General features: G+C 48.2%; 1 protein-coding gene, 1 long non-coding RNA gene and 1 other non-coding gene across 30 annotated transcripts in view; 2 read left to right on the top strand and 1 right to left on the bottom strand.

The window, feature by feature from the left end:
* LOC127493735 (uncharacterized) overlaps window positions 1–9148 on the top strand; it is a 45460-nt gene extending 36312 nt beyond the window's left edge. For both annotated transcript variants that reach the window (XR_007924205.2, XR_007924204.2), the window contains 2 exons: window positions 3045–3139; window positions 8638–9148. This is a non-coding gene — a long non-coding RNA (uncharacterized lncRNA). The remainder of the gene's footprint in view (window positions 1–3044; window positions 3140–8637) is intronic.
* Window positions 9149–20846: 11698 nt separating this feature from the next.
* LOC138847941 (small nucleolar RNA U13) lies at window positions 20847–20950 on the top strand. The gene has a single exon (XR_011385817.1). It is a non-coding gene; the product is annotated as a small nucleolar RNA U13 (small nucleolar RNA).
* A 35612-nt stretch (window positions 20951–56562) lies between these two features.
* KANK1 (KN motif and ankyrin repeat domains 1) lies at window positions 56563–273843 on the bottom strand. 27 transcript variants are annotated; one of them, XM_070051193.1, is made up of 13 exons: window positions 273532–273843; window positions 195326–195449; window positions 118078–118197; window positions 82917–85592; window positions 70490–70678; window positions 69624–69732; window positions 68261–68503; window positions 67002–67089; window positions 62794–63013; window positions 60656–60798; window positions 60021–60221; window positions 57815–58092; window positions 56563–57469 (listed from the first exon to the last, which is right to left on the bottom strand). In XM_070051193.1, the coding sequence occupies exons 3-12, from the start codon at window positions 118112–118114 to the stop codon at window positions 57817–57819; spliced, it is 4182 nt and encodes a 1393-aa protein (XP_069907294.1). In that variant the 5' UTR covers window positions 118115–118197; window positions 195326–195449; window positions 273532–273843; the 3' UTR covers window positions 56563–57469; window positions 57815–57816. The 27 variants fall into 27 exon arrangements, with proteins under 27 accessions (XP_069907294.1, XP_069907332.1, XP_069907317.1 ...); XM_070051231.1 differs by having other exon boundaries at window positions 57994–58092; window positions 273532–273841; XM_070051216.1 differs by lacking the exon at window positions 273532–273843 and adding an exon at window positions 272621–272901.
* Window positions 273844–288358: the final 14515 nt, after the last annotated feature.

The raw sequence follows: 288358 nt of genomic DNA, 5'->3' as shown, positions 1-288358 counted from the left end.
GAAGCTTCTGGCTGCTGGCTTCGGATGGACGCAGCTCCAGCCATTGAGGCCATTTGGGGAGTGAACCAGTGGATGCAAGACCTCTCTCTCTGTCTTCACCTCTCTATAATTCTGCATTTCAAATAAATAAATAAATCTTTAAAAAATAAATTGTTTAAAAAAAGAGAGAGAAACAGAACAGCGAAGACTCAAACCAGCACTGATATGGGATGCCAGCATCACGGGTGGCAGCTTAACCCACTGAGCCCCAGTGCTGGCCCCTGACTATTAATATAAATTCTCCTCTGTGCTCATTTGGCTTATATTTATTTATTATATATAAATATTTTTATTATTTTAAATTTACAAAGCAAAAATTATTCAGTAGAAATAGGAGTTCTCATATCTCCCCACCCCCATTTCTTCTATTAACAAATCAGATTAGTTTATCTGTCATAATTAGTGAACCATACCCACTTTCCCTATTCATCAGATGAATAAACAAAATGTAGTTTATGTACACAGTGAAATACTATTAAAGCATTAAAAATGAAATCCCGTTTTTATTTGTAGCAAAATGGATGGGCCTCAAGAACATCATGTTGGGTAAAACAAGTCAACACAGAAAATACCACATGTTCTCCCTCATATGTAGGAGCTAAACAAACGAAAAAAGAACTCTCAGTATAGGCTTAGGTTTCTAGTACCTGCAAAGACTAGATTATCCTGGGTCCTTCCTTTTTATAGATGAGTAAACAGAATCTGGGGCTGGCGCTGTGGCATAGCGGGTGAAGCTGCCACCTGCAGTCCGACATCCCATATGGGCACTGATTCAAGTCCTGGCTGCTCTGCTTCCAGTCCACCTCCCTGCTGGTGTGCCTAGGAAGGCAGTGGAGGATGGCCCAAGTGCTTTGGCCCCTACACCCATGTGGGAGACTGGGAGCTGGCTCTGGCTCCTGGCATTGGCCTGGCCCAGCCCTGGCTTTTATGGCCATTTGGGGAGTCAGCCAGTAGATGGAAGACCTCTCTGTCTCTCTGTAACTATATTTCAAATAAATGAAGTATATTGTTTAAAAATTTAAGAAAATTAAAAAAAAAACTCATAATCTGGACAAGTGATTCCTCCAGGATCACTCACCTGGTTAGTATGTAGAGTTTCGTGCATTTTTAAAAAATCCCATATGGGTTTTTTTAATTTATACATCAATTTTGTGTTTTAATAAAGGCAAGTTTCCTACAGGCGGATGTCAGTGAGTTACCTGACTGTTCGTCCCCAGATGAAAGTGTGTTTTACAGGTTGAATCGTGTCCTCCAAGAAGGCATGTCTTGGGGCCAGCATTGTGGCACTGTGGCTAAAGCAGCTTCAGCCAGGGCCAGCCCCAGCTGCCGCCGCCATCTGTGGGAGTGAACCAGAGGATGGAAGCACTCGCTTGCTCGCTCTGTCTCTCTCCGCAGCCTTTCACCTTCCCTTTCTCTGTAACTCTGCCTTTCAAATTAATAAGTAAATACTTATTTTAAAAATCCCTCATTTAAAAACAAAGAATTCACATCTTGAAGTCCTAAATCCCCAGTGCCTCTGAATGGGGCCTTTCTGGACTTGGGCCTCAGACGTAGTTGGGTGGGCTGAGGTCCTGCTGGAGTAGGGAGGACCCTTAATCCAGGATACCTGACGGCCTCAAAACAAGGGGTGATCTGGACCCGGACACGCTCACCCAGAGGCTGCCGTGTGAAGGTGAAGGCAAGTTCAGGGCGATGCTTCCAGAAGCTAAGGAACAGCGAAGACTGAAAGCCAATCCCCAGAAGCAAGGGGAGAGGCCCGGAATACATCGTTCCCTCACTGCCCTCAAAAAGACCCCTGACCTTGGACTTCCAGTCTCCAGGACAATTACACAAAGCATTTCTGTTGTTTAAGTCCTCCGGTTTGTACATAGCCCTAGCAAATGATAGGAACTCCACGCCTGCTGCATATCTAACAGATTGGGAGTCCAAAAAATATGTGACAATGCTGTAAGAAAATATAGGAGAATTCTCACTAAACTCACAAATACATGCTATTCATATGAAGCCAGTTTGTGGCTGTGGGCCTGAGTGCTAATCAACAAATTACAAAGGTTCCTAAAACCCAACTAGGAATGCCTGTGTGGTTTCTGGCAACCTTGAGTTGTCTGGCCTTGCCCAACTGTGGTGTGTCATAGACAAATTGGCTCCATTTATATCATGCTGGTGGAGGGAGCTAGGAGCTAAAAGCAAGCATCTTGGTTCAATCTTTATGTTTTTTAAAAAAGATTTTTTTTTATTTGAAAGGCACAGTGACAGAGATAGAGCAAGCGCAAGGGAGATCTTCCATCTACTGGGTTCACTCCTCAAGTGGCTGCAATGGCCAGGTCTGGGGCAGGCTGAAGCCAGGAGCCTGGAACTCCATTCAGGTCTCCGATGTGGGTGCAGGGGCCTGAGTACTTGAACTATATTCTTCAGCTTTCCCAGGCACATTAGCAGGGAATTGATTGGGAAGCAGAGCAGCCAGGACTCGAACCTGTGCTCCGTGTGAGAGATGCCACCACTACAGGTGGCAGATTAACCAGCTGCAGCATATGCCAGTCACATGCTCATGTGTTTTTAAACACACTTGCTCCCCATGTAGGACCTCTGCCCTTAATGAGTTGTACTATGAGAATTAACGGTAAAACTAGTCTTCAAACTGTACTTTATACTTTGTGTGTCTGTGTGGTTGCAAACTGTTAAAATCTTTACTTAGTATAAAGTTGATCTCTGTATATAAAGCTAATTAAAAATGAATCTTAATGAAGAATGGGATGGGAAAGGGAGCAAGAGGTGGGATGGTTTGTGGGTGGGAGGGAGGGTATAGGGGGAAGAACTGCTACAATCCAAAAGTTGTACTTACGAAATTTATATTTATAAAATAAAAGCTTTCTATAAAAAATAAAAAATTAGAATGCCTCCCACCTTCCCGCACTCCCATTTTGTTTTGTTTTGTTCTGCTTGATTTCTATATAGTACAGTGCATGGAAGTTGTTTTAAACTTTGTTTCCTTTCTTTCTTGACAGCTACCTGCTTGTTTGATGACAAAAGTGATATTCGTGTTCAATTTTGAACTGTCCTCTCCGAAGTCAGCATTCCTGTAGCTGTCCCCAGCCCTCAGGTATGATTGAGCTACATCACGTGGTGTGACAATGTCACAGGGGAACACTCCTCAGTTCCCTTTGGCCCCTCACAGCTTGAATGCTGGACAAGGAGGGGCTCTCTGGGCAGGTGTACCCACCTTTGCTTCCCCAAAAAGAACTAAAAGCAGCTTGCCCTTTGGGGCGATTGACACTTGGTTTATATGACAAAGTCTCTCTCCTGACAGTGAAAGCACAAAGTCTCAGCACAAAATCAAGTACAGTCTAACCTTTCAAAGGCCTCGCCTGTTAAAGACTATTTACCTCCGTTGGCAGGTGAAATTATGGCCTGAAAATGAAAATATGTAGGGCAGCAAGTGAAAGAATTAGTGCACTGTTAAAATTAGGTTTGTCATTCAAGCAGAGCAACCTCTGCCTGGCGGGGAGACTGAGGGCACCTACAGAGGTCTGGGGCCAAGGACGCTGTGACAGGAGCAGAAAGGAGGACGTTTTGTACCAGGCCTCACCAAGGCCATTATCTGTACCAGCCTTGAAATTGCGCCCTGGCGGTGAGTGTACAGGAAGGGATGGATTCACTGTGAGCGCTGCATTTAAAGCCCCTTTGCCTAGTCCCTCTGAGCTGCTATTTACGATTCTGGTTGTCTCATGGTCTTGGGTTTTGGCTGCTGGGATACGTCTGCTTTAAACTTTTTAAAGAATTGTATTTATTTGAAAGGCAGAGCTGAGTGGGGGGCGCGGATCTCCCATTTTCTGGTTCAGGCACCAAATGCTTGCAACAGCTCGGGCTGGACCAGGCCAAAGTCAGGAGCCAGGAACTCCACCTGGGTGTCTCATGTGGGTGGCAGGAAACCAAGTACTTGAGCCTCCTCCACTGCCTCCCAGACACATGAACAGGAAGCTGAATAGGAAGTGGAGGCAGGACTGGAGCCCCGGCACTGGAACCTGGGCTGTGGGTGTCCCAAGCTGAAGATTAAGCTGCTGTACTACAATACTCAGCCCCCTCTGCTTTTCAAAACACAGAGAAATGAGAGGGCATTTAACCTTGTAGTTAAGTTACCCATAGCCCACATCACAGTACCTGGGTTCAACTCCCAGCTCCCCCTGATTCCAGCTTCCTGGTAATGCAGACCCTGGGCCAGCAGTGATGGCTATAGTAACTGAGTTCTCGCCACCAACGCTGAAGACCTGGATTAGAAGTTCCTGGCTCCTGGCATCAACCCTGGACCAGCTCCAGCCACTGAGGGCATTTGGGGATATGGAAACTCTCTCTCATTCTACCTCTCAAGTTATTTTTAAAAAAATTTAAGCAAGGAAATGCACCCCCGGCCCCGGCGTCACCACCCATCTGTCTGCCTGCAGCCCACTGGAAAGCAGTCCCTGTGGCTGGCTGATCCCCTGCCAGGCGCCTACGTGGCCTGTTACTTGGGCTCTAGACCCTGGCCCTCGCCTCCCACCATGGCTCTGAGGAGAATGCACAAGGAACTGACTGACTGGGCAGGGGGCAGGGGCAGGGGCAGGGGTGCAGGCAGAGCTCAGTAGAGCCTGCTGGAGATGGTGTGTTCTGCTGAAAGCTACAATAATGGGGCCGCAGGACAGCCCTTGTCAAGGTGGACTGTTTTGCTTGACAATTTGTCTCCCTTCTGAGCACCTGAGGTTGCACTTACAAGAAGCACTTTATGGTTCAAGTGTTAACAGTAATGGCAGCATTGTGTTGACAGTCGTAGTGGTCGCCAGCTGAAGACCCGGGTCCTTTGGAAGAAACATGGAAACAGTGCCGTGGTCTTCACCTTGCTTTCCATCAGTGCTTCCAGAGAAATGGATTTCCCTTAAACACACACTGCTGCTGCGAGTCAGGGAGTTTGCCTTCTCTATCCCAGCACACAGCAGAGCCCCACCCCTCATACCTTGCCTTAATGAGGTTATGCCTGTAGAACAGGCTCATCACACACAGACAGGAGGTGATGTGGCTATAGAAGTGGACATGGAGAGTACAGAGGACCTGGGTCTTGGGTCAAAGTCATGACCAGGTTAACCTCCACACACATCCTGAGGATCACAGTCTGAGTTTAACTGGTCAGCACTACAATGCACTGTAGCTGTTAGCACATCAGGTGTCATGGGCCTCATTTCCAATTCTTTTACATCTCCCAAGCGCTTCAGCCTGTGGTCTTTCAATCCCTCTTTCTCTGCCTCTTCTGTGGTTTGCTTGTGGTTTCTCAGTTAATACATGGCTAAGAGCTCTTATTTTTGTTACTGCTTTTAATTGCTTAGGTCCCTTTGGATATAAAGGTAAAAATTCATTCTCTGGAAATGCTTGTGTCTATTTAAAGACCCATTTGCTCCCCTGGAGCTTGTATGTTCTTCATTGATTAATCTGTGTATTCAACTGATTGCTACAGTCATTGCGAAAGGAAAAATGCAGGGAAATGGGCAAGAAGCACAAAATTCAAGTGAGAACCACGGCCTTAGCAAACAGCCATACCACGCTGACTCAAATGGCCTTTGGAAGGGGAAAATAATTGAATCCACGACTTTGAATACTGAGCCGCTTTGCATGACTCATTAAACTGCCATTTTCAACACTTTGGCCATGTGCTGTAAGAATGATAGAATCCTATAACAATCCATACGTTCAGATTCTTTTATATCTGAAAAGCCTCATGGTACCCGTGCCTGCCAGCAAGCACAGAGGCATCAATTGAAGTACAAGACAGTAGTAATAGAGCTAAATTTGATAAGCCGCTCAGGCATGACCCAGCAGCCCAGCCCTGTTAAATTGGGATGCACAGTTAATTGCCGCTCTTTTATTTATTATCTTTAATCCTTCATTGGATACAGTTGACTTGCTACTTCCCCAGGGATGAGGCCATGGCATAGGCAGGAATGAATAATTTTTAAATTATGAAGCAATTTCTTTGTTACAAACCTGGGCTCAGATGTAAATCCTAATCATTTCCTTTTCCCAGGATAGCACCTTTGAACTTGGAAGGATGTTCATCTTTGCTTCCTTCCATGCGCCGGGCGCCGGGGGCAGCCAGCCAGGCATGTGTAATTCTGGGAGGTCCTCCCGCCTTGCCTGTTCACACCGAGGCAGCAGCACAGTATCCCCCCAGGACGCTTCCTCCCTGTCTGATGTGCTCATTAAGGACCTGTCTTGTATTTTTCAAGGGTAAAACTCTCACCTGGGCGAATTAGCTCTTTCTAAGCTCTCCCACTGGTTGAGATAGGGATTTTCTCTGACTGTGGTGCTGAGGTGAGACAGAATGGATGAGTCAACCTAACAAATCGACAAGTTTTGATTTCAGGGACATCAGGAGGCCAGTTCCCTTCCTGCACTGTTCAACACCTCCTGCATTATCTTGATGCTGCCTAAAATTGCACTCTCAGGGGTCTCATCCTGTGTCCTTATTCCCTGGTAAAATGTGTTCATGTAGCTAGCGTCATGTGTGAAGCCTTAGGAGTCTTTTATGGTTGAGCCTGAGTGAATTTATAGACTCTTACCTGGGAAGAGAAGGTGTGTGGGGGTGTGGGGGTTTTGGGTGTAGGGGGGTAGGGGGGCAGCAGTGTTGGGGGAGGGGTCACACATACCAGAGAGAGCCAGAGAGCGGAGCAAGGGTTCACCGCTCTAGCTGAGGCAGCGTGGACACGGCTATGACAGTAGGAGCAGTGTGGGCTGAAGTACACACATGTCCCAAATGCTTTTTAAAAACAAAAATTCTAGATCATAAAATCAATCAGTGTTTATTGTAGAAGTCTTCACAGAATGTGAAAAATATTTCAGAAGCTCATAATCGTACAGCGCAGACACACCTAATAATTTTCCTATAGTGAATTTCCATGGCCACCTAAAACTCCATCATTACTGAACCCATCCCTATTACTGATGATAGAAGCCAACATTTACAAAGCCTTCTGGCTTTTTCTAAAAGGCTGATGTGCGTTCGCTCTGTGTGGGGAGCCCAGTGAGGAGGTACAGGTGTTCTCCCACTTCAGAGAGGAGGAGACATGTGCTAGTGAACAGTGGATCCTAGCTTCCAGCCCTGGAGGTTTGCATTCAGGGCATGGACTCTCAATATTTCTGCACAAACCTGATTATTTTCTTAGGCTGGGTTGCCCACAAGTGGCATCTCTGGGTTCAACAGCATCTTTTTGAAATTTTGCTGTTGCAAAATTCGAACTTTGGGCAACAAGTTTCAATTTGCTTTGCTTCTTTGATGTTTAAACAAACAAGAAGCACACCTGTGTGGCTGAATAGCTGTTTACATTTTGCCTCCCCTTCCTGACCCAGCAGCAAGAGGCGGGACTAGGGAAACAAAGGTGACTCTGCACAGGAGACCTAAAGTCCTTGAGTTATGGGGGTTTCCCAGGGCACGTTTTTAGTTCAGGTGCATCCTGGGCTTGAATTGCCTGGGATGTGAGGTGAATTATCAGGGTCACTCCTTGCAGGTTCTTTCTTTCTTTCTTTCTTTCTTTTTTAACCATAAGCCGGAGAGTCCATTGGAGGCTTCCTCCCCAGCCCTCCATCTTCAGAGTACAGCGTGAGGGCTGGGTCTGCAGGATTCAGGGAGGCAGCCCTACTGGAGCAGCAGACAGACTGGAGTGTGAGCTGGAGGATGGGGGGTTACTGAATCTGTTGGTTGTTCACGTGCTTGTTTCTGATGGAAGGCTTTTAGATGTATCGCTAGGAGATGGGTTAGCTGAATTATGGAGCATTTATTCAGTGGACTACCGCCAGTGACATAGGTCAGTATGCATTAACATGGGAAGATGCCCAGAGCACTTGGTTAAGTAGAAGAAAAAGAACAGATGACAGAATTGTACAAAATGTGCAGAGAACAAAAAAGGTTTCCTGTAGACACTGGGGCGGAGAGGCCAAGGGCCTTTTGTTTCCTATCCTGAGCATGTTCGTATTCCTTGAAGTTTTCAGCGACTACTTTCACTTCTGAAATTAATATAAAACTGCTGTGGTGCATCCTGGAAAAGCTCATGTTGGAATGTAATTGCCAGGGCTTGGCATTGCGGCACAGGTGCTCACAACTTGCAACACCAGCCTCCCATACCGGAGCGCCAATTCAAGGCCCAGCTGTCCCACTTCTGAGGCGGCTCCCTACTACTGCACCTGGGAAGGCAGCAGACGATGGCCCAAGCACTTTGTGGTATGGTGTGGCTCTTGGTTTTAGCCTGGCCCACACCCAGCCATTTGGGGAGTGAACTGGCAAATGGAAGCTCACTCACTCTCTGCCTTTCAAATAATAAGTAAATCTTAACAACAAGTAGAAGAAGAAATGTTATTGCTTTTTTTTTTTTTAAGAAATATCATTGCTAGTGGAATAGCAATTGTGATGTAGTGGGGCTTTTAAAGGTAGTTGGGTCACGGAGGTGGGGGGGGGGGTCCACCCGGGGAGGCAGCTGTGGGAGCTCTCTGGTGAATAGCTTCTAGTAAAGCAAGGCTGGCTGGTGCCTGGTTCTCTGCTGCGCATGCTCCTGCACTCACCTCTTCCTCTTCCTGTCTCCCCAGCCTATGAAGATGCAGCCGGAGATCCTAAACAGAGCAGCCTGCATCCGGAACTTCCTGGCCTTCAGAACCATGACTCAACTGCTTTATGATTCCAAGCCTTAGATTTTTTTTTTTTTAAAGACTTTTATTTACTTATTTGAGGGGCAGAGTTACAGTCAGGAGAGGGAGAGACAGAGAGAAAGGCTCTCTACCCACTGGTTCACTCCGCAAATGGCCGCCATGGCCTGAGCCGGGCTGAGTGGAAGCCGGGAGCCAGGAGCTTCCTCCAGATCTCTCACAAGGGTGCAGGGGCCCAAGCACATGGGCCATCTTTTGCTGGTTTTCCAGGCCGTAGCAGAAAGCTGCACTGGAAGAGGGGCAGCTGAGATGGGAACTGACGCCCATATGGGACGCCAGCACCAACGTAGGCGAGGCATAGTCCACGGCACCATAGCGACAGACCCCCCACACTTTCTTTCTTTCTCTCTTTCTCTCTTTCTCTCTTTCTCTCTCTCTCTTTCTCTCTCTTTCTCTTTCTCTTTCTCTTTCTCTTTCTCTTTCTCTTTCTCTTTCTCTTTCTCTTTCTCTTTCTCTTTCTCTCTCTTTCTCGGTCAGCCTTAGATATTTTGTTAGAGCACCCGAAAACAGATTAGGACAAAACCCAATGGAGACTTTTAGAGTTAGGCTGAATACTTGGAGTATAAAATTTAAAAATAGGCAAACATAGTGGCTCATGTTTCAAATAGAGACAGTATAGAGAAAAAAGCAGGATCTCGGAGACTGTAAGGAAGCGCTAACTGTTCTGATACGTAGGGAATGGAAGTAGGTTTTACCCCTTGTGCTTTCTCAGTGTTTGGTGGTGTGGCTATGTGGCTCCTGTCCACTGCTTAAATATCTGAAATGTGGGTACAATGGAAGAAAGCTTGAAATTGCGGACAAAATAAAACCCACCTGGGTTCTCTCCCAGGCTTCCCATGTGATCCTGGACAAGCAGTCTGGAGTCTCTGAGCTTGAGATTCTCTATCCAGCCTGGTGGGGCTCGTCCCAGACCACAGGTGAGAATCACTCTGGGAGTTCAGAGCAATCAGCATCCCACTCTCACCCCAGTGTGGCTGGGGAAGGTTCCCCAGGTGATTCTGACGAGACGGAGAGGTTGAGACGCTTGCGCCAGCCTGAACTCCACGAGAGTTCGCTCCTGTCTGTCCGATTTTTTTTATTCATAGGGGAAATCAGGCCCTCCCTCAGCCCAGGCCCCTGAAGCGAGTAGTGATCATTTATATAAGTACTTAGGAGAAAAAAATTTTTAAATGCACTGGCTGTGTTACCTCTTGTATTTGATTTTGGGAGGAGGGTGTGTTTAAGATTTATTTATCTATCGGCATGAAAGAGAAGTGTCAGTCTTGGATCTGCTGGTTTACTAGCCAGATGGCTACAATGCCTGGGACCGGGCCAGGCTGGAGTCAAGAGCCAAGAGCTCTGTTCGGGTCCCCCATGTGGATGGCAGGGACCCAAGTATTTGGGCCATCACCTGCTGCCTCTGAGGTGGACTGGCCTGTAAGCAGAGCAGCCGTGACTGGAGCTGGCACTCCCACATGGGATGCCGGCATTGCAAGCAGCGGCTCAACCCACTGTGCCGCCTGGTTGTGAGAGGTGATTGCTCTTTGGTCCTAATAACCGCTTCGCGCTGGGATTTTCTCTCGGCATTTGGGTGTAAAGAGTATGCATTTTTAAAGCTGTCTGAAGGCCTCCTTTATGCAGCAGACCGTAGCTCCTCTCTGCATAGACCTCAATGCTTTATCAAATAAATGATACACATTTAAAAATCTGTCTCAAGGGGCATTTACCTGAGGGACTGTTATTGTGTTGGAATTTTTTCCCAGCCCTTATGGTTCATTGGGTAAATAATATCTTTTAACCAATTTTTAAATGGACATGTCTAGCAAGATGCCATTTTATCCATCTTACACATTCCTATACCCTTCAGAGAGGGCTCCTTTAGGTCATTTTTATTATAAATTCCACATTAAGATACTTTACCAGGAAAAGAAAAAAAGAGGATCAAATCTTAAAATGGAGTCTGAAGCCCATCTCTGGCCCATAACTTTTGGCTAATCAAAGACTTGGTTATTTCTTTACTTTTTTTTCCCCGTGTAAAAATTCAAGATACTGTTGTGCCTTTGGGATGGTAGACCATAACCGTGTTCTTCCTTGGAGATTCCTGGTTGGATTATCTTAAGAGAAAGTGGGGATTGGTCAGATGTGATTGTGCAGTGGAAGGGCCTCTGCTGGGTCCCCGTGCCCGTCAGCGTCAGTCATGAGAATCTACGAGAGACAGCCAGGGACCAGTGGTGGTGGCACAGGGCTCACTGCAGAGAAGATGAGGATTCCGTAGAGAATCGCAGGAGTGCTGAGAGTGTCAGCAGATGCGACTCAGGGTGTTAGATGGATCAAGGGTTGAAGTTGCTGGCAACAGGATCCTCTCAAGCCAGTTTAAGCAGAGAGGGCTTTGATTCATGGAATTGCCTGGAAGGGCTTGCAGGTTACACATAGGAACAGTGCAGCGGGAGAAATAGATTGTACTTTCAAAGAGTAGTCTGGGCCGGCGCCACGGCTCACTAGGCTAATCCTCCGCCTTGCGGCGCTGGCACACCGGGTTCTAGTCCCGGTCGGGGCGCCGGATTCTGTCCCGGTTGCCCCTCTTCCAGGCCAGCTCTCTGCTGTGGCCAGGGAGTGCAGTGGAGGATGGCCCAAGTGCTTGGGCCCTGCACCCCATGGGAGACCAGGAGAAGCACCTGGCTCCTGCTCAGATCAGCGCGGTGCGCTGGCTGCAGCGCACCAGCCGCGGCGGCCATTGGAGGGTGAACCAACGGCAAAGGAAGACCTTTCTCTCTCTCTCTCACTGTCCACTCTGCCTGTCAAAAAAAAAAAAAAAAAAAAAGAGTAGTCTGGTAGCTTCCCAGCCAGCAGCAGCAGCGTGGGTGCCACCAAGGAACTTGATAGAAAAGGCATAATCTTGGGCTGCACCTTGTGAGTGAGAAACTCTGGGGGTGGGCCCCCATAATCTGTGTCTGAACAAGTGTTCCTGGTGATTCTGATGTACAGTGAAGTTAGCAACCTGCCACATTAGGATTTTAGCAGAAGCACCTCAGCTGTCCCTTCCCACTCTGTGGCACCTGGGAAATTAGAGACCGGGTGCCCACAACTGCCGTGGCAGCCACAGCAGAACCAGCTGCATCTGCCTGTGAGTTTATCTCCAGCTGTCACGGCCTGCTTGTGCCTGCTGCCTCGCACTGCTCGGGTCCAGCGCCAAGACCCCTGGATGATGTCCTCCAGGTGAAACTGGAACCCCACTAGATGCCAGCGCTGTAGCTGCACAGCACCCTGAGAAGTGGAAGTCAGCTTTCTAGACTCTCTAATACAGAAGTAAACTAGGGGGCAGGTGGGATGGCCATTGAGAGAGCCCACCCACCGTACCTGGCATTAACCTGCTGTCCCCTGTGACATCCAAAGACTTTGCAGGAGCTGGCCTTTTACTAGAGGGAGTGTAGGCCGCCCAGCCCTACCCCAACACAGGACAACGCCTCTCGGTACCCCAGCTCAGGAGGCTGCTCCAGACTCTGCCTGGAGTCCAAGGATTTTTCAGGGTTCAGGCAGCCTTAACTCATACAGGCTGGGCTAGGCTGGGCTGTCTGTAACTAACAGAGAAGAACACCTGAAGTAGCTGTGGCTTCAATAAAATAATGTTCCTCCCAGCTCCCTTGGGTAAGTTGTGGATTTGGGCAGAGGACATTCCCAAAAGGATGTCCCTCCCCTGCCTTGAGGAACTGCAGTGTTCAACACTGAATATTTAACACAGTTACGTACAACTGTTTGCAAGTGTTTGTCACACAGTCGGAGCCAGATCTTTGTAAAATCTTTGTATGTCATTGATCGTTCTGTTAAATGGCACTGCTGTGGCTGTGCTCGTTGTAATTTCTATTAGGACTCTGACAACCGAGTGCAAGTCCATCTGCTTGACAGGATCTGCCACCCTCTGCCTGGGTGTAGCTGGGCCAGTAGGAGGACTGACAAAGTCGGTCTTGTGTCTCCTGAGGCCCTGCTTCAGCGTGATGAAGGTTCAGTCATGTGCAAGCATCACCTCACTAAAGGGGCTCTGCCTGGCTGCCCCAGCACGTGCGGCCCACACAGGAGTCACGGTGCATCTGTCACCCTGCATTTCCGTCCTCTCAGTACTTACCACTCTCTGAAATGGCCTCATTTGTCTAATGTCTGTCTCCCCACCAGAGTGGGAGCTGTGTGAGGGGCCTGGCCGCCCCACACCTTCATGATCCAGTGCTAGTGGGCTGGCAGGAAGTAGTGTGGACTAAATGACCAAGCGAGTGTGGGTGGTCCCAGAGTCACAGTGCCGACATCACTAAAATGCAGTGGGAGGTTAGGGTCTACCCACAGGTGACAGGTGATGTCAGGGCATGTGTGGTTCCTCTGAAAGATCCCAGTATGCATTGTCCCTAGAGGTGGACTGAGCAGACTGAAGGGTGTAGCTAGGAGGCAGGCAGCCAGTGGAAGAGCTCATTTGCGTGGTTAGACAGGACTTGGTTCTGTACGTTTGCTTGCTGCTCCTGAAAGCAGAGACTGGTTGGTCTCATAATCCAAGAGGACGTAGATCTGGTGCCTTCCAGACATGGTGCTCATGCTTGTTTTTTGGTAAAAACAAAATAGCACTAGATGGCTAACCTCAGGACATACTTCAAATAGCTGTGTGTGAGCAATTTAGAAATGAGTACTGTTTTTCCAGAGGTAGGCCTTTTCTATATATATTTTTAAAGCTTTAATGACATACTTGTGCATATGAGAGTAAGTCAAAAAGTTCATGGGATACTGGAATTAAAATTATTTTGGTGCAAAGACTTTGAAATCCATGAATGGTGTTTTCATGGTAGGAAGTTTCCATGGACTTGTAAATTTCCTTTTGTGCTTATGGAATATATTATGATAATTAAATAGATGTGTGCTGTGTATAATGCTCAAATCAGAGAAATTAGCATTTACATGTCCTCAATCATTTCTTTGTGTTGGAAACTTTCAGGCTCTTCTAATTATTTTGAAATGCATCATAAATTGTTGAAGGCTGTCATTAACCTGTGCTGTACAACACTTGATTGCTCTTATCTGGCTGTATTTTGGTACTCATTGGCTAACTTTTCTCTAAGGGGGACCCTGCTTCCTAGTCGCTAGTGATCATTATTCTACTCCCTTTTTCAATGACTTTTTTTTCCCCTTAGTGGTAAGAAAGATAGTAAAATTTACTGGGGTAGAGCGTCCGTCAGAACAGATGAGACAGAATCTGAGAGTGCCCGCTCAGCCTGGGGAAACCAAGGTTACATGGTTAAATGGCGAGAATACAGCTGGCAGGCCAGGCGGGAGGCTCAGCAGAGAGCCGAGTGCTGAGCGTGCAGTCTGTATTCAGAAGACTGGGGCTTACAAGGGAGAGGGGTCCTGTTCTTCCCTCTGTTTCTCCTCCTCCACCTCCTCCTGCTCCAGGACAAAGGGTTGCTGAGTATGAATTAGCAGAGTCTGGGGTTGGTGAGGGGAACAGACAAGTAAACCATCTGCATTCTGGATTGTTTTGTACCCCACTCAGGAGATAGGCCCTTTAAGTCCTCTGTGAGGGCCTGTCCAAATAGGTGCAGGACTGTCCAAGTTAGCTGTTACTCTTTGCCCTGGTTTTTTTTTTTTTTTTAATTCATTTAAAGGCAAATATGAACTGATGGGAGGGGCTTTTTAGGCTTAATAATAACTGGGTGGACTTTTAGCCCTGGCCAGGTATGTGTGAGGCCCAGACCCATCCATGGGGTGCTGGACAAGACATTCCAGGGGAGGTGGGAACCTCCTTAAGGAAGGCATCCGGTTAGTCCTGTTACATGGCTGGACTAGGAGGAGAGCTGGTGTGAACAGGAGGCTAGGACAGAATAGGCAGTGTTTCTAAATGGAAATGTACAGTCTGACCTGCAGCATCACTGACCCTAGGTCATCCCCGCAATAGCAATCGTTACTTTGGAAACTGGGCGGAATGAAGGGCCTTTTAGCTTTGGGCCAACAGGGTCGGCAGTTCTGACCCAGGAGTCCTTGACCCCCAGGGCAGTTCTGTTTCCAGTGACGTGGCTCTTGGCAGAGCTGACAGGGCTGTTCAGAAACCAAATTCTGTCCAGACAGCTGCTTGCCCCATGCCCTGACTCCTTATGTTGAAAACACGGGCCATTTTGGGGTGGCCTGGCCTTGTTGGTTCTCCTTGTAATTGGCCTGCCACCTATCCTTACATTGCTGCTTCTGCTAGCTCACTCCTCTTTGTCCTGGTCTCTACTGAAGTAGACCACGGAGGCAGCCTTTACGATGTAAGTCAAGGGGACGCTCAGTCCCATCCCTAATTTTTGAAGATTTCTTTTAATACCATGAGGATGAGTTAGAAAGCTATGGTCATGGGCAAATTCCGATACTTAGTGTTTCCCTGTGACTTAAAACCGTGCCCATGAGGAGAACTCTGACCTTTCAGGTAAGATCCAATGTGGTGACCTGTCTATATAGTTTGAAGTCATCATTAAAATGTTCTATGTCCCCCTCAATTTGGTTTAAGAGGGGAGTTCTGCCCATTTGCCATGCTCACAGGAGAACAACTCTAACTGTGAAATCATCTCATAGTTGAAACTGTCATTTTCTGGCTACGTTGTCTGGTCCTCTGTATTGTGGCTAGGCACTATTACAGAAAAGTTCAGTCATTCCTCCTGTAAGGTCTGGATCAAACCGTAAATCACAGTGGAGAGTCCTGTGGAACAGTCAGCTTCCCTTCTGGAAAAGAGGAGAAATGAGGCAGCAAGTCAGGCCTCCCTGATGGCTTAGCCTGACTTCCTGGGCTGTTAGATTTAACCGGTGTTTTAACTAGTGCTTACTTATATCTAAGCCTGACTTAAAGGAGAAGTTGTGGCAGACATCTCTGCCATCCTTAGTCTTCAGGATTTTCACAGTGTAGACAGTGAGTTATGGCTCTGGGTTGCTGGGTTTAACTAGTGTCACTGTGTAACCTGTAAGTTTATTTATTTATTTTTTTTTTGACAGGCAGAATTAGAGACAGAGAGAAAGGTCTTCCTTCAGTTGGTTCACCCCCAAATGGCTGCTATGGCTGGCGCGTTGCGCCGATGCGAAGCCAGGAGCCGGGTGCTTCTTCCTGGTCTCCCATGCGGGTGCAGGGGCCCAAGCACTTGGGCCATCCTCCACTGCCCTCCTGGGCCACAGCAGAGAGCTGCACTGGAAGAGGAGCAACTGGGACAGAACTGGTGCCCCACCAGGGACTAGAACCCGGAGTACCAGCGCCGCAGGCGGAGGATTAGCCTAGTGAGCTGCAGCACGGGCCAACCTATAAGTTTATACTAGAACTTACCAGCTAACTCAAAATTGAGTTTTCAGATTCATCTGAGTTTTCTGGGCTTCTGAATTTTCAACGTGTAGCCTGTGGATCCTAGAGCTTTCTTGGGGTCCTGAAACCCAGCTGTCTAGTATCTGCCACATAACTGTCTGCAATCGTCTCTAAGTCTCTCTCTCTCTCTCTTTTTTTTTTTTTTTTTTTTTTTTTTGACAGGCAAAGTGGACAGTGAGAGAGAGAGACAGAGAGAAAGGTCTTCCTTTGCCATTGGTTCACCCTCCAATGGCCGCTGCGGCTGGCGCGCTGCGACTGGCGCACTGCTCTGATCCGAAGGCAGGAGCCAGGTGCTTCTCCTGGTCTCCCATGGGGTGCAGGGCCCAAGCACTTGGGCCATCCTCCACTGCACTCCCGGGCCATAGCAGAGAGCTGTCCTGGAAGAGGGGCAGCAGGGAAAGAATCCGGTGCCCCGACTGGGACTAGAACCCGGTGTGCCAGCGCCACTAGGTGAAGGATTAGCCTAGTGAGCCGCGGAGCCGGCCTCTAAGTCTCTTTTGGAACTCTTCCTCCCTTTTGGCTGGACCTCCATTTGATCTACGTTTTGAAATGGCAATGCCTGGTTATTCAGGGTTAGCTTGACTGAGACTTTGTCAGTCCCTCTTTAAAGATTCTTGCCTGCAAGCCAGAGATTGGAGCAGCTGGAAAAAAAATGCTCATAATGGAAGTTTAGCATCATTTCACATCTTGGAAACACTTACAATATAATCCAAATAGCTCTAATTGGTTGTGATCTCTACAAGATGAGAGATAGATCCTTTGACATTTCCAGGGGCCCAACTGGAAATACTAAATTCCAAAGAATTCAGAACCTTGGTTTTCATAAAGTCTGTTAAAGGTGCCAAGAGGACTTAAAGTATCTGGTTAAAGTGAAATTGCTTAACATTATGAAATAATAGCCATCCATTTAGTCAGAGTGAGTTTACCAATTTTAGACCAGATTTAATCATAATGATAAAGTGATCAAATATTTTTAAATAAGTACATAAAAATAATTTTAACTTTTTAAGACTCAATGCTTTCCAACAATCAGAACTTGACAGAGTAGAGAACACAATAGATTACTTCGACAGAACACAAAATCTCTTAGGTCATTGAATAAATCACAATAAAAAAACTTAAATATAAGAGTATATTAAATCATCCCATAATTTGGAACAAATGAATAGTCAGAAAAGAGCTTATAGGATTGAAGAACCTTAAAAATCAAACCAAGATGGAGTGACTTAAGCTAACACTATTAAAAACAAGAAGTCACCTTTGCCCCAAATAAAGTTTAAAAATTACAGCCCTAAACTTTTTCCCCCAGAGCTAAAATTAGGTGCAGCTATAAAAATAAGGGACCCTATGCTTAGCTAGCAGCGACACTTGTGCCTGGCTGTGCTAAGACCTAACCCAGTTTATATGCCTCCTAATACTCAGATAACAGTGTGGGAAGAGGGAGGCTGCTCTCCCTCCAAGGGAACGAAGGGAGCGAGACGTCGTCCCCCTCAGGGTGAACAAGATGGCGCTGACAGGGAAAGGAACTGCTGAAGAAGTAAACAACAAAATGGCGACGAGGTGCATGCCTCCCATATGATCCCGTAGCTGATTGGATAGAGGACACATGCCTTTCACATGATCAGCTCACGGATTGGACTGCTGTGTGCATGCCTCCCATGTGATCCCATAGCTGATTGGACAGAAGACGCATGCCTTTCACATGATCAGCTCACGGATTGGACTGCTGTGTGCATGGACACTATAGTGCTTTTGATTGGTCGCTGCGGGTATATAAACCGTGTGGCTCTGTGCTGGGGGCGCTCTCTGGACTCCCGAGTTCAGGAGGCCCGTCTGTGCAGACGCCGAATAAATCCTCTTGCTTTTGCATCAGCTGGTCTGGACTCTGAGTCTTTGGGGTGTGCCTCTCGATGTGTTAGAATCCTCACTCAGAGGGTCTAACAGGATCTAACTCTAAAATTGGCACAGTGTAACCAGTTCAATAGAAACTGTTAAAAAAGAGACATTGCAGATTTTTGCAAAAACAGATTTTAAAATTCAAGATCAAGACTATTTCCAGATATTTACTAACAGATTAATACACATGTTTAAAAAACCTCATTGTTGTCACAGAAGATCAGACTTCAGTCTTAGGTCAGTAACTTTGGTATTAACATTCCAGTTGTAGAAAACTGTGAACAGTATTTTAAAAATCATAATCAATTTTATCACATAGCAATTTTCTTCCCAGATTTATTCCTCTCCAATTTTTTGTGACTTCTCACACCTTTTTCAAGTTACTTAAACCTTTAGTTACTTTCAAGCAGTCTTAGGTTGTCAGACATGAACAACTTATGAAAATATGTTAGCAAACCCAAACAGTCTCCCTTACAGAATTTTAGATGTAAGAGTACACACGCCCATATTTTATTTACCTTTACCCAAGATTTATTTAGCAACCATGCCCAGATGACTTAAGGCACTGAGATGTTACTGAATACCACACCACTTACTGAATTATTTTTAAGATCAAAATTATATTTCCATGTTTTTAAATAACTGATAAGGAGAACACCTCCTGAACAGTAAACACAGACATTGGTTTATGTTAACAACTTTGAAAATATCTTTATCCTTTAAAAAAACAAGTTTAAAGCAAATCAGCAAAGATACGTGTAAGCCAAGTGAACCTAAGGGCATTTGGATCACTTTGGTGTAACAACGTAAAGGCTTGCATATATAGAATTTACTCCCATTTTTTTGAATAAAACAGCACTAGCTGGAAAAGAGTGCCATGAGTACAACTTAAATTTGGCATCATCTTAGAACCTCCCAGTGTACTTTACATAATCTGAATTGACTCAAAACAACCATTATCTCACCAAGTTGAGCCTCACCCTTTAAGAGTTCCAGGGATCTGACTGGAAGCTCCAAGGTCCGAAGACTTGGTTTAGAACTTAAACTCTCAGAAAGTCAAACTGTTCAACCAGAGATTGATTTTTTTTTCCTTCCACGAGTGAGTGTGAACATGCGATACTTGTCTTTCTGTGCCTAGCTTATTTTACTTAACACAACATTCTCCATTTTCATCCGTGTCACCACAAACGACAAGATTTTATTTCTTTTTAGGACTGAATGTGTGTACACACAATTTTTTTTGTTTTGTTGGTGGATGTCCCTGTTGATTCCACATCTTGGGTATTGTGAAGAGTGCTGCAATAAACATGGGAGTGTGAATTTCTTTTATATACCAACTTCATTTCCTTTGGCCATATGTCCACTAGTGAAATTCTTGAATCATACACATCTATTTTTAATCTTTCAAGGAAACTCCATCCTGTTTTCTGTAATGGCTGTACTAATTTACATCCTCGTCAATAGTATATCACTTTCTCCACATTCGAGCACTTGTTGTTTTCTGTCTTTTTAAATACAACCATTCTAACTGGAGGAAATGATAGTTCCCGGAAGTTTTATTCACATTTCCCTAATGAATAGTGATGATGAGAATTTTCTCATGTACTTGCCATTTGTCATTCTTTTGAGCAGTGTCTCTTCAAATCATTTGCCCATTTTTAATTATTTATTTTTTGCTGTTGATTTCCTTATATGTATTCTGCATATTTCCATGTTGTATGAATAGTTGGCAAATATTTTTTCTCTTTCTACAGGTTGTCTCTTCACTGTGTTCATTATTTCCTTTGCTGTGCAGAAGCTTCTTAGTTTGTTATCTTGTTTATTTTCACTTTTGTTACCTGTGCTGTGGGGTTTTATCCAAAAAATCTTTGCTTACATCAATGTCTTTTTTTTTTTTTTTTTTTTTTGGACAGGCAGAGTGGACAGTGAGAGAGACAGAGAGAAAGGTCTTCCTTTTGCCGTTGGTTCACCCTCCAATGGCCGCCGCGGCTGGCGCACTGCGGCCAGTGCACTTCGCTGATCCGATGGCAGGAGCCAGGTACTTCTCCTGGTCTCCCATGGGGTGCAGGACCCAAGCACCTGGGCCATCCTCCACTGCACTCCCAGGCCACAGCAGAGAGCTGGCCTGGAAGAGGGGCAACCGGGACAGAATTTGGCGCCCCGACCAGGACTAGAACCTGGTGTGCTGGCACCGCAAGGTGGAGGATTAGCCTAGTGAGCCACGGCGCCAGCACATCAATGTCTTCATATGTTTACTCTCTATTTTCTTCTAGTAGTTTCAAGTCTTAAATTTAGGAATTTGATCCATTTTGAGTTGATTTTTGTATATTGGTAAGAAAGAGATCTAATTTCAGTCTCTATGTATGGATTTACAGTTTTTCCAGTACCATGTATTGAAGAAACTGTTTTTTCTTCATTGTACATCTTTGACATCTTTGTTAAAATAGATGTGTGGTTTTATTTGCTTTTTTTTATTTTGTATTCTCTATTCTGTTCATTGTTGTGAGTTCCTTTTTTGTGCAGTACCATGCTGTTTTGTTACTATAGCTTTGTATTATGTTTTGAAGTCCAGTGTTGTGATGCCTCCAGCTTTGTTCTTTTTGCTCAGGGTTGCTTTGCATTTTCCATGTCTTCTGTAGTTCAATAAGAATTTGTTGAGTGCTTTTGCTAATTCTGTGAAGAATGTCATTGGTATTTTAATGAGGATTGTATTATATCTGTCAATTGCTTTTAGTAGTTGGACTTTTTTATTTGACAGAGTTACAGACAGTGAGAGAGAGAGACAGAGAGAAAGGTCTTCCTTCCGTTGGTTCACTCCCCAAATGGCCGCCATGGCCAGCGCTGTGACGATCTGAAGCCAAGAGCCAGGTGCTTGTGGTTCATAAGCATGATGACTGGGTTGCTCATGTGGCTGTGTGAGATGTGCCTCCTCTAAAACTTGTTACAACGTGGCACATGACCCGTCTGACGTAAAGAAAAAAAAACTTTAAAAAAATATTTTTATTTATTTATTTGACAGGTAGAGTTAGAGAGAGAGAGAGAAAGGTCTTCCTTCTGTTGGTTCACTCCCCAAATGGCTGCAACGGCCAGAGCTATGCTGATCCGAAGCCAGGAGCCAGGTGCTTCCTCCTGGTCTCCCATGCGGGTGCATGGTCCCAAGCATTCAGGCCATCCTCCACTGCCCTCCCAGGCCACAGAAGAGAGCTGGACTGGAAGAGGAGCAACTGGGACTAGACCTGGTGCCCATATGGGATGCCAGCGCCGCAGGCAGAGGATTAACCTAGTGCGCCATGGAGCTGGCCCCAAAAGAAATCTTTAAAAAGAAGAGGAAGAAGAAGGAAGTTAGAATCAGGAGCCAGAGTTGGGAATCAAACCCAGATAGCCTGATGTGGGACATGGGCATTTTAACCACTATGCTAAATCTCCACCCTGGATGACATTCATTTCTTTCTGTTACCAAATTGCTGTGGGTGAGATTTCAAAAACTGTGTCGGACAGAGGTGTGAAAGTGGGCTTCCTTGTCTTATTCCAGATGCGAGAGGAAATGCTTTTAGCTTGCCCCCCATTCAGTGTGATGTTCTCTGTGGGTTTGTTGCACATAGCCTTTATTGTGTTGAAGTCTTCTCCTTCCATATCTAATCTGTACAGAGTTTTTACTGTGAAGGATCTTTATTGAATGCTTTCCAGTTTCTTTTGTTATGATCATATTGATCATATGATTTTTATTCACTTTTTTTTTTTTTAAGAGAGAGAAAGGTCTTCCTTCTGTTGGTTCATCCCCCAAATGGCTGCTACGGCTGCGCGCTGCGCCGAACTGAAGCCAGGAGCCAGGTGCTTCCTCCTGGTCTCCCATGCGGGTGCAGGGCCCAAGCACTCGGGCCATCCTCCACTGCTTTCCCAGGCAGATTAGCAGGGAGCAGGATGCAAATTATAGTGGCTTTAACTTGAACCAGTGCCCCTCCCCATCCTCTCCCCCCTCCCTCCCTCCCCCTCCCTTCCTCCTTCTGCCCTTTCTGCTCTCTCTCTTCCCCCTCTCTCCCTCCCCTTCCTTCTCTCCCTCCCTCTCTCCCCCTCTCCCTCCTCCTCCCTCTCTCTCTCCCCTCTGCCTCACTTTCCTCCCTCCCACTCCCTCCCTCCCTCCCCACCTCCTCCCTTTCTCCCCTCTCTCTCACTTTCCCATCTTCCTCCCCTCTCCCCTCCCGCTTCTCCCCTCCCCCTACCTCTCTCCCCCTTCCCACTCTCCCCTTCCCACTCTCCCCCTCCCTCTTTCCCCCTCCCTCTCTCCCCCTCTCCCCCCTCCCTCCGCCTCCCTCCCTCTCCCCCTCTATCCTCTCATCTCATTTTCCTCCTCCCTCCCTGTCACTCTGCCTTTCAAGTAATCAAATACAACTTTGAAAACTGAAGTTTTCATCTTCCTCTTTCACTCACCCGTAGTGCTCTGCTTCCAGCCAGGTGGAGGCCGACATTTATGCTGGTTTCTTTAGTGCCAGGTAACACAGCTGAAACTTGACTACATTCCCCGCCCCCAGCATCAGGGCTTTACTGATCACTGAGGGTGTACATCTTCCCTGAAGACTGTGCGAGGCTTGAGAGGCATACGGGGGCTGGATGGCTCCCAGTGGTCCTCCCAGTCCACTCCACTGTCCCAGACCACGGCCACAGGCTCCTTGTTCTCTGGCACTGCTTCAGCCAGCAGGGACCCCTTCTTAGGATGGACAGTGGGAATCGACTCCCCTGGCTCGTCCCCTCCTGACTCTCAGGCCGCCCATGCTCCTCGGATGAAGCGGCCCGTGCATGTGACTCTAGCTTTGCTAGCCCTGGATTCTGCAGTGTTTCCGTGGCTTTTCAAACCTCAGCCTGAGTTGGTCTTACAAAGGCTTTGTGGAGTTTCCCATTTTGAATATGGTACTTGTTTCCTACTGGGACCTTGACAGTCTGCCGCTCCACCCTATCAGACCAGTGGAGACAGACAAATCTGTCTACTATGCTGGGAACCTTGGAAGATATTGTAGAGATATTCTTGACATGTAAGAGAAAGCTTTTAAAGAAAACTCTGCATAAGCAGTTTATCATGCTGAGAAAGAAGTCCAGTTTCGGTAACTGAGTAGAATTAATTTATTCAGAGAACTTTCTGAGTTTAAGGCAGTATGTAGATTAAGAATAGATTCACGCTGGCGCCGCGGCTCACTAGGCTAGTCCTCCGCCTAGCGGCACCGGCACACCGGATTCTAGTCCCGGTCGGGGTGCTGGATTCTGTCCCGGTTGCCCCTCTTCCAGGCCAGCTCTCTGCTGTGGCCAGGGAGTGCAGTGGAGGATGGCCCAGGTGCTTGGGCCCTGCACCCCATGGGGAGACCAGGATAAGCATCTTGCTCCTGGCTTCGGATCAGCACGGTGTGCCGGCCGCGACGGCCGTTGGAGGGTGAACCAACGGCAAAGGAAGACCTTTCTCTCTGTCTCTCTCTCTCACTGTCCACTCTGCCTGTAAAAAAAAAAAAAATAGATTCACATCTGAAGACATTTACAGTTTTGGGGCCAACATTGTGGCAAAGTGGGTAAAGTCTCTGCCTGCAACGCCAGCATCCCCTATGGGTGCTGGTTCACCACACGGTTGCTCCATTTCTGATTTGGCTCCATGCTAATGCGTCTGGGAAAGCAGCAGAGGGTGGGCCAAGTCCTTGGGCCCCTGTATCCATATGGAAGACCTGGAAGAAGTTCCTGGCTTCAGATTGGCTTGGCTCCTGCCATTGTGACCATTTTGTGTCTCTCTCATGCTACCTTTCAAATAAAATAAATAAATCTTTTAAAAAATACATTCACAGTTTCATAAAGGAAGATAAAAACAGGTGGAAGAATTATACATTTTTAATTTTTAAGTCTGAAAATTTTTAAAAATGTTCATTTATTTGAGAGGCAGAGAGAGTAGAATCACACTTTGACTTGCTGGCTAACGCTCCACATGCCCACAGGGGTTAGGGACTGGCATGGACCAGGCTGAAGCCAGGAGCTGGAAACTCAGTCCAGTTCTCCCATGTCAGTGGCAGGAACCCAACCACTGGAGCTGTCACTGCTGCCTCCCAGGGTGTGTGTTAGCAGGAAGCTGGAGGTAGCCATCAGACACACGTGTGGAATGCAGATATCTAGTGTCCAGAGGGAAATGCCCACTCATTACTGCATTTCCTTTATCCCTTGGTCATCTGTCACTGGACTCTTGGGTTGATTGTCTATCTTGACTAGTGTGAATACTAATGCAATAAGCAAAGAGTGAACTCTGGTGCAGTGATTTCCTTTGCATGTATGCACACTGGAAGAATTGCTGGATGACACAGTACATCTGGGCCATCTTCCACTGCTTTCCTAGGCCATTTGCAGGGAGCTGGAAAATAAGCAGAACAGCTGGGACTCAAACCGGTACCCATATGGCTACCAAGAATGGAATTGTTGTATTGGTTTTTAGAAAGCAAATTCCAGAGCTGATGTCATAGCATAGAGGGTAAAGCTGCCACCTGTGATGCAGATATCCACTGTGTGTGCCTGCTCAGTTCTTGGCTGCTGTACTTCCCATCTAACTCTCTGCTAATGCATCTGGGAAAGCAGTGGAGGATGGCCCAAATCCTTGGGCCCCTGCACCCATGTGGGAGACCCAGAGGAAGCTCCTGGTTCCTGGCTTTGGCCTAGCCCAAAGCTGATCGTTGGGACCAACTGAGGACTGAGTCAGCAGATGAAAGATCTCTCTTTCTCATCTCTGTTTCTCCCTTTCTCTATCTGTAACTGACATTCAAATAAATAAACCTTTTTTATTTTTAAATTTTTGTTAGCTTTGTTTGGAGAGGCAGAGTATGGAGCAACAGAGAGAAATGTCTTCCATCTGCTGGCTTACTCCCCAAATGGCTGCAGCAGTTGGGCCAATCTGGAGCCAGGAGCCTTCCTTGGGTCTCCAACATTGGTGCAGGGGCCTGAGCATTTGGGCCATCCTCTGCTGCTTTCCCAGGCCATAAGCAGAGAACCAGATCAGAAGAGGAGCAGCTGGAACACAAACTGGTGTCCATATGGGATGCTGGTGCTGCAGGCAGAGGCTTAGCCTACTATGCCACAGCGCCGGCCCCAGTAAATCATTTTTTAAAATAAAAATCAAGTTCAGTATTGTAATTGTGAGAGGCTGTTGCATGTTGTCAAATGCTTTTTCTGTATCTGTAATGGTGATTTTATGGTTTTGGTCCTTTCTGTTGATCTGATGTGTTATGTGAATTAGCATTCTTGCATTCCTGGGATAAATCACACTTAGCCATGGCGTATAATCTTTTTGATGTACTGTGAGATTCAGCTTGCTAATAATTACCAAAAAAAGATTTATTTATTTATTTGAAATGCAGGTAGAGACTTTCCATCTACTTTTTTATTCCTCAAATGCTTGCAACAGCCAGAGCTGGACCTGGCTGACGCCAGGAGTCAGAAACTGTCCAGGTCTCCCACGCGGGGAATGGGGACCCAAGCATGTGGGCCATCTTCCACTGCCTTCCCAGCTGCATCAGTGGGAGGGTTAGAAGCACAGCAGGCAGGACTAACTGTAACTCCCTTTTAAGATGCTGGCACCATAGGTATTGCTTAACCCTTTCTGTCACAATGCCAGACCTTCAGTTTCCTAATATTTTGTTGAGAACTTGTGTATCCATATTCGTCAGGGATTTTAGCCTGTAGTTTTGTGTTGTTGTTGTGTCCTTGTTTGGTTCTGGTATAAGGGTCATACTGGCCTCATTCAATGGGTTTACAAGAATTGCTTCCCTTTGAGTTCTTTTGGGGTAGTTTGAAGAGAATTGGTGTTAGTTCTTTAAATGTTTGGCAAAATTCAGCAAAGATGTTAAATCCTGGGCTTTTCTTTGTTTGGAGGCTTATAATTACCATTCAGTCTTACTTGTTATTGGTCTGTTCATATTTTCAATGTCTTTGTGATTCAGTTTTGGTGGTTATCTCTGTCTAGAAATTTATCCATTTCTTTTAGATTATTCAGTTAATTGGCATATTAGTTCTTGGTGATCCTTTGCATTTCTGTAGTATCAGTTGTAATGTTTCCTTTTTTCAATTGTGTTTATTTGGGTCTTTTTTCCTTAGTTATTCTGGCTAAAGGTTTGTTGATTTCTACTTTTTTTGTTAAAAAAAAAAGACTATTTACTCATTTATCTGAGAGAGAGAGAGATTTATTCCATCTGCTGGTTCACTTCCTAAATGGCTGCAACAGCCAGGGCTGGGACAGACCAAAGCCACATCAGGAGCTTCATCTAGGTCTCCCAAATGAGTGGTGGAGGCCCAATCACTTGGGCCACTTTTTGCTGTTCTCCCAGGCTAGTAGCTGAAAGCTGGGTCTGAATTGGAGGTGGGACATGAACAGGTGCACATATGGGAGGCTGGCATCACAGGCTGTGGCCTTACTTGCTGTGCCACAACACCAGCCCCTGTTGATCTTATGCTTTCAAAAAACTAACTTTGGGAGTGGCGCGCCAATGTGACTGCGAGAGAGACAGCGTGTCAGACTCGGCGAGGTCCCCCCTTGATTTTGGCAAGTAGGCCACTTCATGTTTTGTGTGCTGTTTGGTTCTATGAAGCACAGAGCCCCCTCCTAAGCCCCTTTCCTTGTCCTTGTCCTCAAAGTGACCCCAGGTTAGGCACACGCCGCCCAGAAGCATAACGCCGCTTCTCGACTCCTCCTTTTACTTTCGGTTCACCTGCCAAATTCACATAAAGGACCGATCATCCCAGAATTCGGAACCAAGTCATCTTCCCTCACTTGAGAGAGGTGATGCTCAGGAGACACCATGTGGGCATACAGCCTTGACCTAATGAATCAAGGAAGTCCCCCACTAAGCACAGGACATACTTATGATATGATACACCACTGTCTGTTCGTCTAATGTAGGGAATCTCCTGAATAATGCCATCAGCAGCTGAGGTGCTAGGAATTTGTTTTGTTAGGGCAACAGTGCTGTGCGTGTCTTTCCTTTGGCTAGAGTTGGTGTGGTGCGCCGCTCTTAAACACTCCAACATGGGAAAGATAGCCCCCTCTCAGAAGCCCACACAGATTTCTATAGTGAATCTGTGAGTGATAAGAGCCTGACACTCTAGGCTGCTGCCTCAGAGGCAACAGTTGATGACTTAGGGAGAGAGAGCTCTGACAGTGAAAATGACATGACAGCAAACAAGGTAGCCAAACAAGGTAGCCAAACAAGGTGGCAAACAAGGTAGCAATGCCTAGTCAGCCACCCCCCCAAGTACCCTTGGGATGAACTTAGATGACCTCGAGGCAATAACCCATGTGAGGTCATCCCATCCATACCCAGTGAGGATCTGCACATTTGTGGCAGTCCTTGGGCACCCCAGGCTCTCAGAGCAGCCACTAGACCACATGCCACCTGCACATTTGCTGTTAATGTTGAAGTGAACACAGAATTAAGGCCCTGGATTCCAACACCTGTAGAAAGGCTTCTGCTAATGAAGGGCCGAGGATATGCTTGTGTCTTTGCAGAGAATGCGGGACAGCCCATTTGGGTACCAGCCAGGAACATCAAGCCTGCAACTGACAGTCAACCAGAACCAGCTGAACAAGACTGAGAGTCCGCCTTGTTAGCGGATGTACCTGCCCTATCATCCTACCCTGAGAAGCTGCCCATAGCCATATCCATTACTGTTTTATACCCCACTAGCTCTGGTCAGCCATTCAAACGGCCCACGGCCTGTGTGCGGTCATGCCATTCCTGATTATCATTGTTCCTCATTCCTACCCCCATCTGAGCAAGCACTCCTGTGGTCTCTTGTTTTGAGTGCTGGTTAGTCAATGACGGGTAAGATCCCCTGGGGGGCAACCTAAGACAGGCACAGCTGCATACAGAGACCACATGGAAACGGGGTCAACAATGGTATGGCCAAGGATCATGCCTCCTGTTGCTCAAAAATAAATGAAAAACGGGAAATGTGGTGGAATGAGAAGGCCATGCCAAGATGGCCGCTGGCAACAGAAACTGCCTGGCAACAGGCTGTGATTGGATGGTTTCTGAAACTGCCTGGCAACAGGCTGTGATTGGATGGTTTCTGAAACTGCCTGGCAACAGGCTGTGACTGGTTAGGGCATAAACTGCCCCTTGACGGATTGGCTGCCTTGGCTATTTAAGCTGCTGTAGCAACTGAAATAAAGGAGTCTGCAGGCTGCTTGTCTCAGGCCCACTTTCACCTGACTCCAGGGGTCTGTGTGGTCACTCCACACCTCTTGCCCCCACCACGCTCCTCCTCTCAGAATGAATTAACCGCAAGAGGTGTTCTGGTGCAGCAGGTCAAATAGCTACTTGGGAAGCCACTATCCCACATTGGAGTGTCTGGGATTAACTCCAGCCATCTGCCTTCCTGCTAATGCCTGTCCTAGGAAGTAGCTTATAATGGTTCAAGTACTTGAGTCCCTTGCCACCCACTCTGGATGGAGTTCCTGACTCCTGGCTTAAGCATGGCCCTGCCCCAATTGTTGTGGGCATTTAGGGGCATGAAACAGCAAATGGAAGATCTCTCCTCCTCTCTCTCTCTGTTATTCTGCCTTTTAAATAAATAAAAATGAATAAACATTTAAAAATACAAATGAGAGGGCCGGCGCCGCGGCTCACTAGGCTAATCCTCCACCTTGCGGCGCCGGCACACCGGGTTCTAGTCCCAGTCGGGGCGCCTGATTCTGTCCCGGTTGCCCCTCTTCCAGGCCAGCTCTCTGCTGTGGCCAGGGAGTGCAGTGGAGGATGGCCCAAGTGCTTGGGCCCTGCACCCCATGGGAGACCAGGAGAAGTACTTGGCTCCTGCCATCAGATCAGTGCAGTGCGCTGGCCACGGCGGCCATTGGAGGGTGAACCAACGGCAAAGGAAGACCTTTCTCTCTGTCTCTCTCTCTCACTGTCCACTCTGCCTGTCAAAAATCATAAATAATAAAAAATAAAAATACAAATGAGAAAATAATTTATTTTTTAAAAAACCTAACTTCATTTTTGTTGATCTTTTGTATTTTAAGCCCTTTTATTTCTGTCTTGATCTTTGTTTTTTTCCCTTTTAATTCTGCTTTTCGTTTGTATTCATTTTTCTCCTTGAGCAGTACAGTTAATTTGTGTGTTTGAGATCCTTCTTTTTTTTCTTTTTCATGATGCAGTTACTTTATGCTACAAACTTCCCTGTTAGTACTGCTATCACTACATTCTGCATGCTCTGGTGTGCTGTGTTTTTGTTTTCTTTCTTTTTTTTTTTTTTTTTTTTTTTTTTGACAGGCAGAGTTAGACAGTGAGAGAGAGACAAAGAAAGGTCTTCCTTCCATTGGTTCACCCCACAAATGGCCGCTACGGCCGGTGTGCTATGCCAATCCGAAGCCAGGAGCCAGGTGCTTCCTCCTGGTCTCCCATGTGGGTGCAGGGCCCAAGCACTTGGGCCATCCTCCACTACCTTCCCAGGCCACAGCAGAGAGCTGGACTGGAAGAGGAGCAACTGGGACTAGAACCTGGCGCCCATATGGGATGCTGGCGCCGCAAGTGGAGGATTAGCCAAGTGAGCCACAGCGCCAGCCCTGTTTTCATTGTGTGTATGTGTGTGTGTGTGTGTGTGTGTGTGTGTGTTTTAAGATTGATTTATTTATTTGAGAAGCAGAGTTATAGACAGAGGGAGAGACAGAGGTCTTCCATCCACTGGTTCACTCCCTAAATGGCCGCAATGGCTGGAGCTGTGCCAATCTGATGCCAGGAGCTTCTTCCAGGTCTCCCACATGGGTGCAGGATCGCAAACACTTCAGCCATCTTCCACTGCTTTCCCAGGCCATCAGGAGGGAGCTGGATCAGAAGTGGAGCAGCCAGGACTCCCATGTGGGATGCTGGCACCACAGCCAGAGGCTTAACATACTAAGCCACAGCACTGACCTCCATTTTCACTGTTTTAAGAAATTTTTCATTTCTCCTTTTGGTTTCTTTGTTGACCCCATTGGTCATTATAGAGCATGCTGTTCAATTTCTATGCATTTGTAAAATTTCTAAAGTGCCCCTTGTTCTTAATTGCTCTTTTTATCCATTATTAGAGAAAATAAGTAATTTAATTTTGATTGTTTTTAAATTTGTTGGGACTTGTTTAGTGGCCTGACTTATGGTCAGCCTTGGAAAATGCTCCATGTGCTGATGAGGGAAGTGTGTGTTCTGCAGCCATTGCATGAAATGTTCTGCAGATGTCTCTGGCCCTCTGCGCCTTATTGTAGTTTAGCTCTGGTGTTTCTCTGCTGATTTTCTGTGTGGCTGAGCTGTCCACTGAAGAAGTCCCTAACAATCATTGTCCTGGAGTCTACCTCACCCTTTACATCTCATAATATTTGCGTTATATAATTGGCTGCTCAGACAATCAGTGCTTAAATATGTACAATCATTATCTCCTCTTGTTGAAAGGCTCCCTTATCATTGTTTGTGATCTCTGTCTAAAATGTCAGTTTCTGACTTAACGGGTGTTGATCTAAGTGTGGCTACTTCTGCTGACCTTTGGTTCCTCTCTGTGTGGAGTGTCTTACTCCATCCCTCCGTTTTCATTCGTTGTGTGTCTCTACTGGTGAAGTGATTGGCTGACAGCTTATCTCCAGTTCTTGCTTTTTATGTATTCAATTAGTGAAAATCTTATAATTAGAAGTTTACTGTGTTTATGTTTAAAGTTTCTGATAGGTAAGGACTTACTCCAGGCATTTTGTTAATTTTCCCGCTTATTTTGTATATCCCTTGTTCCTGTCTTCCTCTCTGTGTATCCATCTTGGTGGCATGGTGCTTTTCTGTATTGATGAGGTTTGGTTCCTTTTCCCTTGTCTTTGTGTATGTGCCCTGTGAGTGAGTGTTACCATTTTCATGTGTTTTCACTGCGGTGTTACCACCCTTTCATTTCCGAATGTGACACTCCCTTGTGCGTTTCTTCTAAGGCTAGTCTGGTGGTGACAAATTTCCTGAGTTGTTGTTTGTCTTGGAAAATTTTTGCGTCTCCTTCATATTTGAAGAACAGCTTTGCTGAGCATAGAATTGCCAGTTTTTTTCTCGTAGGAATTTGAATGTATTATCCCTTTATCTTTTGTCCTGTAAGCTTTCTGCTGAGAAATCTGCTGTTAGTCTAATGGAAACTCACTTAAATGTGAGTTTGATGCTTTCCTTTTACTGTTTTTACAGTTCTTTCTCTATCGTGGAGTTCTGACAGTTTGTAATATGCCTCATCAAGACCTTTTGTGACTGAATCAGGTTGGGGTCCTTTGAATTTCCTGGCCCTGTATGTTTACATCTTGCCCAAGGTTTGGGATGTTTCAGCTATTATTTTGTTAAATAGGTTTTCTATGTGTAGCCTTTCTCTTACCATTCTTTTATTTTATTTAATTTTATTTATTTATTTATTTATTTTGAGATTATTTGAGAAGCAGAGTTAGAGACCGGGAGAGGGAGAGACAGAGAGGTCTTCCACCGCTGGTTCACTCCCCAAATGGCTGCAATGGCTGGAGCTGGGCTGATCTGATGCCAGGAGCCAGGAGCTTCTTCCAGATCTCCCACATGGGTGCAGGGGCCCAAGCACTTGGGCTGTCTTCTGCCACTTTCCCAGGCCATTAGCAGAGAACTGGATGGGAAGTGGAGCAGCTGGGACTCAAACCAGTGCCCATGTGGGATGCTGGCTCCATGGGCAGAGGCTTAACCCACTGCACCAAGTGCTGGCCCCCTCTGTTAACATTCTTAACCTCCATTCTATAGATGTTTATTCAGTTCACTCAGTGATGTCCCACATGTGTCATAGAATTCCTTCATTCCTTTTTTATTTCTTCTAGCTAGTTTTTTAACATTATTTTATTTTATTTTTAAAAAGATTTTATTTATTTATTTGAGAAGTAGAATTATAGACAGTGAGAGGGAGAGACAGAGAGAAAGGTCTTCCATCCGCTGGTTCACTCCCCAAATGGCCACAATGGCCAGTGCTGAGGTGATCCAAAGCTGGGAGCCAGGAGTTTCTTTTGAGTCTCCCACACAGGTGCTGGGGCTCAAATGCTTGGGCCATCTTCTGCTGCTTTCCCAGGCCATAGGAGAGAGCTGGATTGGAAGAGGAGCAGCTGGGACTAGACCTGGCACCATATGGCCACAGGCAGGTTTAACCTATTGCTTTTTTATTTTTTTTATTTTTTATTTTTATTTATTTATTTATTTATTTTTGACAGGCGGAGTGGACAGTGAGAGAGAGAGACAGAGAGAAAGGTCTTCCTTTGCCGTTGGTTCACCCTCCAATGGCCGCCGCGGCTGGCGCACCGCGCTGATCCGTTGGCAGGAGCCAGGTACTTCTGGTCTCCCATGGGGTGCAGGGCCCAAGCACTTGGGCCATCCTCCACTGCACTCCCTGGCCACAGCAGAGAGCTGGCTTTTTTATTTTTTAATGTGTATTTCATAAATATGACATTATGTACACCAACATGGTTATTTTAAAAACCTGTCTTCAGGTTGGGAAATTCTTGTGCTGCCTTATCTATTCTGTTGTTGAAGATCTCAAATATGTTTTTTGATGAGTTCTTTAGCTCCAAGATAACTAAATTGTTTTGTTTTCATTGTCTGATGAATTTCTCATTCAGATTGTGGATTGTTTTCCTAATTTTGTTGTATTCTCTGTGTTCTTTCATAGCTCATTGACTTTCCTTAAAACTCTTTTTTTTTTTTTTTTTTTTTTTGATAGGCAGAATTAGACAGTGAGAGACAGAGAGAAAGGTCTTCCTTTTTCTGTTGGTTCACCCCGCCAAGTGGCCACCATGGCAGGCACATTGCTACCAGCGGGCTGCATCAATCCGAAGCCAGGAGCTCCTTAAAACTCTTATTTTGAGTCCTTCAGGCAGTGCATCAGTTTTTCGTTTGGGGTCTGTTGCTGGAAATTCATTGTGTTCCCTTGGAGACGTGGTATCACCTTGCTTGTTCATGCTTCTCCTGTCCTAATGTTTATTGTTACACATCTGGGGCATGCGTTGCCTCTGGAAGTTTGAGAGGGTGGGTTTCACAGTGACCACTTTGTCTTGGTGATGTGTCTTACGGTGTTGGTTGGGTAAGCTGTGGTGGCTTTGGTGCCAGGTGTAATTTCCATGTAGTGTTTTCAGCTATAGCCAATGTTGCAGTGTCTGTGGGTATCAGCGGCCCAGGCTGCAGAAGTTTGAGGGATTGTGCTGCCTAAGCTTTAGCCTTGTTAGGTAGAGTGCATTTGCTGGTGGCTTTGGATATGGCACATGTAGTTGTTCATGGCGGGGTTGGGGGAAGGTACCCATTGTTTTCTGTGGGTTGTGTGGGGGCAGGGCCACTTTAGAGGGCCAAGGCAAGAGCTGGGTGGTATAGTTTCCAAGGGCTGTGTAGGGGTGAGCTGCTCTGGTGGGCCTGGCTAGATGCCACATGGCATGGCCAGTGCTGCGTGGGTGCTGGACCACTGTAGCAGGCCTGAGCATTCCCGGCATGTTAAGGGCATCTTGATCTCCAAGCTCTGCGCTGTCTCTCACAGCCCTGCTGCACTCTGGTGATCTCTCTCAAATGCTCCGGTGGATTTGCCGTTATTTTGTTTTTGTCTCTCCAACTTTTTTTTAATCAAAAGAAGTATGCCAGGCACCCCTGTTCACCCATCTTGCTGATGGCCTGGCTTCTTCTTATTATTATTATTACTTATTTGAGAGACAAGAGATAGCTTCCATCCCATTGATTGACTCTCCAAATGCAAGAAACTCCGTGTCTCCATGTGGGTGGCAGGAGCTCAACTTCTTTTGCCTTTCCTGCTGCCACCAGTATCTACAGTAGCACAAAGCTGGAGTCAGGAACCAGAGTTGAGCATTGAACCCAGGCGGGCACTCGGATGTGGAATGCATGGGTCTCAACTGGTGTCTTTGCCACAAGAGTGAATGATTACTCCTGTTTTATTTAAGATTTATTTATTTATTTGCAAGTCACAGTTACAGAGAGGCAGAAAGAGAGGTCTTCTATCTGCTTGTTCACTCCCCAAATGCCTGCAGTGGCCAGAGCTGAGCTAATCCAAAGCCAGAAACTCCTTCTGGATCTTCTGTGTGGGTGCAAGGGCCTAAGCACTTGGGCGATCCTCTGCTGTCTTCCCAGGCACATCAGCAGGGAGCTGGATTGGAAGTGGAGCAGCCTGTACTTGAACTGGCACCCATATGGGTTGCTGGCACTGCAGGTGGTGGCATTACCCATTACACCACAGCACCAGCTCCCCACCCCTATTTTACTTTTGATTGACATATGGTTATACTTATTTATGAAATGTCTACAGTATTTTAGTACGTGTACACATAGCACAATGATTAGATTAGGGCAATTAGCATTTCTATCATCTCAAAGCATTTATCATGTTTTTGTGGTGAGAACTTTGAAAATCTTTGGTAGTTATTTGGTAGTATGTGATACATCGTTGGTAACTGTAGTCACTTACTGTAAAAGAACACCAGCATTTATTCCTCCTGACTTCAGCATTGCACCTGCTGACTAGCCTCTCCCTGTCCATACTTGCGCCTGCTCTGGCCAGCCTCCATGAGATCAGTTTTTGTGGATTCCACCTAGGAGTGAGGTCAGGCAGCAGTTGTCTTTCTCTGCCTTGTTTCACTTAGCATCTCTGATGCAGTTTCAAATGACAGTCCTTCCTTCTTTCTTATGGTGTTCTGAGTGCATGGTGTTCTGTGTGTGTGGTGTTGGGTGTGCATTTTCTGTACCCACTCATCTGCTGATGAACTCTGAAGTGATTCCCCATCTCGTCTGTTGTGAATAGTGCTGCAGTACTCCGGGTAGTGCTGGTGTATCTTCAGCATACTAATTTCCTTGCCTTTGAATATACTTGCTGTGTACCCAGTAGTGGGATGGAGCAGTTTTTTGGGTTGTTGAGGAAACTCCACACTGTTTTCTCTATGACTGAGCTAGCTGACATTCACATCAGCAGTGTGTAAGGGTTCCCTTTTCTCCACATCCTCACCGACACTTGGATTTCGTCTTTGTGGTAACCACACTATCTGCAGAAGAGAGCCAATGGTGGTTTTGTTTGCTTTTCCCTGATGACTAGAGATACTTCTCATTTTCTCATGTGCTGGTTGGCCACTTATATATTTTCAGAAATACCTATTCAAGTCTTTCACATGTTTTAAAATTTGACTCTTCCTTTTTTTTTTTTTTCCTTTTTGCTGTTGAGTTCCAAATCTATTTTGGAATTTAACCATGGTCAGTTGTATAGTTAGCACATTGATTCTCCCATTCTGCACATTGTCTTTTTCACTCTCTTGAATCTTTCCTGTGGGGTACAGGAGCTTTTCAGTTTGGTATAATTCCATTTATCTGTTTTTGTGTTTTGTTGTCTGTGCTTTTGGGGTCTTTATCTAAAAACTTGTTGTGTAGATGAAAGTCATGAATCTTTCCTCCTGTGTTTTCTTCTAGAAGTTTCTATCAGTGTTTAATTTCTCTGATCAACTTCTGAATTTGTTTTCTATGTGTTCTTTAGGTTTGCCTGGCTGTGTTAGAACAGCTGTTTTGGAATCCCTATCTCACTGACCAGTCATAACCTCTTCTTGCATGCAGGGCTAGGCACTAGCACTGTATCTGCTGCATTAGTTGGGATCGTATTTCCCTGCTTGTTCTTGGTGCTGTGGGCATGTCCTGGGCCCGATGCTCAGTGAAGCAGGTCTCTGTTGCAGTCTGGGCAGTCTGGGTTTATCAGTGTCCTTCCAGCTTCAGTGGGCCTGCCCAGAAGTTCTAAGTAGACTGACCTGCATTCCACTGCAGCTGCTTCAGCACTGAGGGATGTCCTACGCCTAGGTTGGCTGTGAAGTTCAGTTCACAAGGGCTGTGAGGTTGCTATGATGCCCTGGTGAAGATTTGGGGGAGGGTACCTCTCCAGGGACCCGAGTCTAGAAGCTTGTTAGAGGGGTCCAGAGGAGTGAGCCTCCCAGCACTTTTGTGCACAGGAAAGCATTCCCCAAGCTCAGTATGAGGGGCCAGAGCCAAGGTTGGGCCCCCTAAGGATGTGCTGTGAGACAGAGGCTGGCGGGTCTACCTGGCAGCCCACAGGGGTGCATGTGCGGGAGAGCTCCTTGACATCAGGGAGGTGGACCTGAGCCAAGGCCAGGCCCCCTCGGCGCTGTGGGATAGAGGCCTGGGAGGTGGCCTGTTGCCCAGACAAGCAGGGACACCTCAGGCTGTAGGATATGGGGAGCCTCCATGTGGGCCCTAGTACAAGCAGAGCTGAGCTGGGACCACAGCCGGGCAGGGCTGGAGCCAAGCTCCTGGGCAGCGGTTGGGGCCACTGCCACGGCTGACATCTGCAGGCAGGTGAGCCTTTCCACCATGGTACCCAGAATGGGTGACTCCTGCTGGGACCCTTGGTTCTGGTTGTAGGCTCAAGGCCATATGCACCATGTGGGGGTGGGCCTGCAAGGCCACCGTGAGGCCTCACCTGGGCTTGAGTGGGCAATTAGCTGCTGCTTTGCTCACACTGTTGTTAGCTGCATTCGGTCTCTGGTGCTGAGGGCCTCTCTTGTAGGCCGTTAACCGGAGGCCACCCCAGCTCAGTGCTGTGTGGGTCTTCCCAACATGACGGCTGCTTCCTTAAAGATGGTAAAGAGGAGTCTCTGCGAGGCAGGCCTTGCAGAAACATCACAGAAGTAACGACCTGTTGCCTTCACTGTGCTTGGATTTTCTTTTTTCTCTTTTATTTTTTCCTAAAGATTTATCTATTTATTTTGAAAGGTAGTGTTTCAAAGACAGAGGGAGGGAGGGAGGGAGGGAGAGAGAGAGAGAGATTCCATCTTTTGGTTCACTCTCCAGATGGCTGTAATGGCTAAGGCTGGACCATCCAAAGCCAGGAGCTTCTTCCAGATCTCCCACGAGGGTACCGTTAATAAGGAGCTGGCTGAGCAGTGGAGCAGCTGGGACATGAACTGGTATCCATATAGGACGCCAGCATGCAGGCAGCCTTCAACCTGCCATGCCAAAATGCCATCTCCCCCCTGCTTTTTTTTTTTAAATAAAAGGATTTATTTATTTATTTGAAATGCATAGTAACAGAGAGAGAGAGAGAGAGATCCTGTCTGCCAATTCACTCTCCAAATGGCCTCATAGCCAGGTCTGAAGCCGGGAACCCAGAACTCTATTGTGGTTTCCCATGTGGGTGGCAGGGGCCCAGCTACTGGGACCATCTCCTGCTGCTCTCCTATGCACATCAGTGGGGAGATAGATTGGAAGGGGAGCAGCTGGGAACTGAACTAGTGCTCAGATAATGATGCCAGCATCATCACAAGTGGTGGCTTAATCTGCTACATCAAAACGGAAGTCCCCAACTTTATTTATTTGTTTTTTTTTTTAAAGATTTATTTTATAAATATTAAGAGAGGTCTTCCATCCGCTGGTTCACTCCCCAAATGACTGCAATGGCCAGAGCTGAGTCGATCCGAAGCCAGGAGTCAGGAGCTTCTTCTGAGGCTCCCACATAGGGGCCCAAGCACTTTGGCCATCTTCTGCTTTCCCAGGACATAGCAGGGAGCTCAATCAGAAGTGGAGCAGCCAGGGCTTGAACTGGTGCCTGGATGGGATGCCAGCACTGCAGGCCAGGGCTTTAACCTACTGTGCCAAGCACTGACCCCACAACTTTCTTTTACTTAAAATGGGAATAAAAAATGGTGCTTGCGTGAGTTGACTTTGTGGAGGCAAACTGATGAGACCATTCAGCCCACACACAGTCTAAAGATCTGGGTGTTCTGACCCCTCGCAGCATTCAACTTTCAAGGCCTCCTTCTCCATCTGCCACCCCTGCTGCTGGGTCCCTGTGCTCGTGTGCACACCCAGCCCTCTGTGGTCGCACTCCCTCACAGAGCTGGCCTCTGGTCAGGCCTCTCAGCCTCTTGGCTTCCTGTGCTTGGGCCTGGACTGCAGGAGCAGCCCCATCAGTCACAGCCCCATCCTGCTTCTCGTCGCTCTGGGCTCCTCAGGATAAGGGACATGGCTGTCGGGAGGAAGTTGTGCTGATGAGCCAGGCCTCTTCCCAAGACTGTTCCATGATGCACTTGTTCTTTCATCCTGCTTGAAGCGTTCGTGTGTCTGTGATCTGCAGGCACTTTATCTGATGTTTCCGTCTTGGCAGCATGGCACCTATGTGACCTTCTGGAAGGTCGGTGGTCTCAAATGTTCTACCATTTACAAACTAAGGCTTGACAGATAAAGCCATTTGCCCCAAGTCGTGGCTGGGGGTTTGGAGCTGGAGTTCTGTCCCATTCCAGAGCCCCTGCACATTGCCCCTGAACCCCACAGCAGGTGGCGCTTCTTCTCCACTGCAGAGTGCTGAGGTCCCTTGTATGGTGTGGTGATGACTGGAGGGAGGGAGGACATCAATGCTCAGACCATGGGATTCTGAGGAGGGTGCAGTGTCCAGATGTGGACACCAGGTGGCAGAATGCCCCAGGGCAGGCACCTGCCCAGGCCTGGATCTGCCCTGCGTGCTTCTCTCCACTTGCTTCCTGCATTCTTTCAAGATGAAGTAAAGAACTGCACTGTGTAATCCAGCTCCTATATCCTCTGACATGAAGAAAATATTTGTGCGCCTATTAAATATCTGTGACTATTAAATATGTACCTTCACTTATAGAAGTGTTTGATACATTAAGACATAAAGGGGGCATTAAAGAATGAAAAACAAAACTGGAAAGCAGTGATGTGTCAACACTGTAAAAGATGGATTCCATTAAAATAGCTCTTCCTGAGAGATATTTTAATACGGTGTTAAAGAATTTTAGCAATAAATTATTGGATTATTTCATTTAAAATATTCATGGTATTTTTTTTTTAATTCCCACTTTGCTTTTCAGTTTTATTTATTTGAAAGGCAGAGAGAGGAAGAGACAGAGAGCTTTTCAATCCACTGGTGTATTCCACAGATGGCCACAACCTCCAGGGCTGGGCTAGGCTGAAGCCAAGAGCTTCATTTGGGTCTCCCCCTTGTTAGCCAAGGCCTAAGCACTTGGCCATCTTCCACTGCTTTTTCCCAGGACATACGCAGGGAGCTGGATTGGAAGTAGAGCAGCCAGGACACAAACGGAGCCCATGTGGGATGCAACCTGCAGCTTCACCTGCTACGCCTCCTGCCCCACCCCAACCTAGTTTTGTAATGAAGGTATTTTAAAATTCTCATTTGCTTCGATTTACTGGAGGAAAAATATCTCCTAATATGGAAAGGGAATGATTGTGACCTCATTTCTAAGACAGAAGCTCAATTTGGTGGTGCTTTATATTACTTCCTAGTGTTAGAACCAACACCCAAATCACCTTTCTGCACGAGCAGTGGGGTCATCTGAGGCTGCCCACAGAGGGACTCACACTAAGGCAAAAGCTAGGTTGGATTTGGCTGGTCCTGGAAGCCCACTTTAGCCTGCATGTTACTTTCAGATGAAGCAGGGGTGTCTGGGGGCCGTTGAGAACAGAGGATTTCGCCTTTTACAAAGCAGCCTGCAATATCATTCCCAAAACAAAGGAACTCTTCGTGCCAGAGCTTAGGTCACAGCTTGGGACAACCACATCCCATACCAGGCTGCTTTCTGGTCCCAGCTCCTCTGCTTCTGCTCCAGCTTCCTGGGAGACAGCAGATGAAACTCAAGTACCTGGCTCCCTGCCACCCATATGGGCGACTGGGAGGGGGTTCCTGCCTCCTGGCTTCAGCCTGGCTCAGCTCTGGCTGTTGTGGGCATTTGGGGAGTGAACCAGTAGATGGAAAATCGTCCTCTCTGTTTCTCTGTCTGGCTTTCAAATAAAATGAAAAAAAAAAAAAAAAGTAAATAAAATTAAAGACAAAAAAATGAACCCAGAAGAATCCCTCCCTGTAATAAGAGGCCTGAAGTGTTCTATTTTGCCTGACAGAATCAGTGATCGTGTAAGCCCCATTAGTGAGAAAGGACACAGAATAGTGAGAATTGGGCCCCACGGGGGAAGGTGGGTGCTATGCACTGACTTCCATTCCTGCCCTGTCACACAGGACCTTGCCAGGGGGCTGGTGTTTGGCTGTCACTGCTTATTGAGTTAGTTACCTTCCACGTTCATTGCTTTGCCTGCAATGGATGCATGTTAGGAACACACGGTCCTGATCAATCCCGATTGTCTGCCAGTACAGCCGTCCACTGTGACCCTTGCTGTCGTGTTTCTCTGAATCACGCAGACACAAGTCTCTGGCCAAGGAGACCAGTATTTGATGGAAGAAGTGAGAACACTGCACCCAAGGCACCTGTGCTGGGTACTCAACACAGTAAATTATAAAGTGACAAAGTGACTGATGCGGGTGTTGTGCTGGAGATCTGTGGTGGTTTGGTTTGGTTGTGTTGGAGGGGCCGACTCCAGATGACGGGGAAGCTTCATCAGGCCGGCACAGGGGGGCAGGGAGTGAGCCTTTGAGTGGCTTGGTGGGGGGTGTGAAGGACACATGAGCTGGTGAAGAGGAGGGATGGATGGGCTTGGCCACCACCAAGCTAATGGGATTTGAAGCAGTGCCCTGGTGAGCAGAGGCTCAGGCACACTGGAAGGAGCTGACAGACACCTGCTGCTCTTGTCTGGGGGCCGAGTGGGGGAGCTGTTACAGAGGAGAGGAGCCCAAGGTAACACAGGTGCACCCTGAGAAGAATGCCCATGAGGCTGAAGCGCTGGGCGCCTCCTCAGTGTGGGTCCTGTTTCCTGGGAGGGCCCTTTGCCTATGCACACCTCGCAGCCACCAGCCGACAACCTACAGGTTCCTTGGCAAACCACCATTGACCAGTGGGCCCTGCTGTTTGCTTTGTTCCCTGTCAGAGCAGCCTGCCTGGCCTCGGTCCGCAGTGGAGAGTCTCGTCTGAACGTGAACATCCATACCATCCTTGGGTACTGCTTGGCCCGTCGGTTGTCCATGTTCATGGGGTCACTTGGAAGGCTCCTGTTGATGTGTGAGCACCTGCATGCTCTGCAGGGGAGGGATGCCAGTGGGTGAACCTTGGAGTGAGAACCAACCTGACCTCAAGGACAAAATTGCCTGCCATCCATGGTCTAGCTAATTCCTCCACAGTGCCTGTACAGGTTTACAGAGTGCTCTTCTGAGCGTGAGCTCACGTGGTTGCCTCTTCACTTGCTTTTCCCACCAGGATGGGCTTGGAGAAAACAGCTGTGCAGTCTTTGTGGAAGTTTCCATCTTCTTGATCAAATGATCGGAGTGGAACTAGGACAGGGTTTTGGGGGAAGTCTTGGGACTCCTCTGGGGTCTGCAGGTTACCAGCAGGGTGCTCGACTTGCACGTTTTTGCTGGATTCCCGCATGGAGGGATTGTTTCTCTTGTTCTCAGTCTGCTTGGGATGTCCAGGCTTTATTTGCTCTCGAAGATGCTCGTTTGTGAAGATTTGCAGGCAAGAGGCGCATGCTTAGTTTTATTGAGTTAGTCCAGATACCTGGTAAGACATGATTTCTGGGTGTGCCTGTGAGCATGTTTCTGGAAGAGATGAGCATTTGTATTGTTAGGAAACCAGCTGCATCCTCACCGATGTGGGAGGGCATCCTCCAGTGCATAGTGAACCTCAGTGTGTGGAGATACAGGACGGTGAAGTCACTGTCCGCTTGGGCTGGGGGCCTCTGACTCCTCCTGCCCTTGGCCATGGCTCACCTGTATCTCAGGCCTTTGGATTGGGACTGGATCTACGCCACTGGCTACACCTGGGCTTCCGGGGTGCAGATAGCACACTGTGGTCTCTGTGCCCTCAGTGATCATGGAATTCCTCAGAAGCTTCTGCTTTCTGGTTCTTCATGTTTTGGTTCTTGCTAGTTGTGTTTCTCAGAGAGACCCTCATTAATACAAGGAGGTAGCACAGGAGTGATGTCCACAGTCGACATTAGAAAGTTTTCTTTTCTTTTTTAAGATTTTATTCATTTATGAGAGGCAGAGTCACAGAGAGAAAGCAGAGGTCTTCCATCTGCTGGTTCACTCCCCAGATGGCTGCAGTGGCTGGAGCTGGGCTGATCCAAAGCCAGGAGCCAGGAGCTTCTTCCAGGTCTTCCATACGGGTGCAGGGGCCCAAGCACTGGGCCATCTTCTGCTTTCCCAGGCCATAGCAGAGAGCTGGATAGAAAGAGGAGCATCCAAGACATGAACCGGCGCCCATACGGGATGCCGGCACCGCAGGCGGAGGCTTAGCCTACAGTGTCACAGCTCTGGCTCCTGGAAGGTTTCTTACTGAGCACCAGGGACAGGGCTGGAGTGGCAGCCTCCTACTTGCGGCAGAAAAAGCAGGTCCCTCTCCGTGTCTGTGCCCAGCCCTGCTCCATGCACACACCCAGTGCTGTGCATCGTCCTGGGGTGGCTCTCCTCTGGTATAGGAGATGCTGGTCTGTACTGCTGGGTGAGTAGAGTTGAAGCAAAAGCACTGGAACATCTGGAGCCATAAAATTGCACGTGGGCTGTGTCTTGCTACGTTAGCAGCTGGCAGCTTCCCTAGAGTGAGTAAAAGTGAGCTAGCTGGTGCCAGCGGAGGGGCACCTAGAGGGAACCTTATCTCAAACCTGCAGCGCGACGTACTGTGGCAGGTAAATAAGCCCTGTTCTTGTTGACCGATCCTGAGAGTCTCAGGCTCGCTGGCCCAGGGACTCAGACAACCACGCTGCAAGGACATGGAGTCCCGTAAGCTCAGACTTCCTAATGGCACGTTTTCTCTGCAAAGCCTGGAGATTAAGCGGCCTGCCTCTGGTTTCCCCCTCCTTAGGGTAGGAGTGCTGGCCTCATGAGACTTGCTTTTCTGAAGAAGCTGACTTGGAGAAGGCAGCTATGGATTCCTTTTGGCTTTTGTTCTAGAAGTTTCTTTCTAGTTGAGTTGCATGACCTAAAAATGATTAGGACAGGGTTCTTGGGTGCTTACTTGATGCTCCTGGGCTCTGCAGGTTGTAAGCCCTAGCCTAGCGTGGCTGTGGTGGGCTGGAGCGTGAGACTCAGCAGGTAGTACTGGGCCTTTTGCTTCCGGAAGCGAGGGCATCCCCACAATCAGAATCCTGTGTCTTTAAGCAGTGTTTGGAATGTGTCACAGAGCTGGTTGTGGGCCAGAAGGATTTTCATTTGCCTTGTAGTTCTCAGATCCTGTGCGGAACTGGGGCCACGGATGGTTGTGTAAGGGGCAAGTGTAACTCCCCTTGCAGCCTTGCTGGGATAAACTCATCTCTGATCCATCTCAGATAAAGGGCACTGTAGTTGATTTCCTGTCTGGAACTTGAGTTGCTTCACACTCACTTTGGCCAAGAATGGTTTTCTCTGCAAGGGGCAGTGTGGTGGAATGGTTATGGGCAGGGACTCCGGGGCCAGATGGGCCTGGCTTTGTTGTTTCCTAGCTGTGTGAAGTCGGATGAGTTCCTTCTGCTTCCTGTGCTTTCCTGCCGTGTCTGGAACAAGGGGGTAGCCCCGACATCACCCATCTCCTAGCTCCGGGAAGCAGAAACTGAACTAACACGGGCGGAGCCTGCAGAACAGTGCCTGCCGTGTGAGGGAGAGCTGAACAGGGGCTTGTGATTTTCCATGATGTGAAGCCATAGCAGGATGTGGATGGACAGGGACCACCGGGCTGGGCAGTTAGCCAGGAGGTTAGGATGTGGGGTAGGCTGCCTGTATCTCACAGGGAGGACCTGGGTTATTTCCTGCCTCCCACTCCTTGCTAATACAGAACCCTGAGAAGCCGTGGTTATGACTCAAGGAACTGGGCTCCTGACATCCAGGTAGGAGGCCTATGTGAGTTCCCAGTTTATGGCTTCAGCCTCAGCGTGGCCCTGGCTGTCACATTTGGGGGACGGGAGCACACTCGCTCTCTTTCAAAAAAAGAAAAAAAAAATAGAGGAAAAAGAAACAGATTGACCCTGAAAGAGAAATAAGTTGACACTTGGCATAAACTTTGACGCTTTTATAACTTTAAGAGGCTACAAATACAGGTTCCGGGGGCGGGGGAGAACTTGGTGGTGATGTTAGCCTGCCAGTCTGTCCTTTGCTGCTCCGGTGTGTGAGGAGTTAAACACTGTTTCCTTCCCTTTCTAGTTTGAGGCCATCAGCTTCTTCACAGCACAGCTCGATCCAGGCCTTCCAAGGCCCCCTGGTCGCTCCCACTGCACTCCCGCAGGTCCTCGGCTCCACCGGCCTTGTCCTGTCTAGGGTGCGTGCTGCCCCTGCCTTGTTGCATGGACCTGTGCTTGCTTGTGGACCCTGCTGAGCCCGTGACAGGCAGGGATGGTATCTTCTCTTGCTTGTGTCTTACCCCCAACTCCAGGTCCCTGACTCCAAAGTGAATCTAAAGGGTACTTGGAGAAGATTTCTCCCCAGAGGCCTTGTGCAGGGACAGGATCTGTCCCAACCACTGTGACAGATACATCTTCCTTTGTGACCCAGAACATACTTATGAGGGCATACCAAAAAGTTTGTGGAAAAATGAGATGAAAAGATAAATTTATTTTTGGCATAAAAATTTTTTATTTATCTTTTTTTAAATTTATTTTTTTAAAGATTATTTATTTGAAAGAGTTACACAGAGAAGAGAGGCAGAGAGAGAGAGAGAGAGGTCTTCCATCTGCTGGTTCACTCCCCAGTTGGCTGCAAAGGCCAGAGCTGCACCAATCCGAAGTCAGGAGCTGCTTCTGGATCTCCCACGCGGGTGCAGGGGCCCAAGCAATTGGGCCATCTTCCACTGCTTTCCCAGGCCATAGCAGAGAGCTAGATCAGAAGTGGAGCAGCCGGGACTTGAACTGGCTCCCATATGGGACCTGCTGTGCCACAGTGCTGGCCCCAGCATATAAATCTTTACAAAATATTTGTTTATCTGAGACGCAGAGTTATAGACCGGGGGCGGAGGGTGTGTCTTCCATCTGCTGGTTCACTCCCATATGGCCACAATAGTCGGAGCTGAGCTAGTCTGAAACCCGGAGCCAGGAACTTCTTCCTGGTCTCCCATGTGGGTGAAGGGGCCCAAGCACTTGGGCTGTCTTCCACTGCTTTCCCAGGCCATCAGCAGGGAGATGGATTGGAAGTGGAGCAGCCAGAACACGAACCAGTACCATATGGGATGCGGTGGAGGCTTAGCCTACCACGTCACAGTGCTGGATCCTGATACAGAAACTTTTAGAATCCACGTGTGGGGTTTCATGATATGCATTCTCCATGAACTTTTGGAAAATCCCTTAAACATATACATACATATAAAGCTTCATTAAGTGATGTTGACTTATTCTGTATGTAGCAAAATCTAAGATTTCAGATTTATTCTTTTAAATTTTTTTATTTGTATTTGAAAGAGAGACACAGCTCCATCTGGGTCTCCCACATGAGTGGCAGGGGCTCAAGTACTTGAGCCATCATCTGCTGTCTCCCAAGACACATTAGCAGAAAGCTGGATTAGAATCTGAGTAGCCAGCACTCAAAACTAGCACTCTGAAATGGGATGTGGGCATCCCAAGCATCTGCTTAATCTCTGGTGCCCACCCCAAATATATGATTCATTTACTTATTTGAAATGCAGAGGGAGAAAGAGACAGACTCCCCCCTCCCTTAAAGATTTATTTAATTGAAAGAGTTACACAGAGAGTAGGAGAGACAGAGACAGAGGGGTCTTCCATCTGCTGGTCCACTCCCCAGTTGGCTGCAACAGCCAGAGCTGTGCCAATCCAAAGCCAGGAACTTCTTCCGGGTCTCCCATGTGGTACAGGGTCCCAAAGGCTTGGGCTATCTTCTGCTTTCCCAGGGCATGGTAGACAGCTGGATCAGAAGTGGAACAGCCGGGTCTCAAACCGGAGCCCATATGGGATGTCAGCACTGCAGGCTGCCACTTTACCCACTATGCCACAGTGCTGGCATGAGCTCTCCCCTCTATCTGCTGGTTCACTCCCCAAATGGAGGCAACAGCCAGGGCTGAGCTAGGTGAAAACTAGGAACCTAGAACTCCACCCAGGTCTCCCACATCAGTGGCATAGGCCCAAGCCCATGGGCCATCTTCCCATGTTTTCCCAGGTGCATTAGCAGGGAGCTGGATCAGAAGTGTAGGAGCTGGGACACAAATTGGTGCTCACATAGGATGCTAGCATGGCAGCCAGCAGCTGAATCCTCTATGGCACAATGTTGGCCCCTGTAGTTTTTGAAAGTGCTTATAGTTACTTTGATTTTGTTATCCATTGTGTCCTACTGACAAAAACATTGTCATCAGGAGATTGGCAGCCACTTGTGTGCCTCTGTGTGTGTATGTATGTATGTGTGTGTGGGCACGTGCATGCGTGCACGCGTGTCTGTGTCTCCTTCACTGGCCACAAGGGGGCACTCATAGGTCAGGCTGCACTGGAGTATCATGAACTGGTGGGCTTGGAGGTGTAGGTAGTTTCTGCACTGCCTGGGTGGGAAGGATGCCCACCATCTTCTATACCCTTAAAATGGCTCTCGCCAGTGGTGCTGATTTGGAGTGTATTTAATTGACAGAGCAGCCATCAAGTTGACTGCGGAATCCACTCCGCCTGACTCATTCCCTCCCCAGGGAGCCCATTTGAGTGTGCCGTGCACTAATTGTTGGCTTTTTGGCTCAGGACTCAACGCATCTTCCTCCTTGAGAAGCACAGGACTTGCCCCTTCCCTTTGAGCCCAGCTGCCCTTCAGATGGGTGGCAGGCTGTGGGAGGCTTGCGGTGAACAACCTGCAGGGCTGGGCAGGTTCTGTGCCGTGCTATGTGCCAAGCTCCCTCCTGCAGCCTCAGCAAGGGAGATGGAGCCTGCTTGTCACTTAGGATGTTGGGGAAATGATGTGGAAGGAGGTGGAGCGGCAACACGGGCCCTGCAGATTCTGGAACCTGTGCTCCGAGAAGTACTCCTGCATGGCACCCAAGGCAGCTGCCGCAGTGGGGGCTCATCTGCCCGCCCCAAGCTCGTTCTCACTGAAGCATCTGTCTCTGCTCCAGGCAATCTGCAGTCATCATCCATCGGCAGAGAGGCCCGGGGCTGGCAGGTGTTCAGACCCTCCTCAGCCAGGGCAGCGAGGGCCAGAGTGTGGCCCGATGCACCATCTAAAGTGTTAGACATTCTGCGGAGTTTGATGGTGAACATGATCCTTACCCCTGCTCTCCTAGAAGGGTGTTGCCTGTGTTAGACCAAGGTGATGACTGCAGTGTGCTGTGGGCTGATGTGTCCCTAAGTGAGAGTCCTTTGAAGTTCATTAGCAAGCAGTGAAGCTCTCTTTTCCGCCCCTCTCCCACCCAACCTCAGCGTTCACACAGCCCCCTCGTGGCACGCCAGGCTCGGATGCACTGTCTAAGGACCCGGCCGTGTCTCGGCAAGACTGCCTCAGAGCAGTTTCCCGGACCACAGTTCAGAAATGGTGGTGGGCCCTTCCCCTGCTGGGGGTGGGAAGCAGCCCTGGTTTGGGGTGACGGTGACTCAGCCTCAGGTCTCTAACGTGACTCAGGCCAGTCCCCGCTCTGACTTTGCCCGTGGCACGTGAAAGGCAGTGAAGATCAGGTCTCCGTGACGTGCTGTGGCCTGGGCCCCTCCGTGAGATGAGAATGGGCTGGGGAAGTCGGGGTCTTCCCTCAGTTGTGCCTCACCCTGGGCCTCTTGAAAAAAACCATTTGAAACTAGCTCCCAAGACTCTGCCATGGAAACCGTCTCTCTCTTTCCTACTCCCTACCCCATCTTTTAAAGATTTTATTTATTTATCTATTTATCTATCTGTTTATTTATTTATTTATTTGAGAGGCAGAGATACAGAGGGAGAGACTGAGAGAAAGGTCTTTCATCCACTGGTTCACTCCTCAAATGGCTGAGAGCTGGGCTGATCTGAAGCCAGGAGCTTCTTCTGGTTTTCCCCCATTGGTGCAGAGGCCCAAGCACTTGGGCCACCTTCAGCTGCTTTCCCAGGCCATAAGCGGAGAGCTGGATCAGAAGAGGAGCAGCCAAGACATGAACCAGCGCCCATATAGGATGCTGGTACCACAGGCGGAGGCTTAGCCTACTACACCATGGCGCCAGCTCCAAAACCTTCTTCTCTTATCACAGTTTTGGGATTACCACCCCTGTAAAACCCAAGAAGCTACCATGTTCTGTCTTCCACTGAGACTCCTGGTCCCTGGGTGCTTTGAGACAGGAAACCAGTTAAGGGCTCCCACATGGCAGTGACCGTGGCAATGATAAGGGTGTGGCTGAGAATGGAAGCAGGCCCCTGCCCCACGGAAAAAGCTCTGCACACATCACAAGGGTGGACCTGCTGTGCTGTCTCCACCCTTTCCCACAGGTATCTGAGTGGGTCACCGGAGCCTCTGGATCAACTTGCGAAATCCCAGCCAGAACTGTTAGTGAGAGGGGATCCCATGTGATAGATATACTGTATTTTGCGGCTTCAAACCTTGTAGCCAAACACCGTGGCCTGTGGCTTTGTGGTTCTTTTCATTGGAGAACTGGTTTCCCAACCTCCTCGAATCCAGACTGGTCTTGCAACTTGCCTAGGCCAGCAGAACACCATAGAAATGCTGCCACTGTGAGTATGCCTCAAGAACCCTTGCTCATGTGTTTTCTGGAACCGTTGTTAGGGCCAGGAGAACATGCTTGGGTTTGCAGCTGGAACAGAGCTGAATGCTGTCAGTGTTGGATCACAGTCAGCCTGGATGAGCTGACAGCTGTCGGAGGGGGCCGGCCAAGGTCAGCAGAGCCGCTCCGCAGACCATCTGACATGTTTATTGTTCTTGGCCGCTGAGGCTTGGAGGGCTGTTTGTTACATAGCTTTATTGTGGTCATAGATAACTGACACACCTGCTTACAAACCAGACAGTGATGTGCTCCCTGAAGAATTACGAGAAGCAAGTTTTACCTTCAGTAAAGGCGTCCTCCTCTCTTTGCACCAAAGTAAACTTTTAATTCCATCTTCCACAAACCTGATGGCCCCTCAGTGCTCACTGCCCCTGGCTTCTTCCCTGGCACTGCCCTGAGCTGAATCCCTTTGCTCCTCCTCTCTGTAGCAGTGTCCAGTGTCTTCGTAGAAACCAGAGAGCGAGCCAAGAAGTGAAGGAGCTGACTTCTTGACCAGGGCGAGAGGGGGGAAGCAGAGGCAAGCAGACGCCTTTGCCGTGGGCGGCTCGTGGCCCAGCTGCCCCATTGCAGCGCTTCAGACTGGCCCCGCTGGTGAGCGGATGAGTCTTGCACAGGCAGGGGGGTCGTGTATGGATCGCAGATAGGCTGCCATTACAAGGCTCCCTGGTGGGTGGCAGTGTTGGGCCCCCTCCCTTCAGTGCGGATCACAAGAACAGACAAGAATCCAGCAAAGCACTTCCTGCAGCTGCGCCCCTGGTGCTGCAGCAGTTGGATTATTCTCCTCAGCGGGAGTCCCTAAATGGTGACACATGGAAGAGTGTGCAAGGACTCTGTTCCTCCTCATAAAATACGACAGAGTCCAGAGCCTACAGCAGTTTCCGCGTCACTTCTGGTGATGTGTATGGCCATGTGTTCGGCCATGTGTTCTGCCAGTGATGGAGAGACGCACATGGAGAACTTCATTCCTGTTCCCTTGGTCAGTCAAGGCCTTGCGCCAGTCAGACCCAGTGGACATTGTAAGAGTGAGTCCTGTCTCTCAGAGGTTAATTTATCTGCAGGGGAGTAATAACCAAATTGCCTCCAGTTTCAGAGTGGAACACTGATTTCTTCCCTGAATTTTTTTTTTTTTAAGATTTGTTTATTTTAAAGTCATCAGGCAGGAGCCAGGAGCTTCTTCCCCAGTTCCCACATGGGTGCAGGGGCCAGGCACTTGAGCCATCTTCTGCTTTCCCAGTGCATTAGCAGGGAGGTGGAGCAGAAGTGGAGCCTGGACTCACACTGGCACCCATATGGGATTGGCACTGCAGGCGGCAGCTTACCCACTACACCACAGCGCCAGCCCCTCTTCCCTGCTTCTTACTCATCTCAACACAGCCTCTGACCCCAGGAAGGAGGATCCCTGGAGTTGATTCTTGGTCCTGCAGCGTTCTGTCGTGTGTGCCTGCGTGTCTCAGACCTTGGCGTGTGCATGCGAGTGAGCACTGCGCTGGCCGATTGGGGACAAGGATGCACGTCAGAGGCAGCAGCTGAGAAGATGGCCTGGCAGTATGCACGTGGCTCTGTGTTGCCAGCATGGCGAGAGGGGACCGTTGTATTTAGGTGAGCATTTGTGATGGAGTGAGCCAGCACAAAGAGGGACTCGGTGAGATTCGCCCAGAGAAAGGATGCTTGCTTTTTTTAATTTTTTATTTATTTATTTTGACAGGCAGAGTGGACAGAGAGAGACAGAGAGAAAGGTCTTTCTTTTCCATTGGTTCACCCCCCAATGGCCGCTACGGCCAGCACACCGGGCTGATCTGAAGTCAAGAGCCAGGTGCTTCTCCTGGTCTCCCATGCGGGTGCAGGGCCCAAGCACTTGGGCCATCCTCCACTGCCTTCCAGGACCATAGCAGAGAGCTGGACTGGAAGAGGAGCAACTGGGACAGAACCGGCGCCCCAACCGGGACTAGAACCTGGGGTGCTGGCGCCACAGGCGGAGGATTAGCCTAGTGAGCCATGGTGCCGGCCGAAAGGATGCTTTCTGAGGGGAATGGTGGTGGTGGTGGGGTTCTCAGAAGACCCCTGGGATTCAAGTTCTTGGGGGCAAATTCTCAAACCCAATCCTGGTGAACACAGATATGTGGACCCCCAAGACCTTGTACAATCTGTGGAGAGAAGAGGCAACGGCTGCTTTACAAAAATCATTTTAAAATTGGGAACTGCGAATTCCACAGAGAAGAGATGTACGTGAGGCGTGGGCACCAGAAAGCTGCGAGAGAAGAAAATGCTGGGAAGAGGACAGCAAACAACAGGAAGCATAGCATCCTGCCCACCAGGGACTTGGAGCAGGGCAGGGCAGGGCAGGTGTGCTGAGAGCAGCCCCCTCCTCCAGACCGCAGGGCACCGTCAGCACCACCAGGGGACGTCTTACAGATGCCAGTTCTTGGGCCTCTTCCCTGGCACCTGGAGGGTAGGGCCCAGTGATGTGTGCTCACAGGCCCTCCCATGGCAGAGAGTGACAAGACTGTAGAATGCAGCTGCTCCCCCAGCTACACAGGAAATGGCTGCCTTCAGAAATGGGGTGAGGCATCCATCATATACAAAAGGTGAGCTCCTTCCTGTGCACCTGGGATGGTACTGGGCAAGCTGGCCTTGCGATCATTAAGAAATAGTCACTCAAGGCCAGCATGGTAGACGGTGGGCCAGCATCCCCTTATCAGAGCTGCTGTGGGTCCTGGCTGCTCCGCTTCCCATCCACCTCCCTGCTGATGCACCTGAGAGAGCAGCACAATGGCCCGAGTGCTTGGCCCCCACCCCTCCCCATATGGGAGACCGCAGTGGTGCTCTGGAATTCTGGGCCAGACTGGGCCATAGTGGCCATTTGGAGAGCAAACCAGCAGAAGAACAAAGATCTCTTTGTCTCCCTGTATCCCTCTGCCTTTTAAATGATGTTTTTAAAAATTAGCCATTCAGCTAGTTTTCAGTGTTCCATGATGGATTCCCCACTGACAGTTTCATTTCTGTCTGCGACTCAGCAGAGTCCCACTTCCCAGAGCCAGTTTCTGTTCCGATAAAGAACGTATCAGTCGTGCAGTGGGAACAAAGAACTCCCAGACTTCCCTAACATGAGACAGGCCTTTTTCTTACCCATAATAGGAACGTGCATGTGATATAGGCTAGCAAGGGCCCACAGTCACCGAGGAACCAAGGCAGATGGGACGCCCATCTCCATACTCTTGTCTGAACAGAGTGTGGGGAGCTACACACTGGCTGTGAAATCTTCCATCTGGAATCCACATGCCACTGCCATTAGTGCCTCCTTCTTGAAGCTCGCCACATGGCCGAGGCCAGGTTCGGCAGTGGATGGCAAGTGTGCCTTACTCTGTTGTGTCCAGAAGAGCTGGGTAAGTGACAAGCCCCTAGGACCTGTTCCCAGGGTTCTGAGTGGGCCGCAGGACTCAGCGTGTGCAGAGCTGTGTACTGACACTACAGTGGAGTTCCTGGTTCTCACATGCATCGCTGTCTCTTTGTTCCTGTTGGCATTCCTATCTCCATGCTCCCTCCCAAGTTCTTTTCTGACCAAATGTTAGTATGGTTTTCAGACTTCAAAATGGAACTTGCAGTATATACAGGAAAGCACACAGATGGTGCGTGCATGGCCTGCTGGATGATCGCCGAGTGAGCAGAAAAGTGCACCAACCTCCCAGCCCCCCCCCCCCCCCATCTTGCCCAGGAGCTCCCCGGCCCCTCCCTGGCTCCCTGCTAGTCACCTGCTCCTTGTGATGCTCCCGGACCTCCAGCACCATGCTGTGGTTGGGATTCCACATGGATTCTTTCAGCTGCTGTCTAAGAAGCAGGCAGGGGAACGCCTCTGTCTCAGCAGACAGGAGCATAAAAGCCGATCCTGTGTGCTGCTCGTCTCAGGCCGGCCCTTCTGGTGATGTGTGTGTGTGCAGCAGGATTCGGCGTGGCCGAGCTTCCTGAACTTGGAGACACTCGGCTCGGTGAGTGAATGTTGTCTCTATTGCCTGCTTATTTAAGCATATCCAGTTATTTCTTAACAGGGCAGACAAGACTGCAGTCAGATCGTTGAGGGATAGCTGACCCGCCCAGCTGCCCCATGGTCTCCTAGGCAAGCTCTGCACAGCACTGAGCTGCCTGGCACTGCAGCGGGCAAAGCAGCACCTGCCAGTCTGAGTCTGAGCTGGGGCGCTCCCTCTCCATACAGCCGCACCTTCCAGGCAGTTCTCAGGCTGCGTAAACTGGGGCTTTCTGGATTGGGGAACAAAGAACAGCCGTACAGCTTATTTTGGCTCCAATACAAGACTGGGAATTGGTCCTAGAAATAGGAATGTCTTCAGCAAGTTGCATGACCTGAAAATTAGGGGTCTATTTCCCCCACTCTGGCTCTAGGGTCTTAAAGAAGAGGCAGCGGGCAGCCAGTTTTCTACAATGCCAGCGCCTTCCCAGTGTCCCCTGAGTCAGACATTTCTGTACAAGAATGTACCCATAAACATTTTGCTTTCTGGGGCTGGCATTGCACAGCAGGTTAAGCCACTGCCTGTGATACTGGCACCCCATATGAGCTCCAGTTCATTCAATTTGTAAAAAAATTTGGCTTTGACATATTTATTTATTTGAAAGGCAGAGTTAGGGAGAGATGGAGATCTTCCATCTACTAGTTCAGTTCCCCAGATGGCTGCAATGGCTGGTGCTGGACCAGGTCAAGCTAGGAGCTGGAACTCCATCTGGGTCTCCCAGTAGGTGGCAGTGGCTTGGGCCAGCATCCACTGCTTTCCCAGGTGTATTAGCTGACACTTGAGCCGGCATTCTTAAGGGATGCCAGTGTTGCAGGCAGCGGCTTAACCTGTTAATGCTACAATGCTGGCTCCAAGCACCAGCTCTTGAATCCTGGCTGCTCTACTTCTGATTCAGTTTCCTGCTAATGTGCCTGAGAAAGTGGTGCAGTGTGGCTCAAGAACTTGGCTCCTACCACCCATGTGGGAGACCCAGAGGGACTCCCAGGCTTCTAACTTCAGCCTGCCCCAGGCCCCACTACTGTGGCCATTTGGAGAGTGAATCAGCGGATGCAAGATCAATGACTCACTCTCTCTCGGACTCTGCCTTACAAATAAATCTTTCAGAAAAAAAGTTTTGCTTTCCAACATAACTGCAAAATCCTTGCCAGAATTCAGGATATGAATGTGGAAGATACATGAAAAAATCCAACTGTGTCTTTCATACTCAAAGAACTAAGATGGTGAGACTCAAATTGCACTCCATAGGAAACAGCCAGTGACTCTAGTGGGAGGGAGCTTGGAACACTGTGGCCAGGGCGACAGCCACATCCTTTTGTGGTCATAAAATAGACTTTCGATGTATTTTTAAAATCAGTTGGTTTCTAAATTACAGCCATGGTGAGTAAGAGCAGAGTAAACATATGATTAGTGATTTCCTTATGTAGTAAGTAGCATTAAATAGATTCTGGCTAAGGCCCAGGGTCTAAAATAATTGTGCTTTTAGTTAAAAAAAAAAAAATAGAAAACTGCCTTTGTTCCAAAGCCAGGGCAGTGGCTCACGACCACCCTCCCAAGCAGTAACGGCTCAGCTGCGTGAGGAAGTGGGGAGAAAAAGAGGAACTTTGGAAAACAAACTCTAAGCTGTCTGCCTGCCTGGATTTCATCATATTATCCCGAGACCCTGCCTCCTTGTGTCCCCACAAGCACAGAAAAATGGATCTGTGACAGCCATGGCGCTTGGCTTTCTAGAAACGCCTCCTTCAGGAGATGCACACTTGCTGCTCCTCATGGACAAATGGCAACCCCAAAGGCTGTGGTGTCTGGGTCCACAGGGAGGACAGCCCCTTGCTGTGTCAAAGCTGAAACGTGTTGCTTTTGCATGGCTCCAGGCAGCTGCCCTGTTTCTTTGTAGCAGGGGGTGTGTGTGGGGTCTCCTACTTCAGGCTTCCCCCTGCAGAAAGGAACCATCAGGGTTTCAAGAGAGGTGCTGAGGAGCTGCTCTTTACTTCCTTGCAGGGAAAAACAGCCGTTTCCTGTCTGCAAGGTTTACCACCTGTCGGCAGGATCTCAGGACGACAAGTCAGGGATAAGCTGTTCTGACAGCAGACAGGAGAGGGCGCTATATCATGCTGGGGAGCAGCCTAGGCAGTGTGTTCTCCGTAGGCTTCTGCAGAATCACGCGCCCAGCTCCTGTGGTGACAGGTTACCACTTTGGTCTTAATGGTAGCAGAACAAGCTGTCTCAGTCTCCACTTTGTTCTCTTCATGGATTCAGACGGATTCCAGTTTTGTAGCTGCTCAATTTCCAGGGCAAGGGTTTCTGGGAAATCGCCTGGCTGTCATGCAAACACGTAGCCTAACTTCAGCTCTGGGAAAAAGTCCGGAATTCCTGGCTCTCCGCTGGCCTCACTTGGGGACCTTGCCTGAGCCATCTGTCACAAATCCCTTTACAGAATTTTATCTCAAAACTGCAGCAAGGGGGTTAATCGGGCTGGTTTACACAGTGTGCCAACATCCCGAGACAGAAAGTCTTCCAAGGGCCCCGTGTTGTGACAGCAAATGGGGCACATGCCAGTGCACATTCCCCAGGGGCTGGATCCATACTGTATGAGACCTGGCCCAAAGATAAAACAAGCACTCATTTGTCAAAATACAGCCCGAGAAATTTCAAAGCATGCAGAGGTAGGAACTGATTTCCCATGCATTTATATAATTAATGCCCTTGTTTTTTCTGGTGGAACCAAGAAATTTCCCACCTGAGATGCAGCCCCTTTTGTGCTCAAGAGGCATGTTTCGCCATTAAGGGGCACATAACACATGCCTCCACTTCTCTTCCCACATGCACACTTTCCCGGTTTAATTTACTGTGGGATTTTAGGTCTGCAGGAACTTGGGTTAATTTTTAGTTCAGGTAGTTTTTCAAATCCAAGTCCCAGAGCTGGCAGATCTGTCTCGGGAGGGAACGACTGATGAGCCAGGTGCTGTGACCTCTCTTTGAGGTTCATGGAAGAGGATAGTCTTTGTGTCCCAGAGGCCCCAGATGCGGTGCTGGGAGGGTGGTCAGTTACCGGCTCACCAGTACTGCTTTCAGCCAAGCTCATTTTGAGCAGACGTGAACCTGCCACCAGGTGACCAGCGTTATGGTGACACACACGTCTACTCTTTGCCGAGCATGAAGTTTATTTCCTTCCTCTAAAATTAGAGAAGGAAGGGATATTTAAGGAGAAACCTCGTTGCTAGTTTTGCAGTGCACCTGGCTCTCACACATGGCCTTTGGTTAAACTTTGCTGCCAGCAATGGTGGCCAAAATACCCAGTTGGAATGTTGGTTTCCATGCTGCTTTTCACACATTTATTTTTATTTGAAGGAGACAGAGCCACCCCCCAGATGCTGACAACAGCTGGCGCTAGGCCAGGAGTCTGGAACTCAATGTGGGTAGCAGGGATCCCAGCACTTCTGCCTCACCAGCTGTCTCCCAAGGTACAAGGTACGCATTAGTAGGAAGCTGCATCAGAGGCAGGACTCGCATCCAGGGACTGGTATGTAATGTGGGGTCCCAAGCAGCGTCCTAACAGCTGTGCCGCATGCCTGCCCCACTGTGCTGCTTCATTTTAACGAGATGGTTCCAGTTCTTTAAACAGGACTCGGAAACACGAACCATCTGACCAGCATGCTGATATTTTGTAGAAAGTACCCAGCTTCATGCTGCCCTTTCCTGTCACATTTCAAACTGTCAGCCAATGGGTGTGCCCAAAATTGGCATCCTGGACTGGCACTTCTGCTCCTAAAAAGCATGACGTCAGCGCTCCCCTGGGAGATGACCTTTCTAGTGAGGTCTTAATTCTCAGCCCCCCGACACACAGCTCGGGTCAGCAGCCACACTGTGGAAATGGAAAAGCATCTCAGCCCAGCTGTGTTCCAGCCCCTCCCCTCCTGCTCGCCTGGTATCGGCGCTCACTGCTGCCGGGCTGCCGGCTGCCAGAGATCAGGCACGGGCCAGCAAAGGGGCTTCAGCAAGTTTTATTTGGAAAATATGGCAAGAGTCTAAGGCACTTCAAACATTTAAATACATACAGAACCAAAGTCCATGTGACATGGTATAAAGAAATGTATAAATACAGAGACCTACACCGCGCTGCTCTGGCAACTCAGAGCCAACTCTGATGCAATTCAGCATTTGTCATGAGATACTGCGTTTATTAATAAAAATATGGTCACGTTACAGGTACTTCTTCATGACTTGTGTTACTATGAAATATAAAATTGAAAATACTGTGTCAACGTCATATATAGCTTTTATATAAAAAGTCACAGAATACCTCCACCTCGATAAAACCGACTGAGAACATTTCCTTTTGTAAATTTTATTTTCGAAGCAGAAACTACCAGCGCCAACCCGCAGTGTGGCTGATCCACGTCATCTCAAGTTCCTTAGTTCAAAATCATGAAGGCAAAAGCAGAGTCCCCCAGTTCATGCTGGAACGGCATTGCTGAAGAGCCTCGCAGCGGCTGCACAGTTAGTAAGTATAAATATTGGTGGAGAACTTCCAGGAGAACCTGCCACATCTCTGCAGAGGGGAGTGGGGAGAGAAGGAAGGGAAGTCGCCCATCCAGGTTACCGTACGTAACAGAGCAGACACTGAGCAGCAACAGAGCGCGGCCGTGTGACCCGCACTGAGAGAGGGCGGCCTCTGGCGTGCTGCGAAAGCTTCCGTCTCCTCCTTCAGCTTCACGCTTCCGGGTGCTGGTGAGCTCAGGCACAAGACACGTACATTCAGAATCTGTCACCCCAACAGGACGATTAGCAGCTTACTGGTGGCATGGAAGTGGAGGGCTTTTTGCATGTAATCAGTCAAATGAGCCGCGGTGGGCGGGGCCCGGAGACGTCTTCCTTCCAAGCCTGGGGGTGCCCTGGAGACCAGGAAAGGAAAACAACCGGAGGTTAATAAACGACCTCAGATGTCACTTGGGATGCAGGCACTGCATGCGTGCACTACTGCTGATGGCTACCCATGAGCCACAGTCAAGGACAGAGGTCCACCCGCAGCAGGGCCCGTCAGAGCCTGGGAAGTGCTGTTTGTGCTGAGTGAACTCTGAGTCTACAGGGTGCCCACTGCGTGCGCGTAAGGAGCAACACCAGGAACAGGCTGCCCCGTATCCCTGGGCTCAGCGTGTGTCCTGTGAGTAACCTCACAGAGGAGAAGCGGGCGTGGGAGGAGGTTCAGGCATCTGACTTTCGAACACAAGTGAGCCCACCCTCAGCTCTCCTGGCCTCCGGGGCGGGGCTGACAGGATGCACTCTTAAGCTCCAAACTGAAACTTCCATTTTCAGCACCAACATAAAACCTGCGTCTCCTGCCAACTCCCCGAGGCAGGGGGCCCGCTGGCCTGGTGCACTTCCGCCTAGTTCCAAGGGCCAGGTGCACAACACTGACCGGAGACTGGGCCTTGGCGAAGTTGACGTGGGCATAGAGAAGAACGGCGATGTCCTTGTGGCCTGCTTCCAGGGCGATGGAGAGCGCGGTGCTGCCATCCTTAGGACGGAAAGAACAAGTCAGGGTGGGCTGGTCAAACGGGCACCCAGCCGGAAGGTGACACCGCGCAGCACGGGATGAAGTCCTCCACAGGGGGGCCGGCAGACCTCCAGAGATGGGGTCTGAGGGGCCAATCCCCTGGGTCCTCAGTGATGTGGCTGCACGTGACAAGGGTGTCCTCGGCCATCCCGCGCACCAGAAGGGGCGGTGGGAAACGATGGGGTGGAAGCGTACATTCATGTGCTTTCCTTCTTTAATTACAGAGCGCCAGGCAAGTACCGTGCTGTGGGAATGAAGAACCTGCCCTTGACCAAGGACCTCTTCCCCTTGCTCTTGGAGACTGAGCTGCGACCCTGTGGCCCTGACTGCCTCTGCTGCCTGCTACAGGGACGCGTACGTAAGTGCTAGCGCGGCGCGTGGCTCGCATCCCTGTAATCTGTGCAATATATGGGGAGAAACACTGAGCCCTTCACTGAAACTGCTTCTGAGGCACACAAACGGGCAGGGAGTCACATGGATGTAAAGGAACACTGAGGCCCCAGGCGGCCTGGGACAGATCTGCCGTCATCTGTGCAGCGCGAGACCCCATGCCACGAGCAGCGGGAGGTGGCTCGAACCACACTTCCTCTCCCACACTGAATTCTGGGAGCTGCTTTGCCTCTGGAGGCCCACAGATGGGGGCCTTTCCGGGAAAGAAGTTGGCAAATGATCTGGGGCAGCCAGGTTATCTGTTAGCCACTGCGGCTCTGTGACCGCTTGGTCTGCTCTGTCTAAGCCGGCCTGTGGCAGGAGAGAGGTAAAAACAAACATGCAAAGACCAAAAACTCATCTGGCACTCCCTTTCCCTCCAGGGCACAGTGCTCTGTCCCCTGGGGGCCGGGCTGCCAGGAACTCCCTTGGCTGGGTAGGGCCCAGCAGGAGGTTTTCCCCGGTACCTCAGCCAGGCTTAAGCTGTGGTGCAAACCTGTGGACCACAGAGATAAACTTTCAAAAACAACCCGCCTGCTCCCGTGCTCTCTGCCTCTCTGCGCACAAAGCCTGGACACACGCAGAGGGGTCTTTTTCTGAACATTTCCTAGTCAAGGGGTGATCTGAGAGCAGAGACCCCTCAGTGACCACATGCCACCGCCCAGCACCGTGACCTGCTTATCTTGTCCCTGCAGACTCAAGCCACTCTGCTAATGCACCTGGGGAAGCAGATGATGATCCAAGTATTTGGGACCCTGCTACCCACAGTGGAGACCTGGACAAAGCTGCTGGCTTTGGCCTGGCCTGGCCCTATTGCAGCCATTCATGGAGTGAACCAGCAGAGGGGACAGTTCTATGTCACTTGGTCTTTCAAATTTTTTTTTTTTGACAGGCAGAGTGGACAGTGAGAGAGAGACAGAGAGAAAGGTCTTCCTTTTGCCGTTGGTTCACCCTCCAATGGCTGCCGTGGCCGGCGCGCTGCGGCCGGCGCACCGCGCTGATCCAATGGCAGGAGCCAGGAGCCAGGTGCTTTTCCTGGTCTCCCATGGGGTGCAGGGCCCAAGCACTTGGGCCATCCTCCACTGCACTCCCTGGCCACAGCAGAGGGCTGGCCTGGAAGAGGGGCAACCGGGACAGAATCCGGCGCCCCGACCGGGACTAGAACCCGGTGTGCCAGCGCCGCTAGGCGGAGGATTAGCCTAGTGAGCCGCGGCGCCGGCCGGTCTTTCAAATTTAAAAGGTACCTTCTCTGAATCTGAGAACCACACTATTAAAAGGTACTAAACTATAAGTGACCTTTTATAGCTTTTAGGGTGAGGTCTGTTTCTCTCACTGCCTTTGGCCTTGGCCCATGGGCAGGCTCCACTACACACAATGAAGGTGGCCGGCATGGGAAGACTGCTCCCCCAGGAGCCAGAGGCAGCTGTGCTCCCCTCCCCCCGCCGACACTGGTGGCTTACGTTGTCCTCCAGGTGCCCGTTGCAGCCCGGCTGGGCCAGGAGCAACTTGACGATCTCCACGTGCCCGTGCTCGCTGGCACACATCAGGGCTGTGGAGCCCTCGTCGTCCTGGATGTTGACATCAGCCCCACAGGCCAGCAGGCCCTTGACCATGTCTATCCGCCCATGACTGACGGCCAGCATAAGGGCCGTCTGCCCCGCCTGTGGAAGAACGAACGCAGCCATGAGACACGCTGTGGGCAGACAGGAGCGTGATGACGGAGGGGAAACGGGACCTGGGATGATTTGGGGTGGGCTGGGGGCAGGCTGCAAGAAACCTGCTTCCTGAGAGCTACGGAAGATCATCGAGTGTACACATTAGGCCAAGGACTGGTCTCTTCTCAACAAGGGCTAGAGAGCTGAGAAGGCATTTGGAAGTCAAGCTGGGAGCAGCTGGCACTGGTGTAGGTCGGGGACACTCCTGTTTCCTTGCCAGCTCTACAGAAAACACGCCCTTATCTTGCTGGCGTGTTTGGTCAGCTGGGACCACCAGGCGGCACACAGACTCGGGGTGGGCCAGCCAGTACACAGTGATGCCTGTGCATGGTTGCAACAAGCCCGCGTGCAGCACAAACCCCGGACGCAAGCTCGCCCACCTGACTGGCTTTGGCGTTGACGTCCCCGCAGCCGAACAGCTCCTCCACGACTTGCATGTCCTTCTCCGCCTCCACCGCGGCAAGGGCTGCCAGCATGATGGGCGTGTAGCCCGCCTTGTTCTGGTGATCCACGTTGCACACATCTGCAAGAAACGGTTCCTTCAGGGAGAGGCCAGTGAAGCGGCACCAGGTGGTCAGAGACCAAGAATGGTTGGAGGTGGAACTGTGGTACAGTGCATAACGCTGTTGCCTGCAATGCTGGCATCTGCTATGGGTGCCAGTTTATGCCCCGTCTATTCCACTTGGAATCCAGCTCCCTGCTCTTGTGCCTGGGAAAAGCTGCAGAAGATGGCCCAAGTGGTTGGGCCCCTACACCTGTATGGGAGACCTGGAAGAAGCTCCTGGCTTTGGCCTGCCCCAGCCCCAGTCTTGCTGTGATCTGCGGAGTTAAACACCAGATGGAAGGTGTCTCTCTCTCACGTTTTCAAATCAATCAAAGCGAATAAGTTGGAAGGAAGTGGGAGCGTTTTTAAGGAAGTGTGTTTTTGCTGAACAACAGAATTACTTCATAGTTCCCAAGGTCTGAAAGTGAGAGAATTTCTCCAGCTGTCTTGTTACAACTCAGGGTGGGAATGCAACAGCTGGGAGCTCTGGGAGGTTGTCCTGAGTACCGGCTGCTTCAGAGAATTGACAGGATTACAGATGCTACACATGCAGCAGTGTTGACGAAATGGCTGTTAGGGAGTGGGGAAGACAGACGGAGCCACATGCAAAAGGTTCGGCAAGGCTGAGAGCCAGAGACGCTGTGTGTGTGGTTCCACACTTCTGCAAACACTACTCAGTTCTCAGGCCCAGTGCCCTGTGCTGAGAGAGTGGGAGTGGCAGAAGCACAGTCCAATGCCATTTGTGGAGTGAACCAGCAGATGGAAATGCATGCTCTCTAACTCTGCCATTCAAATACTTAAAAACAAAAGTCCTTTTTTAGTAGCTTCTGATGAAAAGCCAGCAATGGTGACTGCCTGGAAGCAGCTTTCTTAAGTGACTAAGAATTAACTCGGAATGTTTAGGATGTTTCTATCAATAAAGAGCAAGAAGAGAAAGTCACAGGAAAACACTCTTTGAGGTTCCACACAGCTCTGCGATGGCGTTCACAGAAGTACACACGTCTGCATAGGAAAGGCTGCGTGCAGAGAAGTGGCTGAGCACGAGTGCTCTCCCGGGCGCCACTGATGCCGACACACCCTACGTTCACGTTGGACGGAGCCAGAATTTTCACCTACTATCATCAGCAGTAAAAAATGCCACGGATGAGGCAATGAACAAAACCATTCCCTGACAAAATCCCATTCCCCTTGCCTGGATGGCGCCTCCACCCCGATTTTCCCACAGCCTAAGCTTTTCTTCTCAGGGGTAGTCCTTCCTGAGACCTGGCCTTCAGCCTCCCTGGGTATCCTGCAGTTCTCTGTGTCATTCCAACTGTGGACAACACCGTCACCAGCTCTGTTCCTGGTCGGGACCAGGCTGGAACTGCCCTCGCCTACAAGGAAGCCCCTAAAGGGGCAAACTGAGAAGAGGAGGGAAGAGGATTTCCTCACTGAGTTAATCCAACATCACCACAGCAGAGTAGAAGTCACTCAGTGGGCTCAGGAGATGGGAGAGGAACAGCATCTACCACATACGCTAACGGGGCATCGGAATGGAGAGTCACTGGTGCAAGCAGACCGAGCAGCTGACTTCCTACCAGTCACACCCTTGACAAAGGGCTTCAGACATGGGAGTGATGGGGAGACTGTCCTCTGCTCATGTTATTACAGTTCGGACAGGACACCAACACTCCCGGTGCTGTGGTGCTTCCTCGGGGACCATGCTGGACTGTGGCTTTGCTCATCTTGAGTGGCCAGGCACTGCTGCAAGACCACGGCATGCTGGGCTGGGAGAGGACCACACGGGAGGAAGCTAAGCCTCTGGCCCACCAACCCCACTCGGCAGACCGGCGTCAGGAAGGAGAATGCAACTCCTAGGACTATGCTACACTTGAAGTCGGCCACTGTGCAGGGGGCACGTGCTCCAGACCTCCTCCCGAAGGGGACCTGCACTGCGTGTCACACGTTTTGTTCCCGAGGGGACAACCAGCGCACCTGCTTCCAAGAGCAGCTTCACGATCTCGAAGTTGGAGTGGGACACGCTGTAGTGCAGGGCCGTGTTGCCGTTGCCGTCTGCCATGTTGATGACGTAGCGCAGCACTTCCGGGGAGATGGAGGCAAAGGCCGCGATGTAGTCGCCCACCATGGCCGGGATGGCCGACTTCTGGCTGGACACGCGGAACCACTCATGCTGGAGGGTGTTCAGACAGAACCGCTGCCAAAACACCGAGTAGGCGTTAGTGCTGCTATTTATAGCCCTTTCTGAGACCTCGCTCACAGTCCAGAAAGCGGGCCTTTTATAGTCAAAGTAAAGGCTGTCAGAATCCGCTCTCACAAACCGCCCAGAGCCCTCGGCTCACTCTCAAAAACACCAAATTGGGACATCCATCCTGAGCTGAAGCCACGTCCAGTTTAGTCTAATATCTGTACGGGAGGCCGCACTGCACTGTCCCAGAGCATTGGGGCTGCAGTTCCCTCACCAAGGTTCCAGCTGGGTCCTGCCACATAGAAAACATGGGATCTCGGGGAAATTCTGATTCTCGCCGCTTCCAAGTCAGAGAAGTGGGAATAATGTCTTTCCTTCACAGTGTTTGTAAAGAGAATAAAATGTTTAGTTAGCCCTGGCTTGATTTCTGGAGCTCTTTATTATGTAGATGTGCCGACCTTCCCATTTTCATAGAAATCAGGAAGGAATTAGAGTGCTCACGAGGCTCACCGGCACCACTCTGACCTCCCTGGGCTGCTGGCACACAGAAGTGGCACTTGCTTCACGGATGGTCTGGTCAACCTTGCACAACGTGAAGTTCAGTACACACTGGGCACAGGCAGCCCGGCTGACGGAGATGTCTCCAAAGCTTGCTTCATGGGCTGCCTTTTATAGACCTTTAGCATTCTCTCGTCCTTTATTTGCTCTTTCAAAGTATAAACATGTATCAAAGTGTGGCAAGCCCATCTTCAACACATCAGAACCCACAATGTCCTTGTTCTACAGAAAAGGGAGGGGGTGAGGTCACAGAACTTCCATCTTTTTATCTCCCTGGTACTGGTGATTACACCCACTCAGTCATAGTTTGGGTCACTCAAAAAGGGTTCTGCTGAGCAAAAAATGAGTGATTCCTTCCTTCTGCTTAGTCTTTCACACAGTTTTGTTGCTTCAGCCTTACCATACAGAAAGAAGAGAAACGACAACCTCCTGAGGTCCTAACTCTGCTAAGCTGCGTCACCAGGTCCAGGCACTGGAACCACCCCAATGTCCACACTTCACAGCATAATACTTTTTTTTCCTTGTCTTTTTTTTTGACTTTTTTTATTTAATAAATGTAAATTTACAATGTACAACTTTTGCATTGTTGTGGCTCCCCCCGCCACCCACAGCCCTCCCATCCCACTCTTCATCAAGATTCATTCTCAATTATCGTTATATACAGAAGATCAACTTAGTATATACTAAGCAAAGATTTCAACAGGCTGCACCCACACACCCACACAAGACATAGAGTACTGTTCGACTAGTAGTGTTATCGTTAACTCTCATAGTGCAACACATTAAGGACAGAGATCCTACGTGGGGAGCAGGTGCACAGTGACTCCTGTTGTTGATTTAACAACTGACACTCTTATTTATGACGTCAGTAATCACCCGAGGCTCTTGCCATGAGTTGCCAAGGCTATGGAAGCCCCTTGAGTTCACCAACTCTGAACTTATTTAGTCAAGGCCATATCACAGTGGAGGTTCCTTCCTCCCTTCAGAGAAAGGTGCCTCCTCCTTTGATGGCCATTCTTTCTGCTGGGGTCTTGTTCACCGAGATCTTTCATTCAGGTCGTTTTTGCCACAGTGTTTTGGCTTTCCATGCCTGTGAGACTCTCATGGACCTTTTAGTCAGATTCGAATGCCCCAAGGGTTGATTCTGAGGCCAGACTGCTGTTTAGGGCATTTGCTTTTCTACGAGTCTGCTGTGTGTCCTGCTTCCCCTGCTTCCCCGCTTCCCCTGCATGGTTCATTCTCTCCCTTTTAGTTCTGTCCATTATTTGCAGACACTGGTCTTATTTGCACAGCACAATACTTTAAAAACCTTTACAACCAGGCCTGGTGTTGTGGTGTAGTAGGTAAAGCCACCACCTGCAACATGGCATCCCAACTGGGCACCAGTTCGAGTCCCAGCTACTCCACGGGCCCCTGCAACCATGTGGGAGACCCAGAAGAAGCACCAGGCTCCTGGCTTCGGCCTGGCACAGCCCTGGTCCAGGCTGTTGCGCCCCTTTAGAGGAGTTCTCCGTGACTCTGACTTCTAAGTAACTAAATAAGAAAAGAAGAAGAACCTTTGCATTGAGGAATTCAATCAACAGAAACTGTAGCAAGCACGGAGTGTGTACGTGTTACACTGACACCATACTTGGCAATTTGGAGATGTAAAAAATGTAATAACATCCCTTCTGAATGAAAAAATTTTTTACTGTGGCTATGAAATCCTGTGTCCTAAAGCTCCAATTTCAGATGCATGTTAACCTTAGTGGGAAAGAGTGAAATGCATCGAATTTCACGGCTTTACTATTTGTGACCAGGGTACAGCCCAAGCCAAGCATTTGGCTCGTAGTGATGAATTTCAACATGCAGTTCTGTTTCCCCTCAACCAGGAGTTTTATTTGATGCTTCCTGCTGTATATGTCACTGCCATGTTCCTTTTTCAGTACACTAATTCAATGTCAAGATTCAGCTATTTCTCATGAATCTAAGTTTCTACAACAGTAAAAAGTATGACAGGACAGCACAATTTTTAAGAAAGGATGCCACATCATAAGCGTATATTTAACCAGAAAAAAGAGTGGACTGGCCCTGCAACTAAGTAGCATCTAGTCCCAGCACTGACCAGCAGCTGCTGCTGCAGACACAGGTGCTCTTTCAGGACTCGATGCGAGCAGGGCGGGAGAGCACAATGCTGTGACAGCCATCACTAGTACATTTCAACAGACTACACTGCGGCCTTCACATTATAAACTTAGGTAATCTTCAGGGGCCAGTGTTGCGGTGTAATGGGTTAAGCTGCTGTCTGCAATGCTGGCATCCCCTATGGGCACTGGCTTACGTCCTGGCTGTTCACTTCCAATCCAGCTCCCTGCTAACACACCTGAGAGTAGCTAAAGCTGGCTCAAGTATTTAGGCCCCTGCACCCACGTGAAAGACCAGGATGAAGCTCCTGGCTGGGCCCTGCCATTGTAGCCATTTGGGGAGCGAACCAGTGGAAGGAAGATCTATCTCTTCTTCTCCCTTTCAAATCAATATTTAAAAACAAAACAAAAAAACTTTAATTTCCAAGGTTACACAATTCCCTCTCTTGCTTTTAGTCCTAACATCTTGATTCCATACCTCTAGTAACTTTGTCAGCATCTACTGTTTTCTCCAGCTGTCAACATTTTATTCAGCATAAAATATTATAAATCTGGTGACACGCACAGACTGACATGCACATTCCTATCTAAATTAACAAGAAGCTACATTTTCACAATGTACTAAAGACATTGCTATCCCCTGGAGGGTTGGTCAGGCCTAGAAAAGAATCTGCACATCAAAACAAACACGAGAAAGTGACAGTGGTGAGAGTGGTGGGAGATGAACACTGTTATGGAGGTACTTATGTATCCTGTATTATGCCATTCACTTCTGCTAAAGCAACCAAAACGTCCATGCTACTGGCTTCTCAACCTCTCAAACTGTGAAATGACAAGTGCAGTCACTTTTCTGCTTAAAAACCCTGGCTGCTTGCATTCCACATCCAAACGTAATATGCAGTTTCATAATCAAGAGGAATGCTGACCTCAGCCCGGATGGGTTTCTTTTAAACACACATGTTAAGCAGAAAAACAGGATGCTGCTCCTTGGATCACAAGTTTCTGTGAACAAAAGTGGAACGTGCAGGAAAAAGCGCGTGCCGACACTGAACCTTCACTTCTGTCTGCGGGAGTCTACCTCACAGGTGTCTCCGTCCCCTAAAAGTCCAGGGGCAGGTAAAGGACTTCCAAGGCCACACCCAACGGGAATGCTCCCAGTGCATCCAGGGGGCCAGGCAGTACAGCACGCGTGCCAGGAGTCGTTCAGGGGGAGGCGTGCAAGCAACAGTGGGTGGGGGCAGGTCCAAGCTGGCTGCCACCGTGGTACCCACATAGGAAATTTGTACAAGCTGGGACAGGGTCTGCTGGTTACTCACCATATCTTTGCTGGTCAGAGCCTTGGGGTCATTGATATTATTCTTGAGTAAGTTGCAAGCTGACAACATCTTTTCACTTAATTCATACCTAAAAGGGGGAGGCAAGCAAGCTCATGACTGGCCACAAAAGCAAAGCTGTTTCTATTCAGTCCCTACGCCCTGTCCAAGGACAAGTGTCCACGCAGCAGCACAGGCAGGTCACGGCGATACTCGGCGCTCAGAGTTGGCATAGCTGCCCACAGGCAACCGAGGACCGATGCTGCTCTAGCCAGCCAGTGCCTGCAGCCAGAGCTCAAGGTCTTCTCATGAGGGAAACTTTGAGCTTCCACAGTCTGGCCTTTATGACCTGATGGAATGATGGTTTTTTTTTTTTTTTTTTTTTTTTGCTCCTTTTCTAAGTTCTGAAAAATGTTCTTACTCTTAACGGGGGTGAAGAGGTACAAATTACCAGAGATCCATTAGGCTGGTGAATTCATCACAGATCTGAACCCAAGCTGGTGCTTCTTTAACCCATGTGACAGATAGGTAAGCATTTGAGAACACTTGGAAATACACTTACCTTGTGTTTAATGTAAAGTTTCATTTGCCAAATTAGATAAGTTTTCTGAAATGTTCTATTTGTATCTCTCACAGTGGAAAACCACAGAAGTGTCCATCTTTTCTATTCTCTCTCCTGTTTTCTAAGTATCACATCCACTTACGACGTTGTTAGGTTCATGTTCTCAGCCAACCAGAGTGTTTGATATTTTATTTCAACTGCTGTTGATGATACCCTCCCAAATCTATTTGTGCAGTGTTGTCAGTACTCAGTGAGCAAGACAGTACAGCCAGCTGACTGACACACATCACCTTTACAGTAACCGTGACCACTGGTAAAGGCCACACCCCTGTTCCTCACACACACAGTGGTCCTGCAATAAAATGTACACAATGGCTCAAGATGAAATGTGAAATTAAAAACTATGTTAGCCACCAAAAAACTCAAGTATTTCTCTAAATATAAGCAAGGTGTTCAAATGATGGCAGCTTCAAGGGATGGTAGCTTGGGGAAACAAAGGGGACTAGATAATAAGCCATTCTCTTTGCTACCACAAGAGGGAGGAGTTACGAGGCTCTGTACTTCTATTTATTAGTATCCCAACGAGATGTGTGTACAGGTTAGACCAGACACAACTGCAAGGCCTCTGAGCTGGACAACTGCACTGCTGAGGTACAATACGCGTGGGAGCGGGCGGGGAGGGAAGGGGAGTGTACCACACCTCTCTCTGATTTCCACCTTCTCAGGTTCACATTCTTGAACCTGCATTTCATCTTCCACCCTGGCAGACTTGAAACCTTCAACATTAACTGCATGGTGCCCTTCGGCCATTCCCCGAGTGTCTTCCTCCTTCTCTTCCTCCTCCTCTTCTTCAGGAGGATACTCAAGGGCATCACACTCGTCATCTGACTCGGAAGAGGAGCTTTCATCTGAGCTGGAATCATCACTTGAAGTTGTCTCATACCTAGGTGGCAATTGGGAGTTCAGGAGATGCAAAGTGTGCCCATACAGACCCAGTGACAGAGCTTTCTATGAGGGAAGAACTGCCTACTGAATCTGGAAACTTCACCAGACCCTCTACTTGGAAGTCCAAAGTTAGGTCTTTTTAAGGGCCCAGTGGTTTGGGACAGATTCTGATTTAAGAGAGACAACCTGGGTTGCCACCAGGTATCACATACTACTTATTAAAAAAATAATTACAGCACCTCTACCTTGGTTTAAATCAAGAGGACATTTACTTCATGGAAACCAGATCTGAAGTTGTTCATTTTAAATCTTTCCCCATTTTTCCCTATTTTGCACCATTCATTCATCATGTTCAAGGTGAACAAACCCAAGAAGTAACCAGTAGTTCATCTGGTTAATGCCCTCCACAATCTCCTGGGCCATTATCACCTAATAAAACTTTGAAGACTTGGAAAACAGGCACCATGACATTAAGTCTTGGTGGTGTGCTTTACTATAAATATATCTGAATTATTTCTGCACTATTGTTTTCTGGCTGAGGCCATGTAGTAATTGATTAATAAGTTAGCATTTAATTGTAGGAGGACAAACAGGCTTAACCATTTCCCTGGGCCAACTGGAAGAGGAAGAACAAACAACTAATAAACATCCTGTTGAGAAAGCAAAGGGCTGACGGCATGGCCAGGTGACTCTTCAGGTGAGAGGCCCTGCACTTTTGTTTGCAGTCTTGCGCAGGCTAGGCAAGCAGCCCTCTCTGCATGTGGATGACTACCACCAGCCCATGGAGTGATGCTCCCGGTCTCTTTCTGCTCATTGGCGAGTTCTAACATAGATAAGTACAAGTTGTCCAACAGAGCGCAGGAACCCTGCTCCCTTTTTGCTGAAGACTATGTTTTTCAGGTCAGAGGTGAGATGTCAACTGCTCTGTGTCATCAGCTATCCTTAAGAGTGACATATCCTTAAAGACAGCAAGAGGAGAAGACAGAGGCCAAGTGCACCTTCGTGAGCGGGGAATCTTCCATCACCCAGCTGTAGCAGCATCCCAAGCTAGGCACCTTGACTGTAACTTGGGAGACAGACAGGCAGTGTCCAGCGCAAGACCCACCATCGTTCCTTACCCTCCATTAATGCCAACAAACTGAAGATTCTTCTTTGTGCCATTTGAATCTTTGTTGCCATCTTTCTTCTTCATGATGGACTTCAATGTATTTTCATTATTTGTCCCTACTGTGAAAACGTGAAGGTGAGCAGAATGAACGTGAACCCTTACCAAACGAATACGTAATCTTTCCTCCTGTACCATCATTTTTTTCTCCCGTACAATGGGTATTCAGAAAGTTCATGGAAAACACATTTTATGAAAAAAGCATGTTTGGGTTTCAAATTTTTTTCACCAACATAAACTTATCTTTCACTTGCATTTTCTATGAACTTATTGAAGTTCCCTCACATGTAAATGTAGATCTTGGCATCTATTTATGAGAAAATCGCACACTGGAAAAGTGTGCGCATGCAAAGGAAGTAATCCACTGTTCCACTAATAACATTCTCTAAATAGGAAAGAAAATCTACTGGCACTTCCAGAAATAACAAAACCAGTGACAACTGGTATTTCTATCAGGCTCCACTGTTTACAGAGTGATGCTGTATCTCATCTGATCCCCAAAACCACTTAGGCACCAAAATAATGATTATTACTGTTACTCTGTTTTCTTCAATTGAGGTAACCTGGGGAAAACATACGCCTGCTGGAATGTGACAGCATGAAATGCTATTTAAAATAGAACACAATCTGCAATATCAGATACATTTCCTGAGGGGCACTGAGGTGGGTCCTTTGGCAATCTTTAAAGACAGTCTAGGCCTACTTTCCTAATAGGTACAATCTTTCCAGGTCAACTTATTAGGCACACTGATATTAAACTGGAATGCTGGCTACTGGTCCTAGATTCCTGATGAGGGGGGCCGTGAGAGAGTTGTTTACCGTAGAGGCCAGCAGCTATCTGATCATCTGTCAGGTTCACGGGCGATGATGAACTTTCCTGAGTGGGGAAGGCAACCCGGCTGCTGATGGGCCTCCCTTCTGTAGTCCCCACCTCCTGGTCCGTCTGGGACGTCAGGTGTCCTCCTGACACAAGGCCTCGGCACTTACAGGTGCATTCCAAGGTATTTCCTGTGAACAAGGAAGGGTATAGAGTGTGTGATGCAAGGATGCAAGATAGACTTAAAAACTGGGCTTTTTAGTGCCTTGTAGCTCATCATTTTCTCAAGTGGTTTCCTCCTGTGTTTGCTTTCTGGAGGAGTGGCAGCCACTGCACAAGCCACTTAAACCCAGGCCCCCAAGGCCGCCTCTGACTCTCAGCCCTTCTTCCAAAGACCACATCTGGATCTGCCAGGCTTCTCGTTTGAACTCCACGGACTCCCCCGGCTTTTCTGTTTCCCTGGCCCTGCATGCCCACTCAGCTCCAATGCCACAGTTACTGCGTCTACAACAAAACCTACCACCACCTAGAAAGAGCCAGAAACACAGCCCAGACTGCTTAGGCACAGATTCTGAACCACCCAGAAACTGGCACCAGCTGACCTGTCCAGCTGCACTACTTCAGTGTTCTCATGGTCCTGACTGGGACAGCACTGTCACGGCACATGGGACCAGGGCTCTTGCACCTACCAGGCTTGTCTCCCCATGGCCAGACCCTGTCAGTCAAATCACTGTCAGCAGAGCTGGCCAGCACCCTCTCAGCCTGCCTTTTATAACCTCTCCCGGTTTTGGTAATGCAAGGTACATGACTATAGCTGTTTTCAGGGCATGCAGTAGCTGAGGTCAACTTTGCTCCACTCACATCTGCTGAAGTGCACCTGCTTCTGTCAGACACTTATCTGTTCACTGAGTGATGCAGAAAATTAGATTCAATAATACTGTTATTAATGTCGCTGGCATGGAAGCCCTCTGCTGTGGCCAGGGAGTGCAGTGGAGGATGGCCCAGGTGCTTGGGCCCTGCACCCCATGGGAGACCAGGAAAAGCACCTGGCTCCTGGCTCCTGCCATCGGATCAGCGCGGTGCGCCGGCCGCAGCGCGCCGGCCGCGGCGGCCATTGGAGGGTGAACCAACGGCAAAAGGAAGACCTTTCTCTCTGTCTCTCTCTCTCACTGTCCACTCTGTCAAAAAAAAAAAAAAAAAAAAATGTCGCTGGCATGGAAAGAAGTTTACAGTATATGGTTAAATAAAAAAGATAATAAAATGTCATGTACAGTGTGACCCTATCAAAATACATTAATGTACAGTACAGACACAAATAGGAGAAAAGTTTTATCTAGAAGACTTTACTTCCAAAATTAAGCAGCTATGGTGATCCTAATTTTCCCCTGTATTTGCCATTGCTTCTAAAATGAATACGGATTAAGTGCTCTCAAATATCACTGTTATGGGGCCAGCGCTATGGTGTAGCGGATAAAGCCACCACTTGCGACGCCTGCATCCCATATCGGCACGAGTTTGTGTCCTGGCAGCTCCACTTTCGATCCAGCTTCCTGCCAACTGCCTAGGAAAAGCAGTGGAAGATGGTCCACATGTTTGGGACCCTACACCCATGTAAGAGACCCAGATGAAGCTCCTGGTTCCTGGCTTTAGCTGGGCTCAGCTATGGCCATCTGGGAAGTCAATGAGCATATGAAAGATCTCTCTTTCTCTGTCTCTCCCTCTCTTTCTGTAACTCTTTAAAATACATAATTTTTTTTAAATCACTCTTAGAACAATTATATGACTCAGTAATTTGATCTCCAAAAATTTCATCCTAAAGATATGCAGGGATGGTCATTGTTTCCATATTTGAAACAATGAAAAGAGGAACACATCATAGTCTGCCCCTAGGAAATTGGTAAATAAGCTTTCATACATTTACTTGAAAGAACCGCATGCAGTAATTAGAAATGTTAGTGTAGGGGTAGGCACCTGGCCCAGCTGTTACAATGCCTGTCAGGACTTTTGCGCCCCACGTAAGGATATCTGAGTTCGATACCCAGCTCTGGCTCCAGATTCCATCTTGCTGCTATTGTAGACACTGGGAGGCAGTGGTGATGGCGCAGACAGTTGCATTGCTGCCACACACATAGGAGACCCTGGGCTAAGTTCTTGCTTCTCAGTTTTGACCCAGCCCAGTTCTGGCCACTGCCAGCATTTCAGGAGTGCACCAGCAAATGGAAACTCTGTCTCTAATCGCCTCTCAAAAAATAAACAAAAGATTATTTCTTATGCTCATCACACATCTAGTCAGCGTTTAGATTTTTCTAACAGTCTGGGAACAAGTCACACATTTCTATTGGCTGCTATGGTTTTTGACTCTTGTGATACATGGGTACTCTTTCCTTTGTAAACATGGCTTTTAAAAGTACTTTTTATAAAAGATTTATTGATTTGAAAGGCAGGGTTACAGAGAGGGAGATACAGAGAGCGAGATTGTTCATCTGCTGGTTTACTCTTCAAATTGCCACAACAGCCAGGGCTGGGCCAGGCTGAAGCCAAGAGACTGGAAATCTATTCAGGTCTCCCAACGCGGGTGGCAGGAGCCTAGGTACTTGGGCCATTCCCTGCTGCTTTCCCAAGTGCATTAGCGGGAAGCAGCCGGAACACAAACCAGTGCCCGTATGGGATGCTGGTGTTGCAGGCAGCAGCTTAACCTGCTGCACCACAATGCTGGCCCCAGAAGTACTTTTATGCCCTTTTTTTTTTTTTTTTTTTGACAGGCAGAGTGGACAGTGAGAGAGAGAGACAGAGAGAAAGGTCTTCCTTTGCCATTGGTTCACCCTCCAATGGCCGCCGCAGCCGGCGCACCGCGCTGATCTGGAGCCAGGAGCCAGGTGCTTCTCCTGGTCTCCCATGGGGTGCAGGGCCCAAGCACTTGGGCCATCCTCCACTGCACTCCCGGGCCACAGCAGAGAGCTGGCCTGGAAGGGGGGCAACCGGGACAGAATCCGGCGCCCCGACCGGGACTAGAACCCGGTGTGCTGGCGCTGCAAGGCGGAGGATTAGCCTACTGAGCTGTGGCGCTGGCCTTTTTATGTTCAAGTATAATCTGTATCCTCTAAAATGCAGACTTTCCAGTGCAGGTCAGATCATCTGTCCCCCACCCCCCAAGAGGCACTGATGCTGTGCTTGCTGTACCCATGGCTTAGGTTTGTGAACTGGGACGCCATAGTTTCTCCAGTCAGGGTGGAGGCATTCGAGGGTCCTTCAGAATGCATGTGGACGCTTCCCCTGGCCTGGGGAGTTTCACTGCTCAGCTACTACCCTCCCCTATGTGCAGAGTGGTGCTGTGACTTCACGAATCCCAATCTGTGTCTGCATCTTCGGATAGTCCTCCTTCACCAATTAAATCCCACCCCCTACTCTTCTCCAGGCTCAGCCACATTCCATGGCTCTTTCCCCTTGAGTCTTTGTCCCGGGTGCCACAGCACAGGGGTCTCTTCTCCAGCACTGTCCCACAGCACTCACTGTCCAGACTAAACTGTGTGCTGCCATCTCTTGGCTCAGCTTCCCTGGTGTCTCCCGGATGGAGGGCAGCTCCCGGAGTTCCTTCCTCCAGCGCCAGGTGACAGAACGCCATGCATGAGTGCCCAGGGAACTCAGGGGAAACGCAGGCAGAGTCTGCTGAGCTAGTTGCAAAGGTGGAGCCCATCAGAAAGCATCAAAGTAGCTCCCACTCACCAAGCCAGAGGGAATCTGTCAGCAGCACCGCCAGACAATCTTTTCTGGATGGTTTCTAATTCCGGCTGGGCTTGGATGGCACCGAAACAACTGTCTGAACGCGGTAAGAACCCATCTGCAGCTATGGCACCGCAGAGGACGCCTGCACCGGCCTACGAGCCTAACAAGTGAGCACTGCCTTCACACAAAGCAAAGGAAGGGTGCAGCCGAGAAAGCCAAAAACCAGGGGCCAACAAGCAAACGCTGGCTCCCCATCAGAATGCCCTGAATTGGGTGGCAAGTTTTAAAAACACTGGTTCAAAATGAACTGTCCACAACTAGGCTTTGAAACCTCTTTTCGGCCAGCTCCACAGCTCACTAGGCTAATCATCCACCTTGTGGCGCCGGCACACCGGGTTCTAGTCCCGGTCGGGGCGCCGGATTCTGTCCCGGTTGCCCCTCTTCCAGGCCAGCTCTCTGCTGTGGCCAGGGAGTGCAGTGGAGGATGGCCCAAGTACTTGGGCCCTGCACCCCATGGGAGACCAGGATAAGCACCTGGCTCCTGGCTTCGGATCAGCGCGGTGCGCAGGCCGCAGCGCGCCAGCCGCGGCGGCCATTGGAGGGTGAACCAACAGCAAAAGGAAGACCTTTTGTCTCTCAGTGTCCACTTTGCCTGTCAAAAACAAACAAACACCAGAAACCTCTTTTCAGGCGATTCCATCATGCAGCCAAGGTTGAGACCGCTGAATTAAATTAACCAAAATAAAACCTACTACTGAAAATCAAAGGGTTTAGACTCCCCTCTGACTCCACTCATCTACCTGGATCCACATGAATTCCTAGGAATTATTTTGGAATTTAATTAACACCCCGGGGCGTTAAATGCTGCCCAAATAGGGAGAACCCAACAGGAGTAATTCCACACCGCCTTCGGAACTCTGTCACTCTGGCCTATCCGCTTCACGTTCCTACCGGGGCCACAGGTCCCACGGGTGCGGTGGGGAGTTAGTCACGGTGGAGCAGGCCACTGTGGGCAGTCTTCTGTCATTAACTCAGACTTTCAATGGTCATAAATATCCATATAGCATGAGCCTCGTTTTACAACTTGGCCAGATTGGTGCTGACTGGAAAACAGCCAGCGACAGAAATCGCAGTGTTCCGGAAACTAAGGAGCACCTCTGATGCATTAATTCCAATTCTCAAGTGTGCTCCAATTTTTTTTTGTTTTGTTTTTTGGACAGGCAGAGTGGACAGTGAGAGAGAGAGAGACAGTGAGAAAGGTCTTCCTTTGCCGTTGGTTCACCCTCCAATGGCCGCCGCGGCCGGCGCGCTGCGGCCAGCGCACCGCGCTGATCCGATGGCAGGAGCCAGGAGCCAGGTGCTTCTCCTGGTCTCCCATGGGGTGCAGGGCCCAAGCACCTGGGCCATCCTCCACTGCACTCCCTGGCCACAGCAGAGAGCTGGCCTGGAAGAGGGGCAACCGGGACAGAATCCGGCGCCCCGACCGGGACTAGAACCCGGTGTGCCAGCGCCGCTAGGTGGAGGATTAGCCTAGTGAGCCGCGGTGCCAGCTAAGTGTGCTCCAAATTTAACATGTGGTCAGAAAAGCTAAGGCAAATGGTACGGAAAAATAACTAACTTAATTATGTCCTTGATTTTAGGCACCTTAAAAGCAAACTGTTTTATAAGCAAGATAATCTGATGTAAACTAGAGTAGGAAGAGCTGCAAGACCCCCCTTCCTGGTTCCCTCAGTGACACTTAGACACTTATTCATATAGAATAGGCAGTAGTAGTTGTCATGTAGCAGTGGGTTTCAAAACTTGTTAGAAAAGAAGTTCCAGAAAATGGATTTTCAGGGGCTGGTGCTATGGTGCTGTGGGTTAAGCCACGGTCTGCAGTGCCGGCATCCCATATATGGGTGCAGGTTCAAGCCTCGGCTGTTCCACTTCTGATCCGGCTCCCTGCTAATGCACCTGAGAAAGCAATGGAAGACGGTTCCATCCTTGGGTCTTTGCACCCACATGGGAGACCAGAAAAAAGCTCCTGGCTTCAGCCTGGCCCAGCCCTGGTCATTGTGGCCATTTGGAGAATGCCATCTGGAGAATGAACCAGTGGATGGAAGATCTCTCTTTCTCTTATCTCTAACTCCACCTTTCAAATAAATAAATAATTAAAAAAAAACGGACTTTAAAAGTGGCTCTGTTCACATATTTCAGGTATTCTAACATGGTAATCCCTATCTGTATTTTTAATGTCAAGTACTTTCTGAAAACTAACCTATCAACAGTGTGACCAGTACTTAACCATTTGTAGCTAGGCATTCTAGTTTGCTTTTTTAAAGATTTATTTATTTATTTGAAATAAGAGCTACACAGAGAGAGAGAGGTTTTCTACCCGGCGGTTCACTCCCCAACTGGCTGTAATGGCAGGAGCTGCGCTGATCTGAAGCCAGGAGCTTCTTCTGGGTCTCCCATGTGGGTGCAGGGGCCCAAGGACTTGGGCCATCTTCCACTGCTTTCCCAGGCCACAGCAGAGAGCAGGCTCAGAAGTGGAACAGCTGGGATATGAACTGGCGCCCATATGTGATGCTGGCGCTTCAGGCCAGGGTGTTAACCCACTGCACCACAGCACCAGCCCCTCTAATTTGCTTTTTAAGTAACATCTAGATTACTTGTCCAGGATAGGCAGGACAGACATTTCTGGTTGAATAAGAAGGCCACTTAATCATTTAGGTATTTTCCCAAAGCATGAATTCAAAGCAATCTGAAATAATACTTCTACTTTTTCATAAAGAAAAAGGGCTTGGGCACGGCCTTCAGCCCCAGTGCCCGCCTGGGGAGCAGTCAGTAGCGACTGCTCACGAAGGGCCACCTTTTGTGCCCACAGGCCACCAGCATGCAGCTCTGGTGGAGGAGAAAGCACAATGCCTTCCTGTTTCTAGCTCCCTTCTCAGAACCCTGCCTGGTTGCCAACCTCAACAGTCAACTCCAAGTGGAGTCGGAAAACGCACACGGTCAGAGCTGCCGTCTAACCATTTTTAGGGCCAGTCTGCTGTTTTCCTGAGAACATACCACGCATCTGTCATGACCCTCTGAGCATCTAAAAGGTGGCACTCACTCAAAATGCCACAGTGGGGATTAACGATTAGATCTTCGCTCAGTACAACCCCACCTACATTTAATGACACGCTGTCCCCAAGACTGGCCCGGAAAACCCAGATGGACAGGCTGCAGTTATTCAGGTTAAAATGTGCTCTGTCTTCCCGGTACGGCGAAGGCCCGCCTCTCTGCCCAAGTCGGGCAGCTCGACCGTGAGACTCTGAGCCTGTTCTATTTGCACATTATTTGGTACGTGAAATACACCACCCGAGATGACGACTCACAGTTCTGGTGCACACGTCCTGGATTCCCAATTGACTGGCAAGTTCTTCAAGCTGCCCACCCCTTTCTCTCTCCACTGCGGTATCCCATTTTGCCTGAAGTTGTTGTTTAACACACAGCTGTCGACTGACCCAACCAGAGATGGGACAGGCAGACTGAGCCATCTTTCCCCAAGCAGGGACGCCCTGCGGCTCAGAACGGATGCCCATTGCTGTCCTCCAGTGCCAATGACTACCTGTGTCGTGTTAAATGAACATCCCTGTACTCGAAGCCACTCGAGTTCTCTGCAGCTGCCCTTCTCCATGCTTGAGCCTGAAGTGGATTCACTCAGGCTAAGAGCGCTGCAGCAAACCTGCGTCTTTGCCAAGAGCACACCTGCTCTCCACGAACAACCATTTGCAACCAGAAAGCATCAGAGCAAGACTGTCAGTCAACTGTCACCTAAGGGACTCACAAAGGTGGTGGACAGAATGACACCTTTGAGCAATGCCTGCCCAAGGTCTGCACGGTCAGTCTCTCTGAGGGCCCACGATCCCTTCAGAGAATCTTAAGAAAACTCTGCTTTTCTTCACATAAGGCCCAAACACAGTTATTCATGAAGCTCTGGACCCCAGACTAAGCAGCCTTGTTTACTACAATGTCCCTTGGGGTGCCTGCTAGGTGGTGGTAGTGGGAGTGGGGCAGCCACAGGGCAACTCATGCATTTCGGAAAGAAATGCTCTTGGGTGAATTTGATGGGCAGCCCTGTGAAGAGCTGCCTTTACAGACCAAGCCTGCTGAAACAGACCCCAGTGCAGAACCCTGATCCAGCTCTATCATCTCGCACAGGATCCCGCGCTCAGCCAGTGCCAGAAGTGAGCTCTGGAACTGCAGGCCAGCAGGCTCCACTGCACCACCACACAGCTCCAGAAACACCTGCTTTGCATTCCTTTGATGCTGCTGCTGTAGCGTTTATTCTCAAAGTGATTCAACAACAGACACTAGGCCAAGGAAACAGGAGAGAGTTAACCAGAGATGAGCTTCTGTAGCCACCACTTCCCCCTTTCTGCCTTGGCTCAGTTCTACCTACAAACTTACTCCACAGCCAGGAGGATGACTTCAAGTTCATAAACTCTTCACTAATTCCAAGGTAACTGAGCGTACAAATACAGAAGCTGAATTACAAAGCAGTCCTGGTATCTGAACATGAGCGATGAATTTTCTGGAAATTACGGTGAAGGCTACAGTTTGTAATTGCTCAGACACAATCATAAATGTTTAGAGTATCTGTAGCTGTAAGTTGTTGGTATAGACTCTTCTTTTTCCTCTCCCTTTTCCCAGATGAAAAATAAGGGGGTGGGAACAAAAAGAAACATGAGCCACTCCTTATACCAAAAGAATTCAACTGATTTACAGGAAAAACATTTTTTTCTTGAAGTTTTTCTTGACAGAAGAAACTTATTACCTCTTAAGTTTTTATTCCATAAAAAATACATTAAATTTATACTACCAGGAATTTTAAAACACTCCACAGAACACCTTTGGTCACTACCAAATTACAGGCGCATCAAAGCAGTGACACTGTCTTTTTAAATTTTTATTTATTTATTGTTTTATTTGACAGATAGAGTTAGGGAGAGATAGAGACAGAGAGAAAGGTCTTCCTTCCGTTGGTTCACCCCAAGATGGCCACTACGGCCGGAGCTACACTGATCTGAATCCAGGAGCCAGTTTCTTCCTCCTGGTCTCCCATGAGGGTGCAGGGGCCCAAGTACTGCCTTTCCAAGCCACAACAGAGAGCTGGACTGGAAGAGGAGCAACTGGGACTAAAACCCAGGGTCCATATGGGATGCCGGTGCTGCAGGCGGAGGATTAACCAAGTGAGCCATGCACCGGCCGGCACTGTCTTTCAAGTCTGAGAAAAATGTCTATGACTTTTTAGGTGTGTGTGGGTGGGTGTGTGTGTGTGTGTGTGTGTGCGCGCGCACGCGCGCAAAATAGGTAAACTGTGATTCAAATTTTGTTTAAACACCCTTCATTTTTGCCTTTGATGTGGATTCTGAATGGCTCTGGATTGAAAATTTATCGTGTTAATTTCAAGTTTTCCTATTTTTATCTACGTAATTATCTTGATAACACAGTTAGGTGGGGAGGCATAATAATGGGGCGGGGGGGGGGGGGCATTAGTCTCTAGAAGTATGAGGACCTAAAAGACCTCTGGGTGATTTTTGTTTGGCAATCTCTGCTCATCCACATCCCCGCTTCGGCAAGGCCTCACAGGGCGACAGCGACGGCCAACTTCTGCTGAGCACTTCCGCTCCGGGCTGCCAGCTGCTGCCATGTGTCCCTGCCACCAGCTCAGTCTTCACGACCACCCCGTGAGGGAACAAAGACAACGTGTGCTGGTGGCAGAGAGAGCATCTGAACAGGCTGTGTGGCTTCAGAGTGCACACTTCACAGCAATTAAAAAACAAGGGATTAGGCTCATGGAAGGGATTAGCTGCATGTGCTTTGGGGTAGGTATGGAGCCCAATTTCTCTGTTTCGGCAACAAGTTTGAAATGAATGCCTTTCTGTACTGCACAGTCTTCCAGCAGAGACAGGTGTTCTAGTCTATGTGAGCAGCTCTGTGCACTGTGGGGTGTGCACAGCAAGCCCGCATGCCTTTGGACACAGCCTCACCCCACAGGGGTGTGCACAGTGAGCCCACATGCCTTTGGACACAGCCTCACCCCACAGCCATGGGGGCTTGAGAATCTCTCCACCTGACTACACCAAGCTGCTTCCTCGGTCACCCCATATTGCCAAGCACCAAGTCACAGAAATCAAATGCTCTGCTTGGTTGAGTTCCCAACTTGATCCCTTCCTCAACAGAACTTGAGAGTCAAATGGTTCAAGTACAAACGGGATGTCAGCATCCTAAGACATGCCGGCGTGCCCTGAGTGTGGGCCGCCACTCCAACGACAGAGTGCTACTAAACCCATCTGCTCCTCAGGCCACAAATGCTGTAGTCTCCTGTGTTTTAGCCAATTAATGAGGGATTCATGTTCAGGGTCAGATCCCTGTGGTGATGTGTGGGACATCAGCAGGGCTGCAAGCAGATCCCAGCACACCTTCCTGGCCTCTGTGCTCAGTGCGTGGCCCTCAGTGTTGCAGCTGGGTTTTTTCAGCAGGAATGTGAAACAGAAACCCCAGTCTGAGGAGTTCAGGAAGGCCAGGAAGAAACTGCTTTCACAGCGATGATCCTGTGCCTTCCGCCTCTGGAAGAATTGTATTTTGACTAACATCTGACCTAATTTTGAAAGCACGTGGAAGCAGACACAGCATTAGTTCCTTAAGAGTTTGCTTCACTCCCCTTAACATTTTAATTCTGAGAATTTGGAAATGCCCCCTATAACGCTAGTAAAGTCTTTGGATGCTAAGGGGCACAAATCTACACCTCAGTTGTCAGGTTTATTATTTTCTTTTCCACAAGAAACTGTCCCACAGCACAGATACCAAAAGCCAATGCTAAGTAATAATCTATTTCAGTCCATTTCATTCAATCTCAGGCTATAAAGGGCAACAGAAGGAGTGTTTGTGGATAGCGTGCCTAAGTCCATGCTGCACATTGTCACAGGATTAACTTACTGCACAGCGTTGCCCCCGGGTGAGGTGAGTGAGCCCTGGGACAGAGGAACATGACCATGAGGAGCCAGGCAGTGAGGCCCAGGACCTCAGTGTAACTTCTGGATCATCGGCTTCCGTTTAAAGAAGAGGTGAGCAAGAATAAATACAAAGGAGGAAGAGTGAGACACACAAAACATGGAAGCACCATAATAAGGAAAAGTGGGGAAAGACTCCAGAGTTGCGGCTCCAGGCTCCCTAGTCAGAGACTCCTGCTTTGACCGCCTCACAGCTCAAAGAGCTGGACCCCTGACCACTGCCACCCTCTGTGCCCTCAGAGCGTCACTGTCCCCTCAGCACCTATCACATCCTGCCATTCAAGGAGGCTTCAAACTGTTTGCAGAAAAATGGAACTAAAAGGTAAGCTTATTCTACTGTACATAAACCCTGAAATCCACACAGTTTTTTTCATGAAAGTGTTGACGCACTCTCGAGTTACGAACCCGTAACTAGCAGGTGGGCACCATAAGGACAACTGCAGCATCCTCAGAGCCTGTCCCCACGCTTCACATACAGCAGGAAGTCAGCAGTCACCTGCTGTGTTAGGGAATTAATGGGGTGTCTTTCTGCTCATAAAACTTTAACTGCAAACATGTTATACCAGTACTTTGAATTGACAATATACTGACAGCTGTGGGTACAGACAGTATAGGATTCCTTCCCCCAGGCAATGCTGTGTAAAATGGGTGAGTATGCTAAGTATGTAACTGGAAGATCAAGAATAAAACATCGTAACACACTGGCAGCCCCTGGGATGGGCAGGTGGCACAGAGCTTCCATCTCTGCTTGGGATGCCAGCATCCCATGATCGCAGTGCCTGGTTTCAGCCCCAACTTCTCTACTTCTCTACTTCCAACTTCCTGCTAATGCACACCCTGGGAGGCAGCAGGTGACAGCTCAAGTTCTTGGGTCCCTGCTGGCCATGCAGAAGACCTGGATAGAGTTCTGGACTCCAAGCTTCAGCCTGGCTCAGCCCTGGAATTTGCAGAGTGAACTAGTGGATCAAAAATCTCTCTCTACTGTGTGTGTCTCTCTCCCGCTATCCCTCTTAGTAATTAAACAAACAAACAAACAAAACCAAAATCACAAAACCACTGGCAGCGCTCAAAGACAACTTCTAGGCCAGGCAACACTGGCTCATCTTTCTCACAGCTCGAGACTTCAGGCAGAAGCCAACAAAGCTACCAGATACTGGAATCCAGAGTTGCTTATGGAGTTTGATTCCTGGTTTTCATTCTGCCCATTACCCCCTCTGAAACTTACTCCGTGGTTTCAAAAAACAGCCCCAGCCGTCAGAAACAAGCCGAACTCCCTGGAAAGATAGCCTCCGCGGTCCTGCCTGCAGCCCCGTTTAAGTTCAGGAGCTGGAAGCTTACTCCGCCTGCCCTCGTGAGTGGCCTCGCTGTGTTAATTTGGGCTGTAGATCACTGTGGCTACCGTGGGAGTTCCCGCGGGATAAAGTGAGCTTGCTTGGTCTCAGCATGCGAGGCCCCGTGCCACGTGATGCCTCAGCAAGAAAGCCCTCGCCAGACACCACGCAGACGCTGGTGCCACGCTCTTAGGCCCTCCTCACCTCCAGAACAGTGACCCAAAGAAGCCTGTGTTCTTTATAAATGACACAGGCCCTGGCAGTCCACACACAGCAACAGAAAATGGACCAAGCCACGTTCCCACGCCCAGGCCCCCGCGGGTGCCACCTACCTGTCATGTCACCCAGACGGATTTTCTGCAGGTCGGGGTTCCTCAGCTCTTCGGTGCTTGCAGACTTCATGACAGAGTTGATGGATGACAGGGTGCTGATGAGCTGGGAGTTGAGGGAGCCAATCTGCGAGTGAGGTTCCCCAAAAGCCTCTGCCAGTTCACTGTAGTTCTCGGCCAGCAGCGTCTGCTGCTCTGCCAGGAGCTTCTGGACGCGCTCAATGTAGTGATCCAAGCTGGTCATCACCCCAGATGGAGCCTGGGCCTGGGGGTTCTCCAGGAACTCCCCTACCGGCTCATCCCCAACCCCCACGCTCCTCCTGCTGGCCACCGGTCCCACCGTCAGCTGTGGAGGCCCACACGCTATGGTCCTCATTTTGAGTCCCACCAGATAGCTGTCGTTAATATTGATCTGCCCCACGCCCGACTCTTTGGTCTTCACAGCAGATGGCCTGTCAAGCCCAGAATTGCCGGAGAGCACCGTTCCCACCCCGACAGACCGAGTCTTGGTGGAGGAGTTGACGTCCCTGACGCGGCCTTCTCCTACGGCCACTGTCCGTGTCTCCACGGTCTGTGTGCTGGTCTGCTTGTCTAAAGTACTAAGGCAGGTGTTGGTGCTGGCCTCAGCAAAGGAGGCCGTCTCGGTGTTGGTGGACTGGCTGGCCTGCTGCAAGGCGGTGCTGGTGTGCCGGTCTGTGGTGTGCGGCGCCGCCGTGACAGCAACTTCCACCCGGCCCACGGCCTCAGTGTTCACGCTCCGGGAGGCGCGCTCCGTCGGGGAGCAGACCATGACGTCAACGGAGCAGTCTCCGCAGCCGATGGACCTCACGTCTTTGAGATGCAGGTTTGTCTTGAGGAGTGTCAGGTCGTTCACAGACTCCTCCGTGTTGCTCCCCGTTTCGCAGACGCTGACTTCCACACCCACGCTCTTGTCGCAGGTGTCCAGGGTCCTCCCGGTGCACTGGTCACGGGTTTCTACCCTCTCCTTAACAACCCAGCAGCTCATGGGCAGCTCAGGCCCGGCGTCTTGATCCTTACCTTCAGGCTGGCAGGAGATGCCCACGCTCTTTGTCTGCACGGAGGTCCCGACACACGCGTTTACCATGTCCACATGCCGGCCAACCATCTGGTCTCTCGTCTGCACCACTGCCTCCACCATCTGGCTGAAAACCAGGGGCTGGGCCATGGTGGCTTTGTCAGCTCTCTTCCTGGATCCGGCAGCCTGCAGTTCCTGTTTGAGCTTCGTCATCTCACGGTCGTGCGTGGTTTCCTTCAGCTGCACTTCCAGGCGGTAGATCTTCTCCTTGAGGGCGTCTATGGTCTGCTGTTGCAGCTCAATTTCTTTGTCAGCCTCAGTAGTCACTCCAAGCATGGCCTCTGTCACGCTGACCCCAGAATTCCTCGTTTCAGTGACTGTCCCTACGGCGGCATCTCTGCAGCCCCGGGAGCCCCGGTGGTAGACCACGGTGGCATTCATGTCCTCATCGGCACCCACCGCCACCGAGCGGCACTCCCGCAGCCGGCACTGCCCATTCTCCGTGGGCTCCCACGAGGCGTCGCCGCTGCTGTCCTGGATCTTCTGCTCCAGGGCCTGCATGTCGGCGGTGAGCTGCCGGAACTCCCTTATCCTCTGGGTGCTCTGCTCCGCACTCTCCATCTCGCCCTCCTCATAGTCAATGTACAGCTCCCCGCCACCTCTCCGGGTCCGGGACAGCTGGTCCAGCTGGGAGGCATTCCCGGCGCTGTACGACCGCTTCCTCACCCCCCAGGCATCGTTCTGTGATGCAGCCCTTTGGTCTTTGAGCTGTGAGGCCAACTGCCTTTTCTCTTCTTGCAAGACGGAGATCTTAACCTGGAGCACAGGGATGGTTCGCACCTGCTCCTCGAGCTCCTTCAGGCGTTTCAGGGCAATGGCCATCTGCTCACGGATGTGCTGCAGGTGCATGGGGCTCACGTTGGTCACTGGGGTGGAGATTCCTGAGCTCAGGGGGCTGTGGCGGATGGAGCTCCCCATGGAGGAAGTGGTGGCGGCTACCGGGGCATAGCCACCATAATCCCCATTGCCTTGGTATCCATTCTGAAGCTGGTGCATGGCGGAATTGTGGTTTGCAGAGCCCATGTAGGAGGGGAGGGAGCTGGTGGAGCCCAGGCCTCCGAAACTGGCCAGCCTGGGCCTTCTGAACTCACCCGGGGTCACCTGCATGGTGACTCTCTCCTGCTCAAGTCTCCTCCGGGTCTCCATCAGCGTCTTGGTGACATGAAGATTGTGCTTTGGGAGCTGTGGCGACGGCGGTGGCAGCTGCCGATTTTCTGGGATGGTAAGAAAGGCAGGTGAGCTCTCCAGAGGGGCAGGCGGCCTTGAGACTGGAGTCGACGTGACTTGGCTTCTGGCTAGGAGGAAGCTGGGGCACTGCTTGCTGTCATCACTGTTGGAGGACGACAAGGAGTCGGTGGAAGTCCACACAGCTTGCTGACCAGGTGCGGCCCTGGCTTCCGAACATGGCACGGACGGCTTCCGCCTCTTCTGGATGTTCAGTTTCTTGATGGTGTTGCCCTTCTGTATGTCGTCCACGTATTTGAGAAAATCCAGGTCTAGCTGGTAACCATAAGGGGTCTCCACAAAGTAGGGGTCTTTCTGCTCCTTGTCATGGTCTCCATTCAGGACATCATCTGCTGTTCCTGGCAGAGAGAGCAAAGAGGACATCACCGTTTTGTCTCACACACTTCGTGGTAAGAACTAGCAGCTGAGTATGCTGCAACGCGGCAAGCAGGCACGATTTTAAGAGTTGACAGACACACGTTCTCATCTTGCCATCTGCTGAGCTGGGCAAGCCAGTTACTAAACCTCTCTGAACTTGAGTTTCCCCATGAGTAAAAATAGAGATGCATATTTCATTCATAAAGAATATATGGGATGACAATTTTCAACAGCTAAAAACAAAGCAAACCCTTGATACCTTATTTTTAAAAGAATGCATTTTCAGAACTTGAAAGCACGGTCAGATAGGGCACATTTGTCCTCTGCAGGTCCCTGCAGTATGGCAAGCAAACACTACGATCCCTATTTACCAAGCGTTGCCCAGGGCCCAGAAAGCTGGAGGCCAGCGGCAGAGTGGCAGAGGCAGAGCAGATCCAGCGGGCCTGTTCTCCCCGCTAGTCCTGGCACAGGTCTGTTGGACCCCGACCACCCCCACAAGCTCACACCTGGCCTTGATGCCTTCCTGGCTAAGAAGGCCAGGACGCAGGATGTCGGTGCCCGGCTCCTGCAGCACAGGTGCAAGAGCACAAACAGAGGACAGCCGCTGTTCTACTTTGTATCTTCCACTTCCCAATTTCTCACCATGTAAAACCATAGCCAAACCCTCCTCCAACCAGAGCCAAGTTGTCTCCCCTCTGGACAAAACATTTATGATCTCAAGGACACTTCTTCTGTCCTTATGATGAATCCACAGAGTTGCAAAGGAGAATCAAAACAAAGGGCAAACCCAGACTCCAACTACTGGGTCACGTGGCATTCAGTAAATGCCACTTGCAGCTAAACCAAACATTTTAAAAAGGAAACACAAGAACCTTTCAGAGCAGAGACCTTGCACTGCTGACCTGAGCTACACGTTTCAAATTTAAAAGCAAGGCCATTTTTATCTGTTTGGATTGTAAGGTCAAAGAACGTTATTTTTCTCAAGCCATACTAACAAGCTCCGCAGTTTAGAGCTATGGAAAGGACCCCAAAGCAGTGAGTGAAAATGTAAGCCATTTGCATTCCTGCCTCTAGGCTGGGTACACAAACCCACCTGATTAATGTCAACGTTCAAGTACATCAAAAAGTACTTCAAAAAGTTCACGGAAAACTGAATTAAAAGATAAAAGTTCGGTGCCTGGCAAATAAGAAGCCTGCACCTCATATCAGAGCACCTGGGTTTGATGCCCCACTCTGGCTCTGGTTCCTGATTCCTGCTCCTATGTACCTGGGGAAGCAGCAGGTGATGGCTCAAGCAGTGGTACCTGTTAGGAAAAGTTGCAGATTGGTGCCTCTTCAAACAGGGCAGCAAAATGTAGGAAAAGAGAGGTGCAGAACAGAGGAGGCAGTGTACGATTTACAGCCAGACCAAATTTATTCAGAGAAATAAATTCATAGAGGTAGGTGACCAACTGCCCACGAGCACCTTGAAGGAGCACAAGGCAGAAGGCCCCGACCCCCAAGGGCGGGGCCTTTTTATATTTTAGGAGGGCTAGGGATGGGGTGAGGCAGGGGGCAGAAGGCAGAGGGGAATTCCTGGAACTGGTCTTCCCTGGGGGGTGGGGTATGAAGGCAATAGGGTGTGGGACCCAATTGAGATTCAAGGGCAAGGAAGACCTTCCAATGTTTATCTCTTTTGGGCAAAGAGCAAGCATGGCTGAGGCTTCTGTCCTGGTTCCATCACTGCCCCTAACACCCCCATGGGAGACCTGGACTGCATCCCCAGCTGCTGGCCTCAGCCTGGCCCGACACTGGCTCTTGCCAGAATTTCAGGAGAACCAGCAGATGTGAGCTCCCCGTGTCTCTGTTCCCAAACATTTAAAAAAATAAATCTAAGGTAAGTGTATTTTGGTGCAAAAACCTTTTCAATCCATGCATTGTTTTTCAAACCACCATTTTAGGAAAACAGCCTAAGGACCCCCACCCCCAGGCCAGCCAGGGCTGCCGGTCTGCACTCCTGAGGCTATATACACTGCCCCATTCATAGCAAAATTCTCAGAATAACCCTTTTGTCCCCATTTGCCCTTTCTTCCAAAAGACTGGAAAGTCAAGTAGAAAAACCTAGTCCCAAAGAAGGAAAAGGGGCAGGTTTTCCTAGCGTCTCGATTTAAAGCAATATGAAACTGCTCTGGCTGTTAGAAGGCAGGCACCAGATCTCGATTCTGCAACACAGCGCGGGGTGGACTGGACTTGAAGGAAGGGTCTGCATCCATCCTTTCACAGCCCCAGGCTCGGGAGAGCTGACCCTAGAACACCGCTCACAAAACCTGTCTTTCCGCCCTTCCTTTCAACTTCCAACTCCACAGGGAGAAAGCACTCACGCAAAGCATGCCGCCAGACCTGTTTCCAGCGCTGTCTGAAACCCGCAAGCAAAGAGAAAGTGCAGGCCCCGGTGTCACACCCGGAACCCCCCCCCCCCCCCCCGGCACCCCCCCCCCCCCCCCGGGGTCGCTGTGGGGTCCCAGCCCCAGGCAAGAGGGGTCCGCAAAACTGCTCACCTCGGCGCTCCCCCCACAAAGCTCTCCAGCTGGCTCCCGCTGCTTGACCCCGCCCGACGGCCCTGGGTCCACGCCCCTTAAGGAGACCTTCAACTTTTGCACAAACTCTGCTCCAACAGGCCATGCAAAAACACCCTAAGCGGCGTTTTCACCGATGAAGTCGGCTGGGCTTCGGGCCACCACCCCCCAACACGCTCAACACTTCGGCATTCCCTGTTTTTTTTTTTTAACTTTTATTTAATAAATATAAATATAAATTTCCAAAGTACAGTTTATGGATTACAGTGGCTCCCCCCCCATAACTTCCCTCCCACCCACAACCTTCCCCTCTCCCGCTCCCTTTCCCATTCCATTCACATCAAGATTCATTTTCAATTCTCTTTGTATACAGATCAATTCAGTATATATTAAGTAAAGATTTCAACAGTTTGCACCCACACAGAAACACAAAGTGTAAAGTACTGTTTCAGTACTAGCTATAGCATTAATTCATATTGAACAACACATTAAGGACAGAGATCCCACATGAGGAGTAAGTGCACAGTGACTCCTGTTGTTGACTTAACAATTTGACACTCTTGTTTTTGGCATCAGTAATCACCCTAGGCTGTTGTCATGAGTTGCCAAAGCTATGGAAGCCTTTTGAGTTTGCCGACTCCAATCTTATTTAGACAAGGTCATAGTCAAAGTGGAAGTTCTCTCCTCCCTTCAGAGAAAGGTATCTCCTTCTTTGATGGCCTGTTCTTTCTATTGGGATCTCACTCGTAGAGATCTTTCATTTAAGTCTTTTTTTTTTTTTTTTGCCAGAGTGTCTTGGCTTTCCATGCCTAAAATACTCTCATGGGCTCTTCAGCCAGATCCGAATGCCTTAAGGGCTAATTCTGAGGCCAGAGTGCTGTTTAGGACACCTGCCATTCTATGAGTCTGCTGTGTATCCTGCTTCCCATGTTGGATCGTTCTCTCCCTTTTTGATTCTATCAGTTAGTATTAGCAGACACTAGTCTTGTTTATGTGATCCCTTTGACTCTTAGTCCTATCATTATGATCAACTGTGAACTGAAATTAATCACTTTGATTAGTGAGATGGCATTGGTACATGCCACCTTGATGGGATTGAATTGAAATCCCCTGGCACGTTTGTAACTCTACCATTTGGGGCAAGTCCGATTGAGCATGTCCCAAACTGTACCTCTCCTCCCTCTCTTATTCCCACTCTTATATTTAACAGAGATCACTTTTCAGTTAAATTTAAACACCTAAGAATAATTGTGTGTTATTTACAGAGTTCAACCAATAGTATTAAGTAGGACAAAAAAAAAAAAAAATACTAAAAGGCTAGCATCCTATTGAATGGAGAAAAGTTGGAAGCATTTCCACTGAGATCTGGTACCAGACAGGGATGCCCACTCTCACCACTGCTATTCAATATAGTTCTAGAAGTTTTAGCCAGAGCCATTAGGCAAGAAAAAGAAATTAAAGGGATACAAATTGGGAAGGAAGATGATATGATTCATTATTTAGGGGGATCCAAAGAATTCTACTAAGAGACTATTGGAATAGAAGATTTTGGCAAAGTAGCAGGATATAAAATCAATGCACAAAAATCAACAGCCTTTGTATACACAGGCAATGCCATGGCTGAGGCAGAACTTCTAAGATCAATCCCATTCACAATAGCCACAAAAACAATCAAATACCTTGGAATAAACTTAACTAAGGACGTTAAAGATCTCTATGATGAGAATTACAAAATCTTACAGAAAGAAATAGAAGAGGATACCAATAAATGGAAAAATCTTCCATGCTCATGGATTAGAAGAATCAATATCATCAAAATGTCCATTCTCCCAAAAGCAATTTATAGATTCAATGCGATACCAATCAAAATACCAAAGGCATTCTTCTCAGATCTGGACAAAATGATGCTGAAATTCATATGGAGACACAGGAGACCTCGAATAGCTAAAGCAATCTTGTACAACAAAAACAAAGCCGGAGGCTTCACAATACCAGATTTCAGGACATACTACAGGGCAGTTGTAATCAAAACAGCATGGTACTGGTACAGAAACAGATGGATAAACCAATGGAACAGAATAGAAACACCAGAAATCAATCCAAACATCTACAGCCAACTTATATTTGATCAAGGGTCCAAAACCAATTCCTGGAGCAAGGACAGTCTATTCAATAAATAGTGCTGGGAAAACTGGATTTCCACATGCAGAAGCATGAAGCAAGACCCCTACCTTTCACCTTACACAAAAATCCACTCAACATGGATTAAAGACCTAAATCTACGAACCGACACCATCCAATTATTAGAGAACATTGGAGAAACCCTGCAAGATATAGGTACCGGCAAAGACTTCTTGGAAAAGACCCCGGAAGCACAGGCATTCCTTTTTTTTCCTGTTTTGTTAATGAAAACAGGATCCTTTTGGAAGCACGTGCTCTCTGATGCAGCTGTGCCAGGAGAATAACCAGAGTGGGCAGACAGTCGCGTCGCCACAGAGAGGCTCTGTCTCCTGGCTAGAGCAGGCACCTTACCAGGAAAGGGTCTGCGTTGTGGCGTGGAAGCCGAGCAGCCTCAGCCCTGCCACCTGAGGCAGCTGAGAGGCACGCGCACGGCGCCTCTGTTCCTGGGTGCCGGGGGCACCCTCCGTCCTCATGGGCTCCAGAGCACTGCGGGCGCCCCCCTCACACACCGCCAATGAACAGCCACATCAAAACAAAACCTTTTTTTCCAGTTGTCAATATAGTACTTGCTTGGAAATTAAAAAAAATAAATAAATAAAAGTCCAAAAGACCATTTAAGGAGGGAGAAAAAAATAGTTATTCCTATCTCACCATCTAGTGGTAGGTGTTAACAATGTGCTGAACTCCGGGGGGGGGGGGGTGTGTTTTAATCTCTCAACACAGCTACTTTTCCCGTTTGCGCATGTACAACAGGGAAGGTGCACTGACTCACTGCTGAGAACTCCACAACACCAGTGACACGAGGCAGCAAAACCTTATTAGCAGGTGCGCCTTCAGTTAGTTCCGAGTAAAAAGCACAAAAGACACGGGTCACGCTCAAGTCTCCCGACGCACTTTGGACTTCTCCCTCTGGGAGTCAGGACGGGTTAGAATTTAACCACCCTCAGCTCTCCTTGTTTCCACACCGCCCAGAGAACCCGTCACCCAAACTTCACTCTCCAGCAACCCAAAAAGTGAGATGCGTGCGTTCTCAATGTGTTGTTTTCTCACAACTGCTGACGGTACAAATTACTCTGCGTTATTTATCTTCTGCTTTCTGGCTTTTCCTTTGGCACATGAACGTGAATGTAGCACTTATGGATCCCTGATTTATTTCCCAATTTTCTCAAATTTTTGAGAGGAGCCTCAAAAAGTTTGTGGAATGGTGGAATTAAAAGATAATGGGAATTTTCTGTGAACTTTCTGAAGCCCTTTGTCTCCTGGTGCTGGACAACTTTTTAAATTTCCTTTATTTCTCTCCACCTCCCTCCTCCACACACAAATCAATGAACAAGGCCTTAGGAATGAAGGAGATGTTTAGAAGTGTTTATGGAAGGAATAAATAGTTGAATATTCAGTGTAACACAGCACACTTTGAGGAGCAGCCTCCCAATCTGAATAGAGAAGTCATTTGCTAAATATTAGTGTTAAAGACATTTCTCCTATGATGCTGTCGTAACTGTTATTTTTAGGCTGTGGAATTATGGTGATTTAAATTTTATTCTTTATAAAGTTTTACAACACATGTGTGTTTGTCTTTTGAAAAGCATTCTAAGTCACAGTTGGCAAAGCTGCAGCAGGGTACTGAAGGAAACACTTAGAAAGCGCACTCGGAGAGGCATGAATGGGCAGCCAAGGCAAAGCCAGTGGACGGCCCTCAGTGTGGGTGCTCCAGTCTTCCACACCTACAGAGCTCCCAGTGTTAGGTGCACACACAGGAAGTCTGTTTCACCAGCCTCTTTTGCTGTTAGTGCGGTTAAAAGCAAGAATGTCACACTGCAAACGGCGGGAACCTCCCTCAAAAGACACAGGAACAGTTCTCCAGCCTCCTTTCGTACTTACTCCTTCTTCCACCCTGCTGCCTGGAATGCGGCTACCTCAGACCACGAGTGCACACCTAGGGATGGAGGCACGACCCACTCGGAGGAGCCTGGGTCTCAAGGGTTTGTGGTCAGAGTTACTCTAAGACCGTTGGAAAGCCCAGTTCCAAGGACAGAAACTTTGATCTCGTTCAGCTTTTGTTCGTTTTGGGTCTTTTTCACTGGCGCCAAACTGAATCATAGGAGTTTCTCCTCATACCCCCACCCCCAGAGTAAGAGGAGATCTTAAAAACAAGAAAAACGCTGCATGTTGAAATAAAACTTTGTTACAAAATTGGAATTCAAGATTCACAAAGGAAGTGAAAAACAACATTTTAAAGGCCGATCCTAGGTGGGCTACAAGGAGACCCATGACTGTAAAAGCCTTTGTGGACTCACAGAACCACGCCTGCGTGCCCAGGGCCAGAAATCCACCGGCCGAATCTGCCACTGCAATCCGAGAGTAACAGCTCCCAACACAGCACTCAGACTGCAGGGCTGTCCCTGGTGTTTAAAGAATTTTCTGAACGTCTGGAAATCTTGTGGCGGAGACTGCTCCTGGCACCACGCTCCCCTCATTATAGAATGTTTACTGAAAGCTTAATTAAATGCAGAAAATGGTCCTATTCAGTGGAGAGGGTGGGAGGAGGAATTTATAAGACATAAAATGAGACCCAGTCTAACAGGGAAGAGAGGCCCAAACACCCTAAACAGGCACTAACTGAGGTCAGTTGTAAGGACACATGGGAACAAGCGAGCCAGACAGAATGGAGGTGCCCAGGAGGTGCGCTGTGCGGATCAGGTAAGCAAAGAGAGGTAGGTGGCAGGGAAGAGCAGGCAGAGCCTGCTCCTGCAGCTGCGGGACAGGGGAGCTTAGAGGAGACGGAAGCAGTGAGACTGGGGAGTGTCAGGGTCCGAAGCATGGCAATCTGTCCACCAGAGTCACTGCCAGGGCCTAAAGGCGTATAAAGTTCACCTTCACAACCGTGTGGATCACACTGCGGTAGGCAAAGAATGAATGAAATTCAGGGGGAGCAGGTCAGATGCTATAAAACTCAGTATCCATAATCCAAATATCTGCAACCTGAAATGTTCTAAAACTCAAACTTTCTGAGCACCACGAGTGGAAAATTCCACACTGATCTCACCTGCCAGGTAGCAGTCCAAACACGCACACTCAGAATATTCTAGGAAATTATTGTAGGCTATGGTGTAGCAGGTAAAGACGCCGCCTACAGTGCCAGCATCCCATATGGGTGCCAGTTTGTATCCCGGCTGCTCTGCTCCCGATCCAGCTCTCTACTATGGCCTGGGAAAGCAGTGGAAGATGGCCCAAGTCCTTGGGTCCCTGCACCCACGTGGGAGACCCAGAAGAAGCTCCTGGCTCCAGGTTTCCGATCAGCTCAGCTCCAGCTGTTGTGGCCAACTGGGGAGTGAACCAGCGGGTGAAAGACACCCCTCCCTCTCTCTGCCTCTCCTTCTCTCTCTCTCTCTGTGGAACTCTTTCAAATAAATAAATCTTTAAAAAAAATTGTCAAGCTCTGTGTGAGAGGTGACCTGAAACACAAAAGAATTTCCTGTTTGGACTTGGGGCCCATCACTAAGATATCTCATTTTGTATGAAGATATGCAGATTTTCCAAAATCCAAGACCCTAAACACATCTGGACCCAAGTATTTTCAGCAAAGGAATACTCATCCCATGATATGCTCATGTACAGTGGGAAGCAAAGGGAAAATTTATTTGTATGCTCAACTTAGCAGCAATACTGATTACTACAGGCATAGCAACATCTGTCATCGATGTGCTTACTGACATCCATCCATCTATCCATCTTCGCCTGCTACTTACCAAGCCCTGTTCTGGGAGCCAGGGACATAGAGTAAAGGAATGAGGTAAGACCTCTTCTCTCACAAGGCTTACAGCATAGCAGAGAGAGAGAGAGAGAGGGCTATGTAAGGGCTGGAGTTGCGACACAGCAAGTAAAGCCACTGCCTGCGCCGCTGGCATTCCATATGGGGGCTGGCTGAGTCTTTGCTGCTCCATTTCTGATCCAGCTGCCTAGTGGCCTGGGAAAAGCAGTGGAAGATGGCTCAAGTGTTTGGGCTCCTGCATCCATGTGGGAGACCTGGATGAAGCTCCTGGCTCCTGGCTTGGCCCAGCCCCAGGCCATTGCAGCCACCTTGGGAGTAAACCAGTGGATGGCAGATCTTTCTCTCTCTGCCTCTCCCTGGCTCTCTATAACTCTGACTTTAAATAAATAAAGATGCAAGGCAGATGTGAAGCAAGGATCACACATGAGGGGGCATCATCAGAATGTGTACCAGTGTTCTGTAAAGTGCTCCTTGACCTGCCACTTCTCGGAGCTGACCCACCTCCCAGACGTGGGTCACCGAGTCCTCTTTCCTTTGGCCCTCTCTCATCCCACTCTGCATAGTCTGCAATTTGGGGTAACCCAGTACCAACGTGACAGCATCAATTAGACAACTCTCCCAGCACAGGCCAAATCCCCACATTGTTCACAGAGCAGCTGAAAATAACAAACCAATGGTAAGTCTACTTTTTATTTGCATATGAGGCTATTTCAAGAAGTTAGTGGAAAATGGAATTAAAAGTTTATTTTGATGTAAAAAATTTACATAGTACACATTTTCCATGAACGTTTTCAAGACTTCTCTTATGTATAAATTTTCTGCCAAAATATTCTCATCTTTTAATTCCATTTTTCACAAACTTTTTAAAGTACCTGCATATTTATCTCTTAAAAAATGGGATGGTTCAGGGCTGGCATTGTGGCATAATGGGTCAAGCCACCATCTGCAATGTCAGCATCCCATAGGGGTGCCAACTCAAGTCCCTGCTGCTTCACTTCTGGTCCAGCTCCCAGCTAATGTGCCTGGGAAGGCAGTGGAGGTTGGCCCAAGTCCTTGGGCCCCTGTACCTACGTGGGAGACCCAGATGAGGCTCCTGGCCCTGTATCAGCCCAGCTCTGGCCATTGCAGCCATTTGGGGAGTGAACCAGCGGTTTGAAGACCTCTCTGTCTCTCTCCCTCTAACTCTGCCTTTCAAATATATAAATAAATCTTTTTTTTTAAATGCTATTTCCTTGCAGCTTTTCTGCATTAATGAAATGGAAATGGGAACATTCCAAACACCATTTCAGTGATACTGAATTCTCTGTCCAAATAATATTTGGCTTGGGAAGACCTAAAAATGAGTGTGATTCCCAGGAAGCAGAAGGCTAGAAGATCGAACACTCGTGTGGCAGTGCCGGCCTGGTTCCAGCGATTCTCAGCAGAGGGCTATTTTGTCTCCCTGGGAGGCCTCTGGCAGTATCTGGAGACATCTCCGGTTGTCAACACTAGGGGCATCCAAGGATAGAGTTGGGGTCGCCTGCAAACCTTCTGCAATACCAGGAAGCCCCTCTCTGCCCCAGTGGAGAATCGCATAGCCCCAGACACCACTCGCACCATCCTAAGGAAAGCCTATGTTGGACACAGTGAGCAGGCTGAACACTTCACCTCCAACTGTGAAGATGTGCACCGTGGCAGCTGTCGTTTTCAAGTCTTCGTTTCTCAGGGGGACCATGACACCTGGCTCAAGCGAGAAGCAGTGCAACAAGCCACGTCTGAGCACGACCGTCCTCGGTGCTTTTCTCCATACACGACCACAACGAGCCTTTCTTTCAGCACGAGTGAAAAGCACCTGAGGTTGCTGAACTAACTGCCATGGCCAGGCTTCGACATTATGCCTCATTTATTAGTTAGGATACACTGGCTGCTTTGTTCTGGCCTCACCGCGGCACGCTCCAGGCCCAATGACTGACTAATGGTGCTGGGAGAAAGAATTACAGCCACAGCTGTCACACCCCGCGCTGAGCTTGTCCTCGCTGCATGTTCGGCAGAACTGCCGATGCTGAAGGCTTGGCTCATTTCCAGCACCATGCGTACCCCCACGGGTGGACAAAGACGGGCTGAAGAGCTGGTGTCACTGGCACACATGTGCATCCCTCGAAGTAGCCAATGCAAGCAGCCTGCTGTCTGGAGCAGGAGGAAAGATTCCAGCGCGGCTAAGGCCTGGGGGCAGGAAGGAAAACCAGAGGCAGGAAGGCAGGCAGAGAGGCACGTCCTCATGGGGCTGACTCAGCAACGCGGCTTCCCCAGCAAGGCACCAGCGACGTGGAGACCACCGCCCGTGCAGCTGGGTCCTTCCGAATGGGTTGAGCTGCAGGGCGCTGTTGGCATGAAGCTCCGGCAGAGCCCAGGACTCCCTTCCCTGGACCCAATCCACAGAGGGACACCAGGAGCCATGTTAGCAGGCCTCACTGGTGTTGAAGATTTCCTTGCTTATTTGAAAGGCAGACAGAAGGAGATCTTCCACCTGCTGGTTCATTCCTCAAATGGCTGCAACGAAAGCCAGGAGCCCAGAACTCCTCCTGTGTCTCTCACGTGGGTGGCAGCGGCCTAAGCACCTGAGTGTCCTCGGCTGCTTTCCCAGGTTCATTAGCAGGGAGCTGGATCAGAAGTGGAGCAGTGGGACATGAGCCAGCGTTCATACGGGATACCTGCGTCGCAGGCAGCCACCGAACTCACTGCGCCACAATGCTAGCCCCTCGTTTGGCTTTAAAAGAATGTTGCCCTGGTGCGATCCTCTCCTGGCTTACACTTACCAGAGTTATCCTTACACCTGATCTTTCTCCTCCCAACTGAAATGCATTCCTTCATTCAGAGGATGGGCACCTCCCACGTCAGGCTCTAAGAAGCCAGAATCCCTCTTTCTTGGAGCTGATACCACACATCTCACTATCACCAATACCTTCTCATCCGGTTAGAGCAGTTTAAATAGCTACCCAAACACTTCAAGCAAACTGCATGGTAACGTGAAAGAAAGCCAAAGCATATGCCATCAGGTTCATACGAAAGACCAGTCCAAGTGACAAGTCACATGAGGCACAGCTGCATCGCCACAGGCTTGCTTTGCCGATGTGGCTGTTTGAGCGTGGCACTGCTTTTTTCATTCCTAACTGCTCTGAACGCCTCTTGGCTGCTCCCTACATCTTCAGGTTCCCTCTCAGAAACGACCTTACCTCTTCTCCACCTGCACACGATCCCTGTGTCTTTCCCTATCCTCGACCAGCTCCCAGCTCCATATTCCAAGGTCATCTATTCCCACACTCCTACACGCAATGCTGATCTAAATAAGACGCAACTGTCACACTGAAGAATGGATTTATTCTTCCAGCCAGTAAATATTAAGTCTCTACCACGTGTCAGACACTGCAAGGTACAAAGCAAGAGAGACACAGCTTGTCTGGGCAGAACACAGAGACCAGAGATACAGACATGGTCACATGTAAGTCTGGGGAAAGTAAAATGCAGTAGCTGTGTCAGGACAGAGCAGGGACTCGCCCTGGGCAGAGGACTGCAAGTTTTCTTCACGGAGATCCTACGTGTAGGATCCCCTGGGCAGTGTGCAGGGTACGGGGATAAGGAGAAGATGGGTGAAGCACCAGACAGAAGAACCACCATATGCAAAATCCACCACTTTATTTTTAAAAACTGCAAAGGGGGCCTTGCAAAGCCTGAGCCCCAGACTGCCAGGGCCCTGGGTGTCAGGTCACCCTCCTGATTCTGGGGTGCACTGGCAAACTACCACAGGGCTTTAGAGAAGGGAGTAAATGATGCTTGAGTTGACACTAAAATCCTCTTGGGCATCCTCCAGGAGGCGCTGTGTGCAGTGCTGCAGGCCCCAGGAACTTTTCTCTTGCAATCACAAATTCCTTTGCATTGCCTGAGTTTTATCTACTAAACCAGACAGTAAATGCTGGCCATGGACGCAACCAGCACAACTTGGACACTGCCCACACGCGAGCTGACTGGTCCGTGGCCACAGCCTGTACCCCTGGAGATTTAGGAGGTCGCTGAGGAGTTCCGACGAATTTCAGTTACACTGGGCTGAGCTGGAAACCATTTCCTCAGTCTGCTGTTAAAACTGAAAATATTTCTCCTTAAACCCATGGATGACTCACCGTAGAGGAAAATGATAGGATTTCCTTTTCATGAAAGTATGACAAACAGTCTCCTGGGCCGTGGGTGACAGCAGGAGGACGAGGGGCCACAGGGGCTGCGATTTAGTAGTGGAGACGTAATGCAGATGAGCTCCTTATTCGGGACTCTGGGAGGGGACAAGCAAGGAAGGGCTCAATTTCTGCTCCCAATGGACATCGGATGTGGTGGAGGGTGGGGGGAGGGGGGTAGATGGGGAGATGGCAGCGCGTGCCTCCAGCCCTTGGCACCTGTTCCCACCATCACCATGGGCCTGACTCAGTGCACAGGAATGCTAACAACCACAGTCTTGTGACTAAAGCCTATTTGCTTTGCTTTTATTTTTGAAAGATTAGTTATTTATTTGAAAGGCAGAATGAGAGAGAGAGGGAGAGACAGAGAGAGACCTTCCATCCCCTGGTTCACTCCCCAAATGCCCGCAACAGCCAGGGCGGGGTTAGAATGAAGCCAGGAGCCCAGAACTGCATCCAGGTCTCCCACATGGGCCACAGGAACCCAAGAACTTGAGCTATCATTGTTACTGTCCCAGGCACACTTGTGGGAAGCTGCACTGGAAATGGAGGAGCTAAGACTCGAACTAGCACTCCAAAGCAGGAGCAGGCGTCTCAAGTAGACGTTTAACCTGCTGTGCCATGTATGACACCCACGACTTGACAGATTTTTTTGAGGTCCCTTCTATAGAGTTTTTTATGATAGGCACCTTCCATGAGCTTTTTAAGACTCTGGTATAGGAGGAAATAGACAGTGTCCACGTGGCATTCCTCACAGCAGGCATCACCCATGGACGCTGAGGCTAGCTGGCGGAGACTGGCTACCAAAGAATAGGACGTGTGTGGTCTGAGGACCTCCCACACGCTCACTCATCAGGCGCAAAGGGGAAACAGGGACTCCGTGGAAAGCAAGGCGAGAGAACCATCTTGGCCAGCCGACCACAGCTGCCACCGGGAGCCCCGGTGAGGTGCAGCCCGAAGAGCACAGCATCGCTGCCTCAAGTTCCTGCCGAGAAGCTGGGAGACCCGAGCCCGGGGACCGACCATGGACGGACCCACCTGAAGACACTGGGCTGCAGGAAAGGCCTCTGTTTTTAAAACTGTCAGTGTCATAAGGAAGGACTGTTTTAGACTAAAGCAGACTGAAGAGACAGGCAGCAGAAGCTGGCGCAGGAGCTATGGGAGTTCTTTCACAGATGCTATGTCGGCCTGAAATTTAAGACGACATTTTCCTACCTCCCCTCCCCGCCCCCATGCTTCCGTGCGCAGGCATCCGGGCAGCAGGGAGCACAGCCAAGACTCTGCGGTCGCTCCAGCTGCCGGTGAGGCGGCCTGCTGTCCGCGCGGTGGTCTGGGCGCCCTGTATTACACACTCCTGGAGGAATTTTACCTTTGTTTGAGGTTGCCTGGGAAACGTGTAGACTCTCCATGATGAATCCTGAGATGGATGTGCCAGGAGGCTGACTGCAAAGAATGAAGCCTAAACGCTCCTTTCCATGGCACCCAAAGTCGTCCCTGCTTTTTCCCCAATCTGGCACTTCCCTCCTCCTCCTCATCCTGAGCCTCCCTGTACTGAGCCATTTCCAAGTCCACCTGCCTTCGCTCCTTCTGTTCCCTGCACCTAGCACACCCTTCCAGGGCCTCTGCCAGCTGTCACGTCAGCCGCCCTGTAGTGACGGACTGTTGGCACCACCTGATCACCCTATGTGTTTTAGTAGAGCACACAACCCTGGTGGCCCACAGATAGTCCAGACCTCCTCCTCCCCATTGACACCCCCGCCCACCTCCACCTGTGAAGACTGGGTGTGAGGTGTCTGGGATACTTTTTTTTTATTTGACAGAGTTAGTGCAAGAGAGACAGAAAGAAAGGTCTTTCTTCCATTGGTTCACCCTCCAAATGGCCGCTACAGCCAGAGCTATGCAGATCCGAAGCCAGGAGCTTCCTCCTGGTCTCCCATGCGGCTGAAGGGGCCCAAGCCCTTGGGCCATCCTCCACTGACTTCCCAGGTCACAGCAGAGAGCTGGACTGGAAGAGGAGCAACTGGGACTAGAACCAGCGTCCATATGGGATGCTGGCGCCGCAGGCGGAGGATTAACTAAGTGAGCCTCGGTGTCGGCCCCTGAGATACTTATTGAAAGTCACCGCGGTCTGCTAAAACCTGGACGTGGTTCTGCTTCCAGAGTGGTGGAGGGAGCCGCGGTGGAAACCGCAGGGGCTGTGCAAGTGCACAGGTGAGACATGCGGTGCCCTAGTCCAACACCCAAACGTCCAGGAAGGAGGCAAGACCGAAGCACACAGAAGTCAATGAGCACCTTGCTATGTTTAAAATATTTCCTTCTCACCAAGGAAGCGGGCGGCATGCACCGATCCCCGGGGGGCATCTTGGGATGTGCTCAGAGCACCGCCCTGTGTTACCCGCTGTGCAGCCGCCACGCCCAGAACCAGGCAGTGCATCCTCCCAGCAGTCACCCACATGGCCTGCCTGTGTGGGAGGGCACCCAACCCCTTCCCGTCACAGAGCAAAAACAGGAGCTACAAACGTTTCCTAGTCTATGGGTGAGCAATGGGTGGCAGAGGCCTGGGATCCTTCAACGCAGCCCTAAGATGTTTATGCATGAAATAAGGGGATCAGCAGGACTTACGACAGCCAACACTGCTCAGACTATGACCAAGCAGTGACTGTACCAGGCACAGAGTTCCCAGCATGGCAGGGTGGAGATCCAGCATAGACAGACATCAGCTGCAGCAGCTGTGGGACCAGATGAGCTTGGTGGACGGAGCCTGCAGCCTTGCTCTCTGCAGCAACACCTCTCCTAACAGGCCTGACCTGGCCATCCCCAGTCAGGGTCCCCTCGGCTGCATCATCACCTCCACTGGGTGTGACGTCAGAAGCCAGAAGCCAGGCCACGAGGGGACAAAAGCAGGAAGAGTGACTGTCCTAGGAAGGAATCAGCCTATGGTCTTATGGAGGGGGCATATCCAAGTGTTAAGGAGGCCTGTGACAGTAACAGTGACCTTGGCTTTACACGGCGGCCCTCGTAGCAGTGCTCTGTACCATTTACAAGAGGCAGTGGCACTTTACCCAGAACCTGCCTTGGAGTAGCCACGATGTTGTTACCTCAGCACGTGCTGTGCATCCCCTGAGGCCAGGTGGCTCTCTACCACCCACTGTCTAAGCCCGAGAATTACTGAAGAAATCCGGCCCAAACTCGTGGGGCACGCACAGGAGAGAACTGGCTTGGGGACTGACTGCTGTTTTCTAGATTTTCTTCCTAACACACGCTGTGGTGCATATAGGAAATGTGCCAGTTCAAGGGCAATTTTCTAAAGAGCAGAAAAGCAGTGCAAGGCAAGGCTCCAGGAGATAAAGGGCTTTGCTTACAAAACCAGTATAGTTGTTTGGGGTAGGAGAGGAAGGCTGTAGAAAGCTATCGTATTTTTATGAATCTCAGTCATTATATTGTTTTACAGTGTTTATATATAAAAAAATCAACCAGATTTAATGCAAACTGAGCAATTCCCTATGGGTGATGAGGAAAAAGCTCAGGGAAGAGCTGAAAAATGACTAAGGATGGATTTAGCAACAGAGAAGGAAATCCTGGAATCTGAATAAAGCGTACATGTAAATATTCAAACCTTAACCTATACACACTTTCCCTCCTGCAACAATGACAGCTCTATGTGAAAGCCCTAGCAACAGCGGAGATTTTCACTGACCCCACAATCGAACACCGAGTTATCCTTTCCAGCCTGTAACACAAGTAAATATTGTCCACAACCTGCAGACTGAGTTTATATTTCTCCCACCTCCACCCAAACGGCATGCGCGCCCTTCTGTTTGGACCTTCTTACTTACCCACCTAGAAAGAAAATAACGGTGACTGAGCAAGCAGGAAGCCACGTCCCAGGCCCACTTCCCTGGGCGTTCAAGAGGCTCCACACAGGAGAAGGCAGAGCGCCCAGGAGCTGGTGCGGGGATTTATTTATACCCATCTGGAATTTCCTGCCCGGCTAACAGCCGCTGCTGGCCACGGGTGCGATGCCAGGACTGAGCATCAGTGAGACAGCAAAAATTAGCGCGCAACAGAACCCCTAGCAGGGGTCTTAACAACAAACACCACCACAAAAGGCCGAGACCTCTCCCATTTTCCTAATTTTTCAAACCAGTCATCCTCCTTCCCTTCAGAGGTGTGAAATGCCAGGCTAGAAATGCAGCTGTCAACGTTTCATTCTACGAGAACTCAGACAGCAAGGCAGCCAGTGTTTCCTCATCCTGCCCCCTGACTAACTCCTCGGCCTGCAACCCTCGGTGTCCAGAGGGCTGCCTGCTACAGCCTGAGCTCCGGGCAGCTGCTGGCTGACAGCGGCAATGCCTCGTCTCATGCCAAGGCCAGGCTGGACTGGAGGCCGGGGTGGCTCATCTGGGTTTATTCTTATTTACTGCAACATGCAATTTGAAGACTAAAAACGCCACACATAAACCGCAGAGCCAAGCCCTTCTCCTGTCCCCATTCCCTTCAACATTTTATTCAAATCAAGGCCATGCAACTTGCAAAGGGCAGAAATAGTTTCAAACTAAGTGCATTCAGTTTTGGGGTGATAACACCACTGAGTAACCCCCTAATTCTGTTGTTTTTTTTTCCTGAAAGATTTACTTATTTATTTGAAAGGCAGAGAGAGAGAGAGAGAGAGAGAGAGAGAGAGAGAGATATCTTCCATCTGCTGGTTCACTCCCCAAGTGGCTGCAATGGCCAGGGTGGGCCAGGTCAAAGCCAGGAGCCAGGAACTTCTTCCAGGTCTTCCATGTGGGTGCAGGGACCCAAGCACTTAGGACATCTTCCACTGCTTTCCCAGGCACATTAGTAGAGAGCTGGATTGGATATGGAGCATCTGGGACTCAAACTGGTGCCCATATGGGATGCCAGCATTACAGGCAGTGGCTTTATGAGCTATACCACAGCGCTGGCTCTCTATTTCTATTTTTTTTCTTTTTTTTTTTTTGACAGGCAGAGTGGACAGTGAGAGAGAGACAGAGAGAAAGGTCTTCCTTTTGCCGTTGGTTCACCCTCCAATGGCCGCCGCGCCGATCCGATGGCAGGAGCCAGGAGCCAGGTGCTTTTCCTGGTCTCCCATGGGGTGCAGGGCCCAAGCACCTGGGCCATCCTCCACTGCACTCCCTGGCCACAGCAGAGGGCTGGCCTGGAAGAGGGGCAACCGGGACAGAATCCGGCGCCCCGACCGGGACTAGAACCCGGTGTGCCGGCGCCGCTAGGCGGAGGATTAGCCTAGTGAGCTGCGGCGCCGGCCCTCTATTTCTATTTTTTAAAGTTAGTTAAGAATGGTTTGTCCCTCTGATGTTTAAAATTCGTCACCTCAATTTAAAAAAAGAAAAAAGACAACAACAACACAGGTTCTTCCAACATTTGCTTCCTCTGTGCCTAGGTACGCTGGGTAAAGGCAGTTCCAGTGGAACAAGATCTGCAGAATTCTGTCATGAGGCTAACAAGCAAAGCCAGTTCTAAACAGTAACAGAGATCAACAAGGATTAGGGATGCCTTGAGACAGCCTGCTTTACAGAATTCAGAACAGCGGCAGCTCACCGCGGAGCTAGCTTCACCTAGTTTCACAGCTTTGCTTGGTGCCTGCACACTCCTGACCTCACTCCTCATACTTTCCCCTTCCATTCCCTCTGGATGGCATCACAGTGGCCATGCTTAAGACAGACATCTTTCTGGTTACTCATTTGGGTTTGTTTTATACCAAGGAAACCCACTTGTTGGACAAGAAATGACCAACTAAGAGAATGCTTCCACCTCCAGATCTTTTGCATTATCAGGTCCAAATATTTCCACATTATTTTAACAATAACCCATAAATTTGATGAGATTTCCATTAGGACTATTACTTCCCCTTTTGAGAGTTAAACATGGGGTCAGTGCTGTGGTGCAGCAGGTCAAGTTGTCACCTGCAAAGCCAACATCCTATACGGCGTCAGTTCAAGTCCTGTCTTCCCCATTTCCAACTCAGCTCCCTGCTAATGAGCCTGGAAAAGCAGCAGAAGATGGCCCAAATATTTGGGTCCCTGCCACCCACTTGGGAGACCAGAGGGAGCTCCTGGCTTTGACCTGGCCTAGCCCTGGGTGTTGCAGCCACTTGAGGAGTGAACCAGCAGATGGAAAATCTCTCTAACTCTACTCAGCCTTTCAAGCAAATTAATCTTTTAAAAAAGAAAGAAAGAAATTTTATATAATCTACTCACTGTAAGTACACAGTTTGATAAGTTCCAGTCAATAACGTACGGTGGTACGTAAAAATTCCCTTGGACTTGTCATGTTTTTGATAGAGAAAAAAATCTGGTATTACTTCATCACATTATATTCTGAACCAAGCATCAACATCGAAGTATTTGTTCCCAGAGTTACAGTGAGGAAAACATGTGAACAAAGTGTTCAATTTTTATTCATAAATAGTGTATTCTGGTAAGAACACAGCTTATTACATACAGTACTTGCAGGTAATTATAGCTGATCCTGTGGGTGTGTGCCTCTATGCTTCTATGAAGGCGGGTCCTGCAGAAAAAAGTCACTGTATGCAAATAAACAACTAATCCTTTACCAGAGGATGCCAAAGGTTGGCAAGGCAAACAAATTACAAGTAGGAGCTTCTGGGGCAAGGAAACCATCAATCATAAAGGTTCCCACCGTGGAAAGACAGACCTGTCTGCCTATACTCTCTTACTGCACATACAAAGGAAGAAGCCAAATGTGGTGTGTGATGAGGATACAGTCCAGGCTTCTCTTCTGAAGGGCAGGGAGCAAGCAGAAAAGGCAACAGGCTACAGACAGAAGACTTCTGCCACCCCAGGTCGACCACAGAGAGCGCAGCCTGGGTTCCCAGAGGGCGGCCCCAGAACCTTGGGCTGCAACAGAACATTTCTGAACCTGCGGCTGTGAGGCCCAATAGGATCACGGCCTCCTTGTATGGTTCAGCTAAGCAGTGAGCGGCAATGTGAGTCACACTGTGCACACCCCAAGATGTGTGTGTGCTGACAAACCCTGAATTCACCTCCTTCCCCAGGTGTTCCTCTCCTCCCGGCTTGTCCATCTCATAACGCCCCCTAGGCTCGTGGCTACAGCACAAATGCATCTGGTCTTCAGTCTTCCCTAGGCCTCCCTGTCTCCAACCTTCCACAGCCCTGTGCACACTTCTGCATGGCAGCGTTTCAATGTTTACACATTCATGAACTCGTGCAGTTTTCACAAAAAGCCTATGACGGCAGCATGATGACCTGGGACTGTACAGTGATGCGTATGTCACCTGTAAGCTTACTGCTCTTCCACTGATACTACTCATTCTGCTGCTGCCCTAACACAGCCACCACCCAGGCTCCTCCTTTCCTGGAGCCCTCAGGGAACTCAAGAAAGGGGAGCAAAGTGGGGCAGGGGAAAACCACCCTCCTCTTTCAATGCTCTTGCTGTAGCATTCATTCTTTGTCTAATGTGCTGCCGCCCAATCTCCTCAGGCAAAACTGCCCTTGTTTGCAAAGGCCATCTGCAAACCAGCTGTCTGCAGCTGCCCCTTTTCCATTAGCCACAGCTCCCTCTGGACTCTCAGAGTCACCGCTCTGTCGCTGATCCTCTGCCTCATCTGGGAACTCTTCCCATCTGCTGGTTCACTCCCACACAGCCAGGGCTGGGCCAGGTTGAAGCTAGAAGCTGAGAATCCAATCTGGGTCTCCCACGGGAGTGGTGGGGACACTAGTACTTGAGCCATCACCTGCTGCCTCCCAAGGTTTACAACAGCAGGAACCTGGAACTGGGAATGCAACCCAGACGTGGGCATTTTAACCGCTGAACCAAACAGCAGCCCCTTAGCACACCATTTGTCCCAGTCTTCTCTCAGCCTTGACACAGAGCTGAGCTCGATAGCCAATGGTCCCGAGTGTCTGTGAAGCCCCAGTGGGGAAGAAGGTGGGTGCGGCCCCTCCCCACAGTGCAGGATGCCTTCTCCACCCACCTCTGTGACAGGGCTGGCAGAACCTGCAGGGGGAGTAAAAGGCCCTGGGCTCATCCTCTCCTGTGAGGAGTACGCCGCAGTGGGTGTGTGACTTCTCCTGCAGCAGAGGTGTGTGTGTGTGTGTGAGAGAGAGACAGACACACACACACAGACACGAGGAGGAGGAAGCCACTCCACAACCCAATCTTAGAAGGCAAGAAAAGGTGCCCTGCATTCCTCCCCACGCCCCGGCTCAGTGAAGCCCGTTTCCCTCCACACGTGCACAGGCACAGATCTCAGATCATGCCGCGTGCTCACACCAGAGGCTTTCATCACAGCCTGGCTTGCACTCGCAATGATGATTTTCACCAAATTTAAAAAAGTCAAGTGACAAAAAATTGGAGGTCACAGAACTAAATACGAGAAAACAAGGACTAGCTCCTTTCCTCCCATCTTAGAGAAATGATGTCTGTAGACACCTTCCCGAGAAAACAGTGGGGCAGAACAAAGGTAGACCGGTTCGGCATGCACCCAGAGGCAACCATCTTACCTACAGCTCTGCTTATCCACACCCAGAAATAACAGAGTCCAGCCCAGCAAACCAGACTCAATACTAAGAGCAGCTCGCCTTTCTCCTATGCCCCCAGTACACAAGGAAAGAAACGAGAGGCAATGGGAATTAGAAGGAACTTTCCAGATGGCCTCTGGCAATGACCTTTCTTTGGACAGCCATTTATACCCAGTCCCCTCCTCCCTGGAACCCAACGCATTTAGCAGATGGTACCATTTTCACCTCCACACGAGTGTGTGTGGCACAGTGAAAGCCACCTGTTCACTTGTGAAAAATGTCCCGGTAACCAGAGCATGACCTCACAGAGCATTCACCTGGGAACTGCAGAGAACAAGCTGGCGTAGAGCACTACCAGGCCGTCAACTGGCAGGGCTCAACTCCATCGCACAAATCCTCAGGCAGGCACTGGGCCTGCCTTCTCTGTGTTATAACCCCAGCATCAGGCTGTGGACTCAAAGCAGGTGTTCTATGAACACTTGCTGGTTGAACAGCAGGGCTGCTGACCTGACAACGGTGCTGAGCAAGGCGAGATGGGCATCCAAAGCACAGGATGATATAAGGATTCTTGCCTCTTAAAACCTTAAAGCTTGCATACCAGTGAGGCAGAAGCCTTATTCCCAACTGGAAGTGGGTGATGGTAATCATCTGATAGAAACACAAAGCACTAAATAAATAAATAAGAGGAAGGAGACATGGACTCCCACTGGGAGTGTCTCTGCGTGTATTTGCTGGGAGATGGATGAGAGCTAGCTAGCAGGACACGAGGAGTGAGAAGACCTTATAGTAACAGATACAGAAAAGACACCCAGATCGAGAGAAGTGGGCTCTGAGCAGAGCCACCGACTGGGGAAGAGGGAAGGGCAGAACTGGGGATCAGCATCCAGAAGGGGCAGCGCCCCTACTAATACAACTCCCAGGACGGCTCGGCTCTTACTAAATGGAGCCACAAAGGACTGGGCAAGCCCACCACGTTTGCAGGCACCAGGACTGTTCACCAGGGGTCCTGTCAGAACACGGCCCACAACGAGGGTACAGGGTTAGGGGAAAAAGCAGAGATGCAAGTCAGTGACAGTGAAAGCAGGGAGTCAGAACAGCAACAGCCTACTACAAAGCTCTTAATCCCACCAGCCACCCTCACCAAAAGAGGACAGGGGCAGGGCCGGCGCCGCGGCTCACTAGGCTAATCCTCCGCCTAGCGGCGCCAACACACTGGGTTCTAGTCCCGGTTGGGGCGCCGGATTCTGTCCCGGTTGCCCCTCTTCCAGGCCAGCTCTCTGCTGTGGCCAGGGAGTGCAGTGGAGGATGGCCCAGGTGCTTGGGCCCTGCACCCCATGGGAGACCAGGAAAAGCACCTGGCTCCTGGCTCCTGCCATCGGATCAGCATGGTGCGCCGGCTGCAGCGCGCTGGCCGCGGCGGCCATTGGAGGGTAAACCAACAGCAAAAGGAAGACCTTTCTCTCTGTCTCTCTCACTGTCCACTCTGCCTGTCAAAAGAGGGCAGGGGCAGACCAGCGTTCACAGGGCCTGGAGGCTGGTCCACTATCAAGACAGGAGCGTGGCCACCATGGGGCGAGAGGCTGCAGCCGGGACGCAGGAACCACATCTTTCTCCTGAGCTTTGTGTCACTCCTCCTGGAAGGCCCTGTGTGACCCCAGTGTGAACGCGCCACTAGGTGGGAAGTTCGCTTTCCAACCTCACCGAGTACTACCACCCTGGAAGAGAAGGCTACAGCCTCAGTCTCCTGTAGCTTTCTGGAAGGTGTTCTCTCAGGTTTCCTCATAGAAAGCCAGCATCCCGAGCTGCTGAGAGTTCAACTCACATCCTAGCACCTGCCCCTGGAGAAAGCCCAGGGCATGTGTGTGGGGGCACGTGGGAGCAGGGGAGGCAGTGCGCAGGCCTGCCGGGTCCCGCCCTCCACATGCACAGAGCTTAGGAGGCGATGCTAGCCACTTTCCCGCACTCAGCCAAACAGATGTCCCTGGGTCACACCGGGAAGCTGAGCAAAGTGTGGTGCTAATGGAAAAATCTGGTGGCACAGTACTTTGGCATTTTGCAATTTTTTCCCGTAAGCGGCACTGTTGGAACGGCCTGCCCTGCAAGCCATCCCACCTCCCTGAGTGGCCTTCAGGCTGGCAGGGCTCCACCCTAGTGGGTTTTGAAAATCAGTGTCTCATCACGCTGATTCACCCCCTGGCAGGGCGGGGCACTGGTCAGGGCACACCCGTCCAGTCCCTGCCAAGCCTCGGGAAGACAGGTCGGCCTCTGTCCTCACGGGTGGCGGGGAACCTGCCAAACAGGCCACCCCTAAAACACTTCCATGGTGTGCCTCTGATGTGAGTAACGCAATGCATTCCAGCCCATCAACCCTAAAAGGCCCAGAAGAAGGGGGAAAAAATCAGCTGGACTTTGGTGGCTGTAGGAAGAGCAAGAGCGGCAGAAGAGAACTTTTCCTGGTTTTCATTAGAAGAGATTAAGAGTTGCTGCACGTGACCTGCGTTTTAAAGAAATTAAGCACTCAGCTTATAAATTGCTGGCAGTGTCTCATGCTCCCTCTCCGATTTCTGGCTTGGAATGCTTCCCCACTTTCTTTCAGGGGACTTTAAATGTACCTGCCACTCAGAGACATGTGGAGTGCCTCGGCCCAGTGGCCACTGATGTTAGGGGAAAGGCACTCAGAAAAGTGGGCAGGGAGGGGAACTGACAGGATGAGCTGAATCAATGTTTTCACAAAATTTACAAAGCCACTATCAACCAAGCCAAATATTGTGAGATTAAACTCACCAAACCAAACCACTATAATTCAGATTCTACCCAGCAGAGACCAGGTCCAAAATACAATCCCTGGGAGAGAAAACTTTTTCCAATTAAATGAACTCATGAAAAAGGAACTGAAATAATCACAGCGCTCGTCACTGTTAATAGCAAATTGCTTCCATAAACAGCTTCTCAGTGCCACCTGCTTGAAATAAGGGCTTATATGGTGAAACGCTAATTCAGTCCACAAGCTCTGGTCCAGCTGGGAATAACGTCCGATTACTCAAACCTGGTTTGCCTCAAATTAAATGGAGAAAGGAAGTGTCCGAAGATGTAACTTTCAAGACAAGAACAAATCACATGAATCCAACAATTTGCCCTTTGGCACAGCTCTCCTCTCTCTCTCTCCTCTCTCTCTCTCTCTCTCTCATGTCTATATGATGACTAAAAACGCCTTCTTAATGTTAGAGAACATTACTTCATCTGAACTTCAGCTACGGCTTGTTCTAAGAACTGCTAGGATATAAGAAATCTTGCCACTGTCCATATTTTTTAAAACCCTCAAAATAGCAGCACAGTTATTTTTAAAGTGGTGCGCTCACTTGTGTGTAGAAATACCAGCTAAAATCCCTAAAGCTCTGTGTCCACATGGACCACATACTTCACAAGTTCTTCTGTTTTCGGGCTGCAGAATGAACTGCAGCCCAAAAGTAGAATCAGGCTTGGCCTTGCAACATGAGCATACTTTTCCTGAAGCATATGGAAATGAGTAAATCAGTTAACAGCTCACTCCAAAAACACCCCATAGAGAAGTCACAAGAGGAGCAGGAAAATAACTTGAACTTGGACTTAGGATTTCTACTAATGTTTGTATGAGCCTTACCAAACCTGATTTCCTAGTTGTGCCTTCTTTCAGATTATCCGTATATGGGACCGCTCAGTGGAATGTTATAAAATTTTGCCAGGAAAAAAAAAAATAAGAGTAAGAACTTACTGCTCCTGTGACTCTCAAAACTACACTAACATCTTTTCATGCCAGATGGAACCAAACTGCCTTTTGTAGAGAGGATCCCAAGGCACAAAGCGTGAGGTTCAATCACTCATCTCCTCCAAGCCCATTCAGAGGTTTCTCAGCAGCAGCACCACGGAGAGAAATTTCAGTTATGCAGGGCACAGGAAGAAGGCACAGCCTGGGAGAGGAAGCAGAGGAGCTACCCTGTGGATGGGCGCAGAGCCCACCCAGGTCCTGGGAGACAGAGGGAAGCGCACAATCAGAAGTAAAGGCCGGTACTCACGCTGCGCCCCGCAGATGCAGATCCTGGTCTGGGTCCTGAGTACTCTGAGAATAACAGCAACCAGCAAGGGCTCAAGTTCCCAACTCAGCGGCTCTCTCCCTGCTGCGTTTTTATTTTGGGTTCTTTCTTTCTTGTTGTTCCCTCCAGGGCATCCGGGCAGAAATATCCTCCAGCAGGGTTCCTTTGCCCAGCCTCCGGGAAGGGAAGGAGCCCTGGAGTCTAGCCTTTCCAGCCCGGGACAGGCCGGTCCTCCCTGGAAGGCGAGTCACCCCTCCTCGGCTTAGCTGGAGAGCGAATCATCGCCTGGCTGAGAGCTGACGCTTAACCCATTGTGACTCGCCCAAGCCTTGGAGCGAGGAAGCTTAAACCGGCTACAGGTTAAAACCAGGCAAGCCCTGGCGGCACGGGAGGGACTTCGCAAACCCTCTCTGGGCGCGGGACGGGTTCTGGTCCTGCAGAACCACGCAGGCAAGACTCCAAACCCAGAGGCTCCTCTCCGTTGGTGGCCCCAGAGGTCTAGCAGTTGTAAAACCCAGATATGACTACTTCTGACTTTAATAAAGAACTATCTTCTCAAATACCACCGCTCAAAGAAAATAGATGATTTCATTTATTTATAAGCTTCGGTGTGAAAAGAGCCGTCAACAGACCCACAGTTAACAGTTTCATATTAAGCTGAAACGCATAATCTAATTAAATATAATTATTAAAATGCATCTAGTACTGGGATGAAACTGTATGATGCAACAAATAAACTCAAGACATCAGGTTTATTAATTGGACTCCACATAACAATTCGCACTAAAAAAAATAACTCATCAGCATCAGCTCTATCAGGGAGCACATAATACTTTTAACCATGTCACTGTCAGGTTTTAGGAAGTTTTCTGAAACACACACTTTTCCCTTGATGTGTTTAATCACACTTCTGAGATGCCACACTTCTGACTTTAGATGTCAACATGAATAAAGGAAAAAAAGTCTCCCCAAGCAGCTTCTGCTTTCACCCTTCTTCACTGACTGTGATGTTTTGCCATCTGAGGACGGGGGAGGGAGGCTGAACAAGGAAATGGCAAAGACCCCCGACCCCCACCTCCGCCTGGGGTCAGGCTCTCAGCTCCTCTGGTAGTCCTGACCACCTGGCTCAGGGCCCAACACAGAGCACCACTCAGAATGCACATTTTAATCCCTTGCAGCCTGAGTCAGGAGACCCTGGGAAGTCCAGGAGGGAAAGAGAAAGAAAGCAGCCCCAGTCTCTAATCGGCTTGCCCTCTGCTGTGGGGCGGTGCGGACACCCCCACCGGGCTCGGACTCACCACCAGGAATGCAGCGCCTCAGCCTTGCTCCACGCCTTTCCTCGCAGGGGATCTCAGCACACACCGGGGTGGCCCCAGTCCCTGGGGACTTGACGCTTGACAAACAGCATGCAGCTCCTGCTGTCAGGCTCACTGCAGTGGGCTCAGAGTTCTGTTTGAGAAATGCTCCTGCCCAGGAAAAATATTTACACAGCCGAGAGTGGGCTGCAGTACGCGGCGGCGGCAGCGCACTGCGAGCTCTCCGAGTCTTCGGCTGTGTCTGCCTGGCCCAGCCTTATCAGTGGCCTTTGTACCTCGTTTGAGGTCAGCACAGAGAATAAACCCAGAGCCAAGTAACTGGCCAGCATAACAAGATTCCAGCTCTGTAAGGGTTACTGGAGCCATGAAAACAGCCACGCCCTTCAACCTAGTTGTCCTGTTTCTCTGAAATTATCCTCAGGAAATAATCAAAAAGGAAGATAAAATGACCAGGCCAGAGGATGTGCTCTACAACCTTACTACAACAGGGGAGAACCTGGGAACAGCCCACACGTCCAAGCCAAAACAAGAGTTTGACCAGCTACTAAGAACGCTCTACCGCCACTGAAAACAGCAACCTGAAAACCATGGTTGCTATGAAGACTTGGAAAACTGCAAGGAACGTTGCAGTCAACCAGTGAGGACCAAATACATGAACACTAGTGCAACTGTGTTTGAGCTGGTTCACCTAACAAGCATAAGCCGACTGTGGAACTGTGAGTCATTTTCTGTTTCCCTATGAAGTTTTAAAAACATTACTACATTAGTAGAAAATAACAACTCACACTTGAATGCAAATTCTATAGCTACCTTAAATAAGCATGTATCTGCCTCCCCAAAAAAACATGTTCAGGTTATGAAAAAGCATGGGAGAAAGCTGGAACAAACTGCAAAAGGAAACCATCAGCAAAAATAAAGATGGCACTGCAAGCCAAAGCAGTCTCCTCTCAACGCTCCTCTGTTCATTTCACTGTCGGATGAGGAGAGCACTATAGTTCCAGCCCCAGGGTCACTTGGCACTTGAGCAGGAGTTGATTCCATCAGGAGTTCATGTCAAGGCACAAATTATCAAGAGACCAGGGCTGTTCCCCAATGTCTGGCTTGCACTTCGCAGCTTAAAAACTACACAGCTACTTTTTTTTTTTTCTCAAAACAATCTGGTGAAGAAGGTAGAACAGGTATCATTATTTTCACCAGACAAATAGGCCACTTGTTGTAAGCTCTAATTAAAGTTTCACAACATTAATTAGTGTTTAGGAGGTATCAATCAGTGCATTCAGTTCACAACATGATTTAAGAAGTGGGAAAAAAGCAGACTGTCCCTACTCCCAGACCCCAAAGAATGACAGCTCTGGCCAGCCCAGGATCCCCATTTATGTCCTGGCCAGCAGTCAGACCAGTCAAGAGCAACTCAGGATGCTGCTATTTCATTACATCAACAAAAGTCAATACAGCAGTGTTGGTGATAATGTAACAAAATGTTTTACATTAATGAATGCACAGTTCTACCAGTCAACAACAGTAGGATGGAGACCCTGCAGAAAAATAAGAAACACGATGAGGAATGATTGCTCCTGCTGGAGGAGACGGAATACAGAAGGCGTGTTCATGTAAGGTTGCCAGATTTAGCAAACCAAAGTAGAACGCTGGGCAGGCATCTGGTGTAGACATAAAGGTGATGCTTGAGGTGCCGACATTCCTTACCAGAGCACCTTGGTTTGAGACCCAGTTCCACTTCCAAATCCAGCTTTCTGCTAATGTATACCCAGGAGGCAGCCAGTGATGGCACAAGTACTTGGGTCCCTGCCACCTGTGTGGGAGACTCAGATGGATTTCTGGGCTCCTGGTTTCAGACCCATCCTGACTTCTGGCCCAATCCCAGCTGTTACAGGCATGTGGGAAGTGGACCAGTCTGTCTCCGCATTTCAAAAAAACTAGAATAGTCTTAGATCTGAATTTCAGATGGACAGTAAGACCTATTTATTTAGTTTCTGTTCTCTATTTTATTCTGAAACTTTGTACACAGGAGACCTCCACTTCCACCAGAATGTATGAGAGGACTTCATGGAAAATTCCTGTTACATGTACAATGAAAAAATATACTACAACACCGGCATCCCAAACGGGCACCAATTCAAATCCTGGCTGCTCCACTTGCGATCCAGGTCCCTGCTAATGCACCTGGGAAGGCAGAATTCTCCCTTACCCCATTTAAACCCTCACCGGGTGTCACCACAGAGGCTCAATCTCATGTGGATTTTGCACTGTGGGCACAGCAAGACCTTGTGGTGCTCTGTTCTCGGCTGCTGTGCCTTTGTGTGTTTTACTCCTAAGACCACAAAAAATGTTTCTTTTTGCCAAGGCCCTGACTCAACCTACACACAAGATTTCTCCCTGTGTTGTAGGCAGGCCAAAAGCAGCAAGCGCCTGGGGAAGGATCGGGGTGTGGGGGGAACCCCCTCTGGGCACAGCTCACCTAGGGGACATCCACTTCTTTATTTTTTAAGATTTATTTATTTGAAACTCAGAGTTACACAGAGAGAGGAGGAGAGACACAGAGAGAGGTATTCCATCCACTGGTTCACTCCCCGGGTAGCTGCAATGGCCACAGCTGCACCGATCTGAAGCCAGGAGCCAGGAGCTTCTTCTGGGTCTCCCAGGCGGGTGCAGGGGCCCAAGGACTTGGGCCATCGTCTACTGCTTTCCCAGGCCACAGCAGAGAGCTGGATCGGAAGTGGAGCAGTTGGGTCTCAAACCGGCGCCCATATGGGATGCCGGCACTGCAGGCCAGCTGTGCCACAACGCTGGCCCCAGGGGACATACACTTTTAACAAGCACTTAGCACAGTAGATCCCCAGGAGAGAAAAGAGTATGTAATTTACTCCACACTCACAACTCCTACCAGACAAGCAAAACAATTGTTCTTTTTCTCACAGGAGAGGCCAGGGCCTCCAGAGCTGTCAGAGAGCCCTCTGTGCCCCATCTTCATCTGGGGCCTGTGAATGCTCTTACATTAACTACATTACAGAACAGTGTATTCATAACCAACACACACTCTGCATTCAGCAGTGTTTTAAACACTGGCAAATATTTCTTCTCTAACACAAAGTGGGCAAAGAAAAGGCCAAAACATGATTTTTAGAGGCAGATTGTAAACTGTAAATGTTACATAAAATGTGAAGACTACATGAGAAACAAAACATTTATTTCTGAGTCATGGTATTACCAGTAGTTCTTGCTTGATTTTTTTTAACACATTTTTATTTTGTTAAAATTTTATAATGTGTAAAAAGCACACACGTTCGTGAGCGTACACACACACACACACATATATTCAATGGTACGTTCAAAGATTTGTCAAAGAAGGCCCAAAATGGTTTTGAAATTCATGCATAGTTTTTTCACACTATCCATTTTCATAATGCATATTTTGGTGTAAAGGATTTTGAAATTTATGCATACTTTTTCATAATATGCATTTTTATGATATTCATTTTTTTGTGAATTCTTTGAAGGGCTCTCTGTGTATGAATCTCAAAAAATTTTTACACCAAAATAAACACATCTCTTAATTCCATTTTCCATAAAGTCCCATTTCATACAAAAAAGCTGTTTTGTGACCGAGCCCCTACACAGATTTGCTTACAGACTCAAAGTGGGTCACAGTGATCAAAATCAGCGTTCAGACACCTCTCTGCAGTCACAAGTCAGACAGCTTCCTGCTGCTTCCACACGCAAGGCCCACACCTGTGAGGCAGGAGATGGGGAAGAGGAGAACTTGCAGCTGGATCCTGAGCCCTCAGCAAGAGAGAAAAGGGAGGTACAGAGCAGGCCAAAACGGGCATGGAATCAGGGGCCAGCAGGGCAGATCTCTGAACACAGGAACACGCCAGAGACACCTGGGCGAGGGGGGCGTCCGGAGGCACAGACTACCTGGGGCAGGTGTGTGTGTGTGTCGGGCAGGGAGAGCCATGAGGAGGAAGCGGAAACCCACCTCCCTACTGTGGAGACAGTTCCAGTGCTTCAGCCTCCTCCCTCCCCAGACATTTTATCAGAGAAACAAGCAAGAAGCCTGCTTCTTCTTACTTCACATATGTTAGTCACTGACTCTTCTGTGGCATCACACAGGGAGGAGGGGAAGGCAGGGATGCTATATAAGCTCTTAGGATTACTGTGAGGATTAGGAATGAAAATGCAGACAAAGCACTGCAGGCATTATGGTGCCGAGTAAGTGTTTAGTGAATGGCAGATACTGTCATTCATATTTGTATTGCAACAGTAATCCCTGTGCAGAACCTATGAAAGTCCCAAGAAGCTGGGCAGTGGGAAGGATACACAAAAGAATGGACAGGGAAGAGTGGGTATTGTGGTGCAGTAGCTCGAGTCACCACTTGGAATGCTCCCATTCCCTAAGAAAGTGCCTGGTTCAAGTCCTGGCTCCTCTGCACCTGGGAGATGACGGCTCAAGTTGTCGAATACTCGCCACCCACATGGGAGACCTGGAAAGAGCTCTGGGCTCCTGGCTTCAGCGGGGCCCAGCCCTGGCTGCTGCGAACATTGTGGGGCCATTGTGGGGTGAATCAGCAAATGGAAGATATGATTCTCTCTCTCTGCCTTTCAAGTAAAATACAAATAAACAAACATTTTAAAGGTGATCAACAAAAAATAATCTCAATCTGAAAAAGAAAGGATGGACAGGCAAAGACCAGTTGTCCCAGAATAGACAACTGAGTTTAAGAGGGCCTGGGCAAGCTACAGTGTTTGTGCCAGAAGGGATACTTGCATGGCGAGGATTGCCAGAACAAAGTCACAGACATGAGTTGGGAAAACCCATTTTACAGGTATTCTTCTCCTGCTGCTGTCTTTAAAAGCACCTTACAGCTTCCTAGCACTCGTAAGTACGCTTCTGGTGCTCTCATTAACCCTAACCCATACCCACGTTTCAAACCTGTACGAACAGACCTGTACGTTATTTCATGGTTAGAGCCAGGTGTTAATGCAGGTCTATTGGCTCCAGTTGCACACTCCCCCCAGGACACGCTATTACCACTCACGGATGCCCAGAGCCAGAAGCACTGGGACTTGGAAAGAATTCCCACACTAACTACAGCTCTCATTCATTCAGCTGCTTGGCAAATAACTCAAAACAGGAATGAACACTTGGCATGCTGTTCTGGACACGTTGTCATCTCTGGTCATGAGCCATGTCTTAGGATTTCTCTGCATTTATTCTACAAATTTCCCCCAATTCCTCCACAAGCAGTATTGGAACACATCTTCCAACTACACAGTCTCTGCTCTGAGCAGGGTAGGAATCAGAGAAGCAGTCTTTATGATCCATGATGAGCCCTGGGCACGCTCCTCCCTGGCCGAGTCACCTTGCAGAATGCGCCCTGCTCTCCCCCTTCCCTTTGTTCATTCAGCAACATCAAACAGAAGCGCCTGGGAGTGGATACCAGGAATTGGCTGTAAGCATCCCAACTCATTTCCTCTCTCCTCAATCTCTCAGAAAGAAGTGCAACAGGATGTGCTGTACTTGCCTCAGCATTCCGGATTTTGCATTTCTCTTTCAACACTTCAATACAATTGATTTAAGCAATAATTTGCCTATGTGATTCCAGTACATAATAAAAATCTAAAGATAACAGTGAATTTTCCAGATTAAAAAACAATACAACTTCAATCCATAGAAAGCTGCTTTGAAATCTTAGTTATCAAGGAACTTGCTATTATCTATCCATAATTTAAAAAGAAATAAAAATTAGTTGAAGAGATACCCAAACACACACACATACACACCCGTGCACGCTCCAGAGCCCAGCATTACCTGAGGCACAGCCGTTAACCTTTGTGGTCTGAGCCATGCTGGCATGAATCCAGTGACAGGTGCAGAAAGGAGTGAGGAGTCATGCAAAGTTCATGCATGAAGTTCCGAAACGCCTTCAACCTGAAATGACAAAGACAGCCCCATCAACATGGATCACTCAAAGCACACCCAACACTAAATCTCAGAATTCTGCTTACAAAGACGACTGCTAATGGAGAAAGCAAATTGGAATGGATCAGGCAGCCATACTGGCTCCAGCCACTCAGTATGGGGTGGGAGACAAAGAGACAGACAGAACACACGCAGGGGGCACAGTGCTGGGAGAAGGCCTCTGAAGGCAGCACTCATGGGAGACAAAACTGGCTCTCCAAAAACTACTTCAGGAAGGTGACCTTCAAATATAAACACCCTCAGAATGTGTACTATTCTGCCCGAATTACGTTGGGTTTTAAATGTTTATTCATTTTTCTTTATTTGGAAGGCAGAGAAAGATATGTTCTGTCCATTGATTCATGACTCCTCAAAAGCCCACCACAGCCAGGGGTTGGGGACAGCCAAACCCAGGAGCCAGGACTCTGATACAGGATGTAGGCTTTGCAAATGCCTTTTTTCTGTGTGTGTGTTTGTGAAAGGCAGAGCAGGAGACACAGAGACGGACAGACCGACAGACAGACAGACAGGACTGGGCCAGGTTGAAGTTGGGAGCCAGGAATTCATACAGGTCCCCATGTAGATGGGGCATGGATGCAGAAACCTGAGCCATCACCTGCTGCCTCCCACGGTGCACACTGGCAGGGAGCTGGATCAGAAGTGGAGCTGGGACTTGCAGCCAGGCACTCCAGCAGATGATGCGGGCAGCCCTCCAGGTTGACAACCACCATGCTTTAATACCTGCTGTCCAGGCAGTGTTTCAACCACTGCACAAAACAACTGCATCCAGAGTTTTTCATAACACAATAAATACTCCAAGTTGATGAAAAGACTAAATTCAATGCTAAATCAATTTTTCCATAAATATGTATGTGCATATTTCCACACAATTAGAAATAAATGAACCAAAGTGTTCTCTATAATTCCCCCAGGAGATGTAATTATGGAACATTTTAGGTATTAGCAGGATGTTGGAGACAGAAGCAGAGCTGGACATCAAATCCAGGAACCAACATGTGGGTATCTTGACCAGCATCTCAAATACTAGACCAAATACTTGCCCCAAGTACTTTTGTAGTCATAATTATTCAAGAAAAATATTTAGACCATTGCTGTTCATTTTGCTTTTAGTTGTTTTAATATTATCTGCAAAAGGAAAAAGTATATTAAAAGCTATGCAGAAGGGGCCAGTACTGTGGCTTAGCAGATTAAGCCACTGCCTTTGGACACCGGCATCCCATATGGGTGTTGGTTCGAGTACTGGCTGCTCCACTTCCATCCAGCCCCCTGCCAACGCAGCTGGGAAAGCAGCCAAAGACGGCTCAAGTCCTTGGGCCCCTACACCCATGTGGGAGACCCAGATGAAGCTCCTGGCTTCAGTCTGGCCCAGCTCTGGCTGTTACAGCCATTTGGGGAGTGAACCAGTGGATGGAAGATCTCTCTCTCTCTTCCTCTCTTTAAAAAAAAAAGCTATGCAAAAGAAAACAGTTAGGTTGGGTCATGGAGATTACAAGAAGTCAGAGGGAAAAGTAAATGAAAAGCAAATAAAAAGCAATGGAAGATGGCTGCAATCGCTGAGCGTGAGAATTTCCTGCTGATTCACCAGCGCAATGCTCTTCACTGCCGAATTCCTCCTGCACCACAGTTCAAAGCTAACTGCCATGAAACACCGCTATGCAAACTCACAAGGACCCAGGTTGGTTTTTTTTTTTTTTTTTAATTTTATTTTTTGACAGGCAGAGTGGACAGAGAGAGAGAGAGAGGTCTTCCTTTTGCCGTTGGTTCACCCTCCAATGGCCACCACAGCTGGCGCACTGCGGCCAGTGCACCGCGCTGATCCGAAGCCAGGAGCCAGGTGCTTCTCCTGGTCTCCCATGGGGTGCAGGGCTCAAGCACTTGGGCCATCCTCCACTGCACTCCCGGGCCATAGCAGAGGGCTGGCCTGGAAGAGGGGCAACCGGGACAGAATCCGGTGCCCCGACCGGGACTAGAACCTGGTGTGCTGGCGCCGCAGGCGGAGGATTAGCCTATTGAGGCGCAGCACTGGCCCAGGTTGGTTTTTGTTTGAGTCAAAAGCCTGCCTCTGACAAGGACCCCCCTGCCCGGTGTGGCTTTTCCAGAACTTCCAGAGATACCCAAATCTGAACCTGCCACTCTGTGCTGCTCCTTGCTTTCTGGATGGCAACACATCAGGAGGACAGATGGCTCAACAGGCTCAGACCAACGGGCCATCACCCAACATTCTCCAGGATACAGAGGCACTGGCTCAGGTCAACAGCATTGAACCTGGAGAGCAATACCCTCTTGGCACAGTCAGGGCTAGCCCAAAGACAGGCTTCCGGGAGACAGCAAGCATTATCTGTTAATGAACAGGAGTGAGTATTTAGCAATGCCCAACACATGCCAGTTTCATAAAAGAACACACAGAGTCTAAAAGACTAGAGGAAGGCAGGAGCAAAGGACAGAGCCCAGCTTCTGGAATTATTAACTAATGATACTTTTAAGAGCCAACAACAAGAAAGACCTCAGCCCAAACCCTGTTTACTGGCCCCTTCCCAGCCTTGTGTGCTGGCTCTCTTGCTTCATAAGGGCCTGCAAATTCCACCACTCACAACCATGCGGGCAAATGGAAGACAAGAAGAGACAGGCTGTGCGTGTTAGGGGTGAAGGAAGTATGTGGGGAGGTATTTGGATGGAGATGTGCCCAGAATCCTCCTCGTCAGACCCGAGACACTTTGGCCCAAGGTTCCCTCCTGTTCTTGAACCTCTTTCAAGATCTTTCTCTCAGATCCAAATTGGTCCCACACTCTCCCCTAAACTGAACAATGAAAGTATAACAAGGAGGAGACTCAAACTGAGAACTGCAAGCTTATTACTGGTTAACCGCCGAGGCAGTGTCAGCAGGCGTGGATCCTGGCACTGGGTATGCCAAGGGAACAGCTGCAGATCGATTTTTCGCAGTTACTGTTCAGGTCTGACAGGTGGCCTCCAATTGTGACGACTCATTCTTCTGAATGATATGCAGATGTGTATGCCAGTGCATGGTACAAGCCAGCTTTGGCCATGGCTGTTACAGATCAATAGACTGTTTCTTGTCTCCCTCAGAGCACAGCACAAAGCAGTAAATCTTAGGGGTACAATGGTAGTTCAGTTCTGCTAGCCAAGGGAAAAAAAAAGCACTTCTTCAAAAGGATTTAGGAAAATACACCAACAAAAAACAGAAATGTACTTTCTCTGTTTCAAGAGAAGCAATACACTGATGAATGTCTCAGCACTCCTTAAGCAGGGTACAGCAAACAACGCAAACGCTGCACAAGCTGACCCCCCACACACTGTGCATCAGCTGGAATGGAACAACCACAAGAAAGTGCTCACTAGATCTCTCCTAGGGGCACACCAATCAAAACGAGGAGCCAGATGAAGCTGAGATTTGATACACGCTCTGTGCTAGCACAGGAACACCCATCCACAGCCACTGTCTCGTTAGAACCAAGATGATGAGGGTACGGCTGAGGACAGCGCCCATTCATCAAGCCCTTACCACCTTTAGTCCTGAAATCTGAAGTCTCACCAGCTCAAAGGCTCATGTTTACTGACTGAAAACTGATGTTACCAAGTCAATCAAGATAAAATGCTTATTAGCCACTACCCTAACTGCAAGACACATCCTCATTTTAGAGTTGTTAGAGACGTGCATGTCAGAACTGAGGAGACAGCGTTACAGGCACGGTGCTCTCTGAAGCGCCTGGCCATTCTGACCTAGCTGAAACCCACCCACAGTCCCATGACTGAAATACCCTCCTGATTCCCCACACAGGCAACTGACGCACAGGGAAGTCTGGAACTTGACCAGTCACACGGCTGCTAGGACAGAGGTGACACTCAATCCAAGCAGTTAAACCCCGCAGTTTGTGTTCTGGGATTATGTCATTTAGAGGGAGGGCACTGTTTTCCAACAGAGGAAAACTGACAGGACATATGAGGGGTGGCTCTTCCAACCAGCTGCTTGGGGATGCATATGCACAAGGCAAGGATGCTATGCCCCGCTTCTCGAAGGCAGACAGTTTTGGCTTCGAGTTTAATGTAGGATGTGTTTAAAGCAACTTCATTTGCAATCATATTCTTTGGGCTCACACATATCAGGGCTTGAGGAGGAACTTACATGACACACAGCGAAGTCTCTCATGTCAGCCCCACTCTAATCTAGACTGTACACGCTGTTAGTCAACGTGGCTAGTGTTCCTTGCTCTTTAGACTTTATATGAATGTCACTTGACACAACACACACACACACACACAAAAACACTTTTCACCTCTGAAAACAGCTGGGAAGCTCTAGTTGGAGTGGAATTTCATAAACGGAAACAACTAGGGCAGTAAAACTGGAAACAAAACCTTGCACCTAAAATGACAATTACAAAATAAGAAATAACCATTTTGATGTCAAAGTTCTAGATGCTCTTTATTATAACATGTAATCATATTTTGTATCACTTAACAATAGAATTAAAAAAGCAATATAATAACTGAAAATCTGGAAAAGACAGAACATGCAAAAAAATTCCATCTTGCCTCCCTAACGTAACCATTGCTATTACAAGAGGCTATTTCTTTTCAACATTTCATATAACTATATAAATACATTAATTTATTATCAACATTTTATCCTAGAATTTGTACCAGGTACTACTTTGTTTCTATTTTGGAGGCATAAAACAGACTAAAGCCCTGTACTCTCCCCAAAGACACGTCTACACACCATTGCTGGAAGCAGATACAAATAAAATCATGGCATATACACAGTTCACCTCTAGTCCACAGCTGGCTGGTCTCACTGTGTCTGAAAGGAGTGGGAATGGCCAAAAATGTATTCATATTAATAGAATAATGGGCAAAAGCCTTGAAGAATCAAGGTAAGAGCGGTGGAAAAGCATCCTGAGCTGCAGGAACAGAACACGCAAAGACCGGCAGTGAGAAAGCACACAGCAGGTAGCTGGTGCGGCTGCAGTGCTGCCTGTTCATGGGAACATCACTGTAAATGAAGCAAACTGCCGGACACAAAGATGCCACAGGAAACGGAGGCTGAAGGAGGACCTACGGGAAGGAGAGTCTACAAGAGCCAAACTGAAACACACACACACATAAATAGCTTCACCCTAATAAAAAACGCAGAGCTCATTTATTTCTTTAACTACGTCAGTCCTTCAAACAGGCATTCAATTTCCTGTTTCATTTATTATACATCAAGTATGACAGTCCACGTATTCCTGTGGATTATACAAACATAGTCAGGATCTAATTAAATTCAACAATTACAAGTGTGTTGAAGTGTAATTCCTGGCCATAGCTCATCATCAGATTATCTTATCTTCCTGTGATTTCCAATATTGGCTCCTTCCACAGGAAGAGTGGGGGTAATGTCAACCCAGTCTTGGTTGTTTTGTAACCCAATTACTGCAGTCGGCCTCCCCAACACAGCAGAGTTTTCTTGGTATGAGTGGGGTAAAGCCGGGGAAGACAATCTCAATTACAGATCTAGATCTAAATTAGCATCAGAGCTACAACTGGTCTGCATTTATAACATCCAGAAAAAGCTAGGGTTCACCAATTAGGAAAATGTTTTCCGTCATGCATGTCCCAACAGTCATACTCCTAGTTGTAGCTTTATTCCTTGGAGTAGCACAGTTAAGAAGCTGGAGGAGGGGCCAGCACTGTGAAATGCTGGCATCCCATATGGGTGCCGGTTCGAGTCCTGGCTGCTCTGCTTCTGATCAGCTTCCTGCTAATGCATTTGGGAAAGCAGCAGAACATGGCCCAAGTGCTTGGGCCCCTGCACCCACATGGGAGAACTGGATGAAGCTCCTGGCTTCAGCCTGGCTCAGATCTGACTGTTGCAGTCACTTGGGGAGCAAACAAGCAGAGAGAAGATCCATCTCTTTCTTCTATTTCTGCCTTTCAAATAACCTTTTACAAAAGATTTCTTTATTTGAAAGTGAGAGACAGAAAAGGAGAGGCAGAGAGAGCGAGCGAGTGAGAGCGAGCGCAAGAGAGAGAGGTCTTCCATCCGCTGGTTCACTCCTTAACTGGCCACAATGGCCAGAGTTGTGCCCATCTGAAGCCAGGAGCTTCTTCTAGGTCTCCCATGTGGGTGCAGGGAACCAAGGACTTGGGCCATCTTTCACTGCTTTCCCAGGCCGTAACAGAGAGCATGATCTGAAGTGGAACAGCTGGGATCAAACTTGCACCCGTATGGGATGCTGGCACTGCAGGCAGTGGTCTTACCTGAATATACTACAGCAACAGCCCCTCAAAAAATGAATTAAAAAAAAAAAAAGCTGGAGGAGGCACTTTGATTACAGAAACAAATAAAAATGCAGACAACAAAGGAAAAATATAGAATCATCATAACTAAATATATTCATTCATATAACTAATGAGTGCTCATTATATGCTAGGCACTGCTTTTCATTTAGGATCCAGCAGTTAACTAAGTGGCCCCCAAGTCACCTCCTCTCTCAAAATAATCTGATTAGTCAATGGTATTTTGGACTCAAAGAAAATCTAGGTTCACAGGGTGCTTAACAGATTAGCTACACTAAAAGCCAAGTCCACACTGACCTTTGCTGCCTTATTTGCAAATGGGTCCCCTTCTGAGATCTGCCCTTGGGCCCCAATGTGGACATGGGTGCATCGAGCCCTCCTGGAGACTCTCCTAGCTCCTCTGTGTCAGGAGAGCTCCTCCATGCTCATGGACACACGCAAAGGCTGTACAGCCAGCAGGCAGGAAGCAGCAGGCGGAAGCCCTCCTGGTGCCTGCAGATGCCCTGCGAGATGGCACTGGCTCTGCTCCAGCTGGGTCACCAGGACCCACACAGCCTCCTGAATGCTTGCAAAGCTTCTTGCCAGTAAATCTTCTGCAGTGAAAGGTTATAGATCACGACAGACAACGGAGGTTGAAAACCAGCTAGCACACGGCAATAAAGTTAACAAGAGGGCCCCAATTAAAATGGGCATTGTTAAAGGTGCTATTTCTGCTTTTAGTCACTGCCTTGATGGGTTCAGTTGGCATCAGAAGACAGTAATTTCATGACACAGTAGAGGTACAATGAAACACTACTGACTGATTTGCTCTAGTTCACCTCTAACAGGTTTGGAGGAAACACACACTAACAGAGAACCAAGCCTGGATTTTGTAAATAAGACTATATTAGCAAACTCTTGTTCTTTTGTTTTTGTTTTTTTTTTTTTCTAATGATTTATTTATTTGAAAGCCAGAGAGAGAGAGAGAAATAGAGAGAGAGAGAGAGAAATAGAGAGAGAGAGATATTAGTCTTCGATCTGCTGGTTTACTGCACAGATGGCCACAAAACCAAGGCTAGGCCAGGCCAAAGCCAGGAGTCAGGAGCTTCATCCAGGTCTCCCACGTGGGTGTCAGGGGCCCAGTCACTTTGGTCATCTCCCGCTGTTTTTCCCAGGCCATTAGCAGGAAGCTGGATCAGAAGTGAAGCAGCTGGGACACAAATCGGCCCCCATATGGGATGCAAGTGTCTTGGGCAGCACCTGTACCTGCTGTGCTACAACACGTAACTCAGCAGGGATTCCTGGTGGTAGTAGTTTCAGTTATATTATCAGTGTTCTTGCCTACGCAAATATTAAAGACCCAGAACGTAACTGCCACAGATGTACAAGAATTAATTTAGTGCAGCTTAAAAGACTGTGTTCATTTCTAAAGATATTAAAAAGGTACAGTTCTTATTTATTGTTTCAGCAGAAATTTTAATTCCTTATGGCACTGGTTCCGATGTGATTTTCTCAACAGGTATTCTTAACTGATCAATATTATTAATGAGAAGTGCCTGGGACTACCACTGTGTAAAGCGGAACCTTAATACTTCCCATCTTTAAAACAATGGTTCTTAAAGCCTGGCACCCAGAACAAAAGTATTAGGACTATTTTCTGGAAACTTTTAGAAATGCAAATTCTCAAGCTCACCTCCTACTTGCTGCTTAAAAACCTCTGGAGGTAGGGTGCAGAAATCTGTATTTTGACAACTTTCAAGGTGACTCTGATGTAGGTCAAATGTTCTCAAAACCACTGCCTTAAAAGTTGGATTAATTAGAAAAAAATTAAGTACTTAGGCTCTAAGCATCAGGAATGTTCTCTTAAGAAGCTGATATCCATTGATTTTTAGAAAATATCCCGTTGAACACCTGACTCTGTTCCATTCATTTATCTTAAAAGTTTTAACTAGGGCAGGTGTTGTGATACAGGGGTTTAAGCCATCACCTGTGACACCGCATCTGATAAGGGCACCCATTTTCGTGCAGGCGGTTCTACTTCTGATCCAGCTCTCTGCTACTGTGCCTGGGAAAGCAGCAGCAAATGGCCCAAGTTCTTGAGCCCCTGCCACTCATCCAGGGAGACATGAATGAAGCTCCCAGCGTGTGTGTCTCCCTCTCTCGGTAATTCGCCTTTCAGATAAAAAATATGTTTTAAGCTGAACCACAGCTGCCCAGTGGTTCTGTGATCAGTCACAGTACTGGGCACTACAACAGTGAACAAGACAGACTCCGTTCTGAAAGTGATTTTATCATGGGGGAAGGACCACGGGCATTCAAAGCATGGTTTATGTGGACTACACACATAGCAGATTTCTTCTTGAGGATATACCCAGCTCTTTAATTTCACCTTGCTTTGAAATGTTTTGGATGTTCCTTTGTTAATAGGCTCAGCCATGCTAAGCAGAAACTTTCCAGATTTCCTGTTGTTTACCCAAGAACATACAGATTCCCAACTATTTAAGAGAAACATAAAAAGGTTAAGTGCCTGGACCAGGACATACTGTATAATTTGCTGCCTGAGAAAATGCTTAAAATACTTTACTGTGCTTCCAATACTCGCATATACTTCAACTGAAAACTTGCGTGGGAAAAGCAAGAGACTGAAGTCAGGAAATGCAAAGGGCAGAAGTAAATTAATACCCCCCCGAGACACCCCGTCAGGCCAGGGCCACTTTCAAACAACCAGAAAGGAACAAGTGATGACAGCATGTGGAGAAACAAGAACCCTTGTGCACTGTTGGGAGCGTCCAGTGGTGCAACTGCTACGGAAAACAGGAACAAGGTTAAGGTTCCCTTAAAAATCACAACAAAACGATCCTATTGCCCAGCAGTCCAACTTCTGGGTACATATCCAGAACGGGAAAACTGAAACCCGAGGAAGTATTTTTACCCCCTTGTTCATGACACAAGTATTGATGACAGCCAAGATGTACAAGTACCTGAGAGACGAAAGCATGAGGAATACGTACTGTGGAGCACTACTCAGCCTTTAAAACAGGCAATGCCATCACAGGCTGCAACACGGATGAACCTGAGGGTGCTAGGCTAAGTCAAACAGGTTGAAGGCAAAAAGCCAAATGCCACTTATGAAAGTAATCAAACTTAGAGAAAATGCAACAGCAGTGCCAGGGGCTGGGGAACACTGAGTTGTCTGTCATTCAAGATGAAGTCCCAAGAGATGTGTTGTCTCGGGGCGAGCACGTGGTTAGCATGGCTTTCTTGTGTTTTTTTTGTTGTAATAACAAAAGCCAAAGCAGCGTCCACGGTGCCCCCGGGACACCTGAGTCAGGCTGCTCTCCACACGCCCTGCAGGCCGCGGCAGCCGATCCTGAACACGGCTCCTGGTGAACGTCTCACTTGAGCTTGCCCCTCTGGAACACAGGAAGCTCAGAACATTCTCCACTTTTTTCACGGTCACAGGCTGGGACAAGCTCAGGGCTTTCATGATTCCAGAGTTCTTCTCAGGCTACTCAAGCTGAGCAGACAAACACTGGGGTGCAGGGAGGGGGAGGGAGGCAGGGCATCTGCAGTAGAAATGCCATTTAAAAGAAGAAATGGCTGAAACCCCATTTCCTGCGGAGAGATGCTCTGGAAGCCAGTAGTTTGGTGATGGACTGACCGGCGGCAGGCCACGTCCAGGAGGGAGAGCCTTGGGCCCTGCTCAGCAGAGGAAGCAGAGGTGAGGATCATCAGGTCATCCCGGCCAATTTCAGATGGTGCAACTCCAATGCCACCAGCGCCTTCTGCCCACTCAGCTGGGGAAGCAGCTCCACAGCGGGGGCTTGCCCTTCCTCCTCACACAGGTGCCCTGCCTCCCTTTTCCCCTCTTCTGCAAGGTACTGCCGCAATGTTTCTACCCATGCACACCAGGAAAAATGCCAGGGGGGTGGAGGACCCGCCAAAAAAAAAAAAAAAAAAAAAAAAAAAAAACGCCTCACCTCTGACCCAGGCTGGGAAGGCTGGGCACAAGCCAGAAACAGGCTGGAGCAGTGTCCCAAGGGAGCCAGCTCCCTGAGTGTGCAACCTGACAGCCCTGGACAGCCAGAAGGCAATCGGCCCCTGAAGGGAGGCCTCCCAGCCGTATAGGCATGCGATGCCTAAGAGGCAGGGTCTGCAGCAGGAGGAAGCTAAAAGGCAGGATCCAGGGAACACAGGGGTGCAGAAACGGGGAAAGCTGTTAATGTGCCATTCTAGAGCAAAAGTCACGGACAGTCATTCAGACTATGGGTGAGCAGGCCAAAGGAAGCAAAAACAAACATGTCTAGCCACCAAGGGAGGGTAGCTGTTCATTAATGACAAAACATCCATCACCTGTAACTTAAGGTGTCTGAATCTCGATGCCATTGCTTTTGGTTCTCCTGCTCTGCCTGTAAAATACACCTGTGCTGAGAGGTCCTCACAGGGTGATTAATACCTTCAACGCCTCTGCTACTGGGCTGTGGACTCCAGGCCAGGAGTAGCAGCATCTACTTGACCTGTTAAAAACTAGAATCTTGGGGCAATGTTTGGCATCCCAGAGTGCCAGGCTTCAGTCCTAACTCTTGCTCCTGTCTCCAACTTCCTGCCAGTGCAGACCCTGGAAGCCACCAGTGATGGTTCAAGTACTTTGATTCCTTCCACCCACTTGGGAGAACTGAATAAAGTTCCAGGCTCCCAGCTTCACACTGGTTCAGCCTTGGCTGTTGAGCGTACTTGGGGAGCTCTAGATCTCTTCATCTTAAAAAAAGAGAGTGAGCGAGCGAGAGAGACAGAGAGAAAGAGAGAGAGAGACTGACTCACCTCTGGCCCACAGGATCAGAACCCGCAGTCTAGCAAGATCTCCAGGTGACCTGTGTGCTCTCTGAGAAGCATGGGTTGAGCCCTTATGTCCTTGTCAGGTCTTAAGCTTCCTAACCCATCGCTTCCTGTCCTAAGGGATCTGGAGCAATGACTCACTGCCTGGGGAGATCACTGGAATTCCTATCCAGGTCCTTCCACAGATCAATTCAATGACTGTCTAGGGAGGAGCCCCGGACGGATGTCTTTTCTGAAGCTCCCTGAGAAGCATGCATTTGCTAGGTGTGAGCATGCATTCTGCTGGTTCTCCCTACAGCAGCAGGGCACACTTCCTTTCCCTGCCACCCCTGCACACCCAGACTGGGCTCCCTATCAAAAGGGAACTCGCAAAACCGCTAGGAAATTCTCAGAGGGCAAGCATTCTGGTCCCTTTTTTTGCATAATGTATTTGGCGTCTGAAATAAGAATTTTTTTTTAAATATTTATTTTTAAAGCCAGAGTTTTGGGGGGTGTGTGGGAATCTTCCATCTGCCAATTCACTCTCCAAATGGCTGCAACAGCCAGGGCTGGGCCAGGCAGAAGCCAGGAGCATCTTCTGGGTCTTCCACACGGGTGGCACGAGCCCAGGCACTTGGGCCATCTTACACTCCTTTCCTAGGTGCATTAGTAGGGAGCTGGCTCAGAAGTGGAGCAGCCGGGACTCAAACTGGAACCCATAGGGGATGGATGATGGTGCAGCAGATGGCAGCTTAACCCGCTGCACCGCAACACTGGGCCTTATTCATGTTTGATAACAACTTAAAATTCACTTAAAAATGAGAAGGCTCCCAGGGTGGGAATCTTGGGGCCGAGGGGGCCACAGTGACGGTCAGCACACGTGACAAATGCAGCAACTACAGCTTTGAGGGGCAAATAACATCTGCTGCCCCATGGGTGGTCTGGAAGCATGGGATGCTCTTGGGGTGAAGCTGGCAGCAAGTGTTGACCCCAATTTGGTAACAGCACCCATGCTATCCCCAGAGAATCCGGTTTCCTGAATGGAATGCACTTAAAATTTATATTTGCAACACACCTCCCCAGGCAACTCATGTTATCAGAGAAGTTTGGAAAACCCACTGACTCAGGGGGTCATCTTCCTCGTGTGGCCCTGGGGCAGCAGTATCGGCATCATCTGGGAACTCGAAGTAACACCTATTCTCAGGTGCTAGCTCTGGACCTCAGCCAGCAAGCCTTCAGGCGAGTCCAGTACTTGGTGTGTTAACAAGCCCTCCAGCTGCACAAGGCTTTTCTCAGAACTCTTACAACTTTTAAGTGCAAACCACCAGCTCTAATTTAGTCATACATGTACTTTTTGTTGGGAAGCACAAAGAAATACTGGTATGCTCTCATCTTGCACCTTTATCTGTTCCCTGGAAGAAAAAAGCCCTTACATGTGAACAGGGCGAAGGGATGTGATGCAGACAGTCTAGGGTGGCAACTATGAAATATCCACATTCACAGATAAAGAGAAGGCCAATGCCAGTGCTGTGGCAAAGCAGGTTAAGCCACTGGTTGTGATACCAGCATCCCATATTGGAGTCTGTTTTGGCTCTGGGGTGCTCTGCTTCCAATCCAGCTCCCTGCCAATGCACCTGGGAAGGCAATAGAAGACGGCCCAAGCTTATGGGCCCCTGCACCCATCTGGGAGACCAGGACGGAATTCCTGACTCTTGCTTTAGCCTAGTCCAGACCTGGCTGTTGCAGCCATTTGGGGAGTGAACCAGAGGATGGATGATCTATCTCTGTTTCTCCCTCTCGTTCTGTCTCTTTGCCTTTCAAATAATAAAAAATTCTTTTTATAAAGACTATTTCTATTTTAAAAAGTTGCCTAAAACAAAAGTGGTGGGAGTGTTTAACTGCAGGATAAAAGTGTACTTGGGCTGCACAATCTAACAGCAACAGTCAACAAAGGAACCCCACGTGTCTAAGGAGACGAGCCCTGCTTCCATCTTGCTCCTTTCCCTCCTTCCCTGCCCTCGTCTCACACTACTGTTCTGGCAAGAAAGCCAATTTCTCCACAAAGATGAGATCACCAGTTCACAGATGCACTGCCTGCCAGTATAAGAGGCAGACTTGTCAAGTCCATCACAACACAAAGAGGCTTTGGAGGGTTTGTGAAACCTCTAAACCGCAGCAAAGCTCCGTGTGTGTCACAGCCACGCCCTGCTGCTGGAGAGGTCTCACAGCTTTTATTAGATACCCCCAAGAGGCCAGGCCCAAGGAAGCCCAGCACCCTCTGCATTTCCATGTCCTCCCATGACCCAGGTCTAGACAAAAACCCTACAACGCCATGTTCTACAATACACGCGAAACCACTCTCGTCCCTGGAGGCCTTCCTCTGTGGGCTTCAACTTGGGGCTCCTGTGCCACAGCATGGCCCATGGACACACACAACAGCAGCATGAGATCCAAGGGCCTGGGAGCTATGTTCCCAGTTAAGTTTGGCCTCCCACTGCCTCCTGGACTCTGGGAAAGCCACTTAGATGCCCCGAGGATCAGATTTTCACGGCTGGACTAAGACAACCCTAATGACACTTCCAGGCCTAGCAGACACTGGAGAACCACACTCTGAGCACACGCTGGCCTGGGCAACCTCGCCAACTAAGGTCAGGCTGTGTGGGGTGCTGCGGATGGGTGGGCAGCACACACGGCTTGCCGGACAGAAGCTCCTCGGGCACAACAGAGGCCGGGGAATGCCCATCAGTTAGACAGCTGAAGACGCTGACACGCTGGGGCTCTGGCTTCTCTGCTACCAGTCCCCAGAGGGGCGGGTGGCTTTTGTTCTACTTCTTCCCAATTAAGTCTTCTGTCCTCCCTGTATCTGACAGCACTAAATGTTCATTAATAAAGTGTAACAGATTTTTTTAAAAAGCTGTAATTTCACTACTATCAACATTGTAGCATACAGCTTCTCACTTCTTCCCTGGCCTTGTACACATGAGTAAACATATATATACACACACACGTTTCCAACTGTGTTATTTTTTTTTTTTTTTTGAGAGGCAAAAAGGCAGAGAGAGATATGTAGGGTTGGGAGGACAAGGGTGGGGTGGGGCATAGGGGAGAGGGTGAAAGAGAAAATCCCACTTGCTGGTTGACTCCCCACATGCCTGCAACACGCAGGGTGGACCATGCTGAATCTAGATCTCCCACAGAGTGGCAGGGACCTGAATACTGAGCATCACCTGCTGCTCCCTAGTGTCTGCAGTAGCACAAAGCTGGCATCGGGAGCAGCAGCTGGCTACTGAACCCAGGCACTCTGACACGGGACACGACGTCTTAACCACCAGGCCAAACACCTGTCTTACTTTTTAACTGTTACCATTTTATTATTGCCGGCTTTCTAAGATGACACTGTCTCGTTTTAACAGCTGCATAGTGCTGCCTCTTACATTTGTGCCATATTTTATTTCACCTTCCTTTATTATTAGATCATCTCTACTGTTTTCACAAACACCTTAATGAACACACTTTCATAAGCTGCTGTGTATATTTTTTCCAGTAAATTCCAAGAGGTGTGTTTGCAGAGGAAAAGACAGAGCCTGCATTTTCTCATGGATAATGTTAGCTTGTCTTCCAGCAAGGAGGTATCAATCTACATTCTCACCAAAATTTCCTGGGAGGGACATTCTGAAATGTATTGCTTTGTACACAAACACGTATGCCAAAACAATGTCAAAATTCTCTGCAGTTAACGTGCTTTCATTAAGTTTGGATTTAATGTAGCAATTGTAGTAGTTCAAATTGGCTTAGAACAAGTAAGTTTTTTAAAACTCAACTCCTGTATATACTGTGAACATTGTTTCTGGTGGTGAATTCATAAATCATCTTTAAGCAACTCATCGAGAAGTCTTGGGAGCCATGACTTATCTGGGGTTCTTCATTACCCTCTACATCACACAGGGCTTGACCAGTAACAGGGAGTCAAGACAGACGTGAATGAGCAAATTCCAGACTTGAGCCCTAAGACGAAGAGGTTCCTATGCTGACACAGGAGAACACAAAGTCAGCCCCACAGTACATTCCAGAACAAGCACTCCTTCATCCTGCCAAGAGAGGAGTTTCTAACACACAGGACTCTCCCCCCTCCCCTCTGCGCTCTCTCTCTCTCTCACACACACACACACACACACACACAACCAAGCAGACGCTCAGGTAAACTGCAGGTAAACCACAGAAGACAGTTCTTGCTACTGCTCTTGCTGTGAGGATAGATTTTTTAAATTAGTGTCAGGGAAGCAGAAATACATACAGCCGAGTACAGACTACATACACACAGAGAGAACAGCTTTTATTTTTATTTTATTTTTTATTTTATTTTATTTTATTTTTTATTTTTTTGACAGGCAGAGTGGACAGTGAGAGAGAGAGACAGAGAGAAAGGTCTTCCTTTGCCGTTGGTTCACCCTCCAATGGCCGCCGCGGCCGGCGCGCTGCGGCCGGCGCACCGCGCTGATCCGATGGCAGGAGCCAGGAGCCAGGTGCTTTTCCTGGTCTCCCATGGGGTGCAGGGCCCAAGCACCTGGGCCATCCTCCACTGCACTCCCGGGCCACAGCAGAGAGCTGGCCTGGAAGAGGGGCAACCGGGACAGAATCCGGCGCCCCAACCGGGACTAGAACCCGGTGTGCCGGCGCCGCTAGGCGGAGGATTAGCCTAGTGAGCCGCGGCGCCGGCAGAGAGAACAGCTTTTAGAAATTGTGAAGTTACAGAACAGATCTTTTAAACAAAGCAAGAAATATAAGGGAAATAAGAAAATGTGTGAATACATAGACAAGAGTTATTTTGGAAGTGCTCTCGCTGCAGTAAAAAAGCCCATCCTCAAAGTTAAGTGCAAGGTCTTCTACAGGACGCTGTGAGACCCTCAGGCTCTCGGCTGCTAGGCTTTCAGGCGAAGGGGCTCTGAGAGTCATTGAAATCTCAAGCTCTCCTTCTGCAGACCAGGCTAATGTGGGAAAGCACAGAGGCTAAACAGGCAGAGTACAGCCACAGAAGCTGCCCAGGGGCGATTCTATCGCCTGCTCTAGAGGCGCACAGACAGGAAGACATTTAACTGCTATGTTCCTGTAATGGAAACGGAAACGGGAGTGAGTACAACTTTCCTTTCTGACTTTTCCCCAATCTCCTTTTTATTTTCTGTCTTCCACTCCGCCCCTCCACTCTTTTCCTTGTAACTTTTGATAGGCATAATAAGAGCAGCAGTTAATAAGTTCCAAACCCACAGAATGAGTATTCCTTCATTCTTTTCATTAGTAAGAACAAGGGGCCTTGAGATTTTCAAAGGCATGGAAAAACATGTGTGCCCTAACAGCCTGGCACACAGCTACTCCTGGCAGTCGGCAACCCACCTGGGCCACAGTAACTTGCACATGGTGCCAGAGCCAGTCGACCACCCGTGTCCTGACAGCGCCCTCCTCAGCCGGGGCCCAGTGCGCGAGACTCAGCTACACTGGCACACCCAGGAGCCCCACTCCCACACCAACTGAGTCAGAAGCTGTATTTCAACGGAGCCCCAAATGAAAGCCTGAGAAGCACTGCTCAACAGAAATTTTTACACCACTTTCCCCTTGCCAGGGAGCAAAATGGGGATAGCACTAAAAACGTCCCATTCCATTGATTTTTCTTTATTCACATTTCTTTGGGGCTCAGAAGCACGGAGATCAACCCCAAACTCCAATATAGCTGTCAACAGAGAAAGGCAGAGTTATGCATTTGATTTTAACCAAGCGTAACTTGCATTAAACTTTTCTCGAATTGCCCTGTAATAAAAATACTGGGACTGCACATAATCCAATAGTAAAGTATCCCGGACCTTTCACAGACTTTGCATGTACACGGGCAGGAAGAGATCACTTCATTCCATGATGGCGGAGATCACGAACGGTCACACCAAGGGGCGCCTTCCCCTGTGCTACAAAAACACAGGGCCTCACAATTTCCTCGCCTTAAGCTTCTGGACCTTTCAGTCCTGATTTCTCATTCTAAAAGAGGGTGGCAGGTGCAACAGGGAAGCTGTAATATAGGTTGCAATGGAGGGCAGCCCCTCCAGGCTGCATCCTCCCCCCGTCCCCTTGAGTCACCCCAGGGGAGCTGCCCTGGTGGGGAGTGGGTGACAGGACCATTTTACACCCTCCTTGGCAGCTGCCACGGGTGAATGATGGTCAGGAACAGGATCAATAGCCTCCTAATGCATATGCTCACAGGGAATGAGAACTACAGTGGACCCTCAAGAAGGAACCTAAGACTTCAAGTGCCGATAAGCTAGACTACAGAGAAAACTGCCGAAGTCTCAAATCCACTGCTCTGTGCCAGTGTGACAAATACCCACTTAATTTTTTTTTTGTAAATCAGAGATTTATTTACTTATTTATCTGAAAGTCAGAGTTACAGAGAGAGAGGGAGGGAGAATCAGAGAGAAATCAATCTTCTATCTGCTGGTTCACTCCCCAAATGGCTGCAAGGGCCAGAGCTGGGTTGGTCTGAAGCCAGGAGCTTCTTCTGGGTCTCCCATGTGGGTTCAGGGACACAAGCACTTGGGCCATCTTCTGCTGCTTCCCAGGGCATTAGCAGGAAGCTAGATCAGAAGTGGAGCATCAGTGCCCAAATGGGATACCAGCAATGCAGGCCAGGGCTTAAACCAGTGTGCCACCTTTCCCCCAGCCACCCAACCCCCAACACTGCTTCAGTCTTCCTTACCTCCTCCCTGCCACCCCACCCCCCACCACGGCTGCAGTCTTAACTGCAAGAGCTATAATCAGAGACCACCGTCTTAAATCTTTAAGTTGCTTTCCAGGGTATTACTGAACCAAATCCTCACTCTTTTTAAGTCAGCTCAGAGGCTGAAGTGAGTCAGCACCAATCTTTGGAATCCCACTAATCTGTGGACTCCTTGTTTCATTTCTTCCATGCCCTGAGCCAGGGTGTACAGACAACTTAAAGTCCATACTGGGACACTCTTGGGAGTGATAAATGGCAAACAAAGAGGTTGCTGGGACAACAGGCAAAAATTAGGGCTGCCCCAGCGAAGTGGGACATATCATCTTCCTACCTTTAAAGAACCAATGGAAAAAAGCTGAGGGCTGGGGACAACTATAATACTGGGAGGCTGCTATCAAGAGACTGTGGAAACCAACTATAAAACAGGCATTTTTAACAAAGATTTATTTATCATTTGAAAGGCAGGAAAGAGAAGGAGAGACCCAGAGAGGGCGGGGAGGGGGAAGGTCTTCTACCACTGGTTTACTCCTCAAATGGCTGCAACAGGTGGGGTTGGGCCAGGCCAAAGCCAAGAGCCAAGAGCCTCTTCTGGGTCTCAGGCCTGAGTGGTAAGAGTCAAGTACTTTGGTTACCCCAAGCTGCTTTCCCAGGTGCATTAGCAGGAAACTGGATTGGAAGTGTAGAAGCCAGGTGCCCACATGGGATGTTGGCACCATAGCTGGTAGCTTAACCCTCTGTCCCCCTAAAACAGGCATTTTAAATGTACCCCTACACCATAAGACACAAACATTCTTATTAATGAGACACAGTAACAAACACACAGCAGGTACTAAGAAAGGCTAACCATAATGCATAACATCTAGAGAAACTGCTATTCTCTGCACCATCCTTATTTAGCATCAATGCCAATAAAAAGATTTCTGGAATGAGAGGCTTCTCAGACACTCTCTTGGGAACTGCATTTGACCTTGAGGTGCACCGTCTCCATCACTGTGACCAGAGTCTCTTGACTGGATTATCTACATGTTTGAGGAGAAAAGCTCTTCCCGGCTTCTACTTTAAACCAAACATGGGGGCCGGCATTTGGTGCGCTGGGTTAAACTGCTGCCTACTACCCTAGCATCCTATGTAAGCGCTGGTTCGAGTCCTGGCTGTTGCCCCTCCAATCCAGCAGCTTACTGCTAACGAGCCTGGGAAAAGCAGAAGATGGCCCAAGTGCTTGGCCCCATGCCAACCGCATGGGCGACTTGGATGGAGCTCCTGGCTCCTGGCTTCAGCCTGGACCAGCCCTGGCCATTGCAGCCATTTAAGGAATAGACCAGCAGATGGAACAGTATGCTCGCTCTTGTGGGCTCCTGCAACTCACTCACTCTCTGTAACTCGGCCTTTCAAATAATAAATATTAAAAAAAAAAAAAAAACCCCACATGATTGCAGACAATCCACAATCTGCTATGCAAGGCTGTTACCCCGGCCAAGCTTCAAGGCAGCTTCCAGAGAAGCTCTGCCCCTGACAGATCTAAGATGGAAGCTCAAAGGACTGGGTATCACTTGACGAGTGACGGCAGCAGCTCTTGCCCTGGTCCACTTTTGTTCCTCCTGCCAGGCTTGCCCCTCCTGGGATTCAGGCTTTGCAAGTGCATGATACATCATCTCCATTTTCTGAGGACATAGCACCCAGAGCCTCAGATAACCATGGCTCAAAATCCTTCTTCATTAATTAAAAATTGTATTTTTAATGAAAGGATAAAATCTGTGACAGAAGGATTTATACATACTTATTTATTAAAGATTTTTATTTGAAAGGCAGAATAGCAAGAGTGGGGGAGAAAGAGAGAGAGAGAGAGAGAGAGAGATCAATTTTCCATTCACGGGCTTACTCCCCAAATACCCACAACAGTGGGGACTGGACCAGGTCAAAGCCAGGAGCCAGGAACTCCATCATGGTCTTTCTGTGGGTGGCAGGGATTCCAGTACTTAGGCCAATATCCACTGCCTCCCCAGGTGCATTAGCAGGAGTATGGGTTGGGAGCAGAGAAGCCAGAACTTGAACAGGAGCTCCAACATGGCATGTGGGGAGCCCATGCAATGGCTTCATCAATTTTATGTCTATGTTCTTAATTTATGACCCAGAAATGGCCAATCTTACATAGTTGGCATATTTTTGTAAAAATACTGACATAATCCTACTAAAAATGCAAAAGAGAACCAGAACTTACTAGTGTGCACTTAGCACAGCTTAAAGGAGAAGCACCCAGAAGGGTGGTGAGGCACCCCCACACCGGCTGTGTGACATGTATGTGAAAGCAGAGGGCTAGAATGCACTGGAGACATTAGATCCTTGATCATCTGGCCAATTTCCTTGGGCTGCACCAACAGCTCCATGAGCAATGCTTTTCCAAAATGGCCCCCCGAAGCTCGTGGATGGGGCTAGCATTTTACATCTCTCCTATACGTAAGCATGGACAAGAACACAGAGGCAGTTCCAATGTCAGCATTTGTCGTTCACAGTCAACAAGGAAAAAACAGCTTGGAGCACTTGGTGGTGAGGACTTGTGCTGCTAACACTTTTCTTCCAGTGCTTGCCTTATCTGACACTGCAGATGCACGCAGTTCTATGAGCAGTCTCTCCATGCCAGCAAAAACTCCTTAACATAAACCAAATGATTAACAAAAAGGGTTGGGATTAAAAACAAATTTGTGGTGTAGCAGGTAAAGCATCCCACATGGTTGCTGGTTCGAGTCTCAGCTGCTCCTTTTCTGATCCAGCTCTCTGCTATGGCCTGGGAAAGCAGTGGAAGATGGCCCAAGTCCTTGGGCCCCTGTACCCACATGAGAGACCCAGAAGCAGCTCCTATTTGCTGCCTTCAGATCAGTGCAGCTCCAGCCATTGCGGCCATTTGAGGAGTGAACCAGCAGATCAAAGACCTCTCTCTCTTTGCCTCTCTGTAACTTTGCCTCTCAAATAAATAAATCTTTAAAAAAATTTGAAAAACAAGAGTCTGAACACTAAAAAAAGCCTTTTTTCTGTAGTTTTCAAAGGTAAATTGTTATAAAATATTTTTATGGAAAAGCAGAGAAAGAAACCAAAGAGGCATAAAGAGATAAGTTCTTCTTTAACTCTATTACTTGTCACATTCATAGATACAATGAAAGTAGAACACAGCATAGTTAATTATAATGCCAGGAAATCTGTAAAACAGCAGTAGGTAATAAGGACATATCTTGGGGCCGGCGCTGTGGCATAGTTGGCTAAGCCTCTGCTTTCAGCACCAGCATCCCATGTGGGTGCCAGCTCGTGTCCCAGCTGCTCCTCTTCCAATCCAGCTCTCTGCTTATGGCCTGGGAAAGCAGTAGAAGATGAACCAAGTGCTTGGGTCCCTGAACCTGTGTGGGAGACCCGGAGGAAGCTCCTGGCTCTGGAAGGGCACAGCTCCAGCCTTCGCCGTTATCTGGAGAGTGAACCAATGGATGTAGGACACCCACGACCCCGACCCCGACCGCGCCCCCGATCTGGAACTCTACCTCTCTAATAAATAAAATTTAAAAAAAAAAGGACATCTCTTACCCAGAACTTAGTTGTCTAGCCAAAGTATTTGGAGTACCAGTTAAGAACAGAAAATAATCATGTAACTACGTAAACTATCAAAAACAGCACCTATGAACTTAGCTTATACAGAAGGCCTAAGCCTACGGCTAATCCACAGATGATTCTGTTAACTTTGGTTGTTTCCCTCTCCAGCTTAGGTCAGATGACAAGGTCCAGGACTTGCTACACAGAGTCATAACAACCCAGTGGAAAATCCTAGAGCGTGCAAAGTGGTTTTATTACAGTGTTTACAAAGCTGCAGTGGAGATCAGTGTAAGGGTAAGACACCGCTCAGCATACCTACACCCCATATCATAATGCGTGGGTTCAACAGCTGGCTCTGGCTCCTGATCCCAGCTTCCTGCTAGTGCACACCCTGGAAGGTAGCGCTGCTACCTGTGTGAGAGATCCCGACTGAATTCCCGACTCCCAGCTGCAGCCTGGCCCAACTCTGCCCAGCGTCGGCATTTGGGATGTGAACCAGCAGGTGGCAGCTTACTCTGTATTCCTCTGCCTCTCAAATCAACAAAATTAAAAATAATTTTCAAGGCAGGAATATTGTGCAAGCTCTATAAACTCCATAGTTCCTAGGGACACTGCCGTCATTTCAGCCAATTCAATAATAATAATTGAGAATGACAGCCCTAAGTTACTAAGATTAAATTACGTATAATATACTGATCAAAAGTAAAAGGAGGACAGGAAAACGAGAAAGAGGAGGATAAATCCTGTGCCACTTGAGAAACTCAGCTTTCCAGGATCCAGAAGAGCATTCTCTGATAGGAAATATAACCTAGACTTCTACAATTTAGTTTTAAATCTTTTTTTCTTTTTTGTCCTTACAGTGTCTGGTGATATTCAAATTCACCTGACTGTCAAAACAGATAACATGAACAAAACCAGAAAAACTCAAAGGAGGAAAACAAAGCACGGAGCAGTAACTTTACACGGTGTCTGCTCTGCCCTGAGCTGTGAGCTCTGCCGTCCTCTGCCACACCTGGGACCCCTGGTTATTCCTGAACACCTGCTAGTCTAGCGCTCCACACATGCTAAGCAGTCAAGCAGTGTTTGTTGGACTAAATCTTTCAATTTCATGTCTAAATCAGGAGAAGACTTTCGAGTCCTTCACCTTGTTTATGTTGTGTCGATTAACAGATACATTCATTTTTAAACACGAGAAATCTCATTTTTCAAAAGTGTGACTTCTCTTATTTCACTGCTTATTAACTTAAGATCCAAATACTGAAACTCCCAAATATTTCAGAGTAGAACTCAATTCCTTTTAATCCAGGTTAACGGAAATTGATGTCTCTTTGTGAAACAGTAGCGTGCACACAAATCACAGGTGTTTATCATCCTGATTGAAACCTCACTCACCACATTGACTGAATACTTTATGGTTTGTTTAATTGCTTTCCCAGAAGACGACAGAGCTCAGGCCCCAGGCCTGCGAGGTCAGGACCCACCCTGCTTGGTTTCTTAGACTGGTGAGACCCCAGACGTTGCATGTGGAACAACCAACACAATCGTGTTCAAGAATCCCGTGTGATCCATGCCATGACACAGCACACACTGCACTGGAAAGTATCTTTCCACATGCAAACCAATCAAAACTAAACTCAGTTTATGTTAAAAATGCTATGTTGGTAAACCACATTCCCATGAAAGAAGTCCAGAGTTTAAACCAAAATTTCGGGTGGACAATCAAAGAAGAAACAAAATGTATTGCCAAAAATTTTTATTCTGCAAAAGTGAAGTCAGAGTTAACTAATCCTCGAAGTTGTTTTTAATTAACAGAGGGCAAATCTTCAGTAACTACAGTAAAATTTAGTCTTCAAAACACATTTGAGGGCAATGGTTTTAAAAAGCTTACGAAAGTTATGGACTTTCTCATGAGGAAATGCAGACAGAGACAGACACCAACCCACCAAAAAAATCTTCCTAAGATTGCAAAAGAAGACAGAGACGAGGGTAGCATGCCCCCATTCTCCACTGTTCCTTGGTTCAAAACTCATGTTTCACAAAATGTACATCAATATTTTATCAAATTTAAAAATAAAATGAAAGTTTATTTTGAAACAAGATCTTTCCCAGTTATGATCTAATCAGCTGCTTAAAAATGATCTTCTCTGAGGTATTCTGATGTGTTTCCTAATAGGCATCCTCTAACAAGGTATCTAAGTTATTAAATATAAACTAGAAAATATAAATTTACTCAATCTTGAACATGCACTACAAAAAATACCTAGAACACTCAGAATACTTACCATCACCATCGCCTCAGCACTGACTTCGCTGAGAGGAAGAGTTGTCAAGGAAAGGCATAAAAATAAAACTCTGAAAATACCAAAAGGAAGCACTGACTTTGTTCCATCCATAGTAGAAGGTCACCAGATGATAGGGGGAAAAAATAAAAGATAACATGAACCCATTTATCATGAAGGATACAGAAATTAGTTTGCCTCCAGAAATTAAAATAAATTTCAAATAAAGTCACAAAAGTTTTGGCCTGGCTTGAATTTTTCTCCCACTCAAAGGTGGAGAATCCTACCAGCTGGCAATGCATGGAAACGTAAGCATCTCTTGGTTCTGGTGTCCGAGTGTGCCTAAGACCCAAAAACGTAGGATAGGAAATTTCCAGAAGTGAGCTCAAGTGCCCCTGAAATCTGTGATGTCAAATACTCGTTCAAAAGCAGCACTGCCAACTAAGCTCCACTCTCCTCGTTCCAATGCTTAGTTTGGTCACGTGCGAATCCATTTGGAGAAGTTGCTCCGAAAAATAATGTCTTTCTTAAAGAGTATGGGGGATAAAGACACGACCCCTGCAGGTGGTGTCAAAGAGAAGGCTATCCCCCTCTACTACCTCTGTAAAACACATATTGGGTGACTTAACAGGGAGGGTGTCTGGGAGCCACTGTCTCAGGGCCTTTCCAGCCGTGACTGCACAGTGGTAACAAGTCAGGACACACAAGAAGGAAAAGAGGTAGAAACCCAGCAAGCGCTGCATCCCAAGGCAGCCAGTTTGAACCACCAAGAAATCCAAGCTAACAGTTCAGCTGAGTTCAGCTTTCCAGATTATAACCTCAATAAAAATCAGGGACAGCCACAGACAGAAAGCAGATTAGCAGCTGTCGGAGACTGGGAGTAGGGAGGCTGGGAGGAAACAGACACAGTGGGTATGGGTTCTGTTGTGGTTGTCATGAAAATGTCCTAATGCTGCTTGTGGTGGTTGCTACCAGTGATGCCAACTTACTCAAAACCATTAAATAGGATTCTTTTAATGAAAAAACTTTATGTTCTGCAAGTCATACATCAGTAAAGCTGTTATTAACAAAACCATAATGTTTGCATTTCCTTGCTCATTAATACCAGCATGAGTGAGCAGGGGAAGGTTAAGATACGAGGGGCCGGTGCTGTGGCGCAGTGGGTTAACTCCCTGGCCTGAGGCACTGGCATCCCATATAGGCGCAGGTTCTAGTCCTGGCTGCTCCTCTTCCGATCCAGCTCTCAGCTATGGGCCTGGGAAATCAGTGAAAGATGGCCCAAGTCCTTGGATCCCTGCACCCACGTGGGAAACCCAGAAGAGGCTCCAAGCTCCTGGCTTCAGATCGGCTCAGCTCTGGCTGTTGCGGCCATCTGGGGAGTGAACCAGTGGATGGAGGACCTCTCTGTCTCTACCTCTCTAACTCTTTCAAATACATAAAAATAAATCTTAAAAAAAAAAAAAAAAGATACAATGAAATGGTCCTGGAAGAAATGGAAAGAGATGAAGACGCAGGTAGACAAAGCATCACGGGGCCTCTCCTGTGGAATCCTCCCATCAACCAGCACACAGGTTAAGCCTCTGTCACAAGTTCTCCACAGGTGGGCTCACAAGCCTTAAAACACTTTAGGATCCCTAGGGGCCAGTGTTGTGGTGTTGGGGGTAAAGCTGCTGCCTGCAACACCAGCATCATTTGGGTGCTGGTTCCAAACTCAGCTGCTCCATTTCTAGTACAGCTCCCTGCTAATGTGCCTGGGAAAGCAGCAGATGACCCAAGCATTTGGGCCCCCAAACCCATGGGGGAGACCTGGAAGAAACCCCTGGCTCCTGGCTTTGGTTTGGCCCAGCCCTGGCCATTACGGCAATCTGGGAAGTGAACCAGTGGATGGAACACCTCTCTGTCTCCATCTGTGTGTGTGTGTGTGTGTGTGTGTGTCTGTCTGTCTGTTTTTTCTCTCTCAGTAACTCTACCTTCAAATAAAAAAATATAAATCTTAAACAACAACAGCATTAATTATCACTTCCACGGGGAACCTGGTTTCTTACGGCTGAGTTTCTCAACATCATGGCACTTTCCTGCCACACATTTGTCAAACTTCAAGTTTTACTTCTGGTAAATGCAAAATTGACTTTATATCAACACAGTCCTTGACAACAAAACAAAAACAAAAACAAACCCTGGGGCCAGTGCTGTGGCACAGCGGGTTAAAACCCTAGCCTGCAGCTCTGGCATCTCATATGGGTGCTAGTTCAAGTCCTGGTTGTTCCACTTCTGATTCAGCTTTCTGCTGTGGCCTGGGAAAACAGTAGAGGATGATGATGGTGAAAGATGGCCCAAGTCCTTGGGCCCCTGTACCCATGTGGGAGACCTGGAAGAAGCTCCTGGCTTTAGATTAGCACAGCTTCAGCCACTGCAGCCATTTGGGGAGTGAATCAGTGGATTGAAGACCTCTCTCTCTCTCTCCCTGTGTAACTGTCTTTCAAATAGATAAATTTTTGTGGGGGGGGGGGACCTCTTTGGAATCCCAATGCTTAGTACAACACCCTGATCTTTATCAGCTGTTCCATTTATGTGATGCTGTTGGTGGAAATGATTTTATGGGTGATTTCACAAAGGAAACCCACCTCTCACAAGGGATACCCAGGACAGCCGCAAACAAGGAGGGTTACAGAGACTGGGCTCCAGTAGTTAACCCACGACAACAGGGAGATTCTCACTCAGGAAATGACAATTAGAAATGACTTTCATTTGTTTATCTGATAAAGACAATATACACATACATGCTCAGACTTCCTTTAAATACACTATACACACCTAATTGCATTAATTATCACTTCCATGGGGAACCTGGTTTCTTACGGCTGAGTTTCTCAACATCATGGCACTTTCCTGCCACACATTTGTCAAGCTTCAAGTTTTACTTCTGGTAAATGCAAAATTGATTTTATATCAACACGGTCCTTGACAACATCCATTTAAAAACTGATATAAAAACTCAGCACTCCGTTCTAAAATTTCATTGCAACACAGGCAGACACTACAACACACTGACGTGCACCCCTTGCCCCCAAAAGAGCAGTTTCCAAACTGACAGACTGATTGCCCACAGCAATCAACAGTGAAATCTAGGAGACAGCCCCCTCCCCAAACTAACAGCAAACATGATGGTGTTAAGAGCAGGGCATTTGGAGAGTGACTAGGGCATGTGAGTAGAGCTGTCATGACTGGGCGTAATGCCTGTATGAACGGCTTCTTCTGCCCTCCACCATGTGAGGACAGAGAAAGTGCCATTAGCAAGGATCCAGCTCTCACCAGACACCCAAAATTCTGGTACCTGGATCTTGGGTGCCCCAGCCTTCAGAACTATGAGTGATCCATTTACACTGTTTATAAATTACCCAGTCCACGGCACTGTGCACAGCAGCCCAAGCAGACGAAGACAGAGGCCTTACTTAGAGCCCAAGACACTCATGGCAAGGGGAAAGGTGTGGCCTGCTTGGTAACCGTTCAAGATCCAATCTCCCTGCGGAAGCAAAGTGGGCTCCTGACACACTGATTACTGCTAGCGATAAGCAAGAGAAAATTAAAGGGAAGGTGTCTATTTAAGGGAAATAGGGTGGAATGTAATTCCAGCCAAGGTGAAAATGACAGTGGGAGAGACCTGTAGAAGCCTTGTGAGACAGGCCAGCATCAGCTTTCTGAAGAGTGTTTCTATGAGGTTCTTGTAGGAATGCAGAACTTCTACCAAAACGTTTAGGTGCTACACATTTTATGAGGCTTCTAATTTATTAATTTTGTTTATGTAAATATGTTAAAATACATAGAAACAAATGTAGTAAAATTTATTTGCTCAGCCTTTGGTTAAGGACAGTGTGGTGTCCCTTTCTCTGCCTGTTCCTGGCAAGGACAGTCATAGTATGTGACAGAGGACTCACTCCGTGGAGGGGGGTCAGAGGAGGAAATTTCATTACACTGAGAGAGAAACCTACAGTAGAGACTGATACCAAGAGCTTTCTTGTTCTATCACTTCCTATTGGGAAAGCTGCAATTACTATACTTCGAATGTAACAAGTTTCCGAAAGACAAGAAAGCTACCCTATCCGAAAAGAATTAGACAACTCACAGTTTGCCCCGAATATGAGTGATGAATCAGCATGTTCTTTGCCAGTTATTCTGCCCCTACTTGACAGGATGCACAGGGACACATTACAGAGCTGGTGCCAACCTTGTAACCTGAGCCCTAATGGCCAAGAAACTGAGACTTACCTGAGCCTCTGCATGTAGCCTGTACTGATCACTCACTCACCCCCCGCACAGCAGAGGGGCAAAGTTACAGTCACCCTGCTGAAGGGCAAGTTGGTGACCAACAGACCAAGGCCCGAGAGAAAATGGGGAGAGAGGAGAAAGCAGCAGCGGCTGGCACAGTTTAAGCAGACTCCAACTTGTAGGGTTTCTTGGTGCCAGGTGCAGTAACGCACAGGAACAGGGCAACTCAAGCGAGTCAACTCACTGCCTATTCCGTTCGATGAGTGCTGTTGTGCCTAGGTGCTCAGTTCACTTGTGGCTTCATGATGTTGTTATGGACAGCACACAGAAACCCAGACAGTGATAGGAGACTGAGACATGAGAGTACTGTGAAAGTTCATGGAGAAATGGAACTGAAGGTAAGTATATTGGAGAGCAAAACAATCTGAAACTCATACAGATGAGGAGTCTTCAAAAAGTTCATGAGAAAGTATATTGTGATGGGGCCGGCGCTGTGGCATAGCGGGTTAAGCCACCACTTTCAGTGCTGGCATCCCATATGGGTGCCTGTTCGAGTCCCGGCTGCTCCAATTCCAATACAGCTCTCTGCTATGGTTTGGGAAAGCAGTATAAGATAGTCCAAGTCATTGGGCCCCTGCATCCACGTGGGAGACCTGGAAGAAGCTCCTGGCTCCTGGCTTCAGATTTGCATAGCTCCGGCCATTGTGGCCATCTGGGAAGTGAACCAGCGGATCGAAGACTTCGCTCTCTCCCTCTCTTTTTCTCCTCTCTTTGCCTAACTCTTTAAAATAAATAAATAAATCTTAAAGTATACTGTGAAAAAGCTATGTATGAATTTCAAAATTTTCTGCATCAAAATAAACTTTTTAAAAAAGATTTATTTATTTATTAGAAAGAGAGAGAGGTAGAGCCAAAGATAGAGCTCTTCCATCCACTGGTTCACTCCCCAGATGGCCGCAACAGCTGGAGCTGTGCCAATCTGAGGCCAGGAGCTTCTTCTGGGTCTCCCACACGGATGCAGGGGCCCAAGGACTTGGGCCATCTACTACTACTTTTCCCAAGCCATAGCAGAGAGCTGGATCAGAAGAGGAACAGCTGAGACTAGAACCGGCACCCATATGGGATGCCGGCATTTCAGGCCAGGGCTTTATTAACCCACTGTGCTAAGCGCCTGCCCCAATAAACTTATCTTTCAATTCCACTCTCTACAGAAGTTTTGAAGTCCCCAGATACTTCTTCAAGTTAGAGGTCTGTCGAAAGAATCCTTGGAATTGGAAGATTCCATGAGGTACTCTGAACGTATGAAGATGTTTAGAAAGTTGATGAGAAGCCTCCAGTAATTACAGAGTAGGCAGAAAAGCAGCACAGCAGTACTTCTCGGTGAGTCATGTCTTAGCCCACCTCTCATCACGGAGAGCACACAGCTGAACCAACCAGCCCTCAGTGTTGCTTCTGTGTTAACTACTATCCCTGCTAAGAATGTAGGGATCTTCCATTTCACTTTCCCCAAGAGTTGCTGACAGTACGTAAGCTGGGATACCAAACAGGGAACACGTGGATATGGCATCTCCATGGCCATTCTGCCACCATGCAAGGCCAGTCTGAAGACACACCATGGTAGGCAGTACACACCTCACAGGGTAGCGTGCCGTGACAGTAAGAACTGGGGTCTCTAATGATATGGCCACTGATCCAATCATCCTCAAGAACTACTTTCCAGACTTTGTTTTGGAAAATACTTAGTGCTTAAGGAAATTTGCATATGATACAATTGAACAGTTTCTTTATAAATCTGATACAGTGGGGAGTCTCACGTAAATTATTCTGAGTAACCATCGCTAGGAAAAAGTCTCTGAAAGGCACTTAAATTCTCAACATATTTAACATGAAATATTTCCCTGGGAAAAATGTAGTCGTTCCCGGGTAGTTTCTTTTTTTATTATTATTATTTGTTTGAAAGGCCCACACCTGCTGTGGCCAGATGGATCTCAGGAGCTGGGTACTCGATCCAGGTCACCCACATGGGTGGCAAAGACTCAAGTACTTGGGCCATCACCTGCTGCCCCCCAGGGTGCACACACTAGCAGGAAGCTGGAACTGAACGTGGAGTCTGGACCGGAATCTAGGCCTTCTGCTATGAGTAACTTCCCCAGTACTGTCTTAGCTAATTTGCCAAACATTTTCCCCTCTGTCCCCCACGGGTTGTTTCTCGGTCCCACAGGTCAGCGGTTCTCAAAGTGTGGTCCCTAGACACAGCAGCATTATCATCACCAGGGAACTCAGTGGACACACCAATTCTCAGGCCTCACCCCACACCTGATGAATCAGAAATCCCTGAAGGCACAGTCTAAATCTCAGTTGGAATAATTCCCAAGTGAACCTGATGTGTGAAAATGTAAGCACCTTTGCTTCAAGAAACACCACTTATGAAGACAGGCAAGAGTCATCATCAGTCACAATCAAATGAATATTGAACCATACAAAATGGGCTAAGTGCCACCTCCCCCACCCTCCTGTTTCTACATACAAGGAGTAGTGAAATACACAGTACAAGGCCAGAGAAAGTCATCAACACTCCACAAATGTGTTCACGCCATTACTGGATATGGATGATAATACCCAGTAGTCTCTGAAGGAAGCAGAAGACCTAGGAATAGCAAACATGAGACAGCAGTGAGTGCACTTCTGATATGTCTCCCCATCACACAGAAATTTTCCTGATACAGTAAAACTTAAGGAGATGTTGCAAGAGTGGAATGCAGAAATTGTCAAAAAGCAGGGAGCAAGGGTAAGGGCATGTACTGGGTAAGACAAAGCACTGGCTAAAATATTCCCAGGAGGTGCAGAGGTACAGAGACAGGACAAGGGAAGGCCCCGTGAAGTGGCGTGGGAAGGGGCTCTGCAGAGAGCTGCCTTCCAGGCTCAAATGAAGTGTCTAAGGGGGACCAGAACGCCCAGCTAGTATGAGGCTGAGGAGAGACGCTCAGGATCCGCGCTCTATCTCCTCTGCTGATGAGAACTCAGAGAGCCTCCATTATATCCCTGAAACTGCCCTGCGTGCTGTGCAGAGAGAAACGAGATGTTCACAAACCAGGGACAAGAAAGAGGAAAGGTAGATGTTTAGCCGTTGACCACACAAGAATCAGTGCAGACCTGGCAGGAGTAGATGTGCTAATGATGACAAATAGTAACCCATGCCAACAGCCTGGACAAGAACACTGAGAGGTTTGAAGTTATCCTTGGGGTCAGCGCTATGGCATAGCCAGTTAAGCTGCCACCTATGATGCCAGAATCCCAGATGGTTGCTGGTGTGAGTCCTGGCTGCTCCACTTCCGATCCAGCTTCCTGCTAATGTGCCTGGGAAAACAGTGGAGGCTGGCCCAAGCCCTGGGACCTCTGCACCCACGTGGGAGATCTGGATGAAGCTCCTGGCTCCTGGCTGTGGCTTGGCCCAGCCCTGGCTGTTGCGGCCATTTGGGGAGTGAACCAGCGGATAGAATAACTTGCATGCAAGCTCTCTCTCTCCCCCCCTTCCTCTATTTGACTTTCAAATAAATAAATAAATAGTTAAAAAAATATATCCTACTAATTCTCAGCAAGAGAGGTTTTACAGATAGAGATCTAAAAGCAGAGTTCATAACCTGGCCAACTGGCCTGGGCAACTTTTATGAATAGAGACTGGGCTCCACCCCAGACCTGGCGACACCAAATCTTTGAACGGTGTATGAATCAGTGTGCTTTTTTTTTCTTTCCCAGAAACCCTTTATGTAAGGCACACAAACTTCATGCGTTTCATAAATACAACTTTAGGAACACAGAGATTCTTCCCACGGTACCGGCCCTGCCACCCTTCCTCCTCCTCCCTCTCCTATTCCCATTCTTATTTTTTACTAACATCTATTTTCAATTAACTTCATGCATGTAATATTAACTGTATACTAAGTAAAGAGTTCAACAAATAGTATTTAAAAAAAAAAACTATCCCTCAACAGGTCTGTTCAAAGTCATTACATCTTAAAATGTCAATTTAAAAAAGCTACCTTGACAATTCTTATGCATAACCAATTGTCCCAGAATATCAGAACAACAAGGAGACCAGGAAAATCTCAAGCCTATAAACACCATGCAGAAATCCAGTTGGCGATTTTTTTTTACAAAGAGATACAAAAGAATGCGAATGAACAGATGACAGAATACTAATAAACTGTGAATGTCACTAGTACTGTTTCCACCCACTTCAAATTCTTACATTCTAATAATGGAAAGGGATCACTTTTAGACTAATGGCCAGTTTTAGTCTCAAAGGGATTTGTGAGGGAGATGTAGGAACATCTGTGGGTTACATTGGTCTTAATATTTTCAAGCAAAGGGTTGCACAAATAACGCTGAGTTTGTGGCTCTCTGAAAAACGCACTGGGGAATAGAAAGAAGCAGATACAAGACCGAGAGGACTCAGAATCCAACCACAGAGAGGGAACCTTCACACAGGTGCCAGAGGAGCAGAACACAGACAGGGCACGGCAACCCCCACACAGCAAAAACAACCTGGGGCAGGACTTTGTTGAAAACAAAACAAAACTAAACAAAACTAAACTAAATTCTAGGGTAGGAGTCAGGCCCAGCACTAAGAGGCCTGCATCCCACACTGGAGTGCCTGGGTTCGATTTCCAGTTCAGGCTCCCGACTCCTGCTTCCTGCAAGTGCAGACCCTGGGAAGTAGCAGGTGATGGTTCAAGTAATTGGGTTCACATCACCCACATGGGACCCCTGGCTGCTGTGAGCATTTAGGAAGTGAACCAGCAGATGAGAGAGTTCTCTTTTTCTGTTTTCTATAAGCCTCTCAAATAATATTTTTTAAAAATTTCACAGGTAGAGTTATAGACAGAGAGAGAGACAGAGAGAAAGGTCTTCTTTCCCTTGGTTCACTCCCCAAACGGCCGCTACAGCCAGCACTGCGCTGATCCAAAGCCAGGAGCCAGGTGCTTCCTCCTGGTCTCCTATGCTGGTGCAGGGGCCCAAGTACTTGGGCCATCCTCCACTGCACTCTCGGGCCACAGCAGAGAGCTGGCCTGGAAGAGGAGCAACCAGGACAAGAACCTGGTGCCCATATAGGATGCTGGTGCCGCAGGATTAACCAAGTGAGCCACAGCGCCGGCCCTTCAAATAATATTTTTAAAAAGTCATAGGTGTGGTTGGTATCGTGGCATAGCAAGTTAGGCTGCTGCCTGTGAAACCAGCATCCCATTTGAGCTCTGTTTTGAGTTTCGGCTGCCACACTTCCAATCCAGATCCCTGCTAATGTGTTTGGGAAAAGAGGGAAGGTGGATCAAGTGCTTGGGTCCCTGCCACCTACACAGGACACCTGGATGAAATCCTGGCTTCAGCCTGACCCAGCAGGAGCCATTTCAGCCATTTGGGGAATGAACCAGCAAATGGAGATTGTATCAATATCTATATATATATATATATTTTATATATATATAAAGTCACCTATGGCACCAGATATATATAATTTGTTTTGTTATATAACAATATATGTAACTATTTTATATATATATATATATATATATAAAACAAATTCAGCTACATCCTGAACACAGCCCACAGGAATGGAAACACCCCTCCCTCCCCCTCTCATGGACACAGAGGCAGTCAGTGGGCATCTGCGTAATTAGTGTAAAACACCATCCAAGAGGAAGTCCTTGCCCTGTGTCCTGAAGGTTGCTAAACCTACATATGAAAGTGTAAGTTGTAAAACAAAAAAATGACGAGCTGTTTTACCCCACCTGTAACCTTCACATGCACCCATGACAGCACAAGGAACACGTAATTATTTTTCATGCTCCCAATAATTATCTTCTCTAACCAGTTTTTAAAATACTTTCCATTCACCTTTCCTTTCAAGATTAACAATACAATTACTAAACCATTGATTCCTTTAACCTCTTCTCTTAGAGCCCCAAGGTAAAGCCCAATTATGCAGACAAATGGTGACACACCCTGCATGTATCATCCCAGAGATCAAATCTAGGAGCATGGAGTCTCAGTATTATTTCTGACCAGGAAACCCTGGGAAAGCTGGCTGCTATACCTGATGCTAAAGGGAAATGTGAATTCTGACTCCAACACAAGTTCATCGCAACCTTCTAAAGGTCTGACCAACACCCAGTCGTCCACAAATGAGGGTCCCTTGCCTTCATTCACAAGGGCTATTAAAGACCAGACACTGTGCTCAACCTGAGGAGGGAGGGTTCATGACACAACCTTCATACTCATGAAACCAAGTGATGCCAAGAAAGTTCTTAAGTGATTTAACTGCGGGCTACTTCTTTATCCCACTGGTGCAAGTGAGAGCTACAGACCCACCAAGCAGCAGGAGCGCTGTGGGGAAGAACTCTGAGAGGCCACCGTCCCTACACACTTCTTGAAGACAAGAAAGCTGGCCCTGAAAGGGAGGGAGCACTGTCTTCAGAGAGAACAGGGACTAGGAGATGGCAGCATGGGGTGTGTGTGAGGGAACTGTGGGAAATCACATGCGCAAGGGAAGCATGACTAAGGGCTTTGGATGCCTAGCTAAGGAGTTCAGATTGCATGTTGAAAGCAATAGAAGCCACTGAGCTCAGCCGTGCGCAGAAGCCACAGGACCAGGTCAGCTCTCAGGAATTGCTGCTCTGACTGAAACAAGAGAAGGGGAACATGGAAGTTAGGGGACCCTGATGGGTTGTTCCAGCACCAGGGTGCAGGGCAGCAGTTAGGAAGGTGGCCCAGGCCGAGGGGTCCCAGTGCGGGATGGGTGAGCCAAGGGTGCAGCTGATGTTCACCACAGTGAGGCAAGGAGAAATCTTGAATCCAGACTGGAACACAGGTTGACCCCAGCATTCTCCCAGTTAAGACTGCATACAAAGAAAGCTGGACAAATCCTGGGGTACTAATAAGTCTATACAGCATCTCACTTGTGTTGGGTTATTTCACTTGCACAGATAATTCTGTCTGCTGGACACAGACCACATACTTACTCTATTCCCAACTCGCAAATTCCCATCCTCCACGACAAAGGAATATGAAAATACCTGTGGATGTGTGTAATGCAAAACATAGTAACCCTGAAGAGAGGGCCGGCACAGAGGTGCAGCAGGCTTGTCCACCATTTCCAGTGCCTGCAGCCCATACTGGCATCTGGTGCAAGTCCCAGCTGCTCTGCCCTTGACCCAGCTTCCTGCTGATGAGCCTGGGAAGGCAGTGTATGTTGGCCTAAGTGCTTGGGCCCCTGCCACCCAGGTGGGAGACTTGGATGGATTTCCAGGCTCCTGGCTTTAGCCTCAGCCCTGGCTGTTGCAGCCAACGGGGAAGTGAACCAGTGGATATGTATGTCTGTCTGTTTCTCTCTCTGTCTCTTCCTATCTCCATCTCTCCATCATTCTCACTATTTCTCTGTTGCTCTGCCTTTCAAATAAATAAATCTTAAACCAAACACTGAACAGAAAGAACAAAAGATACTGATCACTCCTTGAACTGTTTATACCAGACACTTGCTCCTACCAACAATCACAGCCCGACTTTGCCTTTTTGTTAAACCATCTCCAGCAGCCGACTCTTGACCAAGCTTTCTACAGCCTCTCACCTTCGTCAAGGGTGTCTATGCATTTGATTGCCTTTTATTCCTATCAGTAGTCCCTTTGTTATTCTCAAGCACTGACAGATGCACTACTGCATGCAAAGTGCCTAGGACAGAGCCACACACGGGAAAGGCATTCAGGAAGTACGTTATTACCACGTCTGCTGTTTGAACCCCTTTCTTCTCCCCAGATCGCAGGCTGGGAAGTCCACTAGCCAATCCTCCTCTGCACGTGGCTGTACTCACTCCCCACTGGTGCACAAGGTTTTGTATCTCCACATTCGCTCTACAGACAACAGCAATGATGTCTTCTACCCAAGCTGTCTGGGCCCCTCACAGGGAGACGGGACAACCAGGACTCTCTGGTTATTTTTATGTCCCTCAGACACCAACGAATTTCTCTGAGGACATGTGTTTGGATATTTATAATCTGTTTGTATACAACGGGCCATGGAGGGGGCCCGAGAATAGTTAGGTTACTGAATCAGAAAATGTCACGGCTTTTCCTAGCAACTCATCTGAGCAGAGGACAAACGACTATTTTTATGGCTTGTTTCCCCATTCCATGTAGAAGCATTTATTAATGTGGTATTTCTGTCGCATGTGTGCAGCCAGCAAGGAACCAAGTCATGGTGCTGATGGTGATCTGCTCTGGCTTTTGTGTACGCAGGTGAGCAAGCCAGACTCAGCCCCAGGGGCATGCAATGCCCAGTTATGCCCCTAAGGTCAAAAAGAGCTAAGATGGCTCCCTGTCGGTGGTGGGGGCGTCTCTCAGAACTAAATGCAGCGTATTAACCCGCTGTGCAGTGGCACACATCACACTGGGGATGATTTCATGCACCACTGAAGAGCAAATGCACCTGAGACGGGGAGGTGAATGGGGCAGCCCCACATGAAGCCAAGGCACAGAAGGCCACACAGAACTCACTCCACCGCCCAGAAGGTTCCTACCTGGGAACTGGGCAGAGGGACAGAGGGTCGCCTCCGGGACCAGCAAGTCAGTACTCATAGTACTCACTACAGTACTATGGCACTCTCAATTCGCACCATGAGAGGCCCAAATGCCCTCAGACAAGGAATCTCAACGTGGGTACTTGACGGCAGTGCCCTAAGAGAACAGCAAAGGTGCACCTTCTAGAAGAAATGGACTTCCACGGCAATTCCACATCCCAATTTCAAACCCATGAACCCAGGAAACTAAGTGCATCTGGAAAGAACAATGCAGGACCCCTGCCCGCTGTGAGGTCCATCTTAGTGTTTGGAATGGAAGATACCTGAATAACTCCTAAGTCAGGAAGAAGGCAAGACAGAAAGCAAAGTTCCAAGAGCAAGATGAGATCCAACAGGAGACCACTGCAGGGAACTAAGGCGCAGAGGAGACACACAGAGCCCACGAGCACTCTGCAGCCAGGAGCAGGCAGGGACGAGCAGGCTGGAGCCCAGGCCACAGCTCTGCCCGTTGGTTCCCTGGCTTCGGCAGCCAGAACCAGCTTCACTTCCTCATCACTAATGCACAGAACGTACCTTCTCCCAAACCACTGAGGAAAAGAAACAAACGTGTTTTTGAAGTGCAGTGCCAGGGAAATTATACTCCTGACATAAATACTCTGAATGCTCCTTTAGTCAGCATTTCCCTGACTTTCCTTTAGTACAAGGCTGTGCATAAATCAGACCCCTAATAAATCCTTATTAAGTGCCTAACACTGCCAACGTTTTGGCCTCAGCCCTGTTTGGCCCCAAATTCCTGAGGGCTGGCTCCCACCGCTGCTGAATGTACTAAGGGGAAAAACAACAAACACAAAAGCCACCAAGACGGGATGTATTTGTGCTTAAGCAAGTGCTCACACACCCGCCCCTGCACTCCCTGGAAGTCACACCTACAACAAAACCAGAAGACAAATGACATGATGTTTGCACAACAGACTGAAGCCAGATGCCAGGGACCAACCTGACAACGGGATCCAAAGGACAGAAAGCAGCTTCAAAATGAGAGGATTGTTCATTCCTGGCAAAAGGACCCTGGGCATCACCCAAGAGTGGTTCTGGGAGAGGAGACCAATGTGAGTCTCCCGGAACATTCTAGAACCTGCTGGACAAGCCCGTGAACAGGGCCAGACAGGGAAAGCAGGTCCTCAACAAGGCACAATGCATGAAGCATTAGGGAAAAGAAAGTATGGCTGAGACGAGAAACCGGGGGTGACAGACGAGGGCCTCCACGGCCAACCTGGGTGAGGCCCTGTGCATGCTAAGTGCGGCTTCTGATTCAAGGCAAAGAACAGGAAGGGATGGAGACTTGGGTCCTTCCGGGCTCCGCCCTCATCTATCACTTGCTCTGCCTGGACTTGCTGTCCATAAGAGAAAGAGGAGGGCAGGATGATCTCAGGCCTGTCTGTACTCACATGATTCAGGATAAATAAGAGCTCTGTGCTGGCTGCGTTCTCTGCTGCACTCCCCTTCCTGGCTGGGGATAAAGGATGCTTAAGAAAGAACAAATAAAGTCAAAAAACAGTTCTACAACAGCAGGAGCATTAAGTTGGAAAGTAAAGAAACTGAGAAACCCGAGTGTAAATGCAGAATCCAAGAAGCTAGGGAGGTGTATTCAGCATCAACCCCAAAGCCAATACATCCAGGAATTGATCATTTTAATTAGTCAATTAATTTTATTATTTGAAAGGCAGAGAGATGGAGGTGACATGATGTTTACACAACAACAGAGTGAAGCCAGATGTCAGGGAACAACCTGATGACGGGATCCAGAGGACAGAAACCAGCTTCAAAATGAGAGGATTGCTGCTTCACGCCCCGAATGCCCACAAGAGCTGGGGCTGGGCAAGGCTGAAGCTAAGAGCTCACTTCAGGACTCCTACATGGGTGGCAAGAACCCACGGACCTGTGTCATCAGTTGCCACCTCCAAGGGTGTATGCAGGAGGCTGGAATCGGGAGCTGGGATCGAACCCTGGCACTCTGGTATGGGATGCTGGTGTCCCAAGTGGCCCCTTCACTGCTCTATCAAACAACCCCACTGACTTGATCATCTTAAAGCACAGGTCCAGATCTGGCCTGAAAGCTGTTTTCATTCATTTCACTCTGAGCACTTGTTTGAGCAACCCTTTCTAAAGGTGTTGTTTTAGTTAACAAATAAGGAAAAGGCAGAAACCTGCCCAAAGCACTGATTTTTACTGATAAACAATCTGTAGTCTGGTCTCCTCCAGGCATTTCTTACCCAAGAAGGTAGGTGGAAATATGGAACTTAACAATGGATGTCTGTGGGAAGGCCCAGCCCACAAGCTTCCTGTAGATTAAAAGGGAAGAGAAAAACGAAAACATGGAAGCCTGAGGTTTGCCAGTAATGAACAGGTTTTCTGGGAAACTTTGAAACAAGGTTTATTTGACCTCCATCAGGCTATCAGCCAAGATTTTTGTTGGACTCATGTTCTTAAGAGACTTTAACACTTCCTATTCTTAACCTTCGCTTTACAGCTAAGGGCTTACAAGGTTCTTGCTAAGGGCTGAGGAAAATGCACTAAAAAATACACTTCAACAAGTCTCTCCTGATAGTTGCCGACTTTGTCTCCATGAGGATATCTGGCTCTCAGCTCATCTGCAGGGACTCACTGCTAAATGCCTTTGTGGGTCTTTGGGGTCAGCCCCAGATATGAGGAGCATGTGCAGACCCCAGGGCATCTCACACACACAATTTCACCACAGTTATGCTGCCCCTTGGTCATTTCCAAATTAGCAAAGAGGAAAAGTTAAAAGTCAGACTGTTGAGATTTAAGACTGTCGGCTGCACACCCCATGCTCTTACTGATGGCTTGGAAATGTAGCTTTTCTCAACATTTTTAAAGAAATCATTGCTTTGTTGCGGTTTTTGAATAGAGCTCTCAGGACTGTTGGTTTTTTCCCAAGCTTCTCTGATCTCTGTGACAAAAAACTGCATAAAGGCAAAATATGCAATGCAATGACCTGATATATATATATTGTATACTGATCACCACACACCATTACCTTCTCTATGTAGGGGGAGGGGTGGTAATGAGAATTCTTAGGAACTACTCTTATAAATGGTATGTAAATAACCCAGTACCATTAACTGGAATCAGCGTATTGCATAAGAGATCTTTGGAACTTACACGTTAAAATGGGGCATTTGTACACTTTGTCACCTTCCTATTTCCCGTGTGCCGCAGGCCCCCACCACCATCATTCTACTCTCTACTGCTCTGAGTTCTTCAGATTTCATACACAGTTCCAATCACACATGTGTCTTCCTATGTCTGAGTTATTTCATTTTTCATAATGTCCTCCAGGGTCATTCATTTTGGATCTAAAAGCAGGGTAACTTTTTTAATGGCTAAATAGTATTTCTTTCTATATATGTATGTATCACATTTTCTGTATCCATTCATCTGTCCTTTGACACTTAGGCTGATTCTGTATCTTAGCTATTTGAGTAATACCGTGATGAACATGGGGGTGCAGCTATCTGCTCTATACGCTGATTCCACCTCCTTGCAAATATACCCAGAAATGGGACGGCTGGATCACAGATCCCATGGTAGCTCTATTTTTACCTTTTAAGGGAAATTCCATACTATTTTCCAGGATGACTGTGCCTATTTTCATTCCCACGAATAGCACACAATGGTTCCCTTTTCTCTACATCTTTGCCAACACTTATCTTTTAATTACAGTCATCCTAACAGGTGTGGGCCATCTGACTGTGATCCTAGCTGGCATTTCCCTGATGATTAGCGATGTTGGGCAACTTTTTATATACCTACTGGCCACCTGGATGAGTAAACATGTGTATTCAGGTCCCCTGAACTTTTACAATCGGGGTGTTTGTATTTCTGCTGTTGAGTTATATTAGAGGACTGCAAAAAGTTCACAGAAAAAGGACTCAAAGGGTAAATTTACTTTAGTGGAAAGTTTTTGAAAATCTAGGGATCTTAAAATCCACAGAAGAGATCTTCCAACAGTTCACAAAAGAAACCGTATTATGAGAAAACTACACATGTATTTCAGAGTATTTTATACCAAAATAAATTTAACAAAAAGGCAAAGAAACAAAGAGAGAGAGCACTTGCATGTACTGGTTCACTTCCAAATGCCTGAAATAGCCAGGGCTGGACCAGGCTACAGCCAGGAGCCTGGAACTTAGTCTGGGTCTTCCATGTGGGTGGCAGGAACCCAGCACCTGCTGCCTCCCAGAGTGTGCACTAACAGGACGCTGGAGTCAGAGGCACAGCTAGGACTCAAACCCTGGCCCTGCGATATGAGACATGAGTGTCCCAAGTGGCATCCTAACTGCAGCTCCAAACACCTGGCCTGAACCTAGCTGTCGATTGCATTTTCCAGAAACTTTTTCAAGTACACTATATCAGCTCCTTCAGTCTTTTGGACATTAACCACTCATTAGATGAATGGTTTACAAATATTTTCTCCCATTTTGTAGGTTACTTTTTCATCTTATTGGCTGTTGTCTCTTCTGGGCAGAGCTTCCTCCCCTTGGTTTTACCTTTGCAGCTCATACTTTTGAGGTCACATCCAAACTGTCATGTCAAGGCAAATGTCTCGCTTTTCTTCCAGGACTCTTAGGGTTCAGGTCTTATATGTCCATTTTTAATCCATTTCAGGCTGATTTTGTTTGGTGCACAGTCAGGGCCTGGTTTCATGCTTCCGCTTGTGGCTATTCCATTTTCCTTGCACTACCAGTGAAGAAGAAACCCGTTCCCTCTCCAGGCCTATCCCAGCTTCTTGACACTTAGGTAACATTTGTGCATGCAGCACTTGCTCCCAGTGGATGTTACAGTTCTCCCAGGACAGGGCCACTCCTGCTTTGTTCTTGGACCACCCTCCACCACCACATCACGCAGAGCCTGAGCAGAGCAGGCCGTGATGAGACCCACAGGTCACAGCCTCTTGGTGCTCCTAGGAAAGTTTTTCACCGAGACTAAAATCCTAAGCCACCAGCATGAAATAAGTTTAACTAGGTCTCAGATAGTTCTTGACTGACCCAACACGACAACTCCTAATCCTGTTTTCCTCTCCATCCCTGCAAGCTCCCTCGACACAACAGAGCAGCAAAAGCTCCAACAGCACACCGGATGTGAAAGAAACATCTTTAACCTACAAAACTTTGAGAGGGCTGGGAATTCTTTCTTCCTTCTTTCCCTCCTTCCTTCTCTCAGCATCCCCAGAGACCCCCTGGACAAAGCACAGTCAGCTGGCAGAGCAGATGGACTTCAGCCCCCCTCTCCACTGGCGAAGAGCACAGTCCACGCCAAAGGGTCAATGGGAGGCTGCTCCATAGCGTACAAGTTCACAACCAAGTAGGTGGTAAGGTCTGAAACCGGAACTTGAACAGCTCTCGTGGTGGCTCTGCTGAAGGGCTGGGAGGGCAGCCCTTGCTTTGCTAAGAGGAGAGGGCAGAGGGAGGTCCCTCTGGCTGCAGGGAAGTCAGTTAGTCATGGGTTAGCATGAGTTACAGACGTGTTGTCTCTCCTTGCCTAGAATCTCTGCTCTGTGTAGACTGAAGAACAGGGCAGACCCACCATTACAAAATGAGGTCTAACGTGACAGGTGCTGTGGCGTAGTGGGTTGAGCCGCCACCTGCAGTGCCAGCATCCCACATGGGCACAAGTTCAAGTCTCGGCTGCTCCACTTCTGATCCAGCTCTCTGCTACAGCCTGAAAAAGTAGTGGAAGATGGCCCAAGTCCTTGGGCCCCTGCACCCACATGGGAGACCCAGAAGAAACTCCTGGCTCCGGATTGGTACAGCTCCGGCTGTTGTGACCGACTGGAGAGTGAAGCAGCGGATGGGAGACTCTCTCTCTCTCTCTCTTTGCCTCTTCTCTGTGTAACTCTTTCAAATAAATAAATAAATCTTTTTAAAAAAATGAAGTCTAAGGCCTTAGGTTATGTGTGTTTACCCCTGCAACGAGCCACGTGCTCAGAAAACTGTCCACACAGACCATTTCGGATAATGATCACTTGAGAATTCCCATGAATGCTGAGTCATCCCATGGAACTAAAACTTGACCAAAGGGCATAGGGAGGCTTTGCTCACTCGCATTGTTTTACTGTGGTCAGTCACGTTTCATAAATTCCAAATTCTATGTTAAAATTTTTAACGAGCTAGGACGAATACCTCAAAATTAATAATTTATCTTTAGTTGCAATTATGAACCAGTCTACCAGCATATTATCTGACAGCTGCCAGTTATCTGGTAACATTTATTGATGAGGCCCTGAAGTAAAATGTTTAGCTAAGTATCTGGGGGTCCCCAAAGGTCAGATGGACTTCAGGTAAGAAACCCGAAAACACAGCAGAGATTGAATCAGTGTCTTAGATGTCTGGTGCTGCGTCTTGTGAAAGCACTGTGGCTACTGAGACCATAACAGAGGCTTTTAACTAAAGGGAGATAGTAAATTAGACAACTTGACTCAAGAGGCATGACTCTGGCTAAACAACCAACCACTAAATTCCAAAATGGCATGTAACCAACTCAGTTAATAAATTTTTACCAACAATCTTATCAGTTAACAGTAAAATTAATAGGGCTATAGTCAACGGAGAAAGATGTTATTTCTTATTTCATCAAACCTTACAGTGCTAAATTCTATTTTATTTTAAAATGCAATTTTTAGAAGTTACTATAATTCTGCATTTCTTGAAAAAAAGTTTTTATTTCTCACTTTGACCCACAAAAAAGGAGGTTTTAGGTGATGGTGTTTAAGAGTTCACATTCCAAGGTGGGAAAGGAATGGATGTGGTTAATGAAACTGAGTGAAAGAACATTTTGGAAGACACCAGAGTGGCAGAACTGATCTTCCTAGACCCAAACTGAGAATACAGCAAGAGAAATCTCAGCCAGCTAAAAACACTTGGAAAAAAACAGTCTCACCTAAGAAAGGTCTATTTAAAGTATGTTTAATTACAGCAAATTGCCCATATTTTAATGAGATCCATATCTTAATAAGAGAAGGTACTGTTTTTGGAACCCTTGAAAATCATAGTAAGCTGACTTGAGAAAATCTGAGTTTTACAACCTGTAAGGCATCATAAACCAAAGGTAAAATTACTCTGGATCCTCACCGTCCCTGCCACCAAGTGAACGCCAGAGAGCTACTGCGACTGCACAGCAGCTCCTCCAGTGCTAAAACAAAGACAGATGCCGCCGTCCTAAACTCACGTCAGCTCTTCCCGGCACAGACATTTTCCAGCTGAGAGCAGCTGGGCCAATCGAATCTGATGACACTCAAAGGGGCACTTATCCACGGCACCTGCCCCAGGGAAGAACCTGCCCCCCTACCTGCTTGTCCCTCTCGTCTTCTCTTCCACCCAACAAGGTAAAATTAATAGCATGATGCTTCGAAGGACCGCTTGGCTCAAACAAAGACATTCACACAAATTGCTCTGGAAGCATGGACCAGAGGCCTTCCTGCAGCTCAGGAGCCCTGTCCATCTCCCCTACTCACTGACTCTGAAGTGAAAACTGAAGGCTTAGCCCACCAGGGCGCCTTGTACTGACCTAAGCGTTGTGTTTAGGAAGTGAGGCTGGCCCTTAGTTGTGGCAACTTTCCTCCTAAGGATGCTATGGGTTTCCACCACAGATGACAAATTGAAGTTCAGAAAAGAGTTCACATTTCAAAACAACACTTTCCCAAGTCAGAAAGTATTTGAATAAGGAAAGATAAGGAAAAATTCTCCATCTCTTTTCCTCTGTAAGCCTATTCTCTGTTTAAGGTCCCAGTGAGCTTGTTCAGACTACTGGGATTACAGCGTGGAGCCAGGCTGTGCCTCAGGACAGATATCAGCTGTCAAGCACAGAGCTGCAAAGACCGGGTCCACACCCAGCACGCAGGAGCCAAGCACACTTCCCAGATGACCAATCCGCCTGCTGTATGAGCCCTGGTATTCATCATCATTTAAAACCACTGTCAGTGCACGCCCACTGTGTGTGCACAGCAATGAATCAGATACCTAGGAGTGAGTGTTGCTTTTTTAAGAAAATTTAGTCTTTGCGTAAAACAAATTATGTCACAATAAACAGTCTGACAAGGAGCCAATACCTGTTTCCTAAACTTAAAAATGTGATCCGGAACAGAGAACACTCCACCTTCTTCTCAAGGATAATCAGTTTTACATTACAGGCAGTCTCTTCTGCATATGTTATTCTTGGAAGTGCTGTTCCTTCCCCCAGGCTAGCTCAGCTCCCCAGGGAGCACCAGAACTGCTCTTCCGACAGTTGCCTTGGATGTGGGGTGGGTGACAGCGGCAGGCAGGTGGGCCGCACTTACTTCTTTGATAACTGCCCACAATCAGTCCGGCATCCGGAGGGAGGCTCCATGAACACAGTCGGCAGTCACCCCGCCCACACCCTCTTTCCGTGAGATAGTCCACTCCATAAACACAGGTTCTCTTCTTTACGAAAGTGATAAGTCTTAAGTGGAGCCTAACTCCCGGGAGAAACCTGAGCAGGAAGGAGGAAAGCACAAGAGGCCATCGGAAGTGGGCGCACAGCCCTGGGAGGAGCAGCCTGCTGATCTGAGCTGCTGCCAGGGCAGATAGGGCCAGAGTGTCAGCCTCTCTGCCCCCAGGAGATGTGGGAACTTCTCCGCCAGGAAGTCACTTTCCTATCACCCCTATGGCTTGGCTCCCCCGCCCCCCCAGGAGAAAGGAGAGAAGTGGCTTCTTATCTCCATCAAGAGGCTGCAAAGGTGGCACTAGGCTCTGCCTGCCAGGCCAGCTTCAGGATCAAAGAGACAGGGCAAAGCTGCAGGGTCGAGGGCCTCCGGCCAGACAGCAGAGGAAACTACTTCCCAGACTAAACAGATAAACCCACGGGAATAAGGGCTAGCATTTGAGAAAATGAAAAAGCAAATACTAGACATTTGCTACCGCCCCTCATTCCTTTGTTCCAATCCCCCGCCCCTTTTTTTTTGACAGGCAGAGTGGACAGTGAGAGAGAGAGAGAAAGGTCTTCCTTTGCCGTTGGTTCACCCTCCAATGGCCGCTGCGGCCGGCACACCGCACTGATCCGATGGCAGGAGCCAGGTGCTTCTCCTGGTCTCCCATGGGGTGCAGGGCCCAAGTACTTGGGCCATCCTCCACTGCACTCCCGGGCCATAGCAGAGAGCTGGCCTGGAAGGGGGGCAACCGGGACAGAATCTGGCTCCCTGACCGGGGCTAGAACCCGGTGTGCCGGTGCCGCAAGGTGGAGGATTAGCCTATTGAGCCACGGCACCAGCCCATGTCTGGTTTTGAAAAATAAAATTTTAACAACAAAGCCAACAAGTAACAATGCAGGAATACAAATTGTTAAAGAAATCATGCCGCTGATAAAAGATCTGGACATAAGAGAACAACTTTAAAGATAGCTCAAATGCATAATGAACTGTTCATTCTACTTTATTAGATATAATAGAAGCTTTTCAAGAATGATTTGAAAAAAAAAAATCAACCTAACTGGTCCACCATTTACTTAGAGTACTGTTTTTTGTTTTTTGTTTTTTTGTTTTTTTTTTTTTGGACAGGCAGAGTGGACAGTGAGAGAGAGAGAGAGAAAGATCTTCCTTTGCTGTTGGTTCACCCTCCAATGGCCACCGGTGCACCGCGCTGATCCGATGGCAGGAGCCAGGTACTTCTCCTGGTCTCCCATGGGGTGCAGGGCCCAAGCACTTGGGCCATCCTCCACTGCACTCCCTGGCCACAGCAGAGAGCTGGACTGGAAGAGGGGCAACCGGGACAGAATCCGGCGCCCCGACCGGGACTAGAACCCGGTGTGCCGGCACCGCAAGGCGGAGGATTAGCCTAGTGAGCCGCGACGCCAGCCTAAAGTATCTGCTTTAACCACTAGAACAAGAGCTACCATCTTTAACCCAAGTTGCCCCAGACACGAGCTGACAGAATGTCAATGAGGCCCCAAAGAGTCACTGAGGGGACTGCCACAGGGGCTTCGTTTTGTCACCACGGTTCTGTCTTGCAGCAAGGGAGTTCAAGGCATCAGCAGAAAGTTAAAAGCCCAGGCGCCTAAGTAAGTTCTCAAGCTCATCTAAACCTGCAAATCCCATGTAATGGACTGAGACTCTCAACATGCAACAGCGTTCTTGACTGAGCCTCCGGTAGGGGGTGGTGCAGGGCTGACCCTAGGTGGGAGCTAGCGCTGGCTGCATGGCTGCAGAAGGGCTCTCCAGGACCCCATGGAGGAGAGAAGTTCCCTGGGCCTTTGTGCCTGAAGAGGCTTGCCTGGGTGGGCCAGGGGCGCTGACTCAGGTGCTGAGATGCTATCAGCCGCTGTCATCTTTGATTCTTGTCCCAGCAGGACCTGAAGCAGGCCAGGATTTTCACAACTGGACCCCGCGGTTGTTTTCCTTGCTTGTTCACTCCTCCGGGGTCTTCAGGGAGCTCAGACGTCACTTGGTATCTGCTCCACCACTATCTTCTGTCTTTAAACGTCAAAGAGAACACACCTGATTTGCTCCTAGTGTCTCAGATGTGCTTTGTGTGATCTAACCTCTATCCAGAAGCTGGTGTTAACTGCACCAACTCAAAGACCAATGGAGGTGGCTGGCGCTGTGGCGAAGCAGGCTGGGCCTCTACCTATAGTGCTGAAATCCCATATGGGCACCGGTTTGAGTCCCGGCTGCTCCACTTCTTACCCAGCTCTCTGCTATGGCCTGGGAAAGCAACCGAAGATGGCCCAAGCACTGGGCCCCTGTACCCATGTGAGAGACCCAGAGGAAGCTCCTGGCTCCTGATTGCCCCAGCTCCAGCTGTTGCGGCCATTTGGGGAGTGAACCAGCTGATGGAAGACCTTTCTCTCTGTCCCTCCCTCTCTCTGTAACTCTACCTCTAAAATAAATAAATCTTAAAAAAAAAAAAATGACCAATAGGGAAAGTAAATTGAGAACGCACTCGTTACCTGCGTCTTCACCTAGGGGGCAAACTACGCCATGTGGCCTTGTGCTAGGTACCACAAGAACAAGCCAGAGCCTTAAACTTTCACTCTTAACCTCAAGCAGTCATTTTCACCTAAATGATGAGAAAACAAAGGGAGAGGAAACACGTTTACTCCTCTTCTTAACAACTGAGAAAGGAATAGCACATGGAAATACAAACCATCACTGGTAAGGCTTCTCTCATCCACGAACACTTTGATGGAAAGAAAAAAAAGGCAAACCTAGCAAAAAGGAAGACCATAGGATGCCAGATGGGCTAAAGCAGAAAAACCCACAGCTTATCAGGCTATTTGTCTACTAACAGTTTCAGTCAAAATCTAATAAATGGCTTTTTTTTTTTTTTTTTTTTTTTTGACAGGCAGAGTAGACAGTGAGAGAGAGAGACAGAGAGAAAGGTCTTCCTTTTGCCGTTGGTTCACCCTCCAATGGCCGCCCCGGCCAGCGCGCTGCGGCCAGCGCACCGCGCTGATCCGAAGGCAGGAGCCAGGTACTTCTCCTGGTCTCCCATGGGGTGCAGGGCCCAAGCACTTGGGCCATCCTCCACTGCACTCCCTGGACACAGCAGAAAGCTGGCCTGGAAGAGGGGCAACCAGGACAGAACCGGCGCCCCGACCGGGACTAGAACCCGGTGTGCCGGCGCTGCAAGGCAGAGGATTAGCCTAGTGAGCTGCGGCGCCAGCCATAAATGGCCTTTTATAGATTAAGAAAATGATATAAAATTCATGAGAAAAAAAATAAATGGTCATTTCAGGTTAAGCCACCACCTGTGACACCAGCATCCCACATGAGTGCTGGTTCATATCCTGTCTGCTCCACTTCTAATTCAGCTCCGTGCTACTGTGCCTGGGAAATCAGTGGAAGATGGCTCAAGCGCTTGGGCCCCTATACTCATGTGGGAGAACTGGAAAAAACTCCTGGCTTCTGACTTTGGCTTGGCCCAGTCCCAACCATTGCACCATTTGCAGAGTGAACCAGCAGATGGAAGATCTCTCTCTCTCTCTCTCTGCCCCTTCTCTTTGTACCTCTCTGTAACTCTTTCTTTCAAATAAATACATATTTAAAAACAAAAGAACAGAAATGGTCATAACTTTCCAAGAAAGCTATGTGAAACGAGAAGGAGTGAGCAGAGAGGAGGAGAATGGGCTACCTTGATGTGATAGGATGTGTAGGTTAGACAGAATAAGGAGTATGGGGAAAACATAAAATGTGTACACTTTTTACTCTGTAAAAATGTGTTTGCACAGTGTTAATCACAATACATAAATAAGTACAAACACACAGAAGTTTAAGGTGATAGGCAGAGGCTGTGGTATTTATAATCTATAAAGCAGATTAATATAAACACTCAAAGATCACACCCACTCCATTCCACAGGCCCTGGTACTGACACCCAAGCCTTTAGTGCAGCAGCTTTCAGCCCTGCTTAGTAGCTCCCTGCCATGGCAGTGTGTGGGCGTGTTACTGGGCACTCCGGTCTGAGCAGCACTCCAGGCATTTAACAGTGACCAGGGATGCAGACCTGTAGCACAGAGCACAGCTGCACACTGCTCCCAGGCACCAAGAACACTGCCGATACGAAACTGCCACTGAGAATCAAAAGAGAGGAATTTTTCCCCAGTGCTACTTGAAACACATGCTAAAAAAAATCTTAAAATTCAATCACACATGGTGAAACGAATGCCATTATGATGAAAAAAAAAATACACACACAGAGATGGAAACAGGAGAAAGATTCTACACAATTAGGGAAAACCAGCTCATTTCCTGCAAGATCACAGCACGTTCATGCTAGAAGCCGTATCTGAACACTGAGGATCTAAAAACCATCCTCTCTTAGCGCATGCCTGTGCCTTAACAAGACACTCTTATCCCATAGCTGCATCCTCAATCCTCAACTCTCATAAGGGCTCTTGCCCCGTCTGAAGGTGCAAAGAAAAAGCAGCACAAGAAGGGGCTGGGGAGCTGGCCGCTCCTGGCTGCCCCAGAGCCCAGCACCTCACAGAGATGCTGGGGGCAGCTGCGGGGAGCACCTCCCCCAACGCCCACATGCAAGGGCAAGAGGAAGTGGAAAAACACTCTTTGACAGTGCAGGAATGAGACGCCGCATGTTCCATGAAGTGTCCTTCTTGTCATGAGCAGTTAACTTCCAAAAGGCTGTTGATGCTGCCATCTAGTGAACACAGCCCTTTCCACACCAGAAAAAGTCACATACATGGAAGAGTTCACGGGCCTACCAGCGGATTTTTAAAAGTTCACAGGAAAATGGAATTGTTAAGTGTGAGTTTATTTTGGTGCTCAACAAAAAAATCTTGAACTCCATTTACATTTTTTCATAATATACAGATCCAGGTAGTCTGAAGTATTACTCTGAAACAGGAAAAAGCAACAAAAAGTTGCTAGTCTGGATTATTCCCCTTAAGCATTAGCAAAACTTCAGCAGTTGGTACAAAAGGGACACACAGGCAAATTCTATTTTGCCACAAAGGCTCATGGCTCTGCTCTGCCTCCAGCAGTGACTGACAGCCATGCCCGCTACCAGGGCCCTGCCCACAGCCTCACCCACCTGTCCACGCATGCTGAGGACTTGTGCTTTCCCGACTTACCAGCCGACTGAATCGCTTCTCTGTCTTGGCTGCTGGGAGTATGGAGCCAAACTGGTGGTCCACTCCCGTTGTATTTGTAAGACCTGACACAGAACACGCTATCTTTAGTTTCACTCCACGTGTCCCTTTCTTGCTATTTTTCCTCTGTCCCAATCCTTCCCTCACCCACTGATTTTTAAAGCCATCATACATTCTTTTAAAAAACAAGACTGGGCACATACAAACAAAATACCTGAGTGTTATCTGCTGCATTGTGATGGTGTAACCACAGGCATATGGACAGCAAACATCACAGGCATAGGTGAATCCTGCCTTAGTGATTCTTAGGGTCTCTGTACATCTAGTATCTCCCCAGTGGCAGAACTGTCTGGACTGGGATCTCCAACTAGCCTCAGCATCACAGCCACTACCCACTAATAACCACTGTTTTCCTTGACGTACCAGATAGACTCCCAAGAAGGCCGGCTGGAATCCCTGCAGTTTCTGCAACTGGAGTCACTGCTTCTTCACTTCCATCCCACAAATCCACGGTCTCAGTGTTCCTACATGCCACCCCGTTTCTGGGTAGCAGACTCATGCATTTCAAATTATCAAGTTTATTTTTTTAATGTCAAGATTGCTTTCATGTAAAGGTTTGTCCCAAGCCAGAATATGCACAGTTACAGCAACAGGCATGAGGACGACCAGACTGAAACCCTTAAGGCTCTCCCTCCAACACCAGCTGCACACACCACGCTTATCTGCAAAGTCAGCCTGCGTACGTATTCAGGTAACAATGCCAAAAGCTCATCACAGGAAATCTCAACTTTGCATCAAAATTCCCTTTCTTATCTCTAAGGATCAGCTATTTTTTAAAAAAACAGATTGCAAAAATCACATTCTCAATCCTACCTGAGAGCCACAATGCTTGCCTCTGTGCACACACCACAGCTGACGGATTCCTATTAGTAAAGTATACTGAGGAACTCAGTGTGGGTTTTGTGGCAGATACTAAAGGAAATGTGTGTGTTCATTATGCAAATTAAAGAGATTTATTTTAAAACACTAATGTGTTTAAAAACAGGCTTGTGCACACAATAGATTTATCAATGACAAAGATAACTAGAAAGATAAACTGTAAAAAATGCCTGAAAAACTGAATGACAGCATCATCTGAAGATCTAATAACTGGCATTCAAGGTGCCACATTTTAGATACCCTCTTATCTAATGAGATAGATCTTTTGAAAGGGGCCAGTGTTTTAACTGTGAGAATAAACACTGGTTCAGATGCCTGCATTCCACACTGAAGCGCCTGTGTTAAACACCCAGCTCCGGCTCCTAACTCCAGCTTCCTGCTAATGTAGACCCCGGGAGGCAGCAGTAAGGGCTCAATGGCGAGGTCCCTGCCACTCAGGTGGGAGACCTGGATCTAGTTCCCAGCTCCTGGCTACAGCCCCAGCCCAGATCTTACTGCTGTAGACATTTGGGAAGATGCGGATGGGAGAGACTCCTCTCTCCCTCCCTAATAATTTTTTTTTAATGAATTGAAACAACTTCCTTAGGCTTCTCTGTGTGGAATTCATCTTTCATGCAGGCTACAAGCCCTAAGGTATGTCTGGAAATAGAGGGGGAACATGGGTCTCCTGGTTTTCATTCCATCATCTCGTGAGGCCTCCACTTCTTCCCATGCACACACCGAATAGAATCACGGAAGGAAGTCTAGTTACCCACTTTCTCAAAACGGAAACAAATGCAGAGACAGTGAGGATTAAGTAGCCCCTGTGAGCAGACCTTTTGTTGGACAACTGTCTGTGACTTACTACAAGATCACTTAGTTTGCCTATTGTTTTTATTAGGGAGGCTATGGACTGGCCTGACGGCAGCCAATGCAACTAGGGCTGATAGTGACATCTCCAAAGATCCAACGTCCACGCCAGGCCAACCGTCTCTTCAGAGTGGGGATAGAGACAGGGCTGGCAGGCACAATGCTAAGGTCACCTAGATATATAAACAGGCCAGAGTAATCAAGGAAGCAAACACACATGGAGCCAAAGAATCAAAAACAAAACAAGGGCCGGCGCCGCGGCTCACTAGGCTAATCCTCCGCCTAGCGGCGCCGGCACACCGGGTTCTAGTCCCGGTTGGGGCGCCGGATTCTGTCCCGGCTGCCCCTCTTCCAGGCCAGCTCTCTGCTGTGGCCAGGGAGTGCAGTGGAGGATGGCCCAGGTGCTTGGGCCCTGCACCCCATGGGAGACCAGGAAAAGCACCTGGCTCCTGGCTCCTGCCATCGGATCAGCGCGGTGCGCCAGCCGCAGCGCGCCGGCCGCGGCGGCCATTGGAGGGTGAACCAACGGCAAAGGAAGACCTTTCTCTCTGTCTCTCTCTCTCTCACTGTCCACTCTGCCTGTCAAAAAAAAAAAAAACAAAAAAAAAAAAAACAAAAAAACAACAGCCAAATGCAAGAACACCCTTTCCTTCTTTTATGGGCTCAGGGAAGAAGTTAACCATTTGTAAAGAGCAGTCTTAGGCACTGGCCTCCACCTCTTTGCCAAGCTGCAATTTCCAGACAAAGCAGAGACCACATATTGATTTCTGCCTATGGATCTAGAAGATGAAATCAAATCTCGAAGACTCAGGTCACAGCGACACAAGCTAGAAACCGTCTCAATTTATCTGCCCGGCTTTCATCCACTAGTTGTACATCCAGGGCCTGGAATATACAAGTCCTCTCTTATCTCCAAGGACTCTTCAGTGACTGTACACTCCAGAAAGCTGGGGCCTGTCACCTCCAGCCACCTCTAGATCAGTGTCCAGGGGCATGGACCTCACTCAACATCACTGACACCGGAGACTGTACTTTGTCAAACCCGGTACTAAATTAAAGCAACACCCCTACATCTTGTCCAGAGAAGGAACAGTTGTATAGCATTTTTAAATTCACGCTACTACCCCAGAACTCTATTTTATTAACTCCGTAGTTCACAGTCATCTCTTCCATTGCACTCCACTCATCATAACCACATTTTTCCTCCTCAACATTTGCTTACAGGTTCACCATGACTATGGGAAGAGGAACTGAGGTCTGGCAAAAATATTTTTAACTTTAAAACTGCTATGCTATGTTAATTTAGAATAGCTGTGTACTACTTTCATATTTTAAGAGTTTAAAATATAAACACATGTCTAATTATTCTTGTGAATTTATTGCAAGGAGTTAAGCTATTATGGTTTGAAGATTTCACTGCAATGATGCCTAAACTGGCAAAGAAGTACACCAGTCTGCCTTTTTCACGTTAGGAAGACAGTTTATGGACTATGACTACGGTACACTGATGTGATTAAATATGAACTACAGCTGCAGAAGCTCTGTAGTGAGTGGAAAGCCCTTACACTGAAGTAAAAGCAGCGCTCCAAGTAAAAATCAAGCCACATGAAGAAAATATTAACTAAATATATAAAATAAAAAACATCTGCTATAATAAAGTGGGAGTACTTATAGATAATATGGAAATGTGTTGATTTTCCTTAATATAAATTACTTGCTAATCAGTGGTCTAAGGAAAATTAATTTTGCCATAGTTCCCAACTGAAATACTGATCAAACTAGAATATCTCCTCTTTATTTAGAATTAACTTTACTGAAATTCTTGCATCAGCTTTCTATTTTATTGATGTTCAATGAATAAAACAAAAGAACTGCTATGGATTAAAAGGCTTAATTTGTTAGTATCTATTGAGCTTATTTTAAGTTTAAGTAATTCCCAAAGAACTGACAAATTAGGCCGGCGCCACGGCTCAGTAAGCTAATCCTCCGCCTTGCGGCGCCGGCACACCGGGTTCTAGTCCTGGTCAGGGCGCCGGATTCTGTCCCGGTTGCCCCTCTTCCAGGCCAGCTCTCTGCTGTGGCCAGGGAGTACAGTGGAGGATGGCCCAAGTGCTTGGACCCTGCACCCCATGGGAGACCAGGAGAAGCACCTGGCACCCTGCCTTTGGATAGGCAAGGTGCACCGGCCACAGTGGCCATTGGAGGGTGAACCAACAGCAAAGGAAGACCTTTCTCTCTGTCTCTCTCACTATCCACTCTGCCTGTCCAAAAAAAAAAAAAAAAAAAAAAAACACCACAAACACCTGACAAATTCATTTAACTCACGAGCAAACTAATCAAATGTGTCCTAAACAAGTACTGTGGTAGCACCATAAAAACAGCAGTACGATTATCTGTGCAGTAACAGGGTGAATGATACCACTATGTGAATGGTCTTTGCTTTTTTTCTTTTTCTAATCAGCTGTCTAAAGGGCCACAGGTCAAATTTTCTTCTCTTTGGGTTCTCAGAGCTTGCGGATTTTCATCCAAGATCCAACAAGGGCTCAAGTCCCAAAGAGTAACTGGGCAAGGAAGAGAGTAGGCGGCCAGCAGTGACCCAAGAGCTAACAAGAGGCGTGAGTGCGCGCTCGTGTGTCATTTCCCATGCTTCCATCCAAGAAAGTGCTGCATTGAAACAACGCGGATGAATGCGTCTGTTATGCATATCAGCACTGCCTTATCCCACTGGAAGTCGTGACACTGGCTTGGTTCACCTCCCTTGGATGCAATGTGGACTATCAACTGGGGTGGAGACTCTTAAGCAACTTTATGAGTTGGCTTCATCTAGGTAGCTTCTCAGGTGTGGTTCACCAGCCACACCCTAGTAACTGACAATCTTTGGGAACAAGCTTTCAGTTCTGTTTATGCCCTTGGCTTGATGACAGACAGAATGACCCAATCGGCCTGGGTGATGACTGCATTATTCCTGATGTAAGGGGTGCAGATGGAGCTCACCCTCAACTGCCTCCACGGTTCCCACATGCACATGTCCTCAAGCTAACCATCTTCACCCCACACGCACCAAAGCTAAATGTTTCTATATAGGCCAGCAAATACTTTTTTCAAAATTAAGTTTATACATCCACTGGTTCTCTCAACAATTGCTACAGCAGCCAGGACTAGGCCACGCTGCAGTCAGCAGCTCAGGACTCCATCCAGGTCTCCCAGGTAGGTGGCAGCGACCCGTGTACTTGAGCCACGAATTGCCACCTTCCCAAGGTGTGCATTAACAGGAAGCTGGGACATGAGCCCAGACACTCAGACACGGGATGCAGGTGGCCAAGCAGTGGCTTGACCATTATTTAAAACGTCAGCCAGGAGTGGCCGCGGCTGCTGGGACACTCATGTGGCATGCTGGAGTACCTGGGTCAGAGGTCCCAGCTCTGCTCTGGATTCCAGCTTCCTGCTAATGTGCACCTAGAAGGCAGCAGGTAATGGCTCAAAGACTTGCGTCCCTGTCGTGCACATGGGAGATCTGGACTGAGTTCCAGGCTCCTGGTTTCAGCCTGGTCCAGCCCAGGCCTTTTCGGGAATTTGGACAGAAGTCCTCCCTCTATATGTTCCTCTCGCTTCCCAAACCAATAAAAACAAAAATAAAATTTCTAATTGGCCAATAGATTTTTTTAAATTATTTTTTACATCTTTAAGAGGATATACAATTTTTTCCTATTAAAAAGATATTAAAGGGGGCTGGCGCTGTGACGTAGCAGGTAAAGCTGCCGCCTGCAGTGCCAGCATCCCATATGGGCACTGGTTTGAGTCCCGGCTGCTCCACTTCCAATCCAGCTCTCTGCTATGGCCTGGGAAAGCAGTAGAAGATGGTCTAAGACCTTGGGCCCCTGCACCCATGTGGGAGACCTGGAAGAAGCTCCTGGCTCCGTAACAGCACAGCACCAACCGTTGCGGCCAACTGGGAAATCAATCAGCAGATGGAAGCTCGCTCGCTCTCTCTCTCTCTGCCTCTCCTTTACTCTGTGTAACTCTGACTTTCAAATAAATATTTTTTAAAAAGGTATTAAATTATATGCTGGAGCTCTGCAAAGTCCAAGCACTCTAAAAGCACCGTGAGATGGTCAGAGGTCCCATAAGCACTCCTGGGTGAGTAACAGGAGCCTAAGAGTTTTCCAAATTGTCTTCCTAGCAAAGAGCAGGAGAGAGGTCATTGTTACCACCTGCATTCACTTGAAAAACAAACAAAAGTAACCACAGAAAATGGGAACAACATACACTAAAACCTAAATTAAAGTTGTTACCAGTAATAGCTGTTTACCATTTTAAGTCACTTAACAAAATCCAAAATAAAAATGTAATTAATGTGACTAAGTAGTCAGAGTAACACTCTAAGCCCAACACAAACAAATATGCAGAGGGAAAGTACAACGTGCTAGCATGCTGCAGTCTTCTTCAAAGGTCTGCTTTTTGAAATTTAAAGAATTATTTTGCTTAGAATAAGTATTACTCAAAAATCCACAAATTAATGCTAAACTCAGAAAATGTATTAACAAATGTATTGATTCGTCTTAAAGAGAAAACCACTTTATATTTTTGTTGCTCAAGTTAACCTACCTCCAAGTTCTAAAACTTTATAAAATTTTGACTTAAAAGTGCCCATCCATAATTGCTCTAATTCATTTTGCTGGTTTTTTTATTTGACAGGTAGAGTTATAGACAGTGAGAGGGAGAGACAAAGGTCTTCCTTCTGTTGGTTCACTCCCCAGATGGCCGCCACGGCTGGCGCTGCGTGGATCCGAAGTCAGGAGCCAGGTGCTTCCCCCTAGTCTCCCATGCGGGTGCAGGGCCCAAGCACTTGGGCCATCCTCCACCGCACTCCCGGGCCACAGCAGAGAGCTGGACTAGAAGAGGGGCAACCGGAACTAGAACTGGGCGCCCATATGGGATGCCGGCGCCGCAGGCGGAGGATTAGCCAAGTAAGCCAGGACGCTGGCCCTCATTTTGCTTTGTTATGACACAAAGTCTCTTTGAACTATTGAGTGTTTAAATGGAAGAATGTCTGTAACAAACTCATTTAAGTGACTTTCACATCAAGAACAGACTGACACACATGAACACCCACTTAGCACAGACAGGGGTGCTAATGACAGCAGCGCAGCGAAATGTCCTACTTGCCGGCTCACAGGCGTACAGCTCCATCAGCCTCACCGGGCCATGGGCAGTCACTCTCCCCTGCCAGCACTAGTGTGCTGACGTCCTCAACAACTAGACGCCCCTCCTTTATCTCCTACTTCCCTCCAGACTCCTTATCTCCGGCTGGAATGGATCCATGTGAGATGTGTGGGATGCACCGAAGTGGCCCGTAGCCTGCAAGCCCCGTTTGAGATTTCTTCTCCCCAAACTCTGTCAGATGTGTGAAGCCTGGAGGATCTCCACCCACAGCGCTTCCAACCCTTCCTCTGAATTTAGCCAGCCTTTGTTTTCCTGCCCTGGCTCTTCATTTACCCGACTACCCTAAACTGCAGAGTTCAGTTTCCGTACATCTCTTTCTTGAAGCCTGTCATGAGCAGCAGTTTCCCTTTCTTCTGCCTTTTCCCAAAAATTCCCTCCTTCTCAGACCCCAGAAATCAGTCTTCCTGCTCTTTGTTCTCCTGCGCGTTAACTTCTGACAGTGACTTACTTGACTTTCTCTTTGCCTCTTCCATTCACTGGGATGTGCATTTCACTGACAGTTTTACACTTTACTGCTTCCTTCTTCGTTCCTTTCTGCTTTTGATTATCTTCTTTTTGCTTCCTTCTTCATTCCTTTCTGCTTTTGATTATCTTCTTATTTACTAAGGAAACGCACAGGCAAGTTGTCTGCCTTTACCTTGACAATGTCCTCTTTTTATTTTTTCCCTGCAGCCTTTTAGTTTTCCAACTCTGAACACGCTCTGGTTTTCTTCCCTTCAGAGCCAGACACATGTGATACCCTGCAGTTGCTCCTGGTTCTCCAGGGAGGTGTTCTAGAACTTCTTCCAGACACCACGGCTTCCCTTCATGTCCGTTTCTCACCTTTACCAAGATCTGGTGACCATGATCATCCCGCTGCCTGGCCGCCCTCCTGGTTGCTGAAGGCACTTTTCAAAATCTTCAGCAGGGTTAGCACTGTGGCATGACGGGTTAACACCCTGGCCTGAGGCACCAGCATCCCATATGGGCACCGGTTCTAGTCCTGACTGCTCTACTTCCAATCCAGTTCTCTGCTATGGCCCGGGAAGGCAGTGGAGGATGGCCCAAGTCCTTGGGCCTCTGCACCCATGTGGGAGACTCGGAAGAAGCTCCTGGCTCCTGGCTCCAGATCGGCACAGCTCCAGCCATTGCAGCCAACTGGTGAGTGAACCATCAGATGGAAGACCTCCCTCTCTCTCCCTCTCTCTGCGTAATTCTTTCCAATAAATAAATCTTAAAAATCTTCAGCTTCTCTGGGAAGACCCTGGGCTTGAGCCAGCTCTGAGGACGTCCTCCGAGTCGGACTCAGCCAAAGCCTAGATGCCAGTGTCTTTGACACGGCACTCAATTTGTTACTAGCCATTTTCTCTTCCTAATTACCTCTGCATATGTGAACTTCAGCTCTTCTTTCAAAGAATCAACTGCATGGTCGACGACTTCCACATTTCTCTCAACTCTTCAACAAAAACAGGTGCAGGCGTCACATCTTTTTACTGATGATGAGTATTGCCACTGGATTTTTGCCCTGTTTTACCTGCTCTTTATTGTAAGCATTTCCACTGTGTGTATAAACTCTGCTTCCTTAGTCCCACTTTCTGCTCCCGGCTTTGAATCTGAAAAGACCAAATTCCACCTGCAGGATTAAAACAGCTATCATTCTTCAGCGGCGCCCAGCACCAATCCCACTGGCTGAGCTCACCTTGGCCACGGCGGGGACGACCACCACCATGGGCAGGGCAGCCACGCTTCCCTGCTGAGCCACGCGAGTCACAGCAGCCCCTGAACCTGAGGACCCCATTAGTGCCCTTTCTTGAGAACACACAAATACTGATAAAGGAGAACTGAACCATGACCGACAAATCAAATCACTGACGTTCTAATTCTGAAAATTATTTACTTCCTTCAAGATTCCACGGAACTGATAAGTCACTGTGCGCGCGCGTGCACACACACACACACACACACACTATCACAAGTAAAAACAAATGTTACAACAAAGACAACCAGGGAAGGAACAGAACCAAAGGTGGCTCAGGAGCTTCGAAGAGCCACAGGTGGGTCATGTTCTGTCCTTGTCAATCCCTCCCCCCCAATACTTCCTCCCAGCACAGGAAGTAAGGAAAACAAGCGAGAATCAACAACGGTTTTACAGCCCTGGCAGCATCTTTTCCCAGACCTGCAGCGCTGAACTGGGCGAAGGCAACAAGGCCAGTTCTCCCGGCCTGGGCGAGGCACACACACAGGTATGTGCAGCTGATCCTGGAACAGGGCAGGAGCAAGAATCTGCACGGGTACCAACAAGCCCAGGGCAGACGGCCCGAACCTAGCTGTGTTTAGCTGCTCTGACCCTGTTCTCCTGCGGATTAGGATAAGCCAGGCTTAACCTTAGTGCCATTCTAAATGACCCAGCAGCACGCAAAGGGGCTAAGGAACATGCAAGAGGGTGTCCCGCACTAATGACTCACCAAGGTCCTGTTTTCAAGAACCATGACAACTCAATGAGAATTCAAGTCCCTGCCGCAGAGTTTTCCCGGGGTGCATAAAAATGAAAATCTGAGTGAACAACTGCACCTCACCAGTATCCTCTGTTTATGTCATTAGAACATCAACTCCTGCCCACCAGGGACTTTGGGCGGTTTTTTTCTTTTTTTCTCCTTCTGCCATTTCCACAGTATAGCTTAAGTATCTCTTTTTTAAAAATGCTCAGACCGGAGTGTTTTAGGTTTTGTTTTGAGTTATGGAATATTTGCAGGATTTACCAGTTAAACATTCCTAATCCCATAATCTCAAAATATTAAATCCAAACTGCCCAAACACCCTCACATTTTTACATTCACGTGAAGTTTTTAAATTCTGAAATATGGAGCATTCCACACTCCCGATGTCTGGATGAGGGGTGCCTCACCTGTGCTCAGAACACAGCCTGGGGTACAGCACAGCCTCAACACTTCCCTGTGGATGGACAAACACATTTTAAGACCGGACTTGTTGCTGTGGATTCATTCTGAGAGGAAGAGCGTGGTGGGGGCAAGAGGCGTGGAGTCACCACACAGACCGCGGGAGCCACGTGAAAGCAGGCCTGAGACTTGTTTATTTCAGTTGCTACAGCTGCTTATATAGCCAAGGCAGCCAATCCAGTCAAGGGGCGGTCTATGCTCTAAACAGTTACAGCCTGTTGCCAGGCCGTTTCCAAAGCCATCCAATCACAGCCTGTTGCCAGTCAGGCTCTGTTGCCAGGGAGTTTCCAAAACCATCCAATCACGGCCTGTTGTCAGGCTCTGTTGTCATGTGGTTTCTGAAGCCATCCAATCACAGCCTGTTCCAGGCAGTTTCTGTTGCCAGCGGCCATCTTGGCATGGCCTTCTCATTCCACCACATTTCCCCCTTTTCATTTATTTTTGAGCAACGGGAGGCATGATTCTTGGCCATACCATTGTTGATCCAGTTTCATGTGGTCTCCGTACACAGTTGTGCCTGTCTTAGGTTGTCCCCCAGGGGATCTTACCCGTCATCGACTAACCAGCGCTCAAAACGGGAGACCACAGGAGTGCTTGCTCAGATGGGGGTAGGAATGAGGAACAATGGTAATCAGGAATGGCATGACCACACGCAGGCTGTGGGCCGTTTGAGTGGCTGACCAGAGCTAGTGGGGTATAAAACAGTAATGGATGTGGCTATGGGCAGCTTCTCAGAGTAGGATGATAGGGCAGGTGCGTCCACTAACAAGGCAGACTCTCAGTCTTGTTCAGCTGGTTCTGGTTGGCTGTCAGTTGCGGGCTTGATGTTTCTGGCTGGTACCCAAATGCGCTGTCCCACATTCTCTGCAAAGACACAAGCATATCCTCGGCCCTTCGTTAGCAGAAGCCTTTCTACAGGCTTTGGAATCCAGGGCCTGAATTCTGCATCCGCTCCTACATTTACAGCAAATATGCAGGTGGGATGGGGTCTAGTGGCTGCCCTGAGAGCCTGGGGTACCTGGGAACTGCCACAAATGTGGGGATCCTCACTGGGTGCGGATGAGATGACCTCGCATGGGTTATTGCCTCTAGGTCATCTAAGTTCATCCCACGAGTATTTGGGGGGTGGCTGACTAGGCACTGCTGCATTGTCTGCTGTCATGTCATTTTCACCGTCATTTTCCATCACTGGAAACCATCCAATCACGGCCTGTTGTCAGTCAGGCTCTGTGGTCAGCAGCCACCTTGGCATGACCTTCTCACCTTCTCATTCCACCACACTGACTCTGGGCCCCCTTCCCAGCTGCAGTTGTCATAAAAAGCCCTGATCTGCACTGCAACTTCTAGCTTTAAACAACCCCATGTTAGATACATAAAGGCATGACTATTTTATATATGTATATGTTGAATTCTCTATCCTAGGGGAAAACTCTGGATTTTCTCTCCCTGTGTTTTTTTTTTTTTTTTTTTTTTTTTGAAAGGCAGAGTTAGAGAAAGAGGCAGAGACGGAAAGATCTTCCATCTGCTGCTGGTACACTCCCTAAATGGCTGCAACAGACACGGCTGGGCCCGGTTGTAGCTAGGAGCCTGGAGCTTCCTCTGGGTCTCCTATGTGGGTGCAGTGGCCCAAGCACTTCGCTACCCTCCACTGCTCTCCCAGGCACATGAGCAGAGAGCTAGATTGGAAGTGGAGCAGCCAGGACTTGAACCGGCACCCATACAGGATGCCAGCACTGCAGGCAGCAGCTCTATCCACTGCTCCACAATGCTGGCCCCACTGTTGTCTTTGAAGGAGGAAACGTGCCTGTTATCATTAACTACACTGACAACACTCCATGTCCCATACTGAGAAAGTACTTCACAAAGATCCCTCTCTGTGGCATACAAACTGAAGTCAATCCTCCAACCTCAGTGCTGGGATCTGGATCCACCCTGCTTGCTGTGTATCTTTTGTGGTTAGATCCTGGAGAATAACTTCAGTACTCCAGTGTATATGACCTACTCTGAGATGGCCTTCTGGAGTCTGACCTTGACTGGGAATGGGATTCACAGCATTTGGAAACTCTTGATGGACCACTAGATCCTGACTTGCTCTCCGATTTCCCACGAGCCAGAGTTCCCATTGGAGATTCTGACTGAGAGGCAGACTGCGCAGTCACAGCCTTTCTCTACATCAGTCCCATCAGCCAGGCACTCCACGAAGCTTATTAAGAAACAAGTAATGGGGCCGGCACCGCGGCTCACTAGGCTAATCCTCCACCTTGCGGCACCAGCACACCAGGTTCTAGTCCTGGTCGGGGCACCGGATTCTGTCCCGGTTGCCCCTCTTCCAGGCCAGCTCTCTGCTGTGGCCAGGGAGTGCAGTGGAGGATGGCCCAAGTCCTTGGGCCCTGCACCCCATGGGAAACCAGGAGAAGCACCTGGCTCCTGCCTTCGAATCAGCGCGGTGCGCCGGCCGCGGCGGCCATTGGAGGGTGAACCAATGGCAAAAGGAAGACCTTTCTCTCTGTCTCTCTCTCTCACTGTCCACTCTGCCTGTCCAAAAATAAATAAATAAATAAATTCAATATAAGACATTCAAACTATTCTCGATAAATTCTCAGTGTTCACATCTATTCAAACTCTTCAATATCTTATTGCTACCAAGGTAACTTACACATTCAGAGCTCAGGGTGAGCCGGCCATGTTTCTGAATGTCCACCAAGTGGACAGCAAGCTGTATCTGCCAGCTAGCACTTGCACCATATGGACACACTTTATCTCAGCCCCTGGTTAAAGTAATCCTGGAGAATATGAGAACTCCTTACAAAATGTTATGGTCTCATGGTCCCAAGGAAAGATGTCCTTGAAAAGTCTGTTTGCTTGTCATTCATTTATTTATTTGAAAGGCATAGGGACAGGGTTGAGGTAGGAGGAGAGGTATCTTTATTCTGCTGACTCACTTCCCAAACAGCCCCAACAGCCAGGTCTAGGCCAGGCCAAAGCCAGGAGCCTAGAACTCCATCCTGGTCGCCAACATGGATAATAGGGGTCTAAGTACTTGAGCCATTTTCCACTGCCTTCACAGGGGCACTAATGGGAAGCCAGATTAGAAGTGGAGTAGCCAGGACTCGAGCTGACCTTCTGATAAGGGATGTGGTATCATAAGTGCTGGCTTAACCCACTATGTCATAACGCCAGCCCCAAAATTCATCTTTTAAATGCTGACATAAACGCTCTTTTTCATCAAATTCTGAAAAGAGGAACAAGACATCTTTCCTCACAAGTAATAAGCAGGTGATAAAGCCCAAGAATAAGTCATGAAACAGACCAAAATGCTTAGGGAGAGAATTCTCACTACGGAAGTACACCACATGGCTATTACAAGCCCCAGCTGCAAGGGCTTGGGCTTTGTTTTCACAGAAGCTGCTACTCCAAAGGGCAAGATACAGTAAGAGAAACCTGGCAAATGACAAAGGAAAAGGGTGGTCATACTGCAGTCTCATCTTAGCCAGATGTATTTTAAGAATTAAAACCAGTAGTCCAAAGAAATCATATTAGATTCCCTCAAAAGAAGTCCTTAGGGCTTACAATTCATAAAAATGTTTTATCAATATTCTGACAAGCTTTCATGAAAAAAAATTATCAAAAGTTCATGCAAACATTATTTTGGGGGCCAGCATTGTGGCACAGCAGGTAAAGTCACCACCTCTAATGCCGGCATCCCCAAAAGGCACCAGTTCAAGCCCTGGCTGCTCCACTTCTGATTCAGCTCCTTGCTAGTAATGTGGGAGAGCAGCAAAAGATGGCCCATGTGCTTGGTCCCCTGCCTCTCACGTGGGAGACCTAGATGAAGCTCCTGGCCCTTGGCTTCAGCCTGGCCCAGCCCTGGCCATTGTGGCCATCTGGGGCATGAACCAGGAGATGGAACAGATCTCTCTCTGTGTCTTTCTCTCTGACTTTCAAATAATAAGTCTTTCAAAAATTGTTATTTTATTATATGATGATCTGTAATAAGCCACTGTCTCAAATAGCCTAACAGGAATACCTCAAGTATTTTTACTCCTGTAACTAACCAAAAACTATTCTCATTACCTCAAAATAGAGAATGAGCTAAAAATGTGAGTCAAAAATCAATGAAACATTATGCAAGGCATATGAGACACATCTGGGTGCTACTTACAATGAAAAAGTACTTTTCCACAAGAACAAAATAATCCATTCCATTTATAACCAAAATACCTATTCATCTATCGTCTTTTCAATGTGTACGGATTTTCAGTCTATCCTTAATGTGACCTGATCAAAATGGTTTGACATCCAAGCGATTTACAACCTAGCACTGTCAAGGGCAAGTTCCAGAGCTTCTATGCCCATGCTCACAGGAAAGAGCTCAATTTAAAACTGTTGAGAATGGGGCTGGCGCTGTGGTACCGCAGGTTAATGCCCTGGCCTGAAGCACTGGCATCCCATATGGATGCCGGTTCTAGTCCCGGCTGCTCCACTTCCGATCCAGCTCTCTGCTAGGGCCTGGGAAAGCAGTATAAGATGGCCCAAGTCTTTGGGCCCCTGCACCCACGTGGGAGACCTGGAAAAAGCTCCTGGCTCCTGGCTTCGGATCGGCGCAGCTGCAGCTGTTGTGGCCAATTGGGGAGTGAACCATCAGAGGGAAGGCCTCTGTCTCTCTCTGCCTCTCTTTCTGTGTGTAACTCTTTCAAATAAATAAATTTAAAAAAAAAAAAAACTGATTAGAGACGCAAGCAATGACATCCCAGTTGAAATGTACATACCTAGCACCTAGATACTGGTTCTAAACAAGACTGTCCAACAAAAGCAGCCAGGCTTCCTGAAGAAGTGACTGATCCCAGGAGTAGGGCAAGGCAAATCTCAGATAAGCCTGGAACGTCTGGGCGTGTCACCTAAGGGGACCATGCCAAAACGACAGCGGAGTCAGCCTGAACGGGCCCCCAGCTGCCAAAGCTGGAACAATTTGAGCAACACGATGAACAACAACAATACTGGGTTATCTTCTACAGAGTAGAAACTCTGCACAAGTCACACTGACACACATATAAACACAAGCATTCGTATATAAGTATGAAGAAGGAACAGCCCTTCCTCACATAGAATTAGTAAATGTACAGCTAAGGAAGGAGACATAAAATCACGATCAGGCCAACAATACAGTAATCATCATCGTAGGCAAGACCCGCCAATGGATGCACAACTCAGTAGTGAAAGCAAGCCTGGGGAGAAACAGGAAATCTGCATGGTCTCAGAGAATCTCCCTCAGCATATTCATCAAACAGAGGGAACAGCAGTCACTTGGTAATGCAGAGACCTGGCTGTTACTACCTGAATCAGGGGCTGAAGGTCACCATCACCAGTAGTAAGAAAACTGACTGCCAAGGGCAGAGAAAGAGAGACATGATTCCTTTTGTGGTGTTCCTCCCCAAAATGCTCAACTTGGAAGCAAACGTAAGACAAGCCTAAAGCTACATAGCTCACTAGTACCATCCAGAAGTATCAAGCTCAGGGCTGGCTTTGTGGCGTAGCAGGTAAAGCTGCCGCCTTCAGTGCTGACATCCTGTATGGGCGCCGGTTCACATCTTAGCTGCTCTGCTCCCGATCCAGCTCCCTGCTATGGCCTGAGGAGAGTAGTGGAAGATGACCCAAGTGCTTGGGTGCCTGCCAGTCTCACAGGAGACCTGGATACAGCTCCTGGCTACTGGTTTCAGCCTGGTTAGCCATGGATTGAAGCCATCTGGGGAGTGAACCAGCAGATAGAAGATCTATCCTGCTCTCCCCCCCCCCTTTCAAATAAATAAATAAAATCTTTTTTTTTTTTTTTAAAGTAGCAGGACATACGGACTAGGAAGGACTGAGGGCCTATCACACGCTGTAGGCCTCAGAGCAACTCAGCATGCTGATTGTGCACTGGAACCTGGAACAGGAAAAGGACACCAGTGGGAAACTAGATGGAATTTATACACATCTACCTTCCTAGAAGGATCCTACAACGTAAGTCCCCTGCGTTTGACAGTTAAACAGTGGCTGTGAGATGTGATGCCAGAGGAAACCTGGCGAATGCCTATGAGAACTCTGGACTACCTTGGGAACTTTGCTCTAAATCTAACATCATTTCAAAACAAAAGATGCAAAGATGGTGAAAGACGAAAAACTGCAGTCACTGCTCCCCTGCGTTTCCATCTGGCTCGCCTTCCTCGGGGCACTTTACAAGAGCATCTTCCTCTGCTTTCCTACTTAACTATGCAAAAGCAAGGAAAGGGCCGGCACCGCGGCTCACTAGGCTAATCCTCCGCCTTGCAGCGCCGGCACACCGGGTTCTAGTCCCGGTCGGGGCGCCAGATTCTGTCCTGGTTGCCCCTCTTCCAGGCCAGCTCTCTGCTGTGGCCAGGGAGTGCAGTGGAGGATGGCCCAAGTGCTTGGGCCCTGCACCCACATGGGAGACCAGGAGAAGTACCTGGCTCCTGCCTTCGGATCAGCGTGGTGCGCCGGTCGCAGTGTGCCGGCCGCGGCGGCCATTGGAGGGTGAACCAACAGCAAAGGAAGACCTTTCTCTCTGTCTCTCTCTCACTGTCCACTCTGCCTGTCAAAAAAAAAAAAAAAAAAAAAAAAAAAGCCAAGGAAAGGTACTTGATGCCAGACTCCCACCGAACACCAGGGTCCTTCCCGGCCGCTTTCTTGTGAGAACTGACCTCCGCAGGCAGCCCTAAACAAACTACAATCCTGCACTTCAGGACGTGGGCCAATTCTCAAACTGGTCTTTCCTGGATGCTGTCAAAAAAGGAGAATGCTGGGTGTTCATGGAATCTGTCACCAAGCAGATCTTTTGGCATAAAATCCAAAGCCATTTAAGACTGACGGCCAGCCACAGGTGGAAGGATACTGACAAATGTGTTGAGAACGGAGCTGAGGTACACAGAGGCTAAGAGCAAGAGCAGCTCACGAAGCACAAATGAGCTTCCTGCTGACTCCTCACCTAACACCATCAGGCAGGATCAACAATGCCCCTGCTTACACAGCTCCTACCCATACCCAAAGAGACTTCGGTATTGGTCGTGGATTAGTTTACTGTATGTTACCACAATGTATCAGAACAGAAAGACTTAGACACACCTTCTTCTTTTGTCCCAAGCATGTAATTACTCAATGTGAGGCTCTCAGGTATCAGAGGGCAGCATCTCTGCCCTTGGTAAACAGGTACTTAAAGAAAGATCACTTAAGGTCCATCAAAGGCAGTACAGCCACAATGGAATACTATTCAGCCTTAAAAAGAAAGGCAATTCATACGCATGTCAGGACATGGATGACCCTCGAGGCCATGATGCTAACTAAGGTAAGCCAGGCACACAAGCATAAAAATCACAGGCAGAAAGGAGAATGGCTGACAGAGACAGGAGTGGAAGACAGTTGTTGAATGGGTACAGAGCTTTTGTTTTTCAAGATGAAAGAGTGTGAGATTGTTGACATCACAGTGTGAATGTCCCTAACATTGCTGAAATACACACACACACACACACGGCTAAAATGGTAATTTTGATGTTAATCTGAAATTGAAAAAAATTACGGTAATATGTGCTATTGTGCCTCAGCAATTCTTAATACCTGCACATCAAACGTTGATACTGGTACAGGTGTCACATTTTATAAAAGGAAAGAAAACATATGCTAAGTGTTCATGGAAAGAAAATCCTTTCAAGTATTACCTACATAATGTGCTGCTCTGCAGTACTTGAGGAATAAAACAAATTCAGATGGACTGACACAGAAAGATACTCATTATCACTTATTAAGTGTTCATTTGTAAGTATAAGCACAGAAAATATATCTATATAAAACCTAATAAAGGCCACTCTAAGGAACATTTGAAAAGATACTGTGGGTCTTCATCTGATTTTTTTTTTACATAACCAATAAAGATCATTTTCTTTAAAAGTTAAATAGAGAACAATTATATTCCAGTAATGAACAACAAAACAAAAAATCAAGAAAACTCAATTTACAACTGCACAGTAAGAATAAAATATGTAGGAAAAAATTTGATAAGGGAGGTGAAATACTTATACACTGGAAAGAACAAAATATTGCCTAAGAAATTCAGTCTTAAATAAAGACATTCCATGTTCATGGACTTTAAGTCTTAATACTGTTGAGATGGTAGTAATGTCCTAAGTGTGCATACTCAGTGAACTCTACTGACATTCCACCAGCACTTTTTGTAGAAATGAGAACACTAATCATGAAATTCATAGGAAACTGCAAGGAATCCTAACAACCACAACAATACTGAGAAAGAAGAACAAAGTTGGAAGAGTGATACTTCCAGACACCTAAAGTTACTACAAAGCCCCAACAGTCAGAAACAGCGTGGTAGTGCATCAGGACAAAGATGGATGAAAGAGAACAAAGAATCAGAAATAAACCCTCACATATATAATCAACTTATTTCTTATGAGGGCACATTCATTGGGGAAAGTTGGTTTCTTCAATTAATGGTGCTAGGAAAACTGGGTATCTACATGTAAAAGAATGAAGCTGGAACCTTCCTTCTACCTCACAGCATATGAATAATTAACTTAAAACAAATTAATGATCTAAAGCTGTATTTATGAAATGCATGAAGTTTATATACATTAAATAAAAGGTTTCTCAGAAAAAAATATTTGGAACACATCCAAAAAAAGAATTCTCACCACTCAACATCAAAATGACAAACTAATTAAAAAAAATGACTTGTATGTATCAGGGAATTGCATAGGAGAAGCTGCACTCTAAGCTGCCCTGCAAGGGGAAATGGCCCAACGGCACCCTGTTGTTACAACTATGTAACCCTTCTACTAGGACTAAGGGGCCTAGGAGGGTGGCGTTGCTATGACTACAAGACCCTGGGAGGGCGGCGCAGGGGCTGGGTGGTCTTCAAAAACTGTACATAAGTTGACCCTCAGACGTTGTAAAGCAGAGGTTGCTCAGTCTCTCTCCCCAGTCCACAGTGCCTTGTGCCCGCAGGAGTTTGGCTGAGCAGTCTCTCCCTCTAGATGCCGTAATAAAGGTGTGTACCCGAGTCTTCTCAGTCTTCATCGTTGGCTTCCTGGCCAGCTGCTGAAGATCGGAAGCCGACAGTATGTGTCCTTTCTCTCTCAAGAAGATACACAAAGAGCATGACAAAATGGCCATTAGCCAGCAGGGAAATACAAATCAAAATCATGAGTAAACACCTCTTTATACCCTCAAGGATGTCTATCATGTATTCAAAAGGAAAAGTGCAAGCAAGGCTGTCAATAAACTGGAACCCTGTGGAAAGCCACCGTGGAAAGCAGCGTGACAGTTGATCAACAAGGTTAACAACTGCCATATGACCAATGAGCAAATACATGGAAAATAAAACCTAAACCCAGAAAGTCAAGTGCTAGCACACTTCTGTTAACAGTGGTATCATTTATAAAAGCAAAAAGTATGTATGTTGGGGGAGGGTTAGACAAACACCCACCAACACATGAATGTTACACAGATTATGGTATCCCTATACAGTGGAACATTATCCAGCCATAAAACATGAACATGCTCAACACAGCCAGACAAAAAGGCACCTAATGCATGATACCATTTATATAAGATACCCAGAACTGGAAAATTCACACAGAGCAGATTAATGATTGTCAGGGGACAAGGGCAGGTGGGAATAGGCAGTTACTCTTTAATGGGCACAAGATTTTCTTTCCTGGTGGCCAGAGAAGGCAGAATCGTAACACTGTGAATCTACTAACTGCCATGCAATCGTTAATTTTTAAATTCCTGATTTTTATGTTATGTCAACTTCATCTCACTAAAAATACATACAAGGTTTTAAAAACAATGCACAGGTTAGGAACAAAACACCAGTGTCCCTGTCATTCATTATGAACCAGAGTGCCAGTGTGCATCCTGTGGCCTCTCCGAGGAGACTCTGGACAAAGGGAAAAGGGAAGAAACTCAACAGCAGGGACAGTAAGTCATCACTGGCCACACAGCAGCACAATCCACCGCCCAAGAAACAAGGGCCAGCTCTGCTCGGGGGAAGAACTGCAGGGAAAGTCAGCCCCAGCCACCTGGTTTCTCCTCCACCCAAAGGAGCTCCACAGTGCCGCCCATCCAAGTAAGGAACACACCCTCCTTTACAGAGAAGGAAACAACCCTGGCTGCTGCCAGGGCCCCTACTCAGGCTCTGGGGAAGAGCCGGAAACTATTTCCTGATTTGGTACAACAGCTGTCTATCACCCTCGCACCAAGCTCCATGTTCTCTTGTCCCCTATCTTCTGACCAGGAGTCCAGCCAGGAGCACGATCTATACTCTGCAGCTTATTCCTGCAGTTCTCTTTTTAAAATTCATTTATTTCACTTTACTGGAAAGGCAGAGTGACACAGATCTTCCAGCAACTGTTTCACTCTCCCACTCGTCCACAATAGCAAGGCTAGGCCAGGCTGAGAGCAGCAGCCCAGTCCTCAAGCTGGGTCTCCCACGTGGGTGGCAGGGACCCAAGTATGTGAGCCACCCCCTGCTGGATGCCAGGGCACACATGAGCAGGAGGCCAGAATAAAAGGCAGAGTCAGGACTCAGGAACTCAGAGACAAGTACTCTGGTGTGAGAAGTGGACATCCTGACCTTGCATCTGGAACACTGCCTCTGGAATAAATAGGCAATAATCAATACAAAGTGGCAAAATCAAAAGGGCTTATTTTACATGTTAGAGGACTAGCATTTAGAGGACCAGATTTTTATGGTCAGCTTTTAAAAATGTTTCTTCATTCCAAGTGTCATAATTAAAAATCACTCATGCTATTTTTTAAAGTTCTAGAACCTAACAAGTGAAACTCCAATATTTTGAACATTCAAAAATACTGTTTCCTAAATACAGGTTCACATGTCTAGGTAACAAAAAAGTACTCATGCATTCTCAGCTTCATTTCAGTACATTTTAAAACATTTTACAAAACAAACAATCTCAAGCTTATGAACTATTGAAGAGTTTTTCTAGATCACTTTATTCCATGGCAGGCCTGGCTCCCGGCTTGAAATGAGAAGTCTATGTTAAGGTGGAGGATTTAGAGACTTACAAAGTCAAAAAGAAATCATAACTCCTGCATTTTTAATCATCCATCCTCCTGGTGGATGATTTACCCCATAATTCCCACCAGAATATGAAGAAAGTTTTTGAAGAACGAGTTATTCTCAATGTAAATCTCCAGCCAGCCTCTGTCAATCATGCAAGCCTTTCCCCCCTACTCAGCCTTTCCCACCTTCTGCCTGAAACCTGCACTACTATTTAATTGCTTTGTGACTTCACATTTTATTAAGAGGCAGAAAAACCTAAAGAGCCAAAACAAGGGGATAAGCCCATTGCCGTAAATTGTGCCCTTAAGCAATGAAACGCGCCTCTCCAGTGTAATAAGGTGGGCACTGTGAAAAATCCCGACAGGCGCAATTCTGCCCAAGTCCACAGCCCCCATCACTTACAGCCAGCCCTGCGGCTCCCGGGGCTGCAGCACCATCGATCAGACCCCAGGGCAGTCAACTGCATGCCTTCTACAGCCGGTGTGAAGGGCACAGCCAGGGAGCCACCTGCTCTTTCCCATCACCCACCTCTGTCTTCCACTCTGGTGGAGTGGTGGAGGCCAGCAGGGAGCAGAAGACCACGACAAAGTCCCCATCTGTCACCCTGTTCCCTGGAAATCTAACTACAGTGAAAACAGACTAACTAAATGCTCAATCTCTAGAACTTGGCGAAATTCACTTCTCTCCTGCTGCCTGCATTCCCTGTCAAGTCCCCAACTTCCCTCTGCAGGGGGATGCAGACCATCAAGTTCCATCAAGTTCCCACCAAGTTCCTTAAAGTGCCCACGCCCCTGCCCCAGGAGGACTATACCCAGGCACTCTCACAAACTACAGGGGGGCTTGGTGCCTAACAGTCTGACAAAACACTGGATGCTGCCATCCAAAAACAGAGGCTTCACACATTCCCAAAGCCACCTTAATCCTACCAATGCATCCGAGCTAGAAATTACTATCTCATGATTCCAACTGTTCTGCTGAGGAGGAGGTCAGAGCCAAAGCACACGGGGCTAGTGAGGAGGGGAGCCATGGGGCCCACCCTGCTTGCTCTGCAGCCGGTCTCTGTGAATGAGGGGTCAGCCCCAAGACCTGGCTATGAGTGTGTGTGTGTGTATGCAACACACCCGCAGGATCCCAGGGGCAGGACAGAGCTGGCAAGTTCCTGGAATGGAGAGGCGGCCAGGGATGGGGGAACACAGTGTTCAAGGGCGAGGGAGAGGAGGTGGGGCTGGAGTGCAGGCACAGCCAGATCAAGCTGGGCGTTGCAGGCTGCGGTGAGGAGAACGCCCTGATGGGCTCAGGCGGAGGTGCGGCTGGCCAGATGCGATCACACCCCAGAGAGCTTCCTCTGTGCCATGTGGGGGGCAGCCTGCAGGGCACAGGCATTCCCGCTGCCTCATCAGTCTACATGGGGCCACGGGCAGACCTGACCCCCTAACAGTGAGTACTTGCAGACACCTCCAAGCACAAGAGAAGTAACAAAGATTCATAATGGTTTCAGAATAAAAGATGCTTAAAGATAGGAACACTCTTACAAGGCAGTAACAGACGAAGCTAAGGCTCCTCTAGAGAGATCAACAAAGCACATGGAAAGTCCACAAAAGGAGGAAATATAAAAGGTATTTGAAAAACGTTCATTAGTTCATAAAACTGGGTAAGTTCTTTTTTTTTTTTTTTTAATTCCATTATTTAATGTTATTTAGGGTGTGAAAGAGGAGACCTCTGGTCTGGTCTTCCAGGTAATAGATTTCAAAACCTTTTTCCTGGCTTTATATTAAGGACACAATTAAGAATGGTCTTAAAATTATATAGAAAGATACCTATTTTCAAGTCCAAGGTGAGTTTTGGTGAATACGGTATAGTCCTACAATCATCAACCACTCACAATGACATAGTGGTGACCTGACATGGACAGAGGTATCCAATTTAACAATTGAGAAAAGCAGGTTGCATTTTATGTGCAAAAATCTCATTTAGACACATATCTATGTAGAAAAACCCCTGGGAGAAAACTAAGGGTGGCTATTTAATGGCAGCAGAACTATGCATTTTTAGGAGGTCTGTTTTATTTATTGATATATCTTTAATTTCTCCAGTTGATACATATTGTTTTTACTAAGAAGCACCATCTCTAGGTGAAAGCCATCTAGAACATCACAGAACAAAAATGGAGACCTGTCAAACGATGCAGGGAAAGTCATGGACAGGCTCAGCGCAGCTGCAGCAGAAATCTTGACAGCAGATGGACTAACAACTGGCAGAGTCCAGCTCCTGACCTCACCGTCTCAGAAGTCTCAGAAGTCACCCCTCGTCTTCCCACCACCTCCCTGACCAGCACAAAGCGCCGATTCCCACAAGCAGGTATCAACACCCTCCTGGGGCTGGAGCTGTGGTATACTGGGGAGAGCCTCTGCCTGCAGTGTCAGAATCCCTTGTGGGCACCGGTTCAAGTCCTGGCTGCTCCACTTCCAATCCAGCTCCCGACTAATGCGCCCAGGGAAAGCACTCGAAGATGGTCCAAATCCTTGGGACTGTGCACCCATGAGGGACACCCAGAAGCAGCTCCTGGCTCCTGGCTTTCTGTCTGTCCAGCTCTGGCCACAGCGGCCATTTGGGGGAATGAACAAGAGGATGGAAGACCTCTCTTTCTTCCTCTGCCTCTCTAATAAACAAATTAAGCTAAAAAAACAAAAAACAAACAAACAAAAAAAACAAACCACCTCTCCCTGGAGGACTTCACTCCTGATCCAAAGGTATCCCAGACAGGGATCTGGAAACAATGTGCAGCACCATTTCCTTCCCTCCTTCCCACAGACAACGAAGGAATCCGTTCTAACACTGACCTGCACCTTGCTTGCACTGAGCTCACGAATGAACAGCCTGAGACAGCTGCAAACACATGGCAAGCAGATCCCCAGCAGTTCTAAAGCAGGGTCGTCAGGTGCACTAAAGCTGCCTAGTTGGAGTCCAGGCATTATCCTGCCCCTGCCCAGCAGAGGGCTTTGGCAGCCTTTCCTAATTCTCTGGCCCACGTTCCACGACAGATACTCTCTAAACTGTTCCCCTTTCTCCAATCTAAAACCCCGAACCTAAGCACTCCCACTCTCACACACTTTCCTCTGTCTCTATTCAGCAGCTAAGTCTCCAGCCCTCTCAGTGTTCCTTTCCATCTCAAGGCACCTGTGTCTCTGGCCTCCACTCTTCCCCTCTCCTCCAGACTCAGGGAACGCCCTCTATCCCCAAGATGAAGCCCTGCGCCCCAGCCTGCTCAGCCAGCCTCATGGGTACCAAGCTCCTGGCCCTTCAATGTCCCCCTCTGCCTTCCTCCTCCCAACTCTCCCACTGAGTCCCTCCCTTTCAGTATGTCCACTTTCCTTACCCCCTCCTGCCACCTTCTCCAAGGTGCCGCCTCCTTTTGTTGCTTCTTCAGTGATCTCCAGGCCTGGGTGTCTACACCTGCACCTCCCCAGTTTAGCATGAAGTCATCAAGAATGAGACCTGGGGTGCACCGCAGCCTTGCCATGGGCCACTCTCAGGACACTACGTGAACATATTACTTCATCCTCCAAGTCAGCTTCCTCCACCGTAAACGAGCTCACGCACACCTGCCCCACCTCCCTGGCAGGCACGTGGCTGGGATCCAGCAAGATGGTGCCTGTGAAAGTGTGCAGCCAGCTATGCAGCTCTCCAGTTATCCTGACGCTGCTCCTCGTCCTCCCCGACTCTGCATCAACGCAGGCGGGGAGTGTGCAGGGAGCGTGGCCTTGGTGTGGACAGGAACAACCCCATGCTGTTGGCACTCTCATGGCTACTGTGAATTACCAGTTTGTTTCACTCAAAACAGTTCAAGAGGCGGGCATTTGGCCTGTCAGTCAAGCTGCAGGTGCGACACCTGTATCCAGTAGCACAATGCCTGGCATTCAGGTTCTGCCTCTCTTGCTCCTGATTCAGCTTCCTGCTAATGCACACCCTGGGTGGCAACAGGTGAGGCTCAAGTATTTGGGCCCCTGCTATCCACATGGAAGACCTGGACTGAGTTCTCAGCTCCCAGTGTCAGCTCTGGGCTACTGTGGCCATTTGCGGAGTCGATCAGCAGATGGGAGCTCTCTCTCTTTCTTTCTTGTTCCTTCTTCTTGTCTCTCTCTCAAGTGAATAATAAAAAAACTTTTTAAACCTCAAGTATAACCTTTGATTGTTCTATTGCATGAACATCAAGTTCTGGAAGTTAACAGTACGAGACCATGGGTATGGAGCCTGAACCAAGTTAGGCACTGTACTAAAAAACTATAAAGATTTTATTATTATTTCCATTTACTGTTAGAAAACCTGAGTCAGAACAGCACAGCCAGGGTTTGCACCCAGGCCTCCTTCAGTGATTAAGTGGGTTCTAGACAGAGAGGAAAACTACAAAGGCTGCTAGCATTTGAGGCAACATGGACCTGTACTGAAACACATAGATCTTAAAAAAACATGGAGCTGGCTTCATGGCAGAGGAGATTAAGCCACTGCCTGTGACTCTGGCAACCAATATTAGTGCCGATTTGAGTCCCGGCCGCTCCACTTCCAGTCCAGTTTCCTGCTAATGTGCCTGGGAAAGCAGTGGAAGATGGAGATAATAATCCAGTCTAGCATAATCCATGTACTTGTAACCCTGGCTCTCACAAGACTAGGATGGAGCTCCTGGCTTTAGCTTGGCCACTGCAGCCATTTGGGAAGTAAATCAGTGAAGGGGTCTCTCTCTCTCTTGCTCTCTTTTTCAAATCAATCAATCTTAGAACAGTCAAAGAAAATGATGCTCAAGGGAATAAGCATTTTGTTAAGTATGTAAAAGAGTGAGGTGGTCTAGGCCTTGGTACCAGCAGTCCAGGTCCTGGGTGGGTTTACCAGCTGTGAGAGCATGGGCAAGTCACTGACTTTCTCAAAACAGCAACTGTCTTGTGTGTAAAAAGGGGAGGATAAAACTATCAACTTCAGACTTGTGAGAATTAAAAGATCTGTATATTTAAAGTGCTTAGAACAGAGCCTGGCACGTGCCAAGCATGCAACAAAGGCTATTCATTTACAAAAAATCTACCCAGTGACCACACATGCACACACATGTGTGTGTGTACACAGACACACAAACACACACACACCCCACAAGTGACAACTAGGAAGATGATGAACGTTTTAACACTGATTATTTCTTAAAGTCAAATAGATTTGTTTAAAAATTCTCTGTATTTTCTAGAGACTGACATTTAGACTAGCAGTTAAGATGCCCACATCCTAAGTGCTTGGGTTTGAGTGTCGGCTCTGGTTCCCAATCCCAGCTTTCAGCTAATACAGATTCTGGACAGTGAAAATCAAGGTTCAAATAATTCAGTTTTGCAATCACACAGGCGCCCAAGATTGAGTTCCTGGCTGTTGTGGACATTTGGGAAGCGAACCAGTGGATTGGATAGCACCTGCACGTTCACTCTCACATTTTTTAAATTTCCTGCATTTTCTAGATTTTCTTTACTTGAATTCAGCAATTCTTTAATATTTGTATATCTCCCCTTTTTTCCAAGTAGCCCAAATTGCCCTTGTTGATCCATCAATTCTAGCATAATCCAGTCTATGCGTATCGTGTTTATGGCAATCGGGTCCTTTTACTGATTTCATCTGAAGAGGAACACATTGCACCTCCATTCTTCAAGCAGCCTGCTCATATTTCATCCTAGAAGACTGTCCTGCATTGTTATGCAATTGCAGGCTAAAAATCACTCTGAATAGATTATGAGAGCGTAAAAGGGAAGGGAAGAGAATGGGTTAACGTCTCAAAAATCAAAGTTAAAGCAGAAAAACAAGACAACCTCATGATCGTTTTAAGGTTACCTTAATTACCTTAATTATCCAAGGCTCTAAGAGACTATAACATATTTCAACTCCATGGGTAATTTCCTGGTGTGGGCAGAAGATGGAAGTAACTCAAGAGGCCAGCGGTCCATCCAGGGCAGTGACAACCATTCTGAAAGAAAAAAAGAATTGGGTTGAGGCAACTGGGAGGGAACGACACAGAGAGAGAGGGAGAGAAAAAGGTCTTCCATCCACGGGTTCACTTTCCACCATGGCTGCTGCTGAACTGATCTGAAGCCAGGAGCCAGAAGCTTCTTCTGGGTCTCCCGTGTGGGTGCAGGGGGTCCAAGCACGTAGGCCATCTTCCACTGCTTTCCCAGGCCATAAGCAGAGAGCGGGATGGGAAGAGGGCAGCCAGGACTAGAACTGGCACCCACATGGGATGCTGGCACCGCGAGCAGAGGCTTAACCTACTTAGCCACAGCGCTGGCCCTACTGCCTTTCTCTTAAAACTTTAAATCTCAGCTCCCTAGCATTAAAACCTTGAGATGGTTTTCCAGTAGTCCTTGTCCGTCATCTCCCGTTCCACGATGAGTCCACTACCATGTTCCGTGGAAGGGCCTGCGTGTGTCTGCCCCATCTTCTCCTCTCCCACACCACTGCTACACCCAAATTCAGCTTCACAGCAGCCTCGGACCTGGCCTTTCAATGACCACCACCTGTGCACTCTCCTGCAGGACCTCACAATCTGCATGGCTATGGACAGGGCCGCTGTCTCCCGGCTCTCTGCTTTCTTGGCCGTAAAGTGAAGAACTGATGCTTCGAGGTCTCCATCCTCAGTCAGATTTCTCTGGGCCTGAATCCTAGTCTAGCCATGAGTCGGACTCTGCTGTGGATCAAGTGGGAGCAGTGTCTACCCCTGCAGTCGCTGCACAGGCATGATGAGTCCTGGTGCCCCATGGATCACACAGCAAGTTGTCCACAGTATTCGACATTCCCGTCCCACAGGACACAATCCCACAGCTCCAATGTTCCCCAGCCTTAGAACTCCCAAGCCAAATGTTCTGTGTCCAGAATCCTCATGGCAATGCTCTTCTCTTCCACCACGTATACACTCCTGCTCATTTTCAGTCTGCTGTGACCCACTACTACTTTCACTCATTTGCCTTCATTTTTCAGTAAGTACTTTCTGTGCTGGTCACATCAGTCTGATCACATTTTCCAAAAAAACACACCCTGTAATGAATGACAGCCTGCCCATGCACCTACCATTCCTGCACAGACAAGGTCTTTCCTATCCCCTCTGAGAAAGCTGGGCTGCATCCCATGGCCCTGGCGACGACCACCTCCCAAGCAACTCACACACCATCCTACCATTACTGCCTACTCCTTCATGTTTTTTTTTTTTAATTAATTCATTTATTTGAAAGAGTTACAGAGAGAGAGAAGGAGAGGGGGAGAGAGAGAGAGGGAGAGAGGGAGAGAAAGAAATCTTCTATCCATTGGCTCACTCCCCACTATGGCCGGAGCTGCGCCGATCCAAAGCCAGGAGCTTCCTCTGGGTCTCCTATGTGGATGCAGGGGCCCAAGGACTTGGACCATCTTCCACTGCTTTCCCAGGACACAGCAGAGAGCTGGATGGCAAGTAGAGCAGCCGAGACTTGAACGGTGCCCATATGGGATCCTGCCACTGTAGGCGGCAGCTTTACCCACTATGCCACAGCACTGGCCCCCCCGCCTCCTTCATGATTTTTGAGCTTAGCTATAAGTATTTAAGACTTTGCACTTCAGTGAAGCTTACGTGAGAACTCTTATAAATGAGGAGGTTTTGGGGGGATCAGCTCTGAAACGGATGGGGCCACAAGGCCTTGAGGTAAGATTCTTATTAAGTCCATCAGAGTTCTTAGGGTGGAGAGGCTCACGGAAGGAACTTGTTCCAGGGTCCAGGAGACAACGTGTGGCCTGCCCACGGGGCCAGGAGACGAGCTCGGCAAAGGCCCAACGTCCGACTCTGTGCCAGTGCGAACCTGTTGCCGACTCGTGTGCCATCTGGTGACCAAACTCCAAGCAGCACTGAGGATGCTCACAGTGGGCACAGGCAGTTACGAGACACTGACCTCAAGGATGATGAGTGAAGCCCTGGGGAACAGCAAAGGGCCAGGAGAGGCGGCGGCGGAGACCGATGCAGGGGGCAGGTACAGTGGGTGCAGAGGCAGGAGAACACCCCAGAGACAGGTGAGTAAGCTGCATGGCGGAAGCTGTGGACGGGCAGCGAGGGGAGTCACTGGACCTCCCTACAAGGAAGCAGGATACCGTGGCCCCTGCCCACAACTGTCAACGTGGCTGACGCAGGATGCTGGCCGCAGGGCATTGAGGGAAACAGGAAGACAACAAATGGAAACCAGCAGACTTCCTGTCAACAGCTCTGCTCATCAAGCCCAAAGGTTTGTGCTGGTCACGTTCTAACCGGGCTGTTTACCTGACTGAGCCCAACACAGACACCCAAGCGTGCTCCGCTCCTCTCCCCTCCACACACACACAGAGCCTGACTGCTGCAGGTCATCAGCGGAATCCCCCACCCCACCGCCCCAAGTCTCACTCTCCTCCCAACAGCCTAGCAGGCCTTTGGAAATCTCACAGACCATTCGCCAGCTCCATGCTCCCACGTCTGAATGGCTGAATTATATTCTCGTTGGGCTTCATTTAGGTAAATGATCCTCACTTATTCAATAGACAAAAAGCAGACAGCGGGGTGGTCACTGTGGTGCAGAGGGAAAGCCGCCAGTTGGCACACCTGTATCCATCTCAGAGCCTTGGCTGGAGCACTGGCAACTCCACTTCCAGTCCAGCTCCCTGCTAATCTGTCTTGGAAGCAGAATCTGATGGCTTAAGGACCTCCGTTCCTCCCACCTACGTGAAAGACACAAAGGAGTTCCTGGCTCCCAGCTTCAGCCTGGCACAACTATGGCTGTTGCAGCCATTTGAGGAGGGACCCAGAGGATGGAAGAAGTCTTCCTCCCTCCCTCTTTTCCTTTTTCCTCTCCCTCTGCCTTGCAAATGAATAAATCTTAGGCAAAAAAGAAAAAGATAAAATGTGTCACATCAACAGAGCCGAAGTCCAGGCTCAGGTCAAACATACTATCACCATTGCTGGTCCACCTACACAAGTATAATTTACACCAAACCACTACAAAGATAGTTAATTTTTCTTGCTTCAGAGTAATGCTTGAGAAAGGTCTTCCTTTGCCGTTGGTTCACCCTCCAATGGCCGCCGCGGCCAGTGCGCTGCAGCCGGCGCACCACGCTGATCCGAAGCCAGGAGCCAGGTGCCTCTCCTGGTCTCCCATGCGGGTGCAGGGCCCAAGCACTTGGGCCATCCTCCACTGCACCCCGGGCCATAGCAGAGAGCTGGCCTGGAAGAGGGGCAACCGGGACAGAACCCGGCGCCCCGACCAGGACTAGAACCCGGTGTGCCGGCGCCGCTAGGCGGAGGATTAGCCTATTGAGCCGCGGTTCCGGCCAGTAATGCTTGTTCTTTACTATGAGTTTAGAAAAAGTCAAGTAAGAATAAAGAATAAAAGTCCCAAGCAAACTTAGCATTTGGTTGACTCTTTCTACTTTGAAATGAATAGATTTACAAATTAATACACAGATGCATAAATACATATGGTTTTTGCTCCAATGAGTAGTATGGCATTATTTGCAATCTGTTTTATCTGAAAGAAGTAGTATGTTATTGACTGCTCTTTTATACAGGTATTTTTAATGACTATACAACAATAAATTTTAACACATCCCCCCGAAGTATTCAAGACATATAAAATTTCCAATTACCTAAGAAAGACTGAGATGGACATTGGCCAAGGATAAGGTCCAAGTTCAAATGTCTGGAAACACGCAAGGATCTACTAACACAGGTAACCTGCCCCACACAACACTGGGCCCATAGGCACACAACCAACCCTACCTACTCCAGCACAGCTCTACATCATGGGGTAGCACTTTTTTAATACCGTATCACATAAATGTTTACTGTTTAGTTAGCGTACCTTTGAGGTTGAACAGTTTATTTTTTATCTCTTGCTCATGTCCTTTGTTTTGTTGTGGGCTAGAGCAATCATCTTACTGATGGGTAACGCCTCTGCAGCTATCAAGGATACCATGAACCTGGGACTCTGTCAATGGAGAAAGTGGTGATTAACGGGCAACTTCTGGCCATAAGGAGCAAAGGTCATTCCAGCCTGTGAGAACCAGAAAGGATCTTTATCATAAAAATACTAAGGTACGCTTCCTACATAATACTAACACATTTGTATGAGCTTTGTCATATGTGTTGCAAATAGTTCTCCCAGCCGATTTTATCTCTAAAATGGAAATGTCACTATTTCACTGGTCTAGTTCATGGACTGAAGAAAACACACATCAACTCATGAGCAGAGAACCACTGGGGGAAAAAAAAAAAGAGAAATTGCTGCTACTTACTAGGCACTTAACAGAGTCCTTATTCTTTAGTCCTTACAATGAAATTAGTCTCTTGGATAAGTACTATCATTCTCTTTTTACAGAGAAAATACACATCCATACATAGTAAAGTGGTCATCAGAATTTTATTTTTGTCTTTTTTTTTGGACAGGCAGAGTGGACAATGAGAGAGACAGACAGAGAGAAAGGTCTTCCTTTTGCCGTTGGTTCACTCTCCAATGGCCACTGCGGCCGGTGCACCGCGCTGATCTGATGGCAGGAGCCAGGTGCTTCTCCTGGTCTCCCATGGGGTGCAGGGCCCAAGTACTTGGGCCATCCTCCACTGCACTCCCTGGCCACAGCAGAGAGCTGGCCTGGAAGAGGGGCAACCGGGACAGAATCTGGCGCCCCGACCGGGACTAGAACCCGGTGTGCCGGTGCCGCAAGGCGGAGGATTAGCCTAGTGAGCCACGGCACCGGCCCAGAATTTTATTTTTATAAGTAATGTTTGTACTTATCCAAAAATTACTATTTCCAGCAGTACTTTAGTAACATTTCTTCTTAGAAGTAATCCTGGGGACTCCTCCAAGTTCTCTACCAGCACTAAACTAAGTTACTGGTTTCGCCCTCTTCATTCTTTCCTCTTCCTCTTCTTCCTCTCCTTCCTCTGACACACCTGTACTATGAAGTGCCATCTTCATAACAACCTAAGTATTTTTGCCTAGGAACCAAGACTACTTCATTAGTCACTCTAAGTTCAAGGCCACAACAGAACATTACTTTTTAACGTTCGAAATTCTCTTGGGTTCTTCAGCTGCTTATACTTAGTGATGTCTATAGCAACAGCATTCACCTGAACCCAGGGCCAAAGCACACCATGCTATATAAATATTTTATGTACAGCTTGCACTGAAATTCTAGATGAAGAGCCCTCCCGAGCGTCTGTAGCATGCTACTTGTCCCAGATACACAGTTCTTTATTAATGCGTGCAGGCTCTGCCATCCTTACAGGAGTATCCTTGATTTAATCCTAATGACTTTCCCCCAAATGTTTTCAGTTTATTTTTCAAGGCAGCATCTGAAATAATGGCAAATGAAGATAGCTGATAATTGAAACTGGTTGCACTCACAGTTTAGTCACCAAGGACTCGGAGGGCAAAAGTGCATAGTGTGTGCGAGTCTGGTAATGAGTTTCTTTACAGGAGTATTAATAGAACTAAATTACCACTGCCAGAAAGAGGGGAAGGAAAACTTGTACCCACACCTGCATAATTCTTTGAGGATTTCTACAAAACACACAGGAATCTGAAGACTGCTCTTGTGTGACAGACAGGTTTCCCCGTTGGCTTTGAAGCAGCCAAACAGCAACAATCATGATAAAACACTCACATGTACCTGCCAGTCTGGGACAGTAGAGACCCTCTACAGCTCAGCAGGTAGCAGGAAGCTCAGTCATCCCCAGCAGGCTGCTGCCAGCAGTCTACAGGGCATGCACAGCCCACCCAGCTCCTGGCTGCAGCCAGCATTGGGACAGCTGCTGCCCACGCTGAGGCAGGAGGCTTTCCCCTAGATGATCCTCTCTGAATTTTACTCATGCACACAGGAGGAGGGCTCTGGCTGCCCTGCGTCGGGGAGACCACTACAAGGACCTCCTTAAGGAGAAAAGGATCTGAGAAGAGAATGACACCCCACAGATGAAGAGGAGATTGTTGGTGCAGAGGGACCTTAAGTTCAGCCACACCTGCTCTCTGGCGACCCCTGCGCCATCAGATATGCAGGAGCCCCCAGGGACTGGCAAGATGCTGAGCCTGGACTCCAGGCTGAGACACGGGCTCCTTCCTCCCCAGCCTGAAAGGGCCCACAGTGGCAGGGACCAGTGTGAATGCAACACCCGGGGGCCTGACAGATACCAGGGCATGCAGTAAGGCCTGGATCCCTGCTGCAAGGCCAGGAAGGTGATGTGGCCCAAGAGACACAAGAACAGTGGTTAAACTTTCTGCTGCCAGGCAGATTTTCAGAGTTAAAAACCGATCGATTTACAAAAATCCAGTATTCCTTGTACCCACAGTTTCTGGGCTGAGATACCCAATTCGGTTTCACAAATGAATGAACACACAAACTAACAGAGGAGGAGGAGCTAAGATATATCAGCCTACACACGTGTGTTAGTTCAACGCCACTAGCTTCCATCAATGGATCAGAATGGCACTTAGAATAAAGGATACTTTCAGAGTATGATTCATGGAAAGGTTTTTACATCATGCACACATTTCACCAAGACCTTTAGCCTCGCCTGGCACCACCGCTGTTGAAAGGGTCTACACCAACTGGTCTGTGTGCAGACATCTAGCATTGATGGCCAAGGGGACTCATAAGGTAGAGCCACTTTAAAAACTCACCACCACACCCGACTCTGATTCACTGCCTGGATTGAGGTACTTCAGGCCCAACAGCCAGATTTTCTTGGAACCCAAGGTAACTACTCCCCAGAGTGTGGGAATAATGAAGAGACTCCCAGCAATGTGGTAATGGCACGTGTCAGGAGAAGGCTTGTATGCCTGCGATGCAAGCCATTCCCCACTTTGGAGCCTTCTGAGGCAGCCACACACTCATCCCTCCCAGTCACAGATTATGGGGTCATGAGAGTGCATCAGACTCAGGCTGAGCAGGTGCTTCCCCCCTACAGGGTTGAGGAGCTGCCAGGCCTGGATATAGCTGGGCCTGTGCCGTGTTCCTATGGAGAGCACCAGAGACACACAGGCGCCTGCAGAAGTGTGAGAGTGAAGCCAAAAGAAGTAGGGATGAGGCCGGCGCCGCGGCTCACTAGGCTAATCCTCCGCCTAGCGGCGCCGGCACACCGGGTTCTAGTCCCGGTCGGGGCGCCGGATTCTGTCCCGGTTGCCCCTCTTCCAGGCCAGCCCTCTGCTGTGGCCAGGGAGTGCAGTGGAGGATGGCCCAGGTGCTTGGGCCCTGCACCCCATGGGAGACCAGGAAAAGCACCTGGCTCCTGGCTCCTGCCATCGGATCAGCGCGGTGCGCCGGCCGCAGCGCGCCGGCCGCGGCGGCCATTGGAGGGTGAACCAACGGCAAAAGGAAGACCTTTCTCTCTGTCTCTCTCTCTCACTGTCCACTCTGCCTGTCAAAAAAAAAAAAAAAAAAAAAAAAAAGAAGTAGGGATGATAACACAGAGTGCCTCAACTTCCTGTGCTGGAGTCCTCTTCCTGAGTCCAGGGTGCCTGTAAGGATCCAGGGCTCTCCCGAGTAATTCAGGATTCTGTTAAAATCCTCCCTTGGTTGGTTTTGCCCCCTGCAGCTGTAGACTCCCAGTAAACACGATCATTTCTCTGTTACCGCACCATTGAGCTGAAACTCAGTGTGCCGGGGACCCTAGAGCAGATTAGAGCAAAGCAGATCCAGGGTGCTGGTTTACAACCAGCCCGCACTGGGAACACCTCCCGGGGGACAGCACCCGTGTCGCTGCAGCCTCCGAGTGCCGCCTCTGCCAAACGCTGCCTTGCTGAACTCTGCTTTTCTAGCCTCGTGTGGTGAATCCAAGACCTTGGCTGACATTTTTATGTCTGTATATTCACTCCTGTGTATAGGCCATTGCTCCTGCTGACTTTAGCCACAGGCATGTCATTAAATTCAGAGGTAAGAGCAAAACCCCTGGAGGGAGGGGTGCTCTGCTCCCAGCCTTCCCCCCCGCCCCACAGGCATTTCATCTTACAGATGGCATTTTTAGCATTCCTAAAGACTACATTTCCAATAAAAGTTAAACGTTATACAGAAGTGGGAGAAAATGGTTTTCTTAATTGCCAAGAGAACTGGTGGACTCCAAATAATTTCTTTCTTCCAGAAACATTCAAGTATAATTTTTTTTTTTTTTACCACGTCAAAGAAAAAGTCCAGCTTGGTAACGGGCATTTTCAATCATCATACTAGACTTTTAAAGCTTGCACTGATGAGTTAACAATGTCTAAATCCAGCTAATTATACATCTATATTCTGTTTTTATAATCGATGGCGAGAAGCACTCTTAACTGTGATGTTGTCCAGGGGCAAAGAGGAAAATGAGCCTAGAGGGCTCAAGAAAATAGGCTTTTCTCTTTCAGGATTAATCATAAATCAAACATTTAACTGGCTGCTCTCCATGTGAACTGCTACAAATATGAGTAATTGTTTTTATTCTCCAAGGCTAAGCAAAGGTCAGGAAAAGTCACCACTGAGAGATATATAAAGATTTAGGGGTACCAGTCCTCCAAAGCACACTTTCTTCCTCCAGGTAGAAGAGGACAAAGGTTTCCTACTTGCATTTTTTTTAAGATTTATTTATTTATTTGAAAGGCAGAGCTACAGAGAAGGCCAGAGACAGAGAAGTCTTCTTTCGGCTGGTTCACTCCCCAAACAGCCAGGCCAAAGCCAGGAGCTCCATCAGGCTCTCACACAAGGCTGCAGGGTCCCAAGCACTTGGGCCACCTTTCACTGCTTTCCCAGGTGCATCAGCAGGGAGCTGGATGGGAAGGGGAGCTGAGTCTCACCAGCATGCATACGGGATGCTTCATCAGAGGCGGTGGTCTAACTCGCTGCGCCACAACACCAGCCCAAGAATATGGATTTTGAAAAAGTCCCCAGGAGATGTTGCCACATTTGAGAACCACTGCCTTAAACGAATAAGGAAGTGAGTACGTACAGATGACACCACCATTAGGAAATGGCACAAACTGTGTCCAAGAACTGAAACTCACTCAGCTCTTTATCACGCACCTGGCACCCGCCACCTGCAGGGCCCTCCTCTCCTCTCCCATAACCTGAAATAGAAGGACTTCCAGGAAGAAGCGCCAAGTTTAGCAGGAAGATTCATCTACCTCTAACACAAAGGAGGGAACGTACAGCCCAACGTGGAACAGAGTATCAGGCTTCAATGAGCGGCCGTCAAAGAGCCGAAGCAAAGGTCCAGCACTGCTTCTGCACTGGAGATGACAATGGGAAGAGAAGGGCGTGCCCAGGACACACAGGGGTACACTCGAGGCATGACCGTGAGATCCACTGCAGAGAGGCACTGTACCTGGTAGGGCAGAGGCAACGCTAACCCTGCTCCTCCTCTGCTTCCTTACTGTTCTTCTCCCTGCACCTGGAAGTAGGTTTCGAGGGGCCTCCCAGGAGACTGCCTGCTGCTTCCGCTCCAGTATTCACCCAAACCCCAAGGGGGTCGATCACCTCTGCAACCCTGAGGGTTTAAAGGGGCACATCAGAGCAAGCCTGTATGAGGCCTTACCATGCAGCAGAATTATGTGCAGGGCTTTCTAAAAACAGACTGGGGGCTGATGCTGTGGCTCAGCTTGTTAATGCCCTGGCCTGCAGAGCCAGCAGCCCATATGGGCGTCGGTCCCACTTCTGATCTAGCTCCCTACTGATGCACCTGGGAAAGCAGTGGAGAATGGCAGAAGTGCTGGACCCATGTGGGAGACCTGGAAGAAGCTCCTGGCTCCTGGCTCCGGAACAGCTCAGCTCCAGCCGCTGTGGTCATTTGGGGCGTGAACTAGCGGATGGAAGACCTTTCTGTGTCTACCTCTCTTTCAACTAAATACAAAATAAATATTTAAAATAAATAAATACAGGCTGCCAGGGGCTGGCACTGTGGTGTGCAGGGTAAGGTAAGGGGTCCCATATGGGCAGCAGCTCGTGCCCCAGCTGCTCCACTTCCAATCCAGCTCCCTGCTAAAGGCCTATGAAAGCAGCAGGAGTTAGCCCAAGTGCTTGGGCCCCTGTGCTCACATGGGAGACCTAGAAGAAGCTCCTGGCTTCAGGCTGGCCCAGGGCTGACCATTAAGGTCATTGGGGAGTGAACCACCAGATGGAAGTTCTCTCTCCGTCTCTCCCCCTCCCTCTGTAACTCTTTCAAATAAATAAATAAATCTTTAAAAAAAAATACACGTGCACTTAAGAAGAGAGCACTTCCAATACACTAAAGGCTAAAAACACACGGGCTTCCCTTGTTGAGAATAAAGTGATCCATGGTGAGGTTCAATATTAGCAATTACATAAATGCCGTATTTCAATCTCTGGAGCAAAGAACAAGAGAGAGGCCCATTTTCCTGGAACACCCCAGTCAACCAGGCCAAGCAGGAAAGGATGCCAAGGAAATGTTCTCCTGAGACTCATGAATACCAGGGCTCAGACCCTGGCATTCCCACAGACAGCTGCCGCGCTGCCCACTCCCTTCACAGAACCATACAGCACTCCGGCAGGTCCTCCATACAGCCCCAGCCACCCAACCCCAGTGGCGCAAGGCTCCTGAAGCACCAGTGACTCCCACACCTGCAGGACCAGGGTCCTTCCAGGGTGACGACAAACCCAGGCAATCCTAGCAAACATCCTGGACGCACAGAGCCGCAGGGCACGGGCACAGCCCACGAATCCCCTGCCTGGCTCCTCCGAACAACTCGGCTTTCTGCTCTAAGCCGCTAAGGAAAGCTGACTGCAGCCACAGAAACAAGCAGCACATTGTTCATCTACTGCCAACCCACCCCAACAGCAAGCCCTGTGGCCGTGCGCATGCGTCCAGTAACCAGCCTTCCTAAATCGGCAACTTACCGCAACGACCTGACTCCAAGATCTTTCCACTCTGGATTTCGGAGCAAAATGAGGTGAGGGGGAGTGCCGAGTTACAGAGCTCTGCCACGTATTTTAACATTTCCCTTATAATAAAACAAAGCCTATGACTTCCTTCACCCCTGCTACCCTCACTACCTTTTCTCACTGAATAGGGCTTGTGTTACTTCTGGCTCTTAAACATCAATTAGGATCTTCGTTTTTATTAGCTAAGTTTAGAGGCCAGCAAGGCACTGACTTTTCATCTAGACCATCCACTTTTTATTCTGTGTTTATCAATGCTGTCTTTGGGTGATTACTGTAGCAACATAGTAACATCATCACTCCCCGGAGTCAGACCTACTTCTGATAGAAGCCCAGGTATCTTTTTTTCAAGTCATGCTCAAAGCAAACAATTTCCTGGGGCCAGCGCTACAGCACAGGTTAAGCCACGGTCTGCAATGTCATCATCCCACAAACCAGCAAGCCACTGGTTGGAGTCCCAACTGCTCCACTTTTGATCCAACTAATCAGCTAATGAGGCCAGGAAAGCAGCAGAAAATGGGCCCCTGCACTCATGTGGGAGATCTGGAAGAAGTTCCTGGCTCCTGGCTTTGGCCTGGCCCAGCACTGGCTCTTGTGGTCATTTGGGGAGTGAACCAGCAGATGGAAGCTCTCTTTGTCACTCTGTCTCTTCCTCTAATTCTTTCAAATAAATAAATAACAGCATTTCCTGTTAAACTTTGTTGGATTAGGACACATGTATGGTCATGTTTGAGGAGAGTGTCAAGTATGAAAAACCAGGTCCTGGCCAGCGCCGCGGCTCAATAGGCTAATCCTCCGCCTTGTGGCGCCGGCACACCGGGTTCTAGTCCCGGTCGGGGCGCCGGATTCTGTCCCGGTTGCCCCTCTTCCAGGCCAGCTCTCTGCTGTGGCCAGGGAGTGCAGTGGAGGATGGCCCAAGTGCTTGGGCCCTGCACCCCATGGGAGACCAGGAGAAGCACCTGGCTCCTGCCTTCAGATCAGCGCGGTGCACCGGTCACGGCAGCCACTGGAGGGTGAACCAACGGAAAAGACCTTTCTCTCTGTTTCTCACTGTCCACTCTGCCTGTTCAAAAAAAAACCAGGTCCTATAGATATACCATTTACCATTTGATCCAATCTCACTATATCCTAATCCCAATAAAAAATATATTTTGGAAATCTTCTAATAGACCATTTGGCCAGAAATAATCTCTATACACTTACAGAATGTCCTGACACAAAGAATGCACTGACATTAGAAATTACAGCTTTTGACACATGTCCTTTTAAAAACTACAAATACATTTTATATCAGCTTATGAAAAATACACACTAGGATGTTATTAGTGAAGGGGTAACGACAGCTCTTCAGTTTCAAGTTGAGATTGAAATGCCAGAAAATGGCAAAAAGGCAGGGTCCCAGGGACTGCCTCTGTGGTGAGCACAGACATCCCCACGTTGCTCTGCACACACAGGCAAACTGGGAAGAACACACTGCGTAGGGAACTGAGGCTGTGGCTTACGAGACACCAAGGAAAGCAACACAACTTGGGTCCTTACAAAATACTCACCCATCTTCCCACCAACTCCTATTTCTCTCTGAACAAACTACATACTACCCTTTAAGCAAAATGAATTGCCTTTAATTTTTCTGATGCATTATGGAGTACACCCCCTCATGTGTCCATTTCTCAGCTGACACTGTTTCACGTGCAGTTCTGGCAACTCTTTCAAGAAAGCTGCAGTGAGTTGGTCTCTAACACAAAATATGAATTTATAAGGGACTGAAAGCATCTAGGGACCAGAGAATGGATCTTGCTTACTGTTTCCTTCAAAACATTCACTTTTAAAACTTTTTCATTTATAGGTGGAGCACAGCTACTTCCTTGCCTATTTAAAAACAGTAACCTACCTTGTTTAAAGACATGTGATCTCCCTTGCCAACTCTTAACAAGCAATGCATTCCTAAGGCTGTTTATTTTATTGCTATATGTTTTCCAGGGAAGGTGTTCCTAAGTATCATTTAAGAAAGGCTCCAGCATTTGAACAAACCAATTAACATGCGTTGCCGAAGGAACACTGTGTAACTTCAGCTTTATCACAACCTCTAGCAACTGTCAACAACCTGTGGTGAAGGTTTTCCAGGCCGGCGTCCACAGAGCTGTATCAAATATCACTGTTTGCCTTGGTAACAATGCCTTTTCTTGTAGAGAAGACACATGACACTCCTTGTCACACAAACAACCCACAGCAAGCTAGTCCTGAATGGAGAGCAGGAACCACCCATCCCCCCATCCCACCCCCCAAGGCTATGTCTACAACAGGCAGGCACCAACACATTGAGTGGGGGTACAAATTGTATAAGGAGTCTTTAGCATGGGTAGGTTTTTTTTTTTTTTTAAGTTTGTTCGTTTTTATTTATCTGAAAGGTAGAACAAGACAGAGACTTAGTCCCCTATCAACCTGTTTACTTCCCAAATTCTAGTAACAGCAGGGACTGGGCCAGGCCAAAGCTGGGAGCTAGGATTTCCAAATGGGTCTCCCACATGGGTAACAGGAACCTAAGTAACTGAGCCATCATCTGCTGCCCCCCAGGGTGCGTATTAGCAAGAAGCTGGACCAGAAAGAAGCACATGTTAGGCGCTCCAATACCTGATGGAGGTATTTCAAGCAGGGCCTCGCCAGCTGTGCTACAATGCCACCTCAATGTTAAAAAAAAATACATAAACTGGCACCTTCTGACGCTGTCATTTACCTCTAATCACATACAGTTAGGCACAAACCCATTCACTGTCCCTACTGTTAACAGCAAATAGATAGCAAGAAATTATTATGCAGCCATTAAACATGCTTACAAATTCTCAGAACTAAGCTAAGGGGTCTTAAATGACTTTTAAATTCAATGAAAAGTAACAACTTAGTCACTAATTTAGTACATGAGGGGCCATCATGTGGTGCAGCAGGTAAAGCCACCTCTCATGTGATGCCAGCATCCCATGTGGGTGCTGATTCGTCCCAGCCACTCTACTTCCAATCCAGCTCCCTGCTAATGGCATGAGAAAAGCAGAAGATGGGCCAAGTACTTGGGCCCTGCCACCCACACAGGAGACCCGATGAACTGCCTGGCTCCTGGCTTCAGCCTGGCCCAGCCCCAGCAGTGGTGACCATCTGGGGAATGAATCAGTGGATGGAAGATCCAGGTCTCTCCCTTTCCCTGTGTAACTCTTCCAAGTAAGTAAATAAAAATTTTAAATAAAATCATCAGTACACGCGTGCGTGTGTGTTTGTGTGTGTACCCATGTATATCTCAAAAAAAAAAAAAACTTACAAAAAGTACAAATTTTCAAATGCTTGATATACACAATTTATCTAATGGGGGCAGGGAGTTTTGACAAGGAAAACAGAAGCGCCCAATGCTGAGTTTCCATAATAAACAGTATCAAGTAGGCACAGCCAGATTTTATCAACAGCATTAGGAAAATTACTTCTGCTTTTATGACGATGAAAGTTCCTCTAAGAGATTAACTCTCTGCTAAAAGCACCCCAGGGACAGGGTCAAGGTCACAGGTCAGGCTTCTGGGGACCGGTGTTGGGATTTTTCTCTGTACTGCAGCCTGTATGCCCAGCTGGGCCCACTCGGCCCTGTGCAGCCACATCACAAGACTGGCTTATCTCAAAACTGATATCACGCTGGCAAAGCACAGATGTCAAGGCTTCATAGTCAGGGCAGGTGAAGGACATCTCATTTTCATGGCAATGAAACTACTACTGCAGATTTTGAAAACTAAGCCTCATTTCTCTTTAGAGATGGCAGTTTTTAAAAGCACGCACACACATACACACACACCATACACAAAGCCAAAAAAGAATTCGATAAATTATGCAAAGTAGTGATGAAAGATGATACTCCAGAGAGTAAAACAAAATAATCAGAGGTAACAGGCATTTACTAAAAATACACATGGGAAAACTTAATTCTCCCAATAATTATTTCCAAGAGACACAAATCCTAAAATAAGCTATCTGGAAAACAACAAAAAGGTAGAGAAGAAACAGAAAACAGAAAGCTTACTTGTCAAACCCTATGGGATCTTGTGAAGGTGAGAACAAAGATAAATGCAAACTGCAAGTAATTAAAATAAGTGAATTTCATACCTGAATAACCAAGTGCTGCTACAGGGATATACTCGGCTCCCCACCCAGGAGACAGCGGCTTGAGACATCGCCCCGTGCCAGCAGAGAGTACCTCGTCACCCCATGTCAGCAGGAAGTAGCTCTAAACACACATCATCGTGCCTCTACCCTTCTGGACTTCTGGGACTAAGGTAATCCCATACAACTCTTGCTTTATAAACAAAAGGGGGGAATGTTAGTAAAATAATGCAGTCTTAATCTATGGTGCCATCTATACCGTGGACACCATCCTAGGTTCTAGCCCCCACTGCCATTGCTGGAAGCCTGGCAGCCACATGGCCCAATCACAGGTGTCAGCTCCACCCCCATCCTAATGGGATTTGCTGCTCTTCTTTGCCCACCCCCTGGCCAAGTTTTAAGAGGACCTGTTCCTGAACACTTGGCTCTTTCTGTCTCTCGCTCTCCCTTTCTCTCTTACACTCTATTCTTCTTCGCCCCTTCCCTCCGGTCTGTCAGGTTTCCCCCAATAAACCCTTTCCCTTTAAAAAAAAAAAAAAAAGACCATTCAATTTGTTCCCAAAATGCCACAAAATAATTTAGTAATTAGAAATGCATCAAAAAATAGAAAACAAAACCATAGAAATGGTAAACCCAAGAACAACAGTCTTTAAAATCCAAAGAGGTAAATCTCTTAAAGTTTACATGAGAGAACAATGAACACAATTAGAAAATTTTTTTAGAAGATTTTATTTGAGAGGCAGTTAGAGAGAGAGAGAGAGAAAGAGAAAAAGATTTTCCATCTGCTGGTTCATTCCCCAAATGGCTGCAATGGGCCAACCTGAGCTGATCTGAAGCCAGCAGCTTCTTCCTGGTCTCCCAGGCAGGTGCAGGAGCCCAAGTACGTGGGCCATCTTCCATGGCTTCCTGGGCCATAGTAGAGAGCTGGATGGTAACAGGAGCAGTTGGGACACGAACTGGCGCCCATATGGGATGTCAGCGCTGCGGGTAGAGGCTTAGCCTACTATGCCACACTGCCAGCCTCCATAAATGTTTTAAAAGTGCTGTAACAGGGGCGGGTAACACTGCTGCCTATAGTGTCAGCATCCCAAACGGGCGCCACTTTGAGTCCCTGCTGCTCTACTTCTGCTCTAGCTCCCTGCTAATTCGCCTAGGGAAGCAGAAGATGGCCTAAGTGCTTGGGCCCCTGCATCCATGTGGGAGACCAGAAGCAGCCCCTGGCTCCTGGCTTCAGATTGGTCCAGCCCTAGCTGTTGCTGCCATTTGGGGAATGACCCAGTGGATGGACGATCTCTCTCTCTCTCCATTTCTTCCCCCCTCTCTAACTGTATCTCTCAAATAAATCTTCTTAAAAAATTTTTTTAGGCCAGCACCGTGGTTCACTTGGTTAATTCTCCACCTGCGGCGCCGGCATCCCATATGGGCTCTAGGTTCTAATCCTGGTTGCTCCTCTTCCAGTCCAGCTCTCTGCTGTGGTCTGGGAAGGCAGTGGAGGATGGCCCAAGTGCTTGGGCCTTGAACCTGCATGGGAGACCAACAGGAAACTCCTGGCTTTGGTTCAGTGCAGCAGCCATTTGGGGGTTGAACCAATGGAAGGAAGACCTTTCTCTTTCTATCAAATAAAAAAAAAAATCAAAAAAAAAACAACAACAGAGATTTGGACAAAAATACATACACTGCTTTACTATTACAACTGCAAAATTTCAGAAACTTAAAATTATTATACAGACATTACACATGGTTTTGAAGATTTTATTAAACTGAAGAAATGTTTAGTTTACAAACAATCTAAAACAGGGTATGAAATTGAAGAGATTAAATACAAATACACAAATGACTAAGGGAATACAAATGTATTAGCATTTGAATGGTTTGATCTGAAAACTCCTGGGAGACTGATTTTTAATTCTCTAAGGCTTAAACTTGGTGAGAGTGACACAGACAATGCATGTTCAAATGCCTCCTGCCAAATCTTTAGCAGAAATGGAAGCTCTTCTCCCACAGGGCCATTTCCAGCTCACACCTGCCTAGTCGGGGGCCTTAGTCCAATTACTTAACTTCCAAGCTTTGTTTTTATTTCTATGGAAGACAGGAACAATAATAGTGACCAGACAGGGGCACAAAGGAAAAATAAAACAAAGAATGTTAAGTGCTGAACTTTGGCGCTGGCTCTCTCTGACTATAAATTTTGTCCATTCTGGACAGTTCTGAGCCAGTTCCTCAACTTAACTCTGAATTCACTATCAGCGGACCCCTTGAGGTTGTGCAGTGTGCACTGCAGGAGCACACTCAGATGAGAAAGTCTCACACTGACCAGCTCAGCCGTCTCTTCAAGTTGGCCAACAAACTTGCAAATGCGCCAGCACCACACTCAAGTTCCACGAGGAAGGAACTTGGAGAAGCTTTGCTTTTCAAAAGATTCCCACGGATACATAAGTAGGTTTCGTATTCCCAAACACATGCTTCATCTATATGGCACTTCGCAACCAGGGAATGCTGTGACAATCCTGGCTGGCTCCAATCCATGCAGGACAGACTCAAACAACGAGTTGTGTTCTGTGGAAGAAACTTTCAAGCTCGTGTTTGCACAGGCTACATGGAAGCACGCACACAGCCATGCTGCAAGGCGGACTTTCCCAACGTAAGAGCTACAGGCACAGAACTTTGGGGCCTGGTGGGTTAAGCTGCCACTCACAATGCCAACATCCCGTATCGGAGTCCTAGGTGAATCCCAGATGGCTCTGTCCCCAACCCAGCTTCCCACCAATGTGCCTGGGAAGGCAGCAAAGGATGGCCCCAAGTACCTGTGCCTTTGCCTCCCGAGTGGGAGACCAGGATGGAGCTCCTGGCTCCTGGTTAGGTGTGGGCATTTGGAGAGTGAGGCATCAGATGGAAGATCCGTTTCTCTCTGTGTCACTCTGCTTTTCAAATAAGTAAGTCCTTCAAAGAAAAGGCTTGAAGATGACGCTGTCGCCATTTTCTGTCCAGTAGTAAGCAGTTGGGGAAGGGGACAGGTGAAGAGCCTCATGGGAATAAATGGACTCCAGGCCACAGGTTTACTGAAATTACACTCAGCTTGCTCCACACGCCTAGGGATCTTCAAAAGGATGTGGGCATGGGTCAGCAAAGGAAAAACAGAGGAAGTCAGACCTTGGTTCCCCCTACCCTGGCCACAGGCAGGTTTGCACATGGTGCAGCCAATCACCATCCTAGCCTCGGAGGCTGCACTCAGTGAAGCGGTCCCCACAGCAGCCACGTTTGTGCCAAGTGACTTTGTCTCCCACTGAGCATCATCGCCGGTGTGGAAACAAGTGGCCTTCCCAGGAGAAGCCCAAAGTAACAGATTACCAAAGACGGTCACACGCGTTTCACCAATGTGAGAGGGTGAACTGGCTCAACTAGATCTGGGCCCTCGAGAATTTCACTTAAGCCGCACACAGACTAAGCAGTTAACAGCGTATCAGCTGTAAAGGTGTACAGCTGCGTCCACACTCAGATCATGCGGAGGCCAAAAGCAGACAAGAGCAGTAATAAGCATACTCTGGGCCTGCAGATATTGGCTAACAGTAATAGCAAGCCATCATGCTATCAGTATACTTTATTTTGCTTTTTTTTTTTTTTAAAGATTTACTTATTTATTTGAAAGTCAGAGTTAGGGGGAGAGGGAGAGGGAGAGGCTCTTCCATCTGCTGGTTCACTCCCCAAATGGCTGCAGCTTGGCCAGGCTAAAGCCAGGAACTTCTTCCTGGATCTCCCACATGGGTGCAGGGACCCAAGCACTTGGTCCATCATGCACTGCACTCCAGGTGCATCAGCAGAGAGTGAGACCAGAAGTGGAACAGCTGAGATGTGAACCAGCACCCATATGAGATGTTAGCATGTCACAACGCAGGCCACAAGATTCTGATTTTTTAGAACAATGCAACGTCTCCCAGGGAAAACACATCAACAACTCTGGATTTAGTTTCAACGACACTGCTCACCTAGAGCTCATGGATAAGAGACTAACAGTTTCACCTCCTGCTGGAAAATAGACACGTAAGTATAATCACGAGTCTGAAACTGAAACTCTGCTTGTTTTAGCAATGCCAAGTACTGGTGAGCTGTACCCACAGGCTTATCTCTGCAGTAACATCACATTATCAGTGGCAATGAGAGAAGTCCCACAAGAAATAAACTGCACATTTATTCTCAAACACAATGCCTAGAGCTGACACAGAATACATCACTCCACATACACAAGGGCTATTCAGAGTTCCCAGTTAATGGAATACTCACAGTTTAGGACCAAACACAAAGCACAAAGAACAGAAATATAGACAAAGTTGTCATCTTAGGGACATGATAAGAGAACTGGCTTCCTGGCAACAGAGATGTGGTGAGGGCTATATATATAAAACAAAATTATCTTCCACCGAGGGTCAGTAAGTAAAATAAAGTCTGATAAAGTGAACAAATCAAAGACCATGACTTTGCACAGAGCTACACACTATAGCCTGGATCCCCCTTTTCTCCTAAGTAGGATTTGGCTATCAGTGTGGCGCTCAAATGTTTTCCCATGTGTAAGATATGAACAGCAGGACTCACTGCACAAAAATGAAAAGCACACATTTTCAAGGGGAAAACACAGATCCTCGCCAGTTCATGCTGTATTCCACAAAGATTTTCTTGCACTCATCGAACAAATATTTAGTGAATTCCAACTAAGAGCCAAACATCAAGAAGGCAAAAAAAAAAAAAAAAAAAAAAAAAAAAGAGAGAGAGAGAGAGAGGCCCAACTTTTTCCTGGAAGAAGGCTCCAAGCTCCTCTCTTCAGTAGTGAGACTTAAGGCTCAGTTCCGTGAGCTGATGTGGTCCAGTGTCTTACAGAGAACAAGGCACTATCCTGAGCATCACCTCACGTCATCCTCACACTAACTCCAAGAATGGACAAGTGATCGTTACTCATCCCACTGACAGGTTATGAAACTGGAGCTTGGAGAGGCAGCTGGAACCGAGGGCGCTGCTGATCTCAGCTCACCACACCATCTCCCCGGGGGTGGGAGACGTGCACAATCACTCTGAGCCCCTCATTAGGAACAGGATCCAGAGCAGCTTTTTGCCTGTTCCCATCCTCCCCAAAAGCCAAGGTCATTCAGTTCTAGTACCTGTAGAAAATGCAATTTACTTAGTTTGAACAAGCCTAACTTCATAAAGATATAAAATGGGTCATTTGCAAGAGATCCTTTTGCCATTTCTACTCCACATGCAACTTAACCGACAGCCTGGACTGCAGCCCACCATACAGCTCTCTTCACTGCGCCATTTCCATTGTTTCCTGAAAGCACGACTCGTCCTTACTGCTTTCCTTGTTACAGACTCTTAACCATCTGTGTGCTACGGCACACAAGACTGAAACAGGAAAGCTCAGATGAAACTATCACCTGCTGCTATGTAAAACCTCCATGACATTCTACCAAGAACCTTAGGTTATTTTTCAATATTCAATCCACTGCCAAAACCCCTTCTGCAACATTATGACTTGGGGTGACCTGACTTTAACACATCCCATTCAAACAGCAATTAAGGCAGTCTGGCAGTAAATACCCACAGCATGAAATAAATAAAAAGTACTAACTTTGACCCAGCTATTCCACTTCTGGGAATTTGTCCTATGGAAATAACTTGATAAGCACACATTATTAAGTGATTTCAATGATTCTCAATGTAATGTTATTTATGATAATACAAAATTGGAAGCAACCAAAGTAATTGTCAGAGATGGTTTTAGCAGATATAAGTGGGGGCGGGCATTTGGACTACAGGGTACAACACAGGCTAGGATATCCTCAACCAACATGGAATGTTTGGGTTCTGTTCCCGCCTGCACTCCCGATTCCAGCTTCCCGCTAATAGAGGCCCTGGGAGGAAGCAGTGATGGCTCAAGTAACTGTGTTCCCGCCACCTAACGTGGGAGACCCGGATTGAGTTCCCAGTTCCCCAAAGCCCATCACCGGCATTTGGGGGAGTGAATCAGCAGAGAGCAGCATTCTCTGTGTCTATTTCCCTCATTTTTAACAGGGGGGCAGAGGGGCACTGTGGCACAGCAGATTAAGTTACTATCTGCAGCACTGGCATCCCATATGGGCACCAGTTCAATCCTGGCTGCTCCATTTCCAATCCAGCTCCCTGCTAATATGCCTGAGAAAGCAGAAGAAGATGGCCCAAGTGCATGGAGCCCTGCACCTAGTGAGAGACCCGGATGAAGCTCCTGGCTCTGGTTTGATCCAGCCTTGGTCGTTGTGGCTTTTTGGGGAGGAACCAGAGGATGGAAGATCTCTTTCCTCTGTCTCTCCCTCTTTGCTCTAACTCTGACTTTTAAATAAATAAATCTTAAAAAAAATGTTGATGCCTGCTCAAAAAATTTTAACTGTACCCACAAAAAGGTATGCTAGGCAGCCACCAAAAATACACGTCTACAAATATTAACATGAAAAGATACATGTGCTTTCTGTGCAATGAAAAATGCACTCATAATAGGATACATATGACCTCCATGTTATGCGAGCAAACAAAAGAAAACTCGCCAACTATTGAAAGAGAAAAACATGATCTCCTATATCCATCTGAAAGTTCCAATCCTCTCCCCAAAGCCGAGAATTAAATTTGCTCTCCTTCCAACAGCCTTTCAACAATTCCTGGTAGGGCATGGTTTCCAGTCCATTTACCTCCCTGGGTTGCCCTCTTAAAATGTAGATCTGGTCTGAAAACAAGCCCTTGGAGGCAGCCAAATCAAGGCAGGAAACAACGGGATGATTATGTCCTTCACTGTGAATACTGTGCCACTAATGCAGCCGGAGATGGCCAACAATGTCAAACACTTGGCCAGAATCATCAGTCTTTTTAACAAGCACAGCCACGGATCTGGGTTTCCCTACTCTATAAACATGAAGCCCTTTTTTTCCCCACTCTGGGAAACTGCATTCAGTAGACTGTAATTGTGCACTTGCTCATGTCGATCGTCTTCAGATTTCCAAAGCCTTCTTCTATCCTGACTGCTGACAGCCAACTGGTTGGCTTCCGGCCCCACACTAGGACAGACACAAATCTGATGCACCTTTCTTTACCTTTTCTTTAAATTTACTTATTAATTTGAAGGGCAGAGTTATAGAGAGATAAACAGATCTTCCATCCACTGGTTTACTCCCCAAATGGCTGCAAAGGTTGAGGCTGGGCCAGGCTGAGGCCAGGAGCCTGAACCTCCATCAGGGTTTCCTGTGTGGATGCAGGGGCCCAAGCATTTGGGGCATCTTTCACTGCTTTCCCAGACACAGTAGCAGGGAGCTGGATTGGAACTGGAGCAGCCAAGAGTTGAACTGGTGCTCAGATGGGATGCTGGCATCGAAGGCAGAGACTTAACCAGCTGTATGTCAAGGTTAGTCCCAGCACCTATTGTTTATCCAAGACCACTCTACCCAAACTAGGATACCATTACATTTGTAAAACACTTGTCAAACTGTTTTATGTGAGACAACTGGAAAACAACTGTAAGTTGAAACAAACACAAACGCATTTAAAAAATAAAATACAGGCCGGCACCACAGCTCAATAGGCTGATCCTCTGCCTGTGGCGCCGGCACACCGGGTTCTGTCCCGGTTGCCCCTCTTCCAGGCCAGCTCTCTGCTGTGGCCTGGGAGTGCAGTGGAGGATGGCCCAAGTGCTTGGGCCCTGCACCCCATGGGAGACCAGGATAAGTACCTGGCTCCTTCCATCGGATCAGCGCAGTGTGCTGGCCGCAGCGTGCCAGCCATTGGAGGGTGAACCAACGGCAAAGGAAGACCTTTCTCTCTCTCTCTCTCTCTCTCTTTCTCACTGTCCACTTTGCCTGCCAAAAAATAAATAAATAAATAAAATAAAATACCAAGTGTATTTATGTGAAAACCTGGAAGTTCAAAGCCATTTAGTTTCTGGTTATACTCTCAAAGTCTCCTTCTATCTTGCCCACAACGTACCCCTGCACCTTCACCCCTTTGTATCATCCAAAAGACATCAACTGTCTTCTTCCTTTGTGATACCTGGATAGAAAAATCTGGGTAGCCATGGCAAGGCAGAGACATGAATGCACAAACAACTCAGCCTGCAATGCCTCCAAAAATCCAACTTACCCATAAAATATCCTAAGAAACTGCAATCAAACACCCTGCTTTATTCTGATATCCCCTCCCAGCAACACTGCGCTATCGAGGGGTGTCCACTAAAGGCATGTTCTTGGGAAACCCATGCTGACCTAGCCATGACTATGTCCAAAGGAAACAAAACCCTCATATCTTCTTCCATGTATCCCATTAGGGGATGAGGTCACACTTACTTGTTAGCAAGGTCGATGACAGAACAGTGAGTAAGACAGAGCTTGTGTTCTAGGATGAAAAAACGATGACACACATGCTGTAGGAAAGTTCCAGAAACACGAACACACTGGTCTGCAAGAATGAACAGCGCTACCTGGTTGGCACACCATGTATGTGAAATGGAGTGAGAATGTTAGGACTAGCACATATGGTAGGAAAGCCACAATGACAGAAAGTACTTCAAAAAGCAGGTGGACAAATGGCAATTAAAGATAACTATCTTGGTGCAAAAAACAGTTTGAGATCCACAATTTTCTCATAATACACATTTTCCAAGAACCTTCTGAAAAAGCTTTTATTTATTCCGAGAACACTCAAATTTTGCTAGGGAATCAACTTTCAACTTTCTAGGTCACACTTAGAAAAATCCACCAGGGGCTAGCACTGTGGCACAGCAGGTAAAGCCCCCACCAGCAATGGTTCTAGTACTGGCTGCTCAGCTTCTGATCCAGCTCCACGCTAACACACCTGGGAAAGCAGTGGAAGATGGACCAAGTACTTGGACCCCTGCCACCAAGTGTGAGACTCAGTCATCGTGCACAATAGGGGAGGGAACCAGCAGATAGAAGATCTCACTGTCTCTCTCTCTTCTGTCATTCTGTCCTTCAAATAAATAACACTTTAAAAAAGAAAACCTATCATTTTCTGTTTCAGCAAACAGATTTCAATTTCTGAGAAACACCTGCCCATCTTTTCAGTCTCTTTGGCCTTTATCCTGTCCTCTAGCATTGTCAGTGGAAATCAACACATCAGGGTGGGCACCGTGGTGCAGGGGGTCAAGCCACCACTTCAGACCCGTGAATCCCATATCAGAGTACCAGCTCCTCCACTTGATTTGGCTTCCTGCTAATGAGATCCAGGGAGGTGACAGGGGATGGCTCAGTACTTGAGTCCAGGCCACCCATGGCAGAGACCCAGATGGAGTTCTGGGCTCCTGGGTTTGTCCCGGCTCAGCCTTGGCTGGTGGAGGCAGTTGGGGGCATGAGCCAGTAGACAGAAGAACTCTGTCTCTTCTGTCTCCTCTCTATTACTCTACCATTCATGTTTGTAAAACAACTGCCAAGGGGCCTGTGCTGTGGCGCAGTGGGTTAACGCCCTGGCCTGAAGGGCGGGCATCCTATATGGGCGAGACCCGGTTCGAGACCCAGCTGCTCCACTTCTGATCCAGCCATGGCCTGGGAAAGCAGAAGATGGCCCAAGTCCTTGTGCCCTTCACCCGTGTGGGAGACCTAGAAGAAGCTCCTGGCTCCTGGCTTTGGATCGGTGCAGCTCTGACTGTTGCGGCCAGTTGGGGAATGAACCAGCAGATGGAAGACCTCTCTGTCTGCCTCTCCTTCTCTCTGTGTAACTGACTTTCAAATAAATAAATAAATATTTTAAAAAATAAAATAAATAAAAACAGCTGCCAAGCATGATACAGCAGTGCTGTGAAGTTTTCTGAAATGTGAAAGGCTGTGACCTAAAAGTGACGAGGCATGCTTCATGGAAAAACCCACTATCACAGACCTTCACACCCACATGCAGTTATGCTGTGTATCAATGAATGAACAACATATACTACACAAAATGTCTTCAAACAGATGCACACAAGAAAACAAATTACTGGGCAGACGTTTGTTGGAGGAGTTGACTCGGGTGGGCCCCTCTTACTCCACATCAGAGTACTGAGTTCCAGTTCCTGCAAATGCCAATTTCGGGAGGTGGTGGTGATGGCTCAAGTATTTTGGTTCCTACCACCCATATGGAAGAGCAAGCCTGAGTACCTGGCTCCCACCTGGGGCCTCAGCACAGCCCTGGCCACTGTGGGCACTTGGGAAGGGATACAGTAGACAGGAGAACTCTGCCTGCCTTTCAAATACATTGAATAAATACATTTCAACAATGTTTAAACAGAGCCTTCAGAAAATGAAACTCTTCATTCACTTTTGGTCTAATATTTTTAAACCCTATATTATGAAAAACCTCAAATATATGTAAAAGTGAAGAACATACTAAAGTGAAACCAGTGTACCTATCATTGAACTTATCAATATTTTTCCAGTCTTTTTTATGTAGCCCCCCTCCTATTTTTATTATTCTGGACCTATATTAAAGGAAAACCAAGACAATATGTACATCTCTCCTGCAAGGCTTTCAGGGTCCATTTACAACTGACCAGGAAACTTGTTTTTAACAATAGCACTATGCCACTATCAATTTCTTGTGAAGAACACAGCGCATATTCTGTTATTGTCTCACACAGGGGGTGCATTCAAAAGACAATACCAACAAGGTCACCCCATTGCATCTTGTTAGCTGGGATCACGGTGAGGCTAAGGCAGAGGGATGAGCCCTAAATGAGCTGGTGACAGGGAGCAGCTCATTCAATTAAGGTAATTAAATTAGAGGCCTGGCCCAAGAAAGTGAAAAGGAACAAAGAAAACTACACCTATTCAGGAACATCAGAAGGCAAAGCAACAGCCAGAGTAAAGGCACCAAAGGGACTAGAACTTCATTTTGGTAAGAAGACGAGGAGAAGTAAATGAATTACCTCAATGGAAAAAGGTCCATTTTGGATCAATTGAGTAATGGATAACAATAATTAAATAGGAAACCTTATAGTCACTGTATCCAGTTTATTTCATTTCTCAAACCTGACTTTCATAAACACTCTTGTATATCATGGCACTTTAAAAATAAGTATATAGTAAGGTTAAAATAATCAAGGGGACAAGGTTATATTTTATTTCATTCTAGAGACCAAAATGAAGTAAGCCTAAAATGCCACATAAGGAAGGTAACACTGGTACAACTGAGGACCTCTACTTCCTAGATTCTTGTCTGTCCTTATCTCTACCTCAATTTCTCCTGCAAAAAAATGAAATACATATGGATTGACAATTTATCAGGATGATGGCTAACATCACAAGTTACTTACTAAGTTAGTATAAGATGCTTATTATCATTATATAAGATGCTTATCATTATACCTATTTTACAGAAGTGAAAACTGAGTCCTTGTGGCTAAGCAATACTGTCAGAGTCACATCCAATAATCAGAAACACTGGGAATATACAACTGGCCTGGCTTACTCCTGAGACTGAGAGTCAACCCCTTCTCAGAGGAGACCACTATCAAAAACCCAAGAGTAAGCTCACATTGAACTTCTCTCTGCCTCAATACACAGATGCACACACACAGGAATTTCAAATGTAATAATCACATTGATTTTTAAGAAGTAAATCAATAAATTCAAATACTTTTCAGAGTTTTCAGGTTCATTATCAGAAGCAGCTCCAAAATTTCTCTTCCTCCTTAAAATATTTTTAAACATGCTTGTGTTCAGTTGTATTGTTTGTTTTTACTTCCAAGTGAAGTCAAGACAGATTCTAGAGAAAGAACTGCAATTTCTCACCCCCCCCCCAACAACTTTATAGTTTGGAAATAAACTTACTTTTTTAATTACATTGTCCATGAGCTTTATTTATCTAGTCTCATTCTACTTGGAAAGGCAATGAGACAGAAGGCTGGAGAGAGAATTTCATCTGCTGGTTCTTTCCCTAAATGCGTACAATAGCAAGGGCTGAGGTCAGGTAGAAGCCAGGATTCCAGAACTCAGCCTGGGTCTCCCACATGGGTGACAGGGATGTGAATACTTGAGCCATCACCTGTGCCTTCCAGGGTGCGCATCAGCAGAAAGAACCAAGAGCAGAGCCAGGACTCAAACCAGGCCCTCTGACAGAGGCTGGAAGTGTCCCAAGTGGCGACTTAACCACTGCCAGCCCCTGCAGTAATATTTTAATTAGAGCAGTAGGATTAGAAAGTAGTTCTCTTAAGTATAGCTCTGGAAAAGTCTAATGATTGCTTTAAATATGACCACTGGTGTTTGTCTACACACAAGTTAATGATGTTATTTTAACATTACGAAGGTTAGAAGCAGAAGGGTTGTCAGCATCTTTATCACCACTAAAGGATAATTGTAACATTTCAAAGGAATTTTTTCCTAATTGTATTTTGAGAAACGCATTTTTAACAACACGTATGCACTGTGAACCCACAGATCTTGTCAAATCAAATATTTTATATTCCAGTACAAGTCTGAGCACATCAAATCAGAGAATTCCACAAGGCTTACTAAGCCCGCCCCTGTGATCTAACTCCCAGCCAAGCACGAACCTTACACTTTCTGGTCACTGCCACTACTTCACAGCCACTGCAAGGAGAGGAGGAGAAAACCCCACCAAACTCTGGGCACGAAGACATTCCCGAGGGACAGCAAAACCCGCAATACAAAAACCAGGTGTCTTACTGAACTGGCATCTGCACGCTGATTTATTCACTGGAGTCAGAGTTTCCTTAGCAGAGTGGGGGACTAGCCGTACCCCTAGCAGTGTGGAAGACTTCACTCAGAGGGCTGACCGAGTACGTTTGCACAGCTCAGTCAGGTGCCATCATGTACATGTGTAGGAGGCAGGGGTGGCAGGTACCCCCCATGTCTTCCCAATAGTGCGACAATCCTCGGGAAATCGTGGTGCCCTGGTGGTACAAGGCATCAGATCCCCTTCTGCTCTGGCTAGCAGATGTGGTCTCAAACTAGGAAATGGCTTTCCCAGTGACTAACCCCTCTAATTTCATTAGCACTCATTACTGCCTCCTGCTTCCACTGTCTTACAACTTACTAGTGATTCCCCAAAGCTTAATTTTATGTACTAACTTCACTGGGCTAAGGGATAACCAGGTAGCTGGTAAAACATCATTTCTGGATGCATCTGTCAGGGTACTGCTGGCAGAGCTGAGTATCTGAATTAGTGTGTAAATAAAGAAGACTGCCCTCACCAAGGTAGGCAGACATCTCCAATTCACCGAGGGTCCAAATGAAGCAGAAAGGTAAAGAAAAAGCCAACTTCCCCGCTTTCTGAGTTGGGATTCACACCTGTGGTTCCCCTGGTGCTCAGCTCTTGGACTCAGACTGATTTTACATCAGTGCTGGTTTACTAGCTTGCAATGGCTTCCTGGGACTTCTTGGCATGAGCCAGCTCCTGTAATGAGTTTTTCTTATATACACTGCTATATACCCAATTGGTTCTGTTTCTCTGGAGAATCCTAATGCACCTAGGAATCTGTAAGAGATACAAACTCATAGGCCAGTGCCATATCCCCCAAATCAAAGTCTGGGGTGGGGACCCCCAGTCTGTGTTTTAATATAGCCCTCCAGGGGCCTCAGATGCACAGTATAGTTTCAGAACCACCATCTTAAACTAAATGTATACACACATATATATTTTTAAGATTTTATTTATTTGACAGAATTACAGACAGTGAGAGGGAGAGAGAAAGGTCTTCCATTCTCTGGTTCACTCCCCAAATGGCTGCAATGGCCAGAGGTGGGCCAATCCAAAGCCAAGAGCCAGGAGCTTCTTCCAGGTCTCTGATGCAGGCGCAGGAGCCCAAGCACTTAGGCCATCCTCCACTGCTTTCCCAGGCCACAGCAGAGAGCTGGATCAAAAGAGGAGCAGCCAGGACTAGAACTGGCGCCCATATGGGATGCCAGCTCCACAGGCAGAGGATTAACCTACCCTGCCACAGAGACAGCCCCAAACTATATATATTTTTAAATATTTTATTTATTTACTTGTAAGGTAGAGTTACAGAGAAAGGTAGAGACAGAAAGGTCTTTGATTCACAGGGTCACTCCCCAAATGGCCACAACGGCTAGAGCTAGGCTGATCCAAAGCCAGGAGCTTCTTCCGGGTCTCCCACGCAGGTGCAGGGGCCCAATCACTTGAGCCACCCTCCACTGTTTTCCAAGGCCATAGCAGAGAGCTAGATCAGAAGAGGAGCAGCCAGGAAACGAGATGGTAGCCATATGCGATGACAGAACCACAGGCAGAGGCTTAGCCTACTACACCACACCGCCGGCCCTGCCATAAACTATATTTTTAAAGCAATCACTCATATTGTCATTGGATTGGGCTTAATTTCCAAACCTAAAAAGTGTACTTTATTAATTTCCTTATCTATCCATGAAAGTGCATTCAAACAGAGGGAAGTTTTGAATCAAACCAAAGCTCAGTAGAAGCAAATGACTAACGTGAAATTTGGCAGCTGGATTCTATTTTTCTCACACTTGGTCTATGTAACAAAACTCTGACAACAGACTGGCAAATACAGCATAAAACTAATATTAAAAATGAAGAAGAGCTGTTAAACCAGTGCTGATATGATTCAGTCCAAGTTCAAGAGCTGAGAATCGGGGGCGAGCCAGTGGCCTGAGCCCCAGCCCAAGCCTATGGACCCAAGACCAAGGAGCGCTGGCATCTGGGAGCGGAAGATGAAGGTCCCAGCTCAGCCAGAGAGGAGGTTTGCTTTTCCTAAACCTTTCTGTTGTATCTGGTCCCTCGGCGAGTTGGAGATGCCCACCCGCCCTGCTGAGGGGCATCCTCTGTACTTACATACTCACTCAGACGCTCAACTTGTCCAGCCCACACTGCTCAGGTTCCCAGTGTCTCCTCCAGGACACTCGGCCTCAGTCCTCACGGACTCCCAACAGCTGCCTAGCGTGAAGGGGACTCTCCAATCGGACTCGCAGGGCACAGCGAGGGCCCCAGCCTCACCACACCCCACCCGGTGCCCTTGGAAAGCTCACTTCTCCACTTGAGGCCTTCATTTCCCCACAAGATGAAAATTACAGCACAATCTCCCAAACTAAACATCCAAGATAGTCCAGTTCTTGGCTGAGAGGCCTGCCTGGTCTATCAGGTGTGCTCTCTCTCTCCATTGTTTCTCTTCATTAAACTTTGCTAGCATGCTTACTGCTGAAAAACACAAAGAAAGTACAGGGGCTAGCACTGTGGCTTAGCGGGTAAGGCATCCCCTGTGGCTGCTGGTTCAAGTCCTGGCTGCTCCACTTCCCATGCAGCTCCCTACTATGGCCTGGGAAAGCAGTAGAAGATGGCCCAAGTCGTTGGGCCCCTGTACCCACGTGGGAGACCTGGAAGACACTCCAGTGTCCTGGCTTCGGATTGGCGCAGCTCCAGCCATTGCGGCCAGCTGGGGAATAAAGCAGTGAATGGAAGACCTCTCTCTCTCTCTCTCTGCCTCTCCTTCTCTCTGTATAACTCCGACTTTCAAATAAATTATCTTAAAGAAAAAGACAAGAAGTGAAGTCCAGTGCTTACACCAAGTAGCCCTTAATGCACAACATCAATTTTATCATCACTAACAGGACTATTCACTGCTAAAACATTTAGGAACTTCTCTCATCCTAGAAGGCAGAGATTATAACCACAGACATGGTTTCTACAGAAAGCATGGTAAAAACAATTCTTTTAAATAAAAGTGACAAGGTAATTGTACTCACTCCTAACAAAGGATCCTACACTGGAAAATAGCTGCATTCTGCAAACAAAACCAGTGCATGCAACATCTCACCACAAACCCAGGGAGAGTATTTTGTAACATTGTCTTCCAAAGATCCCTATAGTGTCATCGCACAAAAAGCCACGGCACAGCAAGAATGCGAGCAGATTAAAGAAGGTGATTGAATGTATTAAAGAAATTACATTTTGGCAAGGCTGAAGTAGAAGGCAGGCAAAATTCCAAGCCTCCTTTGGTTCATTCAATTAAGTACTCCCTTTCCTTTTTAGAGCTGATAATACTGAAAGATTTTATTTTATAATGAAAAGATCAAAAAGCCACATGGAAAAAGAACCAGCTCACTTAAGAATGTCTTAAAATGCACTGGGTCGACAGGCCTGTTTTTAGCAAATACAGTTTAACGCACATTGGGGAAAAGATGGGGCGAAGAGGGGCGTGCTGCCTCCATCCTGTTACAGATCCGCGTTTGACTCTGTGCCTCGCCACTCACCAGCTAACTCACCTTAGCAAGTCCCTGAGCTCGCCACTTGGCCACCTTGCTTCTGTTCACCATTCTCCTCCTGTGCATCTCCCCACAGCAATTTCAGCGCCCTCATTTGTTCCTTCAGCGGGCTACAGCCCCTTCCTAGCTCAGGGCCTTGGCGTCCCTACAGCCCTTAGAGCGTCTGCTCCCAACTTGGACTCGGCTGATTTTACTGGCTTTCCAGGGCTCATGGCACTTCTTGGGAAAGCCTTCATACCTAAACTAGGTTAGATCCTCCTGTTACATGTTCCCTTTACTGCTTTTGGTAACTCAGGGCAGCACTGTAATAGCACTGTTCTTTTGGAACTTTGTTTCATGCGAATGTGGTCCACTGGACTGCATCCTGCGTGGGAGCAGGGACCACAGCTGTCCAGTGCTGTATTCCTATCACCGAGCACCAGGTCTGGCACTGTCCCAGCAAAGCAGGGTACCACCTCCTTTCACAGGGTTGGGAGGTAAACACACTTTTGGATCAGGTGGATTCTCCATCATGCAACATTGTCAGATAAGAAAAATCAATTCTTTCAACATCTTCCTGGTTTTCAAAAGCAGAATCCAGGAAGAAAAAAAAAAAAAAACTTAACAACAACGGTGGACCCTCCAAACTTAGACAGCTGTCTTCAGATTTAAACTTCTGGGAATGTTGCCTACAAAACCAAATAACCTGGTGAAACTGGTATCACGTGGCTTACAGCTCTATCTCCCATCAAAGAGGGAAACAGGTAGATTGGTCTATTTTCCCACTTGTGCTCATTCTTCTCCTCTAATCTACCTGTACTGCAGATGGGAAGAGCCCCAGGGGCTGCAGGGGCAGAGCTGCCTGGGATTCTCAGCGCAGTTTCAGTTCTTCAAAGCTGCACACCCATACTGACCACAAAGTGCCATCCCCTCCTTGTCCTGGGCTTTGGACATGGCTGCCTTCCACCGTGGCTTTCTTCTTTCTCTAGCTCTCTCGGACTCTCTCAAGATCTGAGGCCCAGTGACACAGCATGAAGAGGGCTGGATTTTAAGACCCCAGTGGCTACACTGCCTTGGAGGGGAAATTCTCCTGGCGCCTGGGAAAAGGAAAAGGGTTACATACAGAAAGAAGGTGGATGGTGCAAGCAAAGAATGGAAACAGGAAAAATAAGGACAGGAGGAAAAGACTGCTGGGCCTCTGGCTCCTAACCAGCCCCCTCCTCCCATGACTCCTAAGCCCTAGCCCTGACAGGCGGCTAGCTGCTGCCTGTTGCCGCCCCCTTGGGAGAGAATTTAACCCCATCAAGGCGGCCAAGCTGCTCTCCACAGTGTTTTGAGAAGATGTCCTATCTGTTTTCGCTGCTCAGCCCTAAGGAAAATACCTTTCAGCTCTGCAACTGGGCAGAGGTGCGGATGTGAGGAGCAAGGAGTGGCCACCACCAGGTTATTAAATGCTAAGAATGTTTTTACAAGAACCACCCGAACAGCTTTCCTAAAACCCAGTTTAAGATCGGAGCTGCTCTTCAGAGTTAGCAGCACCTGAAACTACACTCACACATATGAGCTACTCCTACTGATATGAAGCTTGCTTGGTAACTGCACCTGCAGTGTGTGTCACTCACAAGGCACCTGGGATTGGGAGTGGCCCAAATCCAATCCAACGGAACTGACACTACTGGCATGTCACAGACACCCACACCAGAAACCAAGCCCTTGCTTGTTAAAGTCTCAGATATGTGGAAAGACTAAAATCCCTCAGGAGTTCCCCAAATTGGAATCTACTTAGCCCATTACCCTAGGGAAGGTCTGACCCCAGAACTCCGTGTGTGACATTCCCCCACCCCCAATGAAGGGTCAGCTTATCCTCAGGGAGCCCTCGGGGAGATGAAAGCAGTCCCAGCGAGAACTGGGCTTCCTTCCTGCAGACAGAAAATAGCCAAGCCACCTGCGCGGGGACTGAGTTCCTGTGTCACTAAGTCAAGGCCACCTGGATCCCAGGGAGCGAGGGGGAGAAAGAACAAAGGGGCCAGCTGGCCGGGCAGGGGAGGCTGAGGTGGCGTCTGTTTCATGCCCCCACTGTGCAGGGGGCCCGAGGAAGGTGGGCTGCTCCCGTCTCAAGCTGCGAGGGGAGGCAGCTGTTAGAGGTGGGATCAGGGACAATATCGTCCTTTCTAAGCATGGCCTATGTGCTGCGGTGGGTGGAGCCTGCCTGGAAATCCCACGGGGAGGCTGTCCTGCAGGGAACAACTCCTCAGTCCTTACTCCCCTTAGCAAGCTGAGGAGCTTAGGAGGAACTAAGCCAGCCAGGCCACGACAGCCACCACTGGTAGCTAAGAAAGGCACTCCTGTCCCAAAGGGCACAGCCTGACTCAGGGGGCCTCAGGGGGCGGCCAGCCTGCAGCAGAGCGGAGGGTTTGTACTGGGCACTCTCTTCTCCCTCTAGAAAGCTCTGGGGTAAAGGGCCTGGAAGATGAACTATTACAGTGAAGAGGGGGAAGAAATAAAATCAGAGAGATGAAAATTCACATATGCTTCCTTCCTGTTTTCCTGAGGAGGATGTCAAAAATAAAGAAAGGAAAAAGAAATGTCTCTTGAATTACAGGCAGGATTAAAATTTTAAAATTTCACTAATTCATCCTCAAGGTGACTTTGCAAAGTTCTTGAAAACATATATTATGAAAAAACTATGCACAGATTTTTGGCATCAAAAGAAACCTATTTTTTTAATTCCACTTTCCATGAACTTTCTGAAGCACCCACATAATGAGGTCATTATAAAGCTTTTTTTTTTAATTTTTAAAGATTTATCTTATGTATTTGAAAGACAGTTAGCGAGGGAGGGAGGAGAGCGGGGGAGGGGGGAGAGAGAAAGAAATGTCTTCCATCTGCTGGTTCACTCCCCAAATGGCCGCAATGGCCAGAACTGAGCCAATCCAAAACCTGGAGCTTCTTCCGGGTCTCCAATGTGGTTGCAGGGGCCCAAGGACTTGGGCCATCTTCCGCTACTTTCCCAGGTGCATTCGCAGGGAGCTGCATCAGAAGCAGAGCAGCCGGAACTCAAACCAGCACCCATATGGGACACGGGCACTGCAGGCCAGGACTTTAAGCCACAGTGCCACAGTGCCAGCTCCATGAAGCTTTCTAAAAACCCTGGTCAGGAAAAAAAATGTATTGCAATTACCGCAGCTCCCAGAATAACTCTGCCACTGTTAACACTCTCTCATTTTGTGTCATTTTTTCGAGGCCACCATATTCTTGTTCACACAAGGTATGCGGGGTGAGCTGGGGAGGGGAGGCTTGTTCATCGAGGTTTCCTCACCCCACCCCTATTGGATGCTCTTCACTGAAGTCATGAATGTTGTCTGCACAAATAGGTCTAGACTTGTTAGCATTCTCTCCTCCAACGTCCGTGGCGGATACCCCTGCTACTGACTGTTGAAGCAGTCCTGGGAACCAGAGAGCCGCTGAAGGTTTCACAGACGAGAGAGCTCCAAGTTCACCTGCAACAGTGCCAGCTGGGGAACCCCATCCATCAATGCCAGACCTCTCACCCTTCGGGGTTCATAACCACAGCCCCCCAAGGAGAGGCCCTGCGATCCTTTCCCTGAGAATCCTCTGTTGGTTGCCCCAAGTGAAAAAAATGTTTAATATTCATGTTCACCGAGGGCTTGAAATACCGTTCACACTGACTGCATGCGGTGTTCCTCAGGCATAAAGACCATCTTAACTACCCTTTCCCTTAACTATTTACCCAGAATATATATCCCTTTCTCGAAGTATTTCATCAAGAATTTCAGTACCCATAATAAAAGAATTTGGCCAGACAAAAAACCCGCGAGAAATCATTTTCCTAACTACACAAAACCACACTCTAGCCCAGCTATGAAGGAAGGCTGTGAATTTGATGGTACACAGGAGTGTAAAAACAGATGATTATCAACATTTTCTACATTCCTAAGGAAACACTGCTAGATGACCTAAGTCCTGTTGTTTACTTTTTAACTGACAGAGAATACTGTATACCTTTAACACAGATAACACGATGTTCTGACATACACCATGGTGGAAGGCCTAAGTCTAGCGAATTAACAAATGTTTGACCTCCCATAGCTAACATTTTTTATGGTGAGAGCACCAAACATCCACTCTTTACAGTTTCAAGAAAATAACTCATCATCAACCACAACAAATCTCTTAAAATACATTATTCCTAACTATGTACTCGTGTCCCCCTCCCCGCCCCGCCCAAGGTGCATCAAAGACGCTGGGTCAGAACTGAGAAGTACACTTTATGCCAACATTCTCTAGCCTCAAACTCCCCACTTGCAACCTGCTGCCAGCTAGTCCACTTCAGAGACATCAAACCTCAGTGTGTTTTATTTGGGGGGTGGCAGGAGTGGCAGGTTCAGGTCAGGCTATTCATACACAGACACACAAAAAGCACACAGAGACCACCAGCCCAACGACCCTCACCTCGCAGGACAGGACCCATCACCACCAGCGCTGTCTTTTAAACCACGGGAGAGAGCACTCAGCAGCAAGATGCCCGAAACACATCCATCCCAACAGCGAACACTTCCACACAGCACACCCACAGCCAGGGCCCACCTTACGCTCCGCACGGCCAGTTTCCAATGCAGATGCTTCCTGTTCCTGGCCTTCACTCTCCTTTTCTGGCACACACTCTGTGCCAAACCTTAGAATGCCGGCTCGTCTTCCTTCTTTCAAGGCCTTCAGATGCACACACTGTTGCAGGCTAAATTATCCCTGCCGAGAGAGAAGGCAGCTCTGCTCTTCAGACTTACCCAGGACTTGCCAAGACCGTCCTGTGAACTCCAGTCTTGCCCCATACAAAAAAGTTACGGTAAAGTTTCTTATTCATTGGACCCAAGACACTGTCACTCTCACATCAGAGGGACTCACAAAAGTTAGCCAGCAACCTTTTGTCCCAAGCACAACAGGGATCATCACAGGAGCAGCCAGCACATCTAAGGGACTCTCAGGCTGCAACCTGAGCCGGCTGAAAAAGGACACCAAGCCAGGGAGCTGCTCATTAATTCTTCTCCTTGCCATCAGCCCCAAAGGTTCCCAAGGGCAACGGATCTGCGCGCCCAGTTTTGACATTGTTGAGAGAATGACTTGATTGGATCCCAACACGCTCAGCGCTGCTGCAACCCTATCTGCTGAGAACCACTTGGACTCTCCTCTTCCCCAAGCCAGAAGAGAGGCCTGCTTCCGGGCCAGGAGCACCTCTTGCCTTTCTTCCAAGCCTGACAGTCAAGGGGCTCACTGACCATGCACTAAAGCCCCACCAACCCGGCACTCAACCACCGGCTACTTTAGGTTAGCCGAAGCCAGGTCCATCTCGCCAGGCCGCGACAGAACTTCCTGACCGACTCTCTTAAAATACAAGGTGCCCAGAAGCAAAGACGAGGACACCAGGTTGCCGCACTTTACGGTGGGGGGTGATGGGGAGTGAAACCAGCTGGAGGCGAATAAACAGGGGAGGAACTCCAACCTAGAGGAGGAGGAGTTACAGGGCCAACAGATGGGGGAGGCCAGATGGAAACCTGCAGAGGCAGCTGTGGCCAGGTTACAGAAATACATTCCTGTACTACATAAGATTCTGGTCAGGGGCTGGGCTGTGGCATAGTGGGTAAAGCCGCCACCTGCCGTGCCAGCATCCCATATGGGCACCAGTTCCAGACCCAGCCACTCTACTTCTGGTCCAGGTCTCTGCTATGGCCTGGGAAAGCAGTAGAGGATGGCCCAAGTCCTTGGGCCCCTGCACTCATCCGCGTGGAGACCTGGAAGAAGCTCCTGGCTTCAGATCAGCACAGTTCCAGCCATTGCGGTCAACTGGGCAGTGAACCATTGGATGGAAGATCTCTCTCTCTCTGCCTTTCCTCTCTCTGTGTAACTCTGACTTTCAAATAAATAAATCTTAAAAAAAAAAAAATGAAAACTAAATTTTAAAAGATTTAAGATTACCACGGGAGTGAAAAATCCGTTAGGGTGACACATCACTCTGCCTGGTGTTAGAGGGGAGGCACCTACTGTGCTGCCAGTTTTGCAAAAGCACAGCACACAATACTCGGTATGAAATAAGCAACTCTGGTTCTGGTTTATGTATTTGCGGCTGTGCTTTTTATTATTTTAGAATGTACTCCTACTACAAAAGTCTGCCATGTTACGCCTCCCAGGCGCACCCACAGCTATCAATCACTCTCTCACCCTCCTCTTCCAAGCCAAAGGTTCGCCTACACCAAGGTTTCTCCATCTCTGCACAGCTGGCATTTGGGGCTGGGCAGTTCTCTGCTGCCGGGGGTTGTGCTGTGAGCCACACAGCGTTTAGCAGAGTCTCTGGCCTCCCCTAGCTAACTGATAGTAGCAGCCACACTCCCGGATTCAGTGGTAACAACCAAAAAAGTTCTCAGACATGGCTAGATGTCTCCAGGAGGACCAAGCTGAGAGCTGATGTATGCTAGGCCACCACGCAGGGAGGCATCCAATCTGCACACTGAGCAAGTGCACCGGCTAAGGCAGCAGACTGGATAAAACCCCCCCCACAGTCCACTCACCAAGCCATACACCCAGGGTCTCTGTCCACCCAAAGGGAGACCATTTCTTCTGCACTCAGCAACTCCGAGTTGCTGATGGAGCCCAGGGGCCTCCATCTCTTTGTGCTGTCAGGCCTTCCTCCCTACCCAGTCTCCCTCATCCATCTGCTCAGGTCCCACAGCCATCAAGCCCCTGACACTGCTCCTGCTGCCAAACCCTGCAGAAATGACTCGTTTCTGCCTGCTCGTAGAAGTAGAGTGGCTGGGTCTCGAACTGGTGCCCATATGGGATGCTGGCACTGCAGGTGGCGGCTTTACCCACTATGCCACAGCACCAGCCCCAGACCAGAATCTTACGCAGCAGCACAGCACAGTAGGCTCAGACTCTGGTGTCTACCCCGTCCTCTCTGGAGGCTCCTCCTGGGCTTCCTTCGCAAGTGCTCTCAGGGATTCTGCCCTGAGACCTCCTCCACATCCCAACCTCTAACTTGGTGATCTCGTTGTGTCCAGCTGCAGCGACCACCGACATGGGAGAGACTCACGTAAGTCATAGCGTCCTTTCTCCCTTCTCTGAAGTCTGGGTGCAGAGCCCCACCGCACTCCATCTGCAGGACCCCACCAGCCCCGAGCTCCGTCTGCCAATCAACAAACTCATCACCTTCCCTCATGGACCTCTCAGACTGACTGTCACTGACTTCCCTGAGCTCGACTCATCCCTGTCACCGCGCAATCAGCTCACAGAGCTGCTGATCCCAGGCTCCAGTCTGTCTCCCTTTCTCCAGTCCCATGGCCGAAGCCTTAACCCAGGCTACGTCTCTCACATGGATGTTCCTACAGCTGCCTCGGTCTTCAGGCCATCCTCACAAACCCAAGCTGGAGGGAGTTTCCCAACCTGCACTTCGACAACCATCACTCATCTGCTCAAAGCTCATCAGTGATGACCTACCACCCTTGAGATCAAGTTCAGTCTCCTAATAAGTTTTCCAGACCCTCTATGACCTACACCCAGCCTGTCCTCCCTGCAATGTGAAATCACAAATTCAACTCTCTTTGGTTCCCCGTCCCCTCTCTGGAACATCCTCTTCCCCAAATCCACCACTCCACTGCAGCTTCCTGCACAGCTTTCGGCTTCAACTTCGTTGAGGCTGGGCACCTCCCGCTCATGCACCAGTACTCTGTATCCACCCCAGGCTGCACTCTCCTATGCAAGCACTGAACTTCCCCATTTGTCCAATCTTCCAACCATACATAGTATGTTTCCTCTTTTTGCCACCCAAGAGCTTCAACCCCATTTACTTCTCTTGTTGGCCAAGCCCTCCACCAACTGCTCATCCTAAGTCTGATATAGCTCATCACCAACAGTGAGTATGGTAAGCAGTGAGACTGCAGAGTACCTTTCTCTGTAGCAGATGTTACACTGATGCCAACATACAAACAGGACATGGGACCAGCCCTCAAGAAATGTAGCATGGCAGGGAAAAAGTACCTAACAAGAAATGTTACACTGGTTGAACACTGCTAATGCAAACATCAGAAATCCAGAATGCTCCAAAACTCAAAACTTTGAATGACAATGTGACACTGCAAGCTGCAAATTCCATGCCTGACCTCATGGGACAGGTCCCAGTCAAAATCCAGGCACACAAAGACTACTGTGTAAAATCACCCCGGGCTGTGTACATAGGGTATTATGAAACAGATCCATTTTCTGTTTAGACTTGGGTCTCATCCCAACAATCTCTCATTATGGATATGCAAATATCCCAAGCCCCCCCACCCCATGTAAATCCAAAACACTTCTTGTCCCAAGCATTTTGGATAAAAGATACTCAACCTGCATTTATGGGTTATCTTCTACAAATGCAAAGTAAGAAAGGTAGCCCAAGAAAATAGGGGACATAAAATTGAGAAATTAGCAAGATTAAGTAGAAATGATATGGAGCCTCCTTCTAAAGAAGCCACGGGTGTGGATTTTTAAAGAGGGTGAGGGCAAATCAACAGGCACAGAAATTAATTCAAGAAACGTCAAACTCTACAACATCAACTACTTTTTTTTAAACAGTAGAACAGAGCATGGATTTCAAGGTGGCCCTCTGTCAGTGGTCCCTTGCTGGCTTTCCCATGCACTGACAGCAGGACTCCCTTCTGCTGTGGGAGGAGGACCAGTCAGGGGATCTGTGCTCATCACCATGAAACTCCAAGCCAGCGGCAGCGTGCTCAAGGACTGAGCTTCTCAAACATCAGTCTTCACACAACACAGAAATTTCAAGCAAGAACTAATCAACTGCTTAGGTAGAAAATTAACTTAAGATCTCTAAGGCCATTCTTATATTTATCATGTTTTTATCATTTTCTCTTTCCCAGTTTATAAAGCTATATTATCAAATAAAAGTTGTACATATATGACATACAACGCGTGTTGATATATGCATATACTGTGACATGATTAGATCAAGGTCATTAAGATAGCTGTAACTTTGCTTTTGGGCAGGGAGACCATTTCAGAGCTAATCTCATACTAATTGTCAAGCATACAAGACACTGTTAACTACAGTAACCACGCTGCACGTCTTCAGACCTTATTCCTCCTAACTGAAACTTGGCACCCTGGAATCAGCACCTGGCAACCACCACGCTGCTCTCAGCTTCGATAACTATGTCTTTTTTGGGTTTCATGTGGAAGTGAGACCAAGCGGTATTTGTGTTTCTATGCCTGGCTTATTTCACATAGTATGCTATCCTCTAACTCATGTTTTTCATGAACAACAGGAGTTCTTTCCTTTTTGGGGCTGAACACTTAGAGTGTGTGTTTGCTCACGTGTGTGTGCACACATATGTGTGTGTCACATTTCCTTTGCCCACTCATCCCCTGATGCATACAGAAGGATTCCTACCTTGGCTGTTGTGACTAATGCCGTAGTAGACATAAGGTACAGGCATCTCTGTGACCTACTCATTTTCATTTTTTTGATACTGACCCAGTAGTGGGTTTGCTGGATGATACAGTAGTTCTATTTCAAATTTTCTGAGGAGCTCCACACTGTTTTACAAAATAGTTGTACAAAATTACATTCCCACCAGCAGTCTACAAGGGTTCCACTTTCTTTACATTCTTGACAACACTTGTTCATTTCTGATTTTTTTTTTTGGGAGCAACCATTCTGATGGTGTGACGTGGTATTTCATTATATTTTCATGTGTATCTTCCTAAACCTCATAAGGAACCACAAGAGACCCCTAATAACCAAAGCTATCTTGAGCAGAAAAAAAATACGACTTTTAAAAACCGGGAAATTTTCAGCCAATAACCTGTACAAGCTATCATTTATGAAATACTATGCCAGCTGTCCACAAAGACATGTCACTTTCATTTTTTTCTCCCACTTGCATTCTTTTAACCATCCTTGAAGGGGGTATTATTAATTCCACCTTAGAAATGTAAAGATCAACGTTCAGGGCCACTCCAACAGAACTCACATCCAAACCTGACTCCTGACCTTAGGTTCTGAGCTGAATCTCAAACAAGTAACCAAGCAAAACACAACTTCTGTCAAGCAGTACCCACCTGCGGAAGCCCACCGATTTGAAGGAAGCTGTGCAGGTATCTATAGTTAAGCCAGCAATGCTCCAACTTGAACTAGGGGCTGTCAACTGAGTTTTAAAAATAGCTCTGGCCGGAGGCAAAATGTGCCACTCAGGTACTTAAGACTGTGCTGTCAGCCATGGAATAACCTTTACTCAGAAGTTAGGGATTCTCCTCCCCTTCCTGGAGAGCTGAGAACAATCCCAGAAGCACATGATCTCTGGTTCTCTTTTATGCAACTTTTTATATGAAACACCAGACACTCAGGCCCCTGCACAGCCTCTTGGGCACTCAGCACCTGAGCAGCACACACAGCTCCGCTCCTACACACTCACACAGCCCTGAGGTGAGTGCTACAGTTACCTCTGCTGGACAGATAAGAGCGGAGGCTGCAGCCACAGGGAGGGGCTGATTAACAGCTACTAAGTTACAGCCTGATAGGACAAAGAAATTCTGGTGTTGTATGGCACAGCAGGGGGACTACAGATCACAACCACAGACTACCTGTTTTTTTGAACCAACAAAACAGGCTGGTGCTGTGGCGCAGCAGGTTAAACTGCCACCTGTGACACAGGCATCCCACACTGGAGCACTGCTTCCAGTCCCAGCTGCTCCACTTCTGATCCACCTGCCTGGGAATGAACCTGGGTAACAGCAGCAGATGGCTCGAGTACATGGGTCCCTGCCATCTAAGTCAGAGACCTGGATGGAGTTCCAGGCTCCTGGCCTTGGCCGGGCCCAGTCCTGGTCATTGCAGCTGTCTGGGGAATTAACCAGTGGATAGAAGCTCTCTCTCTCTGCCTCTCTGTCATGCTGCCTTTCAAGTAAATGAAAATACATATTTTTTAAAACAAAAAGCTAGAAGAAAAGATTTTGAGTATTTCTACCATCAAGAAATGATAAATCTTTGAAGATCTAGGTGTGTTCACCCTGCTTGGACATTATATAATGTATACATTTACCTAAACATTACACGATACCTATGAATAGGCAAAATTGTTTAAAAAGATTTGTTTTCAAAACAAGAGCTACAGAGAGAGAGAGAGTGACAGAGACAAAGAGTTATCTTCCTCCTGTCAGAGGCCTTAACACTTGGGCCATCTTTGGCTGCTCTTCCCAGGCCATTAGCAGAGGTCTGGATTGGAAGTGGAGCAGCTGGGAAATGAACCAGCACCCATATGGGACACCAGGGCTGCAAACAATGGCTTTACCCACTATACCACAACACTGGTCCCAAGCTGCACTGTTTGTATGTGTTAACTAGATAGAAAGAAGGAATGGAGGGAGACAGGGAGAGAGGCAGAGGCAGACAAGAAGTCTGCAGCCTGTGTTCTTTTCCCTCTCCCTACCAGCTGTCCTACCTGCTTGTCAAGGCACTGCCCGAAACACATCTACTCCAACTCACAAAAATCTAACATCTGGCAACAGACCCCTGTACCCGCCAAGTGCAGATCGCTGTGCTGAGTGAGAAGGGGAATGGTCACTATATACAAAGAAATTAAGTCCAGAAGTGTTCAGACACATCCTGGGAAGTGACCAATAGAAAACCACGTCTCAACATGTCTCAGTCTCCACACGACTGACATTTTGGGCTGGGTAATGCCTTGTTGGAAGGCTTTACTAGCCATTGCAGCCTCCACTCTTTAGACACCAGTAGGCACCTTCTCCTGAACCATGATGAAAATGTCTCCAGGCAATGCCCAATGTTCCCCCTGCTGCCCAGCCAACCTGGTCAGAACCAGTGCTCAAAATGAGACTGGTGCTGAAATACACCCACTGTTATCTCAAGCTGTTTCAAGGCCCCATCTTGGATACACATTTTCAAAGTTCTTTTTCCATCAAACATAGACGTATCATCTTAAAATGAAACAAAAAAAAGCCCCCTAAATTATTTCACATCAGTGTACTTAAGAGACACTGTTTACATTCTCCCAAACCTGTGGTTTGTTGAAAAATTAATTTATCCCATCCATGCTTTGATCTCCTAGCAAATTATTTCCTGAGACAAGATTTAACTTGTGATGGCCCGACAGGCTAACCAGCTGTCAGAGCGGAACTGGCATCAAATTGCAGGCGTGAGCAGATAGGGGAGCCCTGCTCAGCAGCACACCAAATGCCACGGGCGGTCCGATCTTCCAGTGAAGGAGCACGGGCTGCAATGACAATGTCACTCAGCTTTGTCTTCAGGGCGGAAAGACCCCTTTAGGAGGTGGTTCAACGTTCCAGACCAGCACTAGTGTTTCAGTTATGAAAGGGTCTTTGTTGTTGCTTTAGTTAATGACTTCCCAATAAGGAGGACAGTCCCAGCCTAAGTAGCTTCCCAGCTCGCTGCCTTGTACCAAAAAGGCTAAGGAGGTAGCTTCCAATCTTCTAACGGCCCTCACTCATCCCACCCCTACCTGTCCCGCAAAGTTTGTGTTGCCAGCCAGGAGAGACAGATGGACCCTGAATCAAATGCTTGTTGTACTGGAAAGCACTTGTTTCACCTACAGGAGCACCAACTACAAACTAAGACCAGAGAGGTGACTGCACTATGGAGTTACACCTTCCCTCGTGTGGTGGGCAGAATAACCCACCCAACTCCCAGTCCCAAACCTGGGGCAGTGTTATGTACGTGCCAAGAGTGACTGCACATGAGGTTTGGTTAAGGACAATGAAATAGGGTGATTTTCCTGCATTATCTACAAGGGCCCAATCTAACCATGAATCTTTCAAAGTAGAGTCTTTTTGCTCTGTGGTCAGAGAGAAGGGATGACAGAAGAGGCAAAAGACTTGGTACAACGGCTCCGACACCAGCTGGGACACTGCATCCCATTCAAGTCTAAGCTTTCTTCTGAGGCACCTTCCTGCTAACACACCTTCTGGGAGGCAGCAGGTGATGGATCAAGTAGTTGGTCCAAGCCTAGCACACAGGCAGTCCCAACTCCGTGCTCAGCTCCCGCCTGCAGCCTGTTCCAGCCCCAGCTGCAATGGGCATTTGCAGAAGCAATCAGCAGGTCAAAGATCTCTGTATTTCTCTCCCCTCTGTATCTGTGCCTTTCAAATAAAATTTTTAAAGAAATAGAATTTAAGCCGGCGCCGCGGCTCACTAGGCTAATCCTCCGCCTTGCGGCGCCGGCACACCGGGTTCTAGTCCCGGTCGGGGCGCCGGATTCTGTCCCGGTTGCCCCTCTTCCAGGCCAGCTCTCTGCTGTGGCCAGGGAGTGCAGTGGAGGATGGCCCAGGTGCTTGGGCCCTGCACCCCATGGGAGACCAGGAAAAGCACCTGGCTCCTGGCTCCTGCCATCGGATCAGCGCTGTGTGCCGGCCGCAGCGCGCCGGCTGCGGCGGCCATTGGAGGGTGAACCAACGGCAAAAGGAAGACCTTTCTCTCTCTGTCTCTCTCTCTCACTGTCCACTCTGCCTGTCAAAAAAAAAAAATAAAAAAAAAAAAAAAAGAAATAGAATTTAAAAGAAAAAGAGGCAGGAAAAATATGAAAAGAAAGGGCTCAACCAGATACTGGTAGAATTAAAGGGATTCGCACGCAGCCAAGGAACACAGGCGGCCTCAGACCAGGCATGGGGAACCTTTCTTCTGTCAAGGACCATTTGGATATTGACAGCATCATCTGTGGGCCATACAAAATTATCAACTTAAAAATTAGCCTGCTGCAGGTTTGCTGGACTTCAAGTCCCTCCTGCAGTTGCCGTGGCAGGGCCAGACCAAATGATTTCCTGGGGCGCACGCAGCAGCCGGGGACTAGATGTTCCCCACCCCTGCACTAGATGTTGAGCACAGGAGGACAACAGGCCCTTCGAGGACATTCACAAGGCACCAGCCCTGCCACACCCTGCTTGTACTCCACCAAGTCCCATCCTGATGTTCTGACCTATGCAACTAGGGTAGAGTGGGTTTGCTCAAAGAATCAAATCAGTGGATTTTATTACAGCAGGAACAGAAAACAAAGACATGGAAGCAGGCTACACTGTAGCAAACACCAAAAACAATGTGATCCTGGGAACTACACAGTGGAGGGAGGCTAGAACAAGTCTAAGTACAACAGTAGAGAAAGTCAACTTGCCTTGAACAGACCTATTAGCAGACATAAGAGGGGACAGTGTTGTGGCCTCTCCAGCAGTGCTGGCATCCTATATGGGTGCAAGTTCAAGTTCTAGCTCCTCCATTTCTGATCTAGCTCCCTGCTAATGGCCTAGGAAAGCAGTGGGAGATGGTCCAAGTGCTTGGGCCCCTGCACCCAGGTGGGAGACCTGCAATAAGCTCCTGGCTTCTGCCTGGCCCAGCCCTAGCTGTTGAGGCCATTAGGACAGTGAATCAGGAGATTGAAGTGCGTGCTCTCTCTCCCTCTCACTCTACCTTTCAAATAAATACATATTTTTAAAAAATGAGCCTTAAGGGCGATCTGTGCAGACTCAGAAGGAAGCAGGGAGCATGGCAGAGCACACAGGAGAAATCACAGCACTGAGTCTACAGTCCCGTGCAGCCCACTGAGAAAGCAGCAAGGGAAAAACTCCTAACAACTCAGGAAGGACTCTGTCTCCGAGCACTTTGCGCAGTCTGTCTGGTTTTACGATGAGGAAAGCTGTTTTCCTTGGAAGGCTACTATATCCCAGGTATGTGCCCAGGGCCAAAAACCTCTCGGGATAAATGCAGCACTCAGGCCTTGTGCATAGTAGGCTGACTAGGCCATAAGAGAAAGTGGCTGGACAGGAACGTATATCCCTCCTGTCTCCCCAAGGAAAGCACCCGATGAATCCTCCCACCTGCAAAGACCTAAGGTCTAAGCATAAAACTAGGACTTGGACAAATAGTGGACGGTCAGGAAGCTGATGGTGAAAAAAAAAAAAAAGGCGAGGTTTAGGGACTCATGTGGCTATTCCAAAATGCAAGGGACATCATTCATGAGGCCTGGAAAAGCTGCCCAGGGCAGAAGAGAAGGAAAAAAAGGAGGTCAAGTTGTTTCTCTGGATGACTTGATCACTGGAAACTTGCCAAGTGCACTGTGAGAACACTGGGCAGAGTCACTGTGCCACTGTCGGTGCCAACTTGGACAGGAAGTCAGGCACTGAGTCCCACGGCCATGGAGCCAGCAGGAGGGGCACAGGGGGCTCCCCAAAGAAAGACATCATTTCTAACTCCTTGGCCTGGCTTCCTCTGTCAGCCTCCCCTCTCCCTGCCTCTATCCATTTCCATTCACAGAGGGCAACATGCAACTCCAATTAGTAGCAACTGTCCACAGCCAAGACGAAGCAAAATTTCACAGAAAGTTACAGAATCTTCTGCTTGAAGAGAAAGTTCTTTTCCTATTGTAAAAATCATTTAGTTATGATGTATTCATAAAGTTTCTGGGAGAAAGCATCAGAGGAACAAAGCAAGGACAAAAAACACGTGGCCCTCTCTACACGCACACCCTTGCCTGTGGATGCCAGGAGTTCGCTGCCTGAGATGGTGAGTTAGCAGAGAAATGGCGGTCAGTGCAACCCAAAGGCAGAAAAAACACCCTGGGAACAATTACAATAAAACAAAGTGACACGGAATTAAAGCATTCTCCTCTGCTATTGTTAAAAGACATACATACACTTGCCAACAAGCCAGCATCTTCTAAGAGCAGCATTTTCTCTTCTCTCTTCCCCGAAAGTCACCCAGTGATGGCTAAGAGGACATTGAATCTCATGTGATGTTGACAGCCAAACACCCAGCCTCCCCACCATGTGATTAAGGCACAACTTTCCGTGACCAAAGCACACGTACTGGCTTGAGCACAATAATGCTTTTAAAAATGAACAAGTTTCCAAAGCTCCTCCAACAACCCCATTGTTGTGGATCTGCAGGCATTTCTGCACTACATTTTCTGAATTTCCTCGGCCTGGGTAGGTCAAAAAGCTCATTCTTGACACTCCCACCACTTATTACTCAAAGCCCTCTTCCAGCTAACTAAGACAGGCAGCAAAGCAGATGTGTTATTTGAGTGCATGAGACAACAGACGTGGCTCTCATCCCAGCCCACCGCTCTTCCCTGCTCCCCATGCTGCAATCCTCCGCTAACCCCTGTGGGTAAAAACCGAAGTGCAGAGGGACATGGCTGGGTGATTTCTAACTGTGGAATGTGGGAGTGCACTGCTAGTCTCCAGCTCCTCCTCAGAAGATGCTATGCCTGGAGACTGTTTTGTTGTTTAAAAACATGGCAAAGCGGAGGCATGGCTTGGAGACAATTAGATAAGGAACTTAGCTACTGATAACAAATTCCATCTCCTTCTAGATGAACAAAACATATAATGTGTAGGAAGTAAAGCTCCCATAACTTCTGCATCCCTCTCATTCTATCCATGAGGAACTAAAGTTGCCACGCTAGTTTGGTTTGGTTTGGTTTTCAAGATTATTTATTTGAAAGACAGAGTGATAGTTATCTTCCAACTACTGGTTCAAACCCCAAATACCCACAACAGCCAGGGCAGTTCCTTGCAGAAACCAGGAGCCAGGAACTCCATCTGGGTCTCCCACATGGGTGGCAGGAAGCCAAGTACTTGGACTGCCTCCCAAGCACAATGGAGGAAGCTGAACTGGAAGTGCAGAGTAGCTGGGGCTTGAACCAAGCACTCCAGTATGGCATTCTGAGCTGTGCAACCTGCTGCTCCACAATCCCCGCCCCCAGCCCAGTTTTGACTGACTGGGCGGAGAGGACCAGATGCTCATCTGTGGCTTCTCATCAAGGAGCATAAAGCTTCAACCGGGAGGGTCTGGATACCCAAACGCGATCTGGTTAGAAAGTACTCAAGATTCAAGAGTCCAACATCCAGAGTGGGAATATCTGAGAAGTGTTTTGGAGGACAGGACAGAGATTTCCCATTTCTCCGCCCTGGCCAGGGACATAGGAGTTTCACATGTTGGGTGTGTATGCTGTCAGGCACTGAAATCCATCTCCCATCTGTTCCTACAGAGATCTTCTCTGCCGCTCCCATCCCTCAGATGAGCAAAGTGAGGCTCAGCAGAGTTCAACAACATGCCTGAAGGCACCGATCGGCAGATCTAAGCCCAGGACCAAAGAGCTCTTCAGGCAGGATTGACGTCTCTGACGCACGGTGATGGGCCATGGATTCGAAACACAGCCATGACTCCTCCAAAACGGCCTTGGAGGTTCAACAAATATTGCTGACCGAACAAGCAATTATCTCCTTCTCCGTCCACCATTTGTTGTGCTGAAGAAAGTCACATGCACCCAAGTCTGTCCGCCGAGGCGTCACAGCATCTCCAGGGCGCCAGCTTCACAGCAGTGCAGGTATTCAAAGGGCCTTCCTCTCATAGACTCACCGTCACTGCAGGCAAAACCCCTAAACTGTACTGCCCAGCAACCCCATGGTGCCACAGGCCCCAGTGGCTTCTGCAAGCCCCCCAGGCTACAAGTATGGCCAGCTCTCTGCTCCCTCCAGCAGTTGTGCACACAAGGGTCATTACAGCACAATGGCCAGTGTTGCTTTCTGGCCAATTGATAAGAAAAACAAGATCGATGCAGATGCTACTGTTGGTAAGGAAACCTTGGAGCCACACTTCAAAAACCTGCAAGCGCCTTTCTTCGCAATAAACTCAGGTGACAGCACCTACTATCAGGTGTCCTGAAGTCATGCAAAAGACTGGAATTTTTTTAAAATTTTTATTTTAAAGTCAGAGGAAGAGAGAGACAGAGAGATTTCCATCCACTGGTTCACCCCCCAAATGGCCACAATGACCAGGGCTGGGCCAGACTAAAGCCATGCGCCAGGAACTTCTGGGTCATCTTCCCACAGCCTTCTCAGGCCATTAGCAGTGGAGCAGCCGGGACACAAACGGGAACCCATATGGGAGGGCAGCATCACAGGTGGCAGCTTTACCTGCCTGCTACACCATAGCACTGGCCCCAGAAACACTGTATTTTAATCCCAGGATAAGGCATAGCTGGCAAACCCAATGCTCAAGCCAACAGGCTTGGTGAAGACTTTCACAGAAGAGATCTTCAGCTTCTAACTATCAAACACATACCTAAACCTAAAAACAAAACCACTGCACAGAAAGGAGAAGAGTAACGCTGCCAGAGCCTGGCACAGGATGAGCACACAGGGGATCATGTTGAATGAGCACAGAGTTTCTCTGCAAGATGGGAGAGCTCTCAAGATGATGCTGGTGATGGATGCACAACAAGGTTAAGTGTACTTAACTCTACTGAACTGTACACTTAAAAGGCAAAAATTGTTAAAGAAAATGACCCTAAAATACATGACTGCTCTCAAGCTATTTTTTTTTTTAACATTTATTCAACAGTTAGAGAGCGAGAGAGGTCTTCCACCTGTTGGTTAAAGGATGAGCCGATCCAAAGCCAGGAGCTTCTTAGTCTCCCACATGGGTGCAGGGGCCCAAGGACTTGGGCCATCTTCCACTGCTTTTGCAGGTGCATTAGCAGGGAGCTGGATCAGAAATGGAGCAGCCAGGGCCAGCACTGAGATGTAGCAGATAAAGCTGCCACCTGCAGTGTCAACATGCATATGGGCCGAGGTTCAGGTTCCAGCTGCTCCATTTCTCATCTCTCTGCTATGGCCTGGGAAAGCAGTAGAAGATGGCCCAAGTCCTTGCGCCCCTGTCCCTATGTGGGAGATCTTAAAGAAGCTCCTAGCTCCTGGCTTCAAACTGGCACAGCTCTGCCTGTTGTGGCCATCTGGGGAGTGAACCAGAGGATGGAAGACTCTCTTTCTCTGCCTCTCTGTAACTCTTTCAAACAAACAGATAAATCTTAAAAAAAAAAAAAAAAAAAAAAAAAAAAAAAAAAAAAAAAAAAAAAGAGCAGTACTGTTGAGGTGAATTCGTTCTGAGAGGAGGAGCGTGGTGGGGGCAAGAGGCGTGGAGTCACCACACAGACCCCGGGAGTCGGGTGAAAGTGGGTCAGAGGCAAGCAGCCCACATACTCGTTTATTTCAGTTGGTACAGCAGCTTAAATAGCCAAGGCAGCCAATCCAGTCAAGGGGTGGTTTATGCCCTAACCAGTCACAGCCTGTTGCCAGGCAGTATCCGAAGCCATCCAATCACAGCCTGTTGCCAGGCAGGCTCTGTTGCCAGGTGGGTTTCAAAACCATTCCTGAGTAACTGATGCTCGTTTGCCAGTGGCCATCTTGGCATGGCCTTCTCATTCTACCACACAGTAACCCCTATACCACAATATTGGCCCCTACAAGCTACTTTCTAATCTATGTATGCACTGGATGCTTTGACCTAGAGAGGAGAGGCAGAGAGAAAGAGACAGAGAGACAGAGAGAGAGAGAAAGACAGAGAGAGAGAAAGAGAGAGAGAGAGAGAGAGAGAAAGACAGAGAGAGAGGGAAAGAGAGAGAGAGAAAGAGAGAAAGACAGAGAGAGAGAAAGACAGGCAGAGAGACAGACAGGCAGAGAGAGAGACAGAGAGAGAGAGAGGCAGAGAGAGAGAGAGACAGGCAGAGAGAGAGAGAGAGACGGGCAGAGAGAGAGAGAGAGATGGGCAGAGAGAGACTAAGGTCTTCCATCCACTGGTTCACTTCCCAGATGGCCGCAATGGCCAGAGCTGTGCCGATCCAAAGCCAGGAGCTTCTGCTGGGTCTCCCACCAGGGTACAGGGGCCCAAGGACCTGGGCTATCTTCTACTATTTTCCCAGGCCATTAGCAGAGAGCTGGATTGGAAGTGTAGCAGCTGGGTCTCGAACCAGTGCCCATATGGGATGCCAGTGCTTCAGGCCAGAGCGTTAACCCGTTGTGCCACAGTGCTGGCCCCATCTCTGCCTTTCAAATAAATAAATCTTTAAAAAATTCTGATGGATTTCCTTTAAAAACTACATGATGCATTTTTAAATGTCATTGCAATCTTGATGGTTGACATCAACATGAAAATATCTACAATAAACAATCCTCCCCAATACAAAAATATTCTTTTTTTTTTTTGACAGGCAGAGTGGACAGTGAGAGAGAGACAGAGAGAAAGGTCTTCCTTTACCGTTGGTTCACTCTCCAATGGCCGCCATGGCCGGCGCGCTGCGGCTGGCGCACTGCGCTGATCCGAAGGCAGGAGCCAGGAGCCAGGAGCCAGGTGCTTCTCCTGGTCTCCTATGAGGGTGCAGGGCCCAAGGACTTGGGCCATCCTCCACTGCACTCCCGGGCCACAGCAGAGAGCTGGCCTAGAAGAGGAGCAACCGGGACAGAATCCAGCGCCCTGACCTGGACTAGAACCTGGGGTGCCCGCACCGCAGGCGGAGGATTAGCCTATTGAGCCAGGGTGCTGGCCCAAAAATTTTCTTAACAATTAAAATTTTAAAACCAAAATGTAAAGCAGAGCAACAGATAAGGAAAGTCAAGAAATGGATACAGAAGCACACAGGATTTAGTATATTTAGTATATAGAATTTCCAGCCAAACAGGAAAAGCTATTAGATAAATGGTTAGGAACACCATTAGCCATCTGGGATTTTAAAAATGTAAATAGGGACCCATACTTACTTAAATAAATTCAATAAGGAGAATTTAAATACAAAAACACTGAAGCAGTAGCAAAAGAAACCCTGGATATTCAAAAACAGTAAAACTTTAGAGTACTGAAGGCCTTTTTTCAGGACACTAAACAGAAAAGCCTTAAAATAAGCTGCTGATAAATCCATTTACATGAAAAAATGCAATCTAATCTAACTTGAAAGATGCACAGTAAACTGGGAGCAACTCCAGCTCTTACCACAGATAAGGAGCTTATTTCCCTTATACATAAAGTGATACAAGTTGACAACTAACTGCCCGACAGGAAATGAGCAGTCAACACAATGGCAGATACAGACAGCTTCTACAGATTTATGAAAACATACTCAGCCAAAGAGAAATATAAATCAAAACCACCTGAGACATTATTTTTCACTTCACAGATTGCCAAAGATTAAGAAATTTCATAACACTGAGTTGGCAAGTACCTGAGAAACAGGTACTTGTGTACCTTGCTAGTGACAGCATATGAGCTAAGCACACCTGCGGCAGGCAGTGGGGACACTGTCCATCACAATGCACACAGCCTTTCAACAGGAAGTCCACATGCATCTCGTGTGCCATCATCCCACGTGAGCACAAGAATGTGCATGTTACACCATGGTTACACACAGCAACAGCAAACTGATTAAATAAAATACAGAGTATTCACGAAAAAATACTATGCTGCTCTGTTTATAAAAGTGTAGTGCAGGGCAAACAGTACCCATGCTGAAGAATTTTAAGACATATGGTTACATAGAGAAAGCAAGGTACACAGTAATACGTCAAGTATGTTACCATCTGTGATTTTAAAAGAGGGCGAGTGGCTAGCGCTGTGGCGTAGCAGGTAAAGCCTCGGCCTGCCGTGCCAGCATCCCATATGGGCGCCAGTTCAAGTCCCAGTGGCTCCACTTCCGATCCAGCTCTCCACTATGGACCAGGAAAGCAGTAGATGATGACCCAAGAGCTTGGGTTCCTGCAACTGCATGGGAGACCTGGAAGAAGCTCCTGGCTCCTGGCTTTGGATCAGCACAGCTCTGGCCACTGTGGCCATTTGGGGAGTGAACCAGCAGATGGAAGCTCTCTCTCTCTCTCTCTCTCAGCCTCTTCTTCTCTGTAACTCTACCTTTTAAATAAATAAATTTTAAAAAAGAGGGGGAAAGGCAGTTAAAACACTGGAGTACTTGGGTTCAATTCTTCGCTGTGGCTCCCGACTCCAACTTCCCGCTAATGCAAATCCGAGAAGGCAGCCGTGATGGCCCACACTAGGGCTTTTGCTACTAGGAGTCCTGGACTGCGTTCCAGCTCCCGGCTGGCCCACCCCCAGCTATTGCTGGCATTTGGGGACAGAAGAGACAGGGCTGTCTCTGCTTCTCACTAATAAATTTTAAAATGTTTATCAAAGTTCACAAGGAAGTGCTGTGTAAAAACAAGTACCGTGTGAGAAAACGCTAAGAAGGGAATGTCATTTAAATGGCAGGTCTCAACTGTGAATTACCTTCATACACGTACCAATGTAAATATTACACATTAATCAAATGGAAAAAATCCTTTATTGGGAGGATGAGAGAAGCAAGGTGTTGGGGGCAGATATAAAATTTCACCTTCATTCTTAAGAGCAGAAAAACAGTAATTAACATCCAAAAGTGGATGTTTTTAAAAATCAAGAAATGACAATTATAAGCAAACTTTCTTAAGATACTGCCATTTGCAGAGGCCTACTCAGCCAAGTGTCAGCCCCTTCTTGTGTTCAACAACATTTGTGGCACGGCTCAAGGTTTGGGAACAGTTACCCCTGACGGGGAGGAATGGGTGGGAAGGCCAAATTGAGAGCTGGTGTTTCCCCTACAGGCTGCTATAGACCAACTCTTGTACGTGTGTATAAAACACTGTTAAAATTTGTCAGGGAGTCATATTCAAGGGTTTTCCCACAGAAGCAACAATGGGCTTATCTGTCCTATCTATCTGTACTGTCCTAATAACAGAAGTAGCACTTCAAACAGCATCTAAGAATCGCCCAGGGTTTCCTGCCTACCAACTCCCACCTGCGGCTCGGAACACAGTCATCATTGGGGTCCCTTCAGCGGGAGCCACGCCAGGACAGCCCCTCTCCCTGAAGACTGCAGGTCCTCCTGTGAACCCCGTAATTCTTCTATTTCTAAAATGACAACGTGGCTGTGCTTGCCAAGTCCTCACTCACCAGAGAGGTGCGGTGAGGGACCCGGGGGCTCACGTGCAGAACGTCACGACAAGCCACTTGCATTAGCAAACTCAGCTACCTGCGAGAACCAACGGCTCATTAGGTGATCAAATTTTAAAAACAATGCATCTTTTGGGTGACAAATTCTATTCATTGAAGAACACACTGTGCAGTTTCTAAGGAGTCACTGCGTAGTCAGACTGATTGGAACAGGAGCAGCCTGGAGGTAAAGGGAATTGGGCACAGCCCTGTGTAGCTGATGCTCCCCCCCTCCCCAACAGGAGCAACGTCACCACTTGCCAATCATCCTGCCAAATTTGGCCAACTCAGAAATATGAAATTCTAGTGACTTTATTTTTTATTTTTCTTAAAAGATTTATTTATCTGAAAGAGTTACAGAGAGAGAAGGACAAAGAGAGAACTTTTATCCGCTGCTTCTCTCTCCAAATGGCCACATTGGCCGGGCTGAAGGCAGGAGCCGGGAGCTTCATCTATGTAGGTGCAGAGACTGAAGAACCTGGGCATTTTCTGCTGCTTTCCCAGGCACATTAGCTGGATCTGAAGTGGAGCAGCCGGGTCTCGAACCTGTGCTCACATGGGATGCTGGTGTCTGGGGGGCAGCTTTACCTGCTACATCACAAGCCACCAGTACCTTTATCTAAAGCATCTCAGCATGTATCAGACAGAACTGGCTAAGACTACACTCTGGCCTCAGAATCAGCCCTAAAGGCACTCGGATCTGGCTGAAAAGCCCATGAGAGTATTTCAGGCATGGAAAGCCAAGACACTCTGGCAAAAAGATCTCTGTGAGTGAGATCCCAGTGGAAAGAACAGGTCTTCAAAGAGGGAGGTGCCTTTCTCTGAAGGGAGGAGAGAACCTCCACTTTGACTATGACCGTGTCTAAACAAGATAAGAGTCGGAGAACTCAAGGGGCTTCCATAGCCTTGGAAACTCATAACTGGTGCATAGGGAGATTACTGATGCCATAAACAGGAGTGTCAATTGGTAAAGTCAACAACAGGAGTCACTGTGCACTTACTCCTCATGTAGGATCTCTGTCCTTAACGTGCTGTACACTGAGGCTTAATGCTATAACGAGTACTCAAACAGTATATTTCACTTTGTGTTTCTATGGGGGTGCAAACGACTGAAATCTTTACTTAATGTACACTAAACTGATCTTCTGTAAAAAAAAAAAAAAAAAAGAAAGAAAGAAATTATCAATTCCCAACTTGACTCTCACTGGGATTAATCATGACAATAGGTCTGATCTGATTTCATCATCATTTAAAAAAAATCATCTATTATTTTTCACTTTATGTTTCTGTGTGGGAGCAAACTGTTGAAATACTTACTTAAGGTATACTAAGCTGATCTTCTGTATATTAAGATAATCGAAAATGAATCTTGATGTGAATGGAAGGGGAGAGGGAGTGGGAAAGGGGAGGGTTGTGGGTGGGAGGGACGGTATGGGGGGGGAAGCCATTGTAACCCATGAGTCGTACTTTGGAAATTTATATTCATTAAATAAAAGATAAAAAAAAAAAAAAAAAAAAAGAACTGGCTAAGACTGCCAAGACTTTCAAGCAAAATCGAAGTTCTAGGAAGATGTTTACCTTGCGGTTTTTAGGTACACCCCAAAACCTCCCTTTTGAAAACCATGTGTTGGGATCTGTGTGAATGTGTCCAGGTTGAATACCCTACTGTTCATTGAGTCCTTTCACGTTTTGGCTAACAATTCCCTTTACTGAGCTGTACCAAGAGTTTGGGACTGATTGACCCAAGAAGCCGACAGCAGCTCGTAAGCAAGCTAATACTTGTATAAATACAACTCAAACAGATGCCTGCAGAGATGGGACATCCAAAACGCCCGTTTCAGAACATCCATCAAACCAGATGACAGCAGAGTGCCGAACCGATGGAGCTGACCAGGCCGAGATCAAAGAAAACCAGCTCCGAGTGCAGACAGATCTGCTACCCAACGACCTCTTCCGCTTTGTCAACCAGAGTTCAATTCCTGTGCGCCACACACTCCCAGAAGTTACGCCAAGGGTCTGACGGAAAGGCTGAGTTACTGTCAAAACACAAACAAGAGGAACTGCAGACAGCTGTCATCCAGCAAGGCTGAGAGAGGGGAGGGGCCAGGCGGTGGGGTGTCCCAGCACACTGACGAGAACCACAGTCACACTCAGTTCCCAGGATGCCGAAGCGGAAGAGCAAACACGCCGAGTTCCACAACTGTGCTTATGCGTAGGGCAGGGGAGTCCCTGGTCACCAGGGTAATAACGGTGACCCCTTCCCCCCAGGAGGAGTCTCACCGCAGAGAAAACCTCTCCAGCTGGTCGTTCAGCAAACAGCCCCTCACGTGCCTTCCGTGACCCCAGGCTCTGCTCCAGGAGCCCGAAGTACCTCAGTCCAGAGCCAGATAAAGACCCCTGCCTGGGGCTGGCGCCGTGGCTCACTTGGTCAATCCTACGCCTGCAGCAATGGCGTCCCATATGGGAGCCGAGTTCTAGTCCCGGTTGCTCCTCTTCCAGTCCAGCTCTCTGCTGTGGCCCAGGAAGGCAGTGAAGGATGGCCCAAGTGCTTGGGCTCCTCCACCCACTTGGGAGACCAGGAAGAAGCATCTGGCTCCTGGCTTCAGACTCGTGCAGCGCCGGCCATGGCGGCCATTTGGGGGGTGAACCAACGGAAGTAAGACCTTTCTCTGTCTCCCTCTCTCACTGTCTATGACTACCTGTCAAATAAAAATAAATAAATAAATAAAAAGACCCCTGCCTGCAGGAAGCCCACGTTCCACTGGGACACACAGACGATGCCAAGTGCTACCGATTCGTGCTATGGGGAAAAAAACAACAGCAGGGCTTACCTAAGGTGGATCACAAGTGTCAGCTGCAGACGGACTGCAACTCTGAACAGTGTCCAGGTGAGAACACGGAGACCACTGAGGGCAGGAGCACCTCCGGCACAGCCCTCAGCACCGCGCCCTACAGGGACACCTGGGAGGAGGGGCAAGGCAGGCCAGGCCAGAACAGGTCAGAGTCTCAAGGCCAGGTCAGCACAGTCAGGTCTCTCTCAGGAGGGCACTTCTAAAGGATTTACTTATTTCACAGGCAGACTGACAGGGAGAGATCTTCCATCCACGGGTCCACTCCCCTCAATGACCACAACGAAGCCAGGCTCATCCTGTTCTCCCAAACGGGTGACAGGGGCCCAAAAACTTGGGCCATCATCCATTGCTTTCCCAGGTGCATCAGCAGGGAACAGGATCAGAATCACAGTAGCCGGGACTCAAACTAGCACTCAGATACATGATGCCGGTGCCACAAGAGAGGTGGTTTAACCCGCTACACCCCAACATCAGCCTGAGATACTGTAAAAACATTTCTGACCTGTGTTTTCAAGGGACAGCGCTCAGAATGGACTGCAATGGTATCAGCAGGGAGACCTGTTTCCAGGCTACTGCAGTAAGTCAGGTGGGAGTTGGGGGAGGCGGCAGATTCTGCATGGATTCTGGAGGTGGGGCCGAGAGCATCTCTGCTAGCCTGGATATGTGGTCTGCAAGGAAGGGGAGTAACATGGCCATGAAGTTTGAGTTTTGCCATCCATCAAGGCAGAGAAGACTTGCAGGAGGACTGAGTTTAGCAGAGATCAGGAATTCTGCTTTGAAAACTTCACCAGGCATCCAGGTGGAGACACTGAGAGGTGGCTGGTAGGGCAAGCCAGAGCTAGACACGTAAATGTGAGAACGAACAAAAAACCAACACCACCTACAGCAATGAGACATGGTGACGTCACCAAGGCTCGGGATGTCTGCGGAGAAGAGAAGTCCAAAGTCTGAGCCACGGGACCTCCCAAAATCAAGGCTGAGGAAAGATGAGGAACCAGCAAACAGAGACTGCCAAGGACTGACCGGTAAGCAATGCGGACACCCAGAAGATGTAGAGGACTTTAATATCCACCAAGAAAAGCAGAATGCGTAACCTACGTCAAAAGCTCAAGAAGGAGCCTCTAGGGGAAGCTGCGCAACAGCTGCGTGGCTTCTGGCCAGTTCCGGCTGGACTCCAGGCAGCACCAAGGGAGGCGTGCAGAGAAGCGGAAGCCAGGGTAGGCCAGAGGCGGCTGACCACGGCGTGTGGGCAGGCACACACCGAGTCTTCTCCACGTAGCACAGGAGAGGCGGGAGAGCGAGTTCCATCAGACACCAACGGAGTTTCTAAGCAAACACCGACCCCAAACCCCAAGGAAGGGGGAGTCTCAGATCGGACCTGCTCAAGTGCTCATTACGGATTTGCCTTCTGCCAGTCCGATCCCAGTCTGCGTCCTGGGCCTGGTAGCAGACCCCGGGGCACCCCAGGTGCTCCCTCCTCATTAGCCAAAAAGGAGGAGACGGAGCCTCCTGTCCCAGTGGCCCCTGGGCACGTGAGAGCAACAGAGGAAACTTAGCAAGAACAGAGCGTTAGGAGTGTCACCTGACTGTGCGTGCAGGCACACTTCATATGCACACTACTAACTGCATGAAGCCAGCACACATGTGTACATGTGCTTGACACTGTTCCCAAAACACTTGAGGCAACTTTCAAAACTGGCAGTTATTACATTTACCTTAATCAAAAAAACATAAGTAAGTACTAAACTCAGAACTAGGAAAACCACAATGAAACAGTAAAATGAGGTCTAAGTTAGTAGAAATGACCATCATAAAGTTAAATGTGGTGTTTTTACAGTGGGATATAAATTTGGCCAAAGCAATGAGGAAATCACCATCTCTTACAAGAACTGCATTATTCAATACATCAAATGGTCTCAGTATTTCCTAATATACACGCCTCAGGCAATATTTCTAATAGTCCCTCAAAAAGCAACCACTGAGACATGACAAAGAGAACAAATGTGTCAAGAGTCTCCAGTGACCGCTCCTTTTATTTTTACTTACTTGATAGGCAGAGAGAGGCAAAGGAATACAGATCTTCCATTCCACTGGCTATCTCCCCAAAAGCCTGCAACAGCCAGCACTGGGCCAGGCAGAGGCCAGGAGACTGAATTCAATCTGGGTCTCCCACATGGGTGGCACAGATCCAAGTACTTAAGCCGTCATCTGCTGCTTGCAGGAATTCAACAGGAAGCTCAATCCAAAGTGAAGGAACCAGGACTCAAATCAGGCCCTTCCACATGGGATGCAGGCATGCCAAGCAACATCTTAATCACGGCTTTTTATTATTCCCAGGGCCAGCTGTGGTGCAGCAAACTAAACCCCTGCTTGCTTGCAAGCAGCATCCCCGAGCACTGGCTGGAGTCCCTGCTGCTTGGCTTCCCATTCAACTTCCTGCTAAATGCCCCCAGGAAGGCAGCTGAAGATGCCCCAAGTATCTGTGCCCCATGTGGGAGGCCAGCATGCAAGTTCCGGCTCCTGACTTTAAAAGGGCCCACGTCTGGCTGCTGCATCCGTTTGGGGAGTGAGCTGGTAGGTGGGGGATCAATCTCTGCTCTCTCCCTGCTGCTCTGCCTTTCTATCAAAAAATAAATCTTAGAAAATGATTCCCTATTCTTCCCAAATATAAGCTGAGGACATGATATATGCTAAATCAATAAAAGAAATTAGAGGTAAAGTAAGTGCAGGATTCCAGCTATCTAATACGCTGATGAAACCAGTGTGGAAAATCCTTTACAATGAATCCTGTTTCTGGGGGCAGGTCAAGGACTTGCGAACTATCCGGAGGGTAACATTCTCTTTACCAACTGACAGCTAAAAGGCAACCAGGCAGCAAAGATTTCAACCTTCTCCTAAAAGCTGCAAGGTCTATTCAAGGCTCTTGCCCAAACATACAGCTTCCTACCTCGGATGAAGGGGCGTGTGGGGGACCTGCAGGAACAATCAAGATTCGCCACCAGCGCTGTCAATCTCTGCCAACACGGACATCGTGAACGACCAGCCGAGGCACTGAACTTCTGGACCTCACAGATAATGCAATTCTAATTGGCCACTGATTTTGTACTTTTTAAATTATGAAATGGAAGTTTCCAAGTAAGGATATTATCAGCAACTCAGCAACTTTGATTTAAAAGAAAATAGCAGGTTGACTACACCTCAGTCAATTTTATTTGTGTCAAAAGGCTCCATCTCGACCCTTCTCGTCAGCACCACCCACCTCTGATGGGCTGTCAAAACCATATTAATTTATGGGGCTGGAGCTGTGGCTCAGCGGGTAAAGCATATGGGCACCAGTTCGAGTCCTGGCCGCTCCACTTCTGATCCAGCTCCCTGCTAATACGCCTGGGAAAGCGGCAAAGGATGGCCCCACGTCCTTTGACTCCTGAACCCATATGGGAGACCTGGATAAAGTTCCTGACTCCTGGCTTGGGCCTGGACGAAGCTCAGCTGCTGTGGCCATCTGAGGAGTGAACCAGCAGGTACAAGATCGATCTCTCCCTCTCTCTCTGTCTCCCTCCCCCCATAACTCTGACTTTCAAATAAATAAATAAGACTAACAATCAGTGCTGTCATTTGTGCCTAGGACACTATAAAGAAGGCACACAGATGTGCCAATCTCCCAGTCAGTGAGTCAATGATCATGCTGACCTCCTGTATAACAAATACAATAAACTGAATATGCCTTCTGCTTTTCTAATTAAAGGCATTACCTTACAAGTATCTGCTTTAGGGGAGGGGGACAGTGTGAGCTACTTGTGTGGCTGACCTTTAGAAGACCTTGGGGAGAACAATGGTAGGTTCAAAGCAGGCAAGGTCCAACAGCTCACCCTTCCTCAAGCATGTAATTAATCTCTAGCCGACAGGGATCAAACAAGATCAAGGTTATAAACCTAACCGGCATACCAGTCTCCTGGCAAAATAAGGAAATGTAATTGTCTGAGATTTTATGGGATGTACAACCCATTTAGAAGGGGGGGAAAAAAACGTTCCAGGTTTTTTTTTATTATTAGTCTGTCCCTGAAACCTTACCAAGATTTGATGATGTCAATAGTTCCTCACAGGATCAATTAAAACACAACTTGAGGAAATTACTAGGCCTCTTAAACTTTTTCCAAGAAGCCACAGAAAAATACCACCCAAAGTTAAAGACATCTCTCACGATTACTGTGATGAATATATACATGAATTTACTTAATTTCTGAAGGAGGGGCCAACGCTGTGGTGTAGTGGGCTAAGCCTCTGCCTGCGTTGCTGGCATCCCGTATGGGGACCATTCACGTTCCGGCTTCTCCACTTTCAGTCCAGCTCCCTTCAAACATGCCTGGCAAAGCAGTGAAAGACAGCCCAAGTACCTGGGGGCCCCGCACTGGCACGTGAGACCTGGAAGAAGCTCCTGGCATTGGGTTGGCCCAGCTCTGGCCGTCGTGGCCACGTGGAGAATCTGTTTCTCCCTCGTTCTGACTATAATTCCAACTCTCAAATAAATAAAATGAAAAACATTAATTTCTGAAGGAAAATTATTGAGTATCAGTTCTGACCAACTTGTGGCAAGTTTTGGCAAGGCTGGAAGTTCAGAGACACCGAAAATCCTTGCTAGGATGAAGCTGCCATTTTGCTACATGCAAAGACTATGAATTGAAATGGGTTAGGGTTTTACCAGAGAGGGAACCAATGTAACAAGAGCACAGTTACTAGGTGTCCAGTAACAGTTCAAAAGAACACTGGAAAACCCCATGGAAGCACAGGCCACAGCTCACCCAGAACACAGACATGGTGAAGCTAGGCTCTGCCTTGACAAGCTCCGAGTGTGGGGACCCACAGCTCTCTCCACCACAGGTCAGCCACACCATAACACGTCAGAAAGGCTATCGCATGGCCCAATTTATACCAACTTGGAGACATTACCTATGATTTGGCACAGGGTATGACTAGAAGGTGCGAGTCTTCACTCATTCACAGAATTCTTCCATAATTCCCAAATGACACAAGTGTTCCAAAGGGTCTTTAAAAAGGACATGGAAAAGGTCTACTATGAAAAAACTATGTATGGGTTTCTCAAGTTTTTAGCACCAAAATAAACTTACTTTTGATCCTTTTTTTTTAATCCAATAACTTTTTGAAGTACCTTTGTATACTCACGAATATAACTGCTAAGTAGTAGGAAATGTTTGCTCTGGATGAACAGGTAATTCCAAACAGTTTTCCAAAGTGCTTAAACCAATTTACACTTCCACCAGCAGTAAATTAGAATTTGACCTTGGCCGGCACTGTGGCAGAGCGGGTAAAGCCGCCACCTCCAGTGCCAGCATCCCATATGGGCACCAGTTTGAGACCCAGCTGCTCCACTTCCGATCCAGCTCTCTGCTACGGCCTGGGAAAGCAATGGAAGATGGCCCAAGTCCTTGGGCCCCTGCACCCGCATGGGAAGACCCAGAAGAAGCTCCGAAGCCAGGATGGAAGCAGCTCCAGCGGTTGCGGCCAATTGGGGAGTGAACCAGCAGATGGAACACCTCCCTCCCTCCCTGTCTTTCCTCTCTGTGTGTAATTCTGACTTTCAAGTAAATCTCAAAAAAAAAAAAAAAAAAAAAGAGAGAGAGAGAGAAATTGACCTATTTGACCTTTTCCATCTCTCTGATATTTGGTTATCAGCTTTTGTTGTGTCTTATTTTTAGCCATTCAAGTGGTTATATATAAATACTTTACAGTTTTGATTTGTATTTTGCCTGAAGACTGCTGAACGCATTTTCACTTTTTTTTTTTTTTTTTTTTTTTTTTTGACAGAGTGGACAGTGAGAGAGAGACAGAGAGAGAGAGACAGAGAGAAAGGTTTTCCACTGCCGTTGGTTCACCCTCCAATGGCTGCCGCGGCCGGTGCACCGCGCTGATCCGATGGCAGGAGCCAGGTGCTTCTCCTGGTCTCCCATGGGGTGCAGGGCCCAAGCACTTGGGCCATCCTCCACCACACTCCCGGGCCACAGCAGAGAGCTGGCCTGGAAGAGGGGCAACCGGGACAGAATCCGGCGCCCCGACCGGGACTAGAACCCAGTGTGCCGGCGCCGCTAGGCGGAGGATTAGCCTGTTGAGCCGCGGCACCGGCCTTCACTCAGTTTTAAAATACGGATTTCTGGGGCCAGTGCTGTGGCGCAGCAGGTAAAGCACTGCCTGCAGCGCCAGCATCCCATGTGTGCGCCAGTTCAAGTCCCGGCTGCTCCACTTCAATCCAGCTCCCTGCTGATGTGTCTGGAAAAGCAGGGAAGACGGCAGAAGTGCTTGGGTCCTGCACCCACGTGTGAGACCCAGAAGAAGCTCCTAGCTTCTGCCTGGCCTGGCTGCTGCAGACACTTGGAGAGCAAACCAATGGTTCAAAGATCTGTCTTCCTCTGTCTGTGTGTAACCCTACCTTTCATATAAATGAACTTTTAAAAAATGGGGTTTTCTGCTTTACTCACTGATTTAGTTGTTCCCTACATTTTCTGGACAAGCTGCTTGTTGGACATATACAACAAATATCTTCTTTGTGTCTTGCCATTTTAACTCTTAACTTGTACTGTTGAATCAAAGTTCTTTCACTGAATATGAGAACAAGAGCTACTGTGTGCACACATGGCTATGAGACACAGGTCCAACCCTCTGAGTCTACCCAGCCCAATCATGTAAGCCACATCAAATGAATGAAACCATGTCTTTGCAGACTCCTGTAAGCCCCGAATAAGTTAATACACTGTTACTACACTTACTTCCAAGTTTCAGATGCAAGGAATGACCACCTGAACAACCAATAGCATGCCCATAGTTTATCATGGGAATTCACACTCTGTGCCTTGCAAACACTGTTACCAATGGCCAGCAGTCTGCACCATCAGCCATTATAAGTTCCAGAGCAGGCTCCCCCACAGCTCTGCAAAAATCAGCAGTGCTTCTGGATACTTCCCACCGGGAATGTTCACGGCACCACTTTGGGATCCCAAGAATGATCTCACCTTTCTCCACCGCAGTCCCTCCAACAAGTGCCCCAACCTGGACTCATGCCAAGCAATTACCAAGAATCCCTCCCTCCTTTTTCAAAATAAATTATTTCTTTATTTGAGAGGCAGAGTTACAGACAGAGTGAGAAATAGAGAGGTCTTCCATCCGCTGGTTCACTCCCCACACAGCCACAATGGCCAGAAGATGGCCAGGGGAAGCCAGGATCCAAGAGTTTCCTCTAGGTTTCTCATGTCAGTGCAGGGACCCAAGCACTTCGGCCACCTTCCACTGCTTTCCCAGGCCATTAGCAGGGAGGTGAATTGGAACTGGAGCAGCCAAGACTTGAACCAGTGCCCATATAGGATGCTAGTGCAGCAGACAGCGGCCTAACCTACTACCCCACAGCATCAGCCCCCAGAACCCTTTCCTTCTAAACAACCAATGGAAGTCATTCTGTACTTCTGGAGTGATTCCAGTTTCAATAAAGCTCACTGAAGTATCCCCCATCCATCACCTCATTGATCCTCGGTTTCTCTGTGCTATCGCTCTCATTCTCCCCATTCTGCAGGCAGAAAGAGATTACTTTGCTCAAACAAAAATGGTAAAAGCATCCTATATAGGCACCAGTTCAAGTGCCGGCTACACTACCTCCGATCCTGCTCTCTGCTCTGGCCTGGGCAAGCAGTAGAAGATGGTCCAGGTGCTTGGGCCCCTGCACCCATGTGGGAGACCCAGAGGAGATTCCTGGCTCCTAGCCCTGCAGTCTTAGCCATTTGGAGAGTGAACTAGTTGGATGACCTTTCTCTCTGTCTCTATCTCTGTCCGTAACTATGCCTCTCCAATAAATAAAATAAAATCTTTTAAAAAAGTAATAATTAGAAATGAGAAAGGAACAGCTGCCCCGGGTCACAGAAGCAGATGCTCAGGGTGCAGCAGCTGCCAGTTCGGTGCCCCTACCCCCAAGCTTAAACACAGGTGCCAACAGGAGACTCGCAGCCGTGAGTCAACACTGAAGACAGACAGCCTGGTCCACAGGTGAGCTCCGTTACCTGGTCACATGGGTTGTGAGGCCAGGGGTGTGTGACACTTTCCCTTGAATAAATCTCCCAAGAAAATGATTAGAAACTACATAAACTCCAATGCCCTTAAGTAGCGTATCCTCCTCTGGCTACCAAAGTTGTCAGAGCTGGGAAAAGTGACAGCTTTTCTACCGTACTGAGAGACTCTATCAAATTATTTTGGGCTTCTCAGAGTCCCCAGGGTCTTAGCCCTCATTCTCCAGCTCAAGAGGTGAACTGGCACAGGCACCCTTCTGCAAAACAGGCAAAACAGAGCCCGCACTCTCACTTCCGTCTCTGGGCGACACCTGTGTTCTCCAGAAGGCGTGAGGAGCACAGTGAGCACGGTGGACAAAGGCCTTTTGGATTCAGCTCGCCTACTTTCCCATGAGCCTCCCAACAGTAGCCTTTGCTTCCTGAGGTTGGCTACCCGTCAACCTAAAGGGAAACAAAAAGAAACTATTTCTCTACTGGCCTAGGGTGATCAAGGCTGTCCTGACACAACAGGTCTACCGAATCTTGGGAGCTAACTTCTAGGTCTCTCCTGGCTCTCCATTCAGAGGAAAAACAGGGGGAAAGTGACCCAGAACACAAACCAGACTCAGGTGCGCACTTGGCAGTGGTGTCAAACCTCACTAGGGCTAAAAATAAATAGAAACACAAAATTCCTTATCCCCTAAAGCACAGGTGCCACACAGAAGGCACCTAAACCACTTCAACAGCAACTGACAGCCTCCAGACCCTACCAATAAAATAACACACATTCATTCAACACACTTGTGGATGCCTAGGAAGTACAAGCCATTTGCTCTCCTCCCACCTGACCTTGTCACAGAAAGCTCTCTGCTGCTCATCAAGCCAGAGTCCCGACCCTGCAACTCCCACCCAACAGGGAACATCCCAAGCCTTGGGAACACTCACAGATCTCACCTTGGGGACACCCCTGTCCTCTGCCATCCCCACCATCAATACACAACCAAGTTCACCTGACTTGATGAGGGAACTAGCCTTGAGCTCCTTTTATGTAAGAAGTAAAAACAATGCATACAATAACTTTCATTGGCAGGCAGGTACCTGCACTGCTTCTCTCAAGTGTCACTGAACTATGTGCCAAGGCTGAGAAACTTGGTATTGAACTAAGTAAGCTTCAAATCATCCCTGTCCCCACCTCCTTGCCTTGATGGGGATTCAGCAAGCCCTCCTCTTCCCAATCCTGAACTGGACTTTTTTTTTTTTTTGGACAGGCAGAGTGGACAGTGAGAGAGACAGAGAGAAAGGTCTTCCTTTTGCTGTTGGTTCACCCTCCAATGGCTGCCGCGGCCGGCGCACCATGCTGATCTGATGGCAGGAGCCAGGTACTTATCCTGGTCTCCCATGGGGTGCAGGGCCCAAGGACTTGGGCCATCCTCCACTGCACTCCCAGGCACAGCAGAGAGCTGGACTGGAAGAGGGGCAACCGGGACAGAATCCGGCGCCCCGACCGGGACTAGAACCCGGTGTGCCGGCGCTGTAAGGCGGAGGATTAGCCTAGTGAGCCGCGGCGCCAGCCCTGAACTGAACTTCTAAAAGGGGCTCTCAAGTGCAGTGTCTCTGAAGGCAGAGAAATCTCACTTTGCCTGCAAGGACAGAAGCCTGGATTCTGCCAAGCCTATTAGCATTATGTGACCCTGGATTCCACCTTCTAACCAATAGGCCCACACAGCATCCACAGGCACCAGACAGGTACTCAAAACTACACGGTGTGGGGCTGGCACTGTGGCAAAGCTACGTCAGTTCCAGTCCTGGCTGCTCCACTTCCAATCCAGCTCTCTGCTATGGTCTAGGAAAGCAGCAGAGGATGGCCCAAGTGCTTGGGCCCCTGCACTCACATGGGAAACCTGGAAGAAGCTCCTGGCTTTGGACAGTTGCAGCCATTTGGGGAGTGAACCAGTGCATGGAAGACTTCTCTATCTCTCTGCCTCTGCCTCTCTTTAACTGTGCCTTTCAAATAAATAAATAAATCTTAGAAAAATAAAATCTACACAAGGTGTCTACACCTTGATTAACAATGCCCTTAGTAATACCGAAGGGAAGAGAGCACATATGCAAAGACACAGCGAGGTGACAGGTACACGCTGCATATTAAAGATGCTTAGAATCCTTAAAAACGGCCAGACAAAACAGGTGCACTGAACAGAAACTGAAGGAATAAACTGCAAAAGCCCAACCAGAAATAAACACACCGCTTATTCCACTGTTTATGAAGCCTCCTAGGACTCCTCCCTTCATTTTCCAAGAAACAAGGCAAACTCACAGCTCTGCAACTGACACTTCACAACTTCCTACTTACTCCTGGGCTGAGAAGTCCATTTCCCTTTAAAGAGTACACATCAGGATCGCCAATTTTTTTACATTTTCATGTAGAAATTTAATTCCTGGCCAACCACAGAGCATGACTGACAAATTCCCCTATCCAATGTAACAAAGACAAAAATCCATCATTTGATTTTACAAGTCCTAAAAGTTGGAACAGTGGGAGAAGGATTTCAGCCTTCAATTACACTCCACACCTTAATTCTCAGTAGCATTTGCTCAAAAAATCCCATGCTTTAAATTTTATTACAAGTAAATACCTCAAAATACATCCCCCAACAAAAGGGAAAAAAAACAAACAAGAAGCTTTAGAGTACGGAGAAAGAGAAATGCTAGACCACATGAAGAACTAACAAAGTCTCCAGGTGAGTTATTTAACTGGCTTAGCTTTTCTACGTCACTGTACTACAACACATAGAGGACAGCCCTTCTTAAAGCGTTTTCGTTAGACATCCGAGGAATTACATACACATCCACCAGATTGGACAAAGACAGACAGTAACAAGCACTGGTGAGAATGTGGACCAACGAACTCGACATAGCGCTGCTCAGAGTACAAGCCGATTAAACCCTTCAGCAGTACCGAGCCTGAGGGAACTTGAGGGTCCAACTATCCTATTCCAAGACCAATATCCAACATATAAACTCACTAAAGATTTATTTGAAAGTCAGAGTTACACATAGAGAGAAGGAGAGGCAGAGAGAGAGAGAGAGAGAGAGAGAGAGAGGTCTTCCATCCACTGGTTCACTCACCAGGTGGCTGCAACGGCCAGAGTTGTGCCAATCTGAAGCCAGGAGCCTCTTCCAGGTCCCCCTGCGGTGCAGGTGCCCAAGGACTTGGACCATCTTCCACTACCTTGCCAGGCCACAGCAGAGAGCGTTCAGAAGTGGAGCAGCAGGGCCTTGAACCGACGCCCATATGGGATGTCGGAACTGCAGGCAGCGGCTCCACCCGCTGTGCCACAGCGCCGGCCCCATGCCTGTGTATTAGTCTTCTATTCATAAAACACAAAACTGTTCTTGATGAGTACTTGTCACAATGGTGTGAGGTAACAAATTCCATTTCTTCCTTAGCAGGAAGCTATTGTCAAATTTGTGAAATAAAGTACAGATTGTGCTCTATTAAAAGAAGTCTAGGGGTCAGCATTGTGGCTCGGCAGATTAAGTTGCTGCCACCATCCCATATGGGCGCTGTTTCAAGTCCCGGCAGCTCCCCTTCCAATCCAGCTCCCTGCTAACGCACCTGGGAAAGCAGCCGAAGATGGCCCAAGTGGGATACCGGGATCGAGTTCCAGGCTCCTGGCCTCAGCCTGGTCCAGCCCTGGCTACTGTGGCCATTTGAGGAGTGAACCAGTGAGTGGAAGACCTCTTTCTCTCAGTGATTCTGGCTTTCCAATAAGTAATTCAGGAAGTACTACTCTTGCAACCCTCTGGCATCGCTCCCCCAGGTAGCAGTTCTACAACCTTCCCTTTCTTCTGAGCAGGCATGGCAACTGCTCCAACTCAACAGTGTGGTTAAAGAGCAAGTCAGGTCATTTCTGAGGCTACATTACACAAGGCCATGGTGCACCCAGCGGGTTCCTTTGATTGTCCTCATCATGGAGGGTGACGGTTAATTTACGTGTTGGCTTACAGGTCATTTTCAGATACCATCAACATGTCACACGGGTGGTCTCCTCCAATCAGGACAGGCCTCCCTCAGCAGCAGGGAACTCTCCAAAGGACAGTCTCAGTCTGCACCCATACCATCGCCTGCCTGTGGCCCCCACCTGCGGGCCCACACTGCACATTTCAGACGAGCTGGCTCCCAGAACTCTGCGAGCCAATTCCTTGCATCAATTTGCATACACACACATCTTGCTGGCTGCATCTCTGCAGAGTCCTCACGAACACATGGAGGAAGCCTCCCGCCCATCAGCAGTCCAACTAGCTGAAGCCACCATGCTCAAGCTGCCCTGAGGCCAAAGGAAGTCACCAATGTGGCCGACGTTGAGTGCCGAGCCCAGGCTTCCAGCTATGGCCACATAGACACGAGGGGGCAAAGCCTTCTTGAACCCTCCACATGCACCCATTCCGCTGCTGGCTGCCTCCATGGAACGTCACTCCACACCACAAGGAACAGAACCAGCCAGCCACGCTATGCCTGAATTCCCAGAGCCACAGAATTTGTTAACAGCAGGAAAATTTTAAGCCACTAAATGTTGGAGTAATGTATGACACTAAAAAACACCGGGAACTAAAAATAAACAGCAGTCATCACCCCAAGAAGGAACTGTGGCGTAACTGGAATCAGAGGAGTGACGGATCTAAGCTTTCATTTATTTTGGGGCTGGCGCTGTGGCATAGCAGGTAAAGCCACCTCCTGCAGTGCCGGCATCCCATATGAGAGCCAGTTCGAGTCCCGGCTGCTCCACTTCCCATCCAGCTCTCTGCTATGGCCTGGGAAAGCAACAGAAGATGGCCCAAGTCCTTGGGCCCCTGTACCCAGGTGGGAGACCCAGAGGAAGCTCCTAGCCCCTGGCTTTGGATCTGCACAGCTCCAACAGCTGCAGCCAATGGCGAGTGAACCAGCGGATAAAAGACCTCTCTCTGCCTCTCCTTCTCTGTGTAACTTTGACTTTCAAATAAATACATAACTCTTTAAAAAAAAAAATAAAACCCTGTCTTTGTTTGCATTATGCCAACAGGCTACATATGAATATTGGAAATGTTTAAATTCAGAAATTTAAAAGGTAAGGACACAAAAGGCAACATGTTTAGAACTCGCTGTGGCCAGCCACTCTAAGTTCGTTTAGGCTGAGAAGTTTTTATGGCCGTCTCAATTACAGTTTGTAGTAACTCTTTTAATGCTGACAATAACCCTAAAAGGGAGGTGCTTTAATTATGCTTGTTTCATAGATGGGAAAATGAGGCACAGAAAGGTTCAGTAGCTGTGCCAAAGGTCACACAGCATGCCACCAAGCAGGATTCTCACCAGCCCCTCTGGGTCCAGAGCTCCAGTGTCCAAAAGGATCACAGGCTGGTCTGACAGTCCCAAGTGACTGCACAAGGACACAATCTCAAACTGCCATTCACCTGGGTCTCCAAGCACACAACCAGCACTGCCTACTGCCCGACTTTTGCAAAAGCTCGGAGCTGAAAGCGAGGTCCTCCACTCTAATGCCCGTCTGCACATTCTGCAAGGCCAAGGTCACAGGTCGCCCAGATCTCTCTACTCAGCATTCGTTTCGACATCCCCTACCTTCCCGGAATGAGCCAGGTACACAGTAGTCCCATCCTTTGGCCTCCCCACACGCTATGAACTCTGAAAGCCTCTGAATTTCCCCCACGAGAGCACTGTATCTGGGAACAGAAATTTAATTATTGTTTACAACTAAAGTTGAACGACACTGGCTTATTCTAAATGAAAGCTGGTGTAGCAACCCTCACCTTAGAGAAATTCTCACTGCATTCTATCTGAGGCAGTAATAAGAAATAATAGTAAGTAGTAATATCTGGGAAGTAATAAGAGCTGTATGTGGCCAGAAAAGCAGTCCATGGCATGTTAACCTTTGGCAAGTGTCCCCAATCAAACCCCATGATGCTGACTGGCACGCATCAAACACCCTTCTCCCCAGAAAGCTCTAACTGTTGGTCTGCATTTTCATTAACTTATTTTCCAGGACAAGAACAGAAACATAGCCCACATCACCCCTATTTTCCAGAATAGCCAACCGGGACTCGCCCTGCTCACTGCTCCCGTCTTCCCTTGAGATGGTACAGCAGCCTCTCTATCTGCTGAGGTAGTAGCCTCCTAGCCAATTACTAAAGACCCCATAAAGCCCAGCCCAAGGCTTACTTAAAAATAGAAAACAAAACTGACTTCATTTATTTGACAGAGATTCCATCCACTGGTTCACTCCCCAAATGCCCACAATGACCAGGGATGTATAGGGACCAAAGCCAGGATCTCAATCCAGGTCTCCCATATGGGTGGCAGGGATTCAATTACTACAGCCATCACCGTCTGCCTCCCAGAGCCTGCACTGCCAGGGGATGGGAGTCGGGAGCCTGCGCTGGGAACTGCACCTGGGGACTCGGATGCAGGAGGTGTGCATCCTGACACGAGAATGCTTTTTGAGCAAGCCACTCCTAACCACACAGCCAAGAGAAACCTCTTCTGCCACAGAATCCAAACAAACAGGCTGGCACCGTGGCACAGTGGGTTAAGGTGCTGCTTACAACACCCACAACCTATATCCCAGGGCCAGTTCCAGTCCCGACTACTCTGTTTCTGATCCAGCTCCCTATTAACGCACCTGGGAAAGCAGCAGATGATGGTCCAAGCCCTTGGTTCCCTGCCACCCACACGGGAGACATGGATGGAGCTCCTGGGCTTCTGGCTTCAGCCTGGCCCAGCCCCATCCACGATGGCCATTTAAGGAGCCAACCAGAAGATGAAGAATCTCTCTCTCCTGTCCCTCCTTCCCTCTATCCCTCTGCCTTTTAAGTAAATCAATCTTAAAACACACCTCACATCTATTCAGTAAACTAAGCACTCCTTTGCCAGGTATATAAACTGATACTTTAGATTTTTATACATCATTTCCACAACCAAAAAGACTAATACTATGATCCCCTCTTAAAGATTTATTTAGTTACTTGTTTGAGAGGCCGAGTTATAGACACAGAGGTCTTCATCCATTGGTTCACTCCTGAAATGACTGCAAAAGCCAGAGCCAGGCTGAACCAAGGTCAGCAGCCAGGAGCTTCCTCTGGGTCTCCCACGTCCATAAAGGGGCCCAAGCACTTGGACCATCCTCAACTGCTCTCCCACCAGCAGGGAGCTGGATCAGAACTGGAGTAGCCAGGACACGAGCCAGCACTCATATGGGATGCTGGCATGGCAGGCAGAGGCTTAGCCTACTATGCCGCAGCACCAGCCCCTAGGATCCCTCTTATATCCTCTAAAGCTCCTAGCTCATTACATGTGAAAAATGTATCACATGAAGAAATACAGTATGTGAATGTAAATGAAATTGCAACAGAGGCTCAATTTATGCTATTTATAAAGAAGATATCAAGGTCAACCTTATTATTACTTTCAAAATTGCAAATGAAACCCAACAGGTAATATGTTAGCAACTTAAAGATTTCTTCAATCAAGTGCATAATAGGTCCAAGGACAATTCAGCTCTGTAGGCACCAGCTTTACAGGAAGGGTCCAGGGCCATAAAAATGGAAAACTCTAACTTATTAAATACCCCCTAAAAAAGAGGGGAAAACTACACAAAGATTATTTTTGCAAACATATTCCAGTAAAATTCCAAAAATTAATACACCATTCCAACAATGTGATGATCATGATTAAAAGAAAGCACAGGGCTGGCGCCGTGGTACAGTAGGTTAATCCTCCTCCTGTGGTGCCAGCATCACATATGGGTACCAGTTCTAGTCCTGGCTGCTCCTCTCACGACTCAGCTCTCTGCTGTGGCCTAGGAAAGCAGCAGAAGATGGCATAAGTGCTTGGGCCCCTGTACCCGGGTATGAGACCTGGAAGCAGCTCCTGGCTTCTGGCTTCGGATTGGCCCAGCTCCAGCTGTTGCAGCCATTTGGGGAGTGAATCAACAAATGGAAGACCTTTCTGTTTCTCCCTGTAACTTTACCTTAAGTAAATAAAATCTTAAAAACACAACCATGCGAATGAGTGCAAGGATTAAAAAGTCAAGAAGGGGCTGACAGTGTGGCATAGTGGGTCAGCCACAGCTCCCAAAAGTGGCATCCCTTACTCAAGTGTCTAGTTTGAGTCCTAGCTGCTCTATTTCCAATCAAGCTTCCCACTTATGTTCCTGGCAAGGAAGAGGAAAATTGCCCAAATTCTTGGACTCTTATCATCCCACATGGCAGACCTGCATGGAGTTCTGGGCTTCAACACGGCCCCATCCCTTGCAGATGTGATCAGCGAGTGAAAGATTTCCTTTTCTTTTTCTGTCTCTCCCTCACGCTCTGTTGCTCTGCCTTTCAAATAAATCTTTTTAAAAAGTCACAGAAACTAAAGCAATATTAAGATACCATGTTAAGAAACATAACAAAATTCAATATTATAATTGGCATTCCATAAAAATATGAACACACAAAGGCACTGCAAGTTATATTCTGTTAACAGGGAGATAAAGGTGGGTTTCATTGTCTATTTATCCAATTCTCACTATATCTGTTTCCACAGACTTTTTTTAAATTTTATATTTATCTGAAAGTCATAGTTATAGAAACAGAGAGAGAGGTCTTCCATCTGCTGGTTCACTCCCTAGATGGGTACATCGGCCAGGGTTGGACCAGGATGAAGGCAGGAGCCAAGAGCTTCTTCCAGTTCTCCCCCATGGGGGCAGGAGCTCAAGGAGTTGGGCCATCATCTGCTGCTTTTCCCAGGCCATTAGCAGGGAATTGGATCAGAAGTGGAGCAGCTGGGACTCAAACTGGTGTCCACAAGGGATGTTGGCATTGCAGACTGTGGTTTAACCTGCTATGCGACAACGTCAACCCCAGTGTCTCTATAATTTAAAAAGGATAGGGAAGAATTCTAATATACTACAGCTAGAAGTACACACTAACCAACCAACTCCTCTATTTGATAGTATCTCCTAAACTGAATACTGGTTTAAAATTCTCTTGACTATATACTCCATGTAAATGTGCTCACATATATCAAGACATGTACCAGAGTGTCCAAAATTATGTGATCTGTCATAGATAAACCTGAAAACTACTCAGATCCCCTTCAACTCTAGACTGGATAAATTGTGGCATGGTATCAAATAAAATATTATACAAAGAAAATGATGGAACTATAGCCATAATCAACCACAAAACTAAGTCTTATAAACCTACTTGAGGGGCTGGCGCTGTGGCGTAGTGAGTAAAGCCACCACCTGCAGTGCCAGCATCCCAATTGGGTGCCGGTTCTAGTCCTGGCTGCTCCACTTCCCATGCAGCTCTCTGCTATGGCCTGGGAAAGCAGTGGAAGATGGCCCAAGTCCTCAGTTCCCCATAACCTGCATCGGAGACCCAGAAAAAGCTCCTGGCTTTGGATCAGCACAGCTCAGGTCATTGCAGCCAATTGGGGAGTGAACCAGCAGATGGAAGACCTCTCTCTCTCTGCCTCTCCTTCTCTAACTCTGACTTTCAAATAAGTAAATCTTTAAAAAGGAAAAAAAAAAAACCTAGTTGAGAGAAGAAAATTATATGCAAAATACACAGTGTACCATTTCATGCATATATAAAGTCCATAAAAATGCATAACTAACCTATGCTTGGCTTACAGTTATCCTATGGAGGAGTGATGACTGGAAAATAGTATGAAGTGACACATGGCAGTGAGGGTAGATGCTACACACTGGCCACGTTCCGTTCCTTGATCTGGACACTGGGTATGTGTTCATATTTACTTTAACAATGTGGGAAGGTATAAACTGAAGATGTGCAAATATGATCAAGTTTAAAAAAAACTTTTAAAAATTGTTATCACTGGTGCCAGTGCTGTGGTGGAGCAGGTAAAGCCACCTCCTGCAGTGCCAGCATCCCATATGGGTGACTGTTCGAGTCCCGGCTGCTCCACTTCCAATCCAGCTCTCTGCTATGGCCTGGAAAAGCAGAAGATGGCCCAAGTCCTTGGGCCCCTGCACTCACGTGGAAAGACCCAGAAGAAGCTCCTGGATCCTAGTTTCGGATCGGTGCAGCTCTGGCTGTTGACACCAATTGGGGAGTGAACTAGTGGACGGAAGCCCTCTCTGCCTCACATTCTCTGTGTAACTCTGACTTTCAAGTAAATCAATATTTTTTTAAAAAAATTGATAGCATAAACCAAGCTTCCCATAGAACAGATCTAACATTTCCTGGAACTATGAAACCAACATGAGTTTTTGACTACAGAATGAATGAGAAGTGTGGCAATTAATTCATCATTTGGATAACTTCAATTCTGCTCACTAGGATTTTTATAACGTACACAATTCTATAAGTAATGCAAAGGCTACATCAAGTGCACCTGAGACCCACACACTGCTTCCGAATCTGCTAGCACTGTAGTTACTTTAGTTACTTAGCAACAGCACCCATGGGCACTGCCCCTTTCAGCCATCCCCCCGCACCTTCCCTAACCCCTGGCATTTCCTCCAATAAGACCCTGTCCCATCCGCTCCCTCCTCCCGGGGCTAATAATATCTCCCCACACCAACTCACAGAGCTACATGTGCACAAACGGTGATGCCCACGAAAGGAACCTACTCCTGAACATACCAGCTTCTGTGGCCAGCTGTCAAGGGGTTCGTTCCTCGGGGCCAGTCTGAACGATTTTTTTTTTTTTTGACAGGCAGAGTGGACAGTGAGAGAGAGAGACAGAGAGAAAGGTCTTCCTTTGCCGTTGGTTCACCCTCCAATGGCCACCGCGGCCGGCGCGCTGCGGCCGGCGCACCGCGCTGATCCGATGGCAGGAGCCAGGAGCCAGGTGCTTTTCCTGGTCTCCCATGGGGTACAGGGCCCAAGCACCTGGGCCATCCTCCACTGCACTCCCTGGCCACAGCAGAGGGCTGGCCTGGAAGAGGGGCAACCGGGACAGAATCCAGTGCCCCAACCGGGACTAGAACCCGGTGTGCCGGCGCCGCTAGACGGAGGATTAGCCTAGTGAGCCGCAGCACCGGCCTAGTCTGAACGATTTTTACAAATACTTTCTAAAAGCCCACAACTCCTCTAACAGCACAGCCTCATTCCCAGCACATCCTCACACTCCAGAACTCACTGTCGCTGAGGCAGAACCCCAATCTGGTGATCTGAGGACCAGGCAAGGAGCGCTGAGGAGCCCAAAAGCACACCTGTGCCCTAAGGGAATGAAACGCATTCCCCATCTGTGTCTTTGAAGGCAATGATTATTCCCCTGCCAGCAGCTCTGCCTTCATCCTCTTCATCCTCCTCACCTCCCCCAAACAACAGTCCAGGCTGAATTTTTCTTTCCCAAATCTGTCTACAGAAAAAGGACTCAAGTTAATCATCTCTACTGTCTCATTCAACCTACACCATGGAAAAACGTCCCAAGGGGCCAAATTCAAATGTGGAAGTAGGGCTGGAGGAGGTGGAATGGGGAAGGACCACTGATCGGGATGGTTTTGGGGGGAGGTGATGAAAGCATTCAGGAATTAGATGGTGGTGATGATGGCATCATTGTGTGACTATAGTAAAAGTCACTGAATCAAAGAGTAAATTTATGTATTACACCTTATTTTTTTTTAAACTTTGATGGACTTATTTGAGAGTGCAAGAGAGCTCCTCCATCTGCTGGTTCACCCCCCAATGCCTGCAGTATCTGGGACTGGTTGAAGACGGTGCCAGGAACTCAATCCAGATCTGCCACGTGGCTGGCAGGGACCCAAGTCCTTGTGCCATCACTACTGTCTCCCAGGGTCCGCACTGGCAGAAAGCTGCATCAGGAACCAGAGCTGGGAATCAAGCCCACACACCCCAATCTGGGAGGTAAGCATCCGTTATAAGACACTTTAACCCACAGCGACAAAGCCAACCTCTTCAATTTTACCAATATGTAAGAGGTAGGAATACTCCACATCCTAGCAAAGTTGGATGGAAGGCGAAACGAGGAGATGGAATAAACTCAGGACTTAAAAGTCAACAAACAGATCCCCATTTCCACCCAGCTCAGGTGGTGAGGGCATGAAGACGGGCTAAAGGGCTTAAGATTACAAACGTGGCGGACTCACCTTCCTGCTGTCTCAGAGACAATTCGTTAGTCAGACGAGCGCTGGGGGACGCCATAGATCGCTGCAGCGCTAGCACGGCCAAGGCCTCCCTAGGTCACCAGTGCGCGCGGCGGCGCAGCTCCTGCCGACCTGCCGCAGCCATCAAGAGGCGCCTCTCAAAGTTCCCAGGGAACTTGGCTGGAGGCGGATGGAGAGTCAAGGGGGGCGGCTGCGGGGAACACGGGGCTCCCTGCGTGTTTGCGAGGGGGCCAGGGACGCGGCGGCATTCAGAGACCACGTCCACCTCAAGACGCGTGCAGCCCTGCCCTGACCCCAAGGAGCCTCCGGAAACGTACGCCGGCCCAGTGGGCTGCGCGGTCCCCAAAAGGCACCGGGCACAGTTGCTCCCGCACCCCTCCCCCACCTCCAGACCCCTGCAACTTGGGTCGGAGCCATCCCGGGGTTGGCTGAGTGCGACCCGAGGCCACCTGCCGCTCTGGGACGCAGCATAAAGGGATCGGGACCGCCACTCTTCCCGCAGAGCAAAGCATCCAACTTAGCGGAGACGCCTCAGAGAGGGTGCCCCAACCCACGCCGGGCTTGAAAAGGGCCCAGAAGCACCCAGGGACCTGCGCGCCCCGGCTTGGGGTCGTCAGGCGCCGCACCCTCCCGCCAGCCTCCGGGATCCGAATACGCCGCGCTCGCGTCCTCAGAAGCGGGGCAGAAGCAACGTCTCGAACCCCTCCCGAGGGCCGCCGAAACCGCCGGGGGAACGCGGACGCTAGGAGCCCGCAGGGGCTGAACTCCGGCACCGCCACGGCCGCCGTGCGCCAAGTTTGCCGGGACCGGCCGGGGAGCTCACAAGCCGTAATGCCTGCCCGGGCCGGCCCCGCCGGGGAAAGGGGTGCAGCGCAGTCCCGAGAGGCACTCACCTCCAACCGCTGCTCCCAACTTGCGGGTGCGCCGGACGCTCGCTCCAGGCTCGGCTGCTGCTCCGGAGCTCGGCTGCAGCTCCGGGGCTCGGCAGGGGCGGGGCGCAGGGGGTGGAGTCGGCCCGGCTGGCGAGCGCCAGAATTAAACCCCGAAACGCAAGGCGCCGCCAGGCAATGCGGCCACCGCCAGGGCGGAGAAGTTCGGGGAGGAGGGCGGGCCCCAAAAACCCTACGGAAGCGCACCGGAGAGCCGGCGCGCACCGGAGGAGCCCAGGGCAGCTCCCGGAGACTCGAAGGCGGCCCCCGCACTGCGCGGCGCTCTTTGTACCCGCGAGCCCGGAGCCGGCCAGGGGGCCCAGTGCGCCTGCGCGCCGCCCAACTCCACCGGCCCACGCGGACCTGCACGCACCTCCGCCCACCTGTGCTTTCCTCCCACCCCCAGCCCCTAGAAGATCGGTTCTGGCACCTCCGGCTGGGAGGGGATCTGGATGCGCGAAGTGGCACGACGCCTTTTTACTGGCCCCTCCCAGTACCTCGCTGAGAAATCGATTTCTGGCCGGGTTCTGAGGGCCCTCTGGAGCGAACAGGGCTCTTGCCTCCTGCAGGTGCCACAGCAGAACTATGGCGGGAGGGAGGGGGGCGGGGGGGAGGGGCTGTGGCCTCCATATATTTACCCCGGCCCGGCTTCAGGACCCAGTCCTCGGTGGGCTGGGGCTTGCAGGCGTCCGCGGGGGGCAGGTGTTCCGAGGAAGTGCCTGCCACTAGGGGTTAGGCCCGAAGGAGGGGGTCAGCTGAACACTGGATTCGGAGCAATCACAGTAAATCCCAGAGAGGAGTAAGGACTGAGCTGTTGTGGCGGTTGGCTTCTTTCAAACTGGAGACGATGAACCTACAGCCAGGTCTCGCGGGGACAAGAAACCTACGCCGGCTCCCCAACCACTGCCCCCAACACAGTCACAACCAGCGGGCGTTCTGCAAATTGCTGAAGTCTGTACCCCTCACTGTTAGGAGGCTGGGCAAGCGCAGCCCAGGATCCCAGGTGCAGGAAATCCGACTTTAATTCCCTGCCCCTTTACCAGCTCAGTGACAGTAAGCAAACCCTTTCCTCCTCCTCTGAGCCTGTTTCTTCCCCTGTAGAAAAATGGCTCTTGAATTCATTAGGTTTTCTCTAAAACCCCTCTCCCTCCAGCTGCATGTCTGACTGTGAAAAAGAGACTTAATCCCATGGTGATAGGAGTGGCCATGAGAGGCTTGTGGCTCCTGCATTTTAAAACAGCCCTGTGCCTGTGAGTCCAGGCTACTTCACTTCTGATCCAGCTCCTTGCTTACGCACCCAGGAAAGCAGTGGAGGTGGCCCAAGTGCTTCGGCCCTTGCACCCACATGGGAGACCTGGAAGAAGCTCCTGGGCTCCAATTGGCCCAGCTCTGGCTGTTGCGACCATTTGCGGAGTGAACCAGTGGATGGAAGATCTCTCTCTGTCTCTCCCTCTCTCTTGCTCTGTAACTCTGCCTTTCGAATAAGTCTTTCAAAAAAGGCCCCGGACCCCCAGAATTTCCAGCTTTAATCTCTTCTTACTCCTTTTTACGTTCAGCCACCAAGTATTCATATTACAGGTCCTCAAAAGCAGGCAAATGTAATCAATCACAAGTATGGGGAGAGGCATGCATTTGGCCTACCATCTACCAGGCTTGCATCCCACACCAGAAAGCCTGGTTCACTTCCCAGCTCCAGCTTCCAGCTAATGCAGACCCTGGGAGGCAGCACTGATGGCTCAAATGATTGGGCTCCTGCCACCCACATGGGACACCTGCTTTGTGTTACCAGCTTTGGCAGGGAGGCCCAGCATAGTTCCTGCCATTGGGGTAGAGTTTTGGGGAATGAATCAGCAGGTAGGTTGACTCTCTGCATTCCCTTCCCCAGACCTGGCCTCAAATAAGTATTTTTTTTTTAAAGGCTCCGTGAGGGCCGGCGCCGTGGCTCACTTAGTTACTCCACCTGCGGCGCCAGCATCCCATATGGGCGCCAGTTCTAGTCCCACTTGCTCCTCTTCCAGTCCAGCTCTCTGCTGTGGCCCAGGAGGGCAGTGGAGGATGGCCCAAGTGCTTGGGCCCTGCACCCACATGGGAGACCAGGAGGAAGCTCCTGGCTTCGGATCGGCGCAGCTCCAGCCGTAGCAGCCACTTCGGGAGTGAACCAACAGAAGGAAGACCTTCTCTCTGTCTCTCTCTCTCTCTCACTGTCTGTAACTCTACCTGCCAAATAAATTAAAAGAAAAAAATTTAAAAATAAAAAAAGGCTCTGTGAGCATAGGGACAGCAAAGACACAGCAGCATCTAAAGTCCGAGGTAAGCACCAACTTGCTCGTGAACCCAAGCCTCACTGTGGGTGGCTCAGAGTGAAGAGCCTTGAGGGATTATCACTCACACTAAGCCAGTTTCCATGAAAGGTTTTTGGAAATCCCTTTACTCCATGGTACTTTTTTAATTAAGAGGATAACTCCATGACAGAAATACCGCTTGGTTACCTTCCTGTTACTGCTGCCTCCTGAGAGAGACTTGACACACTGAGCTTGCTGCCACCATTCTCACCTTTGTCTCCTCATTTTGTTGCATCTGCTTGAAGGAGTTTTACAAAGTGCCTCCCCCTCTTGGAGCTAGGGCTGTGGCGCAGCGAGTAAGCCACCTGCAGTGCCGGCATCCCATTTAGGCGCTGCTTCCAATCCTGGCTGCTCCACTTCTGATCCAGCTCCCTGCTAAGGTGCCTGAGAAAGCAATGGAGGATGGCCCAACCACTTAGGCCCCCGAACCCATGTAGGAGAGCCGAATGGAGTTCCAGGCCCCTGGTCATTGCAGCCATTTGGGGAGGGAACCAGCAGATGGAAGACTTCTCTCCTTTCTGTCTCTGGAACTCTGCATTTCAAATAAGTAAACAAATCTGGGTGTTTTTTTAAGTACCTCTCTGGCACCTCTTTGTACCTCTTTGGCTATTTTGAGTTAAAGGCATTTTTAAAGCAGCTGCTACAAGATCACTCTGACCTTCCTTCTATTTCAGATGAAACTCTCATGTGAGAGATGTGCTACCTACACCAGAAGGAAAAATATTCTTATCACAGATAGGAAGATGAGGCCAAGGGAAACAGGCGAAAATAAACCTTGTTAGACCCAGCCTTCTTCCCTCAGCCACTTCTCGAACCCAGTTAACGGCCCTCTCCCAAGCTTCTTGGCCTTGTCACGTTTTCTTAATCGGATACCTGTGATCATCGCTCATTGCAGCTGTGGGTCTTCGGTTCCTCTGAAGGCTCCAGTGCCTGTAAAACAAGTGTTAAGTAGTTTACTGCTCTCGGTATGTCTTAGGGCTTAATTTGCAAGCTGAATCAAAAACTCCTGAAAAGTTAAAGATAAAATTCGGCCTCCCCCATGTGTCCCCCTGCCGCCTTGAAACTCCGAACGTGTCACAGGCACATGTGTCCTCCCTCAGTGTCCTGTCCCTTGACACTTTCCTCTGAGTACAGGACCTCAGCTTGCAGGAGCCCTCTGCACAGGAAGGCAGGGGTGGGAGTTCCCTCAGCAGGAGAGGGTCTGGAGCATGCTGCGCTGGCACTGGGGCCCAGGGGATGCCAGCCTCAAAGGGCATCAGCACTTCATGCCTTTTTACCGTTGGATAATATTCCACTTCACATACATCCCACATTTTGTCTATCCTTTGATGGGCACTTGGGTTCTTTCTACTCTTGGCTCTTATGAATGGTGCTGCTATGAACATCCATGTACCTGAGTCTTTGTGAACACGTTTTTGTGTCTCTTGGGTATAGATCCAGGTTATACGATACTATGTTTACCTTTGTGAGGAACTACCAAGCTCTTCTGCAGTTACCACACTCCTTCATGTTCCCTTTAACAATGGGTCAGCGGCCAAACTTTGCCAGTAGTTATTGTCCTCTTTTAAAAATATGTTTATATACTTACTTATTTGAGAGAGAGCAAGAGCAAGAGAGAGAGAGAGAGAGAGAGAGAGCAATTGCCCACCTGCTGGTTCGCTGTCCAAATGCCCACAACACCTGGAGCTGGGCCAGGCTGAAGCCAGAAGCCTGGAACTCAGCCCAAGTTTCCTCCATGGGTGGCTGGGATCCAGCTATATGAGCTATCATTACTGCCTCCCGAGGTGTACACCAGCAGGAAGCTGGAATCTCAGAACCAAACCCAAGCACTACAGTACGGGATGTGTGCATCCCGACTGGCATCTTAACTGCTGTGCCAAATGCCCACCCATGTCGTCTTTCTGTTTAGAAATAGCCTAGTATGAAATGTTCCTTCATACTGGATTTAACTTGCAGACTAACAATGAGTATCTTTCCAAATCTTTGCTGCATGTCCTATCTTCTTTGGAGAAATGTCTGTTCACATCCTTTGCCTATTTTACAACTGGTTTATGTGTGTTTTTTTCTTTTTTTTTTTTTTCTTTTGACAGGCAGAGTGGACAGTGAGAGAGAGAGAGAGAGAGAGAGAAAGGTCTTCCTTTACCGTTGGTTTACCCCCTAATGGCTGCCGCGGCCGGCGCGCTCTGGCTGGCGCACCGCGCTGATCCGAAGCCAGGAGCCAGGTGCTTCTCCTGGTCTCCTATGCGGGTGCAGGGCCCAAGCACTTGGGCCATCCTCCACTGTCTTCCCGGGCCACAGCAGAGAGCTGGACTGGAAGAGGAGCAACCGGGACAGAATCGGTGCCCCAACCGGGACTAAACCCGGGGTGCCGGTGCCGCAGGCCGAGGATTAGCCTAGTGAGCCGCGGTGTGGGCCCTAATGTTGGGTTGTAAGAAGTCTTTATTCATAGCTGGTGATTTGTAAATATTTTTTCCCTTCTGTGTTGTTTTTCACCTTGTTGATAGGAATATGTTTTTACAATATCACATAAGCTAACAGTGAGGTCTCTCAGACTTCCAAGTAATGCATACCATTCTAAGAAAATGACTTTGGAAAACATAAAAAGGATCGAGGTAGAATACTGATCACTGATGGCTCCAACAACCAGATTTAGCTGTCATGATTACAGCAAATTTCAGGGCCAGCGTTGTTTCACAGAGGTTACACTGCAGCCTGCGATGCCAGCATCCCACATGAGTGCTGGTTCAAGTTCCAGCTGCTCTTCTCATCCAGCTCCCTTCTAGTGCACCTGAGAAGGCAGCAGAAGATGGTCCAAGTACTTAGATTGGTGCAAAACACATGGGAGACCAAGCTTTGGCCTAGCCCAGCCCACACTGCTGCATCTATTTGGGAGTGAACCAGCAGGGAAGATATCTCTTCTCTGTCACCTGCCTTTCAAATAAATAAATCTTTTGAAAGAAAGATGTAATTTTGTTCAACTTCACCCCAAGGACATTGTGTGGCCCCGCACCCTACACTTGATCATAATGGGGACTGTCCCGTGGACAGCATCCCCAGGCTCAGAAGCTTCTCCCTTTCCTTCTTTCCTATAAAACTAACTGTTGTTGTGCCCAGTCCCTCAAGGCTCAGGTAACCTAGCTTACTAGTCACGGACATGACCACAGTTAACGGGCATCTGTCTGGTTCTGAGCTGTACAGCATCAGCCCATCTGTGCAGTGCACATTCACGAACTCCACTACTCATCTGTGATAGGCTAGGAAATGCCTGTAAGTGGCAGCAGCCAGCTCTTGAACGTCCCAAGGCCTCAAGCACCTCATCTGTAAAATGGGAAGACATAATACCTGGGTTCCATTCCTGGCTCAGGTTCCTGACTCCAGCTTCCCCTCAATGCAGACCTGGGGAGGCAGCCGTGATAGTTTGGTGACTGAGTGCCTGCCACCCACATGGAAGATCTAGACTGAATTCCCATCTCTCTGCTTCTACCCAACCTAGCCCTGGTCATTGCAAGCATCTCTTTTTATCTTTGTTTTTCTGCCTGTTGATTATAATAACAATATATTTTTTAAATTTAAAAGTATGTATAAAAAGTATAAATTTATTTTAAATACATTTTTATAAATTATAAAATTATATATATAAGTATACACACATATGTATAATACATATATGTATGTATCTGTAAATCACAGTGTAGAAGACACTCAGGCAGGCTGCTCTGTGATTTTACTTGTCCAAATCCCTGCTTTAGTCTCCCTCTCTTAAAAAAGCTAATATAGGTGGGGGCAGGCGCCAATGGCTCACTTGGTTAATACTCCGCATGCTGCACCGGCGTCCCATATGGGCGCCAGGTTCTAGTCCTGGTTGCTCCTCTTCCAGTCCAGCTCTCTGCTGTGGCCCGGGAGGGCAGTGGAGGATGGCCCAAGTGCTTGGGCCCCTGCACCTGCATGGGAGACCAGGAAGAAGCACCTGGCTCCTGGCTTCGGATCGGCGCAGTGCGCTGGCCATGGCAGCCATTTGGGGAGTGAGCCAACGGAAGGAAGACCTTTCTCTCTGTCTTTCTCTCTCACTGTCTATAACTCTACCTGTCAAAAAAAAAAAAAAAAAAAGGAAGGAAGAAAGAAAGAAAGAAAAGAAGAAAAAGCTAATATAGGGGCCAGTGCTGTAGCATGGTGGGTAAAGCCGCTGCCTGCAGTGCCAGCATCCCATATGGGCACCAGTTCAAGTCCCAGCTACTCCACTTCTGATCCAGCTCTTTGCTATGGCCTGGGAAAGCAGTAGAAGATGGCCCATCTGGGAGACCCAGAAGCAGCTCCTGGCCCAGCTCTGGCTGTTGTAGCCATTTGGGGAGTAAACTAGCAGATGGAAGATCTTTCTCTCTCTGCCTCTGCCTCTCTGTAATTCTGCCTTTCGAATAAAAATAAATAAATCTAAAGAAGGAAGGGAGGGAGGGAGGGAAGGAGGGAGGGAGGAAAAAAGCTAAAATAGAGAAAGCATGGCCCATCTGACCTACACTGCTCTTTTCTGTATTCCAAAATTTCTAACTCAGATTTCACTAGTTGGTTTGCCACTTAGTCATACACATTACAAAGCTTATGAAGTGTATGGAAAATAATACAGTTGCTGACCGCATCAGAGAGGACGTAAGATAATTATTATATGCATGTAGGGAGAAAAGAGGATCTAATTTATCACAGCCTACAGTGCAATGGTGCCATGCCCCAGCTCCCTAGAAACAACTGTTTGAAAGGTCAAGTATATCTTGATGCATCTGCTTTGGTTGTTCTGAAAAGCAACTCAGGATTCAGTGTCCATCAAGCTGAACCCCTGTATGAATCAGTTTTCTACGTTGCTAATGGACGTGTCCATGGTTCAGGAGATTTGGGCTGAGTATAACCTTTATTCCTGATTACAGTCATGTCTGTCGCTATTATAAAATATTTATACTGCATTCAAAAGGTGTGTGACACTCTACCAGGATTCTAAGTAGAGGGATTATGTGTATACGCTTGTCCCCACACACATATTTTACTTACAACATTTCTTTATTTACCAAATAATGACTGAGGGCCTACTGTGCCCAAAGTGCTGTTAGGTTTATAAAGGACACAAGGAAAAGTAATCCCAAGAAACTCGCTGCCCTTTAAGACAAAATGCATGCCCCCAAATAACCACTGTGCCAATAGACTCCAGTTTGAAAGATGTGGAAAATGTTGTAATTAAAACAACAATATTGGCCGGCGCCGCGGCTCACTAGGCTTATCCTCCACCTAGTGGCGCCGGCACACCGGGTTCTAGTCCCAGTCGGGGCGCCGGATTCTGTCCCGGTTGCCCCTCTTCCAGGCCAGCTCTCTGCTGTGGCCAGGGAGTGCAGTGGAGGATGGCCCAAGTGCTTGGGCCCTGCACCCCATGGGAGACCAGGAGAAGCACCTGGCTCCTGCCATCAGATCAGTGCGGTGCACCGGCCGCAGTGCACCGGCCGCAGTGTGCCGGCCGTGGCGGCCATTGGAGGGTGAACCAACGGCAAAGGAAGACCTTTCTCTCTGTCTCTCTCTCACTGTCCACTCTGCCTGTAAAAAAAAAAAAAAAAAAAAAAAAAACACACACACACAAGAATATCACTTTGTAACTGATCACACATAGTGAGAGCCTGGCTCTGTGCTTGGCCTGTCCCACATGCACCCCCTGAACAGCTCCCTTATCCCCTGACGTGGTCACCATGACCACCTACAGCTGCAGAAAGGAAGAGTCTCAGGAAGATTCCAAAGTCTGCAGGGGGACGAGGTGCCTCGGGGCAGTGGGATTTGAACGCAGAGCACAGAAGCCAGAACATGGTCTTGATCACTTCCTAGCAGGGTACTGTGAACTGTTTTTGCTCGGTTTTTGCCTTTTTTCTTTCTTTAATTACTGGTGGTAACTTTGCACTGAGACATTATTGCTGAAGCTTGTTCCCTTTGGCAAAGAAATCCTGACTTGTGACCTTTTGACCTTGACCTCCTAGCACCGTTCTCTAACCCAGTCGTTTTCAAACAACTCGACTGTCTTTTGTGCCTCAGAGTTTTTTCAGCAAACTAACTTGCAACGGAAGGTAAAAACGCAGGTCTTCGGTGTTAAGCTGGATGGGGGTAGGGGAGGGGCCGGGGAGTTTTGGGGAGGGAAGCAGGCTACCCCACTTTCGGCTGTGATTGTCTCAGGGAAACCTAATAAGCAATGCTGATCGCAATAAAACCTCAGCCTCACCACTCAACAAGTGCTACCTCCCCAGCCTCTGCCCTGTGGCAGGGCTGTATCTGGTTGGATAATTACGGGCATGGGCCTAATGAAGTTTGAGAATGAGTCATGCTTAATGCTTCTTGGTACTTTCAGTCCAGCACCCTTTAATCACTAATTATTTTTAATTTTCATTTAACTTCTTTTTACAACTTATTTAAGAGGCAGAAAGAGAGACAGCCACAGAGAGATCTGCCATCCTCTGGCTGACTTTCCAAGGCTGGGACCAGGCTTAAAGCAGGAGCCTGAAACTTAATCTCGTCTCCCATGTGGGTGCAGGGGTCAATCTGGGTCTCCCATGTGGGTGCAGGGGTCAATCTGGGTCTCCCATGTGGGTGCAGGGGTCCAACTACTGGAGCTGCCACTTGTTGCCTCCCAGGGAGCACATGAGCAGGAAGCTGATGGACAACTCAGCCAGGACTTGACCCCAGGTACCCCCGCGGCACTCCATATGGGACGTGGGTGTCCCAAGTGGCGTCTTAGCTGCAGAGCCAAATGCCACACATACTCAAATTTTTTTAAAGATTTATTTTATTTATTTTGAAAAGCAGAGTTACAGAGAGAAAGAGAGGGAGAGACAAAGGTTTTCCATCTACTTGTTGACTCCTCAAATGGCCACAACAGCTGGGGCTGGGACAGGCCAAAGGCAGGAGCTTCTTCTGGGAATTCCATGTGGGTGCAGGGCCCCAAGGACTTGGGTCATTCTCTGCTTCTTTCCCAGGTGCATTAGCAGGGATCTGGATTGGAAGTGGAACAGCCCGGACTCGCACCAGCGCCTATATGGGATGTTGGCACTGAAGGCTGCAGCTTAACCTGCTATGTCACAGTGCTGGCCACTACTAATTATTTTAAAAATTTTAAAGATGCCTGTCTTGCATAGTGGCCCTCCAAACCTTGTCAGGAAGGTGGGTAAAGTCAAAGGTTGAGTGCCCAAACCAAGCAATGTGCGGAAACCTAGCCAAAGGAATGAAGTGGTTTGGTAAGAACTTTTTTTTTTTTTTTTTTTTTTTTTGGACAGGCAGAGTGGACAGTGAGAGAGAGACAGAGAGAAAGAAGGTCTTCCTTTTGCCGTTGGTTCACCCTCCAATGGCCACCGTGGCCGGCGCGCTGCGGCCAGCGCACTGCGCTGATCTGATGGCAGGAGCCAGGTACTTATCCTGGTTTCCCATGTGGGTGCAGGGCCCAAGCACTTGGGCCATCCTCCACTGCACTCCCTGGCCACAGCAGAGAGCTGGCCTAGAAGAGGGACAACCGGGACAGAATCCAGTGCCCCGACCGGGACTAGAACCCGGTGTGCCGGCACCGAAAGGCGGAGGATTAGCCTAGTGAGCCACGGCACCGGCAGGTAAGAACTTTTTAATGAAGGCTGTGTTCAGGTGAGACTGGTGTGTCCCAGGCAGTGCTGGATTTCTGCAAGGCAGGGCTGTTGCCTCTTCTCCTCCAGCCTTAGTGTGTACTCAGAGTCCGGTGACAGTGACTTGACTTCAGGGGTATCCTCTCTGAAAATCTGCTTTGACACCCAGAGCCACAGCAGTTATTTATAGGATGTCCCCATGGTTTTATTGTCTGTTGTAACTCTTTTATTTTTCTAGGAAACACAGAGAAACCTAGAAAGCTGGTGTTATGATCTAAGCAAACAAAGTTACCCAGCTTTTTTGTACTCACTGTCCTAGGTCATTCTGAAGGTCATTCACTTACCTAACCAATGCATGCACTCCATGTTGGTTCACAGTCTGCGTCCTGTAGGAGGGCTGGCTCCCTCTGTGTTGAATTTCACCTAAGCGAGAGACTGTGTCTGCTTACCTCTCATTGCTCCACTCATTTGTACTAGTTATTCTGTGCCTGCTACTATTTTTGAAAAACTAGAAATAATTCAAATGTTCTACAATAGAGAATGGTTGAGATGGCATGACAGAGCAATAAGGCAGAAAGCCATACGCCCAGTACAGGTGCTAAGAATTTTGCCTTCCATTGGTACACAGGAAGTAATTCTAAGGAGAAAAACCAGATACAGAGTGCATCCACTGTGATAACAACTGGCAGTTGTGGTCATCTGGGGAGTGAACCAGAAGATATAAAATCTCTCTCTCTCTCTCTGTAACTGGTTAAAATAAATAATTTTTTTTTTTTTGACAGGCAGAGTTAGACAGTGGGAGAGAGAGAGAAAGGTCTTCCTTCCACTGGCTCACCCCTCAAATGGCCACCACAGCCGGCGCACTGCGCCAATCTGAAGCCAGGAGCCAGGTGCTTCTTCCTGGTCTCCCATGCAGGTGCAGGGCCCAAGGACTTGGGCCATCCTCCACTGCCTTCCCGGGCCACAGCGGAGAGCTGGCCTGGAAGAGGAGCGACCAGGACAGTATCTGGCGCCCCAACCGGGACTAGAACCTGGGGTACCAGCACCGCAGGTGGAGGATTAGCCTAGTGAGTCACGGCGCCGGCCTAAAATAAATAAATCTTTAAAAAATTAAAAGTGTAAGAGAAAGGCTTAGACTCATAAATCACTTATATTCAGAAGTTAACTGAGGGGCTGGCGCTGTGGCGTAGCAGGTGAAGCTGCCGCCTGCAGTGCCGACAACCTGTACAGATGCCAGTTCTAGTCCCAGCTACTCCACTTCCATCCAGCTCTCTGTTGTGACCTGTGACCGGGGAAAGCAGTAGTAGATGGCCCAAGTCCTTGGGCCCCTGCACCCACGTGGGAGACCCAGAAGAAGCTCCTGGCTCCTGGCTTCAGATCAGCTCAGCTCCAGCCATTGAGGCCATCTGGGGAAGTGAACCAGTGGATGGAAGACTTCTCTCTCTGTCTCTACCTCTCTCTGCAACTCCGTCTTTCAAATAAATAAAATAAATCTTTTAAAAAAAGTTAGTTGAAACTATTAATTATCTATTATTGCATTAAAAAATTATCCCCAGAGTAGTTTCTATGGCGGAGCAGGTTAAGCCACTGCTTGGGACACTTGCATCTCATGTCAGGATGCCTGGGTTAAGCCTTAGCTCCTCTGCTTCTCATCCACCTTCCTGCTAAGATGCACCCAGGGAGGCAGCAGGTTGACAGCTCCCACCCACGTGGGAGACCTAGATGGATTTCTAGGCTCTTGGCTTTCAGCCTGGTCCAGCCCTGGCTATTCCAGGCACTTGGGAGGTGAACCAGTGGGTAGACGGTCTCTTTATCTATCTTTCAGTTTCTCTGCCTTTCAAATAAACAAACATAAATAGGCTTTTAAAACAGTTATCTTTGAATTTGGCAGCTTGAGCCAACCACCCTCCTGACAGTTTGTGAGCGCTGGGAATCTGAGCTGGTTATTTGCATGGCTGTGGGTTAGTCTCTCTGGATGGTGCAGTCAGCACGCCAGTGGTGGCTTCTGTCATCTGAAGGCCTGACCAGCACTGGCAGATCCACTTCCAAGACGGCTGTGGTTCACATGGTTGTTGGTCAAGGAACGTTTCCCTTAAGTAGTTTAGTTTAGGATTTTCCTATAGTCTCAGAATCAGAAAACCAAGGCTCACCTTGGAAGTTGGGTTTATGGAGTCCTTATCGTGATTATGAATCTCTTTCCTACTCCCCTGTCAGCTCTGTCCTTTGCAGCCACCCTGGCCTCCCAGCTGTTTGTAAACACTCCAGCTAAGCTGTAAATATGCTCCTGCCTCAGGTCATCGTGCCTGACATTCCCCCAGGCATCTCCTTCCTTCCCCTCCTGTCCTCAAATGTCACCTCCCCCAGAGTGGCCCTCTGCCATACCACTTAAAACTGCCACTCCAGGAATGGGTGCTGTAGTGCAGCAGGGTAAGCCAGTGCTGGGATGCCCCCACCCCCTATTGGAGTGAAGGTTCAAGTCCCAGCGGCGCTGTTTAGGATCTAAGTCTCCAAGAATGCGCCTGGGAGGCAGCAGGTGATGACTCAAGTACTTGGGTTCTTGCCACCCGCATGGGAGGCCTGCATGGAGTTCCTGCCTCCTGGCTTCAGCCCTGCCCAGCCCTGGCTATTGCAGGCATTTGGGGAATGAACCAGAGGATGCAAGATAGATCTCTCTCTCTCTCTCCCCCCACCCACCCCAGCTCTGCCTTTCAGATAAATAAATCTCTTTTAGAAAATTGCCATCCCAGACCTTAACCCATTCCCATGTGCCCCATGGCCCTGACCACCACCTACGTCCTTCAGAACCACTGATTTAGCTAGGATTCGATGTGCTCTCCAGCAGGAGAACGAGGGCTCCTCCAGGGCAGGCACTTTGATCTCTTTCGTTCACTGACAGTCCCCACACTCACAGCTGGGTCTGGTCCATGCGCCCTCAGCAGACTGCGGGGTAAACAATGGAAGCAACATGAGGCTTCAGTACTTCTGTGGATATCTGAGTCACAAAGTTGAACATTTACTGTCAATCTATTTTCTAGCCATATTTCTATTTCAATAATGAAAGTCTCTGAAGATTTTGTGTGAACTGTTTCCCTTTAGTAAACATTTTACGTTCACCACCATGTGTGTCTGTTTGTGTGCCCAGAGGAGCAATATCAAAAGTGTCTAGAAACAACCAAAGCTGCAAACACAGAAGAATCTTTCATCCAGATGTGAGATCCCGCCAGGCCAGCACTGAAGCGTGCCCGTGCCCCAGCCTTAGCCTGTCCTCTGTACAGTGACCCGGTAAAACCTCAGCAAATATTTACCTTCAACATCAGAAGAAGTCTGTTAGCAAATGACATTTCACAATGAACGAAATGAGAGCAGTTCCTTCCTTTATTTATTCTGGATAATCTATTAATGTTTCGTATGGTTTTGTTCATCCAGACATAGAGGTACTGTTTGATAGAAGCTCCCCATTGGGTCTAACTCTGCTCTGCTCTCCCTAGAACCATTAACCACACCTTGGTTGTTTCAGAGTGCCAACTTGACAAGTGTCCAGAGTGGCCAATAAAAGGCTCATGGATGCCGACTTCTTCAAACCCACTGAAGAGATCAACAACAGTAATAACAGCTAAACCTAATAAATGATTCCTAAGTGGTAGGTATCACACCTGTATTATCTCGAATAATCTCTTCGACCAACTCTACAGGGTAGATGTGATAGTTATGGAGTCCAGGGAAGTTAAGCAGTTGGCTAAGATGACACAGTCAGGACAGAGACTCCAAACAAAATTATCCGTCTGGTTCCCAAATCTGGGCCAGTGTCACAGTGCCACTCTCTAGCCCTAACCATGAACCTCAGCAGTAGCCTTACCTGGTTATCTTTATATAAGTTATAGCAACCAGATACTGCATGAGGCATACTTACACTAAAAGCTATTCATTGCTTATCTGAAATTCAAATGTAACTGGATGTCCCATATTTTTATTGGGTAAATCAAGCAGTTCTATGTGAAACATTGGAGACTGTTGAGTTTCATGTTTCTTAGTGATTATTAGCCAGAGATGCTTAGCAAAATGACTGGAGGATTTTTCCAAAATATACATACAGGGGCCATCACTGTGGGATAGTAAGTAGAGCCGCCACCTACAGCGTCAGCATCCCACATGGGCACCTGTTCGAGTCCTGGGTGCTCCACTTCCAATCCAGATCCCTGATAATGCGCTTGGAAAAGCAGCAGAGGATGGCCCAAGTGCTTGGGCCCCTGTACCCACATGGGAGACCCAGAAGAAGCTTCTGGCTCCTGGTTTTGGATGGGCCCAGATCTGGCCATTTGGGGAGTGAACCAGCAGATAGAGGACCTCTTTATCTGTTAGTCTGCCTTTCAAAGAAATAAATAAATAAAGTTGTGTGTGTGTATATATATATACATATTTATACACACACACACACACACTAGTACAGGCCCTCACTACATGAAGATTCCAGAGTGGATCTAGACCTGCAGATTTTGAATAAGTTTTATTTATTCATTCATAAAATATATTACATATGTGTCGAGATATATATTTATAGAGAGAAAGAATCTACCCCATGCCAAGTACTTTTCTAGGCCTTGAAAACAGGGGAAGAAACAGAGCAAAAATTCTACCATTGAGGCTCTTCCCTGATGTTCCCAAAACTCATTCCAAAGAAGAAAGAGTTGATGGATTTTACAGAGTAGGGAAACTAAAGCACAGAATGGTGCCTGATGCTCCAAGATCGCTAAGAACAGGCCCCAGGTCAGGCTCCTCACTCCTGGTTCAGTACTCCAGCCCTCCCTCAAAGGAGGGGTAGGCTTTTTA

The sequence above is a fragment of the Oryctolagus cuniculus genome, chromosome 1, assembly GCF_964237555.1.
Source record: "Oryctolagus cuniculus chromosome 1, mOryCun1.1, whole genome shotgun sequence".
NCBI lineage: Eukaryota > Metazoa > Chordata > Mammalia > Lagomorpha > Leporidae > Oryctolagus > Oryctolagus cuniculus.
Note: the sequence above shows the minus strand (reverse complement) of the source record. Positions and strands in the feature narration are given on the sequence as shown.

Bases quoted from the DNA above. Each gene is read 5' to 3' on its own strand.
- KANK1 (XM_070051193.1), bottom strand. From the start codon at position 118,114: ATGGCTCAGACCACAAAGGTTAACGGCTGTGCCTCAG. The intron at 85,593-118,077 runs GTAATGCTGGGC...TCTCTCTGCCAG, and splicing joins GGTTAACGGCTGTGCCTCAG to GAACAGCAGATGATGTCCTG. The intron at 60,222-60,655 runs GTGGGCGAGCTT...GTTCTTCCACAG, and splicing joins TCAACGCCAAAGCCAGTCAG to GCGGGGCAGACGGCCCTTAT.